The sequence below is a fragment of the Capsicum annuum genome, chromosome 2 (assembly GCF_002878395.1).
Source record: "Capsicum annuum cultivar UCD-10X-F1 chromosome 2, UCD10Xv1.1, whole genome shotgun sequence".
NCBI classification, from domain to species: domain Eukaryota; kingdom Viridiplantae; phylum Streptophyta; class Magnoliopsida; order Solanales; family Solanaceae; genus Capsicum; species Capsicum annuum.
In genome coordinates, this window is record NC_061112.1 from 70,709,487 (window position 1) to 70,997,844 (window position 288,358).

The window sequence follows — 288,358 nt, forward strand, 5'->3', positions numbered from 1 at the left end:
TGCTTTGTAGGAACAACATGGATGAACGAGGCAAAATCTTACTAAATTTTTTCTTAATTCTTGCTTGATTAGGAATCTGCTTATATATGTAATATAAGTGTAAAAAGTGTTCACTTCAATGTTTACTTCAATATTTTTTTTTCAAACCCCTTATTAGGTTGTTTTGGCTCATTATTTTGTAGGAACAATGTTGATGAAAGAGGTGGAAGTCTTACTAGATTTTTTTTCAAATTCTTGCCTGATCAAGTATATATTTATATATATCATGTATACATAATTAATATTCATCGAGTTTATTTTATACTTATTTTTATCATTGTTCAAAATTCATTCTTTAATTTTAGTATTGTTCTAGTTGCTTATTTTCAGTATTTGGATTAGTAGTACTGGTTATAGACATAAGTCTACCTATAATATTTAAAAATATATCGAAATTGTTGGTATACATTCTATTTTAAGTGATTTTTTTGGTAACAATTGCATTCAAGACTAATAATTGTGCCACTTTCTTATCAGGTGACCACAAACTATGATTCCAACTTTTAAGATCCCGACGTCCCAGTGCTTGGGAAAGGTCATAACTGATAACAAATACGTTTACTAAGGTTGTTCCTTCTATTATATTATTCATCACATTCTGAAGCTGCTGCTCCTAAATATGCTAATATATTCTTATTACTTGAGAAAAAGGATGAAGCTCTCAAGGTCATTCTCAGCAAGGGAAGCTATGGTACATTTATTGAATTTGAATTAGTAATGTATACTTGTTTTCTGCATGCTTAAAATCCAGTCTCTTATTTTATCTTGGCTATTGTCTTATTCGTTTGTTGTATCCCACTACAAGTTTAATCATTGCCGAGTTCATACAATGTCAGGTTGAAACAAGTCTGAAAGTCAGTGTATCATATTTTTTGTATTTTGTTGTCCCCAATTGTATGTTTTTGACTTTCCAAAGTTTATCGTCAGGAAGCTATTGCTTCTATCTCTGAAATTGGTGTGTATGGGAAACTGCATTTTAGAGTGGAATTCACAGAGTTCAAGTAGTATCAACATAAGTCATGTGCTTGCCTGCACTTTATGTAGCCAAATAAGAGATTTACTTCCTTTGCAGCGAGTGTCCGTGATGTGTTCAAACCCGTGCCGTCTCTGTTGCAATTCTCACACTGGTAGATTAGGTGAGTGTTGTTAGTGCTATATATGCATGTCACACAATCCCACATCAACTACATATTCATTATATACTCATCGGGAAAAGGCATTATTTCCACCCTATACTATACAAGAAAAGTTTAAGCCACACCTAAATTATATAAATGACCTATTACACACCTTAACTATATAAAAGTGATATTATTACCTCCCGCGACCCCCATTCTAAGGCGCGTGTGTTACACTTATTTTAGGCACGTCCAGCCTATTAAATAACAAAAGTAAACGGCTAAAAACATTAAGGGAAAAGGCATCGTTTCCACCCCAAACTATAGTCGAAAATTCGAATCCACACCTAAACTATATAAGTGACCTATTACACACCTTAACTATAAAAAAGTGATACTTTTTACTGACGTGATGCTGACGTGGCAGCGCGTGTAAAACGCTACACCACATGCAAGTGGTGGTAGCCTGACAGGGTGTAAATAGTTTCACTTTTTTATAGTTTAGGTGTGTAATAGGTCACTAGTATAATTTAGTTGTGACTTTGACTTTTCGAATATAATTTGGGTGGAAATGATGCCTTTTCCCTATACGCACTAGTGCCACTAAAACACTTTCTTTTAAACTAAAACCTGGGCTTAGAGTCCTTTCTAGTAAATAAAAGAGAGAGTTATTTACAAACCAGGACCAAAAGTAGCATGGTCCAAAAACTGGATATCTTTTCAGACAAAGCAAGCACAAATATTACAATTAGGAAAGTATGTAGAAGCTTCCCCCTCTCCATCTTTCCCAGTTCTCTTTCTCACTCAAAAAGGTTTGTCCTTAATCGCTGATGTATCTACTAAGGTTTGTTCATGTGCTTTAGCTTCTCAAGCTCATTCAAATCCACTAATAAACTCCGGTTAGTTAAATATTTTATCAATGGATGTTCTCACCTTTAACAAATTAGGTAAGTGTCTAAACATGGCTTACGTTGCAGAGCTGGACAAAATCACCTAAATTTCTCTCTTATTGTTCATTTGTAGTGTCGTGGATCCGCTCTCTTCACCTTCAAAAGATAAGCTTGCTCACTTTCTTAGATCTAATTTTTGATGAGTTGAATCCCAATTGAAATTAATACCACCATCGCTACTCAAATTTTCCAAAGCTTACAAACTATTTATTTTGAAGGTGATTTGCTCCTTGGTACCTGTGCTATATATGCCGTTTCACCTAACAGGATTTTTAATCTAAAAATCGCAGGTACACTTTCTCTTCGATTCTCTACTGGTAGTAGTTAATGGCACTGAGCTTTTTCGAAGTGAACAGCTTGTTGTGCTTAAATTTTTAATGCTCCGTAGATGATTTTCAAGTACTAAGATTATTGTGTCCTGATTTTATATCAATTGTAATGCCTTAAACTCCCACCATGTGCATAATATGTTTAACCAACAAAACTTAGTTCAGACAACATTATGTACTCAGTAAAATGTATCATCTAACAAAATTTTAGAAATTCAAAATAGAACCTTGTTAATGGATCAAATCTTTTGCTTAAACTGTTGTACAGTTCCTCATCCTCTTGTTAGGAATACTTTTTTTGTCCAAATTGATAATCCCTTCGCCCGTGCTTGGCATCTCCTGAAATGATCTGATTTCAAAGTTACCTATAAAATGAAAAATTATGTTAGCTAAAAAATCAACAAGAGTATTTTTCTCCCGTAAGGAGTGTTGTACTCTTGCTGTAATTGAGTCCATCCTCCTCCTAGTGGAGTTGACCTCTATTGTCACACTCCAAGGAATTTCCCGCACACCATTGATAATATTCACTACTGTAAAAGAATCAGATTCAACAATTAAGTTTGGAATCTAATTTTCCAAATAAAATTGTAAACCTGCTCTTATAGTAGTCATCTCAGTAACCAAATTAGTAGAATCAAGAATCAGGAATCATGATCCCTTTTGTACACACTAGATTCTCATGATTTCTGACACAAAAAACAACAGAACTTGGGCCTGCATTTATTTTTATTAAGATTCAGACATCTGAATCTGAATGCATATCTGAATGATTAAGATGTTGTCTTCAGATCTAAAATCTGAATGGTTAAGACTATTTGTTTTTCGATATCTGAATATGCAAAATTTATTTAGTTGCATATATAATAAAAAATATAATTCAAATAAAAAATAATTATATATTAAAAAATATTTAATTTAATACAATAAAATTATTATTTGATTGAAAAGAATATTTATATCTATTAGTTATAATGGAGATGGTTTGTAATGGTGGTGGTGGTAGTAATGATTGATGTTAGTGATTAATAATGTTGGTGGTGATAGTTGTGATGATAGAGATGTTTGGTATTATAGTGACTGTTATGATGATGACGATTGATAGTGGTGGTGGTAGTGATGTGAAGTTGGTTGATGTTAGTAGTTGGAGGTATTGATTGTGATAACTTAAAACTGAATGCATGATGGTTGATGATGTGTTGGAGATATTAGCTGTGATGGTGGAGATGATTATTAGTAGAGATATACAGTAGCGATGATGGTGGTTGAAGTGATGGTAGAGGTGGCGAAACCGACGACAATGGTGGTGGTGGTTGAATAATGTGTGGACGTTGATGATGTGTTTTGTAGTTAGTGGTGGTGCTAATTGTAATAGATGAGTTAGTTAGTAGTTGAGATTGACCGATAGTGGTTGATGATGGTGGTGGTGGTGGTGGTGTTGACATTGGCATTGGCGTTGACAGTGGTGATAACGACAGATATAATTAAAATAATGGAGGTGGTAGATATGATAGCGATTGAAAATATGGTTATTAGTAGCAATTATAATTGTGAATGGTGGTTGTGATGGTGGAGGTAGTTGGTGGTGGTTGATAATGGTAGTTGTGGCAGAGGTGGTTAGTGGTAGTGATTCATGTTTATGGATAGAGTGGTGGTGAATATTTTCCAACACAAGAATACCTCTTAATGATTAAGACTTAGTTTCAGATTTGAATGATTAAAACCTATTTAGACCTATTAAGAGACAAAATCTTAATAAAAAATAAATGCACTTAATGGTCTGAAGTCTGAATCATTCAGATCTCCATTAAGTGCAAACAAATGAGGCCTTAGTCTTAGTGTCGGTCTGAAACCATCTATCATAGTAACAATTTGAGGATAAGTAGTTGGGAGTTGTTTCAGCCAAAACTTTGTTGTCAGAACTTTTTGCACCCTACTGTTTATGTCCCGAATCACCTTGCTAGTGGTATATGAACCTCCATGTAGAACTGAATTCCCTCTCTTCCATAGGAATCATAACACATGACTGGAATGGCTTGGAATACAACCTTTTGCATAGAATTCACCTTAGCCTCCCACCTCTTTACCATTGTCTGCCTGATCTGAATCTACGGACCTAATAAACTTGCAACATTAGAATAATGCTGCCACACATCTTGAGCTCTTTCCCCTTAAAAAAAGATGCTTCAAAGTTTCCCTTGGTGGTGTAGCACAACAATAACATAATTGAGACATAATTGGGTTCTAGTTAGCAAAAATAGCTACTACTGGTACCCTATTTTTCCTAACTCTCCAGTTAAAGAAAGAAATTTTAAATGATAGCTCTTTTATCCAAATTTTCTGGTAAGCAAACTTAATTTCATCTCTTCTTCTCAATACATCCATGCACTCTTAACCATGAACTTACCATAGCTAGTTTTAATCCACCAAGGCCTATCACTCTCATAAAATAGACTTACATAATTCAAGTGCTTCCCAACATGACCAATGATGCTATTAGGAAGGTGATGTTGCACATTCTTACAGTCTCAACCAGCATCCTGCAAACAAAGCTCAATATCTATCAATGGATGACAAAAAAAACTTATGTTTGTGGTTTATATAATGGACCAAGTTAAATCAAATTATCACACCAAAAAGGTGTAAGTTCCACCTTTAGGTTCCCATCACAAAAATTGTTCAACTACCACCCTAGACTGCAACATATGTTTCCACAACTGAGATCCTCCCTTCTATTGAACAAGGGATGTGATTTGCTTCTTACAATATTTATTCCACATGAAGTTAGCCTAAATGGTATTCTGAGTCCTAAATTTCCACCATAGTTTAGCATGCATAGCTTTGGAAACCTAAAACATAGATCTGAATCCCAATTCCCCTTCCTGCTTTGGTAAACAAACTTTCTCTCAGGCAACCCAATATTTACTTTTACCATCCACTTTATTGCTTCAAAAAAACATAACAAAGTTCTATGAAGCTCCTTTGTCTCGCAAATAGGGGAAACCATAACAGGCAAGACGTGAATAGGGACATTTTATAGGACACTAGAAATAAGAACCTTTCCCCCCATTTAATAGCATATTACCTTTCCAAGCTTGTAGCTTTGACTTCAGCTTCTGAATAAGCTCAACATAATATGCCTTCCTTTTTCTAGCATGAGTGATATGACAACTAAGATACTTCAAAGGGAATTGTCCTCTAGGTATACTAGTACAATCTTCTACCAGTTGTTTCTCATTAGCTGCTGTCTGATGCATATAGAAAACACTCTTCCCCTTATTATTTTTCTGGCTTGATTGTGTTTCACATGCCTGCAAAACTATGACTATCTTCTTCAAAGAATATTTGGTAGTTGAAGCAAAAATAATGGTATCATTTGTATAAGCAAGATGATTTATAGCTATACTCCACTTAGGCATGTCATACCTAATACAAGCATGAGGTGCACAAAATTGTACAAGGCATTGTCAAAGGTTCAAACTTCAAAATTGGCAAGTGTTTGAAGCATTTTAAAGCCTTGGCAAGTGGAAAGAGGAGAAGGGAACCATTACACTCGAGAGACGCCTCACTTGAAGGACAAAATAGACTTTGCACACTATGATTTGACACTCAAGAGGCACCCCATTTTAAGGCTATTGTTGTCTTTTAAGACTCCCTTTTTACACTCCAAAGGAGCACCCTTCATTAAGGGTATTTTTGTCCTTGTTTGTAATAAGTTAAATAGGCACCTTAACTCTTATTTTTCCTCAGTTTTGACATAATGAATTGAGTGAATTTTTAGATTGTAATGATAGTTTTAGCTTGTAGTATTCTTCTTCTCCCTAAGAGAGAGAAACCGAATTAGGGTTAGCACAATTGATGGATTTTACTTGTGTTGACAAATTGGCAAGAAAGGTGGGTTTTGAGGAGTGTGAATTCCCTTGGTCCACCTAAGAGGCAGGTTTGAGCTTCTATTGGTGAGGTGTGATTGATGGTTTGATACACCATCTTTTGTTAATCACTTGGTTGCAATCTTCTATTTACGTTTATACAATCTTCTTCTTCATCCCCTTTCTTTGTGTTGTTTTTCTCTTTATGTGCTTGCTGATTTTTTGCATCTTATATGTCTATTTCATGAATTCCTAGTCTTCTCTTGTATCACATACCCCACATAGAAATCATCATCAAATAAGGCAGTTAGAGATCTGGAAAACACTTCAGTTGGCAAAATAAATAAAGTAGGAGAAATAGGATCTTCTTGCTTATCCTCTCTAATAGGATGAACAAATCATGAGATTGTCCATTAATCAATATTGAATACCAATTATTAGACAATAATCTCCCGATTAGATCCACAAACAGTTCTAAAAAACCCGTTCTCGTTAGAACTTTGATTAGGAAAAACTATGACTCCCTTTAATAAGCCTTTGCCATGTCCACATTAGCTGGTTTTCCTCCTTTTCTAATATTGTAACAATTTCTTGAATAAGCATAACATATTCTATGATACTTCTACCCTTCACAAATCCAGATTGATTAAAGTAAATCAATTTACAGAAATTCTCAATTCTATTATGCCCAATCCTTGAGATTATTTTGTTGATAAAATTACTAAGACTAATTAGCCTCAGATCAGTGAAAGACTGAGTAAGCTCCTTTTTAGAAAAGAAGAACAAGTTAGTGTGAGTAATAGATTCAGGGAGGGAATTAAATTTGAAAAATTCTAAAACCAGATTGAGCACATCATTTCCCACCACATCCCGACACCTCATTTATACTAAAAACTGCAGTCTTGACTTCTTCAATATCAGATGTCTACATAAAGAAGCATTTTTCTCATTAGTCAAACTCTTAGGAATTTTCCTCAAGAAGTGGAAATCAGTTGTGTTTCTCTCCTACTTGAACTAAATATGATAAAAATTGATTGCCTCATTAGCCATTTTATCCTCCCCTTCAAGCCACTTACCTTATCTCTTTTGATTCGTCTTTAACTGTAACCCTTTCCTTCTTCCCTTCATAGTGCTATGGAAAATTCTAGTATTTTTGTTTCCATTCTCCAACTAGTCATAGCCTGCTTTCTGCTGTCAAAAAACTTCTTCAAAGTAGAAATACCTCTTGTATTTATCCTGAGCTCTCTGCAACTTTCCCCTATTTTAAGCATTGGTAATATCTTCAAATAGTTTTTTCTTAATCTTGAAAATATATTCCCTGACAACTAGCTATTTAAAGATGTCAGTATGAGTATCCTTGCTCCAGTTAGTTAAGGTAATAACGCTCAACTTACACCTATATTTGCTATAAGGAGGTCGTCGTCAATATAAACCCAACAAGAGTCGGGGTCGTATCCACAAGGAGTGCAAACTCATTTTTGAAACCTATGTGTGTCGATAGTTAACTAGGAGTTAACTCATAATGTAAAACTAAAACAAACTTGTAATTAAATGGGGGGTTTGTGAATTAGAACTTTGGTAGCCAAATAACTCTATAACACTACTATAAGAGTAAACAATTAATGAGTAAAACCAATAGAGAGAGTTCTTGGGGTATACCATCCTAGGGGTAATCCATGTACGAATAATCAAGAGTCAATCTCACTTTTAGTTAATGAGTTTTGGGTAAGCTAGGTTTAGGGTTTTAGTGTTAGTCTTTCAACAAAACACTAAGATTTCACTCATGTATTCTTTCGAATACCTCATGAGCATGATAATTTCATCATCCTAATACATCAACTTAGCATCCCTATTTCTAAGACAATGCTTATGAACATGGAAAATTCACATAACATCCTTATTTCTAAGATAATGCTACGAAATAAGCTAAAATCAATTTATTGTTCACAATTACTGATCACCCATATTCCTCTTGAAATAATGATATGGGATCCAAGGCAATTGGAGTTTTCACCCACAATTTCTAATTCAAACATAGAGTAATAGTAAAACCCATCATCATTAACTATAAATTAAGACAAACAATCAACACCCATACACATTAACACCTTATTCAAGCACAACCCCAAGATAAATATTTAGCTACTCATGAAATTAAAGAAAAGAAATATACCCATGTTGACATTCAATGCCTTCATTGATGAGAAAAGCAAGAATAATCCAAGATTCAACTTCAAATTAAAACTAAATTCTCTTAGGAATTTACTACAATTGTTTTCTTCCAAATTTGGAATATTCTCTCAACTCAAAAACTCAAAAATTGGTTAAAAGATACCATAATTATGCAAGGGTTTGTGTTTTTTAGTTTTGGGATTCAGCTTCATGAATTTACAATTCAGCCCTTGGGAAATTCCCAATCCATCGTGATCGTACTTGGTTGGCTGTGTTCGCGACTCACGCAATCACGGTGATCTCATTGCGATCACCAAAATTTGACTTTTCCTTGAACGGTCACGATCGCGACCCTCAGGCCGTGATCGCGGTAACTGAGGGTCGATCCCTACTCCTGGTTTCTATCTTGTGCAGGCACTTTGACCTTTTACTTTCCTTTTCAACTTAGCTTCACTTCTTTTCATCGAATTACCTGCAAACATACAGACCAAGGGATTTAATGCATTTCAATACAGATTAGCCTCATATCTATAATCATTTTATCATAGAGTGCATAAATTTAGACATAGATGAGTGGCAAATTTGTCACTCATATATACCCCCAACTTAAGACTTTGCTTGTCCTTAACCAACACTACTCCACATTCAATGAGACTGCTCAATTATAAGCCCATTAATACAACTAAATGATCACAATGACTCCGAACTCGATTATCACCACCAATTTTCCCTCAAGCACGGAAAAAACTATTCACACATCACCCCTCAAAATCAATTGCACTTTCAAGAATGCAAAAGGCTTTGATGAACAACCAAGCAACAACCACTAGCTCTCTAGAAGTGACTCTCTATCAATAATGACTCAACTATGCTCCTTGACTCATTTTTGAAAGATGACAACTTCACCCACCTCAATTAGTATACACGACTCCTCACAAAAGAAAGTTCCAACACACCAAATTTTTGAGAAATGAAGCTCTCAACTTCGTTTAAGATATATAAGTGTAAAAAGGATGGGAAAAGACCAAAAAGTCCTTTGTAAAAATAACTCAAAAATACTGAACGGGATTTGCGACGGTCGGAGTGATGGTTCGTCGCTAGTCTGATGGTCTGTTGGATTGTCCATCGACGTTGGTCAGAAAAAAGCCACACTGCCTTAGTTGCGACGGTCCTAGCGACGGTCTGTCACTAACTTGATGGTCCATCATCTTGGTCATCGCACTTGGGCCAGAAGAGGGAGTCACTGCCTTGGTTGCGATGGTCTGGGCGATGATCCATCGCAAACTCGACGGTCCGTCAACCTGTCTGTCGCACCTTGGCGGTTCTGACAACTCTCAATAAAATGGCCATAACTTCTCACCCCGATATCGGATTTGGACGAAATTGGTATCGTTGGATGGAATTGGATTAGGGAAATTCTATATGGTTTAAAATATTTCTCACTTGGGAAGTCAGTCCTTACTCTTCTTAAAGATGAAACTCGACTTAAAGAAAAGTTTAGGGTATTACAGATGTACTGAGTATATGGTGGTGAAATGCATAAGTAAAATATTTTCTCATTATCATAATTTGTAAAACAATGCATGCTAAATGTAATGACTCACATAAGATGGAATATCTGAAATACTAAAATATGTAGCAATGAGAAACAAAACGTACTTTATAAATCTTGTGAGCCATAACATTTAGTTCTAATAGCTATACTTTATTCTCCCTTTAAATCATACTTCTAAATGTGGAAATAACTCACTCTTTAAATCTGAAATCTGAAAGTTGAAGTCTGTAGCTAATATCTTTCTGTAAGGCATAATCTGAGTAAAACTTGTGAGCCTTCACACTTAGTTTTTCTAAAAGCTTTTTCTATAAATCTTTTTTTGAAAGTCTTTACTATTAGGGAGATACTTTAAAACTGTTCTGAAAGCTTTTACTGTTGGGGAGGTTCTCTTAACCGATATAAACCATGTGAGCTACATGGAGTCCAACGTATTTACTTCCTAAGGAAGAAACCTCATGTTGGGGAGAGGTGTCATACTCTTGCCAGAGAGTATAACCTAATCCATGTTATCGATCACAAGCTAAATCTATCATCCATATAAATTGAAATAATCTCAATCAGTACCTACGTTGGCCCGTAGTTCTGTGGAAGATAGGGCACGCTAATCCCACACTTCCCGCTCGGTTCTAAATACTACTACCTCTTAAATATGTACGCTTAAACCATTAGAAATCCACTTTTAAAAACTTGCATAAGAATTCACATAGAAAACCAATTATGCATTTATTTGAGTAAATCTATAAATAAAGCTAATCTGAGTTCTGTAAACTGTAACAATCTGTAAAGTGGATTCCAAAGATAAACTAATGATCGAAAGATCAAAGCTTCACTGAAAAACTATAAATAATCTGCTCATAAGATGCTTAAAGCATCATCTTTCTTGAAATCATAAAAATCAATCTTGGGAAAATAATTCGTGCTTCAATATCATGTTAAATCATCATGATATCATGCTTGGTAATGTAAATATTGATAAAACAACTCAAAATCTGGAAGTTTCAGTAATATGCCTGGAGATATGCACAAAATCATGTAATTCAATTTCTAAATTAATGGAAATATCATAAACTCGTAAATAACAATAATGTGTATAAACCCTAACTTGAATTTCATGGGAAATCATATAAAATTTAGTAAATTTGAATTTAAAATAAGTTTTGGGCACAAGGACGAAAGGATTTTCCTTGTTCATAACCCCACATATCTTGATTGAAGATTAGATGAAGAAACTTGATATATTGATTCCTATTTGAGTTCTTGAAGATAGATTCTTGATTATCGTGCCTTGGGAATCCTCAATCTTAAGCTTTCTTGGAGAACCATGGTGGAGTTTGATTTCTTGGAGAAGAAACTTTGAACTCTAGGGTTTTTGTTTGAGAGAAAATTGATGAATATAAGCCTAATGTGCTTAGAATAGGCTTAAATCTTATGTTTGGACGGATTGGGGGCTTGGGTATTGACCAAAATACCCTTTCTAAACTCCCAAATGGAATTGAAAAAATGACCAAAAATCCCGATTTACTGGGCCACCGTGACGCGCCACTATCGCAGTGGCTCACTGGATAAGGAAGAACAAGAATTGGGCGTTTACCGCGACGTGCCACAATCGCGGTGCCCCCTTAGGTTGCTATTTTGGCCACTGGCACGGCGTGCCAGTATCGCGTTGGACTACTGGATTTTGACAATTGGAAAAATAAACCACTCCGCGATGCACCAATATCATGGAGGTCCACTGGAATTGACGATTACAAATTTGCTTAGCTCCACGACGCGTTGAGAGTTCAGGTGACATACTGTCAACTTAAAATGCCATAACTCCTTCACCGAGTGTTGGATTTCGGCGAATTTGGTATCGATGGAAAACTTATTCAATTTTCCACATAATAAAAAGTTAAAATCTTGAAAATACCACATGAACTAAATGGTATTCATCTTTGAAGTAAATTCTTGACATTCTAGGGATGAATTTAATCTAGAAAAAAATACGGCTAGGGATACATCTATGTATGGCTAGGCTTTTTAGGCTAAAGTGGATTTTCATGTTCACAAAGAAGGCCTAAGATCATTTCACCAACCATGTGTAATCAAGATTATCTTTGAGAGACTAACGGGGTATGTTTTAGATGACTCAAGTGAGCATGAGAATTAAACGACTAAACTCACCACACATGGCATGCAAACTTTTCATAGAGGTTCGATTGTATTTCTTATTTAGAGACCAAAGGATCTATTTACCATACACTATCAACTAAAGAATTTGGAGTTACAAAAAGTAGTAAAGTATTGTTACAAAGTCATTCACGTCCACGCCCTTGATTTTTAATTTTTTTTTAGATGGAGGGGGATGCTTGCTTCACAATTCACCACGCAAGAATAGTTATGTTTAGCACCAAATCAATCCATTATCTCACATTTAGGCTCTCACAAGGAAAAATCATATGGCTACTCAAACTTCACCATAGGGATAAGGGCAATCCCTAATCTATAATGTCACAGGTATGCAGACTTTCCCTGTATCTATAGCTCAAAACCCCACAAAACACGATGATTTTCCCTTAAAAAATCATCAATCAATCTATTATAGGAAAAGGCTCACTAAATATCATTATTAAAACAAGATAAAAATCTAAAAGTGAAAACAAATCAAAGAATGAAAACAAGTGACTAATCTATCAAATATAGGCATCATTGGGGGTGCCAAATATTAAAACCCAAATAAAAATAGTATCATCCAAATAAATATAAAAATATCTTAATAATACAGACCGAATAAATATAAAATAAAATACGGAGACGGGAACCCATAACTAAAAGCTTGTAGTGTCCTCACTGTATATTAATAAAAACATAGAAAGAGTAAACAACGCCCTCTGTAACCACATCAAGAACTGTCATCGCTCTCGGTCTCAGTATCATTCTTAGCATCATCTGAGTCTGACCACGTAGCTGGGACCTCATCATCATAATCTGCCTTGGGAAAAGGAAGTCTCTCTTTGGGCTTCAGGACTTTCCACATGCCCTTCACCCCCCTTTCATATACAAGTGAAAAATTTATCTCTCTTCTTCTCCCTCTTTCTCATCTTATCATGAGAATATCATAGCTCTCTATATGACCTTGATAAGGAAGAGTAGGCCCTATCAAGCCTAGAGATGGTGAGCCCCTGCTCTTTTTGGTCTGCTTGAAATCTCTTATAGTCTGTCTGTGCAACATAAGAATGAGGAGCGATCAGAGGCCCTCCCGATCCCGTGGGTAGCCTAGACACAAGCTCATTGATTGCTCTCATCTCGCTTGAGATTTCATCAAATGGCTATACCATGGATGGACTGCACGAGTCTATGTCATATCATCTATTAGCTTGCCCAAGTTCATTTTCCTATTCTTGCTCTTTCCAAGTGCGCCCTCATCCTGAATCTTAATAGGGTAAATGGGTTTTTTCGAGTGTATCCAAGTGTCCCCGGGGTACTCCTAAACCCTGGCTCTCTTTTATAGCTCTGTGATCAAGGAAAGAAACATGAGTTAGGAGCTTCCTCTGTTCTTGAAATGTCTCATGTATTACAAAAAAATAAGACCAACATTCAAATCAATGTTGTCTAAGATGTGTGTAACCATCCAAGATCGCGTATCCGAGACATAGGTCATGTTAGTGCATGGGAAAATCCAGCTACAAATGATAGCTAAATAGATATAAGCCTCATCTATGAAATCATGTAATAATATCCCCATCTTCATGGCAGCCCACGGGACCTCTTTTCCTGGGCACAACTTCTCAACTAGCCAGCTCTCTGGTTCACAAACCTTTACTTTAAATTGTGTCATGTCAGCATCCGACAACCCATATATGTCATTGATCTGCTCAGCCCTAAAGTGGACTTCCTTCCCCTGGATTCTCACAATTGGGTTAGGGAAAAATACTACGCTTAGTTTTATGTAGAACTCCCTAACCCAATGTTCATTTTCTCGACATGGATCTGGGGCAAAGCATTTCCACCCGGTGGCCACTAATCTATCATGAAAGGCCGGGAGCTTCTTCGACACCTTGTCAAAACTTATGCCTCACTCCAGGAGTAGCTTTATTTTGAGCAGGTCTGCATAGTACAAAGTTTGGCATTAAGGTGCTATGAAGCGAGTTTGATCGTAATCTGCCATTGTTCTTCTTGATGACCTGAAAGCAACACAAATCATTAGTAAATAATATCATTGTGTGAAACTATGCTATGTGCCTTAATTATGTGTGGGAAATGGTTTCTTGGTCACATTTGTGCTGAAAAATAGAAATTTAAGATTTTGGCCCTAGCTGTATACAATTCTCAGATGCTGTGATCGCGGAACATTGGGATATGATTGCGCTACCGTCATTGTAGGTCATGATGTGTCGTGGAAACACAATATTTGCGATGCTTAAAACCATGAATTTATGCATGTACTTAGGTTGTTTTAGTAGATATGATGCACTTTTATGTTTATTGTAGGTAAAATAGGTCTACAAGAGTGCTAGAATGAAAATGGAATAAAAAGACTAGAAAAGACCAAGTAACAACAAGGTACGAGTTTTCTCATGAGTCGTCAACACATCATATGATTCGTATGTTGACTCGTATAAACAATAGAAACCAAGAAGTAGAAGAAAAACAGAGTGTTGAGAAGATACGACTCGAGCATCTGAGTCATAAACAAGGATACGATCCATATAAAGAAATCATAATAGTAACCGAAGCTAAAGCTACCATCCAAAGTTGAAATATAAAAAATATACGAGTCAAAAGTCTGAGTACGACTCGTATAGGGAAATTGTAAGCAGACCAGTGATCAAAGCTAAGAAAGACAGAAGTCCTAGGTGGATACGAGTGAAGGACACGAGTCGTATGGTCAAGGTATGATTCGTAAGCAAAAGTCGTAAGAAGAACAGAAAGTTGAAGCCTTGGGAGATCAGACACTAGAATGAATATGAGAGACATGGTACGACTCATATGATGAGCATACGAGCGGATGAATGACTCGTACCATGTGCCGACTTAACCTTACATTTCCTATTTTTTTTTAGGATTTTTGAGTATTTTTGAGATACTATAAATACCCTATGGTTTGTATTTTATTAGATTACATTCTTTGACATTCTTTTACATCTTTTTACGTTCCAATATACTCTATTACATACTTTTGCTTTGTTTTTGAGATTTTGGATTTTTATTCAATATTATATATTGGATTTTATTCATCTCATTATTGTGCAGTTAATTACATGATTTCTTTATTGATTATCATAGATTATTGCATAAATATGGGCGGCTAATCTCCTTGACTAGGGTTGTGGGAACCTTGGTGGATTAGCTATGTAAAGAAAGTGGTAGATTCATCTATTCTAAAGTTTATGCATGTATGATAATCTTCTTTGCAATAATAGACCTTAGAGCTACTGCATAAGCTTGGGGATAGCCTGTATTTATTTTCATCCTCACAAGGGAGTTTGTGATTGGGAAAAAAGGATTAAGACAGTAATTTGAGATTCACTTCCATCTTATCATTCCATCCTCATCTAATCACTTTAGACTCAAAAGGTGAAAGTGAACTAAAGTCATAAATAAGGAGCAATAAGGCGATGCCCTGATACTTACAAGGTAAAGGGAGAGATTTATCAACACATTTACAAGATGGTTGATAATACATATATTGTTGACTTTATATGCAGAGCAATAGAATAGTGTATTGAACACGAGAAATTTACGGAGTTGAGAAGCCAGGGGGAGCACAGTTCTAGTGTTCGTCTTCTATTGTTTACAACTCAAAAGCATTCAAGATTTAGTTACTGATAATTCTAAAATGCCCTCATTTACTTTTTTTGCACTACTCGTGAATTATATCAAGTTAAGCAACTATTTAGCATCTTCCTCGTGGGATCGACCCCAACCTAGTTGGGTTACTATATTTGGCATCGACCGCAACATATTTTTTTTGGAGGTTAGTTTTGTGCAACATCAGTTTTTGTCTCCGTCGCTGGGGAAGATGGTTTGAGTAGTTAATTAGATTGGTGAAGTTCATGGGTTTTATTTTCTATTTTTTATTTGGCATATGTTAGTGTATGTAAAATACTAAGAGAATAGGCAATCCCTTACTCCCTTTTGATATAGAGTCAGAGAGAATTCTTCAAACACCCAGAAGAATGTCAAGATAAGTTCGTGATGGGGTTCAAGACCCTCCACCTATGGATCCCAATGCGGCACTCCCGTATGCTTCAATTGATCTACAAAATATTGCAGATTTATAGATGCAACAACTAATAGCTGCTGCTGAGGATGAGAGAAGAGCAACCGAAGAGGGTCGTTATCTGAATAGGATGGGCTAGCTTAGAAAGAGGACTATCTTGGAATAGACAAGAAGCCAAGCACCGTTACGGAGTTCAATGATTCAGAGCTCCATTGATTCCTGCATATCAGTACTTATACCTATACGATGATGAAGATGATATGGGTTATGTTGAACCTACTAGGATAGGAGCCATCATTTCTCCTGCTTTACCTTTAATGTGAATTTGATATTACAAGCGCCATGATCCAATTGTTAAACTTAAAGGGTGTATTTTTGGGATTAACGAATAATGATTCAAACATACATCTTACTAATTTTACTAAGATCTACACATCGTATACTATCTCTGGGATGAAATAGAAAGCTTTGAGATTGAGATTGTTCCCATTTTCATTGATGGGTGAAGCATCACTATGGTTATGGGAACTTCCAAGAGGCTCAATCACTACCTGACATGAGTTGTGTAAATAGTTTCTGAGCAGATTTTCCCTTTTATCAGGATGCTATAGTTGAAAGATGAGATTTATATCTTCAAACCGTTACCTGCAGAATCCTTTTATGAAGCATGGTTTAGATTCAAGAAGAGGCTGAGCATAGTACCTAATCATAGATCAGAGGATCAAATTTGTTGGAAATTTTCTATAGATCATTGAATGTTAGTCCGAGAGCAATGGCAAATACGATTTTGAGGGGTGTATTCATGCATCTCCAATGGGATGCTACGCAGGATATGCTGGATGATATTTCAGTGACTAATAGAGGTTGGCATGCTAGAGATGCATAGCATGGTACAGGTACTTATGCTATTGGAGCAGCCAATGATTATGGAACTGGTCAGGATTTAGTAGCACAAGAAGTTGCACAACTTTATACTGATATTGGGTTGCTTACAAAATAGTTCTTAACAATGCGTGTTGAGAAATTGAATGCAATTATGGCATAGGGGTCTACTTCTAGAACTTTGAAATTGAATCTGAAGAAGAAATGAAGTGTCTTAATCGTAGGTTGGTGGATTTCTGAGACGAAGGGCGATGTAATCTAGGTAGGAACTATTATAATGATAGATACAGAGACAGAAGTAGAGAAAGATGGTGATTGGTGGTAAAAAGATGACTACAAAGAGAAGAGTGACAAGTATGTTCCACCAGTTAATCGTGATTCAGAATCTAGAATGGAGGCGCTATTGTCAAAATTAGTCAAGGGGCAAGAAAGTCAAGAGAGTTGCCTTAAGGATATCAAGGCAGACTTTCAGGGCTAAACCATTAAGTTGAGTCACATGCTACAACAATCAAGCAGTTGGAGTAATAATTTGGTCAGATGTCAGCCACAGTAAATTAAAAATAGCTTGACACTCTCTCGAGTAACACGGTGGCTAATCCAAAGAATAATGGTTATTGCCACGCCATTACCACCCAAAGTGGTAAATCCATTATAGACCCACCTATACCGGTTATAGATGAGCAAAAGATTGATAATGATCCTATTGATATGGATAATAGATGCAAGCACGATGAAGGAGAAGAGAAGGCCTAGGAGGCTGTTTTGAAGCCTTCCTCGAAACCTCATCCACCATTTCCTCAAAGGCTGAAAATGAAACAAAAAGGTGGTAAGTATCAGAAGTTTTTGTCAATGCTAAAAGAGCTATTAGTAAATATCCCACTTTGGAGGCATTAGAGAAAATGCCAAGTTATGCAAAATTCATGAAAGATCTAATTACCAAAAAAAGGTCAGTCAGTTATGAGCCAATCAACAACATTCATCATAATAGTGTAGTAGCTACTAGATCATTAGTCGAGAAGAAGAAAGATCCTAGTGCTTTCACTATACCTTGCACCATTGGATCCTCCAACTTTGCTCGAGCATCATGTGATTTGGGTGCTAGCATCAACCTCATGCCATTTGCAGTGTTTAAATAGTTAGGGTTGGGAGCTCCTAAACTAATCACTATGAGATTAGTGATGCCCGATATGACTATGAAAAAACTAGTTGGTATCTTATATGATGTATTCATAAAGGTGGCTTCTTTCATCTTTCTTGTGGATTTTATGATATTGGATTGCGAAGTGGACTTCCAAGTCCCAATTATTTGGGGAAGACAATTCTTCGCTATGGGAAGGATGTTGATTGATTTAGAGCTAGGACATTTGATGTTGTGATTCAATGATGAATAGGTGATATTCTATGTATACAAATCCATGAAGCAGCGTAATTAATTAAGGGTGGTCCTCATGATTGATGTGTGATGATGAAGCAGATTTATTCTGTGATATTGATTCAGTTACTTTTTAGGATGGTGGTTCTAATGCTGCTGTTCCTATTAAAGAGAGGTTAAGTCTTGAAGCTCTTACAGTCGTGATCATGAACTTTGATAGTGATGACATAGATGGTTATGATGAGATAGTATGTGCACTTTATGGCAGTGGTTCGTATACTTATGCACCAAAGAAGTTTTATTTGGATCTAAAGAATAGAACTACTCTACCTGCTCGCCCATTTATTAAAGAGCCACCAGTATTAAAGGTGAATACCCTTTCTTCTCATTTGTGATATGCATTTTTGGGGGCCAACAATACTTTGCCAGTAATTATTGCAGCCGATTTGCTTGACTCAGAAGTGGAAGCATTGTTATCTGTATACAGAGATTCAAGAGGGCCATTGGTTGGTTCATTGCAGACATTGTGGGTATTTCGCCTGGTTTGTGTACTCATAAAACTCAGCTTGAGCCTGATTGTATTCCAAGTATAGAGCATCATCGTCGACTCAATCTTCTTATGCAGAAGGTGGTTAAGAAAGAGATAATCAAGTGGTTGGATGCTGGTGTAGTATATCCCATTGCAGACAGCAAGTGGGTCAGTCCTATACAATATATTCCAAAAAGGCGGTATTACTGTTGTACTTAATGATAAGTAGCTAATGAGTCCAGTCACAAGATGGAGAGTATGTATGGGTTATAGAAAGTTGAATTCATGGACTCAGAAGCATTATTTTCCCATGCCCTTCATGGACTAGATGTTAGATAAGTTAGCGGGCAGAGGATGGTACTATTTTATTTATGGGTATTCAGGTTTCAACCAAATCAATATTGCACCTGAGACCAAGAGAAGACATCCTTTACTTGTCCTATGGGACCTTTACATTCAGACGTATGCCATTGGGGCTACGTAATGATCCAGCCACATTTCAGAGATATATGATGTCAATCTTCTATGACATGGTAGAAAACACCATCAAAGTGTTTATGGATGATTTTTCAGTTGTTGGTGATTCTTTTGATGACAATTTAGTGCACTTGGCCAATGCCCTTGGAAGGTGTGAAGAATGTAACTTGGTACTTAATTAGGAAAAGTGCCATTTTATGGTAAAAAAAGTTATAATGCTTGCACACAAAATTTCAAAAAAGGGTATTGAGGTAGATCGAGCAAAGGTCGAAGTGATTGAGAAATTACCTCCATTAATTTGTGTGAAGGGCGTTCGTAGATTTTTGGGTAATGCGGGGTTTTATAGGTGGTTCATCAAGGATTTCTCCAATATTGATAGCCCTCTTTGTAGTCTTTTTGAGAAATAGGTGAAATTTGAGTTTACTAAAGCATTCTTGAAGGCTTTTGAGTGTCTAAAAGAGAAGTTGATGACTGCTCCTATCATTGTATCTCCAGTTTGGTCCTTAATATTTGAGATTATGTGTGACATGAGTGGTTTGGACTTAGGGGTTTTACGAGGTCAATGAAAAGAAAAGATCCTTCATCCCGTCTACTATGCTAGCAAGACATTAAATTCTACTCAGAAGAACCACATTGTGACAGAACAAGAAATGTTGGAAGTAGTTTTTATCGTTGGGAAGTTTAGGTCTTATTTGATTGGGAAAAAGGTGATTGTGCACACTAATCATGCAGCATCGCGGTACTTAATAGTGAAAAATTATGCGAAGCCTAGACTGATTAGGTGGGTGCCATTGCTGCAAAAATTTGATTTCAAGGTGAAGGATAGAAAAGGCACTGAGAACAAGTTGCAGATCATTTGTCTAGACTTGAGGAGGAAGCTATGTAGAATGTTAAAGATGGGCTTGAGATTGATGACAGTTTTCCAGATGAGTAGATGTTAGCAGCTTCCCAAGATCTAATTCCATGGTTTGCAGACTATGCAAATTATCTAGCAAGTGATGTAATTCCAGAAGATCTTTCCTTTCAGCAGAGAAAGAAGTTTATGCATAAGGTAAGGAAATTTTTCTAGGATGGGCCTTATTTATTTAGAATTTGTGCGGATGGGATTATTCAAATATGCATACTTGAGGTGGAGATGATGAGTATACTTGAGGCTTGTTATTCTTCGCCAGTTGGGGGCCATTATAGAGGAACCCACACTGCCCATAAAATCTTGCAATGTGGGTATTTTTTGCAAATTATCTACAAAGATGCACATGGCTTTGCTTCTGCTTGTGATCCATCTCAATGAAAAGGTAATATCTCTAGACGCCATGAACTTCCTAAGACTTCTATTTTAGAAATTGGAATTGTTTGATGTATGAGGTATAGATTTCATGGGACCTTTTGTGAGTTCGTTTGGCATGAAATATATTCTTATCCTGTAGATTATGTTTCTAAATGGGTGGAAAGAACTTCACTTACAAATAATAAAGCATGTAGTGTCCCTGCATTCTTGAAAAAGCACATCTTTTCTCGATTTGGCATGCCACGTGCTATCATTAGTGATGGAGGGTCACATTTTTGTAATTATCTATTCAAAAGTATGCTTGAGAAGTATGGAGTGAAACACAAGGTGGAAACACCTTATCATTTACAGACTAGTGGACAAGTTGAGGTGTCCAATAGAGAAATCAAGTCCGTCTTGGCGAAGACAGTGAATGCCAATTGGATTGATTGGTCATGAAAGTTAGATGATGCATTATGGGCTTACTGAAAAACATTCAAGACCCCAATTGGTGCTTCACCTTATCAGCTCATGTATGGCAAGGCTTGTCACTTGCCCATTAAGCTTGAACATAAAGCACTGTGGGTTTTGAAGAAGCTGAATATTGAGTGGCAAAATGCAGCTAAGTCAAGGATGATAGCATGAATAAGTTGGATGAATTTTGATTCCAGGCATGTGAAAGTTTTGCACTTTACAAAGAAAATATTAAGCTGCATCATGATTGCAAAATTGAGAAAAGAATCTTCAGAAAAAGTGACCAGGTATTGCTTTATAACTCAAGGCTTTGTTTGTTTCTTGGTAAATTAAAGTCTAGATGGTATGGTCCCTTTACTGTGCTAAGAGTGTTTCCATATGGTGGTTTGGAATTGAAGCAGGATGGTGAAGCCCTGTTCAAGGTGAATGGGCAAAGAGGCAAGCACTATATGGGTTACACTAAGGATATCAATGTGATTTTTGAAATGGTCTTGGTGAAGGCTAAGTAACCAAGGCAATTGCGTTGTGCCATGTCGTTAAATCAAGCACTGTATGGGAGGAAACCCATGAGGCTAGGTTGTGAAATATGAGTACCCAACTTAGCCACGTCATGCCGCGGCGTTAAATCAAGTACTGCGTGCCAGGTAACCCATGTGTTGTACTTATTATTTATAGGATAATATGGTTGTTCTGTGTGCAGGACTAAAGATTGTAGAAAATATCCAAAAAATTTCAAGAAGTTTGGTCATACGAACTCTTTACGAGTCGTATCTTAATGGTACGACCTGTGAGTAGGATTCGTAAGGACCTGGGAGAAAATTCAAAATTAGGTAAAAGTTTCTGGAATGGATACAATTCTCAGAACGAGTTGTATCCTTAAGGTACAACTCGTCACATTGAGTCGTATCCACCCTAGAACCCATGTAGGTTCCAGGCCAATACGAGTTAAAGGAACAACCCGTAAGCCTGGGTATGAGTCGTACACATGACTCATACTCAAGCTTACCAGGTCGGGGTTATGGGTCAACCCGACCCATCAAGCTTGATTTAAAAGACAAAAAAGGTACCCAATTTGCGTACCCAATATCTGAATCAACTTTAAACCAAATATACCTCCATTTTCGATCAATTTTCATGTTTCCAAGGCACAAACACATTTTGATTTACAAACCAACTTGCTGTAATTCCCTCATATTACACAAATTGAACACTAATTTAGGAAGGAATCGTCGAAATCGTGAGAAGCTAAGAACTCAACTGGACAAGTACGTTTTTGAACTCAAACTCTATTTATTTCAAGCTGATATTGCTCAAATATGGTATGGTGAACTTTCACTAAGTTGAATTTACGTGTAGATTGAATTTTGGTTCCCTAACTCATAGAATTTTAGTTGAAAATAAAAAAAGGGGTGGAATGGATTTTAGGTAATGATATTATGTGACTGAAAGTGGGTGATATTGATGCATAGAGTAGATGGGTAGTCCTCTAAAGTTGAACCTCTATGTTACAGTGGATACGAAACATCTTATGACTCGTACCCACAAGTAACGACTCAAAACATGACTCTTACCCATTGAGAACATAGATGTTTGACTAAGTTTTAGTTTTAGTATGTGTACGACTGGCCTAAACGAGTAGTACCCAAACCATGCAACTCGTACACTAAGGTCGTACTGACTTGGATAGAGACTATATTTTAGTGTTTTGTTTTGGACTTTCTTATGGGTGTTGGTAACAAGTCGTACCTTAGCTTACAACTCGTTAGGAGGACTTGTAAGCAAGCTAGTGAACACCCATGTGTACAGTGAGCATTATACGACTCGGTCATACGAGACGTACCCAGTCCATACGATTGGTGCCCTCCACTCATACCCTGGACAGAACATGCACAGTAAACTTAAATTTTTATTTTTGCTTTATTTTATTATTTACTTACTAATGAATATATACTTTCAGGTACAATGCCTCCAAAGAACGTATCTTCTTCCAAACTAGTGCCTAAATAGGAAAATAAAAAGGCACAATCTTCCAGTTCCGAGGCTACTGAGTCTTCCACCAGTAGAGGTGAATTATATGACTACCCACAGAAGGGTAAGGTTGACTCAAAGGTACAAAGGGAAAGAAAATAGAAACTTCAGAGGAAACAAATCTACAGGGTTCAAGGAGAAAGAACCCGACTATCTCTCCTCTTCATACACCTCCACCTTCAGATGTAGAAGATGATGCTGAATCCAATTCTGAAAAAACAAGTTCTAGAAATACTGCCGGTATAAAAGAAGTTGATGCTACACCGATCTATAGACATGACCCTCCACTATCCATCACCACTACTTTGGTGCCCATCATTGAATGATGGGGGTACCCCAGTATGCAGGAGACATTTAATGATTGGCCAAGTAGACTCCATAAAGGAAAGATCAAACAAGTATTATCTCTACAGAGGAGACTGACTGCTACTGGGATGACGGAGATACCTAGATTCGAGGTGCACTTCAAGCAATATGGTTTTGAGTGGATGACAAAAATGCTTGGGAAGTATAGTAAAGTGCTAGTCAAAGAATTTTTTGCAGCATACAAGAACGAGTTAAAGAGACAGTATCCATAGGGTCAACTGTGGAAAGTGGTGATCCTATACCTTTACTGACTATTTGAGGAGTGTGGGTAGACATTTACCTATGCACTATTGGCAGATTCTTGCAAGGACTAAATTATCAACATCCATTCAACACTAAGTAAATGGACTATCGACTGGAGAAGATGAGAAAATTTACTCAAAAATAGATAGGGTCATAGGAGAAGATAGCCATTTTTGATGGATTACAGAACATATAGCATCCAATTGTGAGAGTGCAGTGTGGATTATTGGAGGCCCCAGAGTGGTCTCCCAGAAGATAAAAAAGAATACCCTTATATTTTAGGCCAAGGCGTGGTGGATGTTTTCCTAACACAGTCTTTGTCCTACCATAAAAGATAATGTTTTAAGCTCAGTTCGGGCAGATTTGATAGCCAGATTCATAGTCGGATACAAGTTTAATATCAGGGATTTTTTATCTCAGGAGATAAGACACTGAGCTGTAGGGGTGAGAAGTCACTGATGGCATACCCGTGTATGATTATGCAACTTTGTTTGGCTTACGGGGTACAAGAGATCCCAGGTGTTGATGAGACGATCGAGGCTACCAAAATTACCGACCTTAGGCTGATCCATGATGCAGCAATGTAACGCCTCGAGTCTGTACCCCAGACGCTACACGGTGCTAGTGACCCCGAAGGACCACCAGCTAACCTATGACTGTTACCTGTTGTGAGGACTGAATAATAATAACACTAGAATAATAATATAACTGAGATAAATGCCAAAATTTGGCTGTAAATTCCATAAGGTTCATAACTTAAAACCAATACTGATTACTAATAACTGAATACTAAAACATCTGTCTGAAATACTCTAGTCTGAAAGCCTCTAACTGTCTGAACATAGAGTTGATAGGACAAGCCCCCAACTAACTCCAACTACTGAAAACTATGCGGAAATAATGAAATAATGCTTTGTCCTCAAACTATGAGGACTCACCACTAAGTCTGCTGCCGATAGTCTGGGCTACTAAATACGGTAAGGAGCCCATACGTCTGAACCTATAATATAAGATATCATAGCACAAAAGAAAAGTATGCATCAGTTCTTTGAATGTACTAGTATGCTAAGTGAGGTAGGCTGAAATGCAAAGGTTCACATGCATGAACAATAACTCACTAAGTAACGTAAATACAACTGAACGAGAGTACATGCATGAATACATAAATTGTAACTGAGGTCATGATAACACTAAATATTGTGTTCTAAATACTGATTAACTGATATCTGAGTTGACTGATACTATCTTACTGATACTGAATGACTGTTTCTGAGTTTTACTGATAACTGTATTACTGATTGCTGAGTGACTATTTCTGAAAGTCTTGATTCTTTAGAACTGGACTGAGTTCTATACTGATTTGGGTGATTGTGTTTGATAGTCCTGATTCTGTAGAACTGAACTGAGTTCTATACTGAGACTGAAACTAAAACTGTGGAAGGTAATCATCTAATCGACATGACCCAAATCTGAGTTGATAGGGGTCCAACCTATTACCCCAGCTGGAAGGGTGCTAATACCGTGCCATGAGTACTAATACTGGCTGTGGACTCAGTCATATCTAACGGGTGACCCCTGAGATTAGTACTGGACTAGCGGGTGACCCCTGAGTATGTCAGTCCTATCTAATGGGTGATATCTCATAACCTATGCTCGCTACGTAGTTCTGGAACTTACGGATTGCTTCTAGAGACTCAGTCCTAGCTAACGGGTAAGACCCCATCCCTAGGCTCACTCGGTGCTGAATCCTACTCCCAATAGAAAGACACTAAACTGAGTATAATAAACACGACTGGACTGATACTTGAGATTACTGAGTTTTTATGAGTTCTATAACTGACTGAGTTCTGTAGCTGACTGAGTCTACTAAGTTGTGTAACTGAATTAGAGTACTACTGAGCATGACATGACTGATATTTTGTAACTGACACTGGATCTAGGTACACAACTAAATTATCGGGTATTAATTACCCCTAGGACTCGATAGCATGAGAAGTAAAACATTGCATGATTATAAAGGCATAACAATACTTGCTTGCTAACAATGCACTCATTTAGACACTTTGTCAAACACGTTATATACATGATTTTATATTCATAAATGGAATCACATATTAACGTGTCATGTTTTCACTAGTCAAATCACATAAGCATTTTATCAAACACTTGTAATGCAATAACTTGTACATAAATGGGGAATACACGTTAACATGCTATAATGGCATTATCTCATTCTCATATATAATTTATCAAACACATGGGAAGCATACTTGGTTAATTAAATCATAAAGACTTAGGGTTAACATGGTTACGACAATCAACTTGCAAATTGAATGGTTTATCTTGAATATCATGTAATCCTCACATACTAGGATCAATTCTTGGGACTTGTAATCTAAATCATGGAATACAAAAATCCAACAATAACATGAACATGAATTCAATTCAACCAAATCATGAAATTCATAAATCTGAGATCTTACGTATTTTAAAAGGGGTTCTTGGACTTCATGGGTGAAAGGAACCCATGAATGAACACCTAACATACCTTGATCCTTGAATCTGTAAATACTGATAGTTCGTTCTTGAAGATTTTCTCTTGAAATTAAAAGCTCTAGGGTTTGTTCTTGAGGAAATTTGAGAGAAAGTGAGTGTATTTTGCTTATTGAGGGCTAAATTTTGTGTTTTAGGTTCTGGTTAAAGGTGGGAACGGGAACATGTATGAACGGGAACATGAGAACATAACTGAGCCTGAAACGTGATACATGAACTAAATATCATATCATGAACTGAATTGATCCCCTAAATACATGGCTTACGGATGATATTGAAACTTGAGGGTCCACCTATGAGTACCCACTACTCCAAACTGGATTTGTTATGTGAAGAAAAGATGGAAGGTTTAGGTCATGAAAGCTCAGGGAATTATAGTGCATCTCCATCTTGGGACATTATGTCCCCTGAAGAATGTTGACTTTGCTGAGATACTGAGGAAAAGCTAAAATAATGCACAGGGCACCTACGAACTAAATCATGACTACATATCGAGGATCTGAAACTGAGGCATGATACATGAACTGAGTTGAACTCGCAATTACCTGGTTTCCCTATCTTATAATGGTTACATTCATGAGATTTTGGGTAGTGCAATTAGATGGAAAGATAGGAAACTAAACCATACGATCTTGTCTGCCTGACTGCTAAACTGGATTGATGGCTTTGTGGAATAACTCATACTGAAAACTTATACTCAACTGGAGCATTTTTTGACACTCTTTCTATAGAGTTCTAACGGCTTTAGGGAGCAAGGAATCTTGGCATGGGCTGAATAAAACATTTGATAAGAAATCACATTCTGACTAGAATTCTGTAGTGTGAGGCGAATCCTACAAAACATCATATAAGCCCTATGCACTGCATCTACAAATTTTTTAGGCTTAGACATATCCCTCGAATACTCGCTCAACTATATTCTCCATCTTAGTACGACACTTCACCGAAGACTATTGAAAATATTTGCATGGGCCCTGAGCTTGAATACATAAACGTACTAACTTATCTGATTCACTGAATGTTTGATAGCTAATTATTGGTCATTTAAGATTAAACTGTACTTAACCTGAATAACTAGACTAAAAATATAGAGTACTATGAATATGAGGTAAGGATTGACTGAGGAATATAAGGTAACTGAGCATGAATTTGGGGAAACAATATTATCTAGGAATGCAAACTAAGCGCATAACATAATTCTAAAATACTGAGATACTGACAACTGAATAACTGATAACTATACGCTTTGGTCAAGCAAACCTGAAATAAAACTGAGTTACTGATCAGATTACTGGACTGAGACTGTAATTAAGATGGTAATTGAGATCATTAACTGGGGCTGAATACTGGGTTCTGATAACTCTACCTACTGAGGTCTGATCTGGACTGAATTCTCCCACTATGTTCAAGCTTACTCAAATCTCCAAAATGCATTTATCCACTTACACATCAACATGATATTCAAGCCTATCTTCATAACTACAACCTTGTGTAAAACTAGCAATGAATGGCACTATACCGAACTTGACACTTAACTAAGGCCTGAGGAATAGGACATCAACATCCTAGATTTTATCAAGAGATCTAAACTGTGGATATACATGACAAAATCTAAATTTTCCTGATCATTAGGAGTATAGCATAAGTCATGGAGACTGAGCATACTGTAAAGCATGACATAAGTACATGAGTCATGAGCTGCATGACCTGAGTTTGGAGTTTCTGTATTCATGAAACATGATTCATAACACTGAGTGAACTGGAACTCCTTATACTAGGAACTATAAGCGTACATGATTTTCATTAATGTGCACGGATATGAGCTATGATCATGAAGTTGACATGTAAGGCATGGGTAGTTATCGTGATAGCTGAAGTACAAAACTCTGCACTGAGGTAAGGACGGGTTGGGCATCAACCTCTCCCACTGCTTTTCTACACATGCTAACATTACTACTAAAATTTGAGAGTCTGACTTGGTTACTTGTTCTACCATCTCCCCCTTAGCTTAAGGCCATTTTTCTAAGTCTACAAGGCACATAATAAACTCTAAATCAAACTGAAGCCACTTTTCTCTTGAGTTTGAGATATGACAATGCTCATAAACACTAAACTCATTGTGAAGGAATACTCCTGACAATGTAAGGTCCACTGCTAGTACTTCCTTCTGATACATGATTCTTAGCTTTCTATTGCCCCAACAATCGTCATATTGCCACCTCAACACTGACTAACTTAGAATTCTCAACTTCTCTTTCTACTAGTTTAATCAAGAGATTCAAACTTAAATTAAATGAAACTGAGGTACTATCCCTTCATTCAATGATTGGTCCATCAGGAAACTGAAATAAAATGACTCAACTCCATTACTAAAATTAACGGAAGGGATTTTTCTGAAATACTGCAATTGAGAAATTTCTGTATACTCATCTAGCTATGATAGACTGACTTTAACGCCCCGAATTTGGTACCTCGAATGCTACACGGTGCTCATAACCCCGAAGGATGATAAGCTAGCCCATAACTGATATTTGTACCTGTATACTGCATAATATACTGTATAATGCAAAAATATGAATTGAAAGGTTACAAGGTTCAAAACTGTAACATAGGATCTAATAAATCATAACATATGGATGGGGTATGAAATACCCAAAACAACTAAAATAACTAACTAAACATGATAGTCTGGAAAGCCTCTAACTGACTGAACGACTTGAATAAGGAGTTGATGGGACATGTCCCCAACTAACTCCAATTAATAAATTAATTAATGAGATAATGAAGTAATGATTATGTTGTCGAAAGATGAGGACTCACTGCTAACTCTGACTGCTGAGACTGGAATCTACAGATGCTGTGGAGCTCGTGGCTCTGAACCTATGGTATACGACACTATAGTGCAAATGCGTCAGTACTTTGAATGTACTGGTATGTATGTAAGGTAGGCTGAAGTCATGGGGTTCATATGCATGAACAATACTGGCTAACTGACTAATATGAACTTGTAAAAACATGCATGCATACATAGTGACTATAACTGAAATCATGATAACATGAATTTTACTAATGACTAACATAACTGGTGATTGATTCAGATGACTGATCTAACAGGTAACATGGGTGACTGTATCTGACAGTCCTGACTCTGATGGAACTATCTGAGTTCTGTATTGTATCTGACAGTCCTGATTCTGTAACATGAAACTGTGGGTAGTAGTTATCAAATTGACATGGCCCAAGTGATGTATAATAGATGAATTGGGGTCCAATCTGTGCCTTGATTGGAAGGGTGTTAATACCACACTACTGGTAAGGATAACATGTGAGTGACCCTCGACTAGCAGGCTACTCTAATGGGAATGGTGGGAACCCTCAACTAGCAGGTTAAGCCACTTTATATACCCTCAACTAGCAGGTATGATGTCTCAACCTACGCTTGCTACGTAGTTTTGGAATGCAAGGATTGCTTCTAAGAATCATACCCTCTACTGGCAGGTGAGTTTCCATCTTTGGGTTCACTCGGTGCTAATTTCTACTCCCATCTAAATAGACACTGGACATGATTAACTAATCTGAATATGAACTGAGTTTATTGAATTCTGTTAACTGATGGAATACTACTGATATCTAAAACTGACTGAAATTACTAAGACTACTGAATTACTGAGCTTTCCTGAGTGACATGACTGACTGAGTTCTATGGATCATGGCTTGACTGAGGATATCATGAAAACATGACACTGGCTCTAGACATACAGCTAAGTTCTCGGGTACAAGTACACCCAGGACTCGAGGGAAAGAAACTGACAAAGCATGACTTTCTTGAATACATGACCAACATCGCAATCCATAATTTATTTATTGAGGCAATTCATCAAACATGTGATATGCATAAGCTTGTACATAAATAGGGATTTCATAATATCACATACTAGTTTGGCCATTTTTCCTTCATCTAGGCATTTAATCAAACACATGGTAGGCATAGTATGTGTAGACAACATTATACAATAATTAAACATCATGATTCAATTCTAATCTCATCATTCAAGGGTTTAATCGTAGGTTTACATGAATCTACATCTATACTAATCAAATCCATATAAAATTTATCCACCAACATGGAATAGAAGTCAATTACTCATTATCAACATGAAAAAGTGCAACCCAATCATGAAATTCATAAAGGAAATCCATAAACTTAAACATTGAAAAAAGAGATTCTTGGGCTTCATGGACGAAAGGAGTCCATGAATGAACACTATGCATACATGGGTTGAGTTTCTTGAAGTTCTTGAATTTGAATAATTTGAATCTCTTAGTTCTTGAAGAAGATTTGGATTTTGTTCTTGGGGATTAATCTTAGAGGAAAAACCCTAATTTTGTTATTGTAGATGGATAATGAATTTCTGAGCTTTGGTTGGATATAACTAGGTATATAAACGGGTGGTAAAATCCCAAAAAACCCCTTTAAAATGGCTTTAAAATAACTGAATGGAACATGCAACGGTGGGTGCGACGGTTCATCGCTGGGTCGACGGTCCATCGTTGGGTCGACGGTCCGTCGTTGGGTCGACGGTCCATCGGATTGACCATCGCACAAGAACCAGAATCGGAACTTACTGCCTTAGTGCAATGACGGGATGCGACGTGCCATCGCTGGGTCGACGGTCCATCGGTCCTGACCATCGCTTCTGGGCAGAATAGGCCCTCACTGTTTCCCTTGCGATGGCCTGAGCGACGGTCTGTCGCTAGTCTGACGGTCCATCGGCCTGGCCCATCGATCCAGGGTAGAAGGTTGTCACATTGCCTCATAGCGACGGTCTATCGCTAGTTCGACGGTCTGTCGGCCTCACCGTCGCACCTGGGTGGTTTTACTGCCTTTTGTATTTCAGCGATAACTTTCTCTTTCGATGTCAATTTTTGATGAAATTGGTATCGATGGAAAGGTTATTCCATTTCCCACGTGACAAAAAGTGAAAATCTTAAATATTCCACGTGTACAAAAGTGGATTCATCTTTCAAAGAAAGCTTCTAACATTCTTGGGATGATTTCAAGCTAGGAAAAAGTATGGGTAATACTGAACATGAATACTGAAACATGATTTCATGGATGACATGACTATAGCTGAATATATCATACTGAACATGCATATCTGATGCATGTGTAACTGATTCATGAATGATGACTGAGTGTTCTGATGAACTATGTTTCTCACAATGAGAATGCATGTCTGATACATCATTAAATAATTGAACTGATACATGAATGCATGACTAAACATGCAATGGTACTTGATACTAAGTTGTGATGAACACTAAATATGAAATTGAGTAAACTTAAAGAGAACTGTTACCTTGAGTTTGATTTGAGTTGGCGGAGAAGAGAAGAGGATACTTGGTATGCATGTCTGCTTCTGCTTCCCAAGTAGCTCCCTCGATGGACTGATTTTGCCAAAGAACCTTAACTAGAGGGACTTTTTGGTTACTCAATCTACGAGTCTGATAGTCTAGGATTTCAATTGGAATCTCTTCATAAGAGAGGCTGTTCTGAATATCTATGCTCTTAATAGGTACTACAACTGCTGGGTCACCTATACATTTTTTGAGCAAAGAGACATGGAAGACTAGATGAACTTAGGCTAGATCCGAAGGCAACTTGAGCTCATAAGCTACTTTTCCGAAGCGACTGAGAATTTTGAAGGGACCGATATATCAGGGATTGAGCTTTCCCTTCTTACTGAACCTCTTCACTCCCTTCATGGGAGAGATCTTTAGATAGACATGATCACCCATCTCAAACTCGAGATCCTTTCTACGAACATTGGTATAAGACTTCTGTCGGTTCTGAGCAACCCAGAGTCTTTCTCTGATCAATTGGACTTTCTCTAAGGTGTTGAATACCAAGTTAGGCCCTATAACTGAGGCCTCACTAACTTCAAATCAACCAATTAGAGATCTATATCTCCTACCATAGAGAGCTTCGACTAGAGCCATATGAATACTGGAATAACAGCTGTTGTTGTATGCAAATTCAATCAAAGTCAAGTGGTCATCGTAACTTCCCTTGACATCAATTGCACACGCACGCAACATATCTTCTAAAGTCTAAATGGTCCTTTCTGCTTAACTATCTATCTGAGGATGAAAAGATGTACTGAGATGAACTTAAGTACTAAGACCCTTTTGGAATGGTTTCCAGAAATAAGAGGTGAACTGGGTACCTCTGTCTGAGATAATAGATAACAGAACACCATGCAATCTAACCAAATCTCTGATATAGAGTTTGGTGTAATCCTCAGCTGAATAAGAGGTATCAACTGGAAGGAAATGAACTGATTTGGTCATCCTGTCTACAATGACCGAAATCGAATCATATTGACGATGAGTTCGAGGCAAACCCGTCATGAATTCCATGTTCACTTCTTCCTACTTCCAAGTAGGAATACTGAACTTTTTCATAGACCCACTAGGCTTCTAATGCTCTATCTTAACCTACTGATATGTAGACCACTTAGCCACAAACTCTGCAACGTCTCTTTTCATCCCGCTCCACCAATAGATTTCCCTAAATCGCGGGACATCTTTGTGGCCCCTGGATGAATAGAGTAGCGCGCACCATGCGTTTCTGCAAGAATTCGCTGCCTTAAGTCATTTACAGCTGGAACACACAGACGACCCTGACAACGTAGAACACCATCTCCCCCTTGGAAGAAAACCTCTACTTTCTGATCCTTGACTGATTCTTTTAACTTGACAAGGCTAGGATCCCTATCTTGCTTTCTTTCACCTCAGAAACTAGAGATGATTTTGAACTACTATGAACCCATATATCACTCTCCTCTGTATCGACTAAGCGAACGCCTAGTTTGGCAAACTGATGGACTTCCTAGGCTAACTTCTTCTTACTGTCCTCGACATGAGCAACACTACCCATAGATAGTCCACTGAGAGCGTCGGCCACTACGTTGACCTTAGATAGATGAGAAATAATACTCATGTTGTAATCTTTCAAGAGCTCTAACCACCTCCTCTAACAAAGATTGAGATCTTTCTGAGAAAAGACATACTGAAGGCTTTTATGATCCGTGAGCACATCTATATGAACACCATATAGGTAATGTCTCCATATCTTTAAGGCAAATACTACGGCGGCTAACTCAAGATCATGAGTAGGATAATTCTTCTCATAGGGTTTACGATGTCTTGAGGCATAGGCTATGACCTTACCATGCTACATGAGGACACAACCCAAACCTAATCTGGATTCATCATAATACACTACAAACCCATTTAAACCATCTGGAAGAGCTAAAACTAGAGCTAAGGTGAGTCGAGTCTTCAACTCCTGAAAACTTTTCTCACAAGGAACTGATCATTGAAACTTGACTTTTTTCTGAGTCAATTTGGTCATAGGGGATGCAATAGAAGAAAATCCCTCAATAAACCATCTATAATAGCCTTCCAAACCTAAGAAACTCCTGATATCTGATGGAGAGATAAGGCAAGGCAAGTTTTTTACTGCTTCAGTCTTTTTAGGATTTACTCTAATGCTATCACCAAAAATAATATGGCCAAGGAATGCTATTGACCTTAGACAAAACTCACACTTGTTGAATTTGGCGAACAACTAATAATCTCTGAAGTATAATTCTAAGATGGTCTGCATGATCATGCTCATCGTGGGAATAGACCAGAATATCATCTATGAAGACTATGATGAACATATCCAAGTACTGCTTGAACACACAGTTCATCAAGTCCATGAAAGCTGCTGGGGCATTGGTGAGACCAAATGACATGACTAGGAATTCGAAGTGACCATACCGAGTACGGAAAGCTATTTTAGGAATTTCATTTTCTCTGACTCTGAGCTGATGATAGCCGGATCTGAGGTCTATCTTGGATAAATAGCTAGCACCCCGAAGTTGGTCAAACAAGTCATCGATTCTGGGAAGAGGATACTTGTTCTTGACCATGACCTTATTAAGTTGACGATAATCTATACACATTCTGAGAGAACCATCTTTCTTGCGCACGAATAATACTGGAGCACCCCACGGGGACACACTTGGTCTGATGAATCCCTCATCTAAGAGACCCTTCAACTGTTCTTTCAATTCTCTGAGTTCTACTGGTGCCATTTTGTATGGCAAAATAGATATAGGCTGAGTATCTGGAAGAAGATCATTGCCAAAGTCTATTTCCCTTCGGGATAAATTCTTGGAAGATCTTCGGGAAAGAAATCTGAATATTCGTTCACGACTGGGACTGATTCAAGACTGGGAGTTTCAGAACTAGTGTCCTTAACATGAACAAGATGATAGACACATCCCTTAGATATCATTTTTTGTGCCTAAAGGTAGGAAACAAGCTGACCTCTGAAAGCGGATACACTACCCTGCCACTCTAGGACGGGTTCATTTGAAAACTGGAACTGGACTATTCTATTTCTGCAGTCGACTGTGGCATAGCAGGAATGAATCCAATCCATACCGAGAATGACATTAAAATCAGTCATCTCTAATTTGACTAAGTCTACTGAAATGACTTTTTGAGATATCATAACTGGGCAATTCCTGTATACTCGTCGAGCTATGATGGTTTTACCCACTAGGGTAGAAACTGAAAAGGGATCTGCTGTAAATTTAGGACTGACTCCAAAATCAACTGCTATATAGGGAGTAACAAAAGACAAATAAGCACCTAGATCTAGTGAAGCGTAAACATGCACTTGAAAGATCTATAACGTACCAGTAACCACATCAGGAGAATTTTCCTGATCTTATCGGGACTGGAGAGCCTAGAGTCTATTTGGGCGTTGCCTACTAGTAGCACTGGAGGTGGAACATTGCTGATTTGGACAGCTGGACTGAGCTGAGGAACGGTTCTGTTGACCCTGTGGACCTTACTGCAGACAATCTCTAACTCTGTGGCCTGGCTTGCCACACCCAAAACAAGTATCACTGCTGGTTCTGCAAGTACCCTGGTGGTTCTTGACATAAGTCTGATAAAGGGGATAGGTGCAGACACTACTAACACTACCCTGAGACTTAGAGCATGGCGCTCTATCTCTGAACTTAGGCACAGGAGCACTAGATAAACAAAGAGCTGGAATTGAGGACTTAAGAAGAAACTGAGAAAGGTTTCCTCCTTCTGATTTAGGCTGAGCGAAGTTAAAACTACCTGTCCTTGCTCTCTTACTTTTCTTGTTCCTCATCTTAATCTTCTGCTCCTCTATCTGCTGAGCATGAGTCATAACCCTGGCTAAAGTCATATCACTATTCAGCATGGTGGATCTACACTTATTAACCATGCTATTATTCACCCCTGAAACAAACTTACTCATCTTGTCCCTGCTATCTACAACCATATGAGGGGCATATCTGGCTAATTGAGTAAACTTAAGAGAATACTCTTTCACCGTCAGGTTTCCCTGCCTGAGGTTGATGAATTCTAACACCTTAGCTTCTCTAAGCTCTAGGTGAAAGAATCTATCAAGGAAAGCAGAAGCAAACTCCTCCCACTCAACTGCATCAAATACCTTCTCTGACTTCCACTGTTTGAACCAAGTGTGAGCAACATCCTGTAACTGATATGCAGCTAGCTCAACACTCTTACTAGAAATAATCCCCATGATGTTTGTAACCTTCTTCACCTGATCTAGGAATTCTTGAGGGTCCTCATCTACCTTAGACCCGAGGAAAGATGGAGAATTCATTTGGGTGAAGTCCCGAATCCTGGCTACAGCTGAATTAGCCACTAGGTTGGCTAGAACGATAGCTGGTCATTTATTTTGAGCAACAACTGACTGAGTAAGAGTAGTGAATGCAGCTCTGAATTCTGCATGAGAAACATGTTCGTCCAAGGGATCTTCTTGGACAGGCTGAGTTCTTCTCTTGGGAGGCATGTTCTAAAATGAAAAGAAGAAAGGGATTAGACTGAGAGATTAACTTGAGATTATGCTCACTGGAATGACATGAATATTGAAAGATGGGAAACTGTTCCTAAAATATCTTATAGCCTCCTGCACATAAATGTGGCGCGCAATACACACATGTACAAGACTCTATTAGATGCGACTTTTAGACTTCCTAGGACTCTATTGAACTTTAGGCTCTGATACCAAGTTTGTAATGCCCCGAATCTGGTACCCGAAATGCTACACGGTGCTTATGACCCAAAAGGACCACAAGCTAACCCATGACTGATATTTGTACCTGTATACTGCATAATATACTGTATAATACAGAAACATAAAGGTTCTAAACTGTAACATAGGATCTAATAAATTATAACATATGGATGGGGTATGAAATACCAAAAACAACTAAAATAACTAACTGAACATGATAGTCTAGAAAGCCTCTAACTGATTGAACGACCTGAATAAGGAGTTGATGGGACATGTCTCCAACTAACTCCAACTAATAAATTAATTAATGAGATAATAAAGTAATGATCATTTCCTCAAAAGATGAGGACTCGCTGCTAACTCTGACTGCTGAGATTGGAATCTACGGATGCTCTGGATCTCGTGTCTCTGAACCTATGGTATAAGACACCAAACACAAATGCATCAGTACTTTGAATGTACTGGTATGTATGAGAGGTAGGCTGAATGTATAGGGTTCATATGCATGAACAATACTAGCTAACTGACTAATATGAACGTGTGAAAACATTATGCATACATAGTAACTATAACTGAAATTGTGATAACATGAATTTTACTGATGACTAACATGACTGGTGATTGATTCAGATGATTGATATAACTGGTAACATGGCTGAATGTATCTGACAGTCCTGAATTTGATGAAACTATCTGAGTTCCGTATTGTATCTGAGTTCACTGTATCTGACAGTCATGATTCTGTAACATGAAACTGTGGGTAGTAGTTATCTAATCGACATGCCCTAAATGACGCATTATAGCTGAATTGGGGTCTAATCTATGCCCTAATTGGAAGGGTGTCAATACCGCACAACTGGTAAGGACAACATGTGAGTGACCCTCGACTAGCAGGTTACTCTAATGAGAGCAGTGGGAACCCTTAACTAGAAGGTTAAGCCACCTCATCTACCCTCAATTAGCTGGTATGATGTCCCAACCTACGCTGGCTACGTAGTTCTTGAATGCAAGGATTGCTTCTAAGAATCACACCCTCTACTAGCAGGTGAGTTCCCATCCTTGGGTTCACTCGGTACTAATTTCTACTCCCATTTGAATAGACACTGGACATGATTAACTAATCTGAATATGGACTGAGTTTACTGAATTCTGTTAACTAACAGAATACAACTGATATTTGAAACTGACTGAAATCACTGAGACTACTGAATTACTGAGCTTTCCTGAGTCACATGACTGACTGAGTTCTATGGATCATGGCCTGACTGCGGATATCGTGAAATCATGACATTGGCTCTAGACATACAACTAAGTTGTCGGGTACAAATACCCCCAGGACTCGATGGAAAGAAACTTACAAGGCATGGCTTTCTATAATGCATGACCAACATCACAATCCATAATTTATTTATTAAGGCAATTCATCAAACATGTGATGTGCATAAGCTTGTACATAAATGGGGATTTCATAATATCACATAGTAGTTTGGGCATTTTTCCTTTATCTAGGCATTTAATCAAACACATGGTAGGCATAGTATGTGTAGACAATATTATACAACAATTAAACATCATGATTCAATTCTAATTTCATCATTCAAGGGTTTAATCATAGGTTTACATGAATCTACATCTATACTAATCAAATCCACATAAAATTTATCCCCCAACATGGAATAGAATTCAATTACTCATTATCAACATGAACAAGAGTAGCTCAATCAAGAAATTCATAAAGGAAATCCATAAAATTAAACTTTGAAAAAAGAGATTTTTGGGCTTCATGGATGAAAGGAGTCCATGAATGAACACTATGCATACCTGGGTTGAGTTTCTTGAAGCTCTTGAATTTGAAGAATTTGAATCTCTTAGTTCTTGAAGAAGATTTGGATTTTGTTCTTGGGGATTAATGTTAGAGGAAAAACCCTAATTTTGTTGTTGTAGATGGATAATGAATTTCTGAGCTTTGGTCGGATATAAATAGGTATATAAATGGATGGTAAAAGACCAAAAACCCCCTTTAAAATGGCTTTAAAATAACTGAACGGAACGTGCGACGGTAGGTGCGATGGTCCATCGCTGGGTCGACGGTTTGACGGACTGACTGTTGCATTGGAACCAGTTGCGGAACTTACTGCCTTGGTGCGATGGTGGGGTACTTTGATCAGTCTCTAGGTTGACGGTCCGTCGGTCCTGACCGTCGCTTCTAGGCAGAATAGGGCCTCACTATTTCCCTTGTGACGGTCTTAGCGACGGTTCATCGCTAGTTCGATGGTCCGTCGGCCTGGGCCATTGATCCAGGGCAGAAGGTAGTCATAATGCCTCACTTTACGGTCGTGGGCGATGGTCCATTGCTAGTCCGACGGTCCGTCGGCCTCACCATCGCACCTGGGCAGTTTTAGTACCTTGTGTATTTCGGCCATAACTTTCTCCTCCGATGTTGAATTTTTATGAAATTGGTATCAATGGAAAGATTATTTCATTTCCCACGTGATAAAAAGTATAAATATCAAATATTTCATGTGTACAAAAGTGGATTCCTCTTTCAAAGAAAGCTTCTAACATTCTTGGGATGAATTTAAGCTAGGAACAAGTATGGGGTATTACACTAACCCCACCAGTGTAGAGACCGTGAATGGTTTTGTTAAGACTTCTGGTTTGACTTAAAGATGATTGCTATGCAAGAAGTTAAAAAAGATAGAGTAGCTCCTGGATCTAATAAGGAATAAATATGTAAATTTGAAGATCCATAATGTACCAGTGACCTCATCAGGAGAACTTTCCTGATCTTGTCTGGACTGAATTGCATAAAGCCTGTTTGTGCATTACCCACTGGAGGCACTAAAAGTGGCACTTTGCTGATTTGGGCGACCAGACTGAGCTAAGGGATGACTGTACTGACTTGGTGGACCAGCCTTAGGACATTCTTGGACTTTGTGTCCTAACTTACCACATACAAAACATATACCACTGCCGGCTCTACACATACCTAGGTGATCTTTACCACATTCTTCGCAAAATGAATAGGTACGAACACCCTTTCCACTATCTTGTGACTTTGAGCTTGGTGCTCCATCTCGACTGTCATTTTTAAACTTTGGCACTGGAGCACTAGCTACAGAAGGATTTAGGGCTGGGAATTTCTGACGGAATTGGAAATGGTTACCACACTCTTACCTTGGCTTAAAACCACTTGTTCTGACTCTCTTATTCTTTCTATCCTTCTTTCTATGCTTCTCCCCCTTGCTCTACTGAGTATGAACCCTAAGCTTAGATAGGACAATAGCCTGTAGGTTGTTCTGAGCAACTACTAAATTGGCTAACATAGTGAATGGAACTCTAAATTTTGCATGGGAGACATGCTCGTCCAGGGGATCTGCCTTAATGGGCTGAGGTGCTGACTGATTTCCATTTCTTCTTTCGTTAGTCTTTTTGGGAGGCTTGTTCTGTAACTAAAAGGAAGAAAAGGATTAGACTAAGAATTTAGCTTGAGCTCATGCTCATTCGTACGACATGAATACTGAAAGAAAGGAAACTTTTCCTAAAAATATCTTGTAGCCTTCTGTCCATAAGTGTGGCATGCTTTACACCCATGCACAAGACTCTACTTGATGCGACTTTCAGACTTTCTAGAACTCTGTTGAACTTTAGGCTCTGATACCAAGTTTGTAATGCCCTGAGTCTGTACCCCGAACGCTATAAGTTGCTAGTGACCCTGAAGGACCACCAGCTAACCCATGACTGGTACCTACTATGAGCACTGAATAATAATAATACTGGAATAATAATATAACTGAGATAAATACGGAAGTTAGGCTGTAAATGCCATAACGTTCATAACTAAAAACCAATACTGATTACTGATAACTAAATACTGAAACATCTGTCTGAAATACTCTAGTTTGAAAGCCTCTAACTATCTGAACATAGAGTTGATGGGACATACCCCCAACTAACTTCAACAATTGGAAACTGTACTGAAATAATGAAATAATAATCTGTCCTTGAACTATGAAGACTTACCACTAAGTCTGCTGCCGATAGGCTGGGCTGCTAAGTACGGTCAGGAGCCCGTACATCTGACTCTATGATATATGACATCATAGTGCAAAAGAAAAGTTTGCATCAGTACTTTGAATGTAGTGGTATGCTAAGTGAGATAGTTTGAAATGCAAGGGTTCACATGCATGAACAATAACTGACTAAGTAACGTGAACATAACTTAACGAAAGTACATGCATGAATATATAAACTGTAACTGAGGTCATGATAATACTGAATACTAAGTTCTAAATACTGATTAACTGATATCTGAGTTGACTGATACTGTCTTTCTGATACTGAATGACTATTTTTGAGTTTTACTGATAACTGTATTACTGATTACTGAGTGACTATTTCTGACAGTCCTAATTTTGTAGAACTAGACTGAGTTCTATATTGAGTTGGGTGACTGTGTCTGACAGTCTTGATTCTGTAGAACTAAACTGAGTTCTATACTGATACTGAAACTAAAATTGTGGAAGGTAATCATCTAACCGACATACCCCAAATCTGAGCTGATAGGGGTCTAACCTATGACCTGAGTTGGAAGGGTACTAATACCGTGCCACGAGTACTAATAATGGCTGTGGAGTCAGTCCTATCTAATGGGTGACCCCCGAGATTAGTCTTAGACTAGTAGCTGATCCCTGAGTATGTCAGTCCTATCTAACGAGTGACATCTCATAACCTACACTGGCTACGTAGTTCTGGAACTTAGGGATTGTTTCTTGGGACTCAGTCCTATCTAACGGGTGAGACCCTATCCCTAGGCTTACTCGATGCTGAATTCTACTCTTAACTGAAAGACACTAAACTGTGTATACTGAACATGACTGATACTTGAGATTACTGAGTTTTCTTGAGTTCTATAACTGACTGAGTTCTATTGAGTTTTGTAACTGACTTAGAGTACTACTGAGCATGACATGACTGAGATTCTGTAACTGACACTGCTTTAGGTACACAACTAATTGTCGGGTATTAATTATCCTAGGACTCGATAGCATGAGAAGTAAAACATAGCATGATCATAAAGGCATAACAATACTTGCTTGCTAACAATGTACTCATTTAGACACTCTGTCAAACACTTTATATATATGATCTTGTGCATGAATGGAATCACATATTAACGTGTCATGTTTTCACTAGTCAAATCACATAAGCATTTTCTCAAACACTTGTAATGCAATAACTTGTACATGAATGGGGAATACACGTTAACATGCTATAATGGCATTATCTCATTCTCATATACAATTTATCAAATACATGGGAAGCATACTTGGTTCATTAAATCATAAAGACTTAGGGTTAACATGGTTACAACAATCAACTTGTAAATTGAAGGGTTTATCTTGAATATCATGTAATCCTCACATACTAGGATCAATTCTTGGAACTTGTAATCTAAATCATGGAATAAAAAAACCCAACAATAACATGAACATGAATTCAATTCAACCAAATCATGAAAATCATAAATCTGAGATCTTGCGTATTTAAAAAGGGGTTCTTGGACTTCATGGGTGAAAGGAACCCATGAATGAACACCTAACATACCTTGATGCTTGAATGTATAAAGACTGATGGTTCATTCTTGAAGATTTGCTCTTGAAATTAAAAGCCCTAGGATTTGTTCTTGAGGAAATTTGAGAGAAAGTGAGTGTATTTTGCTTATTGAGGGCTAAATTTTGTGTTTTAGGGTCTGATTAAGGATGAAAAATGACCCAAATACCTCTTAGGATGCGGCTTTTAATGACTAAAAATGTGTCCAGTGACGCACAGACCGACGTGCTGCGTCGATGGGATTGATGCTATGGCTGACGTGCTGCATCGATGGGATCGATGCTATGGCCGACGTGCCATATTGAGTCCACATTAGCTCACTAGAATTGACACTGGAAGTTGGTAAAAACATTTATCGATATGATAGTCGATGCAACGCATCGAGATCGCATTGATCCACTGGTTTGGATTCCCAAACTTGATTCAAATGAGGTCCAAAAAATTCAAAACTTGTTCGGGGACACCTATTGATATTCCTGAGCATGAATCAACTTAATGATCGATATTTTAAGGTATAAAGGTTGTGAAATAGAATCAACAACTTACGAAGGCTAAAATACTTCTAAGTATAAACATTTAGTTGAAATTTCTAAGTATGGGACCTCTTTTCTAGCTTTAACGGACTAAGTTAAGCTTAGAATTTTGCGGGGTCTTACAAGCAAACCCAATGAAAAAATAGGCAAGGATAGCTGAGAATATAGTAGCTGATATGTTCCGGTGGAGCAGTCAGGCTGAGACTACTGAGGCTGCTGACCCAGGTAGGCAGACAGAGACTACACAGATAGATGCAATGGGTACTTATAGTTCTCTTCCTCTGGTGCCGTCTGTACCACCCTGCTCGAGAGGTATGCCTTTTCGATTTATCATAATTTCCAAGGCCATGTTGACTGAGGCCATAACTAAACTGGGTATGTTGAAAGCTAAGGTCCATAACATAGAAGGGGGCGTGAAGCCTCAGGTGGGCACGCAGATGATGAGCTAGGACATATGAGTATAGCACCAACTTGATGTATTTGATTCGAGATTAAGAAGATGGAATCAGAGCTCTATGATAGATTGGTGATCTCGTAGCCTGTGATTGAGCCAATTGTGCCTGCAATTCATGTTCCTAATATTTGGGCTATTTCAGATCTAGTAGAGGTACCAGTTGAGGAGACCCAAGAGGAGCAAAGAGAGAGAAATAGAAGAAGGTATGAGGAGAAGGATATTGAGAAAAAGGCTAAGCTAGCTAGCCTACAGGATGATCTGGACCGGCAGGCATGGGTCCGTGTGATGGCTACTGGAGCGGGTGGTTCAAGACCACCAATAATTGATGCTGAGGGGGATGGTGTTGCTTCACCGACTACTGTAGTTGATTCAATCCCCATAGTTGATGGGACATATGCCGATAATAATGGGACCCAGTCTGAGGGCCCACATGCTGATGTTATTGAGTTGGTGCCTTGAGTGCCTAAGTATGCTCTTTTATCCTTACTTTACATTTTTAGCATTAGGGATAGTGTGAGATTTTTTAGATGAGGGTTGGGGTGTATATCTGATTTTGAATGTCTGGAAGTAGTTGAAAGTCTGAAAGTCTGTTATGGCTTGCAGGATTGGTACTGAGAAATAGCTGAGATAGGGAGAAAATCTGCATCTATGGTAGAAGATGGATTTTTACTATTTTTTATGATTTTGAAAGTGATTTGTAATGAATTTTAATCGAGTTTGGAAACGTGAAATGATGGTGATTTGAAAGTTATAAAGTATTAGTGTTAATCAAAATTGTGTTGAAATTTTGAGACCCCTCCTAATTTTTTTTTTAACTGTGTGATATATGTATGTGTGAGACTGTTGTGAATCTGATTATGGCATTACGATCAGGGATAGAACAATTACGGACAAAAGGTTGCAAAATTGGATAGGTAGTACTTAGCAATGTAACCCTGTGCCAGTGTCTGTTAGGTATTACTGAGTTCCCGGTGTAAAGGATTCTAGAACTTTCCCGATTGGTTTTACCCAGGCCGAGGATAGTCAAGTAGAAGATGATCATAGGCCTTTTTAATTCTAAGTCCACCTGATCCTAAATGCCCAACCAAATAAGTATGAATCCCTTTGATCCAAATGTTTGAGCCAAATTGACCCTTTTCTTTGATTACACCAATTTCACCTTCCCGTTTCCCCTATAATGAACCTATTTTGGCCCTAGTCCTCCTTCTTGGATATTGCGAACCTCGACTCAGGCAAATTGCCTAAGTTTAGGGTGGTTATTATAGAGGTGCGTAGGAGAAAATGAGTATGAAGAAAGTCGTGTAGAAGAAAAATTTGGAAAAAGGACAGGTGTGGTAGAAACAAAAGAAAATAAAAGAAGAAGAAAAAAATTGCAATGAAAAGAAAAAGAAAATAATGTGAGAAAATCGTATTTGGCACAATCTGAATGTGTCAAAATAAAAAGGTAGACATAAGGGCGGAAATATAATTAAAGAATAAGTGAAAGAATATGTGTACCCCAAAGAAAGTATAATGTTAATGAGGCGTAGTCACTAAATAAATCCCAAAAGGATATCATACCATCCCAAGTGTACATTACAAGCCGAAAAAGTACTGTAGTGATCCTACCTCGACTGTCTGAAAACTTAGGAAGTGAGCATAAGGGCAAGCCTATGGTATTTAGTATACACTGGTGATACTTCTTTGTGAGCAAGAGTTTCATTTGTTATATCCCTGAATAAATTGATTGATTCATACTGAGAGTGAAAGGAATTTCTTTGACAGTGAGCGCATACGGGTTATGTTGCCTAGGTTGATAGATTGTTTGGTAAATATAATTTGTGTCTAGACCCTGATGTCTATTAATGTAATGCCATCTTCAGATTTCCTTGTGTTTAGCCGTGTAATAAATCGTTATACACAGTTTGAGTCTTGAAAAGTTAAAACTAGGAGGGGAGTAACATGGTTGACAATTGAGTTCAAAATCACTGTCATGGGTGGCTTAGGATCTTCCTATTTATGCACCATTTTTATGCTCTGAGATAGTTTTTCATTTTGTTTACCTGAGGGCACGCAAAAGTCTAAGTTGAGGGTGTTGATGTGTCAGGGAAACACAACAATTTCGATGCTTAAAACCATGAATTTATGCATGTACTTAGGCTTTTTTAGTGGATATAATGCACTTTTGTGTTTATTACAGGTAAAACAGGTCTACAAAATTGCTGGGATCAAAATGGAATAAAAATACCTGAAAAGACCAAGTTACAGCAAGGTATGAGTTTTCTTACGAGTCTTCAACACATTATACGACTCGATGGATGACTCGTATGAACAACAAAAACCAAGAAGCAGAAGAAAAACAAAGTGTTAAGAAGATATGATTCGAGCATCTGAGTCGTAAACAAGGATATGAGCCGTATGAATAAATCATAAACATAACAGAAGCTAAAACTACCATCTAAAGCTGAAGTATCAGAAGTATATGAGTCAGAGGTTTGAGTACGACTCTTATTAGAAAACCATAAGCAGAATAATGTTCAAAGCTTGGAAAGGCAGAATTCCCAGGTGGATACAGGTGAAGGACACGAGTCATATAGTCAAGGTAAGACTTGCATGCAAAAGTCGTTAGAAGAACAAAAAGTTGAAACCTTGGGAGATCAAACACTGGAATGGATATGAGACATGGGTATGACTCGTATGATGAGCGTACGAGTGGATAAGAGAGTCGTACCATGTGCTGACTTAATTACCTTTCCTATTTTTTTTTTAGTTTTTTTGAGTATTTTTGAGATACTATAAATATCCTAGGGTTTATCTTTTATTAGGTTACCTTCTTTGACATTTTTTACATCTTCTTACGTTCCAATATACTCTATTACATACTTTTTCTTTATTCTTGAGATTTTAGGTTTTTATTCAATAGTAGATTATGGATTTTATTTATCTCATTATTTTGTAATTAATTACATGCTTTCTTTATTGATTATCATGGATTGTTGCATAAACATGAGCGGCTAATCTCCCTGATTAGAGTTGTGGGAACCCTGGTAGATTAGCTACGTAAAGGAAATGGTAGATTCATATATTCTAGGGTTTATGTATGTATATTAATCTTCTTCGCAATAATTGACCTCAGAGCTATTGAAGAAGCTTGGGGTTAACCTGATTTGCATTCATCCTTACAAGGGAGTTTGTGATTGGGAAAAGAGGATTACGACAGTAATTTGAGATTCACTTCCATCTGATCATTCCATCATCTTATCTAATCACTTGAGACTCAAAAGGTGAAAGTGAACTGAAGTCACAAACAAGGAGCAATAAGGCGACACCCTAAGACTCACAAGGTAAAGGGTGATATTTATCAACACGTTCACAAGATGGTTGATAATACACATCTTGTTGACTTTACATGCAGAGAAAAAGAATAGGTGGATTGAACACGAGAAATTTATGGAGTTGAGAATCCAGGATGAATATAGTACTAGTGTTCGTCTTCTATTGTTTACAACTCAAAATCATTCAAGATTTGGTTACTAGTTATCGATAATTCCAAAATTCCCCCATTTACTTTTCCGCACTGCTCGTGAATTACATCAAGTTAAGAAAATATTTAGCATCTTCCCTGTGGGATCGACCCCAACCTAGTTGGGTTACTATATTTGACATCAACCATAACATACTTATTTTGGAGGTTAGTTTTGGGCGACATCAGGTCATTGAACTGCGATCACGCTTTTGCAATCTTGATCTGGTGACCGCGATCGTGGTACCTGAGGCTGATGGACTGTGATGATCATCACCTAAAACTTTAATTTTTTATGCCAATTTGTGTTAACAACCAATAAATGATACTGAAAACTGGTAACATAATTCTAAACACTCAATGATGCCCTTAAAGATGAAGAAAATCATGAGGAATTCATTTTGGCATTTTATCAAACACTTGATGTGCAAATGCTATTACTACCAAGTTTAAACAATTTTCGGTAGTCAAGACTTCCCCAACATTGCATACACCAATAACAATAGACAACATATCAAAGAAACTCAGTTAATCTCAAGATTAAGCATTTAAATCACAATTTTAGGCCATTGCCCTAAACATGCAATTAGGACCCTAAACACGCAAACAAGAGGAGAATTAGATAATGTAACAGATAAGGAGATGCAGACAGGATGTTATGCACTGTTGGATGCTCTTAAAATAAGTAAAAATGAGTGAAAACATGAGTAATTTGAAGAGGAGTGTGAGAGAAACTGTAGGACGGCTGTTTATATTTAAAACTAACTCAATCACGATTGCGGTAAGAGGAGCGCGATCACGATGATACAATGATCATGATCGCGATGACACAGTGACCGCAATTGTGATATCCAAGGCCATTTTTTGCTCCCCTATTTTCAACTGCTCAGTTTCCTATTCCATTCCACAACACTTCTCCATTACTCAATTTCTCAAAAACACCTTATAGTGCTACAATTGTATGGATTAATAAAAAAAATGAAAACTACTTTAAAAATTAAAATTTAAAGAATATGGGCCACTTTCGTGGAATAGATAGGTTGCCTCCCATCCAACACCTAATTTAGCGTCTGACATAACATTCTTCAATCTACAAGTTTGGTCTTTGAGATGAGATAACCCAACCTCCTCTCTTTTATCAACAACATCAATAACTGATACCACTTGTAACCTACTTCGTTGCTTCTCAGCTTTGTATACCCGAACTGAGACTCTATCACTAAGTACCTGGAATGTCATTTCTCCATGCTCCATATCCACTTGTTTCCTTCAGGTTGCCAAGAAAGGTCTCCTAAGGATTATGTGTATTTCATGGTCGATTTCACAATTAAGCACAACAAAGTCCTCTGGGAGAATAAATCTATCAACTTTTACCAATACATCATATGACACTCCAACCAGTTTCTTGATTGAGTGATCCGCCATTAATAATCTCACAGTGGTTGGTGTAAGAGCACTAACCCAAGACTTTGATACACCGCATATGACATCAAATATAGCTGGAGCTAAGATCACATAATGCCTTGCTAAATTTATGGGTCCCAGTGGTGCAAGGGATAGTAAAATCACCCGGGTCTTCTTTTTATTCTTCTATGGTATTTGACATGATGACGCTAGAAGTGTGGGTCACTTTAATAGTTTCTCCATCTACAAGCTCTTCTTTGATATTAAACTCTTCATTGGTTTAACATAACCTGAAATCTCTTGAAGATCCTATAATAGTGGAATATTGATTGAGAGGTTGCTAAACTTTGCAAGAAACTTTTTGAGCTTGGAATTGTCATCTTTCTTTTTCCACCTTTATGCAAAGGGTGGAGGAATTTTCAATGAGGGCAATGGAAAACTTCGAGGGTCATTCCCTATTTTTTTATCACCATCAATCACTATAGGATTTTCCTCCTCATCACTCTTCTCCTCAATGATCATAGGGTCCTTGTTACCCCCTTCAAGAGACTTTAAAGCACTAATACTTGGCGATTCAAATTGATCCCTCTTCACATTCATTTGATCACCTAGATACTTTTCCTCAACTTTAATCTTATTCTCACCAATATTTCTACCACTTCTAGTAAAAACTACCAAGACATGGCCTTCATTTTTAGGATTTACCACCGTGTCACTAGGTATGCCCCCTTTTGTCCTAGCATTAAATTGAGTAGAAATTTGCCCCACTAGTGTCTCCAATTGCTTGATGGAAGACTAATGTAAAACAAACATTTGGTTAAGTTGAGAAAAGTCTCTCTTCATCCCCCTTACCATTTTGTTGGTACCTTCAACCCATATCAAAATTCAAGCAAGCACATCCTCAGTTTTTAATTTATCCGGGTCCACCGAGCTTGGTTCTTTGTACTTGACACGATCATGAGGGGGAACATATGTATCATAACCTCTCTCCTTGTCCTTCCAATCATGATCTCAATCTATTTCTATATCACACCAATCACGATCTTAGTCTCGATCGTTCCAACCTTAATTCCCTTCTTGTCTTTGATAGGCGGGGTTGGAACCTCTCGAATAATTTGCTAACTTCCTTATATATTCATCGAGTGCCTTAGAGTTATCCTCATCATAACATTTGGCTCCTTGAGAGGTCACGACATTGATAGCCTTTGTAGGTGCTCCTCCCATTACGTGTTTAGTGATGAGCTCTAATTGGGTCATCACCTTAGCCATATTTTCATCCCTTTCTTCGTCCTTCTTTCTTTTCTCTTTATTAACATAAGATGTGGCGGGGGACCCTATGACCACTTTGAAATCCCGAGTATGCCATCCCTGGTTATGCTTAGTGACTTGCTTAAGTTTATTTTCCGCAACATCATATGACAACTTTACAAGAGAACCACCCGATGCATTGTCCACCACCGTCTTGTTTAGTTGATCCAATGCCTAGTAAAATATTTTGAAGAGAATATTCTCTTTCACTTCATGGTTCGGGCATTGCATGAGATTGTCATTGAATCTTTGCCACACCTCCTGTAAGGGCTCACCACTAAGTTGATGAAAATTTGTGATCTCATTCCTTAGTTGAAGCATTCTATATGAAGGAAAATATTTATCCAAAAAGGCCTCCATAAGTTTGACGCAAGAAGTAATAGACCCGATGGGTAGAGATCTCAACCACAAAACCGCTTCAGACATTAAGGAAAATGGGAAAAGTCTCAACCAAATGGACTCTTGAGTGATATTAGTAATATCAAATAGGTCACATACTTCAATGAAGTTTTTCAAATACAAGTTGGCATCTTCATGTGATTAGACCTTTCATTTGTAACATGTGGAGCATGACACTCGTGACATGGAATACCCCATTTCCCTCAAATAGTGGGATGCGAATTGTACTCGCATGCCCCGCATCATGAAGATGATCCTCATTCTTGAGGTATCCAACAAATGAGCCTTCATTGCTCCCATTTTGGCTCACGGTGTCGTGATTACTATGAAAATCACCTAACTAAACAAAAACAACAAACAATATAAATAAAAACACTATGGGTAAACCCAAAGTTACTAACAACACCATAAATGCAAAAACTAAGTTTCACTCCTCGGCAACAATGCCATTTTTGATAGCGCTCAACTTACATCTATATTTTGATGCAAGGTGGTCATGACCATTATAAACTTAACAAGAGTCGTGACGTATCCATAAGGAGTGCATACTCATTTTTGAAACCTATGTATGTTGAGAGTCAACTAGGAGTTAACCCATAATGTAAAATTAAACAAACATGTAACTAAATAGGAGGTTTGTGAATTAGAACTTTGGTAGGCTAAATCATACTACAATACTAGTATAAGAGCAAACAATTAATGAGTAAAACCAATAGAGATATTTATTGGGGTTATACTATCCCAGGGGTAATCCATGTACGGTAGTCAAGAGTCAATCTCACTTTTAGTTAATGAATTTTGGATAGGCTCGGTTTAGGGTTTTTAGTGTTAGTCATTCAACAAAACACTATATTTCACTCATGGATTCTTTTGAATACCTTATGAGTGTGACAATTTCATCAAACCAATAGCTCAACTTAGCATCCCTATTTCTAATACAATGCTTTTGAACATGGAAAATTCACATACCATTTGTATTCTAAGATAATGCTACGAAATAAGCTAAAATCAATTTGTTGTTCACAATTACTCATCACCCACATCCCTCTTTCAAGATGATGTGGGATCCAAGGTAATTCGGATTTTCACCCATAATTTCTAATTAAAACATAGAGTAATAGTATAACCGATCATCATTACCTATAAATTAAGACTAACAATCAACACAACAATCAACACCCATACACGTTAACACCCTATTCAAGCATAACCCTAAGATAAATATTTAGCTACTAATGAAATTGAAGAAAAGAAATTTACCCATGTTGATATTCAATGCCTCTATTGATGACAAAATAAGAATAATCCAAGCTTCAACTTCAAATTAAAACTAAATTTTCTAAGGAATTTACTACAATTGTTTCCTTTCAAATTTGGAATATTCTCTCAACTCAAAAACTCAAAAATTGGTTAAAAGATACCCTAATTTTGCAAGGGTTTGTGTTTTTAAGTTTTGGGATTTAGCTCCATAAATTTACAATTTTGCCCTTGGGAAATTCTCGATCCATCGCGATCGCACTTGGTTGGCCGCATTCGGGACTCACGCGATCACGGTGATCTCATCGCAATCGCTGAAATTTGACTTGGCCTTGATAGGTCGCGATCACGAACCTCAAGCTGTGATCGCTATAATTGAGGGTCGATCCCTGCTCCTAATTTCCAGCTTGTGCAGACACTTTGACCTTTTGCTTTCCTTTTCAACTCAGCTTTACTCTTTTTCATCCAATTACCTGCAAACATATAGACCAAGGGATTTAATGCATTTCAATAAAGAATTAGCCTCATATCTACAATCATTTCATCATAGAGTGCATGAATTTGGACATAGATGAGTGGCAAATTTTCCACTCATCATAACATAGTGTTCACTCTCTTAGCTTTAAACTTTAAAAAAAGATTGTGGATCCCTATAGAAAACCAATTCAATCTCACCTCCTTAATAAAAAAAGGATCTTTAGTCTAAAATTTGAGAAACTTGAATGGTTTTCTCTAATGGGATATTCTACCTCATTAATTAGAAATATTGGATCATGATCAGAACCAATTCCAGTAAGATATTCCATCTCCACGTGATTAAACTTCCCATACATATCATGATTAACTATAACTCTGTCCAATCTTTCAAAGATGCAGTCATCCCTGCTTTACCATTCCACCAGGTGAAAGGGCTATCTTTAAAAGGAATCTCTTTTAGATCATTAAAATAATTACAGGTTTCAAAGCCTCATGATCAGCATCAAGGACCGGTAGGTCACCAATCTTATCTTCTAAATCCAAAACAATATTAAAATCCCCTCTTATCAACCATGGCTTTGACATACCAACTGAAGCTTGATAAATATCCTCCTATAATCTTAATCTCTCATTAGTTGTACATTTTAATATACACTATTATGATAACAAAGATGAAATCCTAATTAAGATCTTCTAGTTGTACAGTAAGATGTAAGACGTTGGGCAACATCATTTAGCACTGTAACTTAAATATCGTGGTTAATAAATAATCAAATCTTTCCATTACAGTTTGACATAGTAAAATGCATCTTCAATCTTCTCTTATATTTATTGATGTGTCGTGAAATCTGAAAAGATTTCACCAACCTAATAAAAGTGAATTTTTGAAAATTATGAAGCATCTAAACTCTTTGAAATAACTTGTTGGGACTTCACTGACCTAATATTCCAGATGTAAGCATTCATTAGCTATTAGGATTTGATTTGGATCCTTTAGGATGAATTTTGGTGGGTTAGTATTTCTCTTCATTCCCTTGCTTCTTTCCCTTCCTAGCTCTTTTTAACACATTCGGGGGTAAGTTAGCTTCCACTGGGATGTTCTCTTACATTTTATCAACTTTTAATGATTCCATAACATCTTTAGCTATTGACTTAGTATCAATAATAATGTAATTTACTTCCCCCTAGTTATGAGAAACAATATCACACAAAATTTTATAAGGAGAATGAACTATGAGAGATTCATCAATTTGAACAAGCTTAGGAATTTCCATGATTACCAAATCATTATTTTGAAACACCAGCCTTCAATGAACTCTGTATTTGTCTTAATCACCTTAAATTCAAAAGCTAGGATTTCCTAATTAACACCTTGAATGTTGTTGCTTTCCTTAGCTACTTGACTTCTTTGACACATAACATTCCTAATAGGTGGATCATCTAGTTTATTACCTTGAGTGATGCTACTTTGCTTCATAATTATTTGACTGTATTGATCATTATGCTTGATATCATCAGTCCTAATAGATAGAACTTCTTCCTTTCCCCCTTAATTGTTGTTGCTTATTTAGAGAATTAGTTTGTGATCTTAGGCATGTTTATACACCTAAGTCTCATTATCTATGCACGTTTAACTTAGTTTTGAGGATAAATTAGTATGTTTATGTGTGTAGTTAGTGATATATGTGGCTAAGTGACCCGATACACAACCCAACCTGCATATACCTTGAATTGGATAAATTCCAAAGTATAACAAGATAGTGTATTATATACAAATTCCAGACTCTGGAATAGGTCTAAGACAATAACCTACCCAACCGAGTCCAACCGTCCAAAACCATACCAATAACCAATTACCAAACCATACCATGAGCCAACAATTAAAACAATAACCAAGTTCCTGTCCATAACATAATATAAGAGGATGGAACAATCATAAATCCAGTTCAGCGGTATCATTCCCAATACCAATGCCAATACTAAGGTTGACACCAATACCGATCCCACCTATTCCAACCCATAGTAGTTACACAAGCCTCTAACCAAAAGAAAAATAATATTCGGTTTGGACATATCCCCAACCATAGCCAAAACCAATATCGATAAAATATCTAAAGTATGTAAAGACACCCATGATATGAAATGGATTCTTTTGGAAAATGGAAGCTCACCACTTCAATCCAACTGAATTGATCCCGAGATTCGATCACTATGTAGGAGAGTAGAATGGTCGGTTCCTGTATTGCATGGAGATACAGCTGCCTAAAGATGGGTTAGTGGGTGAACGCTAGCATGAACTCAGGATAAGGATAAAATAATGCCATCCAGTCAAACTAAGTAAACCAACCATATGCATACAAACCATATATATATAAACATGCTGGGAAAGGGAACCGAGTTTAGCATGCATGTATTTAAAACCATTAACCTGGGTATGTGAAACTTAACCATCCTAGAACTACCCACAGGCTATATGGGTCCAGTGTAACTCTCTGAATGGGCCCCGATGCGTGTAGCCGCATGAATCGGAGATACCATAAGAGTAGGGGATTCCCAATTACCCTTCGCTCTCCATGAGACATATGTATAGTGTACTTAGAGGATTCCCATGTACCGTATATCATTATATAAGTATGTTATGATTCCCAACTACTTGAAGTGATGCTTTAATGATTGTGATGATACATGAATGCTTGTAATGATGAATGAATGCTTGTAATGATGAATGAATAATTGTAGTGATGAATGGATGACCGTGATGATGCATGAATGATTTGTGATGAAGAATGATTATGTCTTACTTTTATGTTATCGAGTCCTGGGGGTATTTATACCCAAAAATAGAGCTATTTTCTAGAGCCCGTATCAGTTTCTCGATAATTCCAGTTGAGCCATGATTCTCAGAACTTGGTGAACTATAAAACTCTATATCCTCAGACAAATACGGAAATTAAGAAAGCTCAATAATCTTAGAAATCTCTGTAATCTCTGTATCGCTAGTAATCTAGCCTTTGTCCTGTAATCAACTCAGATCTATTAGTATTCAAGTGATTCAATTCTAATATCAGAAGTGATTTGAGTAATTTATTCAAGCTCTATATCGTCAGTCAGATACTATGATTCGATGTCTTTTTCGTCAGATACGGAACTAAGTAATCTCAGCGTAACTCAATTAGATCTTTTGAGAAACATGATCAGTATTAGATTCAGTTCAGTTGTGCTCAGTTAAGAATTCAGTCAGAGTCTTTCAGTTGGGAGTAGAAACTAGCACCAAGAGAGCTCAAGGATGGGAACTCACCTACTAGTAGAGGGTGTGATTCTTAAAAGCAATCCTTGTGCTCTAGAACTACATAGCCAGCGTAGGTTGACACATCACACCTATTAGTTGAGGGTGGATGAGATACGTCATACCTACTAGATGTGGGTAGATGAGGTGGCTTGACTTGCTAGATGAGGGCTTCACTATTCTCGTTTGAGGACCTGCTAGATGAGGGTCATATAGAGTTATCTTTACCAGTGGTGTGGTAATGACACCCTTCCAACTGGGGCACAGGTTGGACCCCACATATGGTAGATCGGGGGCATGTCGGTTAAGTGCCTACTTCCCACAGTTTTAGTTTCAGATTCAGTCTTAATTTCAGAATCAGTCTTTAGAAATTAGGATAGTCAGATACAGTCATCTATCATTGTGAGGAACTTAGATAGTTCCATTGATTTATGGGCATACAATTATTTTATATTATATTCAAAGATATGCTGTCAGACAGGCTTGATCACAGCATCAGATTTCTATTGAGTATTCTTATTATCAGATTCAGATATAATCATATTTCTTATCATTGATAAAGCTTCCGAAATCATCTGTTAGAAAGGTTGATATCTAATCCTGACAGTCGAAAGCAGTAAGTCCAAGAATTTAGTCATTGATGTAAGTACATCCAGATCTTCAGTTATCAATATCAGATGAGTTAGTGATTCAGTATCTCAGTGTCAGTAGTGAGTTCAGTCTGTAGTAAAGTGGTATCTGAGTTTCAGTATCTAGAGTTGCGATAATTGTGTTCATTTTCTGTGTATTCATGTAAGTGTACTTATGCAACATTTTCATGATTATTCAGTTTAGATATTGTGCATGCATAAACCCTTGTATTAGCCTACCTCGTCTACATACTCAGTACATTTTTGTACTGACGCATTTGCGCTATGGTGTTTTATTTGACACCATAGGTTCAGAGGCACAAGATCTAGTTTATCCTCAACAGTTTGGTCCTAGTCAGCAGCAGTAGCAATGAGTCCTCTTCTTTCGAGGACGAGTCTCAGTTTACTACTATTGTTTTAGACTTTGTTTATTTTCTGTTGACAGAGTTAGTTGGGGACATATCCCATCAACTCCACAGTTTAGACAGTTAGAGGCTTTTTAGACGGATGTATTAGTATTCAGTTTTCAGTTTTGAGTATGTATAGATGTGTTGAACCTTATGGTAAGTTTTCGCATTTTTTTCAGATATTATACAGTGTACAGGTACAGATATCATAAAAGAATTAGCTTGTGGTCCTTCGGGTCCATAAGCACCGTGTGACATCTTAGGATGGAATCTCGGGGCGTTACACAATGAGGGAGGAGTACATTTCTTAGATTATGAAGATGATGGAGAAAAATCACCCAATCAATCCCTAAATTGCTCCTCTAGGTGAAACCTTAACCTTCCTTTACCCAAGAGCCTTTGAAAGAATTAAAGAGTGTTTCTAAGTGTTTAATATTAGAATAATAGGGTAAATAATGTCCCAATAGAGTTATAAGTCGTGGGGCCTTAAGTGGTTAAGTGGGGAAATATCCAGATTATCCCCCACTTAAACAGCTTAAAATTCCCATCTGGTGGTACGACTACCCATACCAGTCGTACCCTCTAATAGGAGTGGTACCCACCACTCGTACCTTGCACTTCCCCCTAGAACCTAACATTGTCCAATATATAACTTCCCTAAACCAAGTCGTACCCAACCCATACAATTATTACCCCTAAACTGTATCTCTGGCAGAATAGAATCAAAGGAGGTTTGATCACTGTCTTTCATATGAGTCAATGGTATGAATCATACCCTATCTTATAACTCATCATAAGCCACTCATACTCAAATCCAACTTAAGTTACTAAGTATAAGATCAAGTGAAAGAAAAACCATACGATCTGTATCTAACCATCCAACCCATATACTCCAAGTTGTACCTATTCTATAACCTAATCAAACCCACCAACCAACACTATTTAGTGTTCAACCAAGCCTTACCAACCGTACCCCAATATACGAACTGTACCCCTAGCGTATCTTAACCAGAAACCCAAAATCCAAGAAATTTTCTAAGGTTCCAAAACCCAAGGTGTTTTACTAAGCCTCAAATTTAGGTGGTTCATTGTGTAAATTCATCAATTTAAGAGTCAAAAGGATCAATGAAATATTAAACAAGATGATTAGTTTAACCAGGCTTAGCTATACTTACTCTTCTATGGTTTTAAGGTGCGTTGTGTGTTGTATGGCCTAATGCTTGGGATAAGATGTTATTTAGGTGATGATGGAAGCTTCATGTAAGTTACAAGTTGATGATAAAACATTAGAAAGCTTTGATGAGTACTAAGAGGCAACACCAAATGAAATTATGTCTAGTTGATTCACTCTTCACACCGCGCGAATAGTGATGTCTCTCATCCATGCCCTGCCCTACATATTTTATTGTAATTTACATCTAGGTAATTCCCTTGATTTATGCACTTTTTTGGTGTTTTAAGCCTTTCTACAGTGGCTACAGGTCATTTGTGACCATTCAGACTTCTCGATTTGGTTATCGGACAACTTATTTGGGTTTTAGGCTTAGTTCCCTGTGTTGGAGCATTCACTATTAAGGAATTGGTATCTGACTAAAACTCCTAGTAGAAGATCTTGAATGAGAATTTCAATAGATCCATTAACTCCAAAACATTAGTTTTAGGCTAGGGTGACCCTTGGTTCAGGTCCCCCAGCATCTGGACTCATTTTGGACTATTGGGTGGATTATAAAAAAAATAGAACTATAGGTGTAGGCCCCAAATTTTCCAAATCGATCTTGGATGAAAGTTTTATAGTTTTGTTAATTTTGAAATATCAAATTTGGTATGGTAGCATAGTTCATTTGCACGCGTGGAGTTCCAAATGAATCTCGAGCCCCCGATCAAAGTCCAATTTTGGACTTAGAAAAATCTGGTGCCTGATATCTGGTATAACCGCTTTAGTAGCAAGAACTTTAGCATCCATGATCCATTTTAGCGACCTTGGCCATATGGCTGAGGTTTGCTTTAGCGGTAAGGGACCATTTAAGAGGACGCCACTATAGGGGCCAAGCGACTACTTTAGCGATACCCACGACCTTGGTACATAATCGCTTTAGTAGATTTGTGCACCTTAAGCAGTAGATGCTTAAGCAAACAAGTAGCCATTTTAGCGGCAGCTGGGGGATATTAAATCCCCTTTCTTCATATAATTTTCCTCATTCCTTCTTTACCGTTTTACTCTATTCTAGGATCTTGAAGAGAGGAAGAGTGGGGAATCATCCATTGAAGCTAAGGTAAGTTAGCCTAACACTCCTAGGTCATTTCCCATTATATTTCACATAAGTTTCCATCCCATTTCATGGTAAATTATTAGAAATTAGGTCTTTGAATCCCTAAACCTTAGGTGCTGATTTGGGCCTTGATCATGAACCATCAAATTTTAAGCACACATTCTTTTTTCTTCAATGGACCTTATGATGGATTCAATTTTGGATTTAATTTATGGGACCCACAGGCCTATTCTTGACCTGAATTCCAGCTCGACCCTTTGAATAGAAATATGGGTCTTGTTTTACTCCTAATGATGGGTTGGTTACTATTTTGATAATGTGTCAACATTTTGGAATCTTGGAGCAAAAGTGGATGATTCAAGGACTTGGGTTCGATATCGAGGTAGGCTTTGGTATACTCTTCTTCATGAGATAGTATTTTATTTATATTACATGTTAGGTGACGATAAAAGGATATGATTATGCGTAGGATACACTGACTTAGCTTTATGTATGAGTTTAGGGGCAGAAGGGTGATTTGACCCATAAGATAAAATTCATATTATAGTAATACAAACCTATCACCATAGATTATAGATATGTTAGCTACAGTTGATACTACGTACCCTTTAGCATAAGGTTTATTACTTGACTTAGTGGATTGTCATAGTTTCCTAAATTATATTGTATTACCTTTATGCTGATTATATGCTGTTGGGACTGAGGCTGTGGTTACCATACCAGTTGGACTCCAGCTGAGTATTCAATCCTTATAAGGCTGTGGCTTAGTTCTATAGAGGCTTGGTCAATTTCAACTAAAATCATGGTTTTACTATTGTTTTCCTAAAATAGGATTTATTCCCACTTTTCACTTTTAACATGAATTCTTTCATAACGGTAATCTACCACCTTAATGGATGATTTATGATCCTTTAGAACTAAAAATAAAATTTTGAAATTTAGGTTGAGATTGATTTTGATCCATGGTTTTACCACCATCATTTACTTTGGTCGTGAGAGATTTCGACCCCTTTTTACTATATTATGATTATTTAGTCCCTGAGTTAGCCTTGGGCAATAGATTTACAAACTTACACTCTTTTTGCCACAGTTTGAGTCCATATATATATATATATATATCACAAATAAAAGGGCCTTTAGCGGATCAGGGAATATCCGTCTACAAGGACTTCGTCCCAGTCTAGTATTTCTAATCATCATTATCACCAATACTCCATCCAGTACTAGAGAAAAGAGGTCTTTATAGATCCTATCTTTGTGAGCTGGAGGAGATATATACACTGGGTACGTTATTGAACTTAGATCGGTCATGGTGTTATGGTTTACTTACATTCATTCATACAAGTACATTGCCTATCATTAGTATGTTGTTTGGTTTCTATATCTATCAGTCTTATTGGAGGTTGCATAGGTATAAATTATGAGTGTTGTTTTTTGTGTGCTGTGTGTTGATTGAACCTTTTGATTTATGGGGCTCGATTAGGTATTATTTATCCGAACTAGTTGGTTACTGTATTATTGTTACTATGTTTTATTTATGGAAGGTTGATTATGGAATGGGATTGAGATTTTAGGTATGATTCTAATTCCTTTATTTTTATGGTATTTTATAATATGGATAGTGGATTCGTGGTTGGACACTCGACTATAGGCCCTGGTCATGCTAGTATTAACTTTCCTACTTGGTTAGGATTTCCTGGAGAGGTTAGATTGACTACCTTAGGTTGTACCTTGAGATAGTCCTATATACCTATATATATGCATACATATTTAACTATGATATTACCATATATCTCTCTCTTCTCTTATTTATTTCATGTTGTGTATGTATTTCTTAGCCTTGTATACAACTATGTATCCTTCTTCTACTCTTTATTTATATATTGGCCAATGATATATGGTACAGTGCTTTAATTCTTGAATAAGGCTAGAATAGGATAGTTTATCCTTGTTGCCTCTTTAGGCTTAATATGGTGACTTTTTGGATAGTTGCCTGCAATTTATATTCCTTCTTTGTATGTTATCTATATTATTATCTTTGGAGCTCAGTTATAGTTGCCTACTGAGTACTACATGTTTGGTACTCATACCACACTTCTGCAGCCTGTAGATTAAGTACGGGTTCTCAACATTGTTGTATGCATCGTGCAGAGTAGGTATGGATCAGATATTTGGGGTGAGATCCTAATGTTTGGAGCATAACTACTTTTCTTTTTTTCTTTAGACTGGTCTCTATTTTGTATTCAGAGATGAGTTATACATATATATCTGTTTGGTACTTTATTTTGTATTCTTATTATATTAGAAGCTCTTGTACTAAATTCACCAGGTCTTGGAGTTATTTTTATATATATATATATATATTTGCTGTTTTGTTATATTTTTTTGTGGATCCTTTTTTCTTTCTCTTGATAGTCCCTTATTAGCAGTTTTAGAATATGGGTTAGCTTACATACTTATGGTTCATAGTAGGTTCCATCATGACCTGATAAATTGGATTGTGAAAAATTGGTGTCAGAGCCTAGGTTTATAGGTGTGTTGGTACAAGAGCTTGTTGTCTAGTAGAGTCCTACAAATTAGTGCAGAGATGTTTGTATCCTATCTTTAAGAGGCTATAGGACATTCTTTGTGTGTCCTTATTTCTATGAGCCTCAAGTACATTCTTTAACCCTATTCCATTCTATATGGATGATATGAGGTTGCCGATAGATACGGGCAGAAGTTCGACATGCATTTCTAAAGTTTTAGCATAACATCAGACTAGGGAGATTGACATCGAGGATCTTCGGCGTCAGTTGGAGGATTTAGGGCCAACCCAAGCTCTGGTAGGGTTGTGAATACTTTATCCTTTTGAGATTCAACATTGGGGATTTTGAGCCTTTTTACAAATACCCCCAACTAAAGATGATATCCAATATATCAATTAGTTTTTAGGCTAGAGTTGGATTTGCCACTGTTCAGCTGTGTTTCTTATTAATTTAAGAGTATGATATTGAGTTTCTTGAGTGGGCTATACATAGTCCTATGATATATATTTTAGAGAATGAGATGGTGCATGAATTTATTAGAGGATTAGCTTTGCCACTCTATTGAGCATCGAAGCATTTGATATCAGCTGGTTCTTTCTTCTCTCAGGTTGTTAATCAAGTGAGGGCCATAAAGAGACCATGTATTAAGACTTATGGAGGTGGAAATAAGAGGCCATATCATTAGTACAGTGCTATTGGTATTCTATCTGGGAATGAAGATCCTCCCATCAGAGAACAATTTTGTTTGTAATCTATAAGTTTTACACAGGTAGCATCTCAGATTATAGGTGGATCTTAAATTAGTTATGATAGTCACAATGGGCAGAGTTCTAATTAGACCTTGTGGAGTACTCGGCATGTATCTTTAGTCCATGGTGGACATTCTACAGTTGGTGTAGTACCTTAGAGTATTTTAATAGCTTTCCATGGTTGTGGCGAGATGGGACATTAGTTTATAGAGAGCTCCAGATATGAGGTGGTTGTTCATCTAGAGTTAATATATGTTTCTTGCCAACATAGAGCTCCTAAGGTATGTTATGATTGCGGGGAGGGCATTTATTTTTGTAGGGATTGTCCCCGGCATCTATTGATCAGCTAGTTAGGCCCAGGTTAATTTTTCACTAGTTTAGAGATTTAGGGGTTTGCTACGACTTAAGAAACACTGATCACTTGTTGAAAGAGTGTCCCTAATGTGGGATTATTAGTCATTAAACTCATCGAAATCAGTCTCATAGCATTGTATCACCTTTAATTAGAGGTATTACATCTAGTGCCTCAATTGATGGTTCAGACGATCAGTTTGAGTTTGGAATTATGCATATTTATACTCTCTTCGACACGTCAGGCATGCATCTTTGGATTCTGCCATGATAGGCGAGCCTTATATTTTCTATCTTTTCCTTTTTATTTGAGTGTATCGGGGTTTTAATGCCCATTAATGATTATGTGCCTTGGTAGTTTATATTGATTATTGTGTGCCTTGGTGTAGAGTCATGATTATGTGACTGCCCCCATAGATGGTTTCTTTTAGTAGTGAGAAGAGTGGATCAGTGTTGGTGTGTCCTTGGGGGTATAGAATTTGGGTACGAGTCCCATTTACCTTGGCATATTGGTCTTCTTATGACCCTAGAGTGGTACTTGTTATTGATTTTTATTTTTTGTACCATCTACTTATTATAATGATTTTTATATTATTGTTATTTTTTCCATGGTTTTATGTTGATCCATCCCTGCTTGATAAAGACTAGACTAGTATTATCTAACTAGAGTTTCCTTCTTTGCGGTTCTTGTTTGTTGGTTTATTGAATGGTTTTCTCTTTTGTAGCAAGGTAAGGTTGATCATTTTCCTCTCTTGTTAGTAAGTCAAGACCGAATATTAAGTAGGCTATGAAGGTGAAGGTAGGTTGGCCTTCAGTGGTTCTGTTATGGTCCTAGAGTTGGCAATTTGGTTACATTGCCTATTTTTGAGTTAAGATTCTAGAAATTACCTTTAAGGTTGCTGAGATTTTAGCATTGACTATGCTTCTCTATAGTCTATTTTTGAGTTTGACTAGTTTAAGATACGTTCTTCTACATTGGCTAGTTCATCGCTTGATAGTGGTCGTGTTGTTGATGTCTTATGAGTTAAGAATCTAGAGCTTACCTTTAAGGTTGCTGAGATTTTAGCATTAACTATCCTTCTCTATAGTCCATTTCTGAGTTTGATTAGTTTGAGATGCATTTTTCTGCATTGGCTAGTTCATCACTTGATAGTGGTCTTGTTGTTGATGTCGAGTGTTCTTGGACTTGCCTTTCAGGATTGTTGGATACTCCGTTCTTATCATAATATGGTGCTTGTTTTATGTAGTTAAGGGAGGTTAAAATAGGTGATCTTTTCCCATGATCGTTTCTTAAGTTTGCAAATTGGGAATTCATTATCTTGATTTGCCTGGTTTATTTTCCATTAATTGCCTTAATCTTGGCATTGATGTTGAGATGGGTACTCTATTCTGTTGCAATGTGATTCATGGTTTAATTGAGTTAAAGTTGGAACAAATTTAGAAAATTCAAGAAATCCTTATTTCGACATTCAGCCTAACAAGACTTGGTTGAGTGATCCTCCTTAGTGATATGTACCTTTGGGAATTTGTTGCTTTAGATGGCGCATTGAATTGGACAATTTTTGCCAAAGGTTGCATTTCTCTGAGTTGTTAGAGTTTTGGTTATCACTAGTACTGTTTACAGCTATGGTGGGTTCTTGGGCATGCTTTGGTAATTCATTACCTCCAGCAGATATGGAGTTAATTGCTTGCGCTTTCTGCTTGTAGTTTATCCTCCATTGTGATTTTAGTTCTTAGCTACATTTTGGTTTTGGCTCTAGTAGGAACAGTGAGGGTATGTCTGATCTTTGATAGTGAAGGTGATTTGGGTACCTGCCTTTGGATTAAACTTGTTGGATTGATTTTGAATTTTGTGCCTTTGATTGGGGTCCTGACAATTATGATAAAGTTAGAGTATGAATGCTTACCTGTCTACAGAATTGGTTTGGATAGTTGAGATCGAGCAGTTCGGCCTTGGTGTTGAGATTTCAGCCAGGAATTGTAGAGCTTGGGTGCAACCTTCATTTCTAGATTTGCCTCAGTTGGGGTTTCACCTATAGTATGCCTAAGACTTCTCGTTATCTACTTGTTATCTTGGAGGGAGTGGTTGATAGATATTCAAATTATAGCCCATTTGCATGGTGTTAGTTTCCATTGGAATTTGGGATTATCTACTCAGTAGGAGTAGTGTGTTCGAGTTGGATTCAACGTGGTTTCATCCTCAGTTGGTGGGACATCTTGGAGAGGATGTTTCAATGGTGAGTGTTTGTGCTTTGGACTTTGACTGTCAGTTTCGAAGGTCACCTAAACCAGTTGTTGATTGGTATAGATTATAGACATTGGTCATCACCATTTATGTTGCCAGGTAGCACCTTATGGGCTTATCTCTGTGTTTACCATTATGGACTTAGGTGGATCAACTTCAGTTCTTCAAATTTAGTGTGATGGGGTTGTGTGGACAGGACTCAAGTGACTTTCTTCTTGGTTTGGAGTGGATAGCAGGTTTGGTAAGGCAAAAAAAAAAGGTTATATTTTGATATTGGAGTTGGTCACATGATTCATGCCTTGGTTTTTCTTTGGTTTGGTTGAGTTATTGCTTGGTGTGCTGGTATCATTGTGGTATTAGTGTGTTGTGGTTTGTATTTTCGTACGTTAGTTGGTTGTTGAGGTTTAGGATTTTTAGTTTTAGGAGTGAAGTAAGGAAGTTAGTTGAAAAAGAGATACCTATGACAAAATCCCTTGGTAGCATTGTCTCTCCTATGAGGTTATCTGGGGAGTCTTGCTCGGAGCACGCGATACCAATACCTTGTCTCTTCGGGCTTTCATGCTCTTTCTATCCATTGACTTTTGAGGATGAAAGTCCTCTTAGTAGTGGATACTTCAATGTTCTTCCAGGTCATTCCCTTAATTTATGCATATTTTGGACATTTTTAGCCTTCCCACAATGGGTACAAGTCATTTATGACTTGTCGAAACTGTCGATTCGATTAGAAAATAGTTTGTTTGGATTTTAGGCTCATTTTTATGTTTTGGAGCTTTCATTATTAAAGAATTGGTCTCGGACCAAAACACCTAGTAGACGACCTCAGTAGATAATTCTAATAACGCCATTAGCTCTAGAATGTTGACTTTATGCTAGGGGGACCCTTGGTTTAGGCCCTGAGACATCTCAACTCATTTTGAGCTATTGGGTGGATTATATAAAAAATAAAACTATTGGTGTAGGTCCTACATTTATTCAAAACAATCTCGGATGAAATTTTTGATGGTTCTATTGAGTCGAGAATGCCGAATTTGGTGTGGCAGCATAGTTCGTTTGCACGCACGGGGTGTTAAACGGATCCCGAACGCCCAGTTGAAGTCCATTTTTGGCTTATTAAAATCTAGTGCCTGATATCTAGTATGACCACTTTATAGGTCATGGAGCCACTTTAGTGTCCATGAGTCACTTTAGCGACCTTGGCCATTTGGCTGAGGTTCGCTTTAGCGGTAAGGGACCTCTTAAGCGGGCACTGCTTTAGTATCCAGGCGATCGCTTTAATGGTACCCGTGACCCTGGTTCATGACCGCTTTAGAAAACTTGTGCCGCTTAAGCAGTAGCCTCTTAAGCAAATAAGTAGTCGCTTTAGTGGCACATGGGGGATGATAAATCCCCTTTCTTTATTTGATTTTCCTCATTCTTCTTTCACCATTTCTACACTATTTTGGGAGCTTGAAAAGAGGAAAGAGTAGGGAATCATCCATTGAAGCGAAGGTAAGTTAGCCTAACACTCTATGGTCTTTTCACATTATTTTCCCCTTAGTTTCCATCCCATTTCATGGTAAATTCTTAGAAATTCCGTGTTTAAATCCCTAAACCTTAGGGGCTGATTTGGGCCCTGATTCATTTGCCATTTGTGCTCAACATTAGAGTACAGATTCCTTGTCCTTTGAGATACCTCTTAACGGATTCAATTTTAGATTTCATTTGCAGGCCCTGTGCGTCTGCTCTTGACCTGAATTCCGACCCAACTTTTTGCATAGGAATAAGGGTCTTGTTTTACTCCTAATGGCATTTAGGTTACTATTTTCATAGTGTGGCAGCATTTCAGGATTGTGGAGCAAAGACAGACGATTTATGGATAATTCGAGGACTTGCAGTTTGGGATTGAGGTTGGCTTAGATATACTCTTCTTTTCGAGATAGTATATTATATATATTGCATATTAAGTAAGGATAACCGGATATGATTATGGGTAGGATACAATGACATAGACTGTTTTATGAGTTTGGGGGTAGAAGGGTGATTCGAACCTTAAGGTGAAATTTATATTATAGCAATACAAGCCTATCACCCTAGATTATAGACATGTTAACCATAATTGATGCTAAGTACCTTTTTGTATAAGGTTTATAATATTATCTTTATGGTTGTTATATATAGCTGGGCCCGAGGCTGTAGTTACGATATCAGTTGGACTCCAGTTGAGTATTCTATTCTTATAAGGATGGGCTTTGATATATAGAGGCTTGGACGCTTATGATTGTATTATTTGGTCACTGGTGATGGCATGCATAGATGTCAGTGCATTGATGCCCACTTAGTGGTACGATTCCAACAAAATCATGGTTTTACTACTATTTTCCTAAAAAGGGACTTATTCCCACTTTTCACTTTTAAAACTGATTCTTTCATAACGAGAATCGTACTACCTTGATGAATGATTTATGAACTTTTGAAACTAAATATGATATTTTGAAAATTAGGCTGAGATTGATTTTGGCATGGTTTTACCACTACCATTTACTTTGGTTGTGAGAGATTCTGACCCTTTTCTACTATATTATGATAATTTTGTCCCAGAGTTAACCCCGGGTAAGGATTTACAATCTTACACTCTTTTAGCCACATTTCGAGTTTGTATATTTATTATACATAAATCTCTCTAATACTGGATGGACTAGATTGATGGTGACGATAATTATTGGAAATCATGGTCCGGGATCCGATCAATGTATACAGATATTCCCGAATCCCTATCACGACCTGATCCTGGGCCTGGCTGTGATGGGTATCTTAGGTCCACTATGGACTGGAGACCACCCCATTAAGCTAACCTCAAGATCACGATAATAATAACAACAACAAATGTGGAAGCCAATTAAGTAGTAATAAGAAGATGAATTGATGACTCAAAGGAAATTAGTAGTCAAAACAATAACCAACCAACCCACATCTATCCACGAAAGCCTCTAAACTAGAATAGTAACCAATCGGGACATGCCGTCGACTATCACAAAAAAGAATCCAAAACTACTGAGTAAGTAATGAAAGAATAATGAAATTGATAAGGCCTTCCGAAGAATGGAGGCTTACCACTTCACAACATTTCAATGAGCGTGCTAATCCACTTAATGCTACACATAAGCAACCAAAATGTCTTCGAACCCTACATCATGAAACAATGTAGCATTCTAAGACGGTCAGTGGGATAAGCACTGACATATAACTTAGGGAAGTGAGAACATAATGCCATGTCTAAAATCAGCAAAACCATATACACATATTCATATATACATATATAGGATGCCGGGATAGGGTAAGGATCATGATCGTGAAAGTTTTAAAACCATTAACCTAAAGTGTATAGCTCAATCCATCCTAAGGGCACCCAGGGCTATATGGGTCCAACTCCCCCTGATGAAAGGTCCCAGTGCATATTAGCCGCATGAACTGAGGAAAAATCCAAGGGAAAGCTAAACCCATCATAGGCAATAGCCATCCCAAATATATATAAATCAAGTGTACGTCAAGCACACGATCATATAGATCCCAACGTCGGCAAACGTGGTTTCCAATGTTTCGTACCCCCGAAACTTACACCTTCACGGTGAGCTACACAATCCCTTTTAAGCCCAAATTAAAACAATTTGCACATAAAACCAACCATTAACCCAGGAATCATTTATTTAGGCATTTATCACTTGGTATCATCATATCAATATACTTGCAATCTAAATTACACATGCCATACCAATTCACACAACCAAATTCGACTCTCAAGTTCCATTGAAATCCAAACCAAGGCCATCCAAATCCATTTTTATAACCAATTATCCATTAATGCAATGCATTGAGTTCAAAAGCAAGTTAAACCATGTAATTTTCCATATTTAAAATTAAATTCACATAGTGGGTTAAGGTTCATGTAAATCCAAGATAAATTCATCTAATTTAGGGTAACCCATGTTTCCCATTCTATCCATTTAAATAATATACCAATTCAGTCCCAAAAATACCAATTTAAAGCATGAATAATCTATTTAAAACACGGGACAAGTATTCAATCAGTAACAACCATAAACCCTCAAACCAATTTAAAAAAAAAACAATTTAAATTAGATAAAAACCCATTAAATCAATGACACAATGTAAAACTAAAGTTTAGGGAAGAGGTACATGCCTGAAACACACAAGAATTTGAAGTTTGAAGCCCGGATGATGAATTCTCTATGAAATCTTTAAGCTTTCTTGGTTGGAGAGTTAAAGATGAATAAAGTAGAGCTTGATCTTTTAAACCTGAAGGAAAAAGGTCCCTTTTATGTTTATAAGTCATGGAAAGGGTGAAAAGATCCATAAACCTCTCACCCCAAGTGAAAAAAAATTAAAACAGAATGAAATTTACACCTTGGCATGACACACTGTTATCGTGTAGGTCATCCTCCATGCCATACTGTTATCACGGAGGGTAACCTCGGTGACACGGTTGTATCATGGACCCTTACTACCTCGGGGTCCTAAAATGACCCAAACCCTTTTAAAAATTCTATAACTTTTCCAAATTACCCTTTTAACATTCCTAAACACAATTCAAGTAAAAAATCAATAGTACACACGTAGGAAGGTAAAAAATATATGAATGAAATTTGTAAGGGTCTTACAATTCCCTTGGGTCCCCTTCATCTTTGAGCCATCGTGTCTGAGAAGAGAGGTCATCATAGATCCTGTCTTTTTGAGCCATTGAGTTGGAGGAGGTGTATACATATGCATTGCTTATCACCACTATATCATTTGGTTCCTAAATCTACCGGCCTTATGGGAGTTGCATAGGTATAGGTTATGTTTACTGTTTGCTGTGTGTTGTATGTTGATTGAACCTTTCGATTTACAGAGCTTGATTAGGTATTATTTGTTCGGAATAGCTGATTATTGTATTTTTATTATTGTGGTTAGTTCGTAGTAGGCTGATTATAGACTGGTACTAAGATTTGAGGTATGATTCTGATTTCTTTCCTTTTTATGATATTTTACATTATGAATGGTGTATTTGTGGTTGGACACTCGACTATAGGCCTTGATCTTGCTAGTATTAACCTTCCTACTTGGTTAGGATTTCCCAAAGAGGTTAGGTTGACTACCTTAAGGTGTACCTTGAGATAGTCTTGTATATATATATATATACATACTCACATACACACACATCTATCTATGATATTACCATATATTCATCTCTTTCCTTGCTTATTCGTATCATATACTTATTACTTGGCCTTATTTACTACTATGTATCCTTCTTCTACTCTTTATTTATATATTGGCCAGTGATATACGATATAGTGCTTTAGTTCCTGAATACGACAAAAATAGGATAGTTTATCCTTATTGTCTCTTTAGCCTTATTATGTTAGCTTTTTGGATAGTTTCCTGTAGTTTATATTCCTGCTTTACATGTTATCTATATTTTCATTAGCTTTAGAGCTCAGTCGATAGTTGCGAACTGAGTACCACTTGTTGGTACTCATACTACACTTCTGCAGCCTACAAATCATACTACAGGTTCTTACTGTTATTGTGTACATCATGTGGAGCACTAATAAATTAGAGATTTAGGGTGAGCTTTTGATGTTCGAAGCATTAAAGCTTTTCTTTGTATGGTTTAGACTGGTCTTTATGTTGTGTTTAGAGACGGGTTGTACATTGTATATGTATTTGATACTTTATTTTGTATTGTTATTATATTAAAAGCTCTTGTACTCACTGCACCAGTTCTTGGGGTTGTTTTATGTATATATTATCCCCTTTATTATATTTATTACGTGTATCCTCTTTCTTTTCTCTTGATAGTCTATTACTAGTAGTTCTGGACTACGGGTTGGCTTACCTACTGGTAGATCATAGTAGGTGTCATCATGAATTGAGAAATTGGGTTGTGACATCGATGCTGCCAACTTCACATCACACAACCCATAGAAGCGGGAATAAGTCAGTTCTAAGTCCTAGTTTGAGTAGAAAATGTGTGGTACTTGTGTCTAATCCCTATAGGACTTGTCTTGGATGACTTGGGGTATATATAAACACCGAAATACCCTACAAAGAAGTATTAAACACGTTGGAGTAGTCCAAAATATGAAATCATAACTCACATACTCCAAAATCAACTAAAACTAGGTATTCTACTTGGTTTAAGCTTGGGGCAAAGTTTTAAATGCATAAATTTCATGTGGTTCTACTTATGGACAAAATTTTAGGCTATAAAAGGAGTAATTAGACACATTTATACATATCTTATAGAGGCTACATGATTGGGAAGAGTGTAGAAGGCATCAGGGGATCTACGTTAGGGTTTTCTTCCTTTAACTTCTAGTTTTCTTGTAGTTTTACGTATAAATTCATTAATGGTGATTCTTTGTATGACTATGAGTGGATAAAAAATTCTTTCTAGCATTGGGCCTACAACATGATTGTTTAGTTATGATCTATTAGTTTGATTTATACGTTTATCAAGTCATGTGATTGTTCTTGCATTCTTGTTTTACTATTCTAAAGAATTGCAAACTTTAGGATAAATTGTAGTGTCAAAATGAATTGACCATAAGAGTGGAGGAATATAACAAAAAACGTAAGGAGTGTGGATCTTATCTTTACTTTGATAAGGAAAGATTTGCGGTTAGGATAGAGATATATCTAAACACCCCACTTGGTTAGTTAAATGGAAAGATAGTTTAATGCATTCAAATTAAAGACTCACATCCCAGCTCAACGAGGTGGTTATGAGATTAATTTGAGTAGATGACTTATAGGATGACCATTTACAAGTTATAATATCAACTCCACTGATCAACAATCATGATAAACACCAACACTGGCTAGAAATCATAGTTATGCATGATTGTGAGTATGTCTTGACCTTAGAACCCACCTTGTTATTGTTTATTCCCCAAGTTAGTTCGTAGTTAATTTATAATTTAAAACTATCATATCCTTATATTCACCGCTTAAATAAATAATCAAGAGTTAATTTAGTCTAGTGAATAGTTAAATGACAAGTCCCTGTGAGTTTGACATCTGGCTCGCACAAGACACTTTATTACTTGCAGAACCACATATGCTTACATGTGCACTTGTACACAATAAATTTTTGATGCCGTTGTCGGGGATTCAGTGTTAATTGTTTATCTAGATTAGATTTTTTATTTTTATTTGTTTAAGTTGTATATAGTTTATTTTTGTGTAATTATTTTACTTTTCTATCATTTTTCTTGATATGTCAGCCTAGGATAATTGTGGTTGAATGATGACAATTCTTCTTGTTTTTGTGGAGGACTATCCTTGATGTTCAAGAGGGAGGGTTGCTCATTCCTACTCAATCTTTTGATAAAATGTATGTTAGATATGGGGTGGTCAGGATAGCCATCGGATTAGTTGCCCAAATTATTATTCCCACCTTTGATTCCCTATTATAATTAATTTGTTGTTTTTGATGTTGGTAGTGAAGCAAATAAATATTGGATAATGGACAAGCTCAACAAATAAAAATTCATAAGTAACTTTGGGATAGTCTCACAAAAAAGGTAATCTAATTAAAAGAGAGGAGAGATGACATTTCATAGATAGCTAAATTTTAATTATTTATTCGTGACTTGAAGGTTCAACTGACGAAAAAATAGAGCTCTCTGATGACCAATCACTAATAGTTATAGATACTAGCCATTCTGTGAAGAGGGCAGAAGAGCTTCAATCATTCCACCACCGTTCTTTGATTGATGCTGACATTGAGAAGGTGAATAAAAATGAGCATATTGTAGATGACGTAAATTTGAAAGTGTGATGTGTTGGGTCTCATTCAAAGTGATTTTGTACATCATGTTTAGATGATGACATATCCTTTGAGTCATCTGAAATTATAGAAGAGTGTGAAGATGAGGAACAAGAATCTTACATTCTTAAATTTGCATCAGACAAGCAACAAAAAATCATTCCTTATCTCAGAGCCAAGAAATTTATCATGCACCATGAATTACTTGATTCTTTCATCTTTGTACCATACCCTATGATCGAAACAAAAATATGGATGCAAAGTTGGGGGTGAAATTCAAATTCTTAAGGTGGAGGAAAAAGTTGATGGATCGTACCGCGACATTAAATTAGGCACTTGTGGGAGGCAATCCAACGTTTAGTAAGTGTTTATTTTTATTTTTATTTTTTGGTATCACTTTTGTTTTTATTTTATTTTGTGTTTACAAATTGAGGGAATGTCTGATGTACCCTAAAATCAAGCTAAGAAGTATGAAAAAGACAAAGTGTAGGGTTCTTTGAATCCCTTTAATAGCTATATGCTACTATCAGGCCTAGAGGCCTCTTAGAGTATTTTTATTCTTCATTCTTTGATTTATACTTTATAAATAAAGGATAAGTTTAAGCGTAGGGTGGGGAGTCTTCCGATGTGTTTAGGGTGAAGTGTGTTATAGGATGTCCATTTTTATTTATCTATAAATTTTTGACTAAATTTAAAAAAAAAAAAATGAAAAAATTATCTTTGTTTATTTTCAATTGTAGTTATTTGGTCTATTTAGTAGAAGCACACTTCACTCACCCTTTGTTTTTTCTTTTCGAGGGGATGCCCTTTTAGCTGACTATCTATTTTTGATTTTTAGGAGTAAATTCCAAAATTTTTAGTCATAATTTAGGGACTGTTACCAATGATGGATGGATGACGACCGCCTTGAGGGACAATTAGTTATTAGGCCTTTTCACTAGTTGGATAATGGGTGCTTTTGTTAGGCTACATGACTATATAATGCAGTGTTTTGAATTGAAAAGCATGTTAAGAAATTGAATGGCTATTTTTGAGACATCAAGGCTCATTTTTTGACTCTTTTATTATTTTAACTTAAATTTAATTTCTTGCGATTGCTTGAATGAGAGCCTACAAGGATCCTTCTTGAGTTGAGCATGTGCCAAGTATGTGTGAGGTTTTTGTTGTATTCCATGATTGAATATTGATGTCTAAAATTTTTATAGTGTGTATGAGAAGTAATATTAAGAATGTTGAGTTTAGGACATGATGTAGGAATTTTCTTGACAACTATGTTTTATACCTGCTTTATATCCCTTTCTACATGATTTTTGTTAGCCCCGTTGAGCCTTTAGCCTATTATTTGGTAGCCTCATATATAGCTTATTCATTTTTCTTCGACTGACTAAAATTTGATCCAAAACTCCTAAGCACTTTAGCTGAAAAAATTAAGATGTTAAGTAGTGTAAAACTGAAGGAGGAAAAAGTGAAAGTGAATCCCCCAAAACAATAGATATTAGTGTGTTGAAAAGGTTCATGTGTTGTTGGTAGGGAAGTAATGTAATGAACATAAAAATTGATCAAAAGAAGTGAATGACATGTTAATGGTAAGTACTCCTACTAAAGATATGTAAGCTAGCTTAAAACGATGGAGAAATATAAAAGAGAGGTGTGAAGATAAAAGTGGTGAAAAACAGGTTGGTTGAAGATGAGTTTAATGAAAGTATGGCGTATTAAAGTGCTTGGGAAAGTTAGTTCGTATTACTGGCCAGAATAGTTCCTACCCGTCCCTTAGTATACAGTACAACCTTTAAAGCCCTATTGGATTTTGATCGTTTATATGCTTATATCAGTAGAGTACTACACTTAGGGCAAACTTATAGTTCATCTTATGTGACATGTGAATTCTTTTTGAGAGTGACCAAAATTTTATTCTTACACCCATTCTTGTGATAAATTACATACTTGTGAGTGAATAAGGCTGAGTGAGCAGAATTATTTCCATAATAGGAAGCCTTAGTGGTTAATTCCGTGGTCCTACAGTGTCCATATTAAACTAAAATTTGGAATTCTATTTTTATTGGAAAAGGAGAAATCACCGCCTATCCTTGTTCAAGTAGAAATAGGCATGTGTTTTCATTTCCTCCTTCAACTAGGGAGTATCTCTATAAATAGAGATTTTCTAAATAGAAATTGAACAATGTAATGATCATCTTTTTGATGAAATATGTGAAATGCATATTTATTTGTGATGTGATCGTTTTAACCCTTCCCATAGTTGCATTGTTATATTTTTGGGGTGTGAAAATAATTGACATGGTTCCCGATGCATTTTGGTGCTATTTATGTGATATTATGGTTTTTGATGACTTTGGGAGCGTTGTTTTGGATTTATGTGGATATCTTTTGATCTGTGCTATGGATGGCTGAATGAGATATCTATTTTAGGATAGGTTAACCTTTGTTTCGAATCTCGGTGCACCCGAGCTCATTTTGACCAATTGATTAAAAAGTTAAAAAATTAAAAATATGGGTGTGGGACCCATATTTGGTTGAAATGACTTCAGATTGAAAATATGACTTCGCCGGTAGATCCGGAATGTTGATTTTAGGGTGTTAACATATTTGGTGTGATTTTACAACTTTTAAATCTCATTTTGACCCTCGGATTGAAAAATTATAATTTCGAATGTCGAGGCACAACTTTGTGAAAATGATATTTTTTTTCAAAAATCTAACATCTCCATTGATTCAAGAACGTCGAATTTAGTGTGAATACATACTTTGTTTGCATATATCTCCGACCAAATTCTGGATACCCCGTCGAAGTCCGTTTGGACTTAGAAACATCTGCACTATAGCAGATTTTTCTGCAATATATAGCATTTTTTATCCTTTTTCTAGCCCATTTTGTTCATTCTTTGACCTTGCTTCTTTAGAGCTAAACCCTAAAATAGTGTAAGAGTTTAAACGTGAAGCTTGTATGAGCTTGGGAAGCTAGATTAACATCTATTTCTTGATTCTCTTACGGATTTAAGGTAAGAAATCACCCATTTTCTTAATAATTTCTTGATTAATTTTTTAAAATCCCAAAAATTTTAGGGTATGATTTTAAACCTCAATTTCACTCCTTTTCACTCGAATAACATTTTAATATTATAATTACTAGTTTTTCATCAATTTAACCTTCAAAACAACTTCGATTCTTAATTTTAACTTGAATTTAAAAGATTTTATCAAGTAAAGATTTAAAATAATTTTTTTGCACTTTGAACCTCATTTTTGACTTAATTTGACTTGTATTTTCAGCCGAGGTTCCTAAAAGTGGGGGGAATATATTTTTGAAGTAAAGTTATGATTTTTCCTTTCTTTTTTTGAAAACTCATTCCGGGGATCTGTTTTAACCCCAAATCAAAAGTAGTCAATATGGACATTATTAGCTTTGTTTTGACGCATAGATTCTATATTTCTTGGTTTTAATTGATTTTGAGATTGTTTGTGAAAAGTAAGATCATGGGTTCAAAGTGTAGCAGACCGGTTTCAACATTTGGGGTAGGTTATGACTTAACTCTTTTAGACTAGGGTGGGTAGTAAATTAAGGTACAAAATTCATGCTAAGGGTGAAAACTAATCATTGAAAAAAATGGCTATCTATGTGTTGTTGTGCCAGTGTGGGGGCCTATATGTGATGTAATTATTGAAATTAAGAAATTTTGTGATATGTGTGACCTTGTAGGGTCCTATGTGATATTGATAGCCTTTAATATATGTGAATAATTATATTGTGTTATTAAAAATGCTTAATGTGGTACCATTAATGTGTTATGATTATATTCATACTTTATTGACATATGAGACATGTGGAAATTCATGAATGAAATAGAAATAATGAGTAGATATTGGCTCATGTGTTTGTGAAAATGTATCATTATGGTTGGTTGTGGAAATATATTATGTGGTTAGTTGTGGAAATATTGATTGTGATTGGTTATGAGCATTACATCCTCATAGCATACTTATTCATAAAACATTGGTACCACCATGGAAAACCCTAAGTAACACTGGAAACACCTTATAAAACCTTTCTGAGGGATATTCCAAAAAGGAGATATGAGATATGTGGATTGTATATGGATTGAAGAACCACTCATGGGTCTTGTGTTGGGAGGCTTGCCTCTGTAGGTGTATAAGGGGATTGTGAGATGATCTCGGAGGTTGTGCGATGACCATGTGCATCATCACTATCATTATCATTATCATCATTATCATATACATTGCACTTGCTTTATTGTGTTTATGTTGTTCTTGTATTGCCATATTGATTTGTCATCTATCTATTTGTTCTATATCTTGACTTGTTATTGTCTAATTATTCTATCTTCTTTTATTTATACTTGATGATCTTGATTATACATGTTCCTCTTTTGTTCTACTTGTATGTGATATTGTATATATTTGTATCCCTATCTAGTATGTTGTTTCATTATGTATGGATATTGTAGAACTGTAAGTGCAAACTGTCTGGGCTACTGTTGTGGGACATTTTCTCATTGCAGGTGATGTGCCCTTAGTGTGTATTTTGTATGCTTTATTTACTACTTTGCTTGGTCGGTCTATGATATTTACTGAGTACAAGTGGAACGTACTCATGCCTACTGCGCCCTTTCAGTGCAATTCCTAGCTTGAGTACGCCTCAACTTGCTTAACTAGGCCGATTGTTGAAGATTCTAAGGTAGTAGTTGGACATTCATGCGTCCGGAATTCACCTTTATCTTTCTATAGTAATTATGTCTTTATCAGTATTCGGAGATAAATATTGACCTTGTGTGGGATATTCTGATGTATTTGACTCAAGGTTTGTATTAGTAGTTCTTACACTATTGACACCTAGTTTTGGAAATGTATGGTAGTTGGATGTGTTCTTTCTGTATTGTTATAATTACTTGTAGGGTTTGTGTTATTCTAGAAGCCTTACCTTGAGGTATTTCTGTCTTTTTTCTTTCTTTTTCTGTATCATTTTGGGTGATAGGCTTACTTGTCAAGGTACGCCATGACAAGTGCCAACATTACCCTTATTTTTGGGTCTTGACAAATTGGTATCAGAGAAACCAGGGTTCATTGGTCTCTACTATGTAAGAATTGGCTATCTAATAGAGTCTTGTAGATTGGTATGCAGACGTTCGTATCTATCTTTGAGAGTCTATAAGATGTCATAGGAAAATTTTCTCATTTTATTCTTTATCGTGTGAATTTCTTTCATACCTTGTGTTTTGAGTTGTGTTTCACTTTTTTTGTGTGGATGGTGTGGTTTATAGTATATATCAGTTGAGAGATACTATGAGAGATTGGTGGAGATTATTTTTTGGTTGTAGGTCTATTGATGCTCTTGAGTTGTCATGAGATCAATTTACTGATGCCTTTCTTGAGAGATTCATGCCTTACAATCTGACAAATTGGATAAGTGATGAGTTTGATCGCTTAGAGCAGTGCTCTATGATAGTTACTGATGTTGAGGCGCATTTTCATGCCTTGTATAGATATTTATATGATAGCATTTCCATAGAATCTGAGAAGATTTGTAAGTTTGTAAAGGGTTTAGTATTTCTTTTTAGTTGGAAACATCTCAGATGGTTATGTTTGGGGCTTCTTTTCAGAGTATTATGGATCATGGTAAGATGACAGAGATTATTCTTAGAGCATCTCAGGGAGATGCCAAGAAGGTGCACCATTTTGGTAAGTTTAGGAGTTAGAACTCTCAAGGAAGAGATTTTAGAGGTTGTCAGGGATATCATGGTAAGCTAGTGCTGGCAACTTTATAGAGTTCAGGTGGTAGATCTTCTAGTTCAGTAGTTTAGGGTGGTCGTTCGGGCCCAGTTGTACCTTCTCCTGTTAAGACTGGTCATAGAGATTGCTAGGTGTGTGATGAGATTGGCCATGCTGTCAGGGACTGTCCCCGTCAGGTGGTTTAGGTTACTTCCATTCTAGTTGTGGGGGGTAGGGATGATACCAGAGGTTCGAGGGGCAAAGGTAGTGGAGCTCGTGGGAATGGTCGTGGGTCCACTCAAGCAGTTGGTAGTCATAGGGCCACCCAGGTAGCTGGTGGTCATGGTCAGTGTTATGTTATACCAGCCATACCTGAGGCAAGAGGCTTCTGATGCTGTGATTACAGGTATTTTCCCTATTATTTTAGACTTATATCTGTATTATTTGATCTCAAATTGACTTTCTCCTATGTGTTTATGTATTTTACTTTGGGTTTTGATTCTGTTAGTGAGCCTCTTGCCATGCCTATTCATATCTACCCCAGTAGGTGATTCTTTAGTAGTAGATCGAGTGCACCGATCTTGTGTTGTGACTTTTACTGGGTGTGAGACTTTGGTAGACTTGCTTGTGTTAGATATGGTCAATTTTGATGTTATTTTGGGTATGGATTAGTTGGCTTCTTATCATGCTATCTTAAATTGTTTTGCTAAGACTGTGACTTTAGATTCATCAATTGTGCCAAGGATAGCTTGGAAGGGTACACTACATTCGGGACCTAAGAGGGTCATATCTTATGTTCAGGATCGTCGATTGGTTGACAAGGGATGTTTAGCCTTTTTGGGTCATATTTCTGTTACTAGTGTTGTTTTACCTCCTTCCTTGGATTTTTTTTGTGTTGTTCACGAGGTTATGGATGTGTTTCCTATGGATTTACCTGGTATGCCTCTGGATTGTGATATTATTTTCTATTGATGTTGAGCTGGACACTAAGCCTATTTCTATTTCTCCTTATAGGATACCCCCGGTCGAATTGAAGGAATTTAAGGATCAATTGCAGGAGCTATTAGATTAGGGATTTATTTGACCTAGTGTATCGCCTTAGGGTGTGCCTGTCTTGTTTGTGAAAAAGAGAGATGGGTCTATGCGGATGTGTATTGGTTATCGGTAGTTGAATAAGGTGATGATTAAGTATAAGTATCCTCTTCCTCGTATTAATGATTTATTTGATCAGCTTCAGGGTGCCGCCGTGTTCTTGAAGATTGATTTAAGGTCCGATTATCACTAGTTGAGGATTAGAGCATCAAATATTTTGAAAATAGCTTTTAAGACTCGATATGGTCATTATGAGTTCTTGGTCATGTCCTTTGGGTTGACCAATGCCTTTGCCGCATTCATGGAGTTGATGAATCGGGTGTTTCAGTTGTATCTCGACTTCTTTGTTATTGTATTTATAGATGATATCTTAGTGTATTCCAATAGTGAGGCAAAGCATGAGAAGCATTTGCGGATTATGCTTAAGAGATTTAGGGATATGAAGTTGTATGTGAAGTTCTCTAAGTGCGAGTTTTGGTTAGAGTTTGTTTCTTTCTTGGGTTATATGGTGACTAAGAAAGGTATTATTGTTGATCCAGTCAAGGTTGCAGCAATTCGTGATTGGGATAGACCTACTTCACCCACCAAGATTTAGAGTTTTATTGGCTTAACATGTTATTATCACCATTTTGGTGAGGTTTTTCATCTATTGTGGATCCATTGATCAAGTTGACCCAGAAGAAAATTTCTTTTTAGTGGTCCGATGCTTGTGAGGCGAGCTTCCAAAAGCTCAAGGATCTGTTGACTTCAACTCCTATATTGCCCTTGCCCAAAGATGGCGTGTGCTTTTATTGTATTTTATGATGCTTCAAGTGTTGGATTGGGTGCTTTGTTGATACAGGAGGGCAAGGTGATTTCTTATGCATCTTGTCAGTCGAAGCCTCATGAGAGGAATTATCCTACCCATGATTAGGAGTTGTGTGTAGTTGTGTTTGCCTTGAAGTTATGGAGGCACTACTTATATGGAGTCCGTTGTGAGATCTTCTTAGCTCATTGTAGCTTTCAGTACTTCTTCACCAGTGAGATCTTAATATGAGGCAGTGCCGTTGGCTTGAGTTACTTAAGGATTGTGACTTGACCATTCTCTATTATTTGGGCAGGGCTAATATGGTTATGTATGGCTTAAGTTAGAAGTTGACTAGCATGGGTAGCTTAACACATATTTTGACCCAGGAGAGGCCTTTAGCCTTAGAGGTTTCATTTTTATCTAACTAGATAGTTAGACTTGATATTTCGACACTTGAGCATGTTTTGGAATTTGTGGAGGATAGATCTTCTTTGATGGATTAGATTTTAGCTCATCAATTTGATGATATTAGATTGAGGTTGATTCGAGATAAGGTCTTGGGTGGGGAGGATAAGGAAGCCTCACTTGATTCAGATGGAGTTTTATGGATTGGAGGTCGAGTTTGTGTGCCAAGAGTGGGTGACTAGATTAGGATGATCTTGGAGGAGGCCCATTGTTCCAGATATTCCATCCATCCAGGAATGACTGAGATATATCATAGTTTGAGGTAACATTACTGGTGGGGTGGTATGAGGTGAGATGTAGTGGATTTTATGGCTCATTTCCTATGTTGTCAGCAGGTGAAGGCCAAGCATATGAGGCCTGATGGGTCACTTCAGAGGTTGCCCATTCTCGAGTGGAAGAAGTAACGGATCACTATAGACTTTGTAACTAGTTTGCCTCGTACATTTCATGGTTCTGACTGTGTTTGGGTCATTATGGATCGATTAACCAAGTCAACTTATTTTGTTTTGGTTCAGGTCTCATTCAGTGCTGAGAGGTTAGCCCAGATCTACATTAGTGAAATTGTGCGTCTGGATGGTGTGCTAGTGTCTATCATCTCAAATCTTGGTTTGATGTTCACATCTCACTTTTGAGGGACATTTTAGGATGAGTTGGGCACTCAGGTTAATCTGAGTACAATGTTTCACCCCCAGACTGATGTCAGCCAAAGCAGACTATGCAGGTTTTAGAGGATATGCTTCGTACTTGTGTGATGGATTTTGGTGGCTAGTGGGAGTAGCATTTGGCATTTGCAGAGTTTGCCTATAATAACAGCTACAATTCTAGTATCGACATGGCTCCTTTTGAGGCATTGTATGGTAGGTGTTGTCACTCACCAGTTGGTTAATTTTATGTTTCTAAGGTTAGAACTTGAGGTACAGACTTGCTTCGTGGGACTCTGGCCACAGTTTGGATCATTCAAGATAGACTTAGAGCGACTTAGAGTAGGCAGAAGTGTTATGCAGATCGTAGGCTTCGTACCTTAAGATTTAGTGTTGGTGATCGTATTTTCCTTTGAGTTTCACCCATGAAGGGTGTGATAAGGTTTTGGAGGAAGGGCAAGCTTAGCCCCAAGTATATTGGTCCATTTGAGATTCTTCGAACCATTGGTGATGTGGCCTATGAGTTGGGTTTTCCCTCTAATCTATTAATCATTCATCCATTTTTTCATGTTTCTATACTTCGCTGTTATATTTTGGATGAGTCTCATATTGTTAGTTGAGAGTCAGTTGGGTTAGATGAGCAGTGGTCTTTTGTTGAGGAGCCGGTCTCCATATTAGCTATGGATATTAGGTGGTTGCGCTTTAAAGTGATCCCTTTTGTTAAGGTCCAGAGGTGATATTAACCTGTAGATGAGGTTACTTGGGAGGTCGAGTCTGATATGCGTAGTTCTTATCCCTAGCTCTTCGTTGATTCATGTATGTTATTGCCTTAGTTCGAGGATGAACTAGATTTTCTTAGTGGTGGATGATGTAATGACCAACTTTTTGATAAAATATGTGAAATGTGTGTTTCTGTGTGATTTGACTATTTTACCCCTCTCTATAGTTGCATTGTGATATATCTGGGGTGTGGGGGTGATTGTCATAGTTACCGATGCATTTTCGTGCCATTTATGTGATATTGTAGTTTTTGATGGCTTCGAGAGCCTTATTTTAGAGTTATGTGGATATCTTTTGATCCATGCGATGGATGACTGAACGGACTGCGCTAGCAGCTTTGAAATATCTATTTTAGGATGGGCCAACCTTTGGTTTGGGTCCCGGAGCACCCGAGTTCATTTCGACCTATTGGTCTTAAAGTTGGAAAAATAAAAATATGGGTGTAGGGCTCATAGTTGGTCGAAACGACATGTTTCTCTTTTGTTCTACTTGTATATGATATTGTGTATATTTGTATCCCTATTTAGTGTGTTGTTGTATTATGTGTGGATATTTTAGAACTATTTGTGCAAGCAGTGTGGGCTACTTTTGTGGGATATTTTTTGATTACAGGTGACGTGCCCTTAGTGTATATTTTGTATTCTTCATTTACTACTTTTCTTGGTCGGCTTATGATACCTACCGAGTATAAGTGGTCTATACTCATGGCTACGGCTCCCTTTCAGTACAGGTCCTAGCTCGAGTACGCCTCATCTTGCTTGATTTGGGCAATTGTTGGAGCTTCCATGGTACCAGTTAGACATTCATGCGTTCAGAGTTTATCTCTATCTTTCTATAGTTGTTGTGTCTTTATTAGTATTCGAAGATAAATGTTGACCTTGTGTGGATATTTTTGATGTATTTGACTCATGATATGTATTAGTAGTTCTTACACTATTGACATTTGATTTTGGGAATGTATGGTTTTTAGATATGTTCTTTCCGCATTGTTATAACTTATAATTACTTTGAGGGTTCGGCTTCGTTCTAGAAGCCTTACCTTGGGTTATTCCTGTCTTTTTTTCTTTCTCTTCCTGTATCAGTTTGGGTGATAGGCTTACTTGTTAAGGTACGCTGCGAAAAGTGCCATCATGACCCTCGTTCTTGGGTTGTGACACAAGAATAAGAATTGAGTATTCTATTCGGTACTTTCCCACACAAGTATTGAGAAAGTTCGGCAGTGAATTTGGGATCACTGTAGAAGACCACAGATTCAATGACAGATTAGCTTCAAGATCTCCACTCATGCTTCAAGAGGTATTTCTGATTATTTTTAAGCAGCCTTTGCATGAACTGTGTGTTTGTTTTCTATATTACATGAAAGCGATCCTACTTATTTTCTTCCATTGCGTGTGCCTGATTTTTTAACAATTGGCATCACGAGCTTGGCTTTCATCTTTATAGATAATCTAGATAGGCGTTTATGTGTTGCGGTAAAGTATGCTTTATTTTCATGATTTTTTAGTTGAAAATCGTGCGAAGTTTTATAATGTGCTAGGAGCAGCAGAAAAGAACACGGTATTGTTGACATATTGAAATTTAGCCCATAACCTTGAATTATTTAATATAATGAAAAGGGAAGGTTAAATTTTGTTGACATGTGTTCGACGCTAGGTGTTTTCCATTCTGGTGTCACCTGTAGGACACATTAATGAAAGCAGTGGTCCTTAACTTTTGGAATCTTAAAAAGAAATACTATTTTTTTTGGTTTGCAGATGTGGCAACAGGGAGCAAGGAAATTTACTTGCCAAGTAGCTTGAATCCATTGTGTTGTCAATTTTAATTAGTTTGCACATAGACACAACTCACTGACATAATTTTGAGCATTGTTTATATGGTTTAAGGCTTTTCCTTGTGTCTCATATATACAAGCATTGTACAAATTAAGTTTTTATGATTAAAGAATGATTATCATAAAGTTTGATTATTTATGTGAAGTCATTGAAAATTTCTTAAAGTTTTATACATGTGAGCATATATCAATACATAAATTGAGAATTATGATTAATAAATAGGATCTACAATAGTGATCTATTTATTCGAGTCATTGAAATTAGCTCAACGTATTATGTATAAATTGTCCTGAATAAGTGTACATGAGAAGAGATATTAAAGGTTTTCACCTAAAAGGAGAAAATGTAATATTTTGAACTCTCGGGTATATTAATGAAGAGACATTTATTTGGTAAAAAGGGTTCATCCCTATGATTACCAAGATTAAATACTAATGAAGTATTAAGTTTATGTACTGGCTTAGACATTCCTCCCTATTAGATGAATTTAATACAAGTCATTACGTATTTAATCACTAGTTTGATAATTTGGATTAGCTCTCTTAAACTGAGTAATTTATGATTGGATCAATATAACTAGAGTAGGTTTTCACTTAATCTAACAATATACTCTCCATCTGAGTTAGGTCTGTAAAAGTTTATGAAGTGAATAATCGATCATTATATATGTATATTGCATGAGTAGTTCTCCAATCCCATCGATTGACTATTTGAGATGCATGAATATATATGTATATGATGAGTTTGAATTTAACCATTCAATGTTTATATGACTATGTTGTTGATCTATTGTAACGTTTTTCAATCTCAGATTCAATATGTCTCCTTTTACCTCCTTTAGCACTATTTTGAATCAAAATAAATTTAATATTTATACTTTTGTCGAAAAAAGTTCTACTTCTAAATCAAAAGGTGGACAGAAGAAGAAAAAGACTCACAATGCTAAGAAAGTTGTAGCTCTCACTGGCGGCATGAAAAAGTCTAACGGCAAGTGTTTTCATTGCAAAATGTTAGGCCATTGGAAGATACATTGTCCAATTTTCCTAGCCAAGAAGAAAAAAACGATAGATTCACTTTCATTTGTTGTTGAAATGTGTTTAGCGACAGTTTGTACCACATCATGAGGTGTAGATTTAGGAGCCACTGATAAAATCTGCACTACTTTGCAAGGGTTTCAAGAAACACTCAAGTTGAGTAAAGGTGAAGTTAGTGATTTTTAGGTTGATGGTTCAACAACTCTAGCCTTAGCATTAGAAAATATTAGTATTTCTTTTTTAATGGAAGAGTTCTAATTTCAAAAGACGTATAATATGCACCTGCTGTTACAAGAAATTTGATTTCAGTTTCTAAAGATTTGAGATATGCTTATGATAATTTTTTTGATAACAGTTGTGTTATTAGTTATAATAAACATTTCATCTCTACTGGTACATTGATTGATGGTATTTTTATTATTACCGTCTCTCCTAAACTGCAACAAACCATCGAGATAAATAATGTTAACCTTTCAAGTAAAAGAAAATTCTCTTCTAAATTATGAGACTTTTTATATGGCATTTACATCTATGTCACATATATCTAGACAAGATTTCGAGGTTGGTTCGGGATGGACCTTTAGGTTCATTAAAAGCTGAGGCAGTACCAACATGTGAATCCTTTTTAGAAGGAAAAGTTAACTAAGAGATCTTTTCCCTCAAAATGAAACAGAGCACATGATAAATTAAAGTTAGTTCATTCTGATTTGTGTGGCCCAATGAATGTTCAAGTGAGAGGTGGTTATGAGTATTTTGTGACTTTCACTAATGATGTGATATGTTTATTTGTTGCACCGTAAGTCTGAATGCTTTGAGAAATTCAAAGAATTTAAGATAGAAATGGCAAAACGACATGGGAAATATATCATCTCTCATAATCTGATCGTGGTAGTGAATACCTCTCCAATGAGTTCATTTGTTACTTATCAGAACAAGGAATTATGTCTCAAATGTTTGCACCTAGAACTCCATAACAAAATGGTGTAGTAGAAAGAAAAATAGGATTCTTTTAGAAATGGTTATATCTATGCTGATTACTCTGATTTACCTTCTTCATTTTGGGATTATGTACTGGAAACTGCAAACTTTATTTTGAACTTAGTTCCTTCCAAGTTGGTACCTATGACATCCATAAAACTTTGAACTGGGCATAAACCTAGTTTAAAACCTATTTGAATTTGGGGATGTCCAGCATATGTGATGAAAGGGAAGGCAAAAAAGTTGTAACCTAGATCAGAAGTATGTGTTTTTATTAGTTACCCTAAAGGAACGAAAGGTGGTCTATTCTAGAATTCTACTGAAAAGAAAGTCATTGTAAGTACCAATGCCAAGTTTCTAGAAAAGGATTTTATAACAGACCACATTCCCAGATGTAAACTAGTTTTATAGGAGTTAAGCAAAGAGATAACAAAATCAACCTATAATGATAATAAAAACCAAATCCCAACTCTAGATGTAAAATTAACATACCATTGCATTTTAGTAGTATAAGAGATGTCAATAGACATACAGTTCCACAAGTGCAAGTTCCTGAAAATCCATTGTATCAAAGTTGTTAGGGTGCACAAGAGGAAGAAGTCGTTAATGTCCCAACACTGCAAGGTGATGAGGATAATGTAGAGACTAAAAATCCAGCAAATAATGTGGTTCAACCACAAGATCATAATAGTGCAGTTGCCTCTATACCGACCCTTACAATTGTAGTGCCTCGTCATAGTTGGAGAGAGATAAAAAACCATCTCTAGTAAAGTCTAGAAATTACGATAAAGCACTACAAGATAAAGATGCAGACAAATGGATTATTGCTATGAAATTAAAATTGGAGTCCATGTACTCTAATAAAGTCTGGGATTTTGTAGAACCGCCTGTAGATAGAGTCAAACCCATTGGATACAAATGGATTTATAAGAAAAATAGAGGAGTAGATGAAAAAGTGCAAACTTACAAATCTAGGCTTATTACAAAAAGATTTACCTAGAAAGAAGGGATTGATTATGAGGAACTTTTTTGCCAATAGCCATGCTTAAGCCCATTAGAATTCTCTTATCCATTGTTGCTCATTATGACTATGAGATTTGGCAAATGGATGTCAAGATAACTTTTCTTAATGGAAGTCTTGATTAGAGCATTTTTTATGCAGTTGCCAGATGGTTTCATTGAAAAAGGGAAAGAACACATGTTGTGCAAGCTTAAGAGATCTATTTATGGATTAAAGCAAGCTTTTAGGGCATATAAAACTTGTTTTGACAATGTGGTTAAGACTTTTGGTTTTAAGTAGTGTCTTGATGAATCTTGTGTGTACAAAAATGAAATAGGGGTAAAGTAGTGTTTCTAGTATTGTATATATATGATATATTGCTCATAGAAAAAATGTAGAATTGTTGAATTCAGTTAAGGAATGGTTATCCAGTAATTTTAAGATGAAAGATTTGGGAGAAGCTACTCACATCCTTGGGATCAAGGTTTTATGTGATCACAAGAAAAGGATGTTAGTCTTATCTCAAGCTCTTTATATTGATACAATTCTTACCAGGTTCAACATGCATGATTACAAGAAAGAAATTTTCCTTTTAGCCATGGAAATTTTCTATCTATGAATCAATGTCTTAAGACAGATGAGGAGATAGAAAACATGAAGGGAGTTCTTTATGCATCAGCTGCGGTAAGCCTCATGTATGCTATGTTTTGCACTAGATATGATATTTGTTTGTCATAGGCATGGTTAGCAGATTTCAGTATAACCCTGGAAGAGAACACTGGACAACAGTTAAGCATATAATTAAGTATCTAAAAATGACTAGGGATTACATGCTAGTTTACAATTCTAATGCGTTGGTGCCTATAAGGTACACAAACTCAGATTTCTAATCTAACAAGGACTTTAGAAAGTTGACCTCTAGAAATATATTTACTTTGAGAGGTGTAGCCGTTGTTTGGAGGAGCACCAAGCAAACTTGTGTTTCTAATTCCACCATAGAAACTGAATATGTAGTAGCCTCTAAGGCAACTAAGGAGGCAGTATGGCTCAAAAACTTTCTCAAAGACTTGGTGGTTATCCTGCGATAGAAGTGCCACTTATAATTTATTGTGACAATAGTGGTGTGGTTTCGAATTCAAAAAATCATGGAGCCATAAGAAGGCAAAACACATTGAGCGTAAATATAATTTAATTCAAGGCATAGTGCAAAGAAGAGATGTGGTGGTTGTAAAGTTTGTATTATAAAACAGCGTGGCAGACCCTTTTACAAAAGTTTTATAGCCTTTTGAATGACATGTAGAAGGATTGGTTGTTAGAGTTGTGGGTGCACGGTTATGAGTCTAAGTGGGAGAATATTCGAATATAATATAAACCATGCAATTTTGATTTAGTATTATTTATTGAATGATTATATAATTATTTATTCAATTCAATAAATTATTATATTAAATAAATCATTGTCATATATGTATCCTCAACTTATATAGTAGATGATTTGGTGTATAGAGTTTAGCTTATACACAAAAGATTAAATCATCGATTCTTATAAGTTAAAGTTATAGTTTACTATCGTAGATGGAAATTTTGACAAGCCATCAAAATGATTGTAGCACGAGATTAAATGTAATTTATCTTGATAACGAGAATGGTATAGTTCTAACTTATCGTTCTTGTGCATTTTGTATGCATTGAGCAGGACCAAGTAGGGATAGTTGTTTTGAAATGACTGATAAAAACATATTTTCTAAACTGTTAAATGTACTTATATTCTCAATCTTGATATAACTATTATGATCTGTATATATTATTTATCATTTTAATTTATTAAAAGGTGAGATTCTAAGATAGGTCAATATTCCTGGTAGATTGGATGATAATAATATATATTGGTGAAATAATAAGTTAGTTGATGAAATTCATGTCTCGGTATAGAGATTGATGATATTCCTTTTAAGAGAAGCTTATAACTTTTCATGGGCAAACCCGGCCGGTGGATTTATGAATCTGACATATGAAATAAGTTAAGCATTGCTATAAAAAAATTAATCATTATATTAAATTCATGAGTAATTTAATTTATTGATTAGTATATGTATTCTTAACGTGGGAAGTTACATAAGTGTTTAATGGAAAATTTTGCAATAAAAATAAAGGAGTGCAACTAAAATTTTTGGTGGAATAATTTGTCATTTATTATGGTAAGAATAATTCAAATTGGTATTTTAAATTATTTCCATAATAGGAAGCCTTAATAATTAATTTTTGGACCCTACAGTTCCCATATTAAACTAAGAGTCTAAATCCTATTTTCTATGGAAAAAGAGAAATCATCGTCCGTTCTTGTTCAAGTAGAAACATGCGTGTATTTTCCTTTCCTCATTGGACTGGGGGAGTATCTCTATAAATAAATATTTTCCTAGCCTAGAATTGAACAACAAGAAGAAGATATGAGTATTCTATTCAGTACTTGTTCGCCCAAGTATTGAGAGAGTTTGGCTGTGAATTTAGGATCATTGTAGAAGACCGCAAATTCGAAGACAGATTCGCTTTAAGATATCTGATCACACTTCAAAAGGTATTTATGATTATCTTTAAGCAGCCTTTGCTTGAACTACGTGTTTATGTTGGATGTCTATATTATATGTAAGTGATCCTACTTATTTGCTTCTGGTGCGTGTGACTGATTTTCCAACAGAACCAACCCAAATAAACAAAGAAAAAAAAGATCTTAGCAGAGACAAAAACACCAGGTGATTTTTTCTCATCTATTATAGCCTTGGTAGAAAGAGTTACCTGGACACTAAAATTGGTGGGTAGTGGCTGTTATCCCATAAAATTAGTCGATGTGCACACAAGTTGGACCAGATACCACAGTTATCAACAAAAAAGAAGTAGAAAAATCAATTTCAAGAAAAACATAGGTATGAGGATTGATCTGTTCTTGCCTTTCATCATGAGATAGAAGAAATTTTTGTGCTTTCTCCTTTAAAGAAAAAGATAGATTGTCCGTACGATTCTCTATACTAAATAATTTGACATTTAACTTTTTTTGTATGACACTTAAACCATTGCATACTGTTAAATTTTATGTCATTAGTGTTGAACTTGTGCGGGGGACATTGTTTGTTGCTTTGTTGGCTATTTGATTTTGTTGTGTCAAATTAGCCCTTTGAGTTTTGGGAAATGAATAAATTATGCATAAACACAAACTAATGATGCATAAATACATAAAATTTATTATTTTTAAAAATATTTCATGAAATTTCATATTTCTCCTTTTTCTCCTGATACATATTAAATTAGTAAGTAATAAATTTGCATTTATTTAAGGATATTCAACTTATTTATGAACCCATTTCATGGAGATAAATGGTTAAAGTGGACTTGAAAGGCCCTCGGTGGCCATAGCTTAGATTTTTAAATAGAACTTAGGAGTCTAATGGTTACACAGATTGGTTTGGCATAATTATATAAGCTTGAAAACATAATTGGTATGACGATACCAAGTGTAAATGCCTTAATGTAAGACTCCCGGGTTAAGTCTTAAAGGAAATTATATAGCTCGACGTGATGGTGTAGTCCTAGGGGGACTAACACTGGAAACTACGTTTGCCAGCGTGGGGGTCTATATGACCAAGTGCTTGGTCTACACTTTATAGTTTAGGATGGCTAGAGCCTTGGTATCTTTAGACCTTTCTTTGAATTTCTTGGTTTGTACGGTCAACACGCACTGAGGACTTTTCAGCAGAGGGAGCTGAACCCATATAACCCATGGGTGCCATTAGGAATAAGGAAGCTACACAGTTCATGTTAATGGTTTAAACTCTCAGGTTCATGACCTTTGTCTCTATCCTGACATCATATATATGTATATATAAATGTTGTGCATATGGTTTTTGATTGGTTTGATATTGGCATTATTTTATCCCTTATCCCTGAGTTACACGCCAGTGCTTATCCCACTGATCATCCCTAGACGCTTTATCATTTTGTGATGTAGGGTTCAAAAGGTGTTCTTTTGCTTATGTGCAACGTTAGGTGGTTTGGTATATCTGTTTAGTTGATGTGAAGTGGTGATCCTCCATCTATCGAAAGGCCCTGTCATTTAATCTATGTATTTTATTTCCTAGTATTTCATTTTGGATTCTCTTGGTCATGGTCCGGGGCATGTCTCGACCTATTCTCTATTTATGATTTTAGAGTCTTTTGTGGGCAAGTGTGGGTTGGATGTTAGTTTTAATTCATAGAGTTTACATTTGAATATCTATCCTTCTTATTACTACTTGGTTAGTTTCTATTATATTTTTTATTGTATTCTGGATGTTAGGTTAAGGGGGTGGTCTCTGGTTCACACTGGTCTTGAGATATCCATTAAGAATAGACCCTAATTTGGGTTGTGACAAGTTCAGTATTAGAGCACGGTTCATGATCATTGGGTGTCCACAAAGCCGTGTCAAGTAGAGTCCCTTTTATGGGTGTGTATAACACGACACTTATAAAAGGGAGGCTACAAGGCATTTAGGAATGTTTCCCTTTCTTATGTAGAACACCATACTTATAAGATCTGATATTTGTAGAAATTTGATGGAAACTCTGTCCTACCTAGGGAAAATGTGGAGGGGACTCGCCCTATTTATAGAGTGCTGACTCAGTCGAGGGTTCCTCTCATAACTGTACTACTCCATGTGGGGTTCCGCAGTCCTTACTAGTCTTTCTTAGCCTTCCTGTGCTGGTGACATTCATTCTCAATCACCCCAGATAGGTATCTCTAATATGGAGTTCCGTCAATCTATTCATATGCTTACTCAGTTGGTGGCATTGCAGTCTCTCTAGTCTGATTATGTTGGTTCTGTCGCTCATTCATCTGAGGTCACTCGAGTTGGCTAGTTTATAAGGTTAAATCCCCCAACCTTTACAAGATCTAAGGTTGAGGAGGATACTCAAAGCTTCGTTGATGAGATGGAGAAAATCCTTAGGGTAATGCACACTATTGATTCTAAGGGTGTAGATTTTATTGCATATCAATTAAAGGATATAACTTGTTAGTGGTATGAGTAGCGGGAAACGATGAGGGTGATGCTGCTGAACCAACGGTGTGAGGTGAGTTTTCAGGTGCCTTTATTGATCAATTTTTTTCTTAGGATTTGAGGGAAGCTACAACCAAAGAGTTTGTGAGCTTGAAACAGGGAAAGATGAGTATGGAGGAGTATTCTCTGAAATTTCAGCAATTGTCCCATTATGCTCCAAAGTTAGTGGCTAACATAAGATCCAAAATGAGGAAGTTTGCTTTTGGTCTGTCCTGTGAGTTGGAATTAGAGTTTAAGGCTGCTATGCTGAACAATGATATGGACATCTCCAGGATAGTAGCTTATATGCAGTAGGTGGAGGATAAAAAGAAGAAATAAGTAGAGATGGGATAGAGATAGAACAAGAAGTTTAGATATGCAGAGCAGGGTATGAATCAACAGAATAGTGGGAGAGATGGTAGGCAGTGGACTAATATAAAACCCCTTAAAATTTTGTTTATTTCATTTTTAAACCTCATGTGTGCGTAATGTTAATTCTTTACTTGAATTATATTTAGGGATGTTAAAAGGGTGTTTTGGGAAAGTTTCAAATTTTTTGATAGGGTTCGAGGTCATTTTGGGACCCTGTGCCAGTAAGCCTCCATGATAAGTTCGTATTACAGTGGTTAACCTCCACAATATTGGCATGGCAGGGAGTCTAACCTCCACAATATTGATGTGCCACATTGTTATTTTAAATTCATCTAGTTGTTTTTTCACTTGGTGGGAGGGTCTTTTGGTCTTTTTACCCCTTGTACGACCTTTAAACATAAAATACACCTTTTTCCATCAGTGTTAAGGATCAAAGACCATTCTCTTCCTCTTTAACAATTAAACTAGGAAACTCCAAGGGTTTCACAAAGGATTCACCATTCAAGCTTTGAACTTAAAATTGTTTTCAATTTCTTGTGTATATCAGATATGTTTATTTTTCCCTAACTTTAATTTTACATTGTGGGATTAATTAAATGGATTTTTATGTGATTTAATTATGGTTTTTGAAATTGGGTTGAGGGGTTTTGGTTGTTTATGATTGAATTACTTGTCCCATATTCAAAATTGATTATTCATGCTTTAAATTGATGTTTTTGGGACTAAATTGGTGCGTGGTATAAATGGTTGGAATGGGGGACATAGGTTCCCCAAGTTTTTGAAATTTTGGCTTGATATTTGCATTAACCTCAACCCACTTTGTAAACTTTATTTTGACTATAGAAAATTGTATGGTTTAACTTATTTTTGAATCCAATGCATTGTATTAAAGGATAAATAAATGAAAATAGTTTTGGATGGCCTTGATTTTGGATTTTTAATGGAACTTGGGAGTCCAATTTTTTTATATGGATTTGGTTTGGCATAATTAATTTAACTTACAAGCATATTGTTATGATGATACCAAGTGGTAAATGCCTTAACGAATGACTCCTAGGTTAATGGATTGGTTTATGTGTAAATTATTTTAATTTGGGCTTAAAGGGAATTGTGTGGATCACCGTAAAGGTGTAAGTCCTAGGGAAATGAACACTGGAAGCCATGTTTGCCGGTGTTGGGGGTCTATATGACTGTGTGTTTGGTGCACACTTGATATATATTTTTTGAGATGGCTATTGCCTTGGTGGATTTAGTTTTCGCTTAATTTTCCTTGGTTCATATGACTAACACGCATTGTGTCCCTTCTAGCAGGGGGAGCTGGACCCATATAGCCCATGGGTGCCTTTAGGATGGATCAAGCTACACAGTTCAGGATAAATCTTTAAACTCCCATGTTCACAACCCTTGTCCCTATCCCGGCATCATATATATATATATGTTTATGAGTGGGGTGCATATGGTTTATGACTGGATTTTGATAATCACATTATTTTATCCTTATTCCCTAAGTCACATACCAGTGCTTATCCCACTGGCTATCCCTGGATGTTACATCATTTCATAATGTAGGGTTCGAAGGATTTTTTTGTTGCTCCCATGCAGTGTTATGTGGTTGAGCATATTTGTTGAGTTGCTGTGAAGAGATAATCCTCCATCCTTCGGAAGGCTTTGTCATTTCATTATTCTTTCTTTATTGCCATAGTACTTTTGGATTCTTTTTGGTCATAGTCGGGGGAATGTCATGACTTAGATGTTATTTTGGTTTTAGAGGCTTTCATGGACAAGTGTGGGTGGATTGTTAGTTGAATCTTTTGAACCATTATTTGATTCATCTATTTCTATTACTATTATCATTGGTATGATTGGCTTCTGATTTATTTTTATGGTTATTGTGCTCTTAAGGTTAGACTAAGAGGGTGTTTTCCGATCCCCGGTGCGCTTGAGATACCTGTCATGACTAGGCCCTAGTTTGGGTCATGAAAAATATGGTATCAAAGAACGTTTAGGGTCGTTGGGTGTCCACAAAGCTATGTCAAGTAGATTCCTTTTTATGGGTGTATAGTACACTGCACTTATAAGAGGGAGGCTACAAGACATTTAGGAATGTTTCCTTTTCTTGTGTTCTGTTTTGGGGCTATAGAGTCTAGTGTTATGAAACTTCTCTAACTCCTGTCTTCCTCACATTTTAGATTATGTCCCCAAAGATCAAATGTTCGTAGAAACACTGCTGGAACCTCTGTTCTACTTGAGGATAATGTGGAGGCAATTCTCCCTATTTATGGAGTACATTGCCGAACTAGTGACCTTGATCCTAATTTTGCTACCCCACGTAAATTTCCACCGATCATTACTAGTCCTCCTTGAGCTTTCCAAACTAGTGACAGTTATGCTCAGTTATCTTAGAGGGATATCTCTAATGCAGAGTTCTATCAGTCTGTTTATATGCTTACTTAGTTGGTGGCATTACAGTCTAGTCAGTCTAACTATGTTGGTTTTGCTGCTCATTCATCTAAGGTCACTCGATTTGGCTAGTTTATGAGGTTGAATTCCCTAACCTTTACAGGCTCTAAGGTTTAGGAGGATCTGCAAGGGTTTATTGTTGAGATAGAGAAAATCTTTAGGGTGATGCATGCTACTGATTTAGAGGGTATGAAGTTTGCTGCCTATTAGTTAAAAGATATTTCTTACCAGTGGTATGAGGACTGGGAAGCGACTAGAGGTATGATACAAAATAGGGAGTATGTTATAACATTTCAAGTGCTTTTCTTGATTAATTCTTTCCTCAGGAGTTGAGAGAAGCGAAGGCTGAGGGGTTTGTTAATCTGAAGCAGGGTAAGATAAGTGTCAAGGAGTATGCTTTGAAGTTTCAACAGTTGGCTCATTATGCTCTAAAGTTGGTGTCTTATATGAGGTCTCGAATGAGAAAATTTACCTTTAGTTTATCCCATGATTTGAAGGTAGAATGTAAGGCCGCTATGTTGAATAATGATATGGACATCTCCAGGCCAGTGGTTTATATGTAATAGATTGAGTATGTGAAAAAAGTAGGCATAAAAGAGAGGCAAAATATGAAGTTTGGTTATTCAGAGCAGGGTGCAGATCAATAGAACAATGGGAGAGATGGTAGACAGTGGACTAAGAAAAAAATTAGGGAAATTCATATTCTGCTGCCAATGCTTCTTATCCTAAGCCTTCAGGTGATAGTCATTTTGAAGTTTGCAATGGTCCTAAGGCACAGGGTTCCTAGTCTCAAGCTAGTGGAGCTCAGTCAGCCATACCTTACCCTCCCTGTCGTTTTTGTGGGAAGATTCACCATGGATATTATAAGGAGGGGAGAAATGGATGTTGTAATTATTGTCAGCTTGGTCATATACAGCGAGAATGTCCTTCAGTTAGGGTTGCCACTGGGGCTAGTAAACTTCTGGTTGCAACTTCTTCAGTTCTTTCCCCTAAGGGCACTACTTTTGGTACCAGACTAGCCAAAATTATCTCTATGCACTTACTACTTACTAGGAATTTGAGGCATCCCCAGATGTTATTACTAATATGTTACAACTCTTTTCTCGTGATATTTATTGATTGCTTGATACGGGTTCTACCTTTTCTTATATAGCCCCTTATGTGGTTGTGCATTTTGATTTTGGTCTTGAAAATATTTTTGACCCCTTTTCTATTCTACTTTGATGGGTGGTTCTATAGCTGCTAGAAAAATCTATAGGGGTTGTATGATGTCCATCTTTTATAGAGAGACATTGGTGGATTTGATAGATCTTGATACAGTGGATTTTGATGTTATGTTAGGGATGGATTGGTTTCATTCGTGCTATATTTCTCTAAATTATATGACTCGAAGTGTCAGTTTTCACTTTCTTAATAAGCCGGTATTAGAATGAGGGGGAGTTCCTTAGCAACCAAAGAGAGGTTTATTTCCAATCTTAGTTCTCAGAAATTGATTTTAAAAGGGTGTCCATATCATTTAGTTTGGGTTAATGATTCTAACTCTGAAAGTCTTTCTTTGTAATCTATCCATGTGGTTGATGAATTTCCTGAAGTGTTCCCCAATTACTTTCTCGGAATTCCTCCTGATAGGGAAATAGATTTTGGGATTGATGTTCTGTCGGATACTCATCCTATTTCTATTCCTCCTTATAGAATGGCTCCGACTAAACTAAAGGAGCAGATAAAGGATCTTCTTAATAAAGGTTGTATTCTTCCTAGTGTTTCTTTATGGGTGCTCTTGTACTTTTCCTACAAAAGAAGGATGGATCTCTTTGGATGTGTATAGACTATCGTCAGTTGAATAAGGTGACAATTAAAGAATAAGTATCCTTTTCCTAGGATTGATGACCTTTTTGATCAGCTTTAGGGTGCTAGTATTTATCTAAGATTTATCTTCGTTTGAGCTACCATCATTTGAAAATTAGGGAGGTTGATATTCCCAAGCTTGCTTTTCGAACCTGATTTGGTCACTATGAATTTTCGGTTGTCATTTGGGTTGACTAATGCTCTGACTGCATTCATGGATATTATAAATTTGGTTTTTAGGATATTTTTAGATTTGTTTAGTTTTCTTTATTGATAACATCTTGGTGTATTCTTAGAGTGAAGAGGATCATGCCAATCACCTCTGAATTATGTTGTAAACCCTTAAGGATCAAAAGTTGTATGCTAAATTTTCTAAGTGTGAGGTTTGGCTGAATGACATGACTTTTCTTAGGCATATGGTCTCTGGTGAAGGGATCAAGGTGGATCTATAGAAAGTTAAAGCAGTTAAGAAATGGACTAGACCCATGATTCTAACTGATACTTGGTTGGATGGGTATTATAGGAGGTTTACAGAGAGTTTCTCTTCTAATTCTACTCCGTTGACAAGATTGACTCAAAAACATATTATGTTTTTGTGGTCCGATGCTTGTGAGGGTAGTTTTGTGAAGTTGAAGGATAAGTTGACTCCTGTGACAGTCTTGACCCTACCTAAGGGTACTGATGGGTTTGTCATGTATTATGATACATCCCGTGTAGGAATGGGTTGTGTTTTGATGCAACATGGTAAGGTTGTAACCTATGCTTCCAGGCAACTTAAGGTACATGAAAAGAATTACCTAACTCATGATCTTGAGTTGGCGGCTGTGGTCTTTGCATTGAATATTTGGAGCCATTATCTTTATGGTGTGTACGCAAAAATTTATTCAGACCATAAGAGCTTGAAGTATGTGTTTACACAGAAGGAATTAAATATCAGGCAGAGGCGGTGGCTTGAACTTCTTAAGAATTACGGCATGAGTATGTACTACCATCTAGGTAAAGCTAATATTGTTGTTGATGCTCTTAGCAGTTTGTCTATGGGTAGCTTGTCTTATGTTGATGAGGAGAAAAGAGAATTGGTGAAGGATATTCAAAGGCTAGCTACTTTGGGAGTTTATCTTTTGGACTCCAATGAAAGGGGAGTGATTGTTCAAGAAGTGGTTAAATAATCTTTTGGTGCTGAAGTGAAGAGGAAATAGGCTTTGGATCCCACACTTATGCAAATTAAGGATGATGTGGGCCAATAGAAGGTTATGGCTTTTGAGATTAGGGAAGATGACATTCTAAGGTACCAAGAAAGGTTGTGTGTTCCTGATGTTGATGGGTTGCGGGAAAGGGTTTTGACTGAGGCTCATGATTCTAGATATACAGTTTATCTTGGTTCAACTAAAACGTATAATGACTTGAAGAAAATTAACTGTGGAATAATATGAAGAGAGACATGGCGAGTTTTATGGTTAAGTGTATGGTTTATCAGTAAGTTAAGGTTGAGCATTTGAGGCCAAGTAGTATGTTTTAAGAGGTAGAGTTACCTATGTGCAAGTGGGAGATAATTAATATGGATTTTATGATGGGTTTTCCATGGTCTTGGAATTAGTATGATACCACTTGGGTCATTGTGGATAGGATGACTAAGTCGGGTCACTTCTTGCCTGTGAGGACTAACTATTCAGGAGAGGATTTGCTAAGTTAATCTATCAGAAGATTATGAAGTTGCATGGTGCAGCAATGTCCATTATTTTAGACTGGGGTATACAATTTTCCTCCCACTTTTTGAGTTTATTTTAGAAAGGTTTGGGTACACAAGTGAACCTTGGCACCACTTTCAACCCTCAACAGGATGAGTAAGTGGAGCGTACTATTTAAACTTTGGAGGATATGCTAAGGTCCTATGTGATTAATTTTAAAGAGAGTTGGGTTGATCATTTTCCCCTTATTGAGTCCGCTTACAACAATAGTTACCATTCTAGAATTCAAATGGATCATTTTGAGGCTCTTTAAGGTAGGTGGTGTAGTTCACCATTGGGTGGTTTGAGGTAGGTGAGATTAGGTTGTTTAGTCTTGACTTGGTTCACCAAGCCATAGAGAAGGTAAAAGTAATTAGAGAAAGACTAAGACTACTCAGAGTCTCCAAAAGTCTTATACAGATGTGAGGTGGAGGGATTTGGAATTTGAAGTAAATAATTGGGAATTCTTAAAGGTGTCTCCTATGAAAGAAGTTATGCAGTTTGGGAATAAGGGGAATCTCAGTCCCTTTTATATTGATCTATATCATATTTTGAGGAGGATTGGGAATATTGCGTATGAGTTATATTTGCCTGCAATTTTAGCTTTGATTCATCCCATTTTTCATGTATCTATGCCGAAAAAGTGTATGGGTGATCCTTCCTTGATAGTTCCTATTGAGTATGTTGGTGTTGCGGATTCCTTGTCTTATTAGGAATCCCTAATTGAATAGTGGATAGGCAAGTTAGTAGTTAAGGGCAAAAGATATGGACTCAGTGAAGGATCTTTGGAAAAATCAAAAGGTAGAAGAGGCTACATGGGAAGCTGAGGATGATATGAAGGCTAAGTATTCGTTCTTGTTCCTTGTGTTGGATGAGAGTGCGTAAGGTATGATTATTGTTTTCTTTTTGTAGCAATTTAGATTCGTCATTTAATTTTGATGTATTCTTGCTATTCTCATGCTAAAAGTGTGCTAACTCATCATTCTGGGATGAATGATCCTACGGGAGAGATAATGTAAGACCCCTTAAAATTTTGATTATTTTATTTTTGACCTTCCCACATATGTAATGCCAATTTTTGACTTGGATTATATTTAGGGATGTTGAAAGGGTGTTTTGGGAAAGTTTTGGATTTTTTAAAAGGGGTTCGGGGTCATTTTGGGACACCGAGGCAGTAAGCCTCCACGATGAGGCTGTGTCACGGAGGTTAACCTCCGCGATATTAGAGTGGCATGGAGGCTAACCTCCACAATATTGGTGTGCCATACCGCTGTCTTAAATTCATCTAGTTTTTGTTTTTTTACTTAGGGTGAGGGGATTTTGGTCTTCTTACCCCTTGTACGACCTTTAAACACAAAATACACCCTTTATACATCAGTTTTAAGGATCCAAAAAAATCCAAGGGTCTTACATAGGATTCACCATTCAAGCTCTGAACTCTTATTTGTTTTCAATTCCTTTTGAATTTTAGGCATGTTTCTCTTAGCCTAACTTTAATTTTACATTGTGGCATTAGTTGTATGGATTTTCATGTGATTTAACTGTGGGTTTTGAAATTGGGTTGAGGGGTTTTGGTTGTTACTAATTGAATTACTTGTCCAATGTTCGAAATTGATTATTCATGCTTTGGATTGAAGTTTTTGGGACTGAATCGGTGCATGGTATAAATGGTTGGAATGGGGGACATGGTTTTCCCCAAGTTTATGGAATTTTGGCATGAAAATTGCATGAATCTCAATCCACTTTGTAAACTTGGTTTTGACTATGGAAAGTTGCATGGTTTAATTCCTTTTTAACCCAATGTATTGCATTAATGGATAAATGAATGAAAATCATTTTTTGGATGGCCTTGGTTTTGGATTTTAAATGAAACATAGGAGTCCAATTTGGTTAAGTAGATTTTGTTTGGCATAATTAATTTAGCTTGCAAGTATATTGGTATGAAGATACCAAGTGATAAATGCCTTAATGAATGACTCCTGGGCTAATGGATTGGTTTTTGTTTGAATTGTTTTAATTTGGGCTTAAAGGGAATTGTGTAGCTAACCGTGAAGGTGTAGGTACCGAGGGTACGAATAATGGAAACCATGTTTGGCAGTGTTGGGGGTTTATATGTCTGTGGGCTTGGTACAAACTTGATATATATATATATGTATATATATATATATATATATATATATTTTAGGGTGGCTATTGCCTTGGTGACTTTAGTTTTCCTTTGGTTTTTCCTCGGTTCGTATGGCTACCACACATTAGGGTATTCTAGCAGGGGGAGCTGGACCCATATAGCTTATGGGTTCCTTTAAGATGAATTGAGCTACACAGTTCATGTTAAATCTTTAAAATATCATGTTCATGACCCTTGTCCCTATCCTGACATCCTATATATATGTATGTATATGAACATAGTGCATATGGTTTATGATTAGATTTTTGTAATTGCATTATTTTATCCTTATTCTCCAAGTTATATGCCAGTGCTTATCACACTCATCATCCCCGGATGCTACATCATTTCATAATGTAGGGACCAAAGGGTTTTCTGTTGCTCCTATGCAACGTTAGGTGGTAGAGCACATTTGTTGAGTTGCTATGATGTGGTGAGCCTCCATCCTTCAAAAGGCCTTGTCATTTCATTGTTCTTTATTTATTATTATAGTACTTTTTGATTCTTTTTGTTCATATTCAGAGTCATATCCCGACTTAGATGTTATTCTTGTTTTAGTGGCTTTCATGGACAAGTGTAGGTGGATTGTTGTTGAATTATTGGACCGTCATTTCATTCATCTATTTCAATTACTATTATCATTTGTTGGCTTGGCTTCTGCTTTATTTTTATGATTTTTGTGCTCTTGAAGTTATACTAAAGGGGTGGTGTCCGGTCTATGGTGGGTTTGAGATACCCGTCATGACTAGGCCTTTGTTCAGGTCATGACAACAAAGTAGAAGAAGTGAGGAAATTCTTAATTGACAGCTAGTGCTCCTTATCCTAAGCCTTTGGGTGATTTTCATTTTCTAGATAGCAGTAGTCCTAAGGCACAGGTTTCCCAGTCTCAGGCCAGTGGATCTCAATAAGCCCCACCTTATCCTTCTTACTGATTTTGTAGGCATCTTTACCATGGTTACTGCGAGGAGGGAAGGAACTTATGTTTCAATTGTGGTCCGCCTGGTTATCTGCAGAGAAGAAAGTTGCCATTGAAGCTAATAAGGTCCCGGTTGCCACTTCTTTGGCTCCTGCACCAAAGGGTGCCACTTCAGGTACCGACACAGGCCGAAATCATCTCTATGCTCTTGCGACCCGTTAGGAATTTGAGGCATCCCTTGATGTTGTCACTAGTATGTTACATCTTTTCTCTCGCGATGTTTATTGCTTGCTTGATCCAGGTTCCACCCTATCTTATGTGACCCCTTATGTGGATGTACACTTTGGTTTTGGTACTGAAAATATTTTTGACCCCTTTTATATTTCTACCCCGTGGGTGATTCTATAGTTGCTAGAAAAATCTATAGGGGTTGTGTGGCATCCGTTTTTCATAGGGACACATTGGGGGATTTGATAGAGCTTAATATGGTGGATTTGATGTAATCTTGGGGATGAATTAGCTCCATTCGTGCTATGCTTCTCTTGATTGTAGGCCCCGAAAGGTCAGTTTCCAATTTTCTAATGAACTAGTGATTGAGTGGGAGGTGAGTTCCATAGTACTCAAAGGGAGGTTTATCTCTTATCTTAAAGCTCAGAAGTTGATTTATAAAGGGTGTGTATCATCTAGTCGAGTAAAGGATTCTAATTTTGAAAGTCCTTCTTTGCCATTTGTCCCTGTGGTTAATGAATTCCCTAAATGACATCTGTCCACAATAGCCTCTAAAACCAGAATGACAACTAAGTCGGGACAAGCCCTCGACTATGACCAAAAAGAATCCAAAGTACTATAAAAATAAATAAAGGGCAATAAAATGTTAAGGCCTTCCGAAAGATGGAGGTTTACCACATCAAAACAACTCAACAAACATGCCCAACTACCTAATGCCTCACAGGAGGAATAGAAATGTCTTCGGACCCTACATCATGAAACGATGTATCATCCTAGGATGGTTAGTGGGATAAACACTGACATATAACTCAAGGAAAGTGATAACGTAATACCATATCCAAAAATCAGTCAAAACCTTACGCACACACATATATATACATATATTATGTCGGGATAGGAAAAAGGTCATGAACACAAGAGTTTTAAATCATTAACCTGGACTATGTAGCTTGATCCATCCTAAAGGCACCCATGGGCTATATGGGTTTATCTCTCTTTGCTAAAAGGGCCCCAGTGCATGTTATCCATATGAACAGAAGAATATTCGATGGAAAACTAAAGCCACCATGGAATAGCTGTCCCAAATATCTCTCTCTCTCTCTCTCTCTATATATATATGTATATATCAAGCATGCATCAAGTACATAGTCATATAGACCCCCAGCACCGGTAAACGTGATTTCTAGTGTTTGACCCCTAGGACTTACACCTTCACGGTGAACTACACAACCCCTTTAAGCCTAAATTAAAACAAGTTGTACATATAACCAACCAGTAACCGATGAGTCATTCATTATAGCATTTACCACTTGGTATCGCCATAATAATACACTTGAAAGCTAATATATTTATGCCAAACCAATTAACACAACCAAATTGGCTCCCAAGTTCCATTAAAATCCAAATCATGACCACCAAGACCATCCAATCCATTTTTATATCCATTTTTCCATTAATACAATGCATTGAGTACAAAAGCAAGTTAAACCATACAATTTTCCATAATTAAAACAAAATTTACAATGTGGGTCGAGGTTCATGCAATTCAAAGCCAAAATTCATCCAATTTGGGGAAATCCGTGTCCTCCATTCCAACCATTTAAATAATGTACCAATTTAGTCCCCAAAAAATCAATTTTGATCATTAATAATCAATTCAAAGCATGATACAAGTAATTCAATCAGTAAAAATTAAACTCCTTAACCCAATTTCAAATCCCACAATTTAAATCACATGAAAACCCATTCAATTCTCGACGCAATGTAAAATTAAAGTTTAAGGAAGAGAAACATGCCCGAAACACACAAGAATCTAAAGTCAATTTGAAGTTTGGAGCCCAAATGATGAATTCTCTATGAAACCCTTAAGCTTTCTTAGTTTAGGTGTTAGAGAAGAGAATAAGAGTGTTTGATCTTTTTAACTGAAGTGGAAAAGGTCAATTTTGTGTTTATAAGTCGTGGAAAGGATAAAAAGACTAAAAGCCCCTCACCCCTAAGTGAAAAAAACAAAATTGGATGAAATTTGCACCTCAACATGGCACGACCTTATCACAGAGGTTATCCTCCGTGCCACACTAATATCGCAGAGGTTAACCTCCATGGCACGGTGATATCATGGAGGAACACTGTCTCAGAGTTCCAAAATAACCCCGAACACTTTTGGAATATTTTAAAACTTCCCAAATTACCGTTTTTACATCCCTATACATAATTCATGTCAAAAATTGATATTACGCATACTAGAAGGTTAAAAATAAAATGATCATAATTTTAAGAGTCTTACATTATTCCACCTAAAGATCATTCATCCTCGAATGATAAGTTAGGACACTTTTTTAACGAGAATAACAAGAATACAAAAGAATCAGTGAAAAACTCGGAAAGTGTCATGTGGAAAATGAAAATCATACTTTACGCACCTTCATCCAACCCGGAGAACAAGAATGGATACTTGAGTTTCATATCTTTCTCAACTGTCCACATAGCCTCATATACCTTTTGGTTTCTCAAAAACACTTTTACCGAAGCTACATCATTGGTCCTCAACCTACTAACTTGTGTCACGACCCGATTTCTCATGTCTTGATGGCCCCTACTATAACCCACAAGTAGTCAAGCTAAACCCATAGTTCAGAATAACTAGTAACGGACTACCCAAACAGATAAAGGAGAGAATGCAGAATAGATGTAATAAAAGATCAAATATATCATATTGTCCCAAAACCTGGTGGTATCAGTAAATTGCTTCTAACATAACAAAGATACAAAAGAGGTGCTAAATAAATATACAGATACAACCATCCCTGAGTACAACATATAGACTTGTCTAATACATAAGAGGGAGATAAGTAATATTTTGAATGTCAGGAGATTACTCTACATCTACAAACCATGGCTTATCTGAACAACATACACTTCAATGATGATAACTCGTACTATGATCTGCAGGCTGCAGAAGTGTAGTATGAGTACCAAACACGTGGTACTCAGTAGGTAACTGCCGACTGATCTCCTAAGATAATGTAGATACATATAACATATAAACAGAATGGAAGCTGTACCTAACTGTTTAACAATCATATAATAAAACTAGTGAGATAGTAAGGGAAACTTGTAGCGCCTTGAGTCTGTACCCCAGATACTACATGGTGCTCATAATCCTGAAGGACCATAAGCTAACCCATGACTCGAACCTGCTGCATTTATTGGCTAACAATACTATAATTATGTAGAAATTAGGCAAAAATCTGCCATAAGGTTTAAATCTGAAATAAATACTGAGTATGGTACATCAATACCAATATTGAACATCTGTCTATAAATACTCTAGTATGAAAAGCCTTTACTATCTGAACCAGGAGTTGATGGGATAAGTCCCCAACTAACTCTGACTCTTGAAATAAATCGAGTACTAAAATACAGAAATAATAAATCTGCCCTCGGATAATAAAGACACACCACTAGTCTGCTGCTGATGGATCAGGCTTCTAAGTATGATCGGGAGCCCGTGCGTCTGAACCTATGATATAAGGCATCATAGTATAAAAGAAAGGTATTAGTTAGCACTATGAATGTACTGGTATGCTAAGTGAGGTAGGCTGAGATATATAGGTTCATATGTATGAACAATACTGACTGAATCACATGAGTATAACTGAATGAGTGTACATACATTAATACATAAATTGTAACTGAGGTCATGATAACACTAGATACTGAGTTCTGAATTACTGATTTACTGATATCTGTGTTTACTGATACTGTATAACTAATAGCTGAATGACTGTATCTGACAGCCCTGATTCTGTGGAACTATGCTGAGTTCTGTACTAAACTGAGTGACTGTATCTGATAGTCCTGATTTTGTAGAACTAAAATGAGTTCTATACTGAGACTAAAATTGAAACTAAAACTGTAGGAGGTAATCATTTAACCGACATGCCCCTTTCTAAATAGATTGGGGTTCAACCTGTAACCCAAGTTGGAAGGGTGTCAGTATCATGCCACAGGTAAAGAAAAGCTGTGAGTTAACCCTCTTTGACACGAAGCTCTTTCGTCAACCCTCTCTGACCAAATAACTCGTATGAGATATATGAACCCTAGTCTAGCAAAAAGATATCTCAACCTATACTGGCTACATAGTTCTGTAATGCAGGGACAACTACTAAGGGTCAAACCCTCTGCTGGCAGGAATGGCCCCCATCCCTGGGTTCGCTCGGTGATGAATCCTACTCCCTATTGAATAAACACTGGACTAATTTCTAAACTGTACTAGGTTGGATTGAACTGTTATTGATCGTACTATCTAACCGAATCAAACTGAGTTCACTGAGTTTCGTTAGCTGACGGAGTACTACTGAATTCTGTTGACTAGCTGAATTTACTGAGGTCTGAACTGAATAATGAACTATAACTGTGACTGATTACTGAGTCTACTGTTCGTGACACTATTAAGACTATTCTGTAACTACCATAACTCTAGGTAAACTGCTAAGTTTTTGGGTATTGAATACCACCAGGACTCGATAGCATGAAAATTAAATCATAGCATAAACTTGTAAGGCATAACCATATGCACTTGATCATAACTCATTCATAGAGACATTCTATCAAACACTTGCATGATATAACTTGCACATAGCTAACATGATATGATTTTGTTCCTTTTTCTTTGTTCACATGAGCAATTTATCAAACACTTGAAGAACATAATCCATGCACACAACACTAGACCAGATGTAGGCATCACAATTCAAGTCTCCATTTACAATTTAAAGAGTTTTTTGCATGAATTCACATGATTCTATACATATATCAAGTAAATCCACATGAAACTTGTAACAAAACATGGATTAGAAACCCAATTAATCATTATAATCATGAATATAATCAAAACCAACATGAAATTCATGAAATCAATACACTTGAAGTTTTAAAAATAGTTTCTTGAACTCCAAGGATGGAAGGGACCCTTGGATGAACACTTGACATACCTTAACAATGGAATTCTTGAAGATTGATGGAGTGTTCTTGAGAATTAACCTTAAAATTGATGTTTTAGGGTTTTGGTCTTGAGAGAAATTTGAGGGAAAAGAGTGTAATTTGCCTTGTGAGGGCTAAATTTCATTTTTTAAGGGCTAGATTGAAGTGAGGAAAATGTCCCAATTACCCATCTAGATGTTGTTTTAATTTTTACTGAAAACTTGTTTAGCGACGCACAGGCCAACGCGCCGTATCTTTAGCATCGACGCGATGGCCAATACGTCGAGTCGAGTCTGTGTCTGTTCACTAAAATTTGTACTGAAAGCTGGAGGAAAATATTCATCGATGCTATGGGCGATGCGGCGCACTGAGTTCGCGTCGATCCACTGGTTTGAGCTTTTAAATGTGTTTCAAATGAAGTCTAAAAATCCAAAACTTGTTTGGAAACACCCACTGATATTCCTGATCATGATTTAACCTAAAACCATTAATTTAAGGTCATTAGGGTCGTGAAATAGAGTCGCCAACCTAGGAAGGGTAAAATAACACTAAGTCTAAATACTTAGCTATAATTTTGTAAGTTTGGAACCCTTTAACAAGCTTTAAAGTACTGAGTTATGCTTAGGATTTTTGCTGGGTCTTACAATATCTCCTCCTTGGGAACATTCATCCTCGAATGAGCTTGACTAAGCTAAGAATACTAATATACTGAATTTAGATACAGGACATGCACAATTGTAACATAATTTCATGACCGATACTAATGAAATACTAAAATTTCGTACTGAAAATGCATATCTGATGCATGAGTACATAGCTGAACACAATTCATGAATGCATGACTGAAATTACTGATAAGCTGAGTTTCTCATGTTGAACATACATATCTGATGCATGAATACATAACTGAAAAATGCAATGGTAATGATACCAAGTCTATAAGGGAAATCTGAGCATGGAATTTAGCAAGTTCAAGGGAAAACATTTACCTTGGGTTGAGTTTGAGTTTGCAGAGTAGAGGTAAGGATACTTGGTCCATATATCTGCTTCTGCATCCCAAGTAGCTCTCTCAACGGACTGATTCCACTAAATAACTTTGACTAGAGGGACCTCTTTGTTCCTCAGTCTACGAATATGATAATCAAGGATTTTGACTGGAATCTCCTCATAAGAGAGGTTGTTCTGAATGTCTATACCCTACAGGGACTACAACTGCTGGGTCACCTATGCATTTCTTTAGCAAGGAGACATGGAACACCGGATGGACTGAAGCTAAATCTGAAGGCAACTCAAGCTCGTAAGCTACCTTTCTGAGATTGCTGAGAATTTGGTAAGGACCGATACATCAGGGACTGAGATTTCCCTTTTTTCCAAACCTCTTCACTCCTTTCATAGGAAAGATCTTCAAATACACATAATCACCAAGCTCGAACTCAAGATCATTTCTCCACACAACTGCATACGATTTCTGTCGGCCCTAAGCTATCTTAAGCCTTTCCCTGATTAGCTGAACCTTCTCTAAGGTGTCAAATACCAAGTTAGGCCCTACCATTATAGCCTCTCCCACTTTAACCCAACCAATGAGAGGCCTATATCTCCTCTCATAGAGTGCCTCAAACAGAGCCATCTGAACGCGGAATAATTGCTGTTGTTATATGCAAGCTCAATCAAAGTTAAGTGGTCATCCCAACTACCTTTAAAGTATATCGCACATGCTCGCAACATATCGTTTAAAGTCTAAATGGTCCTTTCTGATTGACCATCTGTCTGAGGGTGGAAAGTCGTACTAAGGTGGACTTGGGTACCAAGACCCTTTTGGAAGGCTTTCCAAAAATGAGAGGTGAATTGCGTACCTCTATCTGAGATAATGGACAATGGAACTTCATGTAATCTAACCAACTCTCTAACATAGAGCTTGGCATTGTCCTTGGCTAAATAAGAGGTATGGACTGGTTGGAAATAAGCTGATTTAGTCATCCTATTTACAATAACCCAAACTGAATCATGCTGATGATGAGTACGAGGCAAACCCGTCACAAAATCTATGTTCACCTCTTCCCACTTCCAAGTAGGAATACTAAACTCCTACATAGCCCCACTAGGATTTTGATGCTCGATCATAAACTACTGACATGTTGAGCACTTAGCTACAAACTCTGCAATGTCTCTCTTCATCCTACTCTAGTAGTAGATCTTCCGCAAATCACGGTATATCTTAGTGGCCCCTAGATGAATAGAGTAGTGCTTACCTTGCGCTTCTACAAGAATCCACTGTCTCAGGTCATCTACACCTGCCACACATAGTCAACCTTTACAACGTAATACATTTTCTCCTTAGGAGAAATCCTCTATCTTTTGATCTCTGACTGATTTTTTCAACTTAACTAGGTTGGGATCCCTATCCTACTTTTCCTTCACCTCGGAAAGTAGAGATGATTCTGAACTACTCTGCACCCATACATTAACTTTTGCTGAATCGACTAAGCGGATATCCAGTCGAGCAAGCTGATGAACTTTCTGAGCTAACTTCTTCTTACCATCCCCCACATGAGCAACACTACCCATAGACATCCTACTTAGAGCATCAGCCACTATATTGGCTTTACCCAAATGATACAAGATTCTCATGTCGTAGTCCTTGAACAACTCCAACTACCTTCTTTGACAGAGGTTTAGGTATTTCTGAGAGAACACATACTGTAGGCTCTTATGGTCAGTGAACACATTAAGGTGCACACCATATAAGTAATGCCTCTAAATCTTTAAGGCAAATACTACTGTTGCTAACTTAAGATCATAAATAGTATAGTTTTTTTCATGGGGTTTGAGCTGTCTAGAGGCTTAGGCTATGACCTTACCTCTCTGCATCAAAATATACCCCAAACCAACCCTGGAAGCATCACAATATACCAAAAATCCATCTAAACTATCTGGTAGAGTCAAAACTAGGGCTATAGTGAGTTGAGTCTTCAACTCCTGAAAACTCTTCTCACAAGAATCTGACCACTAAAATTTGACCTCATTCTGAGTCAATCTGGACATAGGAGATGCAATAGACAAAAATCCCTCAATAAACCATCATTAATAGCCAGCCAAACCCAAGAAATTCTGAATATCTGATGGAGAGATGGGTCTGGGCCAGTTTCTTTCTGCTTCAGTCTTTTGGGGATCAACTCTAATGCCATCACCAGAAATAATATGGCCAAGGAAGGCTACTGACCTTAGCTAAAATTTGTACTTACTGAATTTGGCGAATAGCTGATGGTTTTTGAGAGTCCGTAATACTATTCTGAGATGGTCTGCATGATTATGCTCACTGTGGGAGTAGACAAGGATGTCATCTTTGAAGACTATGATGAACATGTCCAAGTAATGCTTGAACACATGGTTCATCAAGTCCATGAAAGCTACTGGGGCATTAGTAAGACCAAATGACATGACTAAGAATTTGAAGTGATCATACTGTGTTTTAAAAACTATTTTTGAAATGTGACATTCTCTGACTCTGAGCTGATGATAGCCTGATCTTAGGTCTATCTTAGAAAAGTAACTAGCACCCTAAAGTTGGTCAAATAAGTCATTAATTCTGGGAAGTAGATACTTGTTCTTGACCGTGACTTTATTTAGCTGATGGTAGTCTAAATATATTCTGAGAGAACCATCTTTCTTATGCACGAATAGAACTGGTGCACCCCACGGGGATACACTAGGTTAGATGAATCCTTTATCTAGGAGATCTTTTAACTGTTCTTTTTATTTTTTGAGTTTTGCTAGAGCCATTCTGTATGGCGAAATAGATATGGGTTGAGTATCTGGAAGAAGGTCTATTTCGAAGTTGATTTACCTTTCGGGAGGAACTCTGAGAAGATCTTTGGGAAACACGTCTGGGAATTCACATGTTTCTGATACTAACTCGATAGTAGGGGTTTCTGATCTAGATTCTTGGACTCGAATGAGATGGTAAAAATATCCCTTAGATATCATTTTCTTTGCCCTAAGGTAGGAAACAAGTTGACCCTATAAGTGCTGAAGTACTACCCCACGACTCTAGCACAGGCTCATTCAGAAACTGAAATTGAACAATTCTATTTTTGCAGTCGATTGAGGCATACCAAGAATAAAGCCAATCCATGTTGAGAATGACATCAAAATCGGCCATCTCTAGTTCGACTAAGTCTACTGAAGTGACTTTATTAGATACCATAAACAGACAGTTTCTGTATACCCACCGGGCTATGATAGATTACCCACTGAGGTATACACTGAGAAAGGCTCTGCTAGAATTTTATGACTGACTTCGAAGACAACAACTATAAAGGAGTTACAAAATACAAAGAAGCTCCTGGATCTAGAACCGCATAAACATGCAAATGATAAATTTAAAACGTACCAGTGACCATATCAGGAGAACTTTCCTTATCCTGTTGGGACTAAACTGCATAGAGTCTGTTTGGGCATTGCCCACTGGTGGCATTGGAAGTGGCACCCTGCTGATTCGGGTGATCGAACTGAGCTGAGGGAAAGTTATGCTGAATCTGTGAACCCACCTGAGGACACTATCTGACTCTGTAGCCTGGCTTTCCACATCCAAAATATACGTCACTGCCAGTTCTGCAGACACCCTGATGGTTTTTGCCATATTTCTGGCAGAGAGGATTTGTTCGGGAACTGCTAACACTATCCTGGAGTTTAGGGCTTGACCCCTATCTCTATTGCCATTTCTAAATTTTGGCTCAAGATCACTGGCTAAGGACAGAGCTGGGACTGAGGATTTTGGGCGGAACTGAGAATGATTACCACCCTCTGACTTAGGCTGGGTGAAGTTGAAGCTACCTGTTCTATCTTTCTTATTCTCCCTCTCTTTTTCTTTATTCTTAACCTCCTCTATCTGTTGAGCATGGACCATGAGCCTGGATATGTCTATATCCTTAATTAATATTGCGGTCCTACACCCCTTGACCATACTACTAGACACGCCAGACACAAACTTACTCATCTTAGATATTCTATCTGCTACCGCATGAGGAGTGTATCTGGCTAATGGAGTAAACTTAAGAGAATACTCTTGTACCATCATGTTTCCCTTCTTCAAATTTATAAATTCCAAAACCTTCACTTCCCTTAACTCTAGCGAGAAGAACCTATCCAGAAAAGCAATAGCAAACTCCTCCCATTTTATGGGCCTGCATCTATGTCCCTTTATGCTTTCTACTATTTGAACTATGAGTGAGCCACATCCTGTAACTGATATGCAACTAACTTGGCACTCTCACTAGCTGTTACCCCTATAATATCTGTAACCTTCTACACCTGATCAAGAAATTCCTGTGGGTTCTCATCTGACTTTGACCCGATAAAAGATGGAGGGTTCATTCTGGTGAAGTCCCAAATCTTGGCTGTAGTAGTATTGGCCACTAGGTTGGTCAGAACGACAGCTGGTCATTCATTCTGGGCTACTACAGAATGAGCTAGGGTGGTGAAAGTTGCTCTAAATTCAGCGTGGGAGACATGTTCGTCCAGGGGATCCGGCTGGACGGGCTGAGGTGTTGGCTGGTCTCCCATTCCTCTTCCCTTAATCCTCTTTAGTGGCATATTCTATAAATAAAAGAGAATCTTATATTAGATAGAGAGTTTAACTTGATCTTGTGCTCACCTGCACAATATGATTACTGAAAGAAGGGAAACTTTTCCTAAAACATCTAATAGGCTCTTGTCCATAAGTGTGGAGCGCTACACACCCAAGAACAAGACTCTACTAGATGCGGCTTTCAGACTTCTTTGGACTCTGTTGGACCTTAGGCTCTGATACTAAGTTTTTAATGCTTCGAGTCTGTACCCCAGGCGCTACACGATGCTCATAATCTCGAAGGACCACAAGCTAACCAATGACTGGTACTTGCTGTATTTACTGGATAACAATACTATAATTATGCAGAAATTAGACAGAAATCTGCCATAAGGTTCAGATCTGAAATAAATACTGAGTACGGTACATCAATACCAAAATTGAACATCAATCTACAAATACTCTAGTCTAAAAAGCCTCTATTGTCTGAATAAGAAGTTGATGGGACAAGTCCCCAACTAAGTCCGTCTATTGAAATAAACTGAGTACTAAAATACTGGAATAATAAATCTATCCTTAGACAATGAGGACTCACCACTAGTTTGCTACTGATAGATCGGGCTGCTAAGTATGATCGGGAGCCCGTGCATCTGAACCTATGATATAAGACATCATAGCACAAAATAAAGGTATGCATCAGTACTTTGAATGTACTAGTATGCCAAGTGAAGTAAGCTGAGATGCATAGGTTCATATGCAAGAAAAATACTGACTGAATCACATGAGTATAACTGAATGACAGTACATGCCTGAATAGGTAAACTGTAACTGAGGTCATGATAATACTGGATACTCAGTTCTGAATTATTGATTTACTGATATCTAAGTTTACTGACACTGTATAACTGATAGTTGAATGATTGTGTCTGACAGTCCTGATTCTATGGAACTATGCTAAGTTCTATACTGAACTGAGTGACTGTATCTGACAGTCCTAATTCTGTAGAACTGAACTGAGTTCTATACTAAGACTAAAACTGAAACTGAGACTGTGAGAGGTAACTATCTAACCGACATGCCCCTTTCTTAATAGATTGGGGTCCAACCTATAACCCCATTTGGAAGGGTATCAGTACCATGCCACGCGTAAAGACAAGCTGTGAATTAACCCTCTCTGACACGAAGCTTTTTCGTCAACCCTCGCTGGCAGGAAAACTCTAATGAGATATAACAACCCTAGTCTGGCAGAAAAATATCTCAACCTACGCTGGCTATGTACTTCTAAAATGCAGGGACTGCCACTAAGGGTTAAACCCTCTGCTGGAAGGAATGACCCCTATCCTGGGTTCGCTCGGTGCTGAATCCTACTCCCAACTGAATAAACACTGGAGTGATTTCTAAATTGTACTGTGCTGGACTAAACTGTTACTGATCGTACTATCTATCTGAACTAAACTGAGTTTACTAAGTTCTGTTAACTGATGAAGTACTACTTAATTCTGTTGACTAGCTAAATTTATTGAGGTCTGAACTGATTACTGAATTGTAACTGTGACAGATTACTGAGTCTACTATTCGTGACACTACTAAGAATATTCTATAACTACCATATCTCTAGGTAAACTGTTAAGTTTTCGGGTATTGAGTACCCCCATCGATGGCATGAAAAATAAATCATAGCATGAACTAGAAAGGCATAACCATATGCACTTGATCATAACCCATTCATAGAGACATTCTATCAAACACTTGCATGATATAACTTGCACATAGCTAACATGACATGATTTTGTTCCTTTTTCTTTGTTCACATGAGCAATTTATCAAACACTTGGAGAACATAATCCATGCACATGACATTAAACCACATGTAGGCCTCATAATTCAAGTCCCCATTTACAATTTCAAGAGTTTAGCATGGATTCACATGGTTCTATACATATATCAAATAACTCCACATGAATCTTGTAACAAAACATGGATTAGAAACCCAATTAATCATTATAATCATGAATATAATCAAACCCAATGTGAAATTCATGAAATCAATACACATGAAGTTTTAAAAATAGTTTCTTGAACTCCAAGGGTGGAATGGACCCTTGGATGAACACTTGACATACCTTAACAATTGAATTCTTAAAGATTGATGGAGTGTTCTTGAGAATTGATCTTGAAATTGATGTTCTAGGGTTTTGTTCTTGAGAGCAATTTGAGAGAAAATAGTGTAATTTGCTTTGTGAGGGCTGAAATTTGTGTTTTAAGGGATGGTTCAAAGTGAGGAAAATGTCTTAATTACCCCTCTGGATGCTGTTTTAATTTTTACTGAAGGCTGATTTAGTGATACGCAGACCGATGTGCTGCATCATTGGCATCGATGCGATGGCCAATGCGCCGTTCGAGTTCGCATTGGTTCACTAGAATTTGCACTTGGAGCTAGAGAAAAATATTCATCAACGCAATGGGCAATGCGGCGCATTGAGATCGCGTCGATTCACTGGTCTGAGCTTTCAAATGTGTTTCAAACAAAGTCTGAAAAATCTGAAACTTGTCTGGGAACACCCACTAACATTTTTGATCATGATTCAACCTAAAAATCATTACTTTAAGGTCATGAGGGTCATGAAATAGAGTTGCCAACCTACGAAGACTAAAATAACACTAATTCTGAATATTTAGCTAAACTTTTTTAAGTTAGCTTAGGATTTTTGCGGGGTCTTACACAACTATTCTACTCATAGCCACTAAACTAGCATGATAAGGTTAAGGAAATATCAAGGATAAATTATCCTATTCTAGCCATATTCCGGAATCTCACGCTACACCGTATATCCCTGGCCAATATACGAATAAAAGGGCAAAATAAGGATATTTATTATAGTATACAAGGCCAAGAAATGAATATATAATTTGAATAAATGAAGGTATATACGGTAGTACCAAGGTATATGTTGCTATATATAGATATATACAAGGTTAACTCAAAATATAGCCTACATCACCAGACTAACATTTTAAGACCTCATAATCATAGCAGGAACTAGTGCTAGAATACTCAGGGTTTCTAATTCATATGACTAAACATGAGCTAGTCTTGCATAATAATGAAATCATAAGATAGAATAGATGAGTGGCACACCTCAGATCTCGCTATCGAATCAGTAGACAATCTGTCACAAACTAGCCACAACAATTATTATAACAATGATAATAACAATATCAATAACAACGCGAGTAACGTATAGTTTGTACAACCAAATGCCTAGCCGAGTATAGTCATCACTCATACCTTTGAACCCCCATATTAGCTGATAGATATTGGCACTACTGGTGATAGACAATGCACATGCAAGAATGAATACGAAGTACATAATTATTATCACAATGACATCATCATAACCATCATAATCCTCATCATAACTATCATCACCATAGTCATCCTCCATCCTTACGGGGCATATAGTTGTCATACATAGGGCTAGCTAGACTCGAACTGGTAGATATACACATAGGCACATCAATATAATCATCCTCCAGCCTTGCTAGATATATCATCATAGTCATACTTCGACCTTGTTAGGTATCAATATCATCATCACAATCTCCTTCAGCCTTGTCGGGTATCAATATGTCATCACAATGGCCTCTAGCCTTGCCGGGTATCAATATATCATCATAATCATCAACACATACACACACACAAACATACATATAACATCAATACTAAAATCTATCATCAGGTTTTACTCAGAATTTATATCGTCAATACAACATCTTCTTTCGTTCCATACCAGAGAGATGTATATGTGGATATAATAGGTGTATGGACTCAAGTCTTTTCTAAGAAAAGTGAAAATCCATACTTCCATTGTCCGGAATGAACTTTGAGACTAAATAATTATAAAAGTATAGAAAAAGTCAGAATATCTTACAGTAGAAGTAATTAGTCATATCAAATCATAGATCGGAATCTGTCTCGGTCAAGTCTTTACAACATCATTATTAACCTCTTTTAAATATAAGTTATTCATTAAGACAGACAGTTATAATTATGAAGAATCTATTTTTAAGGTGACAAGTGGGCTTTAACCCTTGTTTAGTAATATCAATAATAACCTTATATTTTAGCTAGAATCACATCATTCTCTGAATTAATGATCATAAATGTACAAAATCTATGTATGCCAACACCAGTATTCAATTAATGGAACCATAAGCATCAATTTATATATAAACTATAACCACATCCTTTACAAGGATGAACACTTCCCGGATGTCCAACTGATATCATAATGTGTTCGTTGGCCCAATAATGTGTTTGGAATGATTACAACATCATAATCACGGCCTTAGGCCCACATACGTATTCAAAACTCATATCATTAATCGTATTTGTAATCCATATAGTATCTATAAGACATAGCATAACTACGAGGCATAACATATCTATAAGCCATAAGGCATATTGTAATCATCTCACATCTAGGAGGCATAATATCAATAAGCATCTCGTATCTAGGAGACATAATATATCACCAGGTCATAAATCATAACTATGAGGGATATCACATCTATACGATATCTCATATCTATAAGTCAAATAGCACATCTATGAGGAATATCATCTCTATAAGCCAAATATCACATCTATGAGGAATATCATCTCTATAGGACAAATATCACATCTATGAGAAATATCACCCTATAGGCCAAATATCACATCTATGAGGAATATCATGTCTAGGGGTGGCAAACGGGCAGATTGGATTGGATTTGGATGGGTTAAATATGGATCGATCAAAAATGATTTGGATTGCAATCCGACCATATAAAATGGGTAAATATGGATTTGGTCAAATATGGATTGGGTGAAAATAGTTTCAACCCACTTTAACTCCTAAGTCAAAAACTTAAAACTTCTATATCATATCAACTTGACTTTTTTTCCATTTTTTTTAGTTTTTTTTGTTCTCTTCTATATGTAGCCTCTAGTTTTCTTTTTATTTTCTTTTTTCATTTTTTGTCATTTCTTTTTTATCTCTCTCTTCTATCTCTACCCTCTGCCCTTTGTTTCTCTTTATTTTTCCTTTTTTTTCCTTTTCCTTTTTAATCTCCTTTTTTTTCTATTTTTTTTTACTTCGTTCTCATTTTTTTTTCTTTTTTGGTTGTATTTTATGTTTGATATTTTTTTATTTCCGAAGAACATGGTTAAGTCGAGTACAAATTATGGATGATGACTAAAATATCGTAACCACTCAGTATATTTGTTTTTACCATCATCTTTTTTCTTTTTCCTTTTCTTCTTTTTCATTATTTTTTCTTTTTAATTTTTTTTGTATTTTTTTTCTTCAATTCTTTCTTTACGCTTTTTTCTCTCTTCTATCTCTAACTTCTACCTCTCTTTCTACCTTTTTTTTTTTTTTCTTTTTTTGGTTTCCTTTTTTTTTTTTTATGATAACGAAAATACCATAAGCGTATATTGATTTATATTCTCCCAACATTTATAATTCGAGGGCTATGTGGATCCTCAGCCATATATATTTTAGTCTCAAGAAAATACAATTAATTCATATATTTTTTTTGGGTTTTTCATCCGGTGTCCGGTGCCTGCATTGGAGCCCCGACTAATTCGGATTGGGCGTTGCAGGGCCCATTAAGGTGGCAGTGCTTCCAATAGAGTTTTCTCCATAACCAGGGTCGTACCCTCGACATCTGGTTAAGGGTGGAGAAACCCCATCCACTGCACCACAACCTATGTTGATTCTAATTCATATACTTATTTGTATATAAATACAAATGATAAATTGCACATATTGACAACTAAACTATTCAAATTCAAATAATAAATTTATTTGAAATATATAGTATGATACAAATAAATTTAAAGTAAAAAAATATAAAATGCAATGACAAAAAAAATAAGAAAAAAAATATAAAAAAATAAGAAAAATGACAAAAATGACGAACCAAGAATGAAAAAGGGGGAAACAGAAATACCCAAAAAAAAAGAATGCAAATAAATAAAATTGAAAAAGAAAAAAATGATGAAAAAGAAGAAAGAAAAAAAATGTAAGAAACGAGTAAAAAATAAGTGGAAAAAATGAAAAAGAAAAATAAGTAAATTAAAGGAAAAAAGAAAGAAAAAAGAGTAAATTAAAGGAAAAAAGAGAGAGAGAAAAAAAGAAAGAGAAATAAAAGACAGGAAAAAAATAATAATAAAGGAGTGAGACTATGGATTATAATTAATTGATAAGAGGTGTTATGTATTATATAGGCTAAATGAGATAATTAGAAGCTTATATTTATTAACCCATGTATGTCTCAAGCGAATACGAATGATGAAATAAGAATGAGAAAGGGGAAAGCGAAAAAAAAGAATACAAAGAAAAAAGAAATAAAAATAAAAAAATAAAAAAAATAGATGAAAAATGAGAAAGAAAAAAAGAAATTATAAGGAATGAGGAAAAAAAATTAAAAAAAAATCAAAAAGAAAAAAAGTAAATTAAAGGAAAAAAGAAAGAAAAAAGGAGAAGAAAAGAAACTAGAAAAGAAAAAAACTGAAACTTTAAGCATAGATGGGTGATCTCTGTGTTTAAATGGATACCCATATTTTACCCATTTTGTCCATATTTGTATGATCTTTTAAAATGAGTTGAAGTTCATATTTACCCATTTGAAATATGAGTGATCCAATTCACTAAATATGGGTTAAATGGACTCTTTTTACAAATATGGGCTGAAATTGCCACCCCTAATCATGTCCATGATCCATTAATCATTATTCGAGGAAATACCAACATGACTCACCACGGCACGAAGTAACCTTACACTAAAGGCTTACTAGTATCACTTTGCCTAACATCCATAAATAAATCCACAAGGACTAACACAAGTCTTAGCCTGAGGTGGGCTGGAAGAACCCACTTCTAATCCTCAAATTCAGTCATTAGGTAATTTATACCCTGGACTAGGCTAAGGTATATAATGTGATTTCTAAGTGGTACATAAGCCATAATTAATTGTAAGATTGGAATTTTACCTAGAACATGAGTAATTGAACCAACTCCACCCATTTTATGGTTTCAAGATCACTAAAAAAAATCCAAGTAAGGTAAATCATACTAATCATGTTTCCAATACTTAAACCATATCCCAAACCTAGCACATATCAAATCCCTTCTATGAATTAGCTCAAACTAGAAAGAAGGCAATAGGATTCTAAAGTATAATAACCATTTCACCGTATGGGTCAAAAACCGTCATCTAATCCCCAAACTTCAATAAACAAGACTAAGTCATTCTACCTAATATAAATATTAATATTCATATCTATATGGAATATATAACACGAATCATCTTACGAATAAGAGTAGACATGAGCCTACCTCGATGCCGAACGACAAATCCTTACATTGTTCACCAAACGTTCGTCTACACTTCACAATCCAAAATGCGCCATGCTATCAAAATCATAATATGTTCATCAATTCGAGAACAACGATACCCATATTGCACCATTGTGCTTCGGGTCTAAAAACGACATCAAAAGCTCCAAGTGGGTCCCAATTATAGAAATCACATTTTTGAGGCCAACCCAACCTTCATACGTGATCAAGGAATCATAACCCTTAGAATGGGTTAAAACCAAGCTACTTTGGATCTATAATCAAGCCCTCAAGCTATTTAGGGTTTAGGGTCAAGAACCAAGAATTTCATCAAGAAATGGATGAAATCTTACCTTAAATTCAAAGATATTCACGATAATAGATGGTAATCAAGCTCCCAAGTCACTCCCAAGACTCAATTTAAAGTTATCACTCCCTTTAGGGTTCTTGTTCTCAAGAGAGAGGTGGAAAATGAGCAAAATTATGATCCAAGGGGCCCTTTTAGATCCCTTCCAGGTTCGTAGATGCTGCAACTGCACTATCTGGTACCAAAAGTAGATGATGCAATTGCAACAAAAAGTAGTGTGATCACACTATCTTTACACATGATAGTGGGATCGTCACACCCTCTGTATGATTACAGATGCACTAAAAAAACAGTTGACCTTGGAAAACTTTCCAAGTTTCCTCTAATGCCTCGGGATTCATTCGGAATATGATATGCGCAAATGAACTATGTAACCACACTAAATTAGACGTTTTGAATGCGATAGAAAAGTTGGATTTTTCATCTGAGGTCATTTTTACCAAACATGGATCCCATACCTAAATTTTCAATTTTCCAACTATCCGACTAATAGGTCGAAATAAGATCAGGTACCTTGGGACCCAAATCAAAGGTCTACCTAGTATAAAATTGATATTTTGGAATTGCTGAAGCAGTTGGAATTTTCATCCAAGATTGTTTTACTAAGGTTTTTGCCCGGTGGCCATTTGGAACCAACAAAGACTTATAAGCAGGAAAATGGCTCTAAAAACCAAACAAACTACCCGTTAATCAAACTGTCAATCCCATCAAGTTATAAATGACATGGGGAAGCTATGGATAAGCTCTAACAGAAAAAATAATCAGAAATATGAAAAATGAGATGGAGGGTCATTACAATATCCACTGCTAAAAGGACTTTCATCCCCAAAAGGCAACACATAGAAAGATCTGAAAATCTTAAAATGATGAGGTACTGGGCCTGGATGCTCTGAGCATGACTTCCCATATAACCTCCATGAAGAGAGAACACTTCCAAGGGATTTTTACACAGGTATCCCTTTTTTCACAAAATCTCTCACTTCACTTTCAAACAATCAAAACTCAACTTCAACCACCAACTGGCCTCCAACTAAATCAAAAAAGGTTGATGCATGCAAATCTGAACCACAACACACTTATACCATCTCAACTGCACACAAATCAATCCTAGGCTTATCCAAGCCAAAAACATATCAAGGAATGAGTCATACAACTGACTCCAAACCCAAATCTAACCTTTGTTTTACCAATCCGTAGTTGCTATCCTCTCCAAACTAGGAGGAAAATCACCTGAGCCCTGTCTGCACAATCTCATCATAGAGAACTTGAAAAACTAAAGCTAGTCCACTGAAAGTCCATACGGAAAATTTAAGAATAAGATCATAAGGTGCTATCTGGGCACACAAATGGAGATAATCAAGGAATACAATCTATGCCCAAACTACAGCTAGTCCGGATGGAAACCAAGACTTAAATCTAAAAGATCAGGGCATAACTACTCATCATTGAATGATCCACTCTTGGATATTGTCACAACCCGAACCAGGGTCTAGCCATGACGGGTATCTCAAGTCCATCATGGACTGCAGACCACCTCCTTCACCTAGTCAAACAAAACTAGATACACTGGCAAAAGATGAATTTCGAACATATAATAAGATAGAATAATAAAAAACTCAAAAAATCTAAGAATGTCAACAACCATCATGATCCATAATATCCACAAAGCCTCTAATAGAACTAAAAACTGATATAAGTCAGGACATGCCCCGACAATAGCCAAAACCAAAACCAAAACCAAAACCAAAGAAGTAGTTCAAAGACATAAACAAAAAAAGGACTTCAAAATGATAGATCTTTCGGAGAATGGAAGCTCACCACTTCAAAGCTAACATGTGATAATCTAAAAATCCTAACATTGTGTATGAAAAGCAGAAGAGTATCCGATGCCTGTATCACATAGGGATACGACATCCAAAGATGGTTAGCAGGTTGAACGCTAGCATGTAACTCAAGGAAGGGATAACATAGATCCAAGTCAAAACCAAAGTAAAATCCATATGCACATAGTGTACATACATATATATATAATCATTCTGGGGTAGGGAATAAGGCTTAGCATGAATTATAATATTAGCCTAGATTATATAGCTCAACTATCATAAACACACCCATGGGTTATATGGGTTCTACCCCCTGCTGAAAGGGCCCCAGTGCGTGTTAGCCATACGAACAGAAGGTATCAAAGAAGACAAAAAAATGACCTAACCCCACGTCAATCTAGGATACAAAAGTATAGTAAGTGTATAACAAGGACACGGTCATCAAGACTAACCCTTACACCAGAAAACATGAGTTTCCAATATAAGTCCTTGAAGACACACCTTTACGACTTAGCTACATAACCCCCATTAAGTCTAATTTAAAATAAGTTTTACATAATCCATTCATTTAACCATGGAATGAAATAATAAGACACACCATAGGTATCATCATGCGCTAGAAATTTACACTTATGCAATTTTAATTATATTACATCATCTTGGGGGAATGCCACAACCCTTTTTGTTTATTAAATTAAGTTTGGAATGCCTTGACCCCTTTTAGCTTATCGAGTCAACTCTGGGGAATGCCTCTCCCCGAGGTTTCAATTTCAGTCAAGATACAACCAACAAGGCCTTTAAAATCCATGTTTAACCTTTTAACCATTTATGAAATGCAATAGTGTGAGAAAGTAATGTAAAATCATGTGACAAACCATATTTCAAAACCAAGGACACAAATGGGTTTAGGGAACACAATTTCCAAACCACTTTCTAATAAATTAACATAAATTTGGGAGAATTCCTCGACCCCTATTCAAATTTCCACACCCATGCACCCCATTAATTGAAAAACATTCAATTCAAAACATAAACAATTCATAATAAACATGGGAAAACAATTAAAGACTCAACCATGCCAAAACTCTCAACCTATGTCAAAACCCACATACAATTTCACATCAATAATTATTTAATACATATGATTTAAGGAAATTAAGTTTAAGGGTAGAGTCACATGCCAGAAAGTATAAAGAATTATGGAGAAAAATCAACCATTGAGCCCTTAGATGACCAACTTTGAGAAAGCCTAGCTTATTCTTGCCTTAGGGATTTGAGAGAGTTTGAGAGAGTGTTTATGCTTTAGAAGTGTTGAAAATAACATGTAAAGGTGCTTTAGGGTTGTGGTTCTTAAGTGGGTAAAGAGGGAAATGTCCAAAGTGCCATTCATTAAAAGATGAAAAATTATCTCAAGTGACTACGGGTCACTATATGACTCTTAAGGATTCACTACAACTCATCACCACGAGTGGTAGTCTGGACAGTAAATTAGGGACCTCTCTCTAGTGACCCTATTACCCACACCATACTACTCAATAGGAGACCCTACAACTCATAGGGTCCTAATCTTAACAAATACAGAAGCATTTAGGGTACACACTGGTCACCCTACGATTGGCTCATTATGACTTGTAGCCCCTATTAATAGTCAAAACAATAGCATAGACACAACTTACTGGTCAGATGATGATTTAGATCCTATGTCTCGTAGGACACCTTATGACTCGTAAGGTTAGTCGTAGGTTGGGCAGTGAGTTCAAAGACTCAGAACTTTCCAAGGACCAAAATTTAGGGTGTTACATTTTCCACCGCAAGATCATTCATCCTTGTATGATGAGACAAGGCATCCATTAGCACGATTTAACATGGAACACAACAAAACTTTACTTTAAAAAAGACCAAAAACAAATATGTTAAGAAAACACATACCTTAAGAATGATTATCCAAAGTGGTAAATAGGAATGGATATTTGGACTTCATATCCTCTTTATCTTCCCAGGTAGCTTTTTCAACCTTATGATTCTTCCATAGAACCTTAACCGAAGCCACTTTATTAGTCCTCATACGGTGAACTTGCCTATCAAAAATCTCAATCGAGACTTTCTCATAAGATAAGAAATCCAAAACTCCAACACTCTCCAAAGGAACAACCATGGAAGGATCACCCACGTAGTTCATCAACATTGAAACATGAAAGACCAACTGGATATAACCCAAACTTGAGGACAACTCCAACTCATTTGCCATATTGCCCACTTTTCTCAAGATCAAGTACGGGCCAATGTAATGGGGATTGAGATTCCTCTTTTTTCTAAACCTCATCACTCCCTTCATGGGAGACACTTTTAAGAATACCCAATCACCAACATCAAAATCCAACTCCCTACTCCTTACATATATATAAGACTTTTGAAGACTTTGGACAGTCTTAAGCCTATCTCTAATCACTTTCACCTTCTCTATTGCTTGGTGAACCAAATCAGGGCCAAACAATCTAGTTTCACCAACTTCAAACCACCTAATAGGAGAACGACGTCTTATACCATACAAAGCCTCGAATGGAGCCATCTGAATATTAGAGTGATAGCTGTTATTATATACAAACTCTATGAGAGGCAAATGATCAACCCAACTACCACCAAATTCAATCACACAATCCTTTAACATATCCTCTAAAGTTTGAATAGTCCTCTCTGCTTGTCCATCCATCTGAGGGTGGAAAGTAGTATTAAGGTTCACCTTAGTTCCCAAATCTCTCTGAAATAAATGCCAAAAGTGAGTCAAGAACTACGTAACTCGATTTGAGATGATAGAAATAGGAGCACTATGAAACTTGATGATCTCTTGAAGTAGTATAAATAGTCCTCCCAGGTAAGAAGTCAGCAGACTTAGTCATCCTATCAATGATGACCCAAATCGAATCAAACTGACTACGAGACCACAAAAGACTGATAACAAAATCCATATTAATTATTTCCTATTTCTATAAAGGTAACTCAATATCCTGAGATAATCCACCAGGCCTTAAGTTCTCAACCTTCACTTGCTGACAGACATACACTTAGCCATGAAATTATAACACCCCAATTTTCTAAATCAAAATGCTACACGGTGCTCATGACCTCGAAGGACCACAAGCTAACCCATGACTGATATCTGTACCTGTATACTGCATAATATAGCATAAAATATGGAAACATGAACATGAAAGGCCATAAGGTTCGAACTGAATAAATGTCTGATAACAAAATATCTAAAAAAGGTATAACAATTCCAAAAAAAATCATAAATACTGAAAATAATGAGATCTGAATATCTAATCTGACATCTAGTCTGAAAGCCTCTAACTAAACTGAATAAGGAGTTGAAGATACATGTCTCCAACAAACTCTATCTAGCAACTAAATAGTAAATATAGCAATAATCATATCATCCTCGAATGAGAAGGACTCACTGCAAACTCTGAACACTGGAGTGCTACTACTGATCTGGAGCTCGTGCCTCTAAATCTATGGTGTAACATAAGAGAAAACACCATAGCGCAAATGCGTTAGTACGTCTGAATGTACTGAGTATATGAGTGAGGTAGGATAAATGTAAAGGGTTATATGCATGAACAATGCTGACTAATATGAACATGAGAATACATACATGCATACATTACTGTAACTGAACTCGTGGAGATACTGACTAATGAGTCTGAATACTGACAACATGAGTGTACTGATACTGAGATACTGAATAGATGAATGACTATTTCTGATAGTTCAAATTATGAAGAAATTGTCTGGTTGACTGTGTCTGACAGTCCTGAAGCTGAATACTGATATCATGAATTCTGATAACTGATATAACTGATACATGAGTTCAGAAAAATGATATAACTGTGATGATCAGCCTAAACGATGTAACTGATACTAAGTGACTATATCTGACAGTCTAAGTTCTGATGGAACTATTTGAGTTATATTTTATATGGAGTAACTAAATTTGACATCAGTCCTATCTAGCGGGTGATCTTTAAATTTGATAATTCTGATACTATTTAACTATAGTTGAGATCAGTCCTGTCTAATGGGTGATCTTAAAGTCTATTTATAATGATAAGGATTGATTGTCTCTAATAGTACTAAATCTGTACTACTGAACTAAGTTAACTGTATCTGATAGTCCTGAATCTGTAACTGAAACTGTGGGATATGTTCATCTAACCGACATGCCCCAAGCTAAGCTGACTGGGGTCCAATCTCTGCCCTGACTGGAAGGGCGTCAGTACTGCGCCACCAGTAAAGACATCTGCTGTGGAGTCAGTCCTAATCTAGCGGATGACTCCTGGGATCAGTCCTATATATATAAATGTGCTAACGGGTGACCCCTGAATATGTCAATCCTAATCTAACGGGTGACATCTCGTACCTACGCTGGCAACATAGTTTTGGAACTTACGGATTGCTTCTAGGGATCTCAGTCCTATTCTAGCGGGTGAGCCCCCATCCCTAGGTTCGCTCGATGCTAAATCCTACTCCCATCTGAAAGAAACTGAACTAAATAACTGGGCTGAACTAAATAACATAAATAAACTGATTTGCTGAACTGATACTGATTAACTGAACTGATACTAGTGTTATTGTTTAGCGGAGCTAAAACTGAGTTTACTGCATTTCGATGACGGACGAAATATAATGAGTTCTGAGGACTGATTAAGAGTACTGAAGTTACTGAAAGCACTAGAAATACTGAAGTTTCCAATATCACTGACTACTGAGATCGCTGAGATTTACTGAACTATTGAGATTTACTGAGGTTTCTGAGTTACTGAACTTTCTTGAGTCACATGACTGACTGAGTTCTATGGAACATGGCTTGACTGAGAGTATCGTGAAAACATGACATGGCTCTAGTCACACAGCTATATTTTTTGGGTACAAATACCCCCAGGACTCGATGGAAGGAAACTGACACACATGACTGACTTGATCGTAAGAGTAGAGTCCATAATCCACAATATCATAAATAAGGGATTTCATACTAAGCATGGTTCTCAACAATCTATTTCATGGAAGAGAATTCCATATAACATGTATATACTTGCATAGCTTTCAATATCATGCTGATTACATATTAAAACCACAATCCATAATATCATAACTTGGGGAATTTCATGAAGTACATGGGTATTCTACATCTTGTACATGAGTGGGTTTTGCAAGTAAGCATAGCATAATTCCATAAGACTAGTTCATGAGTAATCCAATAGTGTTCACAAGACACATTATTAACATAGATGACATTGAATCATATAGGCCTATCATGAATCCTTCACTTAGTCACAATTTAGCTATAATGCATGATTTCTAGTCTCTTAGGTATTTTATCAAACACCTTACATGCACAATTTAGGCATAGGTGTAAATGATACAATTACTCATCATAAATAATCAAACTTACATGTTTTCAACTCATATGATGTCATAGATTCATATTAACACATAAAGATTCTATCTTGGAATCATTCAACACATAAACATGATCAACAATCCATTCATAACATGAAAACCATAATATATAGTTTTAGAAAAGGGTTCTTGAACTTCATGGACGAAAGGAGTCCATGAATGAACACACACATACCTTAGAAAGGAAACCTTGATGATTTACTGGAGAGTTCTTGGATTGGGAAACTTAATTCTTGATTATCTTGGAAAAAAGCTTGAATCTTGCTTTTGAGAGATGAGTTTGATGGAAACCCTAATCTTGTGGTTGAGAGTGTAAGAGAGGGTTTTTGAGATGCTTAACTGAAGAAAAATGGGAAAAATTATGCCTCTTTAGGGTTATAAGTCGTGGAAGGTGAAGGAAAAGACCAAAATAACCTTATGAAATAATTTCCCAGTTGCTGAAAATCAAAGCTGGCGACCTTCGTGATAGGGCATCACAAATGTGATAAGCTATCACGAATATCGTCACTTAGGGGCTGGTTTCTGGCTAAGGCTGACGACCTTCGTGATAGGGCATCACAAATGTGATAGGCTATCACGAATGTCGTCACTTAGGAGCTGGTTTCTGCCTAAGGCTGACGACCTTCGTGATAGGGCGTCACAAATGTGATAGGCTATCACGAATGTCGTCACACTGTTTCTAGCCTGACATACTGGAGTAAAATAGGCATAACTATTTACTCCGATATCGGATTTAGGCAAAATTAGTATCGTTGAAAAGATAATTCAATTATCTATCTGTTGATAGGTTATGAGCTCCAAAATTCCAAGTATAATGAGAGATATGCTCGTTTGAAGTTGACTATACCAATATCCTTCTCAAGAATTCAATCGGTAAGGAATGTTTTGATTCATCTGATAACTGGGAGTTATTTGAAGCCTTAATATACATCTAAATTACTCATAAAACTATAAAAGAACCATGATGTACTATGAATGAGCTTGGTACATGGATCTAATATTGATTTGGATTTTTTGGGGTATTACAGAAATTAGCCATATCTCTCTTCATGTTATTCACTAATAAATCTCCTTCAAGACATGGTACATCTTTGTCGAATCAGGATGAATTATATCCCACGACTCATGAGCCTCATCCAAAATACTTTCTCATAGCCCATCAACATACAGAACAAATAACCTATCGTGGTATCTCAAGATACCATCACCACCAATCTCAAAACTCATCACTTTCTGCTGACCTACATCATCTTTAATCTACATCAAGATGGGATCCAAAACTTGCTTCTCCTTCACCTTATCACCAAGAGATGATTTCACCACCTCTTGAATGACCACATCCCTATCCTCGGATCCAAAAGACAAACTCCAAGATTAGACAACCGAGGAATATCCTTTGCCAAACCTCGCTTCTCCTTATCCACATGAGATAAGATTTCCATGGACAACATGCTAAGAGCATCAGCAACTACATTAGTTTTACCTGGATGATAATAAAGACTCATATTATAATCCTTGAAAAACTCAAGCCATGTCCTTTTCCTGAGATTCAACTCCTAGGTGGACAAATACTGCAGGCTCTTATGATCTAAGAAGATGTCAACATGTACCCCATATAAGTAGTGACGCTTGATTTTTAAGGCAAACACCACGACAAACAACTCCAAATCATGAGTCAGATAATTCTTCTCATGAACTTTCAGCTACCAAGAAACATATGCCACCACCTTTCTACGGTGCATCAAAAAATAACCAAGTCCCACATGGGACGCATCATAATACATAACAAAACCATCAGTACCCTCGAGCAGGGTCAAAACAGGATTCAACTTAGTATCAAGCATTCAACCACTGAAACCTTACTTTTTTTAGTCAACTTACTAAATAGAGCAGCAATAGACAAAAAGCTCTCCACAAACCTCCTATAATTCCCGGCTAAACCCAAGAAGCTCTGAATATTGGTTGGAGTAGTGGGTCTAGGCCACTTCTTAACAACCACAACTTTCTGGGGATCCACCATGACCCTTTTACTAGAAACAACATGAAATAGAAAAGTAACAATATTTAACCAGAACTCACACTTGAAAAATTTAGCATACAACTGCTGATCCTTAAGAGTCTATAACACTATATGCAGGTGACTGGAATGATCCTTCTCACTCATCGAATACAATAGAACATCATTAATGAATACGATGATGAACAAGTCAAGAAACTTACAGACTACCAGGTTCATAAGATCCATAAATACCGTTGTGGTATTAGTCAAACCAAAGGACATAACCAAAAAATCAGAATGCCTATATCGGATATGGAAAGCTCTCTTAGGGATATCCACCTGCCTAATCTTCAAATGATGATAGCCTGATCGAAGATCAATCTTAGAGAAACTTCTAACACCCTAAATCTGGTCAAAGAGGTCATCAATCATAGGAAGAGGATACTTATTCTTTACGGTGACCTTATTCAACTGGCAGTATTCTATGCACATACGAAGGGACCCATCCTTCTTACACACGAAAAGAATGAGAGCACCCTACAAAAACACACTAGGCAGATTTAACCCTTATCAAAAAGATCTTTCAACTGCTCCTTAAGTTATTTCAACTCAGTAGGAGCCATTCTATAAAGAGGAATAGTAATTGGATAGTATCTGGTAGAAGGTCAATCCCAGAATTAATTTCCCTATTAGGAGAAATACCAGGAAGATCATCCAAAAAGATCTTAGGAAATTAATTAACCATGAGAAATATTGCAAAGAGGGACCCTCTAAGTTAGAATATTTAACCCAAATTAAATAATAAAGAAACCCTTTGGAAATCAATTTTTGAGCTCTAAGATATGAAATAAGCCTTCCCTTAGGCATTAGGGAACTACCTTCCTACTCAATCACTAGCTCATTCAAGAATTGGAAACTGACCCTTCAGGTTCTATAATCCAGAGACACATAGTACGAAAGGAGCCAATCCATCCCTGTAATAACATCAAAGTCTAGCATATCTAACTCTATTATATCCACCAATGTCTCCCTACCATAGATAGATATACCACAATCTCTATTGACTTTTTTAGCTACAACAGAATCACCCACCTGGGTAGACACAGAAAAGGGATCAGGAATACACTTAGGACCAAAACCAAAGTGAATAACCTCATAAGTGGTCATATAAGAAGAGTAGACCCCAGATCAAAAAGATAATACACATCACGAGAAAAGAGTTTTAGCGTACCATTAACAACATCGGGAGATACGTCAGATTTTTTGCGGATGGTAAGAGCATATAAATAATCTCCCCTCATCTTTTCCCACTCCTCATGCCATTGATATGCCATATCCTTCAGCTTTTATGCAATAAGCTCAATACCCTTAGAGTCAGAATCATGCATAACTCTAAAAATCTTTTCCATCTCATTAATAAATCCTTAAGGATCTTCCTCAACTTTGGAACCAGTAAAAGTTGAAGGACTCAACCTCATAAATTGGTCAACTCTAGTGACCATAAAAGATTAAGCAACAAAAGCAACACACTCAGTTTATGAGTCCACCAACTAGGTAAGAAAATGGATCAATTGGCAAAACTCAGCATTGGACACTTCGGTCTGAGGTATTCGGGGAGGGCTAGAGGGAACCAGTGGAAATCCATGAGGGTAATTAGGAGTTGGATCCCTAAACCAGGTCTGTACCCCATAAGTAGAATGAGTTTCATTATTATTTTCCTTAGTGGAACAGAGGATTTTCCATGAACATTAGATTTTCTGTACGGCATGATCTGAAATAAGAACAAATGGAAATTAGAAAAGTTTGAGACATTAGACTCCATATCTCAAAATAGAATAACAAGAAAGGGAAACATTCCTAAATGCCTCATAGGTCCTCCCTTATAAGTGTGGTGTGCTACACACCCATAAAGAGACTCTACTTGACATGGCTTTATGGACACCCAATTGACCATGAACCTAGGGCTCTGCTACCTACTTTTTATGACCCAAACTAGGGCCTGGCTGTAATGAGTATCTTAAGTCTTTCGTGGACCTGAGACCACCCTTTTGCCTAGTCAAATAGAATAACATACACTAGAAATGGATAAATTTTAAACATATAAGAGTATAGAATATTCAAAACTCAAGAAATCTAAGAATGTCAACACCACTTAAATCTATAATATCCACAAAGCCTCAAACAGAACCAAAAACTAATCTAAGTCAGAACATTCCCCCGATGATAGCCAAAACCAAAACCAAAGAAGTAGGTCTAAGACATAGGTGAAATAGGACTTTAAAATAATAGCTCTTTCGGAGAATGGAATCTCACTACTTCAAGCTGACAACTAACAATCCAGAAATGTTAACTTTGTGCAATAAAAACAGAAGTGTCTCTAGTACCTACATCATATGAGGATACAATATTTGGAGATGGGTTGAGTGCTTGCGTGTACCTCAGGGAAGTGATTAAATATGCCAAGTAAAAACCACAGTAAAATCCATATGCACACAGTATACAGACGTATATATAATCATGCTAGGTAGGGAACTGGGCTTAGTATGAATTAAAACATTGGCTTGGATTATGTAGCTCAACCATCATAAACACACCCATGAGCTATATGGGTTGATCTCTCCCTGCTGAAAGGGCCCTAGTGCATCTTAGTCATACGAACCGGAGGTATCAAGAAAGACCTGGGAATGCCCCAACCCCATATTAGTCTATGATACAAATGTATCATAAGGGTGTCACAAGCAAACGGTCATCAAGACCAACCCTCACGCCAAAAAATATGAGTTTCCAGTACAAGTCCTTCAAGACTCACACCTTCACAACTTAGCTACATAACCCCCATTAAGCCCAATTTAAAACAAGTTTCACATAACTCATTCATATAACCATGGAATGACACATTAAGGCAAAAGCATAGGTATCGTTATACTCTTACGCTTGGAAGCTTACACTCATGCCATTTTAATTACATTCTATCATCTTGGTGGAATGAATCGACCATCTTTGTTCATTAAATAAAGTTTGAGGAATGCCTCGATCCCTGAGGTTTCAATTTCAGTCAAGGAACGACCAATGATGCTTTCAAAATCCATGTTTTAACCTTTTAACCATTTATGCAATGCACTAGTGTGGGTAAGTAATGTCAATCATGTGACATACCATATTTGAAAACCAAAGACACAAGTGGGTTGAGGGAACACAGTTTCCAAACCAGTTTCCAATAAACAAATATCAATTTAGGGGAATTCCTCGACCCCCGTTCCAATTCCCACACCTATGCACCCTATTATTAAAAAAACATTCAATTCAAAACATGAACAATTCATAATAAACATGGGAAATTTAAGACTCAACCATGCCAAAACCCTCAACCCATGTCAAAAACCACATTTAATTTCACATGAATAATCATTTAATACATATGCATTAAGGAAAATAAGTTTAAGGGTAGATTCACATGACTAAAAGTGCAGAGAATTAAGGAGAAAAATCAACCCTTGATCCCTTAGAGGTCCAACTTTGGGAAACCTTAGCTTATTCTTGCCTTAGGGATTTGAGAGAGTTTGGGAGAGTGTGTATGCTTGATAAGTATTGAAAATAACACCCCAAAAGTTCTTTAGGGTCGTGGGTCTTAAGTGGGTAAAAAGGGAAATATCCAAAGTACCTTTCATTAAAAGCTGAAAAGTTGTCACCAGTGACTACGTGTCACTATACGACTCATAAGAACTCACTATGATTTATCACCACGAGTCATAGTCTGGATAGTAGCTAAGGAACCCCTCTCTGGTGATCTTACGACTCACACCATACAACTAGTCAAGAGACCCTATGACTCATAAGGTCCTAGCCCTAATGAAGACAAAAGCATTTAGGGTACACACTAGTCACCCTATGATTGGCTCATTACTACTCGTATAGATTCATTACGACTCGTGACCCTAGTCATAGACAAGATAGTAGCATAGATAGTACTCACTGGTCAGACAATGATTCTGCTCCTATGGTTCGTAAGGACACCTTATGACTCGTAAGGTTAGTCGTAGGATGGGCAGTGATTCAAAGACTAAGAATTTTCCAAGGACCAGAATTTGAGGTGTTAAAGATTTCCCATAAACCAAGAATAAACCAAGTGGAATACAACCTAAGCATACTACTCTCACAGAATATATCACCCTATATTCTCAAAGTAGACTGAAGACTCAAGGTCAAAGCTGAAAGAAAAATAACGAGCTCATGGGAATATTTATAAAAAATAATCTAATCTAGGTCGAGAAAATCAAATAAGTAAACATGGAGTAGGCTTATTTTGAGATGGATTTATATACCTCAGTGTTATTATCCAGGATTAATGGCATGACCCAAATCGAGGCATTTTCATAATGGGCATCCCAATTCCAACCAGGACCAGGGACCACCCCCGTTATCCAACCCAATCTGTAAATATGCATACCTAGAGTTGGATAAATTCCGAATGTATAACAAGATAGCATTTATTACAATTGTGGACTCTAGGATAGGTCCATGATCGTGATCAACCCAAACAACTCCAACCATCTATTATCCAACCAATAAGCAAAACCAAAACAAAACCATAAACCAATCCATACCTAATGAGTTCCAATATAAATACATATAATCCAAAACATAATAGGATGAAATAAACATAAATACAGTCAAACAGTATCAGCCCCAATACCAATGCCAATACTAAGGCTGACACCACTGTGGACACCGCCTATACCAACCCATAGTAGTTCCACAAAGCCTCTAACCAAAAATAAAACAATATCTAGTTGGGACATGCCCCCAACCATAGCTAAGACCAATGTCTATGAAATAACCAAAGTATATAAAGACATCCATGACATGAACTGGAGCCTTTCAGAATATAGAAGCTTACTACTTCAATTCAACAACTAATCCTAAATCTGATCACTAAGCAGAAGGAGTAGAATGGTCGGTTCCTACATCACTGGGGATACAACACCCAAAGACAGGTTAGTGGGTGAATGCTGACATGCACTCAGGATAAGGATAAAATAATACCAACCATTAAATCCAAGTAAACCAACCATATGCGTTCACAACCATACATAAATATATATAACCATACTGGGAAGGGAATCGAGTTTAGCTTACCATTAAAACCATTAACCTGGGTATGTGTAGCTTAACCATCCTAGAACCACGCACGATCTATATGGGTCCAGTGTAATCCCTTGAACGAGCCCCGATGTGTGTAGACGCATGAATTGGAAATACCATTGGAGTAGGGTTTCAAGATTACCCTTCGCTCTCCATGATACTTATGTACAAGTGTACTTAGGGGATTCTCGTGTACACCGTAAGTATCATATGTGGTATCCATGACTAATCCTCATGTCGATAAACATGAGTTTCCAGAGTCCGTCCATTAGATTCACACCTTCATGATTAGCTATCACACCCTGACATTATTCCCTAATTAAAACTATTACCACACAACCAAACCACCGTTCCATTTATTATTAACCAAGGCTATAAGTAGTGGTATAGTCATACCGACTATAGCTTGCAAGCAATGGCCTTAGCCAACCTTTTTATAGAAGAAGGGATTCCCATGTACCCATAGATCACATTATTAAGTTGACTTAGGGGAATCCCATGTACCTCACAAGTGATCACTATTTTTCTTGCTTGAGGGATTCCCTAGTACCCCACAAGGCTTTCAATTTAACCAACCATAACCACCAAGACCTTACCATTTAATCATTCCAACCCATTTAAACCATTTAGGGTTCAATTTCCAAGTTATACCATGAAATAGTTCAGTGAAAGTCTAACAATTTAACCAAAAACATTCCCATAGGCATTTTATCAAATATGTTGAAGGCATAGTATTTCCAAAGACAAAATCAAGTATTAATTAACCATTCCTATGCACCCAATTGTTCAAACCACTATAATAATATGAAAACCATAAGTAAAAGACATGGGAAAACCATAACCAACCATTATAACCAAAAACCCCAACATATAATTGAAAATCAAATCATACAACATTTATTCCATAAAAACAATTCACAAAACATGCCTTTAGTTGGAACTAACAATGAGGAAGGAGTAACATTCCTTAGATTAAGAAATGATGGAGAGAAATCACCCTTGTAAGCCCCAAATTGATCCTATTGATGAAACCCTAGCCTTCCTTAACCCAAGAGCCTTGAGAGAGTTTGAAAGTGTTTTAAGAGAGTTTAAGTGATTGAAAATAAGTTAAATAATTCCCAAGAGTGTTATAAGTCGTGGGGCCTTAAGAGGGGAAATATCCAGATTACCCCCAACTTAACTGCTTAAAATTCCCATAGAATGGTATAACCACCCTATACTAATCGTACCCTACCATACGAGTGGTACCCACCACTCGTACCCTAGGACTTCCCTTAGACCCCAACACTATCGAACATACGACCACCCAAGCTAAATCATACCCAACCATATGATTAGTACCATGAAATCGTACCCTAGGCAAAATTATAAGGCGTTTAACACTGTCCAACATAAGAGTTAGACGATATGACTCGTACCCTATGCTCATAACTCGTGGTGAGCCACTCGTACGTAGATCCAATTTAAGTTACTAAGTTTCAGATTAAGTGAAGGAAAACCTAAACCAATGACCTATCACCAACCATACAACTCGTACCCACCTAGTCGTACCCATTCTAGAAACTCAACCACCCAATACTGGACAATATACGACTAGGTATCCTGAACCATACCCTATATACGACTAGTACCCCAAATCATATGATGTATAAAAGCCAAAAATATGGGAAATATTCTATGGGTAAAAACCCAAGGTGTTTTAGTCTCCCCCACTAGGATCATTCATCCTCAAATAACGGATAAGGTAGTACAAACACTAATTACACCCCAATATAACCATTCCAAGCTTTAACTAAGTTAGAAAACAAAAAAGCAAGGAAATCAACCTTCATTTAACCAAGTTAGAAAACACAGATGTGATCAAGAACACATACTTTCTGCACGAATATTCAGAGTAGAAAACAAATGCAGATACTTGGACTTCATGCCATCTTCCACTTTCCAAGTAGCTTCTTCCACCTTATGGTTCTGCCATAGAACCTTAACTGAAACTATATCCTTGGTCCGCAATCAACAAACCTGCTGATCCAAGATCTCAACCAGGATCTCTTTATAAGACAGAGAATCCAAGATACCCAATCCTTCTAAAGGATCAACCAATGAAGGATCACCTAAACACTTTCTCAAGTTAGAAACACAGAATGCCAAATGAATGGAGCTTAAACTAGAAGGCAACTCTAATTCATATGCAACATTACCAACCCTCCTCAAAACTACATAAGGACCAACATATCGGGGACTGAGCTTTCCCTTTTTCCTAAACTGCATTAATCCTTTCATAGGAGATATCTTTAGGAATACCCTATCTCCAACCTCAAATGCCAAATCCCTATGCCTTACAAATGTATAGGACTTTTGGAAAATTTGGGAAGCCTTAAGCCTATCTCGAATCACTTTTACCTTCTCTATATCCTGATAAATCAAATCTGAGCCAAATATATCCGCCTCACTATTCTTGAACCACCCAATAAGAGATCTATACCTCCTACCATACAATACTTTAAAAGGTCCATCCTAATGCTAGAGTGATAGCTATTCTTGTAAGCAAACTCTACAAGAGGTACCACCATAATCAATCACATATGGATGAAGCATATCTTCCAACATTTGAATAGTTCTTTCTGCTTTCTCATCCATCTGTGGGTGAAAAACAGTATTCAAACTAACCTTAGTACCCAACCCCTTCTGAAACCATTGCCAAAAGTTAGATGAAAACTGCATACCACGATCAGAGATGATCAAAATAGGTACCCCATGCAGCTTTACAATCTTATGATGATACAACTTCGCATAATCCTCAGCTGAAAAGTAAGTCTTCACTGGCAAGAAGTGAGTCAACTTTTTCATCCTATCCATGATGACTCAAACTGAATCAAATTAATTTCGAGACCGAGGAAGACCAATAACGAAATCCATATTGATTACTTCCAATTTTCATTCAGGAAATTCAATTTCCTAATACAAACCCCTAGGCCTAATATGCTCAACTTTAACTTGTTGACACTCCAAATATTTGGCCATAAAGTTATCCATATCCTTCTTTATACCATTCCACTAATACATCTCCTTGAGATCATGATACACAATACGGAGGTGATTGGCATGATCCACCTCACTCTTAGAGCACACCAAAATGTCATATATTAACACAATGACAAATAGATCTAGAAACTAGTAAAATTCCCTATTTATCAAATCCATGAATACTTTTGAGGCATTAGTCAAATCTAATGACACAACCAAGAACTCAAAGTGCCTATACCGGGTACAGAAAGCTATCTTAGGGGCATCCATCTCCCTAATCTTAAGCTGATAATATCTAGACCGAAGATCTATCTTTGAAAAGAATTTGTCTTCTTTCAACTGATCAAACAAGTCATCCATCCTTGGAAGAGGATACTTATACTTAATCGTGTCTTATTCAATTGACAATAGTCAATACACATTTGAAGGGAGCCATCCTTCTTATGCATGAATAACACCGTGCCCTCTACGGAGACACACTAGGACGGATGAAGTCATTATCCAAAATATCCTTAAGTTGCTCCTTGAGTTCCCTCAACTAAGCTGGAGCCATTCTATAAGGAAAAATAACTATTGGAAAAGTTTCTATAACTAAATCAATCCCAAACTAAATCTTCGTATCCGGAGGAACACCAGGAAGATCATCCGAAAAGACCTAGGGAAACTCAATCACCATTGAAACAAAATGCAAAGAAGGACCTTCTAAGTTAGAGTCTTTAACTTGGACCAAATAATAAAGACACCCTTTAGAGATTAACCTCCAAGCTCTAAGATATGACATAAAACTCCCCTTAAGAGCTATAGAACAAACCTCCCACTTGATAACCGGTTCACCAGGGAACATAAAGACAACCTTATGGGTCCGATAATCAAAGGACGCGTAGCACGAGTGTAACCAATCCATCCCTAGAATGACATCAAAATCCACCATATCTAATTCAAAAAAATCCACCAAAGTCTCCTTGATACCAATAGATACCCTCCCTACAGACTATTCTAGCAACCACAGAGTCACTTACCGGGGTAGAAACAAAAAAAGGATCCAAAACAACCACAGGATCAAAACCAAAATACACAGCCACAAATGGGGTCACATAAGAGAGAGTTAAACCCAGATCAAGTAAATAATACAAGTCATGAAAAAGAGTTGTAATGTACCAATCATGACATTAAGCGATGCCTCAAACTCCTGTCAGGACATAAGAACATATAACCTATTTCGGCCTGTGCCGGTACCAAAACCAAAAATAGATGTAGAAGAAGCACCCCTGGGTATAGGAGCATATGAAGAGGAAACAAGAACCTTGTTCGCTGCCGAAGCAACCTTACCAATTTGACAATTTCTAAGCATATGGACTAGCTGACCATATTTGAAGTACTTGTCCCTCCACTCATCACAAAAGCCCCAATATAGCCGACCACAGAACCTACAAGAAGGACATGATGAGGCTGACTGAGCCCCAATAGCTTGAGATTGGGCACCCTATGCACTAAATTTATTATCACTCTACCGACACGTATCCCCCGACTACTTTAGGTAAGAAGCACTTGCTGTAGAGAAAGAACCATAACTCACCACTTATTCTTTGGCCACTTATGTAACATCACGCAAAATTCTTAGCTTAATTCAGTCCTTTAATCTTGTTAAGGGGTCCCAGACTTAGAAAATTCTCGCTATGTATTCAAACATAGTGTTATTTTAGCCTTCAAAAGTTGGCAATCTTATTTCAAAACTTTTACAACCATTAAATATTGATATTTGAGTTAACTAATAATAAAGAATATCAATAGATGTTCCTGGACAAGTTTCAAATTTTTCAACTTTCATTTGAAGCACCTTTGGAATCCTAAACTAGTGAATCAACGGAATCTTGACGCGTCGCATCAACTATCGCATTGATAAATATTTTCCCCAACTTCCAGCATCAAATTCCAGTGAATCGACACGAACTCGATGTGGTGCATTGGATATCGCATTGATGCCAACGACAGGGTGCGTCGGCCTGCGCGTTGATGGTTCAGTTTATAGTCATTAAAAAGCTGCGTACTTATGGCTAGTTAAGTCTTTTTCCCACGCCCGAGTATATAAATTCATGAAATTCATTAAATACATCATCTTAGAAATCACACATCAAGATTAACATGAATAAAAACAACCCATAAGATGGAAATCATGATTTAAGATTTTAAAAATGATTTTTGGAACTCCAAGGGTGAAAGGGGCCCTTGGATGAACACTTCACATACCTTGATTACTATTTTTGAGAAGATCAAAGTGAGCTCTTGAGACTTGAATTCTTAAACTTGATGAGGGTAGGGCTTTCTCTTGAGTGAGTTTTTTATGAGTAAAGAATGATATTTTGCCCTATAGGCTGATTAATCTCATGTTAAGGCTGAATAAGGGTAGGGAAAATGGCCCATTTGCCCCCACAACCGGTATTAAAATAGTGCTGAACAGGGCTGCCCTCACATCTCGAGCTCTTCTCGGGTCAAATAAACATCACAACACGAACCTTACTTGGGTCAAGTAGCCATCGTGGGGCTATCATGACCTTCACTATTTTGGGCATCCAAACTCGCCCTTACATTAGTCTGAAAAATCCAAAACTTGTCTGATATGACCTACAAGTGACCTTGATCCTGAATCAATTTAAAAATTAACAAACTAAGGCTGGGAAGGTCGGAAATAAAATTCTCCAAATTTGGAAGGCTAAAATGATTCTAAGTCTTGATACTTAGCTAAAATTTTCCCAGTTTGGGAGCCCTTAAAAAGCTTAAAGGACTGAGTTAAGCAATAAAATTTTGCGGGATGTTACAATATCTCCCCCTTGGGAATATTCATTCTCGAATGAGACTGACTAAACTGGGAATACTAGCAAACTGAATTTAGACACTTGACATGCACAACTGAAATATGATTTCATTACTGAGATTACTGATATATTGGATTTCATACTGAATATGCATATCTGATGCATGAGTACATAGAAGAACATGACTTATGACTGCATATTTAGGAATACTGTTAAGCTGACTTTTTCATATATATATTGAACATGCATATCTAATGCATGGGTACATGACTAAACTGACTCATGAACACATGACTGAATATGCAATGGTAACTGGTACCAGGTTTGTAAAGGTAAGCTAAACATGGAACTGAGTAAGTTCAAGGAAAAACTATTACTTAAACAAAAAATACTGATGAACCGAAGATCATTTTGAAGTACATATAAATGGGAACTTTAGAACAGGACTGAGACTGGGATGTATACATGAACTGAATAATGTGAACTGAACTGAGCCCCTTGAGATTAGAACTTGAGGTTCAACTTATTAGTACCTACTACTCCCAACTGGATTCATTATATGAAGAGAACTGTAGGATTAGGACATGAAAGCTTGAGGTTATAGGTTATCTTCCCCTTGGGACATTATGTCCCTCAAAGAATACTGACTTGGTTGAGATACTGAGGAAAACTGAGGTGATGCACAAAGAACCTACGAACTGAATTGTGACGTAATATTTGAGGCCTGAAACTGAGACATGATACATGAACTAAGCTAAATACGCAATTGCCTGGTTGTTCCATCTTAGAATAGTTACATTCATGAGACTTCAAATAGTGTGACTAAATGGAAAGATGGAAAACCATACCACATGAATTTGTCTATCTGACTGCTAAATTGAATTATTGGCTTTACGGACTAACTCACACTGAAAACTTATTCTCAACTGGAGCTTTTCTTTGACACTCATTTTTTTAGTTGCTAGCACTTTAGGGAGTAAGGAAAGCTTGGCATTGTCTGAATAAGACATCACAATGAGGCTAGAGTTTTGTAATATGAGGTAACAGAGCATGAATTTATGAAAAAATGTATTATTTGAGAATGCAAGACCAAGCGTATAACATGGCTCTGAAATATTCTGTAAGCTGAGGTACTGAAATACTAATAACTGAGTAACTTATAACTGTATGCTATGGTTGAGCAAACCTAAAAATGAACTGAGTTTCTGATCTGATTACTGGATTGAAACTAACACGATAACTAAGACTGTAACTGAGACTATAATTCAGACAGTAACTGGGACTGAACATACTATAAGGCATAAGTACGGAAGTCATAAGTTGTATGACCTGAGTTTGGAGTTTCCATGTTCATGGAACATGATTCATACTACTGAGTGAAATGGAACTCCTCATACTAAGAACTGGAAATGCACACAATTCTATGGAAAGTGCGTGAATATAAGTTGTGTTCATGGAGCTGAGACATAAAACATGCGTAGGTATCGTGATGACTGAAGTACAAAACTTTGAACTGAGGTAAAAATGGGTTGGGCATCATTCCTACCCATTACTTTTCTACACATACTAATAGTACTACTGAAATCTAGAAGCCTGACTTCCTGAGATATCATAACTGGACAGTTCATGTATACCCACCGGGCTATGATAGACTGACCCACTGGAGTGGAGGCTGAGAAAGGTTTTGTTAATATTTGGTCTGACTTTAAAGTAAACTGCTATGCAAAGATTTACAAAAGACAGAGAAGCTCATAGATCTGATGTGACATAAATATGTAAATGAGAGGTCTATAACGTACCAGTGACCGTATCAGGGGAACTTTCTCGATCTTGGCTGGATTGAAGTGAATAAAAACTATTTAGGTGCTGCCCACTGGCAGCACTAGAAGTGGCACCCTGCTGATTCGGGCAACCGAACTAAGCTGAAGGACGACTGTGCTGACTTCGTAGACCAGCCTTAGGATAGTCTCAAACTCTGTGACTTGACTCTCCATATCCAAAACACATATTACTGTCGGCTCTACACATACCCTTATGATTCTTACCATGTTCTTTGGAAAGTAGATTAGTACGAACACCGCTTGCATTACTCTGGGTTTTGGAACCTAGCGCCCTATCATGACTGTCATTCTTGAACCTTGGTATTGGTGTGTTTGCTAAAGGTGGAACCATGGATGAAAACTTCTGACTAAATCGAGAACGGTTACCACTCTCGAACCTTGGTTGGGCAAAACTAAAGTTACCCATCTAGGTCTCTTATTTTCTCTCTCCATCTTCTTAAGTTTCTGTTTCTCAATCTGTTGAGCATAGACCATAAGCCTAGATATGTCCATCTCCCTAATCAACATCGCAGTCTTGTACTCCTTAACCACTATACCAGATACCCCAGACATAAACTTGCTTATTCTGGATCTATTGTCTGCTACTACATGGGGAGCATACCTGGCTAACTGAATAAACTTAAGGGAATACTCTTTCACACTCATACTGCCTTGCCTGAGATTGATGAACTCTAATACCTTGGCTTCTTTCAGCTCTAAGGGAAAGAATCTATCTAAAAAGGTCGTAGCAAACTTCTCCCATTCTATGGGCTCTGTATTTGTACCCCTGTCTACCTTTCACTGCTTAAACCACATATAGGATACATCTTGTAGCTTATAGGCGAATAACTCAGCACTCTCACTAGAAGTTACTCCCATGATATCTGTGACTTTCTGAACCTGATTAAAGAACTCCTGTGGATCATCTTCAAACTTAGAGCCTGAGAATAAGGGAGGATTTATTCAGGTAAAGTCCCAAATCATGGATGCAGCAGTATTGGACACAGGGTTGGCCAGAATAATAGCTGGCTATTCATTCTGAGTTGTGACTGAATTGGCTAGAGTAGTGAATGCAGCCTTAAATTCTGCAAGGGAGATATGCTCGTCCTGGGGATCTACCTGAACGGGCTGAGGTGCTGACTGATTTTTGATTCTTCTTTCGTTAGTCCTTTTTTTGAGGCATGTTCTATAAGCGAAAGAAAGAAGCATATTAGATTGAGAGTTTTAATAGAGCTTATGCCCACTCACAAGACATGAATACTAAAAGAAGGGAAACTTTTTCGAAAATACCTCATAGCCTCTCGTCCATAAGTGTGGTGCACAACACATCCATACATAAGACTCTACTAGATATGACTTTTAGAGTTCCTAGGACACTATAGAACCTAGATATGATACCAAGTTTATAGCACCCCAGTCTGTACCCCAGATGCCACACGGTGCTCATAATCCGAAAGGACCACAAACTAACCCATGACTGGTACCTACTGCAATAACTGAGTAATAATACTATATTTATGAGGAAATAGAAAAAAACTTACCATAAGGTTTAATACTGAATAATGCTGAATATGGTATCATAATACCCAAAACTAAAAATCAATACTGAAAGAAAACTGAACAACTGACCAAAAACACTCCAGTCTGAAAAAGTCTCTAACTGTCTAAACTATGGAGTTGATGGGCAATCCCCCAACTAACTCTGAATATTGAAAATAAACTGAAATGCTAAAAATAATCATGTCCTTGAACTATGAGGACTCACCACTACTCTGTCTGCTAAGAAACTAAACTGCTAAGAGTGCTCTAGAGCCCGTGCATCTAATCCTATGATATAAGACATCATAGCACAAAAGAAAGGCATGTGTCAGTACTTTGAATATACTGGTATGCTCAGTGAGGTAGGATGAAATGCATGGGTTCATATGCATGAGCAATAATGACTAAATAACATGAGTATGATAGAGTAAGAGAACATACATGAATACGTATACTGTAATTGAGATCGTAATAATACAGAGTACTGAATCTGAATACTTATTAATTGTTATTCTAGTATGTTAATAATGGATTATTGATAATTGAATGACTGTATTTGATAGTCCTAATGTTTTAGAACTATACTGAGTTCTGTACTGATCTGAGTGGTTGTATCTAATAGTTCTGAATCTGTAGAATTGAATTGAGTTCTATTCTAAGATTGAGACTAAAACTGAGACTATGGGAGGTAATCATCTAACCGACAACTAATTTAGATCCAAACTGTAACCCTAGTTGAAAGGGTATCAATATCGTGCCATGGGTAAGGACAAGCTGTGAGTTGTCCCTTTTTGACAGAAAGCTCTTTTGTCAAACCTCGGTGGTAGGAAAATTCAAATGAGATGTATCAACCCTCATAGTATCTGGAAGGAAGATATCTCAACCTATGATGGCTACGTAGTTCTGAAACACAAGGACTTCTCCTAAGAATCACACCCTTTACTGGTAGGTGAGTCCCCATCCTTGGGTTCACTCGGTGCTAAATCCTACTCCCAATTGAATGGACACTGAGCTGATTTCTAGTCTGTACTAGGCTGGACTGAACTATTATTGATATTACTATATAACTGAACTGAACTAAGTTCACTGAGTTTAGTGGACTGGCAAAATACTACTGAATTTTACCAACTAACTGAGTTTACTGTAGACTAAACTAAATACTGAACTGGATTAGTACTGAGTTTACTGAGTTTTCCTAAATTTTAAAACTGACAAAAAGTACCATTGATCCTGACCTGACTGAGGCTATACTGTAACTAATACTGGCTCTAGGTATAAAGCTAAATTGTTGGGTATTAAATACCCCCAGGACTCGATAGCGTAAAGAGTAAAGCATAACATAAATCTTAAAGGCACAACAATGGCCACATGTTCATAATTCACTTTCTAAGGCATTTCATCAAACACTTGTAAATCTTGAACTTGTACATGTATAGGGATGCATGCTATTATGTCATAAATACACCAACAATTCACATAGGCAATTTGGGAAACACATGGGAGGCATCACATTATACTTGGGCATGAATAATAATTCAATACATCATGGCTAGAATATTCACTTCAATTTCAAAGATTTCAACCCACATGCTATCATAAATTCATGAAATTCATTATAGACATCTTTTTGGAAATCACACAACAAGATTAACATGAATACAAATAACCCACAACATGGAAATCTTGATTTAAGATTTTGAAAAGGGTTTCTGGAACTCCAAGGGTGAAAGGGGCCCTTGGATGAATACTTCACATACCTTGATTACTACTTTTGAGATAATCGAAGTGAGTTCTTGAGACATGAATTCTTGAACTTGGTGAGGCTAGGGCTTTCTCTTGAGAGAGTTTTTTATGAGTAAAGAATGAGATTTTTTCCTATAGGCTAATTATATTTGTGTTAAGGCTGAATAAAGGTGGGGAAAATGACCCATTTTCCCCCATAACCCACATTAAAATAGTGCTGAATAGGGTTGCCCTCACATCACGAGCCTTGATTAGGTCAAATAGCTATCGCGATGCGGCCCCTACTTGGGTCGAGTAGCTATCGCGGTGCGAACCTTACTTGGGTTGACTGGCCCTCGCGATGCGGGGCTATCACAACCCTTCACTATTTTGGGCATTCAAACTCGCCCTTACGCTAGTCTGAAAAATCCGAAACTCACCTGAGATAACCTACAAGTGATCCTGATCATGAATCAATTTAAAAATTGACAAACTAAGGCCGGGAAGGTCAGAAATAAAATCCTCCAAATTTGGATGGCTAAAATAATTCTAAGTCTTGATACTTAGCTAAAATTTTCTAAGTCTGGGACCTCTTAACAAGCTTAAAGGACTGGGTTAAGCTAAATATTTTATGGAGTCTTACAACTCGGTATGGTCACTATGAATTCTTAGTCATGTCCTTTGGTCTTACCAATGCCCCAGCAACCTTCATGGACTTGATATACTGTATGTTCAAGCAATACTTGGACATGTTCATCATAGTCTTCATAGATCATATTCTTGTCTACTCCCGCAGTGAACATGATTATGCAGACCATCTCAAAATAGTATTACAGACCCTCAGAAACCATCTGCTATTCGCCAAATTTAGAAAGTGCAAATTTTGGCTAAGGTCAGTGGCCTTCCTTGACCATATAGTTTCCGATGATGGAATTACGGTTGATCCCTAAAAGACTGAAGCAGTAATAAACTGGACCAGACCCATCTCTCCTTCAGATATTAGGAGTTTCTTGAGCTTGGCCGGCTATTACCAAAGGTTTGTTGAGGGATTTTCATCTATTGCATCCCCTATGTCTAGACTGACTCGGAAGAAGGTCAAATTCCAGTGGTCAGATTTTTGTGAAAAGAGTTTTCTGGAGTTGAAGACTCGACTTACTACAGGTCCAGTTTTGACCCTAGTAGATGGTTTAGAAGGCTTTATTATGTATTGTGATGCCTCCAGAGTTGGTTTGAGGTGTGTTCTGATGCAAAGAGGTAAGATCATAACCTATGTCTCTAGAAAGCTTAAACCCCATGAGAAGAATTATCTTGCTTATGATCTTGAGCTAGCAATAGTAGTGTTTACCTTAAAGATTTGGAGGTACTATTTGTATGGGGTTCATGTTGATATGTTTACAGACCATAAAAGCACGCAGTATGTATTCTCTAAGAAAGATCTAAATCTCGGTCAGAGAAGATGGTTGGAGTTATTGAAAGACTATGACATGAGTGTTCTGTATCATCCAGGCAAGGCCAATGTAGTGACTGATAATCTCAGTAGGGTGTCCATGGGTAGTGTTGTTCACGTAGAAGATGATAAGAAAAAGTTAGTTCAGGAAGTTCATCAACTTGCCCGACTAGGTGTCCGCTTAGTCGATTCAACAGAAGGTAGTGTATGGGTGCAGAGTAGTTTAGAATCATCCCTAGTTTCTAAGGTGAAGGAAAAGTAGGATAGGGATCCCAGTCTAGTTAAGTTGAAAGAATCAGTCAGAGATCAGAAGGTAGAGGTTTTCTCCCAAGGGAGAGATGGTTGCGTTGTCAGGGTAGGTTATGTGTGCGGGATGTAGACAACTTAAGACAGTGAATTCTTGCAGAAGCACATGGTGCGTGCTACTCTATTCATCCAGGGGCCACTAAGATGTACCGTAATTATAGGAGATCTATTGGTGGAGTGGGATGAAGAGAGATATTGCAAAGTTTGTGGCTAAGTACTCAACATCTCAGCAAGTTAAGATTGAGCATCATAAGCCTAGTGGGTCCATGCAGGAGTTCAGTATTCCTACCTGGAAATGAGAAGAAGTGAACATGGACTTTTTGATGGGCTTGCCTCGTACTCGTAGTCAGCATAATTTAGTTTAGGTTATTATAGAAAGAATGACCAAATCAACTTATTTCCTAACAGTCTATACCTCTTATTTAGCCAAGGATTATGCCAAACTCTATATCAGGGAGTTGTTCAGATTGCATGGTGTTCCGTTGTCCATTATCTCAGACAAACGTACCTAGTTCACCTCTTATTTCTGGAAGGCATTCCAAAGGGGTCTTGGCACCCGAGTTTACCTTAGTATATCTTTTCACCCTAAGATAGATGGTCAAGCAGAAAGGACCATTCAGAATTTAGAGAATATACTGCGAGTATGTATGATATACTTTAAAGGTAGTTGGGATGACCACTTGCCTTTGATTGAGTTCGTATACAATAACAGCTATCATTCCAGTATTCAGATGGCTCCATTTGAAGCACTTTATGGGAAGAGGTGTAGATTTCCATTGGTTGGTTTGAAATGGGTGAGGCCATAGTGGTAGGGCATGACTTGGTATTTGATACCTTAGAGAAAGTCCAGTTGATCAGGGAAAGGCTTAAGACAGCTCAAAGACGGCAAAAATCATACATAGATATGCGCAGAAAAGATCTCAAGTTTGAGATTGGTGACTATGTGTATTTGAAAATCTCTCCTATGAAAGGAGTGAAATGATTTGGCAAGAAGAGGAAGCTCAGTCCTCAATAAATCGGTCCTTACCGAATTCTCAGCCATTTGGGGAAGGTATCTTACGAGCTTGAGTTGCCTTCAGATTTATCTCCAATCCATCTAGTGTTTCATGTCTCCTTGCTAAAAAAAATGCATAGGTGACCCATCTGTCGTAGTCCCCATAGAGGGCATAGATGTTCAGAATAGCTTCTCTTACGAAAAGATTTCAGTTAAAATCCTTGATTATCAGATTCGCAGACTGAGGAACAAAGAAGTTTCTCTAGTCAAAGTTCTTTGGCAAAATTAGTCTGTTGAGGGAGCTACTTGGGAAGTAGAAGCAGATATGCAGACCAAGTTCCTTACCTCTTCTCCGCAACTCAGATTCAGCTTATGGTAATAGTATTCCTTAAGTTTATTCAGTTTCATGATTAGATTTTCCATTACAAACTTGGTATCAATTACCATTGCATATTCAGTTATATGTTCATGAGTCAGTTCAGTCATGTACTCAAGCATCAGATATGCATGTTCAGTATAAAACTTAGTATGTCAGTAATGACAATCAGATAATCAAGTTTCAGATGTTTATGTCCAATAAGTAAGTTCAGTCTACCAGTATGCTCAGCTTAGTCAGTCTCATTTAAGAATGAATGTTTCCAAGGGGGAGATAATGATAGACCTCGCAAAATTCTTAGCTTAATTTAGTCCTTTAAGCTTGTTAAGGGGTACCATACTTAGAAAATTCTAGCTATGTATTCAAATTTAGTGTTATTTTAGCCTTCAAAAGTTGGCAATCTTATTTCATGACCCTTACGACCATTAAATATTGATATTTGAGTTAATTAATGATTAGGAATGTCAATAGATGTTCCCGGACAAGTTTAAGATTTTTTGGATTTCGTTTGAAGCACCTTTAAAAATTCTAAACCAGTGAATCAATGCGATCTTGATACGTTATATTGACTATCTTATTGATAAATGTTTTCCCCAGCTTCCAGCATCAAATTCCAGTGAACCAATGTGGACTTGATGCGGTGCGTCGGATATTGCATTGATGCCAACGACGCAACACGTCGGCCTGCGCATTGATGTTTCAGTTTATAGTCACTAAAAAGTTACATCCTCAAGGTTAATTAAGTCTTTTTCCTACGCCCTTCAGCTTCCATAACATGAAATTTAGCCCTCTTTTAGCAAGTTATCTTCATTATTTCACAAATTTCTCAAGAACAAAAACCCTAGGTGAATTAAATTCAAATTCAAGGCTCAAGATTCCACCATTAATATTCCAAAATTCACCAACTAAGGCATGTGAAGTGTTCATCCAAGGGTTCCTTCCACCCTTGGAGTCCAAGAAACTCTTTTAAAGTTTATGTAGGGTGATTTCATGATTTCCATGATGTGAATTAAAGTGTATTCATGATTATTACTAAATTGAGTTTCTATTTCATGATTTATTACAAGATTCATGTTGAGTTAATTGACATGTGTGATTTATTATGTGAATTCAAGTTGAAACCCTTGGAATTGTGAAATTAATATTGAATGCTCATATGTTGTTTTAGTATTATGTGCATATATATTATGCCCCACAAGTGATTGATGAATTGTCCATGTGAGTTGAATACTGAAATTGTATCATGTTAGCATGTACGCAAGTTCATGTCATGCAAGTGTTTTCTTAAATGCCCAAATAAATGAATGATGACTAAGTAGTTAGTTACCATGTCTCAAGATTATGCCATGTCTTTTAAATTTATGCTATCGAGTCCTGGGGGTATTTAATACCCGACAATTTAGCTGCTTTCCTAGAGTCATGTTTAGTCATAGAGTAGTATCAGTCATGTCATGATTAATAGAATTCGGTAAGTTATAGAACTTAGGAAAACTCAGTGAACTAAGAATCAGTCCAATTCAGTTCAGAAAAATTAGTTCAGTTAAGTCATACAACATGATTTATAATAGTTCAGTTCAGCCTAGTACTGTTTAAATTTTAGTTCAGTGTCTATTCAGTTGGGAGTAGGATTCAGCACTGAGTGAACACAAGGATGGGGACCCACCTGCCAGTAAAAGGGTGTAATCCTTAGAAGTAGTCCTTGCATTCCAGAACTACGTAGCCAGTGTAGGTTGAGACAACAACCTGCTAGTTTAGGGCTGATGAGGTGATCTACCTGCCAGTTGAGGGTACCACCATTCTCATTCAGAGCACCTGCCAGATGAGGGTGACTTAGCACTAATCCTTACTCGTGGTACGGTATTGACACCCTTCCAACTGGGGTTATAGGTTGGACCCTAAATCAGTTAGAGAAGGGGCATGTCGGTTAGATGATTACTTCCCACAGTTTTTGTTTCAGATCTAGTCTCAGTATGGAACTCAGTTCAATTTCATAGATTTAGGACTATCAAACACCGTCATTCAGCTCATTATAGTTCCATAGAATCAAGGTTGTCAGTTATGGTCATTCAGTTATTAGTAATTCAGTATCAGTATACTCAAATATCAGTTAATCACTATTCAGATTTAGTATTTGGTGTTATTATGATCTAAGTTAAAGTTTACGTATTCATGCATGTAATCTTATTCAGTCATACTCATGTTATTCAGTTAGTATTGTTCATGCATATGAACCCATGCATTTCAGCCTACCTCACTGAGCATACCAGTACATTCAAAGTACTAACACATGCCTTTCTTTTGCGCTATGATGTCATATATCATAGGTTCAAATGCATGGGCTCCCGAGCAACCTTAGAAGTTTAAATTCTCAGCATACAGAGTTAGTGGTGAGTCCTCATAGTTTGAGGATGTGATTATTTATTTCAGCATTTCAGTTCATTTTTAGTAGTCAGAGTTAGTTGGGGACTTGTCCCATAAACTCCATAATTCAGATAGTTTAGAAGCTTTCCAAACTAGAGTATTTTCAGACAGTTGTTCAGTTTTCAATATTGGTGTTGAGATTTGGTATTGTGATATCATATTCAGTATTTATTTCATATTTGAACTTTATGGCAAATTTTTGCCTATTTCTGCAAAGTTATAGTATTATTATTCAATTACTGCAGCATGTACCAGTCAAGGGTTAGCTTGTGGTCCTTCGGGATTATGAGCACCGTGTAGCATCCGATATACAGACTCGGGGTGTTATAACTAACCACTATCCCAACCACTCTACTTTTGTCCACCCTGATCAGAGAACCTAAAATTCTTACCTGTCTCTCCCCTATTTCAACCTACTTTCTCTTTTTCTCTTCCACCTATTGGATATTGCAAAACTCCAAGAGTACACCCTGGGCTTCACACAGTTCTTATAGTCCTGAAGGACCACAAGTTAACCTATGAACTTGTACCTACTGTGAGCACTAAATAACATAACCATAAATGCAGAAGAATAACTGATACGCTATAAGGTTTTAATATCTGAAACAAATACTGAATTATGAATCTGAAAAAATGACTATCTGAATCTGAATAGATACTGAAATCTGAAATAAACTGAATGACTAGCTGACATATTAACTGAAGTCTAAGTACTGAATAACTGACTATAGTGTCTGAAAGCCTCTAAACTGAACAACTGTGAGTTGATGGGATAGGCCCCAACTAACTCCAACTAACTACTAGACTGAAAGCATGAAATAAAATAATTTATCCTTGAAATATGAGGACTCATCACTACTACTGCTGAGAGTCTGAGATGTCTAAATGCGATCTGGGAACTGGGCATCAGAACCTATGATATAATACATCGTAGCGTAAAAGAAAAGTATGTGATCAGTACTTTGAATGTACTGGTATGCTAAAAAGGGTAGGATAATATGCATGGTTTCATAAATAGGAATAGTAACTATCTGAATAAATATGTAAAACATGGAATACTGAATAGAGAGCAAAAATCTGTAGATTCTGAAAATATGTGAAATTTATAAATAATATGTATGCATGAAAGTCTGTAAATACTAAAGGTATGTGAAATCTGTAGATACTGGGGATGCATGACCAAGCATATAACATAAGCTGAATAAAAGTCTGTAAATTGAAATATTGAAATAACTGATATCGGTATGCTTTGGTCAAACAACACTAATATTGAATGTCTGAACTGATTACTGGACTAAAACTGTAACTGAGACTGTAGGAGGTATCATATAACCGACATTCCCTAATCTGACCTAATTGGGATCCAACTTGTAATCCCAATTGGAAGGGTGTTAATACCGTGCCACGGGTACTAACACTAGCTATGTGGATCCACTATATTGATGTACTGTCCCAAAGGACGAAGGGTATCAATCCTGAACTGATGGGTGACCCCTGCGAGATAGTCAATCCTAAACTGACGAGTGACTTCTCATATCCTACGCTATCTACGTAGTTCTGGAGTTTGAGGACTTCTACTAGAGACTCTGTCTATCTGATGGGGAAGCCACCATCCCTACACTCGCTCGGTGCTAAATCCTACTCCCGACTGAAAGACACTGAAATGCTAGACTGTTCTGAGTTTAACTAACTGTTCTGATAATCTTCATAATATAATTTGAAGATACTTAATTGAGGCTAAATAAATAGCTATGATTTTCGGGTAGTCAATATCCCCAGGACTCAAAACAATAATAGTAAAATGACACTAAATCTTGGAGTATATAGCATGAAGTCTTTTATTAAATACTCATTCTTGTAGGCATTTTATCAAACACTTGTAGTTCATAGCTTAATCAAATCATGGGAAGGTTATGGAATTTAAAGTAATAGCATGAATTCAACATGAATAGCATTAAATCATGATATAACTCAATGATTAATAACATTAAAACATGGGAAATTGAATATCAACAACAATTTCATTCATACATGGTTTAGAATCATAGTTCATGGTTGAAAATTTAATTTAAAACAAAGTAACTTGAAAAGATTATAAATTTGTAATTTAAAATCGGATACTTGGACTTCATGGATGAAAGGAACCCATGAATGAACATTTAACATTCTTTTTGAATTCTTGAGGATTGTCCTTAATTCTTAGAAGCTAGGGTTTTTCTTTATTGGGAGAGAATGTTATTTGATTTGGGGAAAAAGCTATTAATGAATAAGCTTAAGAAATTTTTAGGGATTAAATCCTATATCTGGGTGGATTAAAATGATGGTAAAAAGACTATTTTAACCCTAGACAAAACTTTAACTTTTCGTCAAATTTTCCTGATTTCGCCCCCTGGCGCGACACACCACTATTGCGTCAAGCCACTGGAAATTGCTAACTGGGAATATAGCTGGTGTAGTGATGCGGTGGTATCGCGTTGCCACCTTGGATACGACTTGGAAACTTGGCACAACGTGGTACAATCACGTTGCTTTACGGGAAACTGACAATTATGAATTGGATCCTTGGCGCGACGCGCCAATATCACGGTCCCTTACTGGAATTGGACAATTAGGAATTTGAAGCCCTCTGCGACGTGGTGATATTGTGGAGTCACATTGGAAATTGACAATTGTCATTTATACATACTCCACGATGTGCTATTGACCTAAATGACAGTGTTTAACGATTGAAACTTAAAATCGCCATAACTTCTTACCCGGTTATTGGATTTGGGTGAATTTTATATCGTTGGAAGGCTAATTGAATTTCCTAAGCAATGGAAGGCTCTAAAATAAAAAATAATGGGTATTTAGAAAATTTTATATATGAATACTCATGTATTGGGACTTGAATCATGCTAGGGAAATATAGGATATTAAAAATATGACAACTAACCTAGAAATATCCATGTCCTTGTTCAGCAATGCAGTCTGCTTTCAAGGATCAACACACAAGATAGTCGTAAAGAAGACTTTCTCATTCTAGACCTCATTTCAGACACCAATTCTAGACAAATCTAGACAATTGGGGAAACTTCAAGGTATATTCCTTGACCGACATCTTCCCCTGTTTTAGATTAATGAATTCCCTTGCATTTGCTTCCCTCAACTCCTGAGGAAAAAAGCAATCCAAAAATACATTAGAAAAGTCTCCCACAGAGAAGACTCATCAACCTCACCCCATGCCTAATCCCATTCCTCAAACCATAGGTACGCCATATCTTTTAGCTGATAGGAAGCAAAATTCACCCCTTCTACATTCATCCCCTGCATAGCCCTGAAGATCTTTTCTATATCATCCATAAAATCCTGAGGATCCTCCTCTACCTTAACACTAGTAAAAGTTGGAGGATTCAACCTCATAAACTGGCCAACCCTTGGGGCCTCAGAAGATATAATACCAAATGCACCACACTCAGCCTGAGAAGCTACCAATTGAGCAATCACATGAATTGAATGAAAAAAACTCCGTATTCATCATGTTTGCTTGAAGAAACTGAGGAGGGTTAGATGGAACATGTGGAACTCCATACAAATTAGGGACTGGACCCCTAGAACGAGTATGGATCCCCTGAGTAGAACGTGTCCCATCAACATTGTCCCCAGTTGGGACAGAGGAGTTTCAATGAACTTTAGACCGTCGAGGCATAATCTGAAAATTTAAAAACAAAATTAAAGAAAATTCCAGGACTTAGACTCCAAGCTTGAAAATAAAACACAAAGAAAGAGAAACATTCCTCAATGCCTTATAGCCTTTCTGTTATAAATGTGGCGTACTGCACGTCCTTAAAAGAGACTCTACTCGATACAACTTTGTGGACTTCCAATTGACCATGAACCTAAAGCACTGATACCAACTTGACACGGCCCAAACTAGGGCCTTGTCGTAATAGGCAACCCAAGTCCAACCAGGACCGGGGACCACCCCCGTACCTAACCCAACCTCTAAATACATATACCCTGAGTCGGATAAATTTTAAATGTATAACAAGCTAACGTTTATTACAATTCCATACTCTAGAATAGGTCCATGACCATGACCAACCTACACAAGTCCAACATCCTTTATCCAACCAATAACCAAAACCAAAACAAAACCATAAACTAATCCATATCTATACCAAATGAGTTCCAATATAAATACATATCATCCAAAATATTATAGGATGGAATAATCATAAATATAGTCAAATGATATCATTCCCAATACCAATGCAAATACTAAGGCTGACAACACTGCCGACATCGCCCATACTAACCCATAGTAGTTTCACAAAGTATCTAATCAAAAGTAAGATAATATCCGATTGGGACATACCCCCAACTATATCCAAAACCAATACCTATGAAATAATAAAAGTATGTAAAGACATCCATGACATAAAATAAAGCCTTCTAAAATATGGAAGCTCACCATTTTAATCCAACAACTGATCTTGAATCTGATCCTAAGAAAAAAGAGTAGAATGGCTGATTCCTATATCATGTAGGGATACAGCCGCCCGAAGTGGGTGAATGATAGCATGTACTCTAGATAAGGATAAAATAATTCCAACCTTTAAAGCTAAGTAAGCTAACCATATGCATTCACAACCATATATACGTATATATAGCCATGCTGGGAAGAGAACCGGGTTTAGCATATCGTTAAAACTATTAAACTGGGTATGTGTAGCTTAACCGTCCTAGAACTACCCATGGGCTACATGGGTCCAGTGTAACCCCCTGATCAGGCCCCGATGTGTGTAGCTGCATGAACTGAAGATACCATAGGAGTAGGGGATTCCCGAGTACCCTACGCTATCCATGATACATATGTACAATTATACTTAAGGGATTCTCATGTACCCGTATGTTTCATATGTGGTCACCATAAACAATCCCCATGTCGGCAAACATGAGTTTCCAATGTCCATCTATTGGACTCATACCTTCACGGTTAGCTATCACACCCAACTATTTTTTTTCCTAATTAAAACTATTGCTACACAACCAAACCACCATTCTATTTATTACTAACCAACACTATAAGTAGTGGTATAGTCATACCGACTATAGCTTGTAAGCATTGTCCTTAGCCAACCCTTTTATAGAAGAAGGGATTCCAATATACCCATAGATTACATTATTAAGTTGACTTGGGGGAATCTCATGTACCCCACAAGTGATCATTATTATGATTGCCTGGGGATTTCCTTGTACTCCACAAGGCTTTTAATTAGACCAACCATAACCAGAAACACATTACCATTTAATTATTACAAACCATTTATACCATTTAGGATTTCATTACCAAGTTATACCATGCAATAGTTCAATGAAAGTCCAACAATTTAACCAAAAACATTCTCACTGGTATTTTATCAAACATATTAGGGGCACAGTATTTGTAAAGCCAAAACTAAGTACCAATTAACATTCCCATGCACCCAATTGTTCAAATCACCATAATAATATGAAAACCATAAGTAAAAGACATGGGAAAACCATAACCAACCATTATAACCAAAACCCACAACATATAATTGAAAACCCAAAACGATACAATATTTATGCCATGAAAACATTTTATAAAATATGCCTTTAGTTGGAACTAACAATGAGGGAAGAGTAGCATGCCTTAGATTAAGAAAATGATAGAGAGAAATCACTCTTATAAGCCCCAAATTGATCCTATTGATGAAACTATAGCCTTTCTTGACCCAAGAGCCTTGAGAGAATTTTATAGCATTTTAATAGAGTTTGAGTGATTGCAAATAGGTTAAATAATATCCTGAGAGTGCTATAAGTCATGGGGCCTTAAGAAGGGAAATGTCTAGATTACCCTAACTTAATTGCTTAAAATTCCCGTAGGATGGTACAACCACCCCATACTAGTCATACCCTATCATATGAGTGGTACCCAACACTCATATTCTAGGCCTCTCATCGAATCCCAAAACTATCGAACATACAACCACCCAAGCCAAATCGTACCCAACCATATGATTTGTACTATCAAATTATACCATAGGCAAAATCATGAGGGGTTGAACACTGTCTAACATACGAGTTGGACTATATGACTCATACCCTAACATCATGACTCATGGTGAGCAACTCGTTCTCAGATCCATGTTAAGTTGCTAAAGATTAAGTGAAGGAAAACCCAAACAAATGACCCATCACCAACCATACGATTCGTATACACCTAGTCGTATGCATTCCAAAAACTTAACCAACTAACACCACCCAACACTGGACAACAAACAACTGGGTCACCTAACCCATACCCTATAATACAACTAGTACCCTAAATTGTATGATGTCCAGAAGCTAAAAATCTAAGAAATATTCTAAGGGTCAAAACCCAGGGCATTTTACTTAATTAAAGGTGGATTTATGTGCCTCAGTGTTATTATCCAGGCTTAATTAGTCTTGTTTTGAGGATTTCTCTTGGGTTTAATAAGTAATTCTTTGTCTAAATAAGCTTCTAAGTATTATCTAATGTAAATAGAATGGCCATAGTGTGTTCATAGTAATATTAGAGTCAAAACCCCAATTTAATAATTAAGGGACAAAAGCTAGCACTCTTAGCTTGAGCTATAGCCTATTCTAGTTCTTGATCTTGAATTGTAGGTGGTTATGTGCTCTAATGTGTGGTGTTTGATGTTGTAGGAATCTTTGGAGTTAATGATGAGGATAAAAGGATGCTAAACAAACTGGAATTCACATAGAAACAACACCACAATACATAGAATCAAAGGATAAAAGCATGGGACAAGGATTGATCAAAGTTGTACAAGTTGATGTGCTTGGCGTGCCAAGCTACCTAGGTGTCGTGATATGGATGTGTAACGCCTTTGTAAAATTACTTGATGTCCCATCCCAATGAGTCAGTATATTTTTGGTGTGCCATGCTACCTACATATCGCGATATTGGTGTGGCATACTAATAAGTTAAAATTGAAAGCTTGTGTCCTACTATATATAGGACAGTTAAACACTTGTGAAAACACATTGGACGACCTTGGGACTTGAAGAAAGGATACAAAAAACTTTCATTAGGTTTTCTCTCTCTTTAATTTAGTGTGTTTATGGATTTTAACATGGATTACACTCTTGCAATTCTTGTTGTGTCTATAACAGGCTAAACACCCTTTTCTGGGCTTAAGGCCAAGAACATGAGTACTATTGTTTGGAATTGATTTAGTTGTGGTTAATTATCATATTTGGTTGTTTTTTTATATTTTTTATTACTATTTTAAGGATTCAAAACCCTTTGAATACATGTTATAATTCTATTATGAACCCGAAAGGATGAATGGTAGAGCAGAACGTGGGGTGAATAGAATAGGATTTCAATTTTCATTAATTGATGTTATAGTTTGCACTAAGGATAGGAATAACTTATGTGCCCTATTTGGTTCAAATACGGGATGAATACAAAAGCATTTAACTTAGTTCTCGATCCTCGCTTAACAATATAGTTGTAGGGACTGAGTTAGATAAATGATTATAGGTTCAAAAGGCCATAATCAAAATGTAAAACTATCATGACCCGAACCAGGGCCAGGCCATGATGGGTATCTTAAGGCCGTTGAGGATCAGAAACTATCCCCTTTACCCTAGACAACCAGAACACAATACAACTCCTAGCAAATAAATTCTAAACATATAACTAGATAGAGCTAAGTTCCAAACATATGACAAGATATTTAAGCAACTAGCTCAGAAAGAAATTTAAGAATTTCAACAACCATCCCAATCCACAGTAATCCACATGCCTCTTATAAACCAACATCAATCTAAGTTGGGACATGCCCCTGATGAGACCAAAAAAAAAATCAAAAGATAATCTATGATGTAGTGAAACTAAAACATGACATGAGGGTGTTTCAAAGAATGGAAGCTCACTACTTCAAGATGACTCTGGTCGATCTAGAAAACACCTAATCACTGTGTAGGAAAAAAAAAAGTGTCTTCAGTTCCTGTATCATATGGGGATACGACGTCCAAAGATGATTAGTGGGGTGAGCGCTAGTATGTAACTCAGGAAAGGGATAAATTAATGCAATGATCAAATTTGTTCAAAATCATTCAAAGCAAATGCAGAAAATTATATTCATATATATAATAAGCTAGTAAAGGGAACAATTCTTATCATGAAAGTTAAACATTAGCCTAGATAATGAAGCTTAAACTGTCTTTCATACCCATGGGTAATATGGGTCTAGCTCCCTCTGCTAGTTGGGTCCAGCTCTTTCACTATTAGTTAGGCCTCGGTGAGTGTTAGTCGTACAAACCAGATAAATCCGAAGAAAGGACAAAACCATCAAGGCTACAACTATTCCAAAATGTATACATGTATATAATGTGTGAACTATGCAAATGGTCATAAAGACCAACCCCTATGCTAGGAAATGTGGTTTCCAAAATCAGTCTTTCGGGACCTTCACCTTCACGGCTTAGCTACACGACCCCCTTTAATCCCAATTAAAACATTTACTTATTCCCTTTCATTAAATCAAGAATCATCCATTAAAGCACATACCATTGGTATTGTCATACCAATTACACTTGCAAGTTTTTAATTATGCCATACCAATTCCATCAAGTCGAGGGAATGCAACAACCCCCTTTGTTTATTGTTTAAGATAAAAAAACATGGCCAAGAAGGCCTTCAAAACTCTTTGTATCCATTTAAACATTTATACAATGCCATAGTTTAGGGAAGTAAGATAAATTATATGATTAACCATGTTTCAAATCCAATAATGCAAGTGGGTTGAGGGAACACAACTTTCAAAATCAAATTCCAAACCAGAATCATCAATTTGGGGGAATACCTCGACCCCCATCCCATTCACCGTACCATGAACCCAATTAGTTCAAAAAGCATTGATAAAGCATAAACAATGCATATAAAATCATGGGAATCCAATTCAAGTAACATTTATTCCAAAACCCTCAACCCATATCAAAACCCATAGTCAAATCCATATAAATAACTATTTAAACACATCCTTTAAGTAAAATAAGTTTAAGGGGAGAGGTACATGCCTAAAATTATCATAATTATGGAGAGAAATCACCACTTGGAAGCTCTAAATGATTAACATTGAGAAACCCTAACTTGTTCTTGACTTAGGGTTTTAAGAGTGTGTTTGATTATGTTTTTGGATAATAATGAGGTTCTAAATGAGTGTTAAGGTCGTGGGTCATAATTGGGGAGGAGGGAAATGACCAAAGTTCCCTTAATAGAATACTGAAAATTTACTGCCTAGTGTTACGGGCAACCTTACGACTCGTAACAACTGCCTAAAAGTTGTCCCCTAGACTTGTAGTCTTGGCAGTGTACCAAGGCATCTCCCCTGTCGACCCTAGAGGTCATACAATATGACTCGTAATCCCAAAGTATGACTCATAGGGTCCAGTCGTAGTCACAACACAAATAAGGGACCACTGCATTATTGAGACTACGAGTCCCACATTACGACTCGTAATGTCTTACCATGACTTGTATGGTCTTAATCAAACCCAAGATAGAAACTTTTGTACCTACACTGGTTACCCTATTATTGGGTCAGTACAACTCGTAGTGAGTCTTTACAACTCGTTAGGTGTGAGTAGCAATCAAGATACTAACACGAACAAATCTTACTAGTCAGGCTATGATTAGGGTCCTAAGACCCGTAGTGACAGACTATGACTTATAGGCTGAGTCATAGTCTGAGCAGTGAAGAGAAAAACTCAACATTTTTAGAGGTTGGAATTTTGGAGTGTTACAAAAATCTATGGACCAATAACCAAGATAACTAACTTAACCAATAAAGTTCCACAACATAGCGTGATTGTTCATAGAGCCCTAACCCTAGGCTTTTCCCATTGATTGTTCATACTTTTAATTTACCATATTGTTTTAGTTTACATTACATTATAACCTTAAAATCTCTTTTGGTTATGTAGCACTTCAATAATCTTAACAATGAACTAATCTTTGATAGTTACTAATACGAGTCTCTGAAGGATCGATATTCAGCTTTGTGTAAGGCCACTGTATTACTTGGAGAGACCACGTACACTTGCATGTACACTTGGACAACACATTTTTGGTGCCATTGTCGGGGGCATAATTTGGCAACCATCATAGTTTTAGTTTAAATTTTTTATTTCTTTGGCCATTTTTATTTGGTCTTGGTTTCTGAATTTATAGGCAACGGGTTAACAAACTAGTAAGCCGGTAAGGGACTGGGAAATGGTTGAACCAAACCCCAAGCTCGAGCAATGCTTTTACTAAAAAAGGAGAGAAGCAATCCTTCTCTATTATATCCCATAAATTTATGAGGAATAAGACATTCTTATTCCCATGGATGAAGATCCACCAGCTCGCAGGACAGTTTGCAAAGTGGCAATCCCACTTGCGACTAATGTGATCTCCGTTATTAAAAGAGCAGCTCCTGGAGGCAGATTTAAATTGAAGCGGGATATGGTGTTGCTTCTACACAATAGTGTGCAATTTATTAGGCTATCACATAAGGATCCACAAGTCCACTTACATAATTTTTTAGAGATCAGTGACACATTCATCCCTATGGGTGTGTCAATTAATTATGTGAGGCTAATACTCTTTCCTTTTTTACTTTTGGGGGATGCAAAAAAGTGGTTGAACACTGATCCAGTAGGTTCAATCACAACTTTGTATGACTTAGCCCAAAAGTTTCTCATTCCCTTTTTCCCATCTGGAAAGACTGCGAGACTATGTAGTAATATTCTGATCTTTAAGTAAAGGTCAGATAAGAATCTACACCATGCTTAGGAGAGATTTATGTCTCTTCTTCCTGACTATCCACATCACCAATAGTCCAAAGAGGTGCTAGCTCATACTTTTGTTGAGGAACTTAACCATAACATGAAAATTTTATTAGATTCAAGTGTAGGTGGTTAAGCTATGGAAAATACATACGTTGAGCTATACACCTTGTTGAATTGGATTACCCGAGGAAATCTAAATTGTCATGGTGATACATCAAGGAGATCAGTGAAAAAGGTTGTGAGTATGATCAACGTTTATAACATAACATCCTTTGTTGCCCAACTGTCTGCTCTCCAAAATCAGATAATGACTCAATTTAGCAAGTTAGGTGTGTAACAAACTTAGGAATAGGTCAATATAATGAAGCAGACCCCATCACGGTGTAAGATTTGTGGCAACAGTGGCCACTCTACAGATTTATGTGGTGCCAATCCTGAATCTATAAACTTTGTGGGCAACGTACAAAAGCCAAATTATGGTAATTCCTACAATCAAAAGTGGCAGACATAGCCAATCTATCCTTGGGGAAACAACCAACAGTAGAAGTTTCAGTAGTAGCAATATAATACTTAGGGCAGTAACATTGAAGAGACTCTAGAAAAGATTCCAGCCAACCTAAAATAGATGATTTTTGAAATAAAAATAAGCAAATTGCATAGAAATAGTTAGAGCAACAAGTAAGGCAATTGACGTGGGCATAGAATACCAGGACTCAAGGTTCTTTTACAAGTGATAATGAACCTCCAAAATAAGTAATGGCAATCAATTTAAAGAGTGGTAAATATATGAATGATAGGCCTCTAAAGACAAATAAGGAGGTAGATCTAGAGTTAGTTCCTCAACCAATTGTAGACAAAGTTGCTAAAAATTTGGAGAAGTCTGAGTACCCAAAAATAAAATCTATTAAGAAGGAAAGACCACCATCACTATTCCCACAGTGATTCTAGAAATCAAAGGAGGGTGCATGCTTTAAGAAGTTCTTTGACATATTTAGAGAGCTTCACATTAGCCTTTCTCATCTAGATGTTTTGAAGGGAATGACCAAGTAGGCTAAGTACTTGAATGATATGGTGACTAATAAAGTTAAGCTGTAGGATTTTGAGACTTTAGCACTGACGGAGGAGTGCAGATCTATGGTAATGAAAGAGATGCCCAAAAAGCATAAGGACCCAGGAAGTTTTACCATTCCCATTCAAATTGGTAACGGTGAAGTAGTACATGCCTTAAGTGTTTTGGGGGCAAGTATAAATCTAATGAATTTGTATATGTTCAAAACTCTTGGGTTGGGTGAGTTGACACCAACTCAAATGATGATTCAATTGGTGGACAGGACAATAGTCAAGCCGAAAGAAATAATTAAGGATGTCCTCATAAGGTTTGGTAAGTTTGTGATTCCAATTGATTTTGTTATTATGGATTTTGATGTAGATATCAGAGTGTTGATCATTCTAAGACATCTATTCTTAGCTACGGAGAAGCATTGATAGACGTGAGAGAGGGCATTCTCACAATAAGATTGGATGATAAAGTAGTATTCAGAGTATATAAGCCACTTAATCCATATTCCCACTACAGAGATTTATGTATGATTATAGCGATGGAAGTGGGTAAGTGTGGGGTGGTAAAAAGTGCACCACCAAAGACCTCTTCAGACAGTCTTATTTAGTCGCCCGGGACACCACCTAAACCTGAGTTGATGATGATTGATGATCCTGAAAATGCTAAAATTGAATTTTTTTTTGACCTTGAGAGTTCACACTCAAGAGGTCAAAAGAGAGTGGAAATATGGACTCCTTATGATATTAGGTCATGCCGCGACACTAAATCAGGAACTACTTGAGAGGTGACCCAAGTTAAGATGGGTATTTTTTTCTCATATTTTGAGTTTTTACTTCATGTAGTTTTTGTTTTTGTTGAGTCACGGGTTGATGAAAACTCTGAGTACCAAAATCTTGAGTTTAGAAGAATGGTAAAGACTAAGTGTGGGTCCTTGGACCCTCTTGATGTGAAAAGATGCTATGAGCTAGGCCTCCGAGAATATTTCTATCTCTACTTTTAAATTCAACTTTGGGGAAAAAGTAGAATTTTAAGTATGGGGTGAGAAAATTCCCATGTTTCGGGTGAAGTGATGTTGTAGGGTCTATCTTATGTCTTAAGTCTTAGTTGTTTTCTTAGTTTTTGGGTTAAATTTGAAAAATTTTAAAAATTATAAAAGATTTTGCTTTTTGGTTTGTAGTTTATGGGTGTCAGTTTAGTAGGTTCACACTTCACCCACTCCGTGATTGTTCTTTCAAGTTCTTTTCCATGGGGGCACCCTTTGAACCCAGTATTCTTTTTCTTTTTAGGATTAAATTTTAAATTTTTATGATTTGGTTAGTGAGATATTCTAGTTCGTGCTATGTGTGATTGCACGATGCAAGTTGTTTTGTGTGTAAAAGTATGTAGATTGTGTGAATTACTACTTTTGATACTCTTAAGAACTTGTTTATGACTCTTGAACGTTTTTGACTTAATGTTGAATTCATGATATTATCTGGTTGAGATTTTATAATGACCTACTTGAGCTGAGCATGTGCCATGTATGTGTGGGGTTGTTGTGTATTTCTTATTGTATGTGATGTTTAGAACATGTCTGGTGTATGTACAAAGTGAAATAAAGAGTGTGGGTTTAGGAGATGATTTGGGCATTTCGTTGAAAGCTTTATTTCATACCCTCTTTTGTCTACCTTGTACATAATACTAGTTAGCCCCATTGATAGTTTAGCTTATTTTGTTGGTAGCTTCATATGTAGCCAAATTCCCTTTCTTTGTGTGACCTTAATTTCATCCAAAGCTTAAGTTCTTTAGTTGAGAATTAATTCAGTTAAGGAGTTGAAATACAAGTTGGGAAAAGGTTAAAGTGAAGGCCCCAAGAAATAGCTATTAGTGTTGAAAATTAATGTGTTGTGGTTAAGAGTTGTGTAATGAAGAGAATGAAGATAGTTCAAAACTGAATAATGTATGTATAAATAATACTCCTGCTACATTGTAAGTGAATTAGCTCAATGATATGAGGCAAAATAAGATAAGTGTATAGATGAGTGTGGGAAATTAGTTGTTAATAGGGTGATCTTAATGTTCATATGATGTATTAAAGAGCTTAGTGAAGTTAGTGACTACTTTTAACCAAATAGTTCGTACTCGCCCCTTAGCCTATATTACAACGGCTCATTTGATCCTAAGCCTTAACATTTTGATATTAGTAGAGTACTACACTAAGGGTAAGCCTATGGTTCATCATGCGTAACATATGAATTCTTTGTGAGAGTGAGAGTAAATGCATTTTTGTACCCATTTTATGATAAATTCCATCTGCATGAGTGATTATGGGTAACTCTCTTATCGTGAGGGCACATATTTTATGATAGTTGAGTGTTTGTATGATCCCTTTGATTAAGTAGTATGCATGAGTTTGCCAGCTTGGTGAGCCAATTCTTGAGGCTAGGGTGTTTTGGAGTAGTATTCATGAGCTTTCAATTGTGTGTATAACATGCTTAGTGTAAAAACTTGCATTTTGTGTAGTAAAGGTAGTACTAGATTTAATGTCTTAATTGTTGTAGAAGTATGGAGTATTCCCTGACTATGATGCTTAGAGTAAAGAGTTTTTCAAGAAAGAACAAGGCTTTAAGTGTAGGGTGATGATCTGAGGTGGATTTATGCACCTCAGCATTGTTATCCGGGCTTAATTAGTCTTGTTTTGAGGATTTCTCTTGGGATTAATGAGTAATTCCTTGTATAAATAAGAATCTAAGTGTTATGCAATGTATATGTAATGTCCATAGTTTGGTCATAGTGAAATTAGAGTCAAAACCCCAAGTTAAGAATTAAGAGACAAAAGCTAGTACTCTTAGATTGAGCTATAGCCTATTCTAGTTCTTGATCTTGAATTGTAGGTGGTTGTGTGCTCTAATGTGTGGTTTTTGATGTTGTAGGAAGCTTGAAAGTTAATTTCAAGGATAAAGGAATGTTAAAAAAGCTGTAATTCACAAGGTAACAACACCACAATACATGGAATCGAAGGACAAAATCATGGGACAAGGGTTGATCAAAGTTAGGCAAGTTGATGTGTTTGGCGTGTCACTCTGCCTAGGTGTCATGATTTGGATGTGGTACACCATTATAAAATTCTTTTATGTCCCACTCAAGTGATACACCGTGTTTTTGGTGTGCCACACTGCCTACATGGCGCGATATTGGCATGGCACACCAATAGGTTGAAATCGGTAGCTTGTGTCTTATATATAGGACACTTAAACACTTGTGAAAACACATTGGACAACCTTGGGACTTGAAGAGAGGATGGATAACACTTTTATTAGGATTTTTATCTCTTCATTTTAGTTTGTATATGGATATTAACAAATATTACACTCTTGAGATTCTTGTTATGTATATAACCAGCTAAACACCATTTTCTGGGGTTAAGGCCATGAACATGAGTACTATTGTTTGGAATTGATTTAGTTGTGGTTAATTATCATATTTGGTTGTTTGTTTATCCTTGTTATTACTATTTTAAGGATTCAAAACCCTTATAATACATGCTATAACTCTATTGTGAACCCGAAAGGATGAATAGAATAGGATTGTAATCTTCATTAATTGATGTTATAATTTGAACTTAGGATAGGAATATACTTAAGTGACATATTTGGTTCAAGTACAAGATGAAGGTGAAAACATTTAATTTAGTTCTCGCATATCGCTCAACGATGCAGTTGTGGGGGCTGAGTTAGATAAATGATTAGAGGTTCAGAAGGCCATAGTCCAAGTATAGAACCCTTGGGCGAACAAACAAGATAACTAACCTAACCAATAAAGTTCCACAATGTAGAATGATTGTTCGTAGAGCCTTAACCCTGGGCTTTTCCCATTGATTGTTCATACCTTTTATTTTCCCTCATTGTTTTAGTTTACATTACATTATAACCTTAAAAACTCTTTTGGTTATGTTGCACTTCATTAATATTAATAGTGAACTAAGCTTTGATATTGCTAATACGAGTCTATGAGGGATTGATATTTGGCTTTGTATAAAGCCACAGTATTACATGGTGAGACCACATACACTTGTCTGTGCCCTTGGGTGCAATAAGGCTCAACCAACCTATAAATGCAATCCAAATTGCAACAATTCTAAAACGAAAGTTGCACATAAGATTTACAATTCCAAGTTGAAATCTCAACATCAAGGTTAAACTGCTCGATCTTAGTTGCCTAAATCAAACCTAAAGACAGGTAGGCATTAATACTCCAAATCTATCATAACTTCCAAATCACCATTCCAAGGCGTCAAATCCAAAATTGAGCCAACAAATCCAAACCAAGGTCAAGTACTCACATAGACCATATTGTCTAAATCAGACTTATCTGTAGTAGATCATGCCAAGCCAAAATTGAAACATAGCTGAAGAACAAAATCACAATAAAGGATGAATCACCGACTACAAACACAGGGAATCCACTCCATATCCGCTGGAGGGCATGAACTATCAAAGCATACTCAATAACTCACAAAGGCCACCAACCACACTAGTGATGACAAAACTCTTGCAATTCAGAGAAATGCAACTCAAGCCAGAAACTAACCAATCTAACACTCCATCTTGATAAAGAATTTCCATAGGCACATATCATCAAGGAGAAGAACTCCACCAAGCCTTACTAGGACGAACAACTCTAAAATAGGGATTCCCTAAATCCACCCAAGTAGGACAATCAACACTCGATCTATCCATGAATTACATCATCAAAGAAGAAAAATACCAATCTCAAAACCAAGGTCAATATCAAGACCACCACTAGAAAATAAAACATCTCAAGATAGAGAGTTTCTAATTTGCCAACTCAAGAAGTGATAACAGGAAAGGACATCTTCCTCTATCTCCCTAAATCCACGAAAGACAAGAATCACCTCACGGTGAGAACAAAGCATCCAACTCCATACTTATAACAAGGGTAAACCATCACTAGGAGACGAACCTAACCAATCTAAGAAATAAACCTAAGACACCTCGATATTAATATCAAACCGCTATCGGGCAATAAAATAGCCATAAATGAGAAATGGATCTAAGACTGGTCAAGCTCACAAATGGGATATGTAGAAATAGATGGCTAAAGCTAAATTCTTCACACATAGGAGGCAAGTCTAAGAGTCTCAAACTCAAGAACGAGCAATACGGTTAAATAGGAAACTCTAGAACCATATAGAACCACAGAAGGTCAACTTATATTTGATATCACAATATATTCCCAAATCAATCTAACACAACTAACCAAGAGAGAAAATAATCAACCTCGCCTCGCTATAGAAAGAAATCATTAAATTGGGCTATAGCTACTCAATCCATCGAATGAGAATCACAAAGAAGTGGAATTCTAACTAGATAACACTAGTCTATACAGCTACCCAGCGAGGATTAATAACATTAAGTAATAACATCAATACAACAATAATGACAACAATAGCAATAGCGATATCAACATCAATATAATGAATTGGCAGTATCAAAATGAACATCAATAACAAGTACCACTCAAAGGGCCACAATAAGGCTAATGTTCTAAGATAAATAGGACTCGAACCTAAATGTTACACCCATAGGGAGCAAATATCAATACAGATCTACCCCATCTACTACTAAAAGAAAAAAACCACATGGGTAGTTATATAATCATGAATTTAATAACAAAACTCACAATAGTCAATATAAACTCATCAAGGCATATAATCATCCATGGGTACGAAGACTCCAATACACATAATGAAAAAAGTAAATATGTGGAAATAAAAGTACACCAATCATGGTAAAATCTGCAATCACATGCCTGACGAATCTAAGGGATAATAAATCTAAATGGGTCCAAACTCAGACCGAACAACTAACCCATAAACCAATGTGTTAAGAATATTATCTCTAATTAAGGATGCCACATCATTATGAGGCTGATCTGAATGAGTTAAATGACTAAAAATCCCTCGTCGGGGATAATTTCTAGTCCAGTAGCCAATCTCTCTGAAGTTATAGAAAACTCATGAAGCCCAACATGATGAGAACATAAACTGAGCCCAAATGGCTAGTCAACTGATGCTGAGAGAACTTTCTACTACCAATTCTCATTATTCTCGTAATCATACCATGTCTTTTGAACTCTAAGCTAGCAAAAAATACATGCTAGCTCTTTCTAATTAATTAACTCATATATGGGGTACTCTCATAACTAGTATCCCATCATGACAAACCCAAAATAAGATCCTGAAATACTTTAAGATACTGCCTCTCTAAATCCAAAATGGTCGCCATGGCTTGAAGACCCCCACCAAAAATTCTACAAGGTCTGATAAGGACTCTGTCCTCTATGATCACTATTACTAATCTAAGAATCACTCATATCCTAAAATACTACCTGCATAGATCTGATATATTGCCACCAAAGCTGACCTCTACCGAAAGAATCCTCAATCTTTGATAAAATACCAATAACATAATACCAAGGGCATGAAACACCTCGGGTTTTTGTCTCTTGAAAATTCTTGAGCTTTGGGATCACTTTATTGGTCATAAATCATGGTGATGACTCATGAGATGTGGTTACGGGTCATAGGACCCTATTCGTAACCAAATCAGAAACTTAGTGGCAAGGTTCTGATCTAAGTATGAGTGGCTCACTATGAGCCTTGAGGATATATTATGAGTAGTAGGTTCAAATCATAGGGTGTCTAGTAGTTAATTCATTTAGGTTCTGTCTTGCTCACGACTAGATTTTATGAGTCATAAGATCTCTTTGCGGGTGGGTTAGCAGAGTCGTAAGGTGGGTAGTGTATGTGGGTCCTAGTCACTGCCTTACTTACAACTCATGGTCATGATTCATAAGGTGTAGGTACGAGTCAAAGGGTTGACTCATATTCAAAGGCAGGTTTTTTCTAGCTTTTAAGTTGAGGGCACTCTAGATATTTTCCACTTTAACCCCTAGGACCTCATGAATTAAAGACTTTCTTGGGACTTCATTATCATCTCATTCCCACTAAAACACTCCCAAATTCTCTCTCAAACTCTCTATTCAAGTTAAGGTTAGGGTTTCAAAGAAAGTGGTCATCTAGGGTTCTAAGGGTGCTTTCTTATCTAAATTTGTTGGTATCCCAAGCATGTTACTCTTACCTCATTTTTAATTTTTCAAAAGTATGTGTTTATAATGTTAGTCATAAGGTTATTGTTTTGGCTTTGAAATAAACATTGGGTTTTTTGAATGTTATGAATTGAACAATGTTTCCCATGGGTTATATATTTGATTTTTCATTCTTTTACTATGGTTTTGAACTTTTGGGTGCATGGGTATGGTGAATGAATTAGGGAATTGTCACTTTCCCAAACTTTTAACTTTTGAATTAGTTATAACCCCAACTCCATAATGTGAAATTAGTTTTAGTTATGAGAATTGTGGAAATTTGTAAAATTTAACTAATCTTGAACTATTGCATAATGTAAAGAAGTATTTGAAATACAATGGTATGATTTAATGAACATAGGGAATCGACATTCCCTAATGTCTATTAATGAGCAAAGGGAGCTATTCTCCTTAAGTTAATGAAAGTTGTTTTGGCATGATGTATTACCTTGAAAGTGTAGTTGGTATGACGATACCAATAATGTATGTCTAAATATGTATCAGTGTCTATTAAATGGTAATGTGTGACAACTATTTTTATTGGGCTCTAATAAGGGTGGTGTAGCTAAGTCATAAAAGTGGAGGTCTGAGTGACTAATACTGGAAATCGTGTTTGCCGATGCGGGGGTCAAAGTAAACAGGGAGGTTCGAGTCCACCTAATATTATTTCATGATTAGGGAGATTTAAGTCCTTTATAAATCATTATATGATTGGGTGCTTAACTCACCTTAGTATATGTTACAGGGTTCGATTCCCCCATATGCATATATATGAAATTATTCTCCGATTTATGTGACTACACACACTTAATCCCAACCAGGGAGTGAGATCTGGGGCCCATATAACCTGTGGGTACTATTATATGATGGTTGAACTACACAATCTAGGGTAAAGTTTTGAAAAGCATGTTAAGCCTTGTTCCCTATCCCGACATGTGATATATATATATATATATATCAATGTATTTGCATTGGACTATATACACTCGATTTTAAATGATTTTAGCTGTTTATTATATCATTATGTTATCCTTATCCTCGAGTTTCATGCTAACGTTCACCCCACTAACTATCTTTGGATTTTGTATCTCCATACGATACAGAAACTAGCCATACTTATACCTTTCCTACACTTTGACTAGGATTCGAGATCAGCTCGTGAGTCAGATTGAAGTGGTGAGCTTCCATACTTCAGAAGACCTCATTTTATGATTTATTTTTGTTCATGTTTTAACTATTTCTTTGTACTTGGTTTTAGCTATGGTCAGGGGTATGTCCTGACTGAATATTCTTTGGTTTTGATTAGAGGCTTCATCGGACTACTTTGGGCATGGACGGTGTCAGTATTGATATTAGTATTGGTTGGATGTTAGGTTTTAAATGGTTTGTTTTTGTTATAGACTTATTATAATAGTTTTTTATTTGATACTCTCTTATCTTGTTATATGTTTAAAATTAATCCAATATAGGGTGTGAGGTAGGCAATGGTTTTGGTATTGGGGGGTGGTTTCTAGTCCAAGTTAGATTTAAGATACCTGACATGGCCAAGCCTAGGTACTGGTCATGTCAGATTGGTATTAGAGTGATGTTGGGTGTATTTATGCATTCTAGTGTTACTATTCTAGCCTTTTTAGCCTTGTTTTGAGGATGAAATGCTATATGTGTTGATAATGATATAAATGAGCATTTATGTTTCCAAGTAAGTGTTTACATTGTTTAATGGTGTTTTTAAACAAGTTTTGATTCAATTTGAGCATTTAGAGTTCAACCGAAAAAACTAGTATTACTAGCTTGAACTAGGTGTTTGTCTAGTCTCTTGTTTCGGATTCTAATGTGTTTTAATGAGTTAATAAGGTTGTTATTATCTAATTATATGTGAAACAACTTAGTTATAATGTTCAAGGTTCAATTGGATCAATACAAGAGTCAAAACAATAAGCTTAAGCTCAATGTGAATTTAGCCTATGCTTAGCTCGTGTTTCTAGTTTACCATCTTGGATGTTGTGTTGTTTTGAGCTATAAATTGTTGTTTTTAATTCTATAAAAGTCTTGGTGAATGGATTATGATGATTATGAACAATATACAGGCTTCAAATCAAGTGGAAACAACTCAAAAAGGCTCGGAATGGCTCTATGAAAGCACAATACAAAAATTGATGCAATTTGGACCCCTGAAATATATGGGGCACATGTAAACGGTATGAGAGGCCAATTGATGCGTAAAAAATATCACTATATTCATAATAGGCCCGAGTATTTTACCCATAGGCGCATGTAGCTTATAATGGGTTTAAGAAGGCTCTGTGATGCGTTGAAATTGCAACGAGATACTAGAATTTGACAAATTTTCTTGACAATTGTGAACCAACATGTCACCGCGATATGGTGATGCCTAAAATCAGGATAATTCTGCCCAACTGAAGGAAAACGGCATGGAAACCCAATCCAAGTTGGTTTATGACTTGTATACTATAAATATAACGTCCCAAACTTCGTTTTGATCATCTTGGAACACCCTAGATCACTTGGGTCATCCTTGGAGTCTACCACAACTTTTTTCTTAGGTTTTATCATTCTTTAATTTAGTTTCTTTCATAGTTTGTATCATCGATCCAAGGGATTGGATGATGAATATTTCCATTAAAGGTTAAAACTCCTTTTCTAGGGTTAAGGCCAAGATCATGAATACTCTCATTTTGAATTAAGTTTGTTTGATTTGCTTATCATTATAGTTGTTTGTTTATTCTTAATTTAATTATTTTAAAGATTAGCTACCATTTGAATATATCAATTGTCAATCTTTTGATCTCGAGAGAGGGAATAGGGAGATAGAACATGGGAATAAACAAAGTATGGTTCTTGTTTCTTTATAAAATAAGGAATTTGAATTAGCATCTAGGACAGGGATGTACTTAGATGCCTTACTATACTCAATGTAGGATGATATCTTTAAAACACATAATTGGATTATTACATCCCCGCTCAACGATGTAGTTGTAATGTCTATATTAGGTAAGCGATTAGAGGTCGGGAGACCATGATCATACAATTAACCCTATGAATCAACAACCAAGATAAGCAAATTAACGAATGAAGTTCAATAGCATGGTACGATTGTTCTTAAGCTTTAACCCTGGGTTTCTATCCGTTGATTATCCTAAGTCATTAATTTTTTGTATTAATTTAGTTTATTTTTAAATTACAATTCTAAAAGTCTATTTACTACTCTTCTCAATCGGCTAAACTAGAATTGGATAGTTAGCGAATGCAAGTCCCTGAGAGATCGATACTTGGGATTTCTTGAAGGCCATTTTACTACTTGATAAGACCATGTACACTTGCATATGCACTTGGGTTCTGTCAAGTTTTTGGCGCTGTTGCCAGGGACTTGTAACTAGGCAACTATCTTATTTTTAGTTTTTCTATATTGAGTTGTAAATAGTTTTTGTTTTTTTAGTTTCTTTTTTATTTTCTTTTATTTCTATTTTTCTCACACCCTTCTTGAGATGTCAACCTGGGACAGATGTTTTTCGAGTGATGACGATTCTTGTTGTTTTTGTGGGGGACCACATCAAGCGGCTCTAGATTTTAATGGAAGTACGTGGATGGGACCTTCACAATATGATGCGGATATTGTTCTATCTGTGGAGAAGACTGCAACTTGGTATTTGGTTTGTGGCCAAAGTAGACATATTGCAGCTATGTGTGCTGTCAATCCTGATTCAATATTGTTTGTGGGCTATGCTGAAAGGCAAAATTATATAAACAACTACAATCAAACAGGGCAGAATCAGCCACAAATTCAATTATAGAATAACCAGCAATAGCAGTTTCAACAGGCCCAACAAAATTAGTCAACTAACAACTTGGAAGAGATGCTGAAACAACTTTTAGCATCTTAAGTACAATTTATGGAAGACATAAAGAACTATTGGGAGGCTGTAGAGCAATCAAATAATAAGCTAGAGGTAGATGCAGAGTTGACTCCCGAACCTATTAAAGACAAAGTTGTTGGCAATTTGAGGAAGTCTGAGTACTCAAAAACTAAAATTATTGAAGAGGTTAAGGAAATTCCACCACCACCATATGAATCAAGCTATTTAGTTGTCATCTGTCTCTTGAGATTGTAATTGAGAAGGTGAATTTAAGTGAGGATGTTGTGGATTGTGTACATTTAGACATGGGATTTGTAGGGCCACACTCAAAGCACTTTTCTACATTATGTTTAGATGATATCTTGTCTATGGAATCATTTAAAATAGTGAAAGACTGTGAAGATGAGGAACAAGAATCCTATATTCTTGATTTTACACCGAATAAAAAACATAAAAACACACCTCACTTTAAGGCCGAGTGGTTTATCATGCACATTCTATTACTCGATTCCTTAATCTTTGTACCACCACTCTATGAGTGAGGTAAAAAGATGGATGCAATAGTGAGGGTGAAATTCATATCCTCAAGATAGAGGAAAAAGTTGATTGGGTCATGCCGCGACACTAAATCAGGCGCTTCTTAGGAGGCAACCCAAGCTAAGGTATGTTTTATTTTAAGTTTTTAGTTTTACTTCATGTAGTTTTTGTTTTTGTTGAGTCACAGATTGATGGGAGGTCTGAGTACCAAAAACTTGAGCTAAGGAGCATAGAAAAGACTAAGTGTGGGGTTTCCTAGACCCCCTTTATGCTAAAGATGCTATTAGCTAGACCTAGAGGCCTCAGAGAGTATTTCTATCGCTTACTTTTAAGTTCACTTTGGGTACAAAGTAGATTTTTAAGTGTGGGGTGGGGAAATTTCCAATTTTGGGCTCAATTAAAAAAATTTTGTGTAAGATATTCTTGTTGGTGCTATTTTTTATTACATGGTGCAAGTGATTTTAATTATATAAGCATTTTGATTTGTGGAATTACTACTTTGAGACTCTTAGGCTTAAGTTTTTGACTCTTGTACTTGTGGCTTAAATTTTGAATTCATGCTATTTTGGGTTGGGAGTCTATGATGATCCTATGTGAGTTAATCATGTGCGTGTGAGGTACTTTTGTATATTTCTTGTTGCATGTGATGTCTAGAACTTGCCCAGTATGTGTGTGAAGCAAAATAAAGAATGTGGGTTTAGGAGATGATTTAGGCATTTGTTTGATAGCCTTGTTTTATACCTTCTATTTGTCCTACCCTTTGTGCATTATCTTAGTTAACCCCTATTAAGCCTTTAGGTTTATTATTTGGTGGCCTCATAAGTAGCCTAATCCCTTCTTTAATAGACCATAATTTGATCTAAAAAGTTTCTAAGTGCTTTAATGAAAAAAATTGATTTAGTAGGGATTTTGAGAAATTAAAGAAAAAAAAGGTGAAATTGATGCCCAAGGTAATATTTATTGATGTTTATATTTGATGTGTGATGGTTAGGAGTGATATAAATAGTGTTAGAAATATTCCCATGATTTTAGAAAATGAGAAAAATTGAATCTTGAAGGAATAAACAATACACCCACCATGTGTTTGTGAAAATGCTTAAAAGAGATGGGGCAAAATAAAAGAATGGGGTAGACAAAAATGGTGTAATTTGGTTGTTGGAGATTGGTTTTAAATGTATAATGTAGTGTATTAAAGCGCTTAGAGGGGTTAGTCACTATTCCTAATATAGTGCGTACACATCCCTTAGCCTACATTACAACCCAAAAAAAAACCTAATTGATCCTAAGTTCATCATTCTAATATTAGTGAAGAACTACACTAAGGGAAATCCTATGGTTCATTGTGTGTAACTTATGAATTCCTTGTGAGTATGAGTGTAACTTGATTCTTATACCCATCTTGTTCTAATTGTATTATTGTAAGTGATTATAGGTAACTCTCTTGGGGTAAGGGGCACATGTTTGATGAATTTGGGTGAAATGTATGATTTCTTTAAATGAGAAATATGCATGAGTTTACCACTTGTGGAGTCCATTCTTGAGGTTAGGATATTTTGAATTAGGATTCTTGAGCTTTCAATTGCGTATAACATGCTTAGTGTTGTAAACTTGCATTCCGTATAATCATTGTAGTGCTAGCTTGAATTTCTTGAATGTAGTATAAGTGTGGAGTCTTTTCATCTCATGGTGTTTATAGTTAAGAGTTTTTTGAGGACGAACAAGGCTTTAAGTGTGGGGTGATGATGTTGGGTGTATTTATGCATTCTAGTGTTACTATTCTAGCCTTTTTAGCCTTGTTTTGAGGATTATTCTAATGATATATGTGCTGATAATGATATAAATGAGCATTTATGTGTCCAAGTATGTGTTTACAATGTCTAATGGTGTTTTCAAACAAGTTTTGATTTAATTTGAGCATTTAGAGTTCAACCGAAAAAATTAGTGTTACTAGCTTGAGATAGGTATTTGTCTAGTCCCTTGTGTTGGGTTCTAATGTGTTTTAATGAGTTACTAACATTTTTATTATGTACTTATATGTGAAACAACTTAGTTATAATGTTCAGGGGTCAATTGGATCAAGACAAGAGTCAAAACAATAAGCTTAAGCTCAATGTGAATTTAGCCTATGCTTAGCTCGTGTTTCTAGTTCACCATCTTGGATGTTGTATTGTTTTGAGCTCTAAATTGTAGTGTTTAATGCTATAGGAGGCTTGGTGAATATGTTATGATGATATATGAATAATTACAAGCTTCAAATCAAGTGGAAATAACTCAAAATGGCTCGGAATGGCTCAACGAAAGCACAATACAAAAATTGATGAAATTTGGACACCTGAAATATATGGGGTGTGTGTATACTGTAGGAGAGGCCAATTGTTCTTAAGATTTAACCATGGGTTTCTATCCACTGATTGTCCTAAGTCATTAATTTTTTGCATTAGTTTAGTTTATTTTTAAATTACAATTCTAAAAGTCTATTTGTTACTCTCCTCAATTGGTTAAACTAGAATTGGATAGTTGGCGAATGCAAGTACCTGAGAGATAGATACTTGGGCTTTCTTGAAGGCCACTTTACTACTTGATAAGACCCCATACACTTGCATGTGCACTTGGGTGCTGTCATAAAGCCTAGGTTTGGTGTCATTGGGTGTTCGACCAAAAGCTATGTTAAGTAGAGTCTCTTTTGTGGGTGTATAGTGTGTCACACTTACAAGGGGGAGGCTACAAGATATTTAGGAATATTTTCCTTTGTTGTTGTTCTGTTTTAAGCTATAGAGTCTAAGGTCTTAAGTCTCTCTAATTCCCATTTGTTCTCTTTTAAGATCATGCCTCTTCGATGATGTAAAGCTCATAGAAACTCCTCTGTCCTGCTTGATGGTAATGCTTATAGGGAACTCCCTGCTTATAGGATACAGACCCGGTCTAGGGGTCTAGTTCTTGATTTCCCTCTTGGAGTTTTGTCGGTCCCCTCTAGTCTTACTTAAGCTCCTCAGGCTGATGTGATGAATGCGGAATTTTGTCAGTCTATTCATATGTTGGCTCAATTGGTAGCTTCTCGGTTTGAGTGTGCAACTTCTATTACTCTATCTTTTGAGGACATAAGGGGTGGCCAGTTTATGATGTTTATACCTCTTGTGTTCACTGGTGTTAAGGTTGAAAGGATCCTCAGGGGTTTATCAATGGAATAGAGAAGATCTTTTGGGTTATGCATACTATTAATGTGGAGGGTGTAGAATTTGCAGTCTATCAGTTAAAGGATGTAGTATACCTATACTATGATGGATGGGAACAATCTAGGGGAGATGGTGTTGAATCCGTATTATGTGATGATTTCTCTAATGCTTTTCTGGATCGCTTCTCTCCCTAAAAGTTGAGGGAGGCAAAAGCAAAAGAGTTTGTTAATCTGAAGCAAGGCAAGATGACGATCAAGGAGTATGCCTTGAAATTTTATCAATTCTCTTGATATGCTCCCGAGTTAGTGTCTAGCATGAGGGCTAGAATAAGAAAGTTCACCTCTAGATTATCTTGTGATTTTATTCTAGAGAGTAAGGTTGTCTTATTGAATAAGGATATGAATATCTCCATATTGGTTGTGTATATGCAGCAGGTTGAAGAGAAAAAGAGGCAGGCAGATATAGGGGAAAGACAAAATAAGAAGTTTAGATTTTCTGAACAAGGTAGAGGTTAGCAACAGAGTGCTAAAACGGTAGGAAATGGTCTAAAAAAAAGTGGAGGAGTTCTGGCTCCTACTCTATGGCTAGTTCTCCTTATCTAAAGCCTTTGGGTGATTGTCGTCCTCAGCATAATAGCGGGTTTAGGGCACAGGTTGCCTTATATTAGGCTTGTGGGGCTCAGTCTGCTTCATCATACCCTCTTTGTAGATTCTTCGGGCAGATGCACTGTGAGTTTTGTGAAGAAGACAGGAGTAGGTGTTTTAAATATGGTCAAATTGGTCATTTGCTGAGGGATTGTCCTTCTGAGGTTAATTCAGGGAAAAATAAGATTCCTATTGCCAATTCGTCAGCTCCTGCACCAAAGGGTGTTACTTCTACTTCTGGCACCGGTACTAGCCAAAATTGCTTGCATGCTCTTATTACCCGCCAGGACTCTAAGGTTCTCCCATTATTACTGGTATGTTACAAACTTTTTCTCGTGATGTGTATTGCTTTCTTAATCCAAGGTCTACTCTTTCTCATGTGACCAAATTTTTGGCTGTGCACTTTGGTTTTGGTCTTGAATGTATCCCGGACCCCTGTTCTATTTTAGCCCTAGCGGGTGACTCTGTGGTTGCTAGAAGAGTCTATAGGGGTTGTGCATTCTTTTGGTTATAGAGAAACTCTGGTAGATCTGATAAAGTTAGACAAGGTTGATTTTGATATCATATTGGGGATGGATTGGTTGCATTCATATTATGCCTCCTTAGATTGTCGAACCCATACACTTATTTTTAAATTCCCTAATGAGCCAATCATTGAGTGGGAAGGGGGTTCTCAAGTGCCTAAGGGAAAATTCATATCATATCTTAGAGCTCAGAAGTTGATTTCTAAGGGATGTCTCTATCATTTGGTTTGATTTAAAGACTCTAACTCGGAAGGTCCTTTATTGACATCTATTCCCATGGTTAGTGAATTTCTTGAGGTTATTCCTAATAATCTTCCTAGTGTCCCTTTGGATAGGGAGATTGATTTTGGGATTGACCTTATTCCGAACACTCGTTCTATCTCTATCCCTCCTTATAGAATGGCTCTAACTGAGTTGAAGGAGCTTAAGGAGAAGTTAAAAGACCTTCTCAACAAAGGTTTTATCCATACTAGTGTATCTCCGTGGGGTGCTCCTATTTTGTTTATGCATAAAAAGGATGGTTCCCTTCGAATATGAATCGATTACTATCAGTTGAATAAGGTTACGATGAAGAATAAATATCCTCTTCCTCAGATTGATGATTTATTTGACCAGTTTTAGGGAGCTAGATGTTTTTCTAAGATTGATCTTAGATCTGGTTATTATCAGCTAAATATTAAGGAGGTGGATATCCCTAAGATTGCCTTTCGAGACTGGTATAGTTATTATGAATTCTTAGTCATTTCTTTTGGTTTGACTAATGCCCAAGTGACATTCATAGACTTGATCAATAGGGTCTTTCATTAGTTTTTGGATTTGTCCATCATCGTATTTATAGATGATATTCTAGTGTATTCTAAGAGTGAGATAAATTATGTCGATCACCTCCGTATCGTGTTGCGAACCTTGAAAGATCAGCATTTGTAAGTTGAGTTTTAGAGGGGTGAATTCTAGTTAAAAGTTGTTACTTTTTTGGGTCATGTCATTTCTAGCGAAGGGATCATGGTGGATCCGCAGAAGGTTGCAGTGGTTAAGAAGTAGTCTAGGCTTATACTCCAACTGATATTCGGAGCTTCTTAGGTTTATCCGGTTACTATAGGAGGTTTGTGGAAAGTTTCTCAACTATTGTTACCCTGTTGACTAGGTTGACCTAGGAAAGGTGAAGCTTTTGTAGTCTGATGCTTGTGAGGTAAATTTTTAAAAGCTGAAAGATAAGTTGACTTCAGCTCCAGTTTTGACTCTGCCTGAAGGCACTGGTGGTTTTTTGTCTATTATGATGCGTCCCGTGTGGTACTTGGTTATATGTTGATGCAGCATGGCAAGGTGGTGGCTTATGCTTCTAGGCAGTTGAAAGTTTATGAGAAGAATTACCCGACTCATGACTTGGAGTTATTGGCTATGGTGTTTGCATTAAAGATCTAGTGTCACTATTTGTATGGAGTCCATGCAGATATCTTTAATGATCATAAGAGCCGTCAAAATATGTTCACCCAAAAAGAGTTGAAGCTCAGGTAGAGGAGGTGGCTTGAGTTGTTGAAATATTACGACATGAGTCTTTACTTCACCCAAGTAAAGCTATTGTAGTTACTAATGCTCTTAGCAGGTTATCCATGGGGAGTCTAGATCATGTGAATAAAAATAAGTGGAAATTAGTGAAAGATATTCACCGTTTGGCTAACCTTGGAGTTCGTCTCTTGGACTCTGAGGATGGTGGTGTGTTTGTGCAAAAAGTGGATAAGTCATCCCGTGTTGCTGAAATAAAGGAGAAACTGGTACTGGATCCTATCTTAATGAAGATCAAAGGAGATGTAGGTCAACAAAAGGTTGTAGCTTTTGAGATAAGTGGTGAAGGTATCTTGAGGTACCAAGGTAGATTATGTGTTCCCAATGTAGATGAGTTGAGAGATAGGATCTTAGCTAAGGCTCATGAGTCATGTTACGTCATTCATCCTAGTCCAATGAAGATTTATCATGATCTTAAGGAAATTTATTGGTGGAACAATATGAAGCGAGATGTGGCCAGTTTTGTGGCTAAATACATAGTGTGTCAACAAGTGAAGGTTAAGCACCTAAGGCCCAGAAGGTTGTATCAAGTGATTGAGTTATCTGTATAGAAGTAGGAGGTAATTAATATGGAATTTGTTACCGGTCTTCCTCGGTCTCAGAATTACTTTGATTCAATTTAGGTCATCGTGGATAGGATGACCAAGTCTGCTCACTTCTTACAAATGAAGACTAATTATTCAGCAGAGGATTATGCGAAGTTATTCCTCCAAGAGATTATGAAGTTTCATAGGGCTCCTATTTCTATCATGTTAGATTGAGGTACTCATTTCTCATCATATTTCTAGCGTTTATTTCAGAGAGGTTTATAACTAAGGTGAGCCTTAGTACTGTATTCCACCCGCAGTCGGATGGGCAAGCAGAACTGACTATTCAAATATTGGAAGATATTCTTTGAGCTTGCGTGATTGACTATAGTGGTAGTTCGGTTGATCATTTTCCTCTTGTAGAGTTTGCGTATAATAATAGCTACCAATCTAGCATTGGTATGACTCCTTTTAAAATGTAGTACGGTAGGAGGTGTCGTTCTTCTATTGGGTGGTCCAAGGTTTGTGAGGCAGAGATGTTTGGCCTAAATTTGGTTCACCAAGCGATGGAGAAGGTGAAAGTGATTTAGGATAGACATAAAGATACCCAAAGTCTCCAAAAGTCCCACATGGATGTAAGGCATAGGGAGTTAGAGTTTGACGTTGGTGATTGGGTAATCTTGAAGGTATCACCAAAGGAGTAATGCGATTTGGGAAGAAGGAGAAACTCAGTCCTCGGTATGTCAGCCCGTACTTGATCTTGAAAAAGGTTGGTAATATTATATATGAGTTGGATTTGCCTCTTAGTTCGAGCTCCACTCACCTGGTGTTCCATGTGTCAATATTAAGAAAGTATGTTGGTGATCTGTCGCTGATTATGCCTATCAAGGATACTGGTATTTTGGACTCTTTTTCTTATGAGAAAGTCCCTATTGAAATTTTGGATCGGCAAGTTTGTTGGCTGCAGACGAAGGACGTAGCTTCGGTAAAGGTTCTATGGAGGAACCACAAGGTTAAAAAGACTACTTGGGATACCGAAGAGGACATGAAGTCCAAGTACCCATTCTTGTTTGTTGCTCTGGAAAATTACGCATAAGGTATATGTTATTCTTAACATCTTTATTTTCTGACCTTGTTAAAGAAAAGATTGATTTCCTTGGCATCTTTGTTTTCTAACTTGGTTAAAGGTAAGATTAGAGGTATATAGAGTGAAATCATATTTGTGTTGCCTTGTCCCATCATTCACGGATGAATGATCCAAGTGGGAGAGAATTGAAACACCCTAAATTTTTGTCCCTTGAAAGTTCTTGATCTTTGGGCTCACTGCATTGGTCACGACTCATGGAGATGAGTCATGAGATGTGGTTACGGGTGATAGGACCCTGGTCGTAACCAAACTAGAAACTTAGTGGCAAGGTTCTGATCTGAGTATGAGTAACCCACTATGAGTCGTGAGGATATGTTATGAGTAGCAGGTTCAAATCGTAGGGTGTGCAGTTTATGGAGGTCCTAGTCCCTATCTTGGTTACGACTAATGTCACGAGTCATAAGGTGTAGGTACGAGTCAAGGGGTTGACTCATAGCCAAAGGCGGGTTTTTTCTAGATTTTAAGTTGAGGGCACTCTGGATTCGCACTTTAAACCCTGGGATCCCACGACTTAAAGCCTTCCTTGGGACTTCATTATCACCTCATTCCCAGTAAAACACTCCCTAATTCTGTCTCAAACTCTTTGTTCAAGTTAAGGCTAAGGTTTCAAAGAAAGTGGTCATCTATGGTTCTAAGGGTGCTTTCTTCTCCAAATTTTTTGGTATCCCAGGCATGTTACTCTTCCCTCATTGATAATTTTGCAAAAGCATGTAATTTAGAGTGTTGATCATGAGGTTGTTGTTTTGGTTTTGAAACAAAGATTGGGGGTTTTGAATGCTATGAATTGAACAATGTTTTCCATGGTTTATATATATAATTTTTCAAGCTTTTAATATGGTTTTGAACTTGTAGGTGCATGGGTATGGTGAATGAACTAGGGAATTGTGACTTTTTCAAACTTGTGACTTTTAAAGTGGTTATAACCCCAACCCGATAATGTGAAATTGGTTTTAGTTATGAGAACTATGAAAATTTGTAAAATTGAACTAGTCTTGAACTATTACAAAATGCAAAGAAGTATTTGAAATACAATGGTATGATTTAATGAACAAAGGGAGTCGGTGTTCACCAATGTGTATTAATGAGTAAAGGGAGTTTTTCTCCCTAAGTTAATGGAAGTTGTTTTGGTATGACGTGTTACCTTGCTAATATAGTTGGTATGCCGATACCAACAATGTATGCCTAAATATGTATCGGGGTTCATGGAATAGGAATGTGTGACAACTGTTTTAATTGGGCTCTAATAAGGGTTAGGTAGCTGAGTTATAAAAGTGAAGGTCCGAGTGATCGATATTGAAAACTGCATTTGCCAACGCGAGGGTCAAAGTGAACAGGGAGGTTTGAATTCCCCTTATTATTATTTCATGATTAGGGAGGTTCGAGTCCCCCATAAATCATTATATGATCGAGTGCTTAAGCCACCTTAGTATATATTAGAGGGTTTGAGTCTGCCATGTGCATATAAAGGATATTATTTTCCGATTCGTGCGGATACACGCACTGGGGCCCAACCAGTGGTGATATTCAGGTCCCATATAGCTCAGGGATACTATTATATGACAGTTAAGCTATGCAATCCAGGCTGAAGTTTTGAAACGCATGTTAAGCCTTGTTCCCTATCCCAACAGTGACATATATATATCTATGTATTTGCATTTGACTTTGTACACTATCTTTTAAATGATTTTAACTGTTGATTATATCATTATTTTATCCTTATCCCCGAGTTTCATGCTAGCATTCACCCCGCTAGCCATCTTCAGACGTTGTATCCCCACGTGATATAGGAATTGGCCATATCTCCTGCACTTTGACTAGGATTAGGGATAACTGGTGAGTCAGACTGAAGTAGTGACCTTCCATACTTCAGATGGCCCCATTTCATTCTTTGGTTTATTTTATGTTTTAACTATTTATTTGAAATTGGTTTTATCTATGGTCGCGGGCATGTCTCGACTGAATATTCATTGGTTTTGATTAGAGAATTTGTCGAACTACTTTGGGCATGGGCGGTGTCAGTATCGGTATTGGTATTGTTGTTGGTATTAGTATTGGTTGGATGTTTGGTTGTAAATGGTTGTGTAACGCCCCGAAATCTAGTTCCCAGGATGCCACACGGTGCTCTAAACTACAAGTAGTCCTGAGCTAACCCTGCCTGCCTTCTAACACATCTGAATCTCAACATAGGGGAAATATAAGTATAAAATCATGATAAAATGCGGAAAAATATCTGAATAATCTAAACTTATCTAAAGGTACCAATGTCATCAATCTATTGAAACAAATACTGACAAGTCTGAATACAACAACTGAGATCTAAGACTGAATCTGGTAGTCCGACAATCCTTTACTAACTGAGTATAGAGAGTCACTGGGACAGGCCCCAGCTGACTCAAACTATCTGAAATAAATAAAGGAACATCTACTAATAAATTGAAACATGAATAGCTAAGTTCCCGAACTATGAGGACTCACCAACTGCAGGGATGTAGATGAGATGCTCGAAAATCACGGTCGCCGCTGAGACTGAGCACTTGACCCTACATTATGAGACAATGTAGCACATAGACGTATATGTAGATCAGTACTTTGATAATGTACTGAGTATATGGGGGTGCATGTAATAAGTAAACAATATCATCACTGTTTATATAAAACATCATGCATGCTAAATGTAAATGACTCACGCAAGCTTGAGAAATCCGAAACCTGAAAGTCAAACCATTAATAAGAAAACATGTAATCTAAATCTTGTGAGCCATTAAACTTAGTTCTGAAATTTGTATTCTGTTCTTATTCTAAAACCATATAGGTTAAGTGAAAAAGGGCTCACTTTTTTTGTCTGAGAACTAAAAACTGTAATTCTGTAACTGAAATCTTAAGTAAAATAATGTCTGAATAAGTTTGTGAGCCTTTACACTTAGTTTCTGAAATATGGAAAATACTTCATCTTAGGGCTTTAAAGAAATTAGTTTATCTAAAGGGAGGTTCTCTTAACCGACATAAACCATATGAGCTAACATGGAGTCCAATGTCTCATCCTCCTAAGGAAGAAACCTCACGTTGGGGAGAGGCGTCATACTCTTGCTAGGGAGTATGACCTGCCCATGTGATCGATCACAAGATAAATATATCATCGATATAGAAATGGGAATAATCTGATAATCTGTACCTACGCTGGCTACGTAGTTCTATGGAAGCAGGATGCGCTAAACCTATACTTCCCGCTCGGTGCTAAATACTACTCCCTTATTATTTGCAACACTCATTCTATTGGAAATCCACTTTTAAAACTAGCATAAGGGTTTATCTTAAACAAAATATGCATTTATCATTTGGAATCTATAAATAAAGCTGATCTAAATTCTTTAAAGTGGATTCCATAGTTAAACTAATGATCAAAGATCAAAGCTTTTTCGAAAATCTGAAAATAATATGTTCGCATGATGCTTAAAGCATCAATCTTTCTTGAAGCAACGATATTCAATCTTGGGATAAATAACTCATGCATCAATCTTAGGTTAAATCATCAAAATGTTCATGCTTGATAATATGATTATTGATAAATCAACTCAAAATCTAGAAATTTCAGCAATATACATGGAAACATAAACATAATCATGTAATTTAACTTCTAAATCACGAAAAATCTCTTAATCTTGCAAATAATGGTAATGGGTATAAAACCTAACTTGAAATTCATGGAAAATCATATATAATACAGAAATTTTGTAATTAAAACAAAGTTTTGGGCACAAGAATGAAAGGATTATCCTTGTTCAAGCCCCACATACCTTAATTGATGATCTAGTTGTTAATACTTGAATCTTGGATCTCTATTGATGCTTTGGAGATGAATTCTTGGAGTTCTTGACTTGGGGATTCCAAATCTTGAGTTTTCTTGGAATATTAATGGAGGAATTTGAGTTTCTTGGAGAGAAAGATTGATGAGCTAGGGTTTTATTTGAGTGAAATTTGATGAAAATTGAATGTAAGGTGCTTTGAAGGGGTTTAATCCAATGTTTAAGATGGACTAGGGGCTGGGAGAATGACCAAAATACCCTCTTTAAACTCCCAAACAAAACTAAAAAATGCAATATTTTGCAAACTGGGTGGCCACCTTGATGCATCACTATCATGGTGGCTCACCGAAAATCAACAAATGGGAACTGGACAAACTCCGCAATGCGGAGCCATTGTGGTACCCCTTTGGAATGCCATTTTGGGACATGGCGCGACGCGCCCTTATCGCGTTGGACCTCTGGAAATTGACAAACAAGAAATTGACCCTCTCTATGACGTGCCAATATAGCAGAGGGCTACTGGAAAATGACAATTAGGAATTAATGTTGTTCCGCGATGCGCAAATGGTCCAAATGACGGTGTTTTGCAATTGGAACTTAAAATATCCATAACTTCTTACCCGGTCATCGAATTTAGGTGAATCTTATATCGTTGGAAAGCTTATTCAGTTTCCTACTCCATAGAAATTTCAAATCTATAAAATTCCACACAAAATAAACATCATTCATTCTAAGAGATAATCCTTGATATTTTCGAGGCGAGTTTAAGCTAGGAAAATCACGGGGTATTACAACATCTCCCTCTTGGAAACATTTGTCGTCGAATATTACTAGTTAAGCTAGAATTTCTAAGGAATCTGAGAATATAAGATTGCATGCACAACTGAATCTAAATCATTCTGAGCTTCTGAGAAATTTTGAGAGTGCATGAACTTACATGAGGACATCTATATTGCTGAATACCTTATTAGAAAAGGAACTAGATTAAGCAAGAGTATTACCTTCGGCTGGATCTGAGTGTGCGGAGAAAAGGTGAGGGTACTTGGCTCGCATATTTACTTCTGCTTCCCAATTGGCATCCTCAACCAACTGATTCCGCAAAAGAACTTTGACCAAGTGATCTTCTTTGTTCCTTAGTCTACGAATCTGGTAATCTAAAATCTCAAATGGAATCCTTTCATATGAAAAGTTGTTCTGAATATCTGAGCTTTCCAAAGAAAATACAACGGTGGAGTCACCGATGCATTTCTTAAGCATGGAAACGTGGAATATAGGGTGAACTACTGATAGGTCTGCGGGCAACTCAAGCTCATAAGCTACTTTCCCAACACGACACAGAATTCGATAGGGGCCACCATACCGGGGACTAAGCTTCCGCTTTATGCCAAATATCTTCACCCCTTTCATGGGTGAAATCTTCAAATATATAAAATCACCAACCTCAAACTTGAGGTCCCTTTTTCTCACATCTACGCAGGATTTCTGATGACTCTAGGCTATTTCTAATCTCTCTCTAATCAGCTTAACTTTCTCCATAGCTTCAAATATTGTATCAGGCCCAAGCAAAGCGGCCTCACCCACTTCAAACCAACATATGGGTGACCTACATATCCTCCCATACAGAGTCTCAAACGGGGCCATCTGAATACTAGAATGGTAAATTTTATTATAAGCGAACTCAATTAATGACAAATGCTCATCCCAACTTCCCTTAAAATCAAGAGCACATGCCCTCAACATATCTTCTAGAGTTTGGATGGTCCTCTCTGCCTGACCATCTGTCTGAGGGTGGAAAGATGAACTAAGATGGACTTGGGTACCAAGACCTTTCTGAAAAGCTCTCCAAAACTAGAAAGTAAACTAAGTACCCTTATCTGAGATTATAGACAAGGGAACTCCATGCAATCTGGCTAACTCTCGGATATACAACTTAGCATAATCCTCAGCTGTATAAGATATGTGAACTGGCAAGAAATATGCTGACTTAGTCAATCTTTCTACAATAACCCAAATTGACGCGATTGGGGTAAACCAGCCACAAAATCTATATTCACCTCTTCCCACTTCCAAGTGGGGATACCAAACTCTTGCAACGTACAACCAGGTCTTTGGTGCTCTACCTTAACCTATTGACAAGTTGTACACTTAGCTACGAACTCTACTATATCTCTCTTAATACCATTCCACCAATAGATCTCTCCCAGGTCGCAGTACATCTTGGTAGAACCTGGATAAATAGAATATTGTCCACCATGCACTTCTGCCATAATCCGCTGCCTCAAATCATCAACACATGGCACACACAATATAATTTGGTATCTCAATACACCGTCTCCCCCTTAGGAGAAAGCCTCTACCTTTTGTTCTTTAACTGACTCCTTCAGTTTGACCAAACTAGAATCCATATCTTGCTTCCCTTTTACTTCCGAAACTAGGGAAGATTTGGAACTACTCTAAACCCAAACACTACCTTCAGTTGAATCAACAACCTAACACCCAATCTAGAAGATGATGAACTTCTCGAGCTAACTCTTTCTTATCATTCTCCACATGAGCAACACTGCCCATAGAAAATCCACTAAGGGTGTCTGCCACTATATTGGCCTTGCCCGGGTGGTATAATACACTCTTGTTATAATCCTTCAACAACTCTAACCACCTGCTCTAATGGATATTCAAATCTTTCTAAGTAAACACATATTGCAAGATTTTTTAGTCTATGAATACATCAACATGAACACTATACAGATAGTGTCTCAAGATTTTCAGAGCAAATACCACTGTAGCTAATTCCATATCATGGGTTGGGTAATTATTTTCATGAGGCTTCAACTGTCTGGAGGCATAGGCTATGACCTTACCTTTCTGCATCAACACATAACTCAAACCAACTCTAGAGGCATCATAATGCACCACAAAACCATCGATACCATCAGGTAAGGCTAATATTGAGGCTGAAGTAATTCAAGTCTTCAACTCCTGAAAACTCTTCTCGCAGGAATCTAACCATGGGAACTTAACTTTTTTTTGGGTTAATCTAGACATAGGAGATGCAATAGACGATAAACCTTCAACAAAATGGCGGTAATAGCTAGTTAGACCCAAGAAATTCCTGATATCTGATGGAGAGATAGGTTTAGGCCAATTTCTTACAACTTCTGTCTTTTGGGGATTCACTCTAATAGGATCGGCAGAAATAATATGACCGAGAAAGGCTACGGACCTTAGCCAAAATTCACACTTGCTTAATTTGGAGAATAAGTAATGATCTCTAAGAGTTTGCAAGACAATTCTAAGATGGTCTGCATGGTCATCCTTACTACGGAAGTATACGAGGATATCATCTATGAACACTATGAAAAACATATCTAGATACTGCTCGAACACTTGATTCATGAGGTCCATGAAAACTGCTGGAGCATTTGTTAACCTAAAAGACATGACCAAAAACTCAAAATGACCATTGTGGGTTCTAAAGGCAGTCTTATGGATATCACACTCCCTAACTTTAAGCTAATGATAGCCGGACATAAGGTTTATCTTTGAGAAATAACTTGCACCTTGGAGTTGGTCAAATAAATCAGTAATTCTAGGAAGAGAATATTTATTCTTGACTGTGACCTTATTTAGCTGATGAAAGTCAATGGACATTTGCAAATAACCATCTTTCTTTCATACGAATAGGACGGGAGCGCCCCATGGAGAAATACTAGGCCTTATGAAACCCTTATCTAGAAGATCTTTAAGTTGCTCCTTCAACTCCTTAAGCTCTGCAAGAGCCATACGATGTGGAGGGATAGAAATAGGCTGAGTATCTAGAAGAAGATCAATATTGATTTCTATTTCCCTATCAGGGGGCAGCCCTGGGAGATCTTCTGGGAAAATATCAGGAAAATCATTTACTATATCGACTAACTAAACTGTTGGAGTCTCAGACTTAGTGTCTTTAACTCGAACTAGATTATAGATACAACCTTTGGAAATCAACTTTCTAACTTTAAGATAAGATATGAAATGACTCTTGGGAAACACTGAATTACCTGACCACTCAAAGACTGGCTCATCTGAATTTTGAAACTTCACCACATGGGTGCGACAATCTATAGAAGCATAAAAGGAATGGAGCTAATCCATACCAAGAATAACATCAAAATCAACTATCTAACTCTATCATGTCTTCTAACATGACTCTATGAAGAACAATGATAGGATATTTTTTATGAACTCGCTTAGCAACAACTGACTCGCCTAATAGAGTAGAAATAAGGAAAGGCTCAGGGATCTTTTCAGAACTTACCTTAAAATTTACTGCAACTAATGGGGTCACATAAGAGAAACTCGACCCAGGGTCTAACAACACATAAATATCAAAATGAAAGACATGAAGCATACTAGTAACAACATCAGGTGAATCTTCCTGCTCCTAGATGAGGGTAAAGCATAAAATCAGTTTTAGCACTGACCGCCAGCAGTACTGGCTAATATACCCTGAAGAGGAGCTGGGCAGCCTAAAGGAGCTGGTGTACTATTAGCCTGAGTCTGTGGATGTGTATCCATATTTCCCTGTGCATGCAAACAATATCGAATGTTATGGCCTAACTTACCACACCCAAAATAACCTTTCTGACCAGCCAAACACTCATCAGGATGATTCTTGCCACACTTAGCACACTGAAGATAACTGGGCCTACAACACACACTACTCTGAGATCTGGACATAGAAGACTTACCCCACTTTTCATGCTTATTTCTAGGTGTGAGAGAACTAGATGAAGAAGGTGCAGGCATAAATGAACGATTCTAAAACTGTGAATGATTTTATCCTCTAGACCTATTCTAACCATGATCAAACTGCCCTTTTTTTATTCCTCTTATTTACTCTCTCTCTCTCTTTCCTTTATCTTTTCTGCCTCAATCTGCTGAGCATGCACCATCAATCTAGAAAGATCCATATCAATATTAAAAATAGCAGTTCTACACTCCTTAACCACCAACCCAGACAGACCGATTACAAACTTACTCATGCTTGATCTAAAGTCAGCCATCTAATCAGGGGCATACTTAGACAACTGGTTGAACTTGGGGAAATACTTATTCAATTCCATAGATCCCTGCCTCAGGTTCATAAACTCTTCTATCTTAGCTTCACTTATCTCAAGTGGGAAGAACTTGTCTAAGAATGTATCCTAAAATATCTGCCAAGTCATGGGAGCTGCATTCTCCCCTCTACTCTTCTTCCACAACACTACCCAATCATAAGCAATATCCTTCAGTCTATAGGATACTAATTCTACACTCTCTTCTTCAAAAACATGCATAATTAGGGTGATCTTCTTTACCTCATCTAGATAATGCTGTGGGTCCTCACCTGCATTTGACCTAAAGAATTTTGGTGAGTTTATTCTCATAAAGTCTCAAATTCTAGCTACGGCTAAGTCCCTATCTTGCTGAGGTGAGGCTGCAGCCTGATGGTTACCCTAAACATTTGTTGTCACCACTTGGGCTAGCGCCTGAAAGGCAGCCTGAAACAATGCATGTGATACATTCTCATTCAAATGATCTGCGGGCTAAGGTGGCTGGTTATCATTTCTATGGGCATTAGCTCTGCGAGGAGTCATATTATATCATAAAAGAGAATGAGTTAATAGCAGATAGAGACAGTTGTAAGCACGATGGATTATGAAAGAAGAGATGGTTTCCTAAAATGCTTCATAGCCTCTTGCTCATAGATGTGACACACTTCACACTGATGACCAAGACTCTATGTAACGCGGCTTGTCCGACTTCCTAGGACTCTCTAAACCTTAGGCTCTGATACCAAGTTTATAAAACCCTAAAATCTAGTTCTCGGGATGCCACACGGTGCTTCGAACTACAAGTAGTCCTGAGCTAACCCTGTCTGCCTTCTAACACATCTGAATCTCAACATAGGGGAAATATATGTATAAAATCATGATAAAATGCAAAAAAACTATCTAAATAATCTAAGTATAGCTGAAGGTACGAATCTCATCAATCTGATTAAACAAATACTAAAAATTTTGAATACGACAACTGAGATCTTAGAATGGTTCTGGTAGTCTGACAAGCCTCTACTAACTGAGTCTAAAGAGTCACTAGGACAGGCCCCAACTAACTCAAACTATATGAAATAAATAAAGAAACATCTACTAATAAACTGAAACATGAATAGCTAAGTCCCCGAACTATGAGGAGTCACCAACTGCAGGGATGTAGATGAGATGCTAAAAAATCACTATCGCTGCTGAGACTGAGCTCCTGAACCTACATTACGAGAGAATGTAGCACATAGACATTTATGTAAATCAGTAATTTAATGATGTACTGAGTATATAGGGGTGCATGCAATAAGTAAACAATATCATCACAGTTTATAGAAAACATCATGCATGCTAAATGTAAATGACTCACGTAAGCTTGAGTAATCTAAAAACTAAAAGTCAAACCATTAATAAGAAAACATATAATCTAAATATTGTGAGCCCTTACACTTAGTTCTTAAATATGTATTCCATTCTTATTCTCAAACCATATAGGCTAAGTGAATAAGGGCTCACCTTTTATGTCTGAGAACTAAAAACTATAATTTTGTAACTGAAATCTTAAGTAAATAATGTCTGAATAAATTTTTGAACCTTTACACTTAGTTTCTGAAATCTGGAAAATACTTCATTTTAGGGCTTTAAAGAAATTAGTTTATTGAAGGAAGGTTCTCTTAACCAACATAAACCATATGAGCTAACATGGAGTCCAACGTCTCATCCTCCTGAGAAAGAAATCTCACGTTGGGGAGAGGCGTCATACTCTTGCCAGGGAGTATAACCTACCCATGTGACCTATCACATGCTAAATCTGTCATCCATATAGAAATGGAAATAATCTGGTAATCTGTACCTATGTTGGCTACATAGTTCTGTTGAAGTAGGATGCGCTAAACTCACACTTCCCGCTCGGTGCTAAATACTACTCCCTTATTATTTGCTACACTCATCTGTTGGAAATCTACTTTTAAAACTAGCATAAGGTTTTATCTTAAACCAAATATGCATTTATCATTTTGAATCTATAAATAAAGCTTATCTAAATTCTGTAAAGTGGATTCCATAGTTAAACTGATGATCAAAGATCAAAGCTTTTTCGAAAATCTAAAAATAATATGTTCATAAGATGCTTAAAGTATCATTCTTTCTTGAAGTATCCATATTCAATCTTGGGATAAATAAGCCATGCATCAATCTTAGGTTAAATCATCCAAATGTTCATGCTTGATAATATGATTATTGATAAATCAACTCAAAATCTGGAAATTTCAGCAATATACATGGAAACATAAACATAATCATGTAATTCAACTTCTAAATCATGGAAAATCTCATAATCTTGCAAATAATGGTAATGGGTATAAACCCTAACTTGAAATTTATGAAAAATCATATATAATTTAGAAAGTTTGTTGTTGAAATAAAGTTTTGGGAATAACGATGAAAAGATTATCCTTGTTCAAACTCCACATACTTTAATTGATGATCTAGTTCTTAATACTTGAATCTTGGATCTCTATTGATGCTTTGGAGATGAATTCTTGGAGTTCTTGACTTGGGAATTCCAAATCTTGAGTTTCCTTAGAAGATTAATGGAGGAATTTGAGTTGCTTGGGGAGAAAGCTTGATGAGCTAGGGTTTTGTTTGAGAGAAATTTGATGAAAATTGAATGTAAAGTGCTTTGGAGGTGTTTAATCCAATGCTTAAGATGGACTAGGGACTGGGAGGATGACCAAAATACCCTCTTTAAACGTCCAAACAAAACTGAAAAATGCAATATTTTACGAACTGGGTGGCCATCGTGATGCGCCATTATCGTGGTGTCTCACTAAAATTGATAAATGGGAATTGGGCAGACTCCGCGATGCGGAACCATCATGGTGCCCCTTTGGAATGACATTTTGGCACATGGCGCGATGCGCCATTATCGCGCTGGACCTCTGGAAATTGAAAAAGGGGAAATTGGCCCTCTCCGCGATGAACCAATATCATAGAGAGCCATTGAAAATGACAATTAGGAATTAACACTGCTCCGCGATGCGTTAATGGTCCAAATGATGCTGTTTTGCGACTGGAACTTAAACTAGCCATAACTTCTTACCCGGTTATCGAATTTAGGCAAATCTTATATCATTGGAAAGCTTATTAAATTTCCTATGCCATGGGAAGTTCAAATCTACAGAATTCCACACAAAATAAACATCATTTATTCTAAGAGCTAATCCTTGAAATTTTTGGGGCGAGTTTAAGCTAGGAAAATCGTGGGGTATTACAAGTTTGTTTTGGATATAGAATTATTATAATCTTTTTTTATTTGATACTCTCTTATCTTGTTATATGTTTAGAATTCATCTAACATGGGGTGTAAGGTGGGTAATGGTTTTGGTATTGTGGTTGTTCTCCGATCCTAGTTAGACTTGTGATACCCAACATGGCCAGGCATGGGTTCGGGTCATGTCAGGGCATGGCCTCTTGTCACCACCTCCATAAGTCTCAATATATGCTCTCTTTAAGCCCCTCACATAATCGACAACCTGGGAGAAGCAAGACCCAGCTGCTATCAAATGCTTGATGCCAAAAAGAGTGACAATGCTAGTACTCTAATAAATCCATGCACTATGTCCTACTTTAAAGGATATAGAATAGAATATGCCTGGCCCAATACCCAATCTCATACTCAGAAAATGGCTAAGAACCCTGATAAATACCAATGATCCAATTCTGGCCTGAAAAACTAGTTGATCACTCAAATGTCATCCATAGTTGTGAAGGATCTGCAATATGACTTGGATTCCAAATGCTGAACCTCAAAGGGCTAAAGTGGTCACGAGCTCAAATGGATCCTGAGTTGGCCCTAAATCATTTGGATGACGCTGAACATATTTGATATCCATCTCTTACTCTCTAGTCCGACGCTACGCTGAAGCTCTGAACCATGAGTTGAAGTGTCATCTGCATCTATCGACCATCTCGCATGATCTGATTTGGGGACAGAATAGAGGTAAAGAATGTGTTTGAGGCTCATAGCAATTTGGACACACGATAAGGAATCATGAAATCAATTTCCTAAAAAGGTCCCTATAGCCTCCCAAAGATAGGTTACGAACGTCTCTGCGACGATCTGTAGGACTCTACTAAACACTTAGCTCTTGTACTAATACACCGGTGAACCTAGTCTCTGATACCAATTTGTCACGTCCTGATTTCTCAAGTCATGATGGAACCTACTATAACCCACCAATAGGCTATCCAAACCCAAAATTCGAAACCGCTAGTAATAAACTACCCAAATAGATAAAGGAAAAATGTGGAATAGATTGATAAAAGATAAAATACATAATATAGTCCAAAAATCTGATGGTATCAGTACAAGAGCTTCTAACATAACAAGGACACAAAAGAGGTGCTAAATTAATATACAGATACAACTATCTCTAAATACAATATAGAGATGAGTCTTATACAAAAGAGGGAGGTAAGTAATACTCCAAAGTTAGGAGCTCACTCTAAGTTTCCGAACCATAGCTGCTCCGCATGATGCACACATCAACGAAGATAATCCGTACTATGATTTCCAGGCTGAGAACTGTAGTATGAGTACCAAACACGGGGTACTAGGTAGGCAGCTGTCGACAAAACTCTAAAGATAATGCAGATACATATAACATATAAACAGAATAGAAACTACACCCAAGTGTCTAGCAATCATATAATAAAGATAGTGAGATAGTAAGGGCAACTATTCTACTCATAGCCACCAAACTAGCATGATAAGACTAAGGAAATATATAGGATGAACAATCCTACTCCATCCATATTCAGGAATCTCACACTACACCATATATCCCTGGCCAATATATGAATAAAAGGGCAAACGAAGGATATATATGACAGTATACAAGGCCAAGAAATGAATATACAATTTGAATAAATAAAGGAAGGAAGGGATATACAGTAGTACCATAGCTTTATGTAGCTAGATATACATATACATACATATAAGGTCAACTTAAAATATAGCCTACATCATTAAACTAGCATTTTAAGACATTATAACTATAACGGGAACTAGTGCTAGAATACTCAGGATTTCTAATCCATATGTCTAACCATGATCTAGTCATGCATAATAATGAAATCATAAGATAAAAGAGTCAATATTCATACCTCAAATCCCTATGCCAAATCAATAACAATGATCATAACAATGATAATAACAATATTAATAACAACGCGAGTAATCGGCTAGTCCGGATAACCAAATACCTAGACGAGCCTATCACATGGCCCCACTGCCCCAGGCTAAGAAGGTTCAATCAGTATATAACACACCATAAGGTATAGTCATCACCCATACCTATAACCCCCCTATATGGGCTGATAGATACAGGTACATACCAGTGATAGGCAATGCACATGCAAGAATGAATGCAAAGTACATAATCATTATCACAATGTCATCATCATAACCACCATCATCATAACTATTGTCACCATAATTATCCTTCAGTTTTGCCGGGTATATAGTTTCCATACATAGGGCTAGCCAGACTCGAATCGATAGATGTATACATAGGCATATCAATATAATCATCTTCTAGTCTTGTTGGGTATATCATCATAATTATCCTCCGGCCTTGTCGGGTATCAATATCATCATCATTATATCCTCCAGCCTTGATGGGTATCAATATATCATCATAATGCCCTCCGGCCTTGTCGTGTATCAATATATTATCATAATAATCAACATACACATATATAACATCAATACTAAAATCTATCACCAGGTTTTACCCGAAACATCAGTACATTATTTTCCTCCGTTCCATGCCGGATAGATATATATGTGGATATAATAGGTACACGGACTCAAGTCATGGCTAAAAATAGTGAAAATCCATAATTCCATTGTCCGGAGTGAACTTTGGGACTAAATATTATAAAGGTATAAAAAGTTTCAAAATTTCTCATGACTAAAGTAATTGTAGTATCAAATCATAGACCGAAATGGTTCTCGGCCAAGTCCTTAAAACATCATTAACCTCTTTTACATATAATTTATACATTAAGACAAGAAGTTATTATTATGACAAATCTATTTTAAGGTGAAAAGTGGGCTTTAACCCTTGTTTAGAAAGATCAATAATAAGATCATATTTTAGCTAGAATCGCATCATTCACCGAATTAATGATCATGAATGTACCAAATCTATGCATGCCATAACCAGTATTCAACCAATAGAACCATAAACATCAATATATATATATATATAAACTACATCCTTTACAAGGATGAACACTTCACGGTTGTCCAACCGATATCATAAAACGACCTTTGGCCCAATAATATGTCCAGAATAATTACAACATCATAATCACGTCCTTAGGCCCATATACATATTTGAACCTCATATCATTAATCATAGTTGTAAGACATCTCGTATCTATAAGTCATAGTATAACTATGAGGCATAACATATCTATAAGCCATAAGGCATAATTCTAATCATTTCACGCTAGGAGGCATAATATCAATAAGCATCTCATATATAGGAGGAATAATATCAATAAGCATTTCACATCTACGAGGCATAATATCAATAAGTATCTCAAATCTAGAAGGCATAATATCAATAATCATCTCACATCTCAGAAACATAACATATCACAAGGACATAAATCATAATTGTGAGGCATTTCACATCTATAATGCATCTAATATTTATAAGTCAAATATCACATCTATGAGAAATATCATCTCTATAGGCCAAATATCATATCTATGATGAATATCATCTCAATAGGCCAAATATCACATCTATGAGGAATATCAGCCCTATAGGCCAATTATCACATCTATGAGGAATGTCATGGCCATGAGACATTAATCATTATATGGGGAAAATACCAACATGACTCATCAAGTCATGAAGTAACCTTACACAAAAGGTTAGCTAGTCTCAACTATGACTAACATCCATAAATAATTCCACAAGGGCTAACAAAAGTCTTAGCCTAAGGTGGGCCAAAAGAACCCACTTCTAATCCTCGAATTTCGTAGAAATTTATACACTAGACTAGGATAAGGTATCTAATTTGACTTTTAAGTGTTACATAATTCATAATTAATACCAAGATAGGAATTTCACTTAGAACTCTGATCAATTAAATCAACTCCACCCATTTTACGATTTCAAGATCACTAAAAGAGTCCAAGTATGATATTTTACGGTTTCAAGATCACTAAAAGAGTCCAAGTAGGTAAATCATACTAATCACATTTCCAACACTTAAACCACATCCCAAACCTAGCATCATATCAAATCTCTTCTACAAATCATCTCAAACTAGGAAGAATGCAATAGGATTCGAAAGTGTAATAAGTATTTCACCTTACGAGTCAAAAACCCTCATATAATCCCCAAACTTCATTAACCAAAACTAAGTCATTCTACCCAATTTCAATCTTAACATTCACCTCCACATGGAATATCTAACAGGAATTATCTTATTAAGAAGAGTAGATAGAAGACTACCTCAATGCCAAACTGCAAATCCTTACATGTTCACCAAACGTTTGTCTTTACTTCACAATCTCAAAAGGCCATCACTCTATCAAAATCATAATCTACTCATAAACATGAGAACAACAATACCCATATTAAACCATCGTGCTTCGGGTCCAAAAATGACATCAAAAATCTCAAGTGGGTCCCACTTAGAGAAATCATGTTTCCAAGTCCAACCCAATGTTCATACATGATGAAAGAATCATAACTCTTAAGAATGGGTGAAATCCAAGATACCTTAGGGCTATAATCAAGCCCTCAAGCTATTTGAGGTTTTGGGTCAAGAACTAAGAAATTCATTAAAAAGGGGATGAAATCTTACCTTAAATCAAAAGATATTTGTAATAATAGATGTTAATCGATCTCTCAAGTCACCCCCAAGACTCAATTTAAAGTTATCACACCCTTTAGGGTTTTTGCTCTTAAGAGGGAGGTGGAAACTAATCAAAATCGCGACCTAAAGGGCCTTTTTAAACCCCTTTCGGGTCCTCATATGTTGCAATCATACTATTTGGTGCCAGAACTAGATCACAACAAGTAGTTCAATTGCACTATCCTTTGCACATGATGGTGCGATCACCACACCCTCTGTGCGATCACATATGCACCAGAAAACCAGCTGAACTTGGAAGACTTTCCAAGTTTTCTCCAATGCCTCGGGATTCATTTGGAATCTGAGATGCGCAAATGAACTATGTAACCACACTAAATTCGACATTTTGGATGCAACGGACAAGTCAAATTTTACATCAAAGGTTATTCTGATGAAATGTGGGTCTCACACCTAAATTTTTAATTTTCCAACTTTTTGACCAATAGGTTAAAATAAGACGGGAGCCCTAGGACCCAAACCAAAGGTCTACCTAGCCAAAATCAATATTTCGAAGCTGCTGGCACAGTCAAAATTTACATCTGCGTTATTTTACTAAATTTTTTGCATGGTGGCTATTTGGAACCAGCGAAGACTTCTAAAGAAGAAAATGGCTTTGAAAACTAAACGAACATCCTGGTAACCAAACTTCCATTCCCAATAAGTCATAAATGACCTAGGGAAGTTATGGATAAGATCTAATGGAAAAATTATGTGAAAATATGATAAATGACCTAGAGGATCACTATAACTTGCCTATCTAATATTCTAATCAGGACTTCCTCATAAGACAAGAAATTTTTAACATCAACATTTTTAATAGGAACTATAAAGGAAGGATCACCCACACACTTTTTCAGCATGGACACATGAAAAATAGGATGAATAATGCCAAAAATCGCAGACAAATCCAACTCATATGCCATATTCCCAACTATCCTTAAAATCTGGTATGGACCAATGTAACGGGGACTGAGCTTCCCCTTCTTCCCAAACCAGATGACTCCTTTCAAAGGAGATACCTTCAAGAATACCCAATTATTTACTTTAAATGCCAATTCTCTTTACCTCACATCCACATAGAACTTTTAGCGACTCTGATCACTCCTAAGTCTCTCTCTAATCACCTTGACCTTCTTTATGCCTTGGTAAACCAAGTCAGGACCAAAAAACCTCATCTCAACAAACTCAAGCCATTTAATAGGATACCTACACCTCCTACTATAAAGAGCCTCAAAAGAAGTCATTCGAATGCTCGAATGATAACTATTGTTATAAGAAAATTCAATAAGAGGCAAATGATCAACCCAACTTCCCTTAAAATCAATCACACACACCCTTAGCATATATTACAAAGTCTAAATACTCGATTTCACTTGTCCATCCGTTTAAGGGTGGAAAATGGTGCTAAGGTTAACTTGTGTACCCAAACTTTTTTTAAATGAACACCAGAAGTGAGATGAAAACTGCATACCTTGGTCTGAAATAATGGACACTAGAGCACCATGCAACTTTACAATCTTTTGAATATACAACTTAGCATAATTCTCTCCTGAGTAGTTCATCCTCACAGGCAAAAAGTAAGCAGACTTAGTCATTCTATCCATAATGACCCAAATAAAATTATACTAATTGCGAGACCGTGGAAGACTTGTAATGAAGTCCATATTGATCCTCTCCCACATCCACATAGGCAAATATATCTCTTGATACATACCACCAGGCCTCAAGTGTTCAACCTTAACTTGCTAACAAACCATACACTTATCAATAAAATTTTCCACATCCTTCATTATATTGTTCCACTAGTAGATATCCTTCAAGTCATGGTACATCTTAGTTGAACCTGGATGAATGGTATACCTATACTCATGAGCCTCAATCAAAATCTTTTCCCACAGCCCATCAATATCAGGAACACACAACCTACCTTGATACCTTAAAATACCATCTCCCGACATTCTAAAAGCCATCACCTTTTGCTGACCCATATTATCTTTAATCTGTATAAATATGGGATCCAAAGCCTATTTCTCCTTGACCTCAACTCCAAGAGATGATTTTACCACTTCGTGAACAATAACTCCCCTATCCTCATAGTCCAAAAGATGAACTCCTACGCTAACCAACCTGTGAATATCCTTCACTAACCCTATTTTCTCCTTATCAACATAGGATAAGCTCCCCATAAATAATGTGCTAAGAGCATCAGCAACAACATTAGCTATACCTGGATGGTAGTGAAGACTCATGTCGTACTCCTTAAGAAATTTGAGCCATCTTATTTTCTTAAGATTCAACTCCTTAAAAGTAAACATATATTGCAAGCTCTACTAATCTGAATAGATGTCTACATGCACTCCCTACAGATAATGGCACCAAATCTTCAATGCAAAAAACACAACTGCCAACTCTAAGTCATAAGTCAGATAGTTCCTCTCATGAACCTTAAGATGCCTAGAAGAATAGGCAATAACCTTACCATGTTGCATTAAAACACAACACAGTCTCACATGGGATGTATCACAAAATACAACAAAACTATCAGTACCCTTGGGCAGGCTCAAAACTGGCGCAGATGTCATCTTATCTTTCTACTTCTCAAAGCTACCCTTACAAGCATCAAACCATAAGAACTTAACTATCTTTTGGCTCAATCTAGTCAATAGAGCAGCAACAGAAGAGAAACTTTCCACAAACATCCTATAATACCCAGCCAAGCCCAAGAATCTCCTAATGTCGATTGGAGTTATGGGTCTAGGATATTTATTAACTGCCTCAACTTTTTATGGATCTACCTTGATCCCCTCATTAGAGATCGGATGCCCAAGAAAAGTCACAACATTCTGCCAAAATTCATACTTAGAAAATTTAGCATACAACTTCTGATCCTTAAGGTTCTGTAACATAATTTGGAGGTGATTGATATGATTCTCCTTGCTCTTAGAATACACAAAGATGTCATCAATGAAGACTATGACAAACAAATTTAAAAATTGCCTCAAAACCCAATTCACAAGATCCATGAATGTGGTCAAAGCATTAGTCAATCCAAATGATATCACCAAAAACTCATAGTAACTATATCGGGCTTAGAAAGTAGTCTTGGGAATGTCAACCTCTCGAACTTTCAATTGATGATAACCTAAAAGAAGATCAATCTTAGAAAGCATCTAGCACCCTGAAGCTAGTCACAAAGATCATCAATTCTAAGAAGAGGATACTTCTTCTTCATTGTCACCTTATTTAGCTGATGATAGTCTATACACATATGAAGAGACCCATCTTTCTTACGCACAAAAAACACATGAGCACTACACGGGGAAACACTAGGATGAATAAACCCTTTATCAAGAAAATCCTTTAATTGCTACTTAAGCTTTTTTAATTTAACCAAAGCCATTCTATAAGGAGGAATGGAAATAGGATGAGTATTCAGTTGAAGATCAATCCTAAAAACTATCTTCCTATAAAGAGGAATTACAGAAAGATCATTGAGATGCACTTCAGGGAATTCATTAACCACAAGGACAGATTACAAGGAAGTACTTTCAGATTCAGAATCCTTAACCCAAACTAGATGATATGTACACCCTTTTGAAATCAATTTTTAAGCTCCGAGATAGGAGATGAACCTCCCTTTGGGTACTAAGGAACTCCCCTCCTATTTTAATATTGGTTTATTAGAACAGTGAAAACTGACCTTTTGGGTCCTACAATCCAGAGAAGCATAACACGAATGAATCCAATCCATCTCCAAGATAATATCAAAATCAATCATATCTAGCACTATCAAATCCATCAATGTCTCCCTATGAAATATAGACACCACACAACCCCTATAGATATTTTTATCCATAATAAAATCACCCACTGGAGTAGACACAAAAATGAGGTCGGAAATACTTTTAGGACAAAAACTAAAATGCACAGCCATATAAGGGGTCACATAGGAAAGGATAAAACCTGGATCAAGCAAATAATAAACATCACGAGAGAAGATTTGTAACGTACCAATAACAACATCAGGTGACGCCTCAAACTCCTGACGAGTAGCAAGTTTATAAAGACAATTTCAACTAGTGTTAGTACCAAAAGTAGCACCTTTTTGGCATAGGAGCTGAAGATATGGCGATAGAAACCGTATTAGCCCTAGTGGCAACCTTGGCTGGGGGACACTCTCATTGCATATAGCCAAGATGACTGGAATTATAAAACTGATTTCTCTCCTCCTTATAATAACCATAATAAAACTGACCATAAAAATGACAAGGAGTATAAGGTAGGGTTATCCAAGTTCCACTAGACTGAGACTGGGCACCTTGCGTCGTACGACCACTACTAGCCTATAAACGATGATCGCCTGAAGTATTAGGATAGAGAGCACTAGAAGACAAATAAGAGTTTCCCCAGTTTTTTACTTGGTCTACAGTCTACCATCTTTCCCACTATTCTGCTGACCCACACCATGCTTTGAATACCTAAACTTCTTATTCTGCCTCTCTCCCATCTTTGTCTATCTCTTTATTTCATCCTCTACCTACTGTATGTAAACTATAAGCCTGGAGATGTCCATGTCATTATTTAACATTACAGCCTTACATTCCAATAACAAGTTGCCGAACAACCCAGAAGAAAACTTCATCATTTTGGATCTCTGGCTAGACACCAACTTTGGAGCAAAACAAGACAATTGCTGGAATTTCAAGGCATATTCTTTTGCACTCATCTTACCTTACTTCAGATTCACAAACTCCTAGCCTTAGCTTCCCTCAACTCCTAAGGAAAGAAATGATTAAGAAAGATACCCAAAAACTCATCTCACACAGCCTGCTCAGCATCATCACCCCTCATAACTTCCCACTCCTCATACCACTGATAAGCTACATCTTTCAGTTAATATGCAGCAAACTCTACACCATCCAAATCGGTAACATGCATCACTCTAAAAATCTTCTCCATTTCATCCACAAACCCTTGAGAATCCTCCTCAACCTTAGAGCCTATAAAGGTTTAGGGATTCAACCTCATGAATTTTCCAACTTAAGTGACCTCAGATAAAGGAGCAACAGAACTAACATAATATGACGGAGATGTCATCAACCAAGTAAGCAAATGAATAGACCAGTGGAACTCCACATTAGAGATGTCCTCCTGAGGTAACTGATCATAAGCATCACCAACCTGAGAATACCGAGGAGGACTAGTAGGTACCGATGGAAATCCATGTGGGGTGGCACAATCAGAAGCGAGGACCCTAGATCGGTTCTGCACTCTATACACAATGTGAGTCCCATCCGTATCATCCTTGGGTAGGAAAAGTTCCCAGCAAAGTTTCTAAGAATATTAAATCTTTAGGGAGGTATGATCTAAAATGCGAGGAAGTCAGGAGTTAGAGAAGTATCATAACACTAGACTTTGTAGCTAGAACACAAGAAAGAAAAACATTCCTAAATGCCTTATAGCCTCCTCGTTTTAAGTGTGGCGGGCTATACACCCATAAAAAGGACTGTACTCAACACAAATTTGTAGACACCATAATGAGTCTAAATCATGCTTTGATACCAATCTTATCACAGCCTGAACCAGGGCCTGGCCATGATGGGTATCTCAAGTACACCATGGATAGGAGATCACCCCTTTAACTTAACCTCAAAAGCACAATAATAATAATAATAATAATAATAATAATAATAATAATAATAATAATGTGGAAGCTAATTAAATATTAATAAAAGATTAATAGATAGCTTTATGAAAACTAAGATTTAATAAATAACCAACCATCCCATATCTATCCATAGTAGCCTCTAAAACCAGAATGATAACAAAGTCGGGACATGCCCCCGACTATGACCAAAAAGAATCCAAAGTACTATAAAAATAAAGAAAGGATAATGAAATAATAAGGCCTTTCAAAAGATAGAGGCTCACCACTTCATAATAACTTAACAAATGTTTCCAACCACCTAACGTTGCACAAGAGCAACAAAAATGCCTTCAAACCCTATATCATGAAATGATGTAGCGTCCTAGGATGGTCAATAGAACAAGCACTAACGTGTAACTTAGGGAAAGTGATAACATAGTGTCATGTCCAAAAAATCAGTCGAAACCATATTCACATATTTATATATACATATATAGGATACTGGGATAGGAAAAAGGTCATGAACATGAGAGTTCAAATCATAATGCTGGATTGTGTAGCTTGATCTATATGGGTTCATCTTCTCTTGCTGAAAGGGCCCCAGTGCGTGTTAGCCACACAAATCGAAGAATATTTCAAAAAAACTAAAGCCACTATGGGTAAGAGTGTATGTGTGTGAGTGTATATATATATCAAGTGTGTATCAAGTACACGGTCATATAGACCCTCAACGCTGGCAAACGTGGTTTTAAGTGTTCATCCCTTAGAGACTTATGCCTTCACGGTAAGCTACACAACCCCCTTTAATCCTAAATTAAAACAAGTTGCACATATGACCAACTAATAACCCAGGAGTCAATCATTATGGTATTTACCACTTGGTATCGTCATACCAATATGCTTGAAAGCTAATATATTTATGCCAAACTAATTCACACAACTAAATTGGACTACCAAGTTCCATTAAAATCCAAAACATGGCCACCAAGGCCATAAAAATCCATTTTTATATCTATTTATCCATTAATGTAATGCATTGAGTTCAATAGAAAGATAAACCATGCAATTTTCAATAATTAAAACCAAATTTCCAAAGTGGGTTGAGGTTCATGCAATTCCAGGCCAAAAGTATGCAATTTAGAGAAATTCATGTCCCCTATTCCAACCATTTAAATAATGTAGCAATTCAGTTCTAAAAACATCAATTTAAAGCATGAATAATCAATTCAAAGCATGGGACAAGTAATTCAATCAGTAACAATCAAAACCCCTCAACCCAATTTCAAAACCCACAATTTAAATCACATGAAAACCCATTCAATATACCACAATGTAAAATTAAATTTTAGGGAATACAAATATGCCTGAAACATACAAGAGTTTGAAGTTTAGAGCCCAAATGATGAAATCTCTATGAAACCCTTAAGCTTTTTAGCTTAGGTGTTAGAAAAGAGAATAAGAGTGTTTGATCTTTTTAAATAAAGGTAAAAAGGTTAATTTTATGTTTATAAGTCATGGAAAGGGTGAAAAGACCAAACGCCCCTCACCCCTAAGCGAAAAAAATAAAATTAGATGAAATTTGCACATCAGTGTGGCACTGCCTTATTGTGGAGGTTATCCTCTGTGCCACGCCAATATTGCAGAGGCTAACCTCGGAGCCACGATGATATTGCAGAGGCACACTTCCTCAGAGTTCCAAAATATCCCTGAACTCTTTCCAAAAATTCCAAAACTTTCCCAAATTACCCTTTTAACATCCCTAAACATAATTCAGGTCAAAAATCAATATTACACATGCAGGAAGGTCAAAAATATAATGATTAAAATCTTAAGAGTCTTACATTATTCCCCCTTAGGATCATTCACCCTCGAATGATGAGTTAGGACACTTTTTGTATGAGAATAGCAAGAATACATCAGTATTAAATGACAAACTTGGACAATGTCAAGAGGAAAATGAAACTCTACCTTATGCACTTTCATCTAACCCGGAGAACAAGAATGGATACTTGACCTTCGTATGTTCCTCAACTTCCCATGTAGCCTCTTTTACCTTTTGATTTCTCCAAAGCACTTTACCAAAGTTGCATCTATGGTCCTTAACCTACGAACTTGCCTATCCAATATTTCAATCGAGACTTCCTTATAAGACAAGGAATCCATAACGCTAACATTTTCAATAGGCACTATCAAGGAAGAATCACCCACACACATTTTCAGCATTGACATATGAAAATAGTATAAAATAGCCCAAACTTCCAGGCAAATCCAACTCATATGCCACATTCCCAACTCTTCTTAAAATCTACTATGGACCAACATAATGAGGACTGAGCTTCCCCTTATTCCCAAACCATATGACTTCTTTCATTAGAGACACCTTCAAGAATACCCAATCATTTACTTTAAAATCTAATTCTCTTCGTATTATAATTGCATATGACTTTTGGCAACTCTGAGGAGTCCTAAATCTTTCTCTAATCACCTTGAACTTCTTCATGGCTTGATGAACTAAGTCAGGACCAAACAATTTCGTATCACCAACCTCAAACCATCCAACAGGAGACCTAAACCTCCTACCCTAAAGAGCCTCAAAAGGAGACACCTGAATGCTCGAATCATAACTATTGTTATACATAAATTTAATAAGAGGCAAATAATCAACCCAATTTCCCTAAAAATTAATCACACAGGCCCTTAGAATATCCTCCAAATTCTAAATAGTCCACTCTGCTTGTTCATCTATTTGAGGTTGGAAAGTGGTGCTAAGGTTCACCTGTGTACCTAAACTTTTTTGAAATGAATGCGAAAAGTGAAATGAAAACTGAGCACCTCGGTCTGAAATAATGGACACTAACGCACCATGTAACTTCACAATCTCCAGACTGTTTAATTTAGCAGAATCCTCTCCTGAGTATTTAGTCCTCATAGGGAAAAAGTGAGCAGACTTAATCATTCTATCCATAATGACCCAAATTGAATCATACTAATTGTGAGACCGCAGAAGACCTGTAATGAAGTCCATATTGATCATCTCCCACTTGCTCATAGAAAACTCTATCTCTTGAGATATACAACCAAGCCTCAAGTGTTCAAGCTTAACTTGCTTACAAACCATACACTTAGTAAAAAAAATTGCCACCTCTCTTCATATTGTTCCACTAGTAGATTTACATCAAGTCATGGTACATCTTTGTTGAACCTAGATAAATGATATACTTAGACTCATGAGCCTCAGTCAAAATCCTCTCCTACGGCCTATTAACATCAGGAACACACAACCTACCTTGATACCTCAAAATACCATCTCCCCCAATCCCAAAAGCCATCACTTTTTATTAACCCACATCATCTTTAATCTGCATAAGTATGAGATCAAAAACCTGCTTCTCCTTTCCTCAACACCAAGAGATGATTTTACCACTTCCTAAAAAATAACTCCCCCATTCTTAGAGTCCAAAACATGAACTCCCATGTTAGCCAACCTATGAATATCCCTTACTAACCCTATTATCTCCTCATCAACATTGGATAAGCCTCCCATACATAACCTACTAAGAGCTTTAGCAACAATGTTAGCTTTATGTGGATGGTAGTGAAGACTCATGTCATAATTATTAAGCAATACGAACCTTCTCTTTTGCCTCAGATTCAACTCCTTCAGAGTGAACACATACAGCAAGCTCTTATGATTTGAATAGATGTCTACATGTACTCCATATAGATAATGGCGCTAAATCTTAATGCAAAAATCACAACTGTCAACTCTAAGTCCTGAGTTGGATAGTTCCTCTTATGAAACTTAAGCTACCTAGAATCATAGGCCACATTTTTATCATGCTACATCAAGACATAACCCAATACCATACGGGACAGATCACAGAACACAACAAAACCATCAGAACCCTCGGATAGGGTCAAAATTGCCTCAGATGTCAGCTTAAACTTTAACTTCTCAAAGCTACCCTCACAAGAATCGAACCACAAGAACTTAACATTTTTTTACTCAATCTAGTCAATGGAGCAGCAATAGAAGAGAAACTTTCCACAAACCTCTTATAATACCCAGCCAATCCCAAGAAGTGCCTAATGTCAATTGGAGTCGTGGGTCTATGCCATTTCTTAACTTCTTTAACTTTTTATAGATCCACCTTGATCCCCTCACTAGAGACAAGATGCCTAAGAAAAGTCACAGCATTTATCCAAAACTCACACTTAGAAAATTTATCATACAACTTCTGATTCTTAAGGGTATGCAACACAATTCAGAGGTGATTGGCATGATCCTCCTCACTTTTGGAATAACACCAAGATGTCATCTATGAAGACTATGACAAACAAATTTAGAAATTGCCTAAAACCTTGATTCTTAAGATCTATGAACGTGTTCGGAGCATCAGTCAATCCAAATAACATCACCAAAAACTCATAGTAATTACACTATGTTCAAAAAGCAATCTTGGGAATGTTAACCTCCTAAATTTTCAACTGATGTTAACCCCAGTGAAGATCAATATTAAAGAAGCAGATAGCACCCTGAAGATACTTATTCTTTACTATCACCTTATTCAGTTGACGATAGTCTATACACATCCAAAGAGACTCATCTTTCTTATGCACAAAAAGCACAGAAGCACCCCACGGGGAAATACTAGATGAATGAACCCTTTATCAAAAATATCCTTTAATTTCGCCTTAAGATCCTTTAATTTATTTGGGGATATTCTATAAAGAGGAAAGAAAATAGGATAAGTATTTGGTAGAATCAATCCCAAAATCTATTTCCCTATCGGGACGAATTCAAGCAATATCATCGAAAAAACTTTAGGTAATTCAATAACCACAGGGACAGATTGCAAAGAAGTACTCTCAGAGTCAAAATCCTTAACCTAAACTAGATGATATAGACACCTTTTTGAAATTACTTTCTGAGCTCCAAGATAAGAGATAAAGCTCCAGTTGGGTACTAAGAAACTCCCCTCCTATTCTAATAACGGTTCACTAGGAAAGTGAAAACTGAACTTTTGGATCCTTCAATCTAGAGAAGCATATCACAAATGAAGCCAATCCATCCCTAATATAACATCAAAATCCACCATATCCAGTGCTATCAAATGCACCAATGTCTCTCTATGAAAGATAGACACCACACAACCCCTATAGATCTTTCTAGCCATAATAGAATCACCCATCGTAATAGACATATAAAAGGAGTCAAAAATACTTTCAGGACTAAAACCAAAATACACAGCCACATAAGAGGTCACATAGTAAGGGTAGAAACTGAATCAAGCAAATAATAAACATCACGATAGAAAAGTTGTAACGTACTAAAAATAACATTAGGAGATGCCTCAAATTCCTAATGAGTAGCAAGTTAATAGAGATAATTTCGGCCAATTTCAATACCAGAAGTAGCATCTTTTGGCATAGGAGTTGAAGATGTGATGACCGGAACCTTATTAGCCCCAGTGGCAACCTTGGCTAAAAGGCACTCTTGTTGTTTATGGACAAGGTAACCACAATTGTGAAACCAATTTCTCTCCTCTTTATAACAACCATAATAAAGTTGCCCACAAAAATAACAAGGAGGATAAGATGGGGTTAAATGAGCTCCACTATCCTGAGATAGGGCACCCTATGCCTTAGGATAACTACTTGCCTAACAACATTGATTGCTCAAAGGCTTATGATAGGGAGTACCAAAAGGTGAATAAGAAAGGATAGTGAAATAATATGTCATTCCAAAAGATAGAGGCTCACCACTTCATAATAACTTAACGAATATTACCAACTACCTAATGTTTCACAAGAGCAACAAAAATATCTTCATACCTTATATCATGAAATAATGTAGCCATCTAGGATGGTCAATGGGATAAGCACTGACATGTAACTCAGGAAAAGTGAAAACATAATGCTATGTCCAAAAATCAGTCAAAACTATATGCAAATATTTATATATACATATATATGATGATGAGATAGGGAAAAGGTCATGAACATGAGAGTTTAAAATCATTAACTAGGACTGTGTACCTCGATCTGTCCTAAAGGAACCCATGAGCTATATGGGTTTAGCTCCTCCTATTGAAAGGGCCTAGTGTGTGTTAGCCGCATGAACCGAGGAATATACAAGGGAAAACTAAAGTGACCATGGGAAATATCCATCCCAAATAAAACTAAATCAACCATGAGCGATAGCCATCCCAAATATATATATATATATATATATATATATATATATATATATATATATATATATTAAGTGTGCATAGAGTACACAGTCATATAGACCCCCAGCACTGTCAAATGTGTTTTCTAGTGTCCATTCTCCCAGGGATTACACCTTCTCGGTGAGCTACACAACCCTCTTTAAGCCCAAATTAAGACAAGTTGCTCATATAACCAACCAGTAACCCAAGTGTCATTTATTATGGTATTTACGAGTTAGTATCATCATACCAGTATGTTTGCCAGCTAATTTATTTATGACAAACCGATTCACACAACATAATTGGCCTCCCAAGTTCTATTAAAATCCAAATCATGGCCACCAAGTCCATACAAATCTACTTATCCATTAATGCAATGCATTGAGATCAAAAGCAAGTTAAACCATGCAATTTTACATAACTAAAATCAAATTTATATAGTAGGTTGAGGTACAGGTAATTCTAAGAAAAAATTCATCTGATTTAGGGAACCCCATGTTCCCCATCCCAATCATTTAAATAATGTACCAATTTAGTCCTAAGAATGTCAATTTAAAGCATAAATAATCAATTCAAAGAATGGGACAAGTAATTCAATCAATAACAACCAATACCCCTTAACCCAATTTCAAAACCCACAATTTAATTCACATGCCCATTAAATTCATGCCACAATGTAAAATTAAAATTTAGGAAAGAGAAACATGCCTGAAACACATAAGAATTTGAAGTCAATTTGAAGTTTGGAGCCCGGATGATGAATTCTCTATGAAACCCTTAAGCTTTCTTAGTTTAGGTGTTAGAATAGATAATAAGAGTGTTTTATCTTTTTAATTAAAGGGGAAAAGGTCAATTTTATATTTATAAGTCATGGAAAGTGTGAAAAAAACAAAAGCCTCTCACCCCTAAGTGAAAAAAATAAAACTGGATAAAATTTACTCCTCACCGTGGCACGGCCTTATCGTGGAGGTTATCCTTCATGCCACATCAATATCATAAAGGCTAACCTCCGTGGTACAGTAATATGGCAGAGGCACACTTCCTCAGAGTTCCAAAATAGACTTAAACCTTTTTTAAAAATTTTGAAACTTTCCCAAATTACCCTTTAACATCCTTAAACATAATTCAGGTCAAAATTGATATTACCCATTTAGGAAGGTCAAAAATAAAATGATAAAATTGTATAGGTTTTACAATCATGAGGTTTGGGAAAAAGTAAAAGCTCAATCCACGTTACATTGGTCTATATCAGGTTGTAAGAAGGATTTGGAATGTCACTTATAAGGTTGATATAAGGGCAACTTTGGCCTCTATTCATCCTATTTTTTTATGTGTGTATGTTGAAAAAGTATGTGATAGTTCCTGTTGAGGATATTGTTGTTTCAAATTCATTATCTTATGAGGAAGTCCCAATTGAGATATTGGATAGATAAGTTCATAGATTGAGAAGACGGGATATAGCTTCGGTGAAGGTTATTTGGAGGAATCAAAAGGTAGAATAAGCTACATGGGGAGCAGAAGAAAACATGAAAGCCAAGTACCCGTTCTTTTTCCCCGGGCTAGATGAAAGTACTAAAGGTATGAGTTTCATTTCCCTCTTATCACTTTATGAATTTGTCATTTGATTTTGATTTATTCTTGTTATTCTCATGCTAAGAAGTGTCCTAACTCATCATTTGGTAACGAATAATCCTTAGGGGAGATAATGTGAGATCCCACAAAATTTTAATGATTTTATTCTTGACCCTCCTACATGTGAAATGTCAATTTTTTACTTGAATTATGTTTAGGGATGTTAAAAGGGTGTTTTGGAAAAGTTTCAAAATTTTTGAAATAGGTTCGAGATTATTTTGGGACCCTGAGACAGTGGGGGTCTGTGATAGTGACGTGACATACTGTTGTTCTAATTTTGTCTAGTTTTATTTTATTCACTTGGGGTGAGGGTCTTTTTGTCATTTTACCCCTTAGACAACCCTATAACATAAAATAACCCTATTTTCTTTAGTTTTAAAAGATCAAACTCCATTCTGATCAAACTCCATTCTTTCTCTCTTAAACTCAAAACCCAAGAAGACTCAAGGGTCTTACAAAGGATTTACTATCTAATCTCTGAACTTTGAATTTACTTCAATTTCCTGTATTTTAGGCATGTATCTCATTCCCTATCTTTAATTTTTCATTGTGGCACTTATTTACTCATTATCTATGTGATTTGAATTGATGGGTTTGAAATTAGGTTGAGGGATTTGTTGGTACTACTTGAATTACTTTTTCCATGTTTTAAATTTATGATTTTGGACTGAATAGGTGCATGGTTATGGGAATTGGAATGGGGAATATGGGTTTTCCCAAATTGATGACCTTTTTGTTTGGTAATGGCATTAACCCTAACCCACTTTGTAAATTTAATTTTTGGACATGGATAACTGTATAATTCAACTTATTTATCAACCCATTTCATGGAATTAATGGATAAATGGTTAAAATGGATTTGAAAGGACCTTAGTGGCCATGGTTTGGATTTTTAAATGGAACTTGGGAGTTTAATGGTTACACAAATTGGTTTGGCATGATTATTGAGCTTGCAAGCATAATTAGTATGAAGATTGCAAGTGGTAAATGCCTTAATATAAGACTCTTGGGTTAATGGTTGGGTTTATGTTCAAGCTATTTTAATTTGGGCTCAAAGGGAATTATGTAGCTCATTGTAAAGGTGTAGTCCCACGGGGACGAACATTGGAAACCACGTTTGCTAGTGTAGGGGTCTATATGATCGTGTGATTGGTTCACACATTATAATTTGGGATGGCTAGAAACTTAGTGTCTTTAGCCCCTTCTTCAGATTCCTTGGATGGTATGTCTAACACGCACTTGGCCCTTTCAGCAGGGGGAGCAACCTATATAGCCCGTGGGTGCCATTAGGATGGAGTGATCTATACAGTTCAGATTAATGGTTTAAACTCTCATGTTCATGACCCTTGTCCCTATACTAGCATCTTATATATGTGTATATAAATGTCGTGCATGTGGTTTTTTACTGGTTTGACATTGACATTATTTAATCCCTTATTACTGAGTTACATGCAAGTGCTTATCCATCTAACTGTCCCTGGATGCAACATTATTTCATGATGTAGGGTTCGAAGGGTGTTATGTTGCTCCTGTGCAGCGTTAGGTGGTCCGGTATATCTGTTGTGTTATTGTGAAGTGGTGAGCCTCCATCTTTTGGAAGACCCGGATATTTCATCTATTTCCTTCATTTCTTAGTATTTCATTTTGGATTCTCTTGGTCATGATCGAGGGCATGTCCTGACCTATTTGGCATTTTTGGTTTTAGAGGATTTTGTGAAAAGTGTGATTGGATATTGATTTTGATTTATGGGATTTACATTTGATTATCTATCCTTCTTATTACTATATGGTTGGCTTCCGTTGTATTTATTTTTGTGTTCTGAATGTTAGGCTAAGGGGGTGGTCTCCAGCTCACGGTGGGCTTGAGATACCGGTCACGACTAGGCCCTAGTTTGGGTCATGACATATATATGTATAGATTTTAGATTTTAGTTTTTATTCTATTTTAGATATTTTAGAGATTCTCTCTCATGATTTACTCTATAAAATAAATGCAGTCTTGTTACTTTCTTATTTAATTAATCGATTGGTTTTAAATGTATCGAAAACAACATGTATCAAGGCTTAAAATATGTATTACAAAATGAGATTTATGGGATTTAATGTAATTAGGAAAAATTATGGTAAAAAATGTTAGTAGCTCCTTAACTTATGGAATTTGTGTAAGTTACTCACAATTTCAAATTTTTGCAAGTTATTATTTTAATAATAAAAATAATAAATAGTGATCTTCATACATATATATACATATGTATATGTATATGTATATATATATGTATCTATATATGTATATATATATATATATATGTATATATATATATATATGTATATATATATATATGCGCCGATCTACTTAAATATTGAAAACAAAAACCCAACTAACAACTTGATAAAATGGATAAAAGGGGTTTGAAAAAATATATCTCGCGAATTGAATTCACATATATGATGATAGTATTGTGGTAATAAAGTATGGTTATATATGTATCTAAATAACCTAAATTCTATATATTTTTAGATTCAAAAGATATTCATTTTGTTTTGATAAACAAAGATTTTATTATAGATATTAAGGTATTATAGTAGATATAGTAGTACCATCCAGAGCACTAGTTCATACAGAAAGGTTACCCTAACTAGCTAACTTATTAAATAAAGACCTACATACTATTCTAGTAACTAAAAAGCCTTGTTGATCTGCTTGAAGCAGTGGCAAAACTTCATTGGGATGAGATATCAAAACAGAAGACTGCTTGGATGATGGCAGTGTAGCATCTATCTTGCACAAAACATCTTATACCCCATTAAGTTAGTGGAAGGTGTGGAAGATCATTGGGCTCCCCAACTTTTTCAAAAATGACCTACACAAAGAGACATGGAAATCATATGAGGTGCAGTTGCAATAATATCAATAACATTAGTTGAGTCAACTTCTATTTCAATAGGTTGAAATTTATGTTTTAAGGCTAATTCAAGACCCTTGTGCAAGGCCTGTTGTTCAGCTGAGATGACACAACCAATGAAGCCCAAATTCCATTCCCTATTGTAGTTACAAATGACACCACCCAAGCTACTCCGTATAATACTTTTAATGAATGAGACATTTGATTCATTTTATCAAAATTGAAATAGAGTTATCGATATGGTGTCACAGTTCGTAAAATGAAACAATTTCAACACTTTATTTTTCACCATAGAAATTAAGAGCAGAGATTTTTCATTCTTGAAAACATTATTGTTTTGACTAGTCCATAAGTGCCAAAGGGCAAAAAGAAAAAACATGATCCAGTCAAAGGAGAGGGGAGTATTAAGAGGGAGAAAATGCAACTCTTTTAAAGATGTTAGCCATTGATTGAAGGATCTAATACTATCAATATTCAAACTAAGATCAAGCCAAAAATTTCTAGCTATGTTGCATTGTAGAAAGATGGGCTTTGTAAGTTTATCAAAAGTATTGCAAACAGGGCAAATAGAGTTTTTAGAGATACCGATGTGGTGGAGAAGTTTCATGGTAGGAAGTCTATCATGAAAACACAACCACATTATAAACTTGTATTTGTTGATTGTCTTTAATTTCTAAATCCATACATACTCATAAGGTACACCAACTGGATTAGGTTCCAAACCACAGACTTAATAGAGAATAATCTATATAAAGTACTAGCCCAATACGGACACTCTAGAGTGGAGGGATATGAACATGAGTTGATTCCACTCGACGATGAGGTTAAAACATCAGGGATTTGAAAATAAAACTCTCTCCAGTATCAGATTCCATATTCCCAAAGGTTTTGAAAGTTGATAATTATTCTCTGCCCAAGTTAAGGAGCCTTCTATAAGTCTTTCAAAGGGAAGGGAGTTAAGCAACCATTGATTATTTCAAAAGAATAATAATATTGTCTGAAACCCAATTTCCAAGCTATGTTATTATTACATATCCTATCCATTGTAAGAGTGTTATTACAAATAAACAAAGAGGAGGTGGATATTCTAGGACGGTTATATTGACATATTAAGGTACGAGCTTAGAAAGAGTTACAGTTGGAGAATAATCTCCTGGGTAGACTAGTAAGGAGCAAAAGATCTTTTTGTGTAAGCATCTATTATATTGATTCCCCCATTCTCTTTAGCTTGAATAATTCTATCCCAATCAAAATAATGGATGTAGAACCCAAAATAACATCTTATTATCCATGGCGTTGCAATTTTTTTAGAGATCTTAAAATATAGCATTGTGTATGATGAGATAGCATTAAGGGCATATTTAGCTAACTCCAAATGACCCATAGGAGTAAGTAAGTTTTCCAACATGAGAGCTTGTTGCACATATTTTCCAAAATTCTGGGAGGCATTAATGTTAAGATATTGAAGGATCAAGTTTTGGGTCATAGGATCACATTATTTGAAAAAAAAATTGGCTTTTCATTTATGAACATTTTTTTGGCCAGAAAGTTGACAAAAATAATTCATGGTACTATCCATACTTTGAATGGATGCGGGAGTAGCCTTGGAAATAAAGGTTAAATCATCGACAAAAAGGGGATGGAAAAACATGGGCCATTCCTAGAAAGTTGGAAAGCATCCCATTGGACAATGTCTATTTGATGGTTGATATAGCTGGATAATAATTCTATACACAAAATAAATATGTAAGAAGACATAGAATTTCCTAGTCGTATGTCCCGAGAAGGGGAGAAAAATCTAGTTTGTGAGCCATTCACCAAAACTGAGATACTACTAGTGGTGATACAACTCATAATAAGATAAGTAATATTCTTGTGAAATTTAAAATACCTTAGAGTAAGATACACAAAATATCATTCAATGCGATCAAACGTTTTTTCAAAATCAAGCTTGAGCATAATAGAAACTTTTTTGTTGTTGGACCTATTGACATGGTTAAAAAAAATTAAAGTAATATCGCCTTATCACAAGCACGGAGTCCTCTAATGAAACTAGTTTGTTAAGGGTCAATGAGGTCATCAAGGAAAGGTTTAATACGGTAGCGATAAATTTTGTAACAACTTTGTACATGGTATTACATAATCCTAGAGGCCTAAAATTTTGAGAAGGCTATCATTTTTAAACTTATAGATTAAGCATAGATAGGTGGTGTTAAGATACTCAGGCATGGAAGGAGTATGAAAAAAATAATGGCAACAGTTTAATATGTTCTTACCAACAACTTTCCAATGGTGTTGGTAAAAATAGGAGTGAATACCATCCAGATGGGGAGTTTTAAAGGGACTAAAGGAGAATAAAACATTATAAGCCTCATGATTGGTTAAAGGTCAATCAAGCGAATCAAGATTAATTTTACAAAAACTGTAAATAGAGTTATGAAGATTAGTCCTACTAGAAAAAACGTGTTTCGAGGCAAAACAAGTCAAAAATAATTAAGAGTGGATCATAATACGATCATGGTCGATGATCCAATTGCCCTTATCATTTTTTGAAATAAGAAATGTGATTATTATGTCTTGATTAACAACCGACATGCGATAATACTTAGTATTAGTGTCTCTGTTATTTAACTAATAAATTCAAGAATGGGGCTTCTAATAGTCTTCTTTGACTTGAATGAGTCTATTATAATCCTTTTAGGGACCCACACCCAATCATCGAAAGGTTATAAGACATGTAGAAGTCATTTTTCTATCTTTTTCTCCATCGCATTGTCCTAATGTTTGACTATTGGTTTGAATTTAATTGGTATCTAGATGACTCTAATTGGTATCACAACCAAACTCAATTGGAATGTAGTTGATTCTAGTTAGTATTTATTAATAAGGGCTATAGGTTATTGTTAATAGATAAAGACTTGGGAAAGCAATTAACTTACTTGGTTGCTTGTATTTGATATTTGGCTAAACTTGATAGTGAATTGTTTTTGCTTGAATTTTAACAAAAATTGACTAAGTTGCTTTTGGTGATAAATGTAATAGGATTATGTGATTTCTTGTTGTTGTAAAACTAATAATTCTATAATGCATATATGTTTTTGGTACCATTATACTGATGAAATTGATGATATAAGAAGTGAAAGGATGATATGAGAACATGATGTCAAGGAAAGATAATAAAAAACACATGAATAAAAGATTGGGGTTATATGTGTTTTCCTTAATGAAAGGCTCTTACTAATGATATTGTGAATAGATCCTTGTGTGGTCTAGTTATTTGGTATTATATGGGGATCCTTGTGTGCTCCTATCATTGAGACTTTATTTGAAATTCTTATGCAATACTATTATTTGAAATTATAATTGGTTCCTTATGAGGACAAGCTAACTGATATTATCATTGAGTTCCATATGTGAACAGTTTCTTAATTCTTGGCAAAATTCTGAGTTTTAAATAAAAGTGGCAACTAGTGAAGGTTATTGATACCTAATAAATTTGATTGATAACTTGTCTGGAATATGATACTGATAGTGAGACTGCTAAAGACCTATAATCGGTTAGTTTTGTCTAACCTAGCAAATATGCTTGTGGTGTGGGGACAACTATTGAAGTGTTCAAGAGTTAAGTAAAGCCCATAATAAAAATATTGTTAGGTAGAAATAAGAATGACTCTATATCTTAAATTGGCATTACTGATATAGGGTGATTTGGCTTGACAATGAAGCATCTATGTGTGATAATTATTGAAGTTAGTGATTGCCTGAGCATAAGTTTTAGTTGTGGATTGGTGCATTAAGGGATATCTTGAGAAGATAAGTTAATTGTTGACTTGGTCATGTAGTTGAGTTGTATATTTAGAATTCTATAGAATTGACTGATGAATGATAATTTTAGAGGGTAATAATCCCTATGATGGTGGCAATGCAAAATCAACTGGCTTAGTTACACCCATAGAATAATTAAGAATGGGTTGAATGGGAGAAAAATTAAATTAGTAAATGGCATGGTTGATCTTGCCTTATATGGTACTTGATGGGTATTGGTTGTTGAATGGTTAAGGTTTGGCAATTAAATTAGTGATGCTGAAGAAAAAAGGGTGTTTGTAGGCTTAATTTATGTGGATTCTCTACGGCTAATAGTCATAAGTCAGAGTAATATGGGAGAGGTTATGTAGTCACCTATGTATAGTAGTAACACGAAGCTTGAACGGTGATTGATCTTGAGGTGTAAAGGATAGTGGTTGTGAGATATTGATGCTTGCTTTATAGAATAAATTCAATAGTCTTGGTTGAGTTCATGCGGGTATCTAAGTTATGTAACTTGTAAGTGGTGTGGTGGCTTAAATATGATTAAATGCAGATTTTCTATGGGGTAGTATTGGATAAAAACTGAGTCAGGTGTCTCATGGAGCACTTAAGTGATGGATAGATTAGATGTCACTTGTCTAGTGTTAAAATTCGAGTAGTAGATTTATGTAGATCTCATAGCATTTTTCATAATTGAATTTAGGGCTCTATAACTCCAGTAATGAAAAAGAGGTGATTTTTTATGTTTGTGTTCTTCAAGATGAAACTTTTAACCCTCTATATCTTTCTTTAACTCTTAAAACTCAAGTTTGAGACTTAGATTGTTGAAAGGAGAATAAGTTATTCATGCATAAATTTTAGGCTCCGCATCTTCGTATTTTGAAAACCCTTGATAGGATGATTGAGTATAGAATCTAGGTTGGTAGATAAGGATATCAAGTGAGTGAATAGAGTGCAATATAAGCAACTCTTTTAGTAATATCTCTCTAATTCCAACCTCGTGCTTTTCTCCACCGAATGTCCATCTAGGGATAAACGAACGATAAATTGATATCTAATTGTAATGACTCATTTCGGCATTACTAAACTATCCATGAACTATTCATGAAAAATCTTAATTTTCATTCTTTAATTTTAACTTGAGTCCAAAATGGCCAATATTTTATTTATTATCTCATCTCAAGCTTTCCGACGAAGATTTTAACCTTTCGGATGTCTAGATAGACTCAAGCCTAATGAATTTAATTATTCATGAGTACTATTATCAATACTTTAGTTTGAAAGTTCTTTTGGTATGAATTATGCTCATCAAATATCCCTAACACAAAGTTAAGTTGAAAATTTTCTAAGTGATAGAATTTTGATATGGGTTTCTTTTAGGATCAACTTTAAATGACCATATCTCCTAGAATATAAAAGATTTAGGGGTCACAATAGCCACCAAATTAAATATCTCGGAGTCCTCTTTCGAATGCAATAAGTCGTTCATCAATCTGAGTTCAAAGTAAAATATTATGATTGTTTTACTGAGCACTGTCCGAAGTGATACGGGAATTTTGGGGTAGCGAGAATTCTTGTGGTATTTAGTTCAGTTTCAGCCATGTTTTAGGTATAAAAATCTCAAACTTTATTCCCCGTCCTAGAGAGGTGATTTTTCTAAGTTTAGGGTAAAGTCCTTCGTTGAGGTAAGTTTTTTCATCATCTTCTTTGTCTTTTAATCCTTTAAAATCCTAGAATAATTAGAAAGACCTTCAATGGTGAAATTTTGGGTTAGAACCCTTAGGGGCCGTTTGGTTTGCAAATAATCCCGAGATAAAATAATAATCCCGGATAAAACTTTTTATCCGTCATTTGGTCGTAAATATTTAGGATAACTTATCCCGGGACTAATAATTAGTCCCGGGATAAGTTATCCACCCAAATGGTGGGATAATAATTCTGGGATTATTTTTCTTTGGTATAAAATTATACAAGGATAAAAATACCCTCTTGGGATTGTTATATATAATTAAATTATATATAATTAAACATAATTTAACATAATATATAATAATTAAATATATTAACATAATATATATATAATTAAACATAATTAACGTATATATATTCATAATATATTCATAATATTATACGTTTGGTTGTAATATATAGATATATTATATATATATTCATAAGTAATAAATTATGTTTAATTAACGTATAATATATTCATTAATTATGAATACAATAAATTACGTAATATATAATGTAATTACGTAATATATAACATAATTACGTAATATATAACGTATAATATTATGAATGGAGATAGGTTGGGTGTCTAGAAGGAGATCTATTCCAAAGTTAATTTCCCCTTTAGGAGGAACTTCAGAAAGTTCTTTAGGGAATACATCTGGAAATTCATTTACTATTAGAACTGACTCAAGACTCGAAGCTTCAGAATTTGAGTCTTTGACTGGGACAAGATGGTAAATACACCCCTTTGAGATTATCTTTGTTGCTCTAAGATAGGAAAAAAACTTATATTTAGGTACTGAAGTAATACCCCCTTTCAATAACTGGTTGATTAGGAAACTAAAACTTAATGACTTTATTTTTATAGTGAACTGAGGCATAGCATGAGTGAAGCCAATCCATGTCGAGAATGACATTTAAATCAATCATCTTTAACTCAGCAAGATCAATTGAAGTGATTTTTTGATATACCATGACCAGGCAATTTCTGTATACTCGCCTGGCTATAATAGATTTACCCATCAGGGTAGACACTAAGAAAGGTTATACTAATGTTTCTGTATTAACACCAAAGTCTATGGCTATGTAACGGGTCACAAAGGAAAATGATGCTCCGGGATCTAACAATGTATAAACATGAATGTGGAAGACTTGTAACGTACCCATAACCACATCATGAGAACTTTCCTGATCATTCTGACTCTAGAGAGTATACAACCTGTTATGGAACTACCCACTGGTGGCACTGGACGTGGTACTCTACTGAGTCAGGCAACCTGCTGGTATTGCTGAAGAACGATTGGACTGACCCAACTGACCAGCCCCTAGGCAATCCTTGACCTTGTGACCTGTCTTTCCATGTCCAAAACACATAGAACTACCAGTTTTACACTCACCCTGATGATTCCTACCACATTTCTGGCAAAGAAAATTAGTGCAACCACTGTTCACACTGCCCTGAGACTTAGAGCCTGGCGCCCTATCCCGACTAACTTGCCTGAACTTAGGCACTAACACACTAGCTGAGGATGAAGCTAGGGCTAAAAATTTCTAATAGAACTGAGAATGATTATTGCCTTCTTACCTTGGCTGAGAAAAGTTGAAACTATCTATTTTGGGCCTCTTATTCTCTCTCTCTTTTTCCTTACATTTCTTCTCTTCAATCTACTGAGCATGAACCATGAGTATCGATAAGTCTATCTACTTAATCAAAATGGCGGTCCTACAATCCTTATAGATAAGTCCATCTTCGTAATCAACATGGCGGTCCTACACTCCTTACCCATACAATCAGCTACACCAGATACAAACTTACTCAATCTAGACCTATTATCTGCCACCATAGTAGGAGCAAACCTCGCCAACTGAGTGAACTTAAGAGAGTGCTCCTTCACACTCAGATTACCCTACCTCAAATTGATGAACTCCTAAACCATATCTTCCCTCAACTCTAAGGGAAAAACCTATTTAAGAAAGTTGTGGGAAACTTCTCCCACTCTACAGGTCCTGCATCAATACCTCGGTCCTTCTTTCACTACTTAAACTAGGAGTGAGCTACACCCTCCAAATAATATGCATCCAATTCTGTACTCTCATTCGAAGTGACACCCATGATTTCAGTCACCTTCTACACCATATCCAGAAACTCCTGCGGATCCTCCTCAGACTTGGACCCATAAAACAAAGGGGGATTCATCTGAGTGAAATCCTAAATCCTAATTACAACTGTATTTTCCATCTGGATTGGCTGGGGAAACAACCTTCTGATTATTTTGAGCAGATACAGAATGGTCTAGGGTAGTGAAAGCGGCCCTAAACTCAATGAAACACCCAAAGAATAGGGCCCTTGCCAAATTTCATAGGCTTTGGACCTTTTTGGCTCGATACGACTCAAGGGAGTCACTCGTACCCCTTGGATACGAATTGTGGGATGTTGTGAAGGTTCACTCATACCCTAGGCAGTATGTTGGGCTTGGCTACTTTCCAGGATATGACTCAACTAGGTAAGAGTCATATAGGAACATACGGGTGGTGCAAGGCAAGTCGTATGGTGCATGTTTAAGTTATCTTATGAAATCTATCCAATATACAAGTGGTGGGTATGATTGGGGGTATCACTCATACCCTTAGGTATGAGTTAGAGGGTGTGAGTCATATAGAAATTAGTAGGTAAGGTCATGGCAAGGTTTGGATACGAGTTGGGGTATCACTTGTACCCTATAATATGAATAGTAAAGGGGAGTCGTACCCCTGGATGTGGCTTATTTTAATTTAAAGTCAAGGGTAGTTTGTACATTTCCTACTCCTAAAACCTTATGTCCTCATGTTATATAACCTTCAGTAGCCTTCCATAACACTTGTCAAAGGATTAAAACACCTCAAATACTCTCTTAAACTCACTATTGAAAGATTGGAGGCTAGGGTTTCTCAAGTGTTCTTCAAAGGACTCAAAGGTTAAGATTTCTTCCGTGAATCTACATGTATAAGGCATGTTTCTCCTCCCTCATTATTAATTTAATTAAAGGCATGGTTTATATGAATGTTTTTATAGGTTTACTATTGCATGACTTTGGCTCTCAAATATGATTTGGGGGTTTTGATGTTAATTGCTTGGTTATGGTTTCCTGTGATTTTAATTATTCTTTTATATGCCTTAATAGTGGTTCTGGATAATCGAATTGAATGGGAATGGTTTATTGGTAATTGGAATTAGTTTTGGTCATATTATGCCCCCAATGTGTTTGAAAAAATACTTATAAAGATATGTTCATTGCATTGATTTCTTTTAATTAAACTCTTGCATGTTTTAAACTTGGTAAATAAATTATGCATGGTTAAATAGTTTGGAAAGGCTAAAGGAAAATTAGTTATGCTTGTGGGAAACATGAAAGTCTCCCAAATGGTTTAATATGATAAATGGAAGGGCACTTAAAAGTCCCATTAAACCTATAAATGGTTAGCTATGGATGATACTTACAAGTAAGGGTTGGTATTACATACCAATATCAATGGCCTTAGTTAATAAATGGATGATGGTTTGGTTATTTAGAAACTGGTTTTAATTGGTCAATAATGGCAGGATGTGTAGCAAATTTATAGAAGGTGGACATCCCGGGGGGACCAAAATTAGAAACTCATATTTTCCAATATGAGGTTGGTCTTAGTGACTGTGTGCATGATGTCACACTTTATTTTAGGGATGTACTAGTCATCCCATGGTATACTTCCCTAGTCATGTGATTACACACATTGGAGCCCTTTCAGTAGGGGGAGCCAAGCCCATATAGCCCGTGGGTAGTTTAGGAGGGCAAAGCTACACAGCCTAAGTGAAGATTTTAAAGGCAAGGTAAACTCGGTCCTTTTTCTCGACATGGTTATATATATATGTGTGTGTGTGTGTGTGTTTATGTATATATATGTATATATGTATATATGGTTGTATGCATTATAGATGGTTTTACTTAACTTTATATATGGCATTATTTTATCCTTATCCTGAGTGCATGCTAGTGTTCACCCACTAACCCGTCTACTGGCAAATGTATACCCATGCTATGTAGGAACTGGCCATTCTATTCCTCTTTCTTAGTAATTGGATTTGGATACAGTTGATGTTGGATTGAAGTGGTGGGCTTCCATAGTTTGGAAGGCATCTATTTCATGTGATGGGTTACTTTACATAATTTTTGTCTTTCATAGACTTTAGTGTTTTGCTATGGTTGGGGACATGTCTCGACTGAGTACTCTTTGGTTGGTCTAGAGTCTTTGTACGGACAACTGTGGACTTGGGTATAGTATGGATTGTTTATGATTTTTATACATATATTGGCTTATCATTATGTTATTGGTTTATAGCTTTTGCATTAGTTTGGTTGGTTATTGGGTGGTTGGACTTGATTGGGTTTATCTCAATCATAAACTTATCCTAGAGTCACCACATAGTTGGATACACTATCTTGTTATATGTTCAGACTTCAGCCAACTCAAGGTATGTGTTTGGTGGTTGTGTTGGGAAACGGGGGGCGGTTCTTGATCTTGGTTGGGCTTAGCATTTTCCATTACAAAAAGGCCCTGGTTCAGGTCATGTCAAGTTGGTATCAGAGCTTTAGATTTTGGTGTCATAGGGTGTTCACAAAGTCATGTAGAGTAGAGTCTTGCACTACACTTATAATCAAAAGGCTATGAGGCATTTAGGATATTTCACTTTCTTGGTTATTCTACCTTTAGTCTATAGAGTCTAAGGTATTGAACTCTTCTTTGAATTTTCTTTGGTTTACTCTTATATTATGTCTTCTCAATGATCTAAAGTCCTTGTAAACTCACCAATCCCACTCGAGGACAACATGGATGGATCTAGTCTAACTCATGAAGCATAGACCCGATCAAAGGTCGTAGCATCTAGTTTTTCCAGTAGAGCTCGATCCTCATCATCTCGTTTTATTTATATATTTTATGGTTGGTCGCATCGTGGTTGTTGCGAGAGAGGAAGGAATTACTATTTTTGTTGTGGTTAGTTGGGTCTTGTGCGATGGGGATGTCCCATAAAGGTTGCCACTTGGGAAAAGCTACTACCTCTAGCTTTGAAAGTGGCCAGGATTGTCTCAATGTTTTTACTATTCCTCAAGAGTTTGAGGCATCTTCCGATGCCGACACTAGTATTTTAAGAACTTCTTTTTTTATGGTGTGTATGGTTTACTTGGTTCGGTGTCCTCTATCTTTTGTTGCCCTATTTATGGTTGTGTATTATGGATGTGGTCCCAAGGTTATTTTGGACTCTTTTCTTCTTTGTTTCTACCCCGATAGGTGACTCTTCGGTTGCTAAAAGAGTTTATAGGAGGTGTGGCATCTGTTGGTAATAAAGAATTCAAGGTGGATTTGTTTGACTCAGATATGGTGGATTTCGATGTCACTCAGGGTATGAATTGGTTGCACTCATGCTTTTCAACAATTAGATTACCAGACTTATTAAGCTCCCTGGTAAGTTGATTATAGAATGGGAGAATGGTTTCATTCGGGTCCCTAGTTGTTAAGGGAAAGGTTATATCTTAGAACTTGGAGGTTGGTTTCAAAAAAAATGTCTTTATTATTTAGCCCAGGTTAAAGATTCTAACTCGGATGGTCTTTCTTTGCATTTGGTTTCGGTAGTGAATGAATTTCTTGGGGTCCTTTCTGATAACCCTCATGGTGTCTTTCTAATGGAAAGGTTGGTTTGGGGTTGGTCTTATTTTGGACATTTGTCCAAAAATTTATTCCTTCCTTACAGACTAGTTTTTGGGTTAAAAGGGGCTTTAAGGTAAATGAAAAGATCTTTTAGATGGAGGTTCCATTTGTACTTGTGTTCTCCGTGAGGTGCTTTCATGTTTTCATGCATAAGAGGATGGTTTCACGGGGAGTAAATAGGTTGTCAGAGGGTAACTAAGGAATTTAGGGTGTCCATCTAGTGGGGGAGTACCTTATGTGTATATTCCATTTTACATGGGGTACTTTGATAGTAGTACATGGTGGTTGGTAAATCCTGGGCTTGAATCTAGGTGTTTGACCATGGTGGAAAAAATATGTCAGCTCGAGAATAGAAATGTGGGAGTTGTGGAGGTAAACTGGTAGGTTAGGTGAGGATGATGATTTGGGAAATACAACAGTGGGAGAGTTGTTCCATATAGGCCAGGAGTTTAGGTTAATTGGGGAATGAGGATCTAGTCATTCGACGGGTTAGATCATGGAGCTTGCACTTGTCTTTGTCCCTATACCTGTACTTGATTGTTGGCATGCAATTAATTATTAAATTCATGATTTTAAATGTGAGTTTTGGCACAATTGAAGGCTTTGACATGATTACCCATTTAATTGATTTTCAATGGATTATGATGCATTATTCATGCTTTATTAAATAGTTTTGAACATTGTGGGATGCATGGGAATGCTAAATGGATTTTGGGGTACTATGGGTTTTCCCAATTATTTGGTTTTGGTCTTGGAAATTATATGTCCTCAAACTATTTATGAAAAATCTGTTGAATATAATTTTGCCATATGGTTTGACTATTCTTAAATCTTTGCATTGCATAAATGATTAAAGGGACATAAATTGGTTTTGGTTGGATTCAAATGATTTTTTAAAAGGCCTTGGTTTCCATATTTTGATCTTAAATAGTTTTGGTTTAATTGGAAGCCTTGGAGTCCATTTGGTCTCATGGTTTTTGCATGTCTATGTTGAGCTCTAGATAGCATTGGGATGAAGGTGGTGGTTAATCAAAAATTCTCTTTTAGTGGTGGACTTCAAGGGAAGGTGAGGTTGCATATTCTAGTGATTCTCTTCTATCTCGATTAAGAGAGTACCCTACTAGTGTGGCATAATTTCTTATAGCGCTTATGCTTAAGGTTCTCATTTCGCATTCGCCTTATTCCCCGAATATGAGTCTTTACTCTACATTGTATAATTTATGGTATAGGTGGTTGTGTTTCGTTCGGTGTCCATTTCTAAGGACTTCTTTTTGTGGTATGGTTTTTTCAGGATGATTCTTCATTATGGTCTAGGTGGTTGTTATGAAGTACTTTATGCCTTTGTTGTTGTGTCTTGTTTCGGGATCTTGCCTTGGGAGGCATGGATAATTCCTGTACTTCGGTTCCTTAATGACTCTCCTTATGTTAGGATGGTAGTAGCTTGGAGAGAATGGAGATATTTTTTAAAGAGGAATGTAGAAGTCCCTAAGTATGGGAGAGTCTAGGCTAGCTACTAGAGTTAAGGTTTGAAGGTGAGTTAAGGTTGTTGTTATGATAAATGGTTAGGAAAGGAATAGGTAGCGAAAATTCATTGTGAACTATTAAATGGTACTAGATCTTTTGATGGATAGATCATACCACGGGTATGTAAGCGGTAGGCTTAAATGTTGTGATTGGTAGATATACCTATAGTTGTGTTGGGTACTCGAGAGGTTTGGTAAGGCATGGTTTTTATGAATTGTCTTCCTAGCTTAGTAGTTGTATTGGTTTGGTTTTCAATTATAATCGTTGGGGATGGTTTGTCCATGTCTTTTACTCAGGGGTCCATATAATGGTGATGAAAGTAGAGTAGCATTTCGGGATAGATGTGAGGAGTAGAGCCTGGTGGCTTAAGTTAACCCCTCTTAGCTTTCGATAGGATTGAACATGGAAGTGATGGTGAATATTTAGACTCAAGCTCTTGTAGGGATGTGTCTAGGTAAATTCTAAATTGATTCGGTCTTACTCTCTAGCATGAGTCCATTCATTTGGTATTCTATGGGTTGGGATAAGGTATGGATGGTCCTCAGATGGTTGGTTCCTGTTGTGTGGTATTGGTATCTCAGATTCCTTGTTCCTTAAGGGAGTCCCTATGGGGATCTTGGATCGGTAAGTTCGCCGGTTGCGAGCAAAAGGTATGGCTATGGTAAAGGTTTCATGGTGGAAATAAAGGTCCAAAAAAGTCATTTGGGATGCGGAGGTAGACATGGAGTCCAAGGATCCACGATGGTTCTTCATTATGGAAACTTGTGCGTAGGGTATGTTTTCTCTATCATATCTTGGTTTCTAACTTGGTTAAAGGTGAGGAATGGTTCCTCTTTCATCTTTGTTTACTAACTTAGTTAGAGGTCGGGATGAAGGTGTTTGGGTGTAAATCGTGCTTGGGGTATGTGATGATCTTCTCATCTTGGTTTGCGTTCTTGTCCTCTATTTTGGTTGGGGGAAAGTTTGGTGTGTGTTAATATGTTACCTCATGCTTATCCTTACCCTTACCCGTCATTCGAGGTCGAATGATCCTAGTGGGGGAGACTAAAACACCCTGGGAATAGGACCCTTGAAGAATTTCTTAGTCTTTGTACCTTTTTGGCTCGGTACGACTCAAAGGATCACTTGTACCCCTTGGATATGACTTGTGGGATGTCGTGAGGGTCCACTCATACTATAATACCCCGATCATTTCCTAAGCCTAAATCCGTCTTTTTGTCATGTAGAGTATTGAATAAGCTTTCCATCGATACCAATTTCATCGAGATCCGACATCGGACGAGGGAGTTATGGTCATTTTACTGAACGGTGTTGGATCGCCCAGGTTTGACGGTCGACCTGGCGGACCGTCAGGTTCTTGGTGGACCGTCAAGTTCCCCGTTAAGCCAAGGCAGTGACTCCTTTTTCAGGCTATCGTACGACGGCCAAGTTGGTGGACCATTAAAAATTTGACAGACCATCAAGGGGTCCGTCAGGTCGAGACAGAATGTCTCATTTCTGGCCCTCGAGTGACGGACGACTTGGTGGTCCATTAGTTTCCTGACGGACCATCACTTCGACCGTCACGTCGAGGCAGAACGTTCTAGTTTTGGTACTTGAGTGACGGATGATCTGGTGGACCGTCGACAGACTTGATAGACCATCAGATCGACCATCACAGGCCCCGATCAGTGAATTTCAGCTTTTTCAAAAGGGCATTTTGGTCATTTCCGCCCCATAAGGTCTTATATACATAACCTAGTAGAGAATAGCCCTTCATTTTCTACTTTCCTCTTCCAAAAAATATCTAGAAACTAGGGTTTTTCCAAAACCCAAAAATCCAATCTTCTTTCAAATAACTTCAAGAATCTTCCATAGAGATTCAAAGTGATTCAAGAATTAAGTTCCTCAAGTCAAAGGAACCAAGGATCTTGGTCTACAAGTGTGAGAAAGAAGTTCCAAACAAGTTTCTACATCTCCAAAAATTATAATCTAAGGTATGTGGGGTTTGAACAAGCACACTCTTTTCGTTCTTATGCCTAAACATTTAGTTTCTATTATTGATTTACATGATTTTGCAAGTGGGTATACACCCAAATTTCTTTATATATGATTTATGAGATTTGAGTTGAATAAGTTTAATATTTATTATTATTTCACCATCATGTTTCTTAAATTGAGAATTTATTCCATGAGTTGTATATTGTCATTACGTATTGATGATTTCTAAGTGATTTAAGACAAGTGTCATGAGTTATGACTTTCCATGAGAAATTTGACTATTGAATACATATATATATTGATTGATATTTGAGATTAAAAGTCAAGATTGAGTCCTATGATGTTTCCTTGAAGCTTTTGATATTTGAAAATGATTCAAAAAAAGCAAATGTACTTGATGTTGAGAAAGATTATGTTGAGTTGAGTCGAGTTAGGAATCCACACGATGTTTATGATTTACAGATGAAATATATATATGTATGTTTTGGTCTTTGTAATAGACCCATGAGTTGATATTGATTAAGGTGGAATTCCTAACACGTTCTGAGCTGAGCCTGGGAGGAGTATTTAGCACCGAGTAGAAAATTTGGTATTTCCCTGAAACTATATGCCACCGTAGGATTGATGTTGATAATTGTAGGCCAAAGGCTGAGTGTGGGATTGTGATTGTGAAATTGAGGTTGTACTCCCTGGCAAGAGTAGGAAGCTCCCGCCAATGTGGGGCTCTCTCCTTAGGAGGGCAAAATGTTGGACTCCGTGCGGCTCACATGGTGTAGTTATGTCGGTTATAAGAAACTCCCAAGTCCATAATGATCTAAGTACCTTGAGTTACCGAGTCACTCTAAGTCATGAGTCAAAGAGTTTGAGTTGAGTTGAATGATTTATGAGATTTATGAAGCATATGTTATTACTGATGACTTCCGAAAATGATGTTTCAGATAATTCAAGCGAAGAGAGTTGTTATTGTCAGCATGCATGATTTTTTTATAAATTTATGATATTATTCAAAATGTTGGATCCACCCCCACATACTCAGTACATTCCTAAGTACTGACTCTCATACTCTTTTGTATTCTATATTTCCTCTTGATATAGGTTCAGGTGCTCAGTCAGCGACAGTGATCTCTGAGTATCCTCGTCTACATTCCTGAAGTTGGTGATTCCTCATGGTTCGAGGACCTGTATCTTTTATTTTATCTTGTTAATAGATGGTTATTTCCTTTCAGTTTAGTACAAGTCAGTTGGGGATCTGTCCCAATGATTCTATGTAGTAGAGGCTTTGTCATATAGAGTACCAGTACATACAGAACTGCAGTATTTTGATTGTACAGGACAGTATTACTTTGTATCTCACTATGTTTAGGACATGGTTATTCCTTTTTATCTTATCATGATTTGTTTTATAATGAGTTCTGAAAGTGATGATAGGATTAGAGGGTTAGCTTAAGGCCACGTGTGACCTTAAGCATCGTGTGACATCTCGGGATAGGTTCTCGGGGTGTTACACATACCCTAGGCAGTATGTTGGGCTTGGCTACTACCCAATATATGACTCAACTGGGTAAGAGTCATATAGAAACATACGAGTGGTACAAGGCAAGTCGTATAGTGCATGTTTGAGTTGTCTTATGGAATTTGTCCAACATACAAGTGGTGGGAATGATTGGTGGTGTCACTCGTACCCTTAGGTACAAGTTAAGGGTTGTGAGTCATATAAAAACTAGTAGGTAAGGTCATGGTAAGGTTTGGGTACAAGTTGGGGTACCACTCATACCCTAGGATACGAATGGTAAGGGGGAGTCGTACCCTTGGACGTGGCTTGTTCTAATTTAAAGTCAAGGGTAGTTTGGACATTTCCTACTCCTAAACCATTATGTCCTCATGTTATATATAACCTTTGGTATCCTTCTATAACACTTGTTAAAGGATTAAAAAACCTCAAATACTCTCTCAAACTCACTCTTGAAAGATTCAAGGCTAGGGTCTCTCAAGAGTTCTTCAAAGGACTCAAAGGTTAAGATTTCTTCCGCGAATCATCATGACTTTGGCTTTCAAATATGATTTGGGGGTTTTGATGTTAGTTGATTGGTTATGGTTTCCTATGGTTTTAATTATGCTTTTATATGCATTAATGGTGGTTTTGGATAATTGGATTGAATAGGAATAGTTTATTGGTAATTGGAATTGGTTTTGGTCATATTATGCCCCCAATGTGTTTGACAAAATGCTTATAAAGATATGTTCATTGCATTGACTTCTTTTAATGGAACTCTTGCATGTTTTAAACTTGATAAAGGAATTATGCATGGTTTAAATGGTTTGGAAAGGCTAACTGGTTATGCTTGTGGGGAACATGAAAGTCTCCTAAGTGGTTTAATATGGTAATAGAAGGGCAGTTGAAAGTTCCCTTAAACCTATAAATGGTTGGCTATGGATGATACTTGTAAGTAGGGGTTGGTATGATAATACCAATATCAATGCCCTTGGTTAATAAATGGATAATAGTTTGGTTATTTGGAAACTAGTTTTAATTGGGCAATAATGGCGAGATGTGTAGCAAAGCTGAGAAAGGTGGAGGTCTGTAATACTCTGAGACTATACCCTGGACATCACACAGTACTTACGACCCCGAAGGACCACAATCTAACCCATGACTGGTACTTCCTGTGAGCACAAAATTCAATACTGAAATATATATGCGGAAGAAATCTAAAAATTCCATAAGGTTCTCAAAATACTAAAATAATACTGAGTATAACTGATAATAATATTTGAAAACTGAATAACTGACTATGATAGTCTAAAAGCCTATAACTATCCGAATATGGAGTTGATGGGACAAACCCCCAACTAACTCTGACTGAACTAACTACTGAACTTCTGAAATACTGAAATAAATAAACTCTTTCCTTGAAATATGAGGACTCACCACTATATTTGTTGCTAATAGCCTGAGATGCTAAGCACAATCAGAAGCCTAAGAGTCCAAACCTATGATATGAGACATCATCGTGCAAAATAGAGTATGTGTTAGTATGTAGAATGTACAGGTATGCAAAGTGAGGTAAGGCTAATAAGAATGGGTTCATATGCATGAGCTGATAACTGACTGAATGAACATCATGAAGTAACTGGATGAGAGTACATGCAAAACTGTAACTACTGAACATACTGAACATGCTATACTGTGCATATAGATATATATCGTGTATCTAAGATTATACTGTAGCTGAGTACTGAATTTTGATGGCTGAGTAACTGATAAGTGATAACCATGGTTCTGTAGAATTGACTGAGTTCTTTACTGAGTACTGAGACAAAAACTGTAAGTGTGGGAGTGTTCATCTAACCAACATACCCCGATATAGATTGATTTAGGGTCCAACCTGTGACTCCAATTGGAAGGGTGTTAGCACCTTGCCATGAGATACTAACAATGTTGGGTCAACTCTAATCTGGCCAAAAAACTCATGAAATATTTATATATATATATATATATATATATATATGATTGCATAAACCCTAGTCTGGCAGGAGAACGACTTACCCAATGATGGCTACATAGTTCTGTAATGTAGGGACTGCTACTAAGAGTGAAACCCTCTGCTGGCAGGAATGCCCCCATCCATGGGTTCGCTCGGTGCTAAATCCTACTCCCAACTGAATCGACACTGAACTGATCACTAGACTGTACTAGGTTTGACTGAACTGACACTGATCGTGTTGACTAACTGAACTGGAATGAGTTCACTGAGTTCTGTCAACTGATTGAGTACTACTGCTCTTGACCTTTACTGGACTATTCTATAACTGCTGCAACTAAGTAAATAGCTAGATTTTGAGTAAAAAATACCCCCGGGACTCGATAGCTCAACAATAAAACATAGTAAATCTTGAAAGTATAGCAATAGTCTATTGTTTACAATTCAATCACTAAGATATTTTGTCAAACACTTGGAGGTCATGAACAAGTACATGAATAAGAACACATGCTAACATGTCATGATTACAATATTCAATTCACATGGACATTCTATCAAATACTTGGGGAGCATAATTAATGCCCATGATAATGAACAACACATAAGCATCATGACTACAACTTAAACTTGCAATTTCAAGGGTTTTGACATGGTAATTACATCAATCAACATACATGCTATCTTATGTTCATGAAACTTATAATTAATTCTTGAATTGAAACCCATACAACAAAAGAAACATGAATACAACCCAATTTGTGCATGTAAATCATGAAGCTATTAACTTGTAGATTTAAAAAGGGTTCTTGAGCTTCAAGGGTGGAAGGAAACCTAATGATGAACACCTAACATACCTTGATTGTTGATTTTGGGAGAATTGTAGTAAATTCTTAGGACTTGGACTTGAACTTGATGAAACTAGGGCTTTATTCTTGAGAATGTTTGTGAGGTCATGAGTGAATTTTGCCCTTTGGGAGGTTTAATTTCGTGTTTTGGCTGAATTGGGTGAGGAAAAAAGGACCTAATTATCCTTGGAAAGTTAAATTTTAATAAGCAAAATATGCCCAGCAACGCGACAGGCGACGTGCAACGTCAATGGTGTCAACACGTTGTGTCGATGCTGTCGATGTGATAGCCAATACGACGCATCGAGATAGCATTATCTTGCTATTTTGGTCATCCAAACACGACTCATACAATGTCCAAAAATTTTAAAACTCACCCAATATGACCTATTAACATCCTTGATCATGAATTAATATGAAAATCAACAATCTAAGGCCTAAAAGCACCCAATATGACCTATTAACATCCTTGATCATGAATTAATATGAAAATCAACAATCTAAGGCCTAAAAGACTGTAAATGATGCCATTGAAATATCAAGGCCAAAAATGAGACTAAGTGTCAATATTAGCTAAAATTTTCTAAGTCTGGGACCTCTTTTGGCATTCTATATAATACTAAATGACTAGGACTTTGGGGGATCTTACAAGGTCCCAGGTGGACCAAAATTAGAAAATCATATTTGTCGATATGAGGTTGGTCTTGGTAATCGGGTGAATGATGTCACACTTTATTTTGGGGATGTACTAGTCATCCCATGGGATACTTCCCTAGTTGTGCAGCTACACCCTCTGAGGCCCTTTCAGTAGGGGGAGCTAAACCCATACAGCCCGTGGGTGGTTTAGGACGGTAAAGCTACACAGACCAGGTAAAGTTTTTAAAGGCATGCTAAACCCAGTCCCTTTTCCTAGCATGGTTATATATATATATATATATATATATATATATTCATATATGGTTGTATGTTTTATGGGTAGTTTTACTTGACTTTATAAATGACATTATTTTATCTTTATCCAGAGTGCATGCTAGTGTTCACCCACTAACCCGTCTACTAGCGGTTGTATATCTACGCTATGCAAGAACCAGCCATTCTGTTCCTCTTTCTTAGTAATCGAATTCATGTATAGTCTATGTTGGATTTAAGTGGTGAGCTTCCATAGTTTGAAAGGCATCTATTTTATGTCATGGTTTACTTTACATAATTCTTATCTTTAATAGACTTTAGTTTTTGGCTATGGTTGGGGGCATGTCCCGACTGAGAACTCTTTGGTAAGTCTAGAGGCTTTGTACGGACAACTGTGGACTTAGGTATGATATGGATTATTTATGTTATTTATACATACATTGCCTTATCATTATGGTATTGGTTTATGGATTCTACAATAGTTTGGTTGGTTATTAGGTGGTTGGACTTGATTGGGTTAGTCTCAGTTATAAACTTGTCCAAGAGTCACCACATGGTTGGATACACTATTTTGTTATATGTTCGGACTTTAGTTGACTCAAGGTATGCATTTGGTGGTTGGGTTGGGAAAAGAGGGTGGTTCTCTATCCTAGTTAGGCTTGGAATTGCCCATTATGACAAGGCCCTAGTTCGGGTCATGTCGCTCAATGTGAGAATAAAGGATGAGTTAGAAAGAGTAAATCAATAGAGCTCAAGCTCTTTTGCACGGCATAAATACTAAAATAAAGGAAACTTTCCTAAAACAATTTCGTATCCTCTTGTCCATAAGTGTGGCACGCTTCACACTTATGCATAAGACTCTACTCAACGCGGCTTTCAAACACCCTAGGACACTTTAAAATTTACGCTCTCATACCAAGTTCTTTTCATAACTCGAGGCTACCCCCTAGTCAAGACAACGGTGCTTACGACCATAAGTGACCAGTAGTTAACCCATAAGTTGGACCTGATATGAGCACTGAGTAAAATAGTAATACAACACATGTGTGAAAGATAAGTTAAAAAGATACTGTAATCTAAATACTGAAATACCTAGCAATTACATGTCTAAGATATAGGATAAAAATACTAGAAACTAAACTGTATATCTGAAACAACTGATAAAAACTAAAAGAACTGACTGACTGTCTAACTGATTGTCTAAAAGCCTTTAATTATCATGAGGATTTGTGGGACAAAACCCCAACTAACTCTGACTGCCTGAACATAAGGAACTACTAAAATTACTAAAAAAACATATCACGTCCTTGATTGATAAGGACTCACCACTACTGTTGCTGGGTAATGATGAGTTGTCTAAGAACGGTCGGAAAACTGAGTAACCGAACCTATGTTATAAGACAACATAGAGAAAAAAAAAGTATGCAATCAGTACTTTGAATGTACTAGTATGTGAGATATGTACTGGCTGAAATACATGAGATAACTGAGCATGAACATGTAATATATGAGAATGCAGACAAAGCATAAACATGTTTCTGAGATAATTTGTAATCTGAAATACTGATTTTTGTATAACTGAATAACTAAAAATCCATATGCTTTGGTCTAGCATACCTGAGCTAAGAAATATTGAATACTGATTGAGACTATGGGAGCTATATGTAACCAACATGCCCTAATCTAAGCTAATCAGGGTCTAAACTGTAACCTCAATTAGAAGGGCGTCAGTATTGTGCCACGGGTACTGACACATGGCTGTGTGGATCCATGAAACTGGTGTCCCGAAGGACTAGGGAGTCACCCTCTACTGGCATGTCCTCTCATGAGATATGCATCAACCCTCAACTGGTAGGAAGACATCTCAAACCTATGCTGACTACGTAGTTCAGGAACTCAAGGACTACTAATAAAGGTCACACCCTCTACTGGTAGGTGAGCCCCCATCCCTGGGTTCGCTCGGTGCTAAATCCTACTCCCAACTGAACTAATGCTGGTACTGAACTGAACTAAGTTTAACCAAACATTATTTCTGATAGTTCTCATCATAATCATAAAAATTTAAGTACGATAATAAGATTCATAGCTTAACTAATTTATTACTCAAAAATTTAAAATTATGTAAAACACATAGGTATCGGGTGTTCATAACCCGCCAGCACTAAATAATCATAAAAATACGATATCAAAACATAAAACTGTAGTATGGCATCATGGTTTAAAGACCCCAAATATGAACATTTCACCAAACAAGAGAGAATCATGAACTTGAACATAGGAATTTGTTAAACATGAGGAAACAACATGATTACATAGCTATATTCATCATTTGACCTTGTAACATGGAGTTCACTTGAACATGACATTGGAAATTGTAGTTTAAAACATGAATTAACCTAACCTTTGATGGGATCATATGTGAACCTGAAGTTGAGTTCAATTACTAAAGAAAGACATGAACTTAACCCATCTTGAACATATAAACCCCATAATTAAATAAGAACCCATATTTTAATCAAAAAGAAAGGTTTTAGGCTCGATGGGTGAAGAGAACCCATTGATGAATATCCACATACCTCAATTTTTAGGTTCTTGAAGATTGCTTGGACTTAGGAGCTTGAACTTTGGATTTTTGAAGAAAGAGCTGGGATTTGTTCTTGGGAAGGGGGAGGGTTTCTTGAGAGTAATTTTGAGTGAAAAGGGCAAATAATGCCCCTATGGATGCCCCAAATTATGTTATGGATGAATTGGGCTGATGGAAAAAGACTTATTTGCCCCTTGATTTTGCTAATAAAAGAGGCTGGCCAAACTACCCTTTTGCGTTGCGACCCCTGCTCCGGTGGAGTAGTTATCGCGTCGTGACCTCTTCTCTGGTTAATCCACCCTCGAACCGCGACCCTTTCTATATGTGGAGCCATCCTTGTTCCAAAGGCCTATCGCAAGGTCTTGTTGCCTTCGTGATCCAAACACACCCTAAATCCCCTTTGAAAATCCTAAAACTCCACCGATACACACCTTTAACAACCTTAAACATTAAAAAACTCAAAAATCAACATCTTGGGGTCGAGAAGGCCAAAATAAAAATCTGCAAAGTTTAGGGGCCTTTAAAATGATTAAGTCCTTAACACTTAGTGAAAATTTCAAGCCCTGGACCCTTAAGCATGCAACTACTACTGAATCGGGCTTAGGATCTCATGGGGTATTACTGTGATGAACCAATAAATAATTCTAAAGAAATGATCTTGAAGCTTTAATAATTAAACTAAACGATCTTGAAGCTTTAATAATTAAACTAATCCTTCTTTAAAAGTATCTATAAGGTTTGCAAATGAAACTTGAGTTCTCTAGTGAGTTTTACTGAGATGTGAGTTAACTTGTATTCCTTGCATAATTGTATCCTTGAGATTAATTGCGGGACCTGTACTTGAAAAAGTAAAATTTTGTACTGACTTGCTATATGTTGGTCAACATGCTTTATTTTTACTTGTTGTAATCATAACTTACTCTATTAACTCGTTATTATTCTTTAATGTCATAAGAGAATGTTTGGTTGTTAGCCCAAGATTTTAGTGTGAGTTGTCTACGATTACTGGGTTAATCATGTGAAAGTGGGTAATAGGAAAGGTAATGTGAATAAAGAGATGCTAGTGAAGGTTTAGTGTTGGATTGCGGTGGATGGTGTGAATTAATGAGGCTAAACTATGCTAGTGGTGGATATAATCTCATTAATAGAGTTGGAGAATTGTAATTATATAGGCAAAGTGTTATAATGATATTACAACATTAGTTGAATTATATTCCATTTAAGATGTCATGATTTCTTTTTCTTGATTATATTTTACGATTATGTGGACTAACAATTGTCGCCTGATGATGGCTACCAGTACGTGTGTTTATACTGACCCTACTCTATATTCCTTTTTGGGGTGTAGACTAGATGCAGGTTTGTTTGCACTTACTAGATGGATAGAGATATTCAACTCTAAACTTTTGCACTTCCTTCCTAATATATGTGAGTGTCTTTATGTTATTTATTTTATTATCGATATATTTTGTAATAGGTAGATCATGTACATGTCTGATCAAGTCTTGGGGTAATGAAGGAAAATTGTAAAAAGTTTTTAAAAAGTTTATTTATTAGTATTTATTTACTTTCTTATATTTAATCTAGTATTCTCTTAAAAATAAAAATCTTCTGCATATTTTAGTTGGGTAATAATGGTTGTATGAGCTATTTAGGATAGCGTAGATGCCCACAGAGTCCATTAGTTAGAGTCATGACAGTTGGTTTCAGAGCCTTAGGTTCATCGATTCCACAAGCACAAGATCAATGTCAAGTAGAATTCCGTGGATTGGTGTATAGGGCCCTGCACCCAATCTTTAAAAATTATAAGACATGTATAAGTCGTTTCTCTTTATTTTTATCCATCATGTCGTCCCAATCTTTGACTATTGGTTTGGATTTAATTGATATCTAGATGAATCTAATTGGTATCTCAACAAAGCTCAATTGGAATGTAGTTGATTTTATTGGTATCTTAGTAAGTTCGAATAAAAATTGAGAAGATTCCTATTGGTATCTGTTAATAAGGCCTAAAGGTTATTGTTAATAGATAAAGACTTGCAAAAGGAATGAACTTATTTGGTTGTGCATGTTTGATATTTGGCTGAACTTGGGTTTCTAGATTATTGTCATTGTTGTGAATTATTTTTATTTGAATTTCAGTGTTGAAAACTAAGTAAATTGTTTTTGTTGATAATTGTAATGGGATTATGTGATTTCTTGTTGTTGTGAAACGAATAATTCTATAGTGCTTACTTGTTTCTGGTACTATTATACTAATAAAATTGATGATATAAGAATTGAGAGGATGACATGAGAACATGATGTCAAGGAAAGATAGCGAAAAAGACATGAACAAAAGACTGAGGTTATATGTATTTTCCTTAATGAGGGGCTCTTGCTAATGATATTATGGATGGATCTTTGTGTGGTCTGGTTATTTGATATTATATGGGGATCCTTATGTTCTCCGATCATTGAGACTGTATTTGAAATTCATGTGCAATCGTATTAATTGAAATTATAATTGGTTCCTTGTGAGGACCAGCTAAGTGATATCATCATTGAGTTCCTTATGTGAACAGATTCTTAATTCTTGGTAAATATTGAGTTTTAAATGAAAGTGGCAACAACGAGTTGAGATTGTTGATACCTAAGAAATTTAATTGATAACTTGTCTGGAATATGAGACTGGTAATGAGACTGGTAAAGACTTGTAATTAGTTGGATTTTTTTACCTAGCTCAAAGAAACTATTGAGGTGTTTAAGAACTGAGTAAAACCCGTAATAAAAATATTGTTAGGTAGAAATAAGAATGACTTCGTATATCTTAAATTGGTTTTAGTGATATAGGGGTGATTTGGCTTGACAATGAAGTGTCTGTGTGTGATAAGTATTGAAGTAAGTGATTGCCTGAGCATAAGTTTTAGTTATGGATTGGTGCATTAAGGGACACCCTGAGAAGATAAGTTGATCGTTGACTTGGTCTTACACTTGAATTATGTGTTTAGCATTCTATAGAATAGATGGATAGATGACAATTTTAGAGGGTAATAATCCCCATGATGGTGGAAATGCAAAATCAAATGTCTTAGATACACCCACACCTATAGAAAAATTAAGAATGGCCCTGAATAGGAAAATAAGTGAATTATTAAATAGCATGGGTGATCTTGCATTGTGTTGTGCTCGGTGGGTATTGCTTATTGAGTGGTTATAGTTTGTAATTAAATGAGTATTAGTGATGCCAAAAAAAAAAAAGTGTTTGTAGGCTTAATTTATGTGGATTATCTATGGCCAATAGTCGTAAGTCAGTGTAATATGGGAGAGGTTATGTAGTCACCTATGTATAATAGTAAACACTAAGCTTGAACTATGGCTGATCTTGAGGTGTAAAGGATAGTGATTGTGAGATATTGATGCTAGCTTTATAGAATGAATTCAATATTCTTGATTGAGTTCACGTGGGTAAGTTATGTGACTTGTAAGTGGTGTGGTGGTTTAAATATGATCAAATGTAGATTCTCCATGGGGTAGTCTTGGCTAAAAACTAAGTCAGGTGTCTCAGGGATAACATATGTAATGGGTGGATTAGATGTGTCTTGATTAGTGTTGAAATTCGAGTAGTAGATTCATGTAGCATTTCAAAGCACTATTCAGAATTGAATTCATGGCTCTATAACTCTAGTAATGAAAAAGAGGTGATTTTGGATGTTTCTGTTATTCAAGGTGAAACTTTTCACCATCCATATCTTGCTTTGACTCTTAAAACTCAAATTTGAGACTTAGATTGTAGAAAGGAGAATAAGTGATTCATGCATAAATTTTAGGCACCGCATATTCGTATTTTGAATAGCCTTGATAGAATGATTAAGTATACAATATGGGTTGGTAGATAAGGATATCAAGTGAGTAAATAAAGTGCAATATAATCAACTATATTAGTAATGTCTCGCTATGTCCTACCTCATATTTTTCTCTATCAAATGCCCGTTTGGGGACAAACGGATGGTAAATTGGTATCTGATTGTAACGAACCATTTCATCATTACTAAATTGTTCATGAACTATTATGAAAATTCTTAATTTTCATTCCTCAATATTAACTTGAGTCCAAAATAGCCAATATTTTTTTATTATGTCACCTCAAGCTTTTTGGAGAAGATTTTATCCTTTCCAGTGTCTAGATAGACTCAATCCCAATGAATTAAATTATTCATGAGTACAATTATCGATAGTTTAGTTTGAACGTTATTTATGTATGAATTAAGAACGTACATAATCCCTACACAAAGTAAAGTTGAAAACTTTCTTAGTGGTAGAATTTCGATATGGATTTCATTTAGGCACGATTTTAAACGATCATATCTACTAAAATATAAATAGTTAGGGGTCCCAATACCCACCAAATTAATCTCTGGGTCCTCTTTCCAATGCAACAAATCATTCGTCAATTCGAGTTCAGAGTAAAAAGTTATTATTGTTTTACTGAGCACTGACCGAACTGAAATAGGAATTTTGTTGTAGCGAGAATTCTTGAGGTATTTAGATTAGTTTCAGATGCATTTTAGGTCAAAAACTGCCAAATTCATTCTCTGACCCTAGAGAGGTGATTTTCCAAAGTTTCAGGTGAAAGTCCTTCGTTGAGGTAAGTTTTACCATCATCTTCTTCGTCTTTTAATCCTTTAACATCCTACAATCATTAAAAAGACCTTCAATGGTGGAAGTTTGTGTTAGAACCCTTAATGGTGGATTTTTGAGGAAAATTTATGGGTGTTCTTAATATCATCTATAATTCTAGATTATGAATTAATGATTTCTTAGAATATGAATTAAGGATTTCTTACATGAACTTGGTAAACTAGATTAGATATTTTGTTAGTTAAGAACCTGGTATTTCATAAAGATGAGGCCTTTAGCATAAATACTCCATTAATGGAGATGATTTAAGCTTGAAAGAACTAGTTAATGGCTAATCGACCTTGAAAATGATATCAACTGTGAATTAAGGGTAGAATTAGTGGATTTAAATCCCTAAGATATATGTTTGAAGAGTAATTTTTTATTTACTCTTATTATTGCTTTACTTTGAGATGATTGATTATTTCAAGGCATGAAGGAAAGGAAAGAGCATTCTTGTTGCGGCTTGCTTCTCCAAAGCTTGGCGTCCAGGTAGGCCAGGTTTAATGAGTAGAAGACTGTGTTATTTCATATTTTCATAATTTAGAATTGGTGGAAGAAAGCATGTCTAAGCTCTCGGGCATGGAGTTGAGGTGTATAAAAATATAAGAAATTTACTTTAGTCCCAAAAACTATGTTATTGATTGATTATGTGATATTTATGATATTATGTTTTATGTGCCCGAAAGGGGATTGTTGTAAATGAAGTATGTGGACATGATGTTTCTTAGTTGTTCCAGTGATGAAACTAGTTGAGTTATAATGGTATTAAGTTGTATGTATTATGCAGTAATGTGATACAGAGAATTACGCTAGGGATGAATATTGATGAGCATGATAATATCTAAGGGATAGATGACTTAATCATTGTGAGGATTGTATTATGTGGAAAGAGGTAGAGGATAATTATATGTTTGACTGTGCTAGTTATAGGTGGTGATGTTGAAATTCAAGTTACGGTATTTGAGTAGGTTATGGTTTAATTGGAGTTTAGACTAAATTTAGTTGTTTGTATGCTCCTAAATTGTATGACTGTTGATTAGTCTTCGGGCATACTTAAATTTGATGATATTTGAATTGTTGACACTTGTATGAATAACTATTGAAAATCAAACTTGATCGAATAGCCTTAAGATTTTAAATACGCTTATAAATTTTGTACGTTATATTGTATCTTGAGAGATAGTGTGAATTTGATAAAATATATATAATATAGTTATGGAGGATCGGGTACCATGCTAGTACAAATATGGATATTTGTCATAACTCAAATCAGGGCCTGGACATGATGGGTATCTCAAGTCCACCGAGACCGAAGACCACCTCCTTTTCCTAGTCAACCAGAACACAATATAATATAACAGTGGAATTCCAAACGTATAGTAAGATAGCTAAGTACGACTCAAGAGGATTCTAAGAATCCAACAACCAATCCCAACTCAATAGTTATCCAGAAAGCCTCTATACTAAACCAAAACCAATCTATGTCGGGACATGCCCCGATGATATCCAAAACTAGACCAAAGAAAAGTATATGACATAAGGAAACCCAATCATGAAATGACGTCTTTCGAAATATGAATGCTCACCACTTCAAGATGACTCACAAACTTATCTAACAATCACCTATCACTGTGAAAAAAAAGTAGAAGTATAGCTAGTTCTTGCATAGCGTGGGGAAACAGCATCTGAATATAGTTAGAGCTTGGAGCGCCAGCATGTGACTCAGGAATAAAGGATAAAATAATGCCATGAACAATAATACAGAAACCATTAAAACTAGTGCACAATGTCAAATGCAATACATATATATATCACATGCGGGGAAAGGGAACAGGGCTTAGCATGAAATTTTGAAATCTTAACCTGGATTGTGTATCATAACCGTCATAATCAAGGCAACCGCAGGCTATATGGGCCCATATCTCCCCCCTCCCCCCCCCCCCCCCCCCCCCCCCTCCAGCTGAAAGGGTCCCAGTGTATGTAGTCACACGAACCAGAGGATAATCATATGTCATATACCTGATGGGGCACTCGAACCTCCTGGTATAAATCAAAGGTGACTTAAGCACAAATTCATATAACATGGGGGACTCAAACCTCCCAATCATATAATAATAATAATAATAATAATAATAATAATAATAATAATAATAATAAGGGGGACTCAAACCTCCCGGTTATTTAGACCCCTACACTGGCTAGAGCAATTTTTGGTATTGGTCTCTTAAAACCTCCACTTTCATAGCCCGGCTGGACAACCCGTTTTTAATCCCAATTAAAATATTTCACACATTCCTAATTTATTAAACCGATTATGCATTTAGTCATCTCGTTGGTATCTTCATACCAACCCCACTTGACAGTTCATTATTATACCATAATTCATTAACCATCACACGGGCAAAATCTATGATCCCTTAGGTTCAATTAATATTCACACGGGGAATCCACATACCCCAAAGTTAAATAAAATCATACCATAGTTCATTAAACTTTTTATTCTAATGCATTCATTCAAGTGAGCAAGTCAAACCGTATGACAAAACCATATTCATTATTAATTTCACAATTTGGGTTGAGGGAACACAATTACCAAAACCTTGCATAAAGGCAAAATCATCAAATTGGGGATAACCATGACCCCTTAGTTTATTTACCATTTACATGCACCCCAATGAGTGTATAAATAAACAATGTAAAGCATAACAGTTCAATAGTAATCATGAGAAAACATTCAAACAATTTATATCTAAAAACCCTCAGCCCATAGTTCAAAACCCAACATTGAAACCATGAATAAAAAACCAATTTTCATGCCATTAAGAAAATACAAGTATAGGGAAAGATTTACATGCCTTATACATACAAAGATTTATGAGCAATTAGGAACTTGGAACCCGAAAGATGCACGTATGATGAAACCCTTAGATCTCTAGGGGTTTTTTAATTTGGGAGTTGAAAATAGACTTGGTATAGTGAAAGCGGATGGAAATAGGTTAATATAGTGTTTAAAAGTTGTTCATATGTGAAAATACCTCAATACCCCTCATCCCAAGTAAACAAAATAAAAGACAACCTAAATTTAAAGCATCAGCGTGGCACAGAGCTTATCGCGGAGATTATCCTATGTGATACGCTAAAATCGTAGACCCTCACTAGTTCCTTGTGAAAATGCTCATAACTTTTTATTCGGGTATCGGATTAAGGCTAAGATGCATCAGAAAGAGGACACATTTATCTATAATTTGGTGGGTCTTAAGCCCCAAAATTCAATATATTCCAGAAGTTATACACGTTCAAAATTTACCCTTGTAAAATCAAATTCTAAAATTTGGTCAAATCAAAAGTTCTTAACTCCACTTCACTCTAAGTGTTTACTATGAACATTCTTCCCCTGAAACTCACTTTACATACTAGGTAAATGATCATGACACTTATATTTATATAGAAATAATTGGATTCGAGTTTATACAAGTAGGAATAACGGTTTGAATTCTAGCCCAAAAATGCGGGTGTTACAATATTGATATTATTTATTTATATAGAATCGGGTACCACATCGGTACGGTACACGGAATTAGATTGTGCCATGCAGGTTATGACTAATTGAGCAAAAATAATTCTCTTAGCATGTATGTATAGTTTAGTGTTGATTTAACAGATCGTGTGATAAGCTGATAATGAGCTAATGGTGTTCTAGTTGCGAGGTTTAGAAGAACACAATTTTTACTTATGAATAGATTGTTAGTAAAAATGTGGCCGATGTTAAATTTTGATATTATTGTTTTATTAATTTCTGAAGCAATGTGGCTGACATTAAATTTCAGTATTGCTATGAGACGTGATTGGATCGGATTCCATGATCCGATATGGTAATAATAATAGTAAAATAACTAATAATGAAGTGATATAAAGTGATGAATACAATGAATAATATTCTAAATAAAAGATCCTTGAGTTTTAATAATTGAATTAGTCCTTCTTCAAAAGTTATACAAGTGAACGCGTGACTAAGATTTAGTAATGATTTTGAATGAATGTATACACTTGAGGGTGTTTTATTGAAGCTTGTTGGGAGCTTTATTAATTTGTGCAATATGTGGGTTGCTCGGTAATCCATTCCTGTGAGGTCCTCATAAGAGGTTGGTTCTAGCAGTAGTTGATAGGAAGGTCTTAGGGTTTAATATACCTTTTGGTTGTCCTCTCTTTATCTCTTTGTGTCAATCATCTATCCCTTTTATCCTTTACTTGTTTGTCTCATATTTCCATTATTTTTCATATTTTTTCATTTGCATTTTCGTGCTTTTGTATCATATCATTTGGTATCAGCTCCGAGCTTGATTTTGTTCCCACAAAGTCAATATTGGGTTTAGTTGTGTTGAAACAATCAAAAAACCATAAAAAATATTCACAATTCACATATTTGTCCTTAGGTCAAATTTTGAGCTTTCGATTTTTATGTTTTCTTGTATTTTTGTTGTTAGATTCTTACTTCCTAGCACTATTAGATTCTAAATGTCAAATTTGAGCTTGATAGGAGTGGATTTGAAGGTTCTATCATTGATGAGTTGAGCTTGAAGAAATTTCAAAATGAGTCTTCAAATCTGAGAATTTTGGTGTGAAATTGAAGGTTGAAAGGTATTGGGGTTTGTTACCCATGAAAAAGGGAGCTTAGGTTTCAAATTTGGTGTGATTCCGAGTTGAAATGAAAGAATTGGGTTTTGGAAATCTTCACCTTTATTCTTAAAGTTCTTGGTGAGAAGAAGCAAGAAAGTATATTTTATTCCAAAACCCTGGATGTAGATTTTGGGAAAGGTGATTTTCGACCTATAAAGGGAAAATATGAGGTGAAGTGGACCCTAAAAGGTCACGGAATCGAAGGAATCAACCTTGGGACGTGGAGCATAAATTTCACCAAAATTGATTATAGTTGACGACTTGAGGGACTGACTACCAGCCTTACGATGGTATGCCAACTCAAGTCGTCACCCAAGTCCATTTTTGTACTTGTTCTGGTTAAGGTGTGATGGACCACCAAGGAACTGATGACCCACCGCTCCAGTCGTCACCCCAAGGCTCATCAACCCCCTTTACTGGTTAGGGTGCGACAGACAGGCTAACTAACCGCCACCAATCTGACGGGTCATCACATAGGCTGTCGGGAGTCCCAATTCCAGTAAGCTCACTCTGATTTCTCAATTTATTTTCTTGATTCTCAAACACTTTTTTTATTCTTAAAGCTAATTAACAACCAGTAATCACTCTACTTGGTTGTGATAAGTTCTTGAGTTTGTTTTTTTCTTTCTTGTCCTTTTCATTGCATACTTTTATCATTTATTTCTTAGTTCGTTTCTTTGTTTTAAGTCCTTTACTTTTAATTGAGCCATTCATTCTTCTGTCAACTAGAATCCATTCTACTCAAGAGAACAATCAAGACCAACACAAGCAACCAAAGACCAACAAATTGAGCTAAGTCTTGATTTTACTAACATTAACCTTGTTTATTAGTTGTGTTGAGAGTCTTACTGATAGGTATCATGGCACCAGGATATAAAATCCAACCTACCTCAAGCAGGGTAAGCTTTGACACTTTGGTCGAGGTAATCATGCGGATGCAACAAGATATTAATATGACGAGAGAGGATATGGCAAACATGAATGAGAAGTTGTCCAATATGGAAGGGAGAATGATGAATTTAGATGGAAGTCTGGTGAGTGTGAAAGGAAATCTTAATTCTTCAAATGCTACTACAACACAATCTCCGGGCATATTAAAGTGGACAAGCCTAAGAGAACTCGGTTACCATTTCTTCAGGAACTCTCTACCATACATTCTACCCTCCGTCGCAAGTAAGTGCCCCACTACCTACTATTACGACCGACCAAACTCCACGACATGTAGCCTGCCTACTACAATTCAACCAACGAGTACCCCAAGCTCCACAAATTTTAACTCTCCCCTATCAAACACCACAAAACCAAGTTTGTTTTCCAAGTTGTACAATTTGAGAAAAGAATAAAAAAGTGTTGAAGCATATTATGATGAATTTCAAAATCTACTCTTGAAGCTTGATTACAACGAGGATGAAAAGCACGCCAAGATCCGGTTTAAGATGGGATTGAATCACGAAATTGCCTCTCGAATGTCAATACACAAGTTTGCTCAGATGGATGATCTCTTAGAGGCAGATATTGATGTTGAGAGGGATATCAAGTTGGAGAGGAGGCAACTAATCCTAAGATAGGGAGTCAAGGCTCCGAATTCGAGAAGACTTTTGAGAAAAAAACCATTAAGATGAGTGCTTCAAGGTATCCCCCTAGAGAATAAGGTAATCCTAATCTTAATGGTACTCAATAATTTAGATGTCAAAGATGGGGTCACCAAATGAGTGAGTATCTAACACGAAGAACCATCATACATCGAGAAGGTGACCCTTACGACAAAGATTAAGTAGAGCAAGAGGAAGGAGTCAATGATCTTGTTGAAAATATGGAGGTTGATGTGAATCCATGTAAAGGGGATATTACTTTCCTAAATATGCTAGCCAACAAGGTGCCAATTGAGGACATTTGGCCTCAAGAAGGAGAGCTTGGCATTCCACTCTACTTGACTATGCATGTTATGCTCCCTTCCACTTCTAAGAACTCCCCAGAAATTCTTAGTCTTGAATTTGAGGACAAATTCTTGAATTTGAGGACAAATTCTCTTCAAGAATGAGAGGATAATACAAGTGAAAGCGCCTCATGGCGAAGATTTAGAGATGATTTTAAATTAATGTATACACTATAAGGTGTTTTATTGAAGCTTGTTGGAATCTTTATTGATTTGTACGATACGCGGATTGCTCGGGAATTGATTCTCATGAGGTCCTTGTAAGAGGATCGTGCTAGCGGTAGTTGATAGGAAAGTCTTAGGTTTTAATATATCCTTTGGTTTTTCTCTCTTTATCTCTTTTTGGCAATATTCTATCCCTTTTATCCTATACTTGTTAGTCTCATTTTTCCATTGTTTTTCGGGGTTTTGTGTTATTTTTGTTTCCGTATTTTTGTATCGTATCAAAAAGTATCTATAAGGTTTGATAATGATACCTGAATTCTCTAGTGTGTTTTACTGCGATGTGAGTTGATTGTATTTCCTACATAATTGTATCCTTGAGATTGATTGTGTGACATATACTTGAAAAAGTAAAACTCTATACGTACTTGTTATATGTTGTCAACTTGCTTCATTTTTACTTGTTGTAATTGTAACTTCCCATTAGCTAGTTATTATTCTTTAATGTTATAAGAGAGTATTTGATTGTTAGCGCGAGAGTTCAATGTGAGTTGTTTATGATTACTGAGTTGTCTATGATTACCGAAAAATTAGGATTTATCAAGGGACTGTATAATCCTAGCTCTCTAGGATTTATGTTTCTATTTTTTCTCTCTCTCTTTCATTTGTTTATTGGGTCTGTAATAATTTTGTAAGAACCTTATGGCTATATAATAAAAGATTATGGGAACTGCTTATAGGGGAGGGGCGAGGATTATGTGAATTAAATATTCTTACACAATTATTTTATCACTTAGACAATATATTCTAGAATCATTAATAAAACCGTTTTATCACCTAAAAATCATGTTTTAGGAGTACGAATTAACTTTCAATCTTTTAAAACTAATTGCGAGCATGTCAATTTCATTTCAATGTGTTTAATTAATTTTTGGATATCGTAACTAATTTTTAGTATTTTATTTATTTATTTATTTTAGCATGTCTATTTAATTTTTTTAGCATGTCTTTATTAATTTTCAGCATATTTGAATTTTCAACATTTTCAAATAATTTTCAGCATATTAAAATAACTTTTAGCATAATAAAATTAAATTTTCAGCATTTTAAAATAACTTTTTAGCATGTTTTGTTAATTTTCAGCATATTAAAATTAAATTTTGCAACATTTTAAAATAACTTCTAGCATATTAAAATTATTTTTTTAGCATGTTTTTTTAATTTTCAGCATATTAAAATTAAATTTTCAACATTTTAAAATAACTTCTAGCATATTAAAGAAGATTAGCATGTTGTGTTAATTTTTAGCATATTAAAATTGTATTTCCAGCATTTAAAAAATAACTTCCAGCATATCAAATTATTTTTTTAGCATTTTTTGTTAATTTTCAGCATTAAAATTGAATTTCAAGCATTTTAAAATAATTTGCAGCATATTAATCTTATCTTTTTCAGCACATCTAAAATGATTTTTGTGTATTAATTTTTTAGCATATTCCAGATCGGTTTTTAGAATACAGAAAATTATGTAAAAATTTCCGGCATGCTAACTTGACGACTTTCACCTAGAAATATTTAGTTTTCAGCAAATCCATCATTCTTTTCTTAACACCTTTCGGTTTTAAATTACTTTTAACATGTCAATCCGTCTTTGACGATTAGTCATCACGAAAATTATTAGTTAGGTATGCTTATCACTTGATCAATCCTAACAAATCAAGAGGCTTTTATGAGATTACTACATTCCAAGTGCTCAGTCCTTATTGTTTTGTTTAACGCAACTTTTGAATCTAATTAGGCAGTCTAGCTTTTCTTTTGGTATAGATCCAAATCCAAAATAGCAAGTCCAGTGCTTCTTGGACATTAAGTTGGACGGGTAGGCATTTTAGGAAACATCAATTTTATTATTTTTCTTTAGAACACCTTTAAGCTTAATAACCACACTAGGGGGTGGGCAGATAGTCGAAAATGGTGAAAGTTGACTCGAGCATAATCTAACAATGCCACATACGAAATTGTCACCCATTAATAAGCTGGACGATGATTCGAATAGGATAAAATTAACCATCGCATTCAATTCTTTCGAATAAGTTGTCTTTTTTCTTTACTTTGTATGTTCTAATTATATGGGATTGTTTAAATTTATTATTTAAATAATTTTTTTGTTGTACAAATTGTGTCACTTGTTCTCTTCGCTTATATGATCTATATTTTTCATCTTTTTTAAATTTTAAGCATCTTATTATCACCTAGTTAATTAATAACTAGAAAATAATTAAATGGCATATTTGGCTTATTCATTATTTTTCATATTTAATCATTTAGTTAATATAAACTTAATAAAAAATAATAACTTTTGTTAATCACATAGAATTTCCCACATAACATATGAATTCGACCGGAACTCACATTAGTGGATCTCGAAAGGTGCTTAACACCTTCCTTTTGAGGTAATTTGAACCCTTACCCAATTTCTGCTGATGTAAATTAATAAAATAAGTTCATAATAGAATGGTGCTCTAACGCACATTAATTTGTTAGATTGCGATTCTTCTCTTTTAAACCATCCTAAAAAGAATTGTCACGTCGAATTTCGCTTTTTGAGAGAAAAATGGGGCATGATAACATGGTGACTCGACTGGGGATACTTAGGCTCTAACTACTACGATTTTATATGTTATGTGGGGTTTTATTCTTTTTTTATTCATGTGCATTTATTTTTTTATGTTTGTTCTTTTTTACCCTTTTTTCTTTTTCCTCTATTTGTTTCTTTAAATACTTATTTTGGCATTTGATTGGTTGTTGTTACATGTTAATTTCTTTGCCTTTCTCCTTTATTTTTTTAGTTGTTTTAAGTGGTCGCTATTACATGTTTATTCCCTTCCCTTTTTCTTTATCTTTTTTTCCTAAAAAAGCATATATGTTTTCATGTTCATCCATTTTTATTTTTCTCTTTGCTTGTCTCTGTGTTATGTCTTATTTTAATTATGCATTTATTTATTTTCTTTATATTATTTAATATGTTACTATTTTCTCGCTATGTGCTATGTGTTATTGCTTTCCATAACTGACATTTCACTCATCTTTCTCCACTTGAAACCTCTTTTCTTATTTTATTTTATTTTTGCAAATGATTGTGTGGTTGTACGAATATTTATTTTCTAAAATAACTTATGAAAAATGTCTCATGAATTGGTCGATCAACGTGCGTCAACAAACATGGATTTTCCCAATCTCAAGTTGTCCTTTTAAGGGAACCGTGTCATCAAAATCACTCTTATTCCAAGATCCTAACCACTTATTCCTTTACTATGTAATAAGCATCCCGAAGTCTAGGATATCTTCTTAAGAAAACCTTGCTCTAAGTTCTAAGGGATTTTATAATCCCGATAAAACACCTTCATTATTTATGTTTATTTTGAGAGATAAATATGTCTAATTGTTGTCATTTGCTCTTTGGGATAGGGTAGGCAAACATTTTGTTTTTCAGATTCAATGGCACCCCCACTTCATATCCTAGGTTTAGTATGGTTTGATGCATGCCAAGACAGATGAAGTCATGGTGGATAGACTTGGATTTAGAAGGTCAAATCATGGTAAGGAAGTCATTGGGGAGCTTTTCATCTCTTATACAAACATCCATTAAATGAAATTTTCAATTAAGACACTCAACATTCGTCCCGACTTTTCTACCTCATTTGATCGCTTGATTCTTTGGACCCCATGGTAACTCAAAATTGATATGTGGCAATATTGTCAACCCTAGTTGGTGTAAGCATTCTTTGCAAACCATGAACCTTTTACAGGTGCTCGATCACCCATAATTGCAGCATCAAATTACACCTTGCAAATCATTTGGTCCCATTCTTACAACAACCAAGAATTCGATAGATGCCAGCTAAGATCATGGATACAATCGTCCAAGGACCTTTATCAATCTCATTATACAAAGCATCAGTCATTGTAATCAAATGAGCAGCTATGACCTCTTCTATTTTATTCTAAAAGGTCACCATTCTCAAAAGTAGACAATAAATGCAAAAATCCTTTCAGGTTTTCATAACTTAGGATCGGGACTTTCTGCTTCATACGCTCGCTGACCATGATAGGTATAAATCTGTCAACAAAATAGCTTTTCGAAATTTTGAATTTTATTACATATGACACCATCACACTAACTTGAAGCCCCAATTTGCCTCGAACCTTTTCCAAAGTGACACTTTTGGGGATGATGACCTCAGCCTTCTGCCAACTCGTTTTTGGCAATAAATTCATATCTTTAGCGTACCCTTCAATTTCCTTAAGAAGTGGGGTCATTTCAACATCACCAAACCTGATTACTAATCTTTTGTCATTCCAAAATGCAGTAGTAGCCTCAATGAATTTCCTATATGGTATGACTTACATAAGAGATGGCAAGCTCCCCAATGCATTCCTTACCATTATCTGATCTTCTAGACTCAAATCTATCCATCAAGACTTAATCTGCCTCGGCATGCACCAAAGCATATTGAACTTTGGATATGAAGTGGAGGTGCCATTGAACTTGAAAAACAAAATGTTAGACTACCCTACCCTAAAAAGCAAATGACAACATTTAGACATATTTATTTCTTCAAATGCACATAATAATGATGGCATTTTTTCGAGATTATAAAATCCCTTAAAATTTTAGGCAAGGTTTTCTTAACAAGACATCGTAGCTTCGGAATGTCTATTCCTTGGTAAAGCAATAAGCAGTTAGAATTTAGGAATAAGAATGATTTCATCACACGATTTCCTCAAGAGGACATCTTGAGAGTAGAAAAGCCCATGATTGTGGATGCATCGCTGATCTATCAATTCACGAAAAAAAAAACTATAAGGTATTTTTAAAAATGAACGTCCATGCAACCACGAGGTCGTTTGTAAAAAAAAGAGAGGTTTCAAGTAGAAGAAGATATAAGCGGAATGCCAATTATGAAAAACAGTAACACATGGCACATAGTGAGAAAGTGGTATCACATTTAACAATATAAAAAATAAATAAATGCACAATTAAAATAAAACATAATACATAGATATACAAATGGAAAAGGAAAATGGATGGAAATGAGAACATATATGTTATTTTAAAAAAAAAGAATTAAAAAAAGGGATAAAGGATCATTCAAAACAACTAAAAAACAAACAAAGGGGAAAGACAAAGAAATTAACATGCAACGACGACCAATCAAAATGTCGAATCAATTATTTAAAGAAACAAATAAAGGAAAAGGAAAATAGAATAAAGGGAAAAGGCATCATTTCCACCTCAAACTATACCCGAAAAGTCGAAGCCACACATAAACTATACTAGTGACCTATTACACACCTAAATTATAAAAAAGTGAAACTATTTACACCCAATCAGGCTACCACCACTTGCATGTGGTGTAGTGTTTTACATGCGCTGCCACGTCAGCAAAAAGTATCCTTTTTTTATGGTTAAGGTATGTAATAGGTCACTTATATAGTTTAGGTGTGGATTCGATTTTTCGACTATAGTTTGGGGTGGAAACGATGACTTTTTCCTTAATGTTTTTAGCTGTTTACTTCTGTTATTTAATAGGCTGGACGCGCCTAAAATAAGTGTAACACACGTGCCTTAGAATGGGGGTCGCGGGGAGATAATAATATCATTTTTTTATAGTTAAGGTGTGTAATAGGTCACTAGTATAGTTTAGGTGTGGCTTAGACTTTTCGGGTATAGTTTAGGGTGGAAACGATGTCTTTTTCCTTAATAAACATAAAAAATGCACATGAATGAAAAAAAAAAAAAAGGAATAAAACCCCACCTAACATATAAATTTGTCATGCTTAGAACCTAAGTATCCCAACAGAGTTGTCATGTTGTCGCGTTCTCAAAAAAAAATTGATGTGACAACTCTTTTTTGAATGGTTTAAAAGAGAAGAGTCTCCGCCAAACAAAGATGCATTAGGGCATCATTATATTACGAACTTATTTTATTAATCTACGCCATCAGGAATCGAAAAATTGTTCAAGTTACTACGAAAGGAAGGTTTTTAGCACCTTTTGAGGTCCACAAATATGAATCTCGGTCGAATTCATATGTTACTTGGAGAATTCTATGTGATAAACAAATCAGTTATTTTTTATTAAATTGATATTAACTAAGTGATTAAACATGAAAAATAGTGAATAAGTCAAATATGTCATTTAATTATCTTTTAGTTATTAATTAACTAGGTAATAATAAGATGCATAATTTAAAAAAAAAAAAAAATAACGTGACACAATTTATATAGCAAAAATTTATTTAAATAATAAACTCAAACTATCCCAAATAATTACAACATACAAAGTAAAGAAAAAAAGATAACTTATTCGAAAGAATTGAACAAGGGGTTAATGTTATCTTATTAAAATCACCATCCGACTTATTAACATGTGACAATATCGTATGTCGCATTGTCGGATTATGAATCGAATCAACTTCCATTATTTCTAGCTATCTATCCGTCCTACCTAATTTGGTGATTAAACTTAAAGGCGCTCTAAAGAAATTAAACTTAAAGGCGCTCTAAAGAAAAAATAATAATAAAATTAATATTTCTTAAAATATCTACCCGTCCCAATTTAACATCCAAGAGGATTGGTTAGAAAAGCTAGGATGTCTAATTAGACACGGGGTTCACATCAAACAAAACAACAATCACTAAGCACTTACCATATTATGTGATAAGCTTGCTAATTAATAATTATATAACTAAGACCTATAGCCATGATATCTAATGGTCAAAGATGGATTGACGTATTAAATGCAATTTAAAGCAGGAAAGGTGTTAACAAAAGCATGATTAATTTGCTGAAAACTAAATACTTCTAGGTCAATGTCACATGGAGATTTTTTGTATAATTTGCTATTACATTGTTTCTAGACAAAAAATAATATTCCTTCCGTTTTAGAATAAGTGAATTGTTGAAGTATTTATTGATGTTTCAAAGTGAGTGAATCATTAAATTTTTTTTAAATTTACCCTTATGATTTGACAACCAATTAACTTTTAAAAAGGTATTACAAGGTCAACTTTTTCTTTCTTTTTTAGGGTAAAAATAAAAAATTATGTTAAATTTATGTCTTTAATGTTTTTTTCTTAATATATGTGCCAAAATTCAACAATTCATTTATTATGAAACGGAGGAAGTATTAGACGTTGAAATTGATTGTTATGCCTAAAAAAACCAAGTGTGCTAAAAACTGAGTTGTAATACTAGATATGTTGGAATTGACTGTTATTCTTAAAAAAAAAAAAAAAAAAAAAACAAGTGTACTAAAAAATATTTGTAATACACAAAAAACGTTTTAGATGTGCTGAACAAAATAAATTTAATATGCTGAAAATTCAATTTTAATATGTTGATATGACTTTTCGATTTTAATAAATTAATTTTAGTTTTAATTTTAATAATAAACTTAAACTATCCCAAATATTTAATAGGCTGGAAATTATTTTAAAATGCTGGAAATTCAATTTTAATAGTTTAATATATTGAAAATTGAGAAAAAATGCTAAAAAAATGATTTTTATATGCTTAAAGTTATTTTTTAAATGATGAAAAATTAATTTTAATATGCTGAAAATTAACAAAACATGCTACAAAAATAATTTTGATATGCTGAAAGTTATTTTTTTTAATTACTTAAAATTCAATTTTAATACACTAAAAATAAAACAAAACATGCTAAGAAAATTAATTTTCATACGATATTTTAAAATGCTGACAATTTAATTTTAATAGGCTGAAAATTGACAAAACATGCTAAAAAAGTAATTTCAATATGCTAGAAGTTACTTTAAAATACTTAAAATAAGCAAAACATGCTGAAAAAAATATTTTTAATATGATATAAGTTATTTTAAAATACTTAATTTAATTTTAATATGCTGAAAATTAACAAATCATGCTAAAAAAAATTATTATGCTAAAAGTTATTTTAAAGTGCTGGAAATTCAAATATGCTGAAAATTCATAAAGACATCCTAAAAAGATTAAATAGACATGCTAAAATAAACAAATAAAATGCTAAAAATTAGTTCATGATATTTGAAAATTAATTAAAACATGTTGAAATTAAATTGACATGCTCACAATTAATTTTAAAAGATTGAAATTTAACTCATACTCCTAAAACATGATTCTAGGTGATAAAATAATTTTATTAAAAATTTTAAAATATATTGCCTAAGTGGTAAAATAATAGCATTAAAACATTTAAGTCAAATAATCTCCGCCCACATAAGCAGTCGCCATAATCTTTTACACATAGCCATAAGGTTCTTATAAAGTTATTACATAGCCAATAAACGAATGAAAGAGAGAGAGAGAAAAAAAAAACAGAAACGGAAATCATAAAGAACTTAAAAAGTTGATTGACAAATCTCAATTTCCCCGACGACTCTTCATATGTCTCGGATGCTCAATAGTGTCTGTTGGACAATAACAACATATCCCAAATACACAAAAACAAACATATGACAGTCCTACAATGGTCCAGTTGAAAAAAAAAAAAAACACAGACAAACAATGATCTTACAACTAATCACATTCAACAACTTAAAAGAGTTTAAGAAATGCCTAAGACAAGCTTGAAAATCATCTAAAATTAACATGTAATAATCAAAATGCATCGTCTAAAAAACTAACCAATTTGATAACAACAAGCAGTTAAAAAAATCTTGAAAAACAAAGCTTTGAACCACACATGCAACAGTTAGGCAGCAGAAACGATAGGACCAGAAGCTCCTTTTCAGACTACTAACAAACTAAAGAAGAAACTTAAAAGTAGTTTGTTTGTACCGGAAAAGTGATGCCAAAACGTTTGGGTGTTTAGAGAAAAAAAAAAGGGGTCTTTTTTTATAGCTCAAGGGTCTTATGTTATCTGAGAAAAGAAAAAGGCATCCTTCTATTTTAAATTATACCCGAAAAGTCTAAATCACACCTAAACTATACTAATGACCTATTACACATCTTAACTATAAAAAAAATGATATTATTACCTCCCCGCAACCCCCATTCTAAGACGTGTGTGTTACACTTATTTTAGACACATCAAGCCTATTAAATAACAAAAATAAAAGGCTAAAAACATTAAGGAAAAAGTATCGTTTTCACCCCAAACTATAATTGAAAAGTTAAATCCACACCTAAACTATATAACTATATAAGTGATCTATTACACAACTAAACTATAAAAAAATGATACTTTTTACTGATGTAGCAGCACGTGTAAAACACTACACCACATGCAAGTGGTGGTAGCCTGACAAGGTGTAAATGATTTCACTTTTTTATAGTTTAGATGTGTAATAAGTCATTAATATGGTTCAGATATGACTTCGACTTTTCAAATATAGTTTGGAGTGAAAACGATGTCTTTTTCCTTTTTAAGAAAATGAAGAAGGAAGCAAATAGCCATAAATAAGGTAATTACAAGATTTTTTCCTTAACGAAAGAATTGCTCAATCAAGTATTTCAAATTTACCATAAATAAATAAAGAATAAGATCTTACCAAATTTAAATGGGTAAAATAAGCAAATAGACACGAGATTTTCCATAAATAAGAAAGATGGAGTTGTCATGTAATTTTGAATTAATTCAAATGAAAAAAAAATCCCAAGTTACCATAACTCTTCCCAAAAATCAAGCAATCAAATCAATTATCTGTAGAGGTAGTCCAAAATCATAGCATAATTAGTTATCAAGTGAGCTAACCAAGAAAAACAGTTTAAAAACACGTACAAAAACTATCACAATTCGACTTCAGAAAGGCGGGGAATAAATAGATCAAAATTACTAAAATTCTAGCTTGATTTGAGAAAAATTGCAATCAATAGTAAAATTAGGGCTCAAATAAAGTTCATGAAATTGGAGCTTTTCATATATGATAGCTTAAGCATATTAATGAACCCAAAATCACAAAAAGTCCCAACCAAACTTTGTCAATTTAGAAAGAGCAGAAGAGAATTAAATATAACGCTAACAACAAAAAAAATAAAATAAAATAAAATATGGGATGAATTCTAAGAAATCATCATAAAACTGATATTTTCGATGAGGTTTGACCGTTGTGCGGAGCGGCGGTGGAGTTGCTCGGTGATATTGTTGTTGACAGTGCTTCACCGGTCATCACCTCCGATGAGGCAACAACGACAATATGAGGAGAGAGGCCAAAAACAGAGGGAGTTCGCCGGCTGGTGGAGGCGCAGAGATATATTTCACCAGCCATAGCGGATGGAGCCTCACCGGAGATGGTTGTTATGCCGGCTGAAGCGGCGATTTTCACCGGCAGGAGAGAAGAAAGAGGAGGAAGGTGGCGCTGGAATGGCTAGACAGCAGGACGGTGGTTGGTGAGGTTTTTCGGCTGGGTGGTGGCAGAAGTGGCTGGTTTTTCCATCTAGGAGGCGGGTGGAGATGGTTTAGAGAGAGAGAAAAAGGAGAGAGAGAGAGAGGGAAGTGTGAGATGGTGAGGAAGAGAGGGAAAAGAAATTAAGGTTTTGGATGTTTGAGGGATTACAAATGAAATAAATGAAAGATTTGTTCTGACGGTTGTGATTAAAATTAAAATGGATCAATGAAATTTGATTAAGATTTAAAATTGAGTCTAATTGAATCGAATTTAGGCTAAAATTGACACTAATTGTGTATAAAAATGATTAGAAATTAAGTAAACTAAAAATATTAAGCTGAGTTAGACTGCTATTTAATAAATACTAGTTTAATGTATGTGTTTTGCACGGTTATCTCGTATCGATAATTGAAAATATATCCATAAGAAAACACATTATTAAAAGGTAGTAATTGATGTTAAAATACACATTATATCAAATTAAGTTATATAAATAAATATTGCATCAAATGTTTTACTGTCTGTTTTATCTCAACTGATTTTTTTCACAATAAAAAAAAATTAATTAAATCTTGAAATTTCAATTTTTTTCACGTAAATTAAGACAAAGGAAATAATTTTAAAATCGTAACTCTCTATACATTAGCTTCGATTTATAACAACAACAACAACAACAACAACAACAAAATACCCAGTGTATTCCCATATATTGGAGTTTTGGGAGGGTAGAGTGTATGGAAATCATATCACTACTTCAGATGAAGTAGAGAAGCTATTTTTTATAGACCCCCTACTCAGACCCGATAACAGTATAACAAACACAAAACATAAATGCATATAAACTACTACATTATGCAAAATAAACTAACATTACTAGCTAATACAGGAAACAATGCAGCCACAAGATAATACTATAAACTATCTATTCGAAATCATAAACATCGCTCAAAATCATGAAGAAAAAACTCCAAACACAAACAAAGTACTCTCCCCTCTTGTTACCGATGCACTCCTACCCCCTATGCCTCTACCCTAATCCACGTCTTCCACACCTTCCTATCAAAGGTCATATCCTCCATAAACTGTAATTACTCCATATCATGCCTAATCACCTCCCTCCAATATTTCTTCATCCTACCTCTACCCCGCCTGAAACCATCCATAGCTAGTGTCTTACACATCAGAACTGGAGCATTTGAGCCCCACCCAACATAACCTCACTTTTCTCATCTTGTCCTCTACCGAAATTACTGTCACTTTCTTCCAAATAATCTCATTCTTCACCCTATATTTCCTAGTAATAATCTCATTCTTCACCCTATATTTCCTGGTAAGACCATACTTTCATCGCAACATCCTCATCTCTGCCACCTTCAACTTTTGAATGTGGGAGTTCTTAACATGCTAAACTCCACTCCATACAAGATAGTCGGTCGTACTGCCACTCTGTAGAACTTACATTTAAGTTTTGGAGGCACCTTCTTATCACATAAGACTCCCAACGCGAGCCTCCATTTCAGTCACCCTGCACCAATCTAGTGTGTTATATCCTCATCAATCTCACCATTCCCCTAAATCATAGACCCCAGATACTTGAAACTCTTCCTCTTCTTAATGGCTTGAGAATTCAGCTTTACTACCACGTCAGTCTCCTGCGACAAATCACTAAACTTACATATCAAGTACTCTGTCTTGGTCCTGCTCAACCGAAATTCTTTAGACTCAAGGTTCTACCTTTAAATCTCCAACTTATCATTAACTCCTCCCCGATTGTCGTCAATCAGTACTACATCATCCGCAAATAACATATACCAAGGCACCTCCTCTTGAATACGTTGCATCGAAACATCCATCAGCAAGGTAAATAAAAAAAAGCTAAGAGTCGATCCCTGGTGCAACCCTGTCAAAATTGAAAAGTGCTCCAAATCTTCACCTACCGTCACATGAGTCTTGGATCCATCATACGTGTCCTGAATGAACCTAGTGTACGCCACAAGAACCCCTCTAGCCACCAAGCACCTCCACAGGATCTCCCTAGAAACTCTGTCATACGTCTTCTCAAGATCAATCAACACCATATGCAAGTCCTTCTTCCTCTCCCAAAATTGCTCCACTAGTCTCCTTACGAGGTGAATGGCCTCAGTAGTCGAGCGACCTAGCATGAAACCTAACTGATTCTCAGAGATAGTCAATATCTTTCTCAGCCTCAACTCTACCACCCTTCCAAAACCATCATAGTATGACTCAACAACTTGATACCCCTATAGTTGTTGCAACTCTGGATGACTCTTTATTCATATATGATGGAATTATCGTACTCTACCTCCATGTTTTGAGCATCCTTGTCACCCAAAAAATGATGTTAAATAGCCTTTTCAACCACTCTAAACCTACCCCACCATTGCTCTTCAAAAAATCCACCAGAATCTCATCTGTCCCAGACTCCCTACCCCTACACATCCTGTGAATAGGCCTCTTGACCTCCTTAACCTTCACTTGGTCATGGTCACGAGCCTTCCACTCCCAGTCCCTGGCCTTGTGTCACAACCCGAACCAGGGCCTGACCATAATGGGTATCTCAAGTTCACCGTGGATCGAAGACCACCCCCCTTTGCCTAGGCCAAGGGAACCGGATACACCAGTAGAGAATGAATTCCAAAATGATAACAAGATAGAATAATCGAAACTCAAGAAATCTAAGAATGTCAACAACCATCCGAATCTACAGTATAGTAAAAGCCTATAACAAAACCTAGACAAATCTAACTCAGGACATGCCCCCAACGATAGTAAAAACCAAAACCAAAGAAGTATGCCTAAGACATAAACAAAACAAGACTTCAAAATGATAGCTCTTCTGGAGAATGAAATCTCACCACCTCAAAGTTGACAGCTAACAATCCAGAAATCCCAACACTGCACAGGAAAAACAGAAATTTCTCCGGTGCCTGCATTATGTAGGGATACAATGTCCAAAGATAGTTAGCAGGTTGAGCACTAGCATGTAATTCAAGGAAGGGATAAAATAATGTCAAGTCAAAACCACAGAAAAATCCACATGCATACAATGTAGATACATATATATAATCATACTGGGGTAGGGAACAGAGCTTAACATGAACTAAAACATTAGCCTAGACTATGTATCTCAACAGTCATAAAAACACCCATGGGCTATATGGGTACAGCTCCCCCTGCTAAAAGGGCCCCAGTGTGTGTTAGCCATACGAATCGAATGTATCAAGGAAGACCAGGCAATGCCCTGACCCCACATCAGTCAAGGTACAAATGTATAATAAGTGTGTCACAAGCACATAGTCATCAAGACCAACCTTTACGCTGGCAAACATGAGTTTATAATACAAGCCCTTCAAGACTCACACCTTTACAACTTAGCTGCATAACCCCCTTTAAGCTCAATTAAAACAAGTTTCACATAACCTTTTAACCAAACCATGGAATGACACATTAAGGCACACCACAGGTATCGTCATTCCCTTATGCTTGCAAGCTTACACGCACACCATTTTAATTACATTCTATCATCTTGGGGAATGCCACGACCCCCTTTGTTCATTAAATCAAGTTTTGGGAATGCCTTGACCCTCTTTAGTTTATCAAATTAACTCAAGGGAATGCCTCGGACCCCAAGGTTTCAATTGCAGTCAAAACACGGCCAAAAAGGCCTTTAAAATCCATGTCTAACCTTTTAAACATTTATGCAATTCAATAGTATAGGTGAGCAAGTCAAACCAGGTAATAAATCCATATTTCAAAACCAATTACACAAATGGGTTGAGGGAACACAATTTCCAAACCAATTTCAATACCAAAATCATCAAATTAAGGGAATGCCTTGACCCACATTTCAATTCTCACACCCATGCACCCAATTAGTTCAAAACCCATTGATAAAACATAACCAATGCATAATAAATCATGGGAAAATAATTTAAGAATCAACCATGTCAAAACCCCGAACCCATGTCAAAATCCACATTCAATTTCTCATCAATAATCATTTAATACACATGTTTTAAGAAAAAAAAGTTTAAGTATAAAGTCACATGCCTGAAAGATTCACAATTACGGAGAAGAGATCAACCCTTGAGCCCTAGATGCCCAACTTCTTGAAAACCCTAGGCGTTCTTGAAGTTAGGGATTTAAGAGAGTGAAGAGATGTGTTTGATATGTTTATTAAGGCTAATAAGGTCCCCAAAGGGTTTTAAGGCCCTGCGTTATAATTTTAGTAGAGGGGGAATATCTAGAATGCCCTTAATTTAAAGTTGAAAATTTATTGCCAGTGACGACCGGTCTCCTTACGACTTATGAGGACACGCTACGACTCGTCATCATGAGTTGTCGTTTGGACATTAGCTCAAAGTCCACTCACTGGTCTGGGTACAATAGGATTCATACGACTCGTATAGATAAGTCATGGTCACAACAAAAACAAAGGGATACTACACTGGTTTGGATACGAAAAGGACCATACGACACATAAAGAGTCCATACGACTCATTACGTCCTAGTCGTACTCAGGTCAGAGACTTTGGGTAACACATTGGCCACCTTACGATTGGTACCTTACGACTCATGATCCCTAGTCGTAGTCACAACAGAAACTTTGGGCTAGCACACTGGTTAGGCTATAGTTAGGTCTTTAAGACACGTATAGAGACCTTACGACTCGTATAGTGAGTCGTAGGTTCGGCAGTGAGCTCAAAGCTCAAGGATTCTTCAAGGACAAAAAGTTGGGGTGTTACATTCTCCCTCTTAGGATCATTAGTCCGTGAATTATGAGGCAAGGCATCCATTAGCACGATTTAACACGAAACACAACCACATTTTTCTTTAACAAATATAGAAAACAAAGATGTTAAGAGAAACACATACCTTAAGCACGATTATCTAAAGCGAGGAATAAGAATGTATATTTGGACTACATGTCCTCTTCAGCTTCCCAAGTAGCCTCTTCAACCTTATAATTCCTCCATAGAACATTTACCGAATCCACATCCTTAGTCCACAATTGACAGACTTGACAATCCAAAATTTTCATCGGGACTTCCACATAAGACACGAAATCTGAAACACTAACACTCTCAAGAGAAGCTACCAACGAAGGATCACCCACGCACTTCTTCAACATAAAACACCAAATGAATGGACCCCATACTAGAAAGCAACTCTAACTCATAAGCAACATTGCCCACTCTCCTCAAAATTAAGTACGGGGCAACATAACAGGGACTAAGCTTTCCCTTCTTTCCAATCTCACCACTTTCTTCATGGGAGATACCTTCAAGAACACCCGATCGCCAACATCAAACTCCAACTCCCTTCGCCTCACATCTGCATAGTAATTTTGATGACTTTGGGTGGTCTTAAGCATGTCCCCAACTATATTCACTTTCTTTATAGCCTAGTGAAGCAAATTAGGAACAAACAACTTAGCCTCACAAACCTCGAACCACCCAATAGGAAAACGAAATCTCCTACAATACAAATACTTAAATAACACCATCTAAATACTCGAGTGATAACTTTTATTGTAAGAAAACTCGATGAGCAGCAAAAGATCAACCCAACTACCACCAAAGTCAATCACACAAGACCTTAGTATATATTCCAACATCTTAATAGTCCTCTCCGCATGTCCATCCGTCTAAGGGTGGAAAGCGGTGCTAAGGTTTGCCTTAGTCCCCAAGACTCTTTGGAATAACCTCTAAAAGTAAGACAAGAACTACGTACCTCTGCCTGAGATGATAAAAACAAGCACACCATGTAACATGAAGATCTTCTGAATGAACAACCTCGCATAATTCTCTGCCGCATAATTAATCCTCATAGGCAAAAAGTAGGTAGACTTAGCCATCCTATCCACGATAACCAAATCAAATCAAACTGAATACGAGACCGCAGAAGACCGGTAACAAAAACCATATTAATTACTTTTCATTTCCACACAGGCAACTCATTCTCTTAAGACAACCCACCAGGCCTCAAGTCTCAACCTTCACTTGCTGACAAACCACATACTTAGCCACAAAATTGGCCATATCTCTCTTTATGTTATTCCATAAATAAATCTCCTTCAATTTAGAGCACATCTTCATCGAGCCAAGAAGAACCGTATATCGCAACACATGACCCTCAACCAAAATTCTTTCTCGCAAACCATCAATATCAGGAACACACAACCTACCTTGGTACCTCATGATACCATCACAACGAATCTTGAAAGCCATCACTTTCTATTAACCTATATCATCTTGAATATGCATCAAGATAGGATCCAAAATATGTTTCTCCTTCACCTCAGCACCAAGAGATAATTTCACCACCTCTTAAACAGTCACACCTCCATCCTCGAAGTCCACGAGACAAACTCCAAGATTAGCAACTGATGAATATCCTTCACCAAATCTCTCTTGTCCTCATCCCCATAAGATAAGATACTCATAGACAACCTACTAAGAGCATCAGCAACCATATTAGCATTACCTAGGTGATAGTGAAGACTCATGTAGTAATCCTTGAGCAACTCAAGCCATCTTCTTTGCCTGAGATTCAACTCTTTCTAAGTGAACAGATATTGCAAGCTCTTATGGTCTGAGAAGATATCAACATGAACCACATCTAGATAATGGAGCCAAATCTTCAAAGAAAATACCACAACCAACAATTCCAAGTCATAACTTGGATAACTTTTTTCATGAACTTTCAGCTACCTAGAAGCATAGACCACAACCTTGTTGTGCCGCATCAACACACAACCCAGTCCCACAGGGGATGCATCACAATAAATCACAAAACCATCAGTACCCTCAAGCAGGGTAAAGACTAGAGCCAAAGTTAACTTATCTTTTAACTTCTCAAAACATCCCTCAAAAGTTTAGAACCACAGCAACTTCATTTTTTTTCTAGGTTAACTTTGTTAATAGGGAAGCAATCGATGAGAAGCTCTCCATAAATCTCCTATAATACCCAGCTAAACTCAAAAAGGTCCAAATATCGATTTGAGTCGTAGGACTAGAACACTTATTAACCACCTCAACTTTCTGTGGATCCCCCATGATCCCCGCACTAGAAATGACATTACCAAAAAAGGTCACAACACTCAACCAGAATTCACACTTTGAAAACTTAGCTTACAACTGATGATCCTTAAAAGTCTGCAACATTATGCGGAGGTAATTGTCATAATCCTCCTCACACATAGATTATACCAGAGTATCATCAATCAATATAATGATTAACAAGTCAAGAAACTGATGGAATACCCGGTTCATAAGATCTATAAATATTGTCGGGGCACTAGTCAACTTAAATGACATGACCATAAAATCATAATGGCCATATCGGGTACAGAAAGCAGCCTTAGGGATATCCACTTCCCTAATCTTCAACTGATGATAACCCGATCGAAAGTCAATCTTAGAGAAGCATCTAGCAACCTGAAGCTGGTCAAATAGGCCATCAATCCTAGGAAGAAGATACTTATTCTTTACCATCACCTTATTCAACTGGCGGTAATCTATACACATCCAAAAGGACCCATCTTTCTTATGCAAAAAAAGAATAGGATCACCCCACGAAGACACACTACGGTGGATAAAACCCTTATCAAAAAGATCTTTCAACTTCTCCTTGAGTTCATTCAACTCAATCGGAGCCATTCTATAGAGAGGGATAGACATAGGATGGGTATCCAGGATAAGATTAATCTCAAAATCTATTACCCTATCGAGAAGAACACCAGAAAGATCATCAGGAAAGACTTTGAGAAAATTACTAACCATAGGAACAGACTGTAAAGAAGGACCTTCAGAATTAAAATCCTTAACCCAAACTAAATGATACAAACACCCTTTGGAAATCAATTTATGGGTTCTAAGATAAGAAATAAACCTTTTCTTAGGTACCAGGGAAATACCTTCCCACTCAATCACAGGCTCAATCGGGAATTAGAAACTGACCTTTTGGGTCCTACAGTCAAGAAAGGCATAGCACCAATCCATCCCCAAAATAACATCAAAATCTAACATGTCCAACTCTATCAGAACCACCAATGCTTTCCTACCACATATAGACACCACACAACCCCTATAGGCTTTTCTAGCTACAGATTCACTCACTTAAGTAGACACAAAAAAGGGATCGAGGATACAGTCAGGACCAAAATCAAAATGAATAGCCACATAAGGGGTCACATAAGAAAGAGTAGGCCCCAAATCAAGCAAATAATACACATCATGAGAAAAGAGTTTTAGCATACCAATAACAACATCGGGAGATGCTTCATATTCCTAGTAGGTGTCAAGAGCATATAGATAATTCTAGTTAGTGTCGGTACCCGAAGTTGCACCCTTTGGTACAGGAGCTGAAGAAGTAGAAACTGGAACTTTGTTATCTCCAGTAGCAACACTGCCTAAAGGATAGTTCCTCTAAATATGACCAGCCTGGACATATTTAAAACACTTATTCCTTCCCTCATCACAAAAACTAAGATGCATCTACCCATAAAATCTGCAAGAAAGATAAATTGGAGTCGACTGAGTCTTACTGGTCTGAGACTGGGCACCTTGTGCCCTAAACCCATTGTCATTCAAAAAGTGGCGATCACCGAACAACTTTGGATAAGGAGCACTAGTTGTAGAGTAGGAACCAGAATTTTCCCACTTCTTCTTAGACTATTACATGTCATCCCTACCACTATTCTAATTGCCTTCTCCCTACTCAGAATACCTAAACTTATTACTTTGCCTTTTCCCCATTTCTGCCTGCTTTATTTTCTCTTCCTCAACTTGATGTATGTACACCACAAGTCTAAAAATATCCATGTCCTTGTTCAATAAGGCAGCCTTGCACTCTAAAACAAACCAGAAGCAAACTTTCTTATCCTTGCCCTCGTGGATGACTCCAACTCCGGAGCATAACGAGATAACTGATGAAACATCAAGGCATGTTCTTTCATAATTATTCTGCCCTATCTCAAATTTAGCAACTCCTCAGTCTTTGCCTCCCTCAACTCCTAAGGAAAGAAGCAATCTAGAAAAGTACTAAAAAGTCATCTCACATAGCTGGATCAACATTATCTCCCCTCATCTGCTCCCACTCCTCATTACCACTGATATGCCATATCCTTTAGCTGATATACAGCAAAATCCATACCCTCGGAGTCAGAAGCTTGCATCATATGAAAAATCTTCTTTATTTCATTAATGAAATTTTGAGGATCCTCCTTAAGCTTCAAACTGATAAAACTCGGAGAACTCAACCTCATAAACTAGCCAACTACAGTGACCTCAGAAGATGGAGCAACAGAAGCAACACGCTCTGTCTGAGAGGCCACCTACTGGATAAAAAAATGGATCGACTGGCAAAACTCAACATTGGACATGTCAGCTTAAGGTGTACGAGGAGGGCTAGAGGGAACCGATGGAACTCTACGAAGGAAATTAGGAGTTGGACCCCTAGACCGGGTCTGTACCCGATAAGTAGGACGAGTTTCATCAACATTGTCCTCAAGTGGGACAGAAGAGTTTCCATGAGCAGCAGATATCCTGGGAGGCATGATCTGAAATGCAAATAAATGAAAATTAGAGATGTTTAGGACTTAGACTCTATATCCCAAAATAGAACAATAAGAAAGGGACTAAAAGTTTCATAGTCTCTCTCTTATAAGTGTGGCGTGCTACACGCCCTTAAAAGAGACTCTACTTGACACAGCTTTGTGGACACCCAATTAACCATGAACCTAGGCTCTGATACCCATTTTGTCATGATCCAAACCAGGTCCTGGTCGTGATAGATATCTTAAGTCCGTCGTGGACCAGAGACTACCCTCTTTGCCTAGTCAAATAGAAGCAGATACACTAACATCAGATAAATTCCGAACATATACCAAATAGATTAATCAAAATTTAAGAAATCTAAGAATGTCAAAAACCATCCCAATCTACAATATCCACAAAGACTCTAATAGAACCAAAACCAATCTAAGTCAGGATATTCTCCTGTCGATAGCAAAAACCAAAACCAAAGAAGTACGTCTAGGACATAAATGAAACACGACTTCAACATGATAGCTGTTGACACCTAATTTTTGCCCTCCACGACTAAATTTAATCCTGAGTATCTTTGATTTTTAATAAAATTAAAATATTTATTTCATCTAAATAAAAATTTATTAAATATATTTGTACGTAATTTTGTCATTTTAAGTGGTGATTATAATTTATCGTATTCAATTATACGAGATTTTATAATTTTGTTACTTAAATATTTATTTTATAAAATATCAAATTTTAATCAAGGCTTATAGATTCAAACGATTAAAGTTTTGATTTAAATATAATTTACTCTCAAAAAATAATTTATTCGGATAAATATGTGTTTGATTTTATAAAATCAAGAAACCCGGGATTAAAGGAAGTATTAATTCGCATCGAATTTCAATTTAATTTAGCCAATCTATTAGATTTGGCCATAATTGAAATCAAATTGGCCATAATTGTAATGCAATCCGTCAATTGATTTGTAATTTAGCCAAAATTAAATAAATATGGGTAAATTTTAAATTTTAATTGGGGTTATATTTTAAATAAACCCAAAATTCTCAAAAACTCTCATAACTTCTACCTAATTCCACAAAAAAATAATTTCAAATTGTACTACATTGTACTATTTCCTCCCAACTTTGTCTTTTCCCAATTTTGAAATTCAAAAGTTGTACTACATTGTATAATTTTTCCCCACATTATCTTCCACCTCACCTTATCTTCAATTTTAAAATTTCAAAAACACCCTTAGTTGCTTTTTCTCCCACATTGGTGGAGGACAAGAAATAAATCCTCATCCTTTCCAATAAATACTTTTCTCCCACATTGGTGGAAGAGAGGAAAAAAAACTCTATTCTTCCCTATAAATACTACCACTATTTTGGTAGAAAAGGGAAAAAAGTAAGAAAAAAAAAGGTTAGAAAGGTGAAAAAATTCTTTTTGAGCAAAATAGTTATTTTTATTTAGTAAAAATTTTTGTTTCACAGAGTTGGTCGGCTAATAAAAAATTTCAAGTTGCTGGCGACGTTTTTTTTGTGGTGGTTGATTCCGACAAAGCTCGTAGTCTCGTTTTGCTGCCCCCAAAAAAGGTAAACACATCTTTTTTTTTAGTTTTTATTATCGTTTTCTTCTTCATCTTTTTTCTTCTTCATAGTTCGTAGATATAATTTTGTTTGCTGGGATTGTATGTTGTAGATGGCCTTAAAGGCCTTAGGACGTTGTGGTATCGATATTCTAATTATTTTCATGTTCATAATATAAAAATGAGCTAACAATAGTTGTATGTGCCTTTTTTTTGCTTCATTCTTTGATTATTTTGGATAATGTTTAGACCTTTACTTGAAAAATCATACCCATGTATTGTTTAAACTCATTGTTGGTAGATATGTTAGTTTTTAGCATGTAAAGTTATTTTCTTCATGTTGAAAAGAATGATTAATATTGATTGTTTTGCCTTTTGACTTTATTCTTTGATTGTCATGTATAAAGTTTTGATCTTTGCTCAAAAGACAAACTCGTGTCTTGTTTAAATTTATTGTGGGCGGATATGTTTGTTTTAGCTGTAAAGTTGTTTCTTTTATGTTGAAAAAATAGGTAATATTGTTTGTTTCGCCTTAATAAAAATAGTAATTGATTAAATCAAGAATTTTTTATTTACTTGTTAATTATTTTAAGGGATCTCCAAAATCTTCATATAAGAGATGAAGTGCTAGCTTTATTTTTCATCCACAATGTTTATTCCTCTTTTTTCGCATGTTTTCAAATTTGTCAAAATGATGAGAAAGTTCGAATTTTTATGGCTAAATAGAATTATTTAGATATTTTCGAGTCATACATAGTATGATCGTGAAACAATATTTCACTTTTAGAAATGCTAAACTTTATTCTAATTTTCTTGCGCCCTTTGGATTGTTATATGTGCTCTTTGTGAGTGTAAAAACTTTATTCGTGTCTCTCTTTTATTCATGATATCAAAATAGAATCAATGATTTCTTAGAAATAAAAATCATAGGTCGTTACACATTTTTCAATAAGATGTTGGTTGTAATTTATATGTATGAATTTTCGTTAATGTCGCCTTAATTGAAATTTAAAGATTCTCTTTCTTGAAAAGTTAGCCTTTATTTTCTTTTGTTATATGGATTGGTGTCTATGTTTGTTCAATTCCAGAAATCATGAGTATTTTTCTTGTTGCCTCATCCCTTTACTTTCGCAAGTTTACGTTGTTTGTTTCTCGCATTAATTCATTGAATATGGCCTTCTTCCTTTTACCTTTATTCATTCTTAATATGAACATAAATCATGAGGCATGTAAATGAATGTCTTTGCTTTGCATTTTTTATTTATTGACTCTCATTCTTGTGCAAGTGTGCTTATTCTTGTCATTCAAAAACTGGTTCTTGATAGTTTCTTTTACTTTGAAATATGTCACTTTAATGCCTTGAACATATATTAATTTCTTTATCTTTTCTTTGCATGCAAAAAATATGTCGAGTTCAAATGGACTCCTCTCCTCTTGCATTTCGTAATAGGTAAATGAGGCTTACCCCTTCAATTCAAGTTCGAAGTTTAAATACAAGGTCCACTACATGGCGTGCGGGTGCTAGAAGATAGATGAAGAAGGAAAATGGGTCAAAACCCATTGATGAGGTCACTAAGAGACTTGAAAAGTCTCAATTTTTATTATTGTCTTCTTTTTATTTATTCATTTAGTCATTTATGTATTCATTCATTTCGGCCTCGAAGCCAAAGTTATATTTAATATAGGTGGAGGAAGACTCTAGCCAAAAGCTCAAAAAATAGTTTAGGATAGGTGAAATGGGTCGAAAGCTCAACTAGACTAGGACAGGTCTCGTTGATTTGGGCCCAATGGCTTAAATCTTTTACTTTCTCCTCCCTTCCCCTTTATGTATTTATTTGTTTATTAGTTTTGTTTAGACTTAGTTAAAATCCCTACTAAGTCGCCTAAATCTATTTTACATAAGTCTTTTTTTTAAATCAAATCACTATTTCAACAAATTAATTTTTTCAGAAGTTAATCAAAAGATGTTTTTAAACAGCCCAGATAACCGCAAGTTAGCGGATGTTTTAGGTGCCTAACACCTTCCTAAAACGTTAATAAGAACCGCTTACTCAGAATCTCTTAACTTTAATGATTTTTCTGTTTTGGATCGTTTGAAGTAACTCTCTAAAGGTTTTTTAATTCCTTTTCAAAATTAAGTGGCGACTCTCTCAAAAAGTCAAAATTTCTCCGCAAAACAATAGCTCTTCCAGAGAATGGAAGCTCACCACTTCAAAGCTGACAGCTGACAGCTGACAGCTGACAATCCAGAAATCCTAACACTACGCAAGAAAAGCAAAAGTGTCTCTGGTTCTTGTATTGCGTGGGGATACAATATCCGAAGATGGTTAGCTGGTTGAGCGCTAACATGTAACTCAGGTAAGGGATAAAATAATGCCAAGTCAAAACCATAGTAAAATTCACATGCACACAATGTACATACATATATATATAATTATGCTGGGTAGGAAATAGGGCTTAGCATGAATTAAAATATTAGCCTGGACTATGTAGCTCGACCATCATAAACACAGCTACGAGCTATGTGGATCCAACTCTCATGCTAAAAAGGCCTCAGTTCATGTTAGCTACACAAACTGGAGGCATCAAGGAAGATCATGGAATTGTCCGACCCCACGTCAGTCTAGAATATAAATGTATAACAACTGTGTCACAAGCACACGGTCATCAAGACCAACCCTCATACCGGTAAACGTGAGTTTTTAGTACAAGTCCTTCAAGACTCACACCTTTACAGCTTAGCTACATAACCCCCCACCCCCCCACCCCACCCCACCCACCAATCATTTAAGCCCAATTAAAATAAGTTTTACATAACCTTTTCATTAAACTATGGAATGACACATTAAGGCACAACACAGGCATCAGCATACCCTTGTGCTTGTAATCTTATACTCATGCAATTTTAATTAAATTCCATCATCTTGAGGGGATGCAACGACCCCCTTTGTTTATTAAATAAAGTTTGGGAAATGCCTTAACCCCTTTTAGTTTATCAAATAAACTCGAGGGAATGCATCAACCCCGAGGTTTTAATTTCTATCAAAACACGACCAATAAGGCCTATAAAATCCATGTCTAACCTTTTAACCATTTATACAATGCAATAGTATAGATGAGCAAGTCAAACTAGGTGACAAATCCATATTTCAAAACCAATTACACAAATGAGTTGAGGGAACGTAATTTCCAAACCAATTTCAATACCAAAATCATCAAATTGGGGGAATGCCTCGACCCCCATTACAATTCCCACACACACGCACCCAGTTAGCTTAAAAACCGCTGATAAAACACAACCAATGCATAATAAATCATGGGAAAACAATTTACAAATCAACCATGCCAAAAACCCTTTACCCATATCAAAACCCACATTTGATTTCTCATCAATAATCATTTAATGCACATGCTTTAAGGAAAATAAGTTTAATCATAGAGTCACATGCCTAAAAGATCAATAACTATAGAGAACAAATCAACCCTTGAGCCCTAGATATCCAACTTTTTAAAAACCCTAAATGTTCTTGACTAGGGATTTAAGAGAGTAAAGAGGTGTATTTGATATTTTTATGAAGGGTAATGAGGTCCTAGAAGGGTTTTAAGCTTGTGGATTATAATTGATGTAGAGGGGAAATATCCAGAATTCCCTTAATTTAAAGCTGAAAAATTATCGCCAGTGACGACGGGTCTCCCTATGACTCGTGAGGACACGCTATGACTCATCATCAAAAGTCATAGTCTAGATAATAGCTCAAGGGCCCCTCACTAGTCTGGGTACGATTGGAGTCATACAACTCGTATAGGCACCTTACAACTCATATAGATAAGTCATGGTCACAACAGAAGGGCTACTACAGCGGTTTGGCTACGAAAGGGACCATACAACTCGTAAAGAGTCCATACCGACTCATTACGTCCTAGTCATACTCAGGTCATAGACTTTGGGTAACACACTTGTCACCCTATGATTGGTACCTTATGACTTGCATAGAGTCATTACAAGTCGTGACCCCTAGTCGTAGTCACAATAGAAACTTCAGGCTAGCACACTGTTCAGGCAATGATTGGGGTCTTTAAGACCCGTATACAGACCTTACGACATGTATAGTGAGTCATATATTCGGCAGTAAGCTCAAAGCTCAGGGATTATTCAAGGAAAAAAATTTGGGGTGTTACACCTTGGCAAGCCTATACAACTTCTTATCCTTTTTTTTCTCCTCTAAAGCCTCATACAAGATCTCAAAATTTGTAGTCTTAGTTCTCGTAACCGCTAACTTAGCCTCTCTTCTAGCTACCTTATACTCCTCCCTATTTGTCATCCTCTCATCATCATCCTTACGCTCAACAACCTTAGCATAAGCCACTTTTTTAGTCTCCAACTTCCTTTTAACTTCTTTATTCAACCACCAGTCCCTTTGGTGCTTGCCAGATCGACCTCTAGATACACCTAACAGCTCTTTAGCGGTCTCCCTGATGTAACTGGCAGCTGTCTCCCCCATACTATCTACATCTCCTCTACTCTCCCAAGCCCTCCTAGTCTTCAACTTCTCCCTCATTTCCAAAGAACTAGCCAAAGTCAAGCTACCCACATAATCCTAGACCGATCCTCCACACTCCTCTTCTTTCTACCCTTATTAATTACTAATTCCATTACCAACAACTTATGTTGAGTTGAAAGATTCTCGCTAGGATTGACCTTACAATATCTACAAATCGATCTATTACTCTTTCTAAAAGAAAAAAGCCTATTTGAGTCTTGGCCACCGAACTACAAAAGGTAATAAGGTGATCCTCCTTCTTTGAAAAACTCGAATTCAATACCCACAACCCATAATCCCTAGGAAAATCCAAAAGAGAAACTCCTCCTTAATTTCGATCCCCGAAACCAAAACCGCCATGGACATCATCATAACCTCTCGGTAAAGTCCCAATATGCCCATTGAAATCCCCTCTAACGAAAAGTATCGTCGTGCTCAGAACACCTATAACCACCCCATCCAAAACCTCCTAAAAGTTCTTCTTCTCCTCCTCGTCCAATCTTGCTTGTGGAGCGTAGGCACTAATAACAATCAAAGAAGACCCTCCCCCTCAAATAAACAAGCTAATCGACATCAAACAATCGTTAATCCTCTTAACCTTCACCACCTACCTACTAAGATCTTCATCAACTAAGATACCTACCCATTAGAGCCTACCCATTTGGTTTTCTGGACACAAGCTATACTAGTCTTCCTCTTTCTAAGAATCTTTACGAGCTCTATAGACTTACCTTGAAGAGTTCCAATGTTCCAAGACCCATTTCTCAACTTGAAATCTTCCTTACCCTACCTAAGCTTACTACCCCTGCCCCCCAACCCCAAACTCGATCCTAGACCCTTCCTAACCCAACTCCAGACCCCGCTCTTACCCTAGACCCTAGTCCCAACCTCGACTAGAACATGGCCCTAGTTTATCATCGACCACTACAACCATTACTCAAAAGAAGAAAGGAAATTACGAGCAAATAAGTAGGGCTAAGAAAGAAAAAAGGAAAGGCTAAAAAGACAAAAAGGTAATAATGAGATAAATCTACAAGAAAAAAATCAAGAAACAACCACGTATACCCAGGGCCATAAGACCAATAAACTATAACATAATTTTGACAACCAACAATCAATAACAAGAACTATACTAGTCACAATAACTCTAATCAGCTTTAGAAAGTAACACCAACACAATAAAAAGGTACCAACACGTACCACAATAAATAGATATACTAGTCTCAACTAACTCATACTTAGTAAAAGAGAAACTAGAACTAATAATTTCACAAAAATAGTCAAGATAAAAAAACAAGAAACTAAGAAAGAAAGGAATGAAGATAAAAATCAAAGACACAGGGCATATCTGCCTCCAAATAATCAGGAACCTAGATCAGATAAACTAGAAGAGATAAAACAAGTGCAAATGATCCTATGAGAAGATGAAGTGAGAATGTTTTCTTGATCGTTTTCTTGGATTTTGGCAAAATTAGTGGAGAAATTGATCGTTGAAATATTATTGTCGCCGCCTTTACCTACTGTTGATATCGTCTCTAACTTGAATGCCACATCAAAAATGATCTGGCCGCCTGTACACTGCAATCCACCAGCAAAATTTGGTGCTGGAGTAATGCCGCCGGAGCTTTACCGAAAGATTATTGAGAAACTAGATCTGATTTACCACTGCTTCTTAGTCGTCGTCGGACCATCGATTCCAGAAGTGATATAGGTTTGTGTCTCACCAGAAAATATGAGGTACTGATGAAGAAGAGGGCGGGGAGAAAAGGAGTGGGAGAGAAAAATGAGTTAAATAGATTTGAAAGAATATCACCTTACCTACTGCTGGTGAGAGCGTCGGGGCGGGACTTTAACTGTCAATCGTCGGCACTCGTAAAGAACGTTAAAGAGAGATGTTTAAAAATGAGACATCAAAGAGAGAAACGTCAGAGTCGAGTTTGTTAATACTCGGTGAACGGAGGGAGAAGTCAATTAGCTTCAATTTATAAAAGTATTAATTTGGAAAAAAAAGTAAAAATCAATTATGGTGGATTATTTTCTTACTTGCTCACGTTAAAAGTTTTCATATTATTGAAATCTAAACTTTGACCAAAATTGTTGTAACACGCATGAATTAGTATATTTTACTGACATTTATTTGAACGAAATTCTTTTATTTATTTGTTCATTAGCATATTATATCTATTTATTAGCTTATAAACGTCACTAAAACAAACTTATAAATAGTTCAGGGGGGCATAGGACCCCCACAAATTTCAGCCGTGTTACGATAAATTTCATCAAATTTTAGGTATATTTTAGACCATTTTTCTTATTTTTTCATCTAATTTTTCTCATATATTACTTAGTCATGATAAGAGAAAATACTTTATATATAATATAGTCAATTTTAAGTTTAAAAATCCTTATTTTCTTACAATACATATAAATAATAATAATAATAATAATAATAATAATAATAATAATAATAATAATAATAATAATTTGAGGAACAAAAACTAGACTCCTACTCAAAAGAAAAAATTTCTCTCAATAATAATAAAATCTTATGACACTAACAAACTTTAGTGTTGTAACTTCTCTTATAATAAAACAATTTAAACCCTAACATTCATCATCCACCTGTATATATTTACATAAAAAATTTCTAAAGTTCGATCGAACACTATTCTCTATCAACTGTATGAAGAAGGAAAAAAATAGATAGCAACAGAACTGACAAATAATATGATAATTGAAATACTATAATAATAAATTAAACCTTACTTTTACACAAAAAATCTTTAAAGCCCAATCGACCATTCATCCAACACATGTATTAAGTAGGAAAAAAAATAGATAGCAACAAACCAGACAAACAATACAATAATTGAGATATCATAATAATACAATTAAACCTCACCTTTATATAAAAATTATTTATAGTCTGACCAAACATTCATATACCGCTTGTTTTAAGCAGAAATAATAGCATATACCAACAGAGCAGAGACTACAACAACACAATACGATAATCAAGATATCTGAACAATACAATTTAACCTAACTTTTACAAAATAAATCATTAAAGTCCAATCAAATACTTATCTACCATCTGTAGTAAGTAGAAAAACAACAAATAGCAATAGAGATTTTAGCTATAAATTCCCCCGGAATTTGTACATCTAAATCAATATAGTAATATATTGGAATTACCTTCTTTTTACCATTACAGCATATCCAATTCTTCCAAAAAAAAGTTTATGATTGACAATGTGGACCAATTGCATCTTTCTACAGGAGTGCTTGGCTTACATTCTCCTACATAAATTCATTTGCAATGCATATTGACGGTGAATCGTAGTCTTACCATTTTTTGTTCGTACTTTTCAGTTTTCACATATTTCAATCTATGTCTCTTCAAATTCAAGCTTAAATTCATATGAGATTACAATAAATCATTGGAAGGATTATTGCATATACTGATAAAGAGATTAAAGAATTTTTTTATTATATATTTTAGAACTTTTTTTTTATATGCACAAAGAAAAAGAAATCTAACACTACTAATTTTTTCATATATTCATCCCTTACCATATACTTTAGAATTTCTCAATATTAAACCAAAATATTATAACAATAGAATAATTATTCTAACCCAAAACGTACTCCTAAATTTATACATTAATAGTGAAGATTCCTAGAATCGAGAGTTGAAAGTTCAAATATGAAAATTTACAAAAGTAAAATATTTATTGATTTCAAATTCTTACATATATAAAATATTAATTGATTTCAAGCTCTTACATATTAGACAAAAAATAGGCCGTAGCCGAAAAAAAAAAGTGTTTTTATCATTATGTAAAAGATTACTACTATTATATTAGATATTTCACAATAACAAAACATTACAGGACCAAAAATAAAAACAAAAGCTTTTCTTTTTTGGAAAAGTCAATCGACCCCTTTTTTTAATGAAAAAAAAATCACGTTGACAATAAAACACCCAAATAAAATATTACCATAAATTTAGAAATTTAACTATAAGTACAAAATCTTCACCATTTAATATTTTATAAATTTATTATATTAATATCTTATATTATAAATTAAAGAAAAAGGGTAAAAAGATGATTGTGTTTATTGCAGAGTGTTTAATGAAGGGCAAAAAGTTTCAATCATTTTTCTAAGGTCTTCACACTTTTCTAAGGGTATTCACATTTTTAATATATTACAGATTATAGATAATAATAACTCAATAATAATAATGAATAAAATGTCATAAAAATCTTTATTAAAAATAAACTACGTATGTAAAGTTAATATTACGTAATATATTATATAAAATTGACGGTAGTAATTTGAAGTAAATTAGGTTCAAATTTTAAATAAACTAGATTAGTGTACGTGCTTTGCACGTGTCTCTCACGTCAATCAATAAAATATACATAAGAATTAAGAACAATATAATTAGAAAGTAGCAATATATTAACGTTAAAAAATGATATATCTATTTAAATTATATAAATAAATATTTTATCTCAAATATATTATTATGTGTTGTGTCTCACTTCAATGTTTATTATAAACGAAAAGAACAAAGTTAATTTGAATTTTATGCTAATAAAACTATTATTTTAATGTAATATATATGTATGTGTATTTTCTAGTTTAGTAATTTTATATCTTAGTTGATTAATTAAGTTATTCCTTTTTACATTATATGATGTAACAAATATTAAATCTTAACAGCTTTCTAAAATTTTGACCAACCGGTGAAGTTTTTAGACTTTCCCTTTTCAAAACAACCTTTTTTATAAAATTATATTCATATACAACTCCTATATGATTTGTATTAGATATATATTATTTGTATTATATTAGAATACTACTGAATTTTACCAAAAATAAGGAAAGAATTTTGCCAAAAATATATTTGCATTGCATATATATTATTTATATTATTTGTATTATATTATCACCATACCTCTTAATTTTACCAAAAAATAAGAAAGTTTGCAAAACTAAAAAACGGCAACCAACATGAAAACATTAATTACTTCTCCTCCTATATACTTTAGGAATTTAGTTAATATTATAAATATAATAATATAATAATTGAAGGAAATAAGTGAAAAGATAATTTTGTCTATTTCAGAGATTTTTAATGTAGGGCAAAAAGTTTAAATCACTTTTCTAAGGGTTTTCACACGACGACGACGACGACGACGATGATGATGATGACGATGACGATCATGACTATGATAAGGATGACGATGATAATGATGACGAAGGTGACGGTGATAACGATGATGATGATGACGACGACGACGACGATGATGATGATGATGACGATGATGATGGTGATGATGATGATGATGATGACAATGATGATGATGCTAGACTGGTGTTTGTAAATTATGAGTACACATATTTGCTGAAATGATTTAATGAATATTAAAAAAACTATGCAATAATATTATAGTTAGATTAATTAAAAAAATATAAAATTAAATGATAAAATAAATGCATATTTCAAAATCATGAATGTAAAAAGTCACTCTTTTTTTATACAAAATAAGTAAAGAAATATTAATATTCAAAACAAATAATTTTTGATATAATAACAGCCTAAGAGGGATATCGGGATGTCAAAATTGGGTATCAACACAAATCAAAATCACCCCCCACAAATTTCCTATAGTGGGGACCTCAAAATAGTCATCGAAGGCAATGTCATCTTCGTTTCCAATAAAGCAACTAAACATGGGATTTTTCGGATAAGCTACTTAAAGTTCGTTTTAAATTTTTCATTACTGATTGCACGAGTATTCCACACTACAAAACTCGTGTCTTGGTCCATAGGCTTAAGATTTATAGTTGGGACTTGGACTTCTGCATTTTGTGGATTGGTAATCCAACATGGCCTTATTGTGGGAGATGGGGCGAATCTAGCACTCTAGGTGGGGGTTACCGGGACCCCCCAAACATTTCCGTAAACTTTACAATTATATTTAAAAAATATATTAAACATATAATAATATTAAGTTAAGAACCCACTAACATAGGTGGTGCTTGGTTTAGTGGTTCAAAAGCTTTCTTCAAATCCCCCTGGACAGTTTTTTTAAAATTATATTAGAAACCCACAACCTTAAAATCCTAGATCCACTTTTTTGTGGGAGCCATTATCACCATATGTTTCATGAGACCCGATTCGCTGCAGGAATTTAGAAGGTTGGTTGGACAAATGTGAATATACTTTTTGTTCTCTCTCTTAGGACCACCATAAGGACACGTATTTGAGACTTGAAATTTCAATGAACGAAGCTTTGTTTAATGCAATCCTTCCTATTCTTTTGTAAAGAGGAACAGGATGTTGAGGAGGAGCCATAGGAATTGGAGTCTGCGAAGTTAACATAAATTAAAGTTAGACCCACTTAGACTGGTTGAGGCTTCCATAAGAAGAAGATGGGGTTGGTTGATATTACCTCCAAGTGAAAAAGGGAGCTTGAGTTCAAATATTAATGTGTCAATGTGGTATAATAATATTTATATTTTTATTTAAATAAATATATGTCTACCTCAATGTCAATTGATGATACATATAATTTATCTTTATTCTCTATTTTATACATATTTTTTTTTATAAACTGTTATGTACTAATTAGAGAATAAGGGTAAAAATGTCATTTCACATTGTAGTTAGTTAGAAGTTGTTAAGAGGGAAGTAACAAAAGTGTTAGGCGATTAAGAGCAAATAGTAGGGGTAGCTTTATAAGAGCTAAGCTTGTATTCTGTAACTGTCATTGGATGAATAATATCTTCTTCTTTTCTTATGCTCATAACCTTAGTCTATTCTTATGTACACTGTTCAGATGTTATTCCACCATTTTAGTTCTTAGGTTGCAGATCTTGTGCTTGAATTCTTCAACATATATCATTGGTATTAGAGCCAGCGTCTTTTTTTGCCTGTGGCAATGCCGGAAGCTACGCGAAGTACAGAATAGCGTCGAGAAATCGAGGAAATTAGGGAGCAAATGTGCACAATGGGGGAAAAATAATGGAGCTTTAACGCAAATTCATCAATTATTAGCTACCATAGCTAACAATGGGACAACTTCGACTGGTGCATCGGATGTTCCACTGATTGGAAATAGTAAAGGGATGGGGCGTCAAGGGGGAAACCACCACCCATGGACGATTAGATACTCTAGGGTTGAATTTCCTAAATTTTGGGGTGAAGAATTAAATGGGTGGATTTATCGATGTGAGCAGTTTTTCGAGGTGGATGGGGCAGTTAAAGACATGAAGGTCAAAATTACATCTGTTAACTTGGAAGGAAGGGCGTTGCAATAGCATCAAACCATGGTGAGATCAAGAGTGGGTGGGGCCTTGCCTAGTTGGAATGATTATACCCATGCCTGCAACTCAGGATTGGTCAGTTGTTGCGTGATAATCCTATGGTAGAGCTGATATCATTAAAATAAATTAGGTCTGTGTAGTAAGAGTATTTAGACAAGTTTGATAGTTTGTTAAATCTGGTGGATTTAACAAAGGAGTACTCTATCAGTTGTTTATTGAATGGATTAGAACCTGAGATTAAGGTTCAAGTTAGGATGTTGGCCCCTCGTACTTTGATGAAGGCTTATAGCTTGGCAAAATTGGTAGAAAAATCTATTCTACTTTGAAAGAATGTTATTTCATCTGGTGCCAATTCAAGAAATCAGATGGCATTGTTACTCACACCTTGTAGTTTTTGGCCTTCTACCTTGAGAAACTACTGGAATGCTTCAAGTTCTAACACCACAAAAGGGGGTGAGTTCAATAAAGCCCCAACTACTTCTCCTAACAAGAGGGCACTAGTGAAAGGATCAAGAAGGCTTTTAGGTGCTGAGATGAATGAAAAAAGGGCCAAGGGGCTATTTTATTGGTGTAATGAGAAGTACACTTTGGGCCATAATTGCAGAAGAAGGAAACAACTCTTTATATTGGAAATGGATGGTGATATGAAAGACTTGAAAGTGGATGAGACTTGGAGGTTTGATGAGATATTAGGGGAAGACCAATTCTGTAGGCTCAGATATCAATACATGCTCTTAATGGTATATCCGATTATAGAACCATGAGAGTGAAAGGGGATATAAAGGGCAAAATGATACATGTCCTGATTGATTCAGGGTCTACCCATAATTTTATGGACCTTGACACAGCTAAGAGGTCGGGATGCAAGCTGCAGAAAGTACCAACTTTCTCAGTTTGTATGGCTAATGGAAGTAAAGTTCACAACTCATTGATGAGCAAACAAGCAGCATGAAAAATACAGAGGGTTGATTTTGCAGCAAATATGTTGGTGATACCTTTGGGAAGAGCTGATGTAGTGCTTGGAATACAATGGCTAATAACCTTAGGTGATATCAGATGGAACTTCAAGCTATTGAAAATAGAGTTCCAGATTGGGTGGAAATAGCTATCACTAAGAGGTAGTCAACTTGAGGGTTCAAAAATGATTGGTGATCAGCAAATAGAGAAATTATTACAGAAATCATGTCAATTAAGCATGATGGTGGTGGCTCATGTTCAGTCAGCAGTATATTTAGTACAACTATAATCCCAAGTATTGGAGGTACCTAATGAATTAAAAAATTATTGGACACATATGGGAGCTTATTTGATGTTCCTAAAGAACTACCTCCAAGAAGAGAGCATGATCATAAAATTCTATTACAAGAGGTGCTGCCCCAGTAAATGTAAGACCTTACAGATACCCTGTTTGTCAAAAGGATAAAATTAAGAAGATGATTCAAGATATGCTATCCATATGTGTTATCAGACCAAGTATAAGTCCTTATTCATCACCTATAGTCATGGTTAAAAAGAAGGATAGGATATAGAGAATGTGCATTGATTATAGACAATTAAATAGCCATACAATTAAAGAAAAATTTCCTATTTCTGTTATAGAAGAATTGTTGGACTAGTTAGGTTGATCTCATTATTTGTCCAAGTTGGATTTAAGGTCAGGGTACCATCAAATAAGATTGTATGAGAGGGACATTGAAAAAATTAGTTTTAGGTCACATAATGGCCACTATGAATTTGTAGTTATGTCATTTGGTTTAACTAACGCACCATCTACTTTTCAAAGCTTGATGAACAAGGTGTTTTGTCCTTACTTGCTAAGGTTTATCTTAGTTAAGGTTTATCTTAGTATTATTTTTATGACATCTTAATATATAGTCAATCCTGGAAATTAAAGTTGAATTGTTTATTTGTAAATCTTAGAAAGTGTCAGTTTGGACAAACTAGTATTGAATACTTGGGTCACATTATCTCATATGAAAGGGTAATAGCTGATCTCAGTAAGGTTTAAGTGATGAAAGATTGGTCTGTCCTTAAATCTGTTAAAGAAGTAAGAGGATTTTTAGGACTTATTGGTTATTATAGACGGTTTGTACAAGGATATGGGTTGATAGCTAGGCCATTGACTGATTTGTTAAACAAATAAAAGTTTGTGTGGACTAAATTAGCTACTGCTGCTTTTGAGAATTTGAAGGCTGCTATGACCTCAACCCCTGTTCTCATTCTTCCTAATTTTTTTGAAGAATTTATAATAGAAACTAATGCTTGCGGGGTAGGATTGGGGTTGTATTAATGCAGAAGGGGCACCCTATGGTTTTCATGAGCAAGGATTTAAGTCACAAACATCAACTTATATCTGTTATGATAGAGAAATAATGGCAATTATAGCAGTTGTATGGAAATAGGGACCTTATTTGCTTGGTAGACACTTTGTTGTGAGAACTGATCATCAAAGTCTCAAGTATTTGATGGATCAGAGAATTTCTACCCCTTGTCTGGAGAAATGGTTGGCCAAGCTAAAGGGGTATGATTACATTATCACCTATACGAAAGGGCATGATAATTTGGCTGCTGATGCCCTTTCTAGACTACCCAAAACATGTCATCTGCATATGTTATCTACTGTACAATCTGATTTCATAGATAAATAAAAGCCACTTATGCTACTGACCCTCACATGCAACACTTTTTAACTCAATTAAAAGATAGACCACTCTTCAACCCTATCTGCATGCTTAAGGATGGGGTATTATATCGAAAGAGTAAGATCATGGTGGGAGCTGACAAAGAAATGAGAAGGAAAATCCAAGAATTCTTGCATGATAGTGCAATGGGAGGACATTTTGGTATTGCTGTGACATTTCAGCAACTGTGTCAAATCCATTACTAGAGTAAGATGAAAGTAGATATCCATAACCACATCAGACAGTGTGAAGTTTGTCAAAAGTGTAAGGCTGAAAGTGTTAATAGTTCTGGCTTGCTGCAGCCACTCCCTATTCCTGACAAAGTATGGAAAGATATTAGTTTTGATTTCATCGAGGGACTGCCTATTTCTTCCAGTAATTTAGTGATCTTAGTAGTCGTGGATAGATTGAGTAAATATGCTTATTTCATCAACCATAAACACCCTTACACTGTTGCTGTTGTAGCTCAAGTTTACATGGATAATGTGCATAAACTACATGGCTTACCTCAGACTGTTGTAGATGACAGGGATGTGGTTTTTCTGAGCAAATTTTGGCAATCCTTATTTGAAGTGCAGGGTGTTCAGTTGAATCACTCAACTGCCTATCACTCTCAATCGGATGGTCAAATTAAAGTGGTTAACATGTGTGTTGAAGGTTATACCACCACTTACCACTCCACTACTAAGTTCACTCCCTTCAATATCTTGTATGGCCAACCTCCTTCTACTCGCATGCCCTATATCACTTATATATCCCTAGTGGATGAGGTTGACAGGAGTTTGAAAGCACGAGAAAGTACTATTAGACTTCTCAAACATCACTTGGCAGTGGATCAGTCGAGAATGAAGACTCGTGTAGATAAGAAGAGATCTTTCAGGGAGTTTTCAGTAGGGGATTTGGTTTATGTCCGGTTAAAGCCTTACAGGCAGATATCCCTCAAAAATCACTCCTACCACAAGCTGCAACCTAAATTTTTGGGCCATTTCCTGTCATTTCATTAAGAAAGTCGGTCCAGTGGCTTATCAGTTGTAGTTTCCTTCTTATGCTAAGATTCACTCTACTTTTCATGTTTCTCAGCTCAAACTACATGTTGGTTCAACTGTTGTGGTGGCAGATTTTCCTATTGCATTTTTCCCTCATGGTGATATCATTTTGGAGCCTGAGTTGATTAGCCAAACCAGACAGGTCACCAGACATCACCGGCAGTACACTCAGTTCTTAGTCAAATGGTTCAATTATCCTGATGGGGATAACACTTGGATGGATTCCCATGCCTTCAAATCCCAGTTTCTTGATTTTGTCCTTGGGGACAAGGACTCTTGAGAAGGAAGGACTTGTTAAGTACTAATTAGAGAGTAAGGGTAAAAGAGTCTTTCATATTGTAGTTAGTTAGAAGTTGTTAAGAGGGAAGTCATAAAAGCAGTTAGGCGGTTAAGAGGAAATAGTAGGGGTAGCTCTACAAGAGCTAAGCTTGTATTCTGTAACTGTCATCGGATGAATAATAATATCTTCTTCTTCTTATGCTTATAACCTTAGTCTCTTATTCTGTACATTGTTCAGAGACTATTCCACCATTTTAGCTTCGTAGGTTGCAGAGCTTGTGCTTGAATTCTTCAGCACATATCATAAACGTAAAACACGCTACAACGCATCGTACATTAAAATAGTATACTCAAAAGCGTTTTCTAGTTAAAGAAAATCATAATTAGGAGATGATCAACTTATAAATACTAGTTGATATAGGTTGATAATACTTTATTATTTGTCAATCATATAAATAAATTAAAAATATTTATACTTACGGGCTTATAGAATTAGCTACAAACACCTCATTAAACTACGTCAATCCACTTTTATCATCCTCACATAATTTATTTAGGAGTATAAATAAATATAAATAATAAGATAGAATTAAGCTAAAAGAAACTAGAATCCTTATCTAATTTAAGTGTGTAATCAACAATAAAAGGAAAAAATAATTTTCTTAGAGTTCAGAAAAGTGCTTGTGCTTTATCCTTGATTTAAAATCACAAAATCTTTGCAATTATATTTTTACTTCTCATAAATCCTATTTTACCTTGACCCCTTCCCGCATATTTGTATGGACAAAATTCAGAAATAACATATATCCCCTTAATTATGAGTTTCATAGCAATAGTTTCATAATTACATAATATAGTAAGTTGTATTTTTTATTTTTGTAAACTGTTGCTACAAAAATACAAATACATATAATTTTTACTGCCTTTATGATGGATATGTATTTTGTATTTTTGCAAACTGTTGCTACAAAAATACAAATACATACAAATACATATGCTACAAAATGTAAGATGATAAAAAGTGTTGCTATTTTTTGTAATTTAATACTTAAGTATGCTACGTATTTTTTTCTATTATTTAACCCCGGACATCCAATATCGCAATCCCCCAAAATTTTCTACTTTCCTCTGTCTCCATCTAGATTTGATTTCCTGCTCCCTACCTTCCTCTCTTCTTCTTCTACGCTTTGGATTTACTGATTTTGTATACAATTTGCTTTTTTCTCAGGTTTTCTGGCCTTTATTTTAAAGTTACGGGTACTTTTTTATCATAACCTTTTTTTTTAACTTGTTATTTTTCTGTCACTATTCGAAATTGTAACTTCTTATTTGTATTTTATGCACAATCATTATTAATCTACTCGTTTTATTTTTTCGCGTAGAACGTTTTTATTTTTTTGAGCTATTTTTCCATGCAATTTTGTTAAACCACGAGTTTAGAATTGTAGACGAGTAGAGAGTTTGTCTGAGTTGTGCGATCCCCTACTCCTCCAACAATTGGATTACAAGTCAAGATACTCCTAACAACTATGGATCATTTTAAAAGAAAATGCCTCTACACATGAAAAAAAGATAATTAATAAAAAAACAAAGAGGCGAAGGACAAAGCAAGCAACGACATATCATTTCATAATATATTGTATTGTATTATACCGTTTGGACAGATCATATTGTTTACCATCCTTACATAATCTCACACATAGCTGATCAAGTAGTTGTGAAGTTTCAAAAAAGATATAGTACTGTTTACTTTTTATTGTTGCAGGTGATTTGTTCATTAGGGAAAACCCAAGGATATAGAAAATTTTAGTTTTAAGTATATGCAACTATTCTCTTTCCCTCGAGTCTTGTTTAGTCCAAAAAAATTTTAAACGCAACACCTTTCATTTCCTTTCCGTTATAAGAGCTAGATATCCTCAAACCTGTTTCTTTCTCTTCCTTTTTCTTTTCAAGTTATTCATTTATTATCATTAGTGGTTTTGGATAATTCGTTATCGAAGTATCAATTTTTTCCTGATGAATCAATATCAAGTATGTCCTACTTTCCACTGACTGTTCTATGCATGTTCTTTTTTCTCACGGTGCATCTTTTAGGGTCAGAAGACCCAGTGATTACAACCCTTCTCTTACTGTTACTCTTGATCCTAGCCAACTAAACCCAAACCTGGCAGCTGTGGGATTGTCCCCAGGTTCTGCAGATGGGCTTGAAGGCCCTGATCGTATTTTTGTTGGTGGTTTGCCCTACTATTTCACAGAAGCACAGATTAGAGAGCTGTGAGAGTCTTTTGGTCCACTTAGAGGATTTGATTTGGTCAAAGATGGAGAAACTGGGAACTCAAAAGGCTATGCCTTCTGTGTCTACCAGGATGTTTCCGTTACTGATATTGCTTGTGCAGCTCTCAATGGGATTAAGATGGTTGATAAAACCCATACTGTTATGTGTGCTAACCAGGGTACAACACAACCTAAACCTGAGCAAGAGAGTGTATTTTTTCATGTAAAACAGCTGATAGCTTTGCTGGTGAGACATTTCTATGCTCTCTAATTCAATTTTAAATTCCTTCGGATTT

General features: G+C 36.3%; 1 protein-coding gene and 1 non-coding gene across 2 annotated transcripts; one reads left to right on the forward strand and one right to left on the reverse strand.

Annotated features, from left to right (window-relative positions):
* The first annotated feature begins 49,583 nt into the window (after positions 1–49,583).
* LOC124896392 lies at positions 49,584–49,689 on the forward strand. The gene has a single exon (XR_007052754.1). It is a non-coding gene; the product is annotated as a small nucleolar RNA R71 (small nucleolar RNA).
* Positions 49,690–260,488: 210,799 nt separating this feature from the next.
* Positions 260,489–260,914, reverse strand: LOC124896183. Its single transcript, XM_047407706.1, has one exon. The coding sequence runs from the start codon at positions 260,912–260,914 to the stop codon at positions 260,489–260,491; it is 426 nt and encodes a 141-aa protein (XP_047263662.1).
* Between the last annotated feature and the right edge of the window lie 27,444 nt (positions 260,915–288,358).

Excerpts from the sequence above, each read along its gene's own strand:
- LOC124896183 (XM_047407706.1), bottom strand. The coding sequence starts at position 260,914 with ATGCTAGGTCGCTCGACTACTGAGGCCATTCACCTCGTAAGGAGACTA.